The sequence below is a fragment of the Schistocerca gregaria genome, chromosome 4 (assembly GCF_023897955.1).
Source record: "Schistocerca gregaria isolate iqSchGreg1 chromosome 4, iqSchGreg1.2, whole genome shotgun sequence".
NCBI classification, from domain to species: Eukaryota; Metazoa; Arthropoda; class Insecta; order Orthoptera; family Acrididae; genus Schistocerca; species Schistocerca gregaria.
The window spans coordinates 611,975,355-612,263,712 of record NC_064923.1 but is presented as its reverse complement, the minus strand read 5'-3'; the positions used below and the strand labels follow the sequence as shown (position 1 = coordinate 612,263,712).

Sequence of the window (288,358 nt, the reverse complement as noted above, 5' to 3'; positions counted from 1 at the left end):
AGTGACTCATTTCCTAACCTTAATTCCCTCAGCATCACCCGACTTAATTCGACTACATTCCATTATCCTCGTTTAGATTTTGTTGATGTTCATCTTATATCCTCCTTTCAAGACACTGTCCATTCCATTCAACTGCTCTTCCAAGTCCTTTGCTGTCTCTGACAGAATTACAATGTCATCGACGAACCTCAAAGTTTTTATTTCTTCTTCGTGGATTTTAATACCTACTCCGAATTTTTCTTTTGTTTCCTTTACTGCTTGCTCAATATACAGATTGAATAACATCGGGGAGAGGCTACAACCCTGTCTTACTCCCTTCCCAACCACTGCTTCCCTTTCATGTCCCTCGACTCTTATAACTGCCATCTGGTTTCTGTACAAATTATAAATAGTCTTTCGCTCCCTGTATTTTACCCCTGCCACCTTTAGAATTTGAAAGAGAGTATTCCAGTCAACATTGTCAAAAGCTTTCTCTAAGTCTACAAATGCTAGAAACGTAGGTTTGCCTTTCCTTAATCTTTCTTCTAAGATAAGTCGTAAGGTCAGTATTGCCTCACGTGTTCCAGTTTTTCTACGGAATACAAACTGATCTTCCCCGAGGTCGGCTTCTACTAGTTTTTCCATTCGTCTGTAAAGAAGTTGTGTTAGTATTTTGCAGCTGTGGCTTATTAAACTGATTGTTCGCTAATTTTCACATCTGTCAACACCTGCTTTCTTTGGGATTGGAATTATTATATTCTTCTTGAAGTCTGAGGGTATTTCGCCTGTTTCATGATGAGTCATTAATCTAGATCTGCATCTACGTGGATACTCTGCAAATCAGAATTAAGTCCCTGGAAAAGGGCACTTAGAAACACCTTCACAACAATTCTCTATTATTTCTCTCTCGAACAGGAAAAAACTAACTCCTATATCTTTTCGCGTGAGCTCTGGTTTCCCCTATTTTATTATGACAATCGTATCTCCCTTTGTCGATCGGCGTCAATAAAATAGTTTCGCATTCGGAGGAGAGTGTTGGTGACTGAAATTTCGTGAGAACATTCGGCCACAACAAAACCGCAAATCCTGAATCATGTCCGTGGCACTCTATCTCCTATTGGTCGATAATACAAAAGGTGCAGCCCTTCTTTGAATTTTCTCGATGTGCTCCGTTAACCCTATCTGTCAGAACCATCCTCCTTAAAACGAGAAAAGAATATTTGGCGAGCTCTGTCTAATGCCATTAACTCCGTACACAACGCCTCCGCTGCTTTCGCTCCCCTACTCAATTCAAACAGAAGAATGTGCCTCAAATGTTCCGATTTCTCCACTTGACAGTTCTTTTTCTAGCGTCCGCAACTCCACTCAGAATGACACAATGACAATATGTAAACTCAATTAGCAACAGTGAACTACAAATAAAAAAATGAAAATCGATAAACAACTCGAATAACAACATAGAAAACAAAAACGGTACGTACTTATGCGCCAACCTGATGGACACCAGTTGTTCGTAGCCGCGACGTGAGCAACACGTCCGGCGAGCGTTCCGCGGCGCCCGTTCGCAGTTTGGCGGCGGCGGCGCGAGGGCAGCGGGCGGGCGCCATCAGTCTGCGTCGCATCGCATCCCATCTCCGCCTCGGCGCTCCTCGCCGGCGCCGCTGAGTTACGGCTCCTCCGCCCAGCAATTAACGGCGCCCGGCGTCATCATTCTTCATTTAAACGTCATCTCGTCTCCCAAGTTCATTCTTAATCTAAACTTCATTCCATTTTAATCTCGCTGATGACGACTCGGCTCCTATACGTCACGGGCCCGATATTTAAATCGCGGCGCTCTCGCTGTCCTCGGCCCTCGATATATGGCGGCCATTACCGCCTGAAGCGCGGCGCTACCGCGGCATTCGCAGCCCTTAGGCGCGCTCTTCTCCCCGTCATTACGGCTGCTCGCAATTACCTCGCCACTGTTACCGCATTGCGTTTGTGGAATCATCGCCTTTCATCAGTTTGCGCCTGGGTTGTCTGTTCGGGCCATTATCGTTTACAGTGAATGGATCAATAGGTGACACAGGTTATTTCAAGCGACTATATTTCTACGTCAATGTGGATAGAAACAGGGTAAATTTTAAGCATAGGACTACAAGGTTGACACATGTTATTTCACGCGACTATATTTCTACGTCAATGTGGATAGAAACAGGGTAAATTTTAAGCATAGGACTACAAGGTTTCAATTTTCAATAGAAGCATCGGGATTTATAGGGGTATATCTTTCACAATCATGCACATAAAACCACTGAACTAAATATGTTCCTAGGTATGGAATTGCTGATACTAAATCTGTACTAGCTATTGCTCCTCAGAAAGATATTTGACCTCAAGGTAAAACATATCCTATGGATGGAAGTGCTACAACCAACGTTAAAATTACTATTCTAATTACTCATGTGTGTATATGGGTTGGGTTGTTTGGGGGAAGAGACCAAACTACGAGGTCATCGGTCTCATCGGTTTAGGGAAGGATGGGGCAGGAATTCGGCTGTGCCCTTTCAAAGAAACCATCCCGGCAGTTGCCTGGAGCAATTTAGGGAAATTACGGAAAACCTAAATCAGGATGGCCGGACGCGGGGTTGAACCGTCGTCCTCCCGAATGCGAGCCCAGTGAGCTAACCACTGCGCCACCTCGCTCGGTGTGTGTATATGGGGTTCTTTCTACAATTACGTGTGGGATCTAAGTTCTTATTTACCTTCCACAAATGTCAAATGTGTCCACTACCGACCACAAGAAAAACAAGTAGACGACATTCAAAAAACTTACGGAAATGCAGCCGGGTGACGTCGTGGACAAGCGCCAATATTTCGACGGCAGCACACTTTGCCATTTTCAAGGCAAAGCTGCTTTACCTCGAAAATGTCAGGGTGTGCTCCTGTCGGCGCTTGTCGACGACTTCACCCAGCTGGGTTCCCCTTAGTCATTTGAACACTGTATACGACGGGGAAGTGAGGTCTCACAAGTAAAAATTCGTGTAGATAACTGGCTACAAAAAACGCTCTGTCTTCAGGCCACGAGTGGCCTACCGGGACCATCCGACCGCCGTGACATCCTCAGTGGAGGATGCGGATAGGAGGGGCGTGGGGTCAGCACACCGCTCTCCCGGTCGTTAAGATGGTATTCTTGACCGAAGCCGCAACTCTTCGGTCGAGTAGCTCCTCAATTGGCATCACGAGGCTGAGTGTACCTCAAAAAATGGCAACAGCGCATGGCGGCTGGATGGTCACCCATCCAAGTGCCGACCACGCCCGACAGCGCTTAATTTCGGTGATCTTACGGGAACCGGTGTATCCACAGAGGCAAGGCCATTGCCTAACTGGCTACAGCTGTGAGAAATTTATAGAAAAGCATTTTTACATGCCATAAACTGGATAAATTATATTTATTCTTGGCCGGTTTAGGTTGTTCCAACCATCATGTGCTCGAAGAAAAATTTAACACCTGTTTGTCTCTTCTGTAAGTAATATGCATTTTTAAGCCAACATGCGTTATAATTTTTCTTCCAGCTGATGAAGGTTGAAACAACCGAAACTGGTCAAGAATAAAAATAATATATATAGATGATGGCAAATAAAAATGCTTTTCCAAAGATAGTAATACTCATCCAATACTGTTGTGAGCTTATTGGAGTTACTCCATTCATTGGCATAGCTATGTGGCTCCACGATTCATCAGATGTTGGTGGAAGGAGATTTTCACAAAAAAGAAATGGAATCAGATGGCCTTACGCTTGATCCATCGTTGAGACGGTTCATTGTTAAGAAATACTCCTACAAGCATGTGCAAATGATATGTTTCATATCTTCTCGAAATTGTGTAAAAGCCGCATCTCATCATATCAACGTAAGGATTTGCTGTCTCTTTCCTGCAAAAAAGAATGGGCCATAAATCTTTTCCCGGTGATGCAAAACATATGTGGCTTTGAAGAGCATCTCTCGAGCTTGACAATTGTACGTGGCTGACGTGCTTCCCGTATTCTTACATTTTAGTGGTTCACTTTTCCATTTTAATGGAATGTAGCCACATCGCCAAACACCAAAAGTAAAGGAAATAGCAAAATTCCATTTTCCACCGCCAGATTGAATGTTCAGTACTCTACACCTTGTTGTTCCTCACCACCTTGAAGAGCTTTTCACAGCTGAATCCTGTATGGTTTGAGACACAAATGTCCCCGTAAAACACGCTAGACAGACCCACGTGAGGAATGGCCGCCATAACAAATAGATTTCTGTGGACTATGTGCAGATCTCTGTTGAATGACTTCTACGTCTAAAACTAGCACACAGGAGCGATTTTTAGATCTCCCATTACTTAAACAACCAGTGTCTTGTAATCGCTGGTACTATTGTCGCACTCTCTGAGCTGTACGAGGTGCACTGCAGGACTCTCCACGGACGTTGTACCTTAACCGCACCTATTGGAACGAAGGACACAAAACACCTTTTGTTGTTGTGCTGTCACCGTTTCGAACCACATTGGGCAGCGAGCGAGCTACAGTCGAGACGGCGTAAGAAGATCCCAAACAACCCTCAGCGCTTTTGTCAGCCTTCACCTGCGAGGAACTAACGGTTACAGGAGAAAACGGTAGCCGTCTACAGAGCTGTAGAAACACAGCGCCGTTGCCACAGAGATGTTTACAAAATCGCGTTCCGTTATTGGTTGAGGCAGGCCCGCGAAGCTGAAACTGTCAGGGAGAGCCTTGGCGCGAACCACTATAATTGAAAACTCATAATTGGCTCCAAGGTAAACTTTTTGATGCCTTGGGTAAGTTAAAATCAACCCCAACTTTGTACCTTCATTCATATAGAAGATAAAATATTGTCAAATAGGATAATACTTTTTGAAATGCACTGTGTTCTTGGTGTTTCAAGAGTGTATCTTTTGGTCATGGTTGCTTAAGAACTCTCTTCAACATTAGGAAACTAGACAAATACCTCCCAGTGCATCCTGAATCGGAGAATTCACGCCCGAACATTTTTTCACCAAAAATACAAATACAACGTAATTGCACCAACAAACAAATTACAGAAATAAATATGACGAGTTAAATAACTGAATTGATTTAAAAGGCCCTGATAACAATTAGACGACCCAGACTTGGTAATAAGGAAATTTCTAAGAACATCTAAACATTCTGAGCAAATAAACACTCTCCTTTCACCTAAGACAGGAGCATGAATTCGTTAAAAAACTGAGAATTAAGCTGAGAATTTGAAAAAAAAAAAATCCTTAACAACACAAAATTATCGCTCTGAAATCGTGAGTGAGGCTCACTTACGCTTCCTTCTTCATTAAGATACAACAGAGTACGAAATTTGTTATGTAAGATTGCCAGATGTACAGAGTAAAAGATCACAACAATAATTTTTTTGCTACCACTGCTAGTCCCGCAAGATTTCGAGGGCTAAGGCTCATGTAAAGCGCGAAACAAAAAATACTTGGACACACATATCAGACAATTAGCCAAGATTTTAAAATTTAATGAGACTTAACTTGTCTGACACTTCCAATGTGTAGGCTGTCAGTCTGGATACCAGACTACCGATCGTTCCAGAATGTAGTGATGCTTGCTCATGGCTGCAAGACCCGGCCATGCCAAACTTGCGCCGACCAAACTTTACCAAGTCCTTCATATAACAAGTATGGTAGGTGTACATGAAGTACAGACAGACTTATTAGTTGAAGTACAAATATCACGAGCCCACCTGAGGCACTCAATAGCCAATGTGCAAATTTCGATTACAACGGTGCCCACATAAGCTACAAGGAGAGAAAAGAGATTTCACAGCTACTGCCTATCTACAATGACGCTGAAATAATATTTCGTGCATAAAGCTTACGGCCAAGCTAACAAGGATGCCAAAAAAATCGATCTGCATACAATTGCGTCTGCAGTTTAGGGACTTAGTGGCATATATCGACTAACCAAAACTAAAAAACAACATATCTTAAACATTTTTCGCCTGAAGGATACAGCAAGGCTTGAATAGCAATTCCAAATAAGAACCTTTCTTAATAAATAGAAATTAAAAGCAACTTTATAAAACCTTAAAATCACAAACAGCTCAGATTCATGAGGGGGCGTAAGCACAGACTGAAACTCAGGAAGGTAGCTTAAAGTTTGTCCCACTCGGCTTAGCACACAAAGTCAAATAGCAGAACATCAACCAGCGCGATGATGCAGCACACACTCTCTCTTACCACATTAAAATACATTTGGAGAACCAGAGCATAGAATTTGCCTTCAATATAACAGGGCGATGTTACTTATGTAAAGCAAAAGTCCTTTAAGAAGTCAGTCAATCTATTGACATGCGAGTGTTAATAAGCAATAATACACAAAACATATATTTATAAATATATCGAGTGCAAACCCTAACAACAATACATTATGTCGCTTTCTTTCTCACACAACCACTAAGTTAGCATTCAGACAGAAACGAGCAAAAAGCATGTAGTAAGAGAATAACAATGTATCTGGTCAAATCTGCCCAAAAACAACCATCTGGAAAGGCGAAAAGAAGCTAAGACAGTTGCGGGTAAGACAATGTGCAGTAAATCCACGGCAGAAAGATAAAGACAGCGACCATTCCATCTCTCTGCTAACCCACAGCAAAACATGGCTGCAATCGCCGCACTGCAGGGCCAAGTAGACACCCTCCCTATCTGCCTTGTGCTGGCTTCTCTCCACTGCACCAACGGCCGACCACTTTTCTCTTCGTGACCCAGCTCACCTCGTTTTGGCCGAGCGTTACCTATATTCCTCGTTCAACAGCCGAGCAAAGATCATTCATTACGCAGAACTCTAGACTTGACAGCAAAATGCCACAGCTCAACCTCCCCCACCAAAATCACAAGAGCCCCCTCCCCCCTCGCAAAAATGGAGGGTTGCGGAACACTACCTATTCTCCTAAACTTGGCTTACATGCACCCTAGATGTCTTGCCGGTGGCTAGGCTGTGAACTAAAGATTAACGGGGCTCAAGAACCTTGACATCTCACACAGGCCTACGAAAAAGGGAGGATAACTTACTAGAAACGCCCCCTTTCTCTTTCGGTGGAACATCGAAGTTTTGGACGAAAATAAGACCTCCAACTTTGGCTTTAAATTTGCGTCTCCCTTGGATGTAACTATGCGCCTGCCTGCGGTGCAGCAGTTCTATGTTCCACCTAACCCATCTCCAGCTTTTCTTGATAACCTCTGGGTGATCTTATCAGGAACGAGTTCATTTATCGACCGTAAGTTGGCCAGTGGAGAATTGAAGCTGTAGGTGAACAGCAACTCTCGACTGTGTCCGATGTCCTGAGTTCGGGCTGCTTTGCATCGCTCTGCTGCGTGCTCGACCAATGCTGATTGCACGCACAGTTGGCAACATTTGGGATGCTCTACAAAGTGCCTTTACAGTTTTACACCAGCCGGAATGGTCCATTTAGTATTTACACATTCGTTTTCGATGGTAGGTTGTTATTAAGAATAATTAATGAGACAGACAAATATGTTTAACAATGTGTAAGTTGAAACAATGATCGCATGTGCACAGATGGATACCAACCAACAGCTGATATTTCTATGCTTTGTTCACATTGTTATTCCTACAAGGCACAGTTCAGAAACCCGATTCTGAAATGAACTACTGAAGGAAAGAAATACTTGAAACATCTTTTTTAGAGACGTACTGTGCATGCGTTTGCTCTTCCAGCAAAAACCTTCATGAGACTGTCAAAATAAATCAACTGTAACGTGCTTATTTTCAGAGTAGATATTCCTGCTGCGAAAAACTTCTAATTACTGACAATTTACAATGGCAACAATCGCCTGGTTTGAGAAAAGTGCACTGAAATGTCTCAGATTAAGTCACGCTGCAAGAAAGCGACACAAGGCGCGGGAATAATTACACAGATGGGAACAGATAGCTGTGCGAGGAACAAGCCGGTCTTGGGGTTATGGAGGCAGGAGTTATCTTGATAGCCTCTTGCTGGGCAGAACTGAAAGTGAAATTTAACCAAGGAACCAATACATCCCACTTTTTTTTAGACCTGGCATTAATTTAACCAGTTGTCCACATTTAATGCAGCAGATATTCTTATGGGGGAACGGATCTTTCTCACTGTTAATTCTGACACAGACTGTTTTAACAACACTGGGGTTTTACAGAAATTGATGTTCACTCTTCCACCATCGAACTAACATAGGGACATTCTGCGCTGTAGTCATTAAATTTAATTTTTGTTGTTGAATGATTCATTTTTAAATTTGTGAACATTTAGAACCATAGTATTTTTTAGAACAATGACCTGTCTATATATTTTGTGTATTCTGTTCCACATCTTGTGATTATCAACATTGTTATTACCAATGTTAAAAAATTTGAATGGGTTTTCTCTTCTTTATATATGTGATTTGATATGATGTTTTATTGAGTTTGAGGCATTATTTGTAATTGGTTTTTGTTAAAGTCAGGGTAATTAACTCATTACCTGAACGAGGAGAAGAAGTAAGACAAGGTTAGAATAGGAACAAGCTAAGAATAAGTAGATAGTGACCATGGAGTGAAGTTAAGATAGGGATGTAGGTGAAATGAGCGAGGATCAGTTAAATTTTTCCCGTCGAGCAGTTAAGTCCAGTTGTAAGGGATAATGAAACAGGAACAGCAAATATTATGGAGTTAGATTAAGCAAGAGGAGGAAGCAAATAACATGAAATTAGATGAGGCAAGAGGAGGAAGCAAAGAAAAATATATGTTCACTTCACGGCATGTCAGAGCGTTCATGAAAACCAGAAATTATGGGGAAGTCAAGAATGATAGGCCTGCCACTGCACCTCAGAGAGATACTCAGTTGAATTCACATAATGTATCGACAGGCAGATGAACAGAGACAGGAGACGGAAAATTTAGCATTTAGAATTTTTGAAGATAACGGATAAGGAAGCACAGGAAGGAAGGAAGCAGCAGACAGATAAAAACTGATGGCGATATGAAGGAAGCTAAGAGGAAAGTTAGGGTGATGAGGGAAGAAATAAGAAAGGCAATGAAGGAAACCAGAGAGGAACTGTCAAAATTAACGATAACGGTGATAAGATTGGAGAACGGTTACGTTAGATGTCTGTCTTGCAACAGGGTCTCAGCAAGACACATGAAAAAACAGTAAGAACATAGAAACATTCAGCAGAAAGATGGAGAAATGAATAGATAATATTGAGGTTAGTATGGAATATAGTTTAATTAGAATCATTGATCAGCTACAGATTAGGAACCATGAGCTAGTAGAACATGAAATACGAAACGTACTTCCAACAAAAGACATCACAATCCCAGTGCCTGCAAGGGTTTAGTCGCTACTTACATTTCAGAACTAACAGGTGTGCCGCTGAGTAGCGTCATACACAGAGAGCAGCTAAGGCAGAGTAGCAGTAATGATTAACATGTCGAGTCACGAAATGAAGAGAAAATGAGAACATCACAAAAAGCAATATAATGTGCTTGAGGGAAGAAGAACTGTTCGACTTCACTGATTTTATGTTGGTCCATACATTCCAAAACTACAAGGACAACGCTGATACACTGCACACAAAAGGTTGGACTACTCAATTCGATCTGTCACTCCTACCATGTCGGCCGCTGACGTACTAACTTGAAATCTGATGCAGACACGTAGAAGGGAGGGCAGCAGAGTAAATGAGAGACTCAGCAGCAACTTGCACCTCATATGAGGAATTTAGAGAAGCATTCCATGCTGGTCAGTGCTTATGAGGAAAGCAGGAACACGTAACCCAGGATATCGTGATGTTCAAAGATTAGAAGCATTTGGCTTCAGGAACCCTGCAAGTTTTTTTTGAAGCAATGATCAAGAAAACTCAGTTCGTAGCTATTCCACGCAGTTCAGGAGAAATCATTCGAGTCTTCTACATCAGGGTCTCACAGTAAACATGTTTTATGAGCGCAGTCTGCAAACAGCAAGTACTGTGTCCCCTTCCCTCCATCGTCAGAGGGAGAAACAGGTATACCGCTGAGTAGAAGCTATACACAGAGAGCAACTAAGGCAAAGTAGCAGTAATGATTAACATGTCGATTCGCGAAATGACGAGGAAATAAGAATCTCACAAACAGCAAATAGAGAGAGCCGTGTAAATGTGGAAATCGATCGTGGGGAAATGCTTGGACAATTCCAGACTGCCTTTGTGTTCCATATCACATTGCAGATCAATTACTTCAAGCTGCGGATTAGCACAAATTAAGTACTGTAAGCTTTTGCATTTTACCATTCACATGTGCTATGCATTCAGACTTTTTGTCCAACCACTGGCGCTCCATCTGCAGACACATAAACTAATAAATTCCACGACAGACCAACACTTCCTACACTTTCTTCAGTGCTGCTAAAAATATCATATCCACCTGTATGCCTGTAATATTTACATTTTCATAGACCACTGAAGAATATCCAACAAATTCTTTACGGAGACTTTGCAAGCTAGCTCTGAACGCCGTCTGTCATAATCTCTGTGGGATACATGACTGTCTTGTTTGATAATGGGACCACAGAAATTTAGCTACTTGAAATGGATATAAACGTCTACAAAATATTGTCTTATTAAATCACCATATGTGAAAGGGCAAAAGGGCTATGGTAAAAGTACTTCAGTTTCATAGGTTATCCAAAAAGCACACCCACTCGAAATTTCTTGTTCTTCCTCTCCAGCGAGCTTCCTTTTAAGTTTTGAAACCTCTTGTACACTTCAAAAAAAAAAAAAACTTCAAATGTGTGTGAAATCTTATTGGACTTAACTGCTAAGGTCATCAGCCCCTAAGCTTACACACTACTTAATCCAAATTATCCTAAGGACAAACACACACACCCATGCCCGAGGGAGGACTCGAACCTCCGACGGGACCAGCCGCACAGTCCATGACTGCAGTGCCTTAGACCGCTTATTTTTTTGTTTATTAATCTCATTTTGTTCGTTTTTGTTCGTCGTATCTGCTCGGGGTGGACGTCGCAAGACACCCGTTTCAGTTCGTCGTTGATCCATTAGCTCAGTTTTTTTTTTTTTTTCTTACAGAGGGCAGCTAACCCTCGCCTAATCCCGCGCGGCTTTGTTCACTTCACGTTAGCACTTTCCATATTCTTTGACTTGTTGAAACATGTAGTGCCTTCGTTAATTGAACTTCCTGAAAGCATTCCTCATCTTATTAACATTAACAATTTTGCAGCCCCATTTTTTATGTAAATTGATAAGATTCCTTGCATTGCAGACAGGAGTGTGAAGACATTGTCGGTGTTACAGAATGCTGATTAGCCATTGCTGTTTAGTTGACCGTTGTCATAACCGATCCTCCCGTATTTGATTGATGGTGTTTCTCCTGCGTTGTCACAATCATACTCCCCAGCACACTGCAATTGCTTTGATCGCAAGCAAGAGTGGGAGCACTTGTGAATGCCCATGCTCAAAATCAGCAATTTGTTAAGCTTTGTGCTACATGAAGTTGCCAGTCAGTTATTGGGAAGATACAACAAAGATGCTGAAGCCATTTAAGAGTGTGAATCATGAATTAGAATTTGTGCAAGAGAGAGAAGAAGAAATCTTGTAGATAACCTTAATGGACCTCTGCAGCATTGTAGTGATAGGTGGAACAAGAGAAACATTCCATCAGGAAGAGGTGGACCATTCCATCAACATCCACAGCATAGAGGGTAATGGAACAATTATCAGAATAATAATAATGATCAGTGTTTTGAGCAAAACTGCTACATATCAGATAGGAAGAAGCCACAGCAGATATCGTCGAATTTAGTGTTCATAATCCGAGGGATAACCACCGAACAGGAAGTTCGTTACAGTAATTACAGAATATAGATACGTGAGAGGGTGGTATAACATCTGTGGAGAAAAGCAGAATGAGACAAGTAAGTATAATCAAATATGAAGACGTAGTAGAAATGTTGTTAGAAGGGAAGGAGATTATCATGACACAGGATTTGCATCTGATAATCGAAGCAATGATGTTTAGTGCACAGTTAAAGAGAATATTAGAGAGTGGCAATCAAATATCGGTCATCTCAGAACCTTCATTTCAAAGATTTACAGAAAATTGCGGTTGGCCGGTATTGTCTTTGAAGAAACCGAGCATCAAGCGAGTTATAGGGGAATAGTGGTGAATCAGCAGATAAGATTAGAATTTGTGTGTCAGGGACAGACTCTGAGGGAAAAACTTTCTAGTGATTTCTAAGCAGGCCGTCATGTGATTGTTGTTGTTGTGGTCTTCATTCCAGAGACTGGTTTGATGCAGTTCTCCATGCTACCGTATTCTATGGACGCCTCTTCATCTCCGAGTAACTACTGCAACATAAATCCTACTGAATCTCCTTAGTGTATTCAACTCTTGGTCTCCCTCTACAATTTTTACCCTCCAGTACTAAATTGGTGATCCCTTGATGCCTCAGAATCTGTCCTGCCAACTGATCCCTTCTTTTAGTCAGGCTGTGAGACAAATTCTTCTTTCCCCAATTCTATTCAGCATCTCCTCATTAATTACGTGATCTGCTCATCTAATCTTCAGCATCTGTTCTTCAGTATCATTCCTAGGTACTGATCCGTAATAAACTGGATTAACATAAGCGATAAAGTTTAAATATGTGGCACTAGTTTCCTTAGAGATAGAGCAAAATTCTCACAGAGATGGTTAACAATCACCAGTGGGAGACACTAAGAGAAAATCATTGAGTAAAACGCAAAATAATTGTTATCAAAATTCTGGAAAGCTTGTTACTAAGAGGAGTAAATAACCATACTACTGTCGAGCTGCCAACAGCGAAAGTGAGGATGACAGATCTCCTAACACAAGACTCGCGAATTGAAATGGAAGAAGAGTGTAACATTATGGTTAAACGTCCGTCGACGACGAGGTCAAATGAGACGGTATAGCAAAGAATGGGGGGAACCAGCCCGGCAGGTGCCTTAAGGGAAACCACGGGAAATGTAAATCTGCACATCCAAACTGGAATTTTAAACGTTGCCTCCGACTCCCACCCGCTATCAACGACTACAGGCTCGGTAATGCAAATAAGACCGATGATACACATGCACTACATTAGGGAAGAATTGAGTTAGGCGTAGCTGCTGCTTTTGTAAGCACACCTGCCGTCGTCCAGCATAAAGTGATTCGACTTGTCAAGTGACAGATGTCACACAGGCCCGGCACACCGCGTGAAAGCCGAGGACTCGACGGGCAAGACGCCTGGTGTTTGCACAACCAGACCGTGGGTGCCCGTAGGTCTGGCGTCGAGCAGGTACTCAGCTGTTCGTTGCCACCTGTCCAGAGCATGCCGAAAGTTCGTCGATTCAGGAAAATTAGACGGCCCCAGAGTCAACAGCTGTGACAACAATGTGTCGGTTTTAAGGTCCGCGGGGACTATGATGGATTGTAACAGTGATTAGGCAGTCTACAGGAAACCAATTACTCACTAGTTCATTGCTGAACAACCATAACAATAACAGCCATATCATCCACAACCATCTCATAGTTACTAGGTAGAGAGGTTACCGCACCATATTCGTATCCCTGCTGATTGCACGTCACAGGGCACAAAGATTAGCACGATCACGGAAACACAGCCATTGAATGCTCCCTCTATAGTTTGTACCCTACCACGCTTCCCTCCAGTACTTGATGCCTCAGAATGTGTCCTACCAACTGATCCCTTCTTTTAGTCAGGTTGTGCCACAAATTCCTCTTCTCACAAATTTTATTCAGTACTTCCTCATTAGTTACGTGATCTACTCATCTAACCTTCAGCATTCTTCTGTAGCGCCACATTTTGAAAGCTTCTATTCTCTTCCTGTCCAAACTATGTATCGTCCGCGTTTCACTTCCATACATGGCTACATTCCACACAAATACTTTCAGAAAGGCTTCCTGGCACTGAAATCTACACTCATTGTTAACCAATTTCTCTTCTTCAGAAACGCTTTCCTTGCCATAGCAAATCTACATTTTATACCCTCTTTACTACAACCATCATCAGTTATTTTGCTCCCGAAATAGCAAATTTTATCTACTACTTTAAATGCGTCATTTCCTAATTAAATTTCCTCAGCATCACCTGATTTAGTTCGACTACATTCCATTATCCTCGTTTTGCTTTTGTTGATGTTCATCCTGTTCCCTCCTTTCAAGACAGACACTGTCCATTCCGTTCAATTGCTCTTCCAAGTCCCTTGCTGTCTCTGACAGAATTACAATGTCATCGGCGAACCTTAAACTTTTTATTTCTTCACCACAGATTTTAATTTCTACTCCAAATTTTTCTTTTGTTTCCTTTACTGCTTGCTCAATATACAGATTGAATAACATCAGAGATAGGCTACAAGCTTGTCTCACTCCCTTCTCAACCACCGCTTCACTTTCATGCCCCTCGACTCTTATAACTGCTATTTGGTTTTGTACAAATTGTAAATAGCCTTTTGTTTCTCCTACCACCTTAGAATTTGAAAGAGTGCATTCCAGTCAACATTGACAAAACCTTTCTCTAAGTCTATAAATGCTAGAAACGTAGGTTTACCTTTCCTTAATCTATCTTCTCTAATCATTCTCTAATCATATCATTTGATTATGGGAATGGATTTCATGAATGACACTCAGGCGATATTGGATCTTGGATGTGGCAAGATGATTTTACAAAAAGGGTCTATACTGCATATCCATTTCGAGGTGCAGTCCACGTGAGCACAAATTCTAGCCGGTTGCTTGAAACTGTGCTTCAAACAAGGAGAACGAGTGGAAGAGGTAGACAACAGGAGTATGATTGGGGAAGAGGTGGTTATCAGGTGCCAGACTAACCAGGTAATTGCTGGACAGGTACAGATATGTTAAAATATTAATGTGAAAGAGGAGGAAGAATTAGAGATATTACTAGAAATTGTAGAAATATTGTAATCAAATCAGGAACGATTAAAAACTGTCTGTACAAATTTAGAGTAAAAGAATGCAAGAAATTTTTTGTACCACCATATTCCGTTTTAGTCAGCTAAAGATGTAATGTTTTCCTGAAGTTACGGGAAGTGCTAAAGGACGGAGTGATCCAACCAGACATATTAATTTACAACAGCTTCTTGGGGGTGGTTAATAAGAAAGACAGATCCATTCACCTTGTGCTTGATTAATGAGAAACAAACACTATAATTGCACCAGAGACAGACAGTTCCAAGAACTCTGAGGAGTTGTTACAAAAAAGACCACTTGGTGAGTGTGGCAGCAGCAGATGTAGAAATCCATTTTAATAAATAAATAGCTGCAGCAGCTGCTCTGGGAAGATTTATTGATCTCCTACTGGTGCACAACTAGTTTTGTGACTATAAAGTCAGATCCTCAGGCGCCAATCAATAGACCTTGGGGTAATCTGCCTAGCTACAGATGTCTTCCTGAATGAAATCTGGGCAGTAATCTCAAAAAGTCTCTTCTTGAAATGCAGAAGATTGTAGAACTCCTCTTTAGCGACGCTAGGCCAACATTTGGAGATCACTTGGTGCGTAGGGAAACATTATGCAAGTGAATACACACATCTTTTTCCCCTTTAAAGGGCAACGCTTTGGCGAATCTGTAACACCACGTGGCACTGCGCTAAGAGACCATTTATGCAACACCATATTTCTTTCTCTTCTGAAGAACACCCCAATGCTAATAGGCAAACAGTACAGAGGAACTTCAGCACTAGTGGGAGCGGCCGAAATCATAAAAAAATAAGTCCACACAAAGGTATAGAGACAAAGGTGGTGTCCTCTCATTATGTCGACACATGTTGCCACAAGGTCGCTAAGCACGATGACGGCCTGCGCCTGATAATCCCTGCCCTCAAGGAAGGAGGCTGACTGCACCCAGTGATGAACCTAACAGAAGCCCCGCATACTGATGATGAATTACAAGTGCATGGTCTGTTGACCCAACTGAACAGCATGATCTTCAACAAACTAGTATGACAGTGCCATGCACCTTAATCATGCGACAGTGTGAACACAGCGTAGTTCTCGTGTGATGTTAAAATTTCATTCTCATGTTAGGGAAACAGCACATTTATTAAATTTTATGGTTTCTGTAGTAGACTTGTGATCTACATATATATATATTGTATTTTGAACTTGTATTTCATACATTTGCATCTTTAATCTTTGTGTGTCTTATTCATGTACATTTTACACAGAACAATGGCAAAACATTTACTCTATTTAACAATCTCACACATGTCCTTACGATAAGGCTTAAGAACCCTAGGTAACGGATAGGCTAACCATTCACACTTTAATTGCCACTGGACACTACTAGCACATTCAAGTAAAATAGATAATTTTTATAATACTTTTGTTTATTTTGTTCTTTTTGTTGTTTAATGCTCATAATTCATCTACAAAAGAACACTATTAATTTAAATAATACCATTAATTTTTGTTATTTTTTAGGTGTGAATGTTTAATGTTTACGATTAGATTCTTTAAACAAGCCAACAGATTTATAAGAAATATAAGGTTCTTACAAGAGAAGCTTTATTTCCCCAGATCTCAACACATACATATATAGACAACAAGTTGATCTAAAGTTGTCTATATATTTAAGTATTGCGATCTGGCCAAATAAAATATATTTCTTTCTGATTAAGTGGTAAGACTGATTTTGTGCAATATCCCTGCTTTTTATATTGATGATGGCACTCGCAACATAGGATAAAAATGACAACGTTAAACAAATGTACATATACATTTGCCTATTTCATGTCACAAATACCGTATGTGATGTTCTTTTACTATCATAGTATTACGCTATATCACTTTTAATATATATCTACTTAATAACCATTAGAACTAGAGGTACATTTCATCAAATATTGAATTTCATGAGAAAGAAACACATGTTATTGTTGTTGTGGTCTTCAGTCTTGAGACTGGTTTGACGCAGATCTCCATGCTAATCTATCCTGTGCAAGCTCCTTCATCTCCCAGTACCTACTGCAACCTACTTCCTTCTGCATCTGTTTAGTGCGTACATCTCTTGGTCTCCCTCTACGATTTTTACCCTCCACGCTGCCCTCCAATGCTAAATTGGTGATCCCTCGATGTCTCAGAACATGTCCTAACAACCGGTCCCTTCTTCTAGTCAAGTTGTGCCACAAAGTTCTCTTCTCCCCAATCCTATTCAATACCTCCTCATTAGTTACGTGATCTACCCACCTAATCTTCAACATTTTTCTTTAGCACCACATTTAGAAAGCTTCTATTCTCTTCTTGTCGAAACTATGTATTGTCCATGTTTCACTTTCATACAAATACTTTCAGAAACGACTTCTTGACACTTAAGTCTATGCTCGATGATAACAAATTTCTCTTCTTCAGAAACGCTTTCCTTGCCATTGCCAGCCTACATTTTATATCCTCTCTACTTCGACCATCGTCAGTTATTTTGCTCCCCAAATAGCAAAACTCCTTTATTACTTTTAATTGTCTCATCTCCTAATCTAATACCCTCAGCATCACCCGACTTAATTCGACTAAATTCCATTATCATCGTTTTGCTTTTGTTGATGTTCATCTTGTATCCTCCTTTCAAGACACTATCCATTCCGTTCAACTGCTCTTCCAAATCCTTTGCTGTCTTTGACAGAATTACAAAGTCATCGGCGAACCTCAAAGTTTTATTACTTCTCCATGGATTTTAATTCCTACTCCTAATTTTTCTTTTGTTTCCTTTACTGCTTGCTCAATATACAGATTGAATAACATCGGGGAGAGGCTACAACCTTGTCTCACTCCCTTCCCAACCACTGCTTCCCTTTCATGTCCCTCTACTCTTATAACTGCCATCTGTTTTCTGTACAAATTGTAAATAGCCTTGCGCTCCCTGTATTTTACCCCTGCCACCTTCAGAATTTGAAAGAGAGTATTCCAGTCAACATTGTCAAAAGCTTTCTCTAAGTCTACAAATGCTAGAAATGTAGGTTTGCCTTTCCTTAATCTTTCTTTTAAGATAAGTCGTAAGGTCAGTATTGCCTCACGTGTTACAACATTACTACGTAATCCAAACTGATCGTCCCCGAGGTCGGCTTCTACCAGTTTTTCCATTCGTCTGTAAATAATTCCCGTTAGTATTTTGCAGCTGTGACTTATTAAACTGATAGTTCAGTAATTTTCACATCTGTCAGCACCTGCTTTCCTTTGAGATTGGAATTATTATATTCTTCTTGAAGTCTGAGGGTATTTCGCCTGTCTCGTACATCTTGCTCACCAGATGGTAGAGTTTCGTCAGGACTGGCTCTCCCAAGGCCGTCAGTAGCTCTAATGGAATGTTGTCTACTCCCGGGGCCTTATTTCGACTCAGGTCTTTCAGTGCTCTGTCAAACTCTTCACGCAGAATCGTATCTCCCATTTCATCTTCATCTACATCCTCTTCCATTTCCATAATATTGTCCTAAAGTAAATCGCCCTTGTATAGACCCTCTATATACTCCTTCCACCTTTCTGCTTTCCCCTCTTTGCTTGGAACTGGGTTTCCATCTGAGCTCTTGATATTCATACAAGTGGCTCTCTTTTCTCCAAAGGTCTCTTTAATTTTCCTGTAGGCAGTATCTATCTTACCCCTAGTGAGATAAGCCTCTAAATCCTTACATTTGTCCTCTAGCAAAGCCTGCTTAGCCATTTTGCACTTCCTGTCGATGTCATTTTTGAGACGTTTGTATTCCTTTTTGCCTCCATCATTTACCGCATTTTTATATTTTCACCTTTCATCAATTAAATTCAATATTTCTTCTGTTACCCAAAGATTGCTACTAGCCCTCGTCTTTTTACCTACTTGATCCTCTGCTGCCTTCACTACTTCATCCCCCAGAGCTACCCATTCGTCTCCTACTGTATTTCTTTCCCCCATCCGGTCAATTGTTCCCTTATGCTCTCCCTGAAACTCTGTACAACCTCTGGTTTAGTCAATTTATCCAGGTCCCATCTCTTTAAATTCCCACCTTTTTGCAATTTCTTCAGTTTTAATCTACAGTTCATAACCAATAGATTGTGGTCAGAGTCCACATCTGCCCCTGGAAATGTCCTACAATTTAAAACCTGGCTCCTAAATCTGTCTTACCATTATATAACCTATCTGATACCTTTTAGTATCTCTAGGATTCTTCCATGTATACAACCATCTTTTATGATTCTTGAACCAAGTGTTAGCTATGGTTAAGTTATACTCTGTGCAAAATTCTACCAGGCGGCTTCCTTTTTCATTTCGTACCCCCAATCCATATTCACCTACTATGTTTCCTTCTCTCCCTTTTCCTACTGTCGAATTCCAGTCACCCATGACTAATAAATTTTCGTCTCCCTTCACTACCTGTATAATTTCTTTTATTTCATCATACATTTCTTCAATTTCTTCGTTATCTGCAGAGCTAGTTGGCATACAAACTTGTACTACTGTAGTAGGCATGGGCTTCGTGTCTATCTTGGCCACAATAATTTCGAACCTACCTGCCCAATTAAGGGATGTGACATTCCACGCTCCAATCCGAAGAACGCCAGTTTTCTTTCTCCTGATAACGACGTCCTCTTGAGTAGTCCCCGCCCGGAGATCCGAATGGGGGACTATTTTACCTCCGGAATATTTTACCCAAGAGGACGCCATCATCATTTAATCATACAGTAAAGCTGCATGCCCTCGGGAAAAATTACGGCTGTAGTTTCCCCTTGCTTTCAGCCGTTTGCAGTACTACAACAGCAAGGCCGTTTTGGTTAGTGGTACAAGGCCAGATCAGTCAATCATTCTGACTGTTGCCCCTGCAACTGCTGAAAAGTCTGCTGCCCCTCTTCAGGAACCACACGTTTGTCTGGCCTCCGTTGTGGTTGCACCTACGGTACGGCTATCTGTATCGTTGAGGCACGCAAGCCTCCCCACCAACGGCAAGGTTCATGGGGGGAGGAAGAAACACATATTTCCAAACATTTGTTCATGTGTTAATGTCTTTGTGGGATATATGTAGTCATCGATGTGCATAATTAGTTTGAATGAACATTATTTCAAGTTTTTGGTTTGTAATTCAAAATAGAAATTAATCAAAATGGTTCAAATGGCTCTAAGCATTGTGGGACAACATCTGAGGTCATCAGTCCCCTAGACTTACAACTACTTAAACCTAGCTAACCTAAGGACATCACAAACATTCATGCCCTTGGCAGGATTAGAAACTGGGACCGTAGCAGCAGCGCGATTCTTGACTGAAGCGCCTAGAGCCGCTCAGCCACAGAGGCTGGCAGAAATAAATCAGGGAGTCACACTTTGAAGGACGTCAGAGTAAACAACTAATACTACGAATAAAATTTCCACTCTTGTCTCGTTAAAAGATTGAATACCTTGTCAGCTGGATATACTTTCGCTTTGTTTGAAATAATTTTGATAATATTTGCTAATAGAAATGATAATATATTTAAAGAATCGCAACGTCACATAATAGCCTTCATGAAGACGACCAGCTTTACGTGTGGCTGAATCAGACGGTTTCCCTATGGATGATTGTGTGTTGATAGTTGTGTTCTGTTTTTCTGTTTATTCGTTAGGAAAGAGACGCACTTTTCTCCAACCCTGAGTTCAGACGATGACGCGGTGTATCATCTAGCTAAACATGTTAGTACGACCAGGAGTAGATATCAAAAATTTTGCTGATTTATGCCTCGCTATCATTTTCCAGTGGGACAACTCCTATGCAAAACTTTAGTATGAGTGGGGCTGATGAAAAGCATCATGCCATTTTAGCTAGTTACTTTTTATTGGTCTTGATATGTACATATGAGTTAATGCAATTAATCTTATGCAGATCATGCAAGTATATTTTTTCATGTTCGATAAAGCTATAACAGTGATTGTAAGGGGCGATTTCATTGCCTTTCTTTACTGTGCTAGAGTTCACCTAGTGAACTTTCAAGCTGGGGCATGCTGCAGTTCGTAGGATAGGACATCCAGAGTGAAACGTCATCAGTTTTTTATGGAAGATTTTGAGGATACAGTGCTGAAGACGGCGTTCTTAAAACTGACTTGTCTCAATGTATGTAAGGTATGACCACGTGGGAGGGATTCTATGCATCGTTTCTTAGATCATTTTAATTGTCAGCATCCCAACGTAAGTTCACGATGGAAGTGGAAAAGGATGGAAACCTTCCGTTTCTAGATGGCTTGGTCTACAGAAGGGACGACGGCACATTAGGACACTGTGTTTATCATAAGCCCATGCATACGCACTGATACCTTCATGCATCAAGTTGTCATCCATCGTACCAACGCAAAGCGGCCCTACGTACATTTGTGTCAAAATATCTGCATCTCAGATGCAGATAGTTTCACACAAGAACTGGATCGTCTAAAAGCTATGTTCAAGCAGAACGGTTATACCTCGAATCTGATCCGTCGTGCTCTACAGGCTGGACCTTCGCGGGAACCAACAGATGATACAATCAAATCGGTGGCGTTCCTACCTTTCACGTGAAGTATATCTTCAAAAATAGGAAGAATTTTAGAGAGATTTAATATTAAAAGCGTATTCTGATCGCCAGCAAATCCTAGAGGCCTGTATGGCTCAGTGAAGGATGATTTGTGTTTGAGGAAACCCCATGTCTACATAATTCCATGCCATTGTGGGAAAGTCAATATTGGACAAACGGTTCGTACGGTCCAGGATCGATGCGTGGAACTCCATCGTCACACGCGTTTATTTCACCCACAAAAATCTGCGGTTTGAGAACATTGTCTTACAGAAAGACATAAAATGTTGTATGATGAGACATAAGTGTTTGCCCCTGCGTCGCGTTATTAGAACTGTGTAGTGAAAGCCGGCTATCTGACAATATTATAAACAGAGATAAGAGATAACCTTTAAGTTATAGTTGGAACTGTGCTTTGTTTGACTTTAAAAAACAACGATCTTTGTTTCAGTCATCAAAAGTTGTCAACAGTGTTTGATATCGATTTATCGTTTCGGCGAATATGCGAGTTTTCACCACCGCTGCGGTGTCATACTTTGCACTACAGCGCAATTACGTTCGTGCAAGCGCGTTGGACCTACAGGCGGTGCATAAAGGTGCCGCCTCTGCGGTTTGAATTCAGTTACGGCTAGTTAGTGCGACGCCTTGCTCACCTGAAGATAGCGGCTATATGAACCGCCGAAGTATGTGTCACGATGACGTCATATTTCGGCTGGAGAGCCGATATGAATATCAAGGGTCAAGCTGTTCTGAGAATTGGCCAATGGCCCTTCGCGATGTCGATGTGATGCAGGCCCAATGGCGCCAGCGTGTCAAAGCCAATTGAAACGTCCCCTTTGAAAAATTATAAATGACTGCGCTAAAACTGACACACAATATTTTTAGCGCAACGCAATCTGACTTTTAGTAATCCCTGCAAAAGAATGGTCCTGACTAACATTAACCTATACCTTTAACAAATCACTTACCTCACAAAAATCTTCGTTACTCGAACTACTGCAATACAGCGAGCGCCAATACTGCCAGCTAAATAAAAGATTCAAACTACTGAAGGCACTAACTACTGACAGGCATAGCTAGCAAATGAAAGATTTTAACAGAGAACAAACAATGTATTTACCTTAATAGTGTTCAAAAGTCATAATATATATATAGCAGTTCATGACACAGTTCTTACAAATGTACTGTTTCTGATGGATACACGTCCAGATCATCCGCTCTCAAAACTCCGCCATTTCTCTCCCCACATCCACCACTGCTAGCGGCTCACCTCCAACTACGCAACGCTACGCGCTGTTAACAGACAACTGCCCAACGCTACAATGGCGAGTATTACAACAATACCAACCAGCCACAGACTGCACACAGCACAGCCAGTGATTTTCATACAGAGCCCTACGTGGCGTTACCAATATAAAAACCTAAACAGCCTGCTTACACAGTGACTCCAAACAACATGAGCCAAGGCAGCAGTCACATTAAAAGGGCGAAGTCCAGCAGCATAAAGGTGTTTTATGACGCCTACGCCTTGTTAGGAAAAGATACTCAGAAAGCTTTAGTTTTGCAGAAACGAATTTGCAAAGCAAGGAGCGGCACTGGAGTCTGTGTCAAAGAAACATACTGGAGGATAGACTTGTTTTAACCGTCTTAAAATTCATGGAAACAGAACTCTAAAACAACTACAGTTCGCAAGTTAGGCGGTCTCTGGAGAACGAAGTTACTTTTTTTTCACTTAATTTTTTTCCCACAGCAAGAGGAAACCACAGAGGCAGGTAAATAAGATCAATATTTAGTGGCAGTAGTGAGACGTCAGTACGACGAAGTTTTGTGTAGAATTTTTCGAGAATAGAGGGGCGGAAAGCGAGGTTATTGGATTTGACATTTCGCTGTTTTCTGGTGGGAGATGGTTCCAATAACTCTAAGCACTATGGGACTTAACATCTGAGGTCATCAGTCCCCTAGATTTATTACTACTTAAACCTAACTAACCTAAGGACATCACACACATCCATGCCCGAGGTAGGATTCGAACCTGTGACCGTAGCAGCAGTGGGGTTCCGGACTGAAGCGCCTAGAACCGCTCGGCCACAGCGGTCAGCCAGGTGGGAGATTTTTTAACACCAAAACAATTAGGTCATTGGCAGAAAAAATGTAGCTTTTTATGGATTAGCAGACGAAGTTTTCTGGTCGCAAAATTTAGACAGTCTTAGTGCCAACTTCTAAAATGAATGAGACAGGCTTTGGACGTGAGGCTTGAAGAGACTCTGCCTTCTGAGGAGGGACGAGACGGATGACATTGCTCTCAACAAGTACGGCAGGCTTGAGGATGCTCTCCCCTGCAACAGAGACTGACGGAGTTCATTGTCCAGGTACACAGCAGTGCACTTCCAAATGTGCTGTTAATGGCACGCAGCCACGCCATCAGTGGCCTGCTCGCGCTACATCGACGAGTATGGTTGAGTAACTTGCAGTAAGTCCGTTAGGATGAATGGAACTTCGCAATTCATTGTCATTTTCGGTTTAGCTTTTCCACGTTTGGCAGTAGTGTCATAGTGTCACAGCCGCATCGAAAACTTCGGTTTCCCTTTTGCGCCACTCAGTCGCAGTTATTAAAGGGTAGAATTGTGAATATCGCAACTTAAGTTTCCCTGCTTCGGCCACAAATTTCTAAAGTGTTGACTTAATCCGTTATGCCAAATTTAATACAGCACTGATTCTTAAGGGTGGATCTGTCTCACTGTTAACTCCGACACGGATTGTTTTTATTGGTACTGGAGTTTCACAATCTACAAATAAAAAATCTTCATGTAACAGGAAATATTCTCGGTCGTATTAAGACGACCCGTTGGAAGAAAGATACTGGCGGTGCTGTATACTGCTGCTGCTCACGGACTCGGTCGTAAATAAACGGTATTTACAGGTGACACGATCCTATACTGATGTCTTATGTTACCAAAATCAGTGTGATAGCTTTCTTAACAGATTTGTCCCTAGAAGTTTTTACGAGGTTTGGCCAAGGCAAATTCATCAGCAACGACGGTTTTCGTTACACTGGAAAAACATTTTCAGACATTTTCGTCTCGGAAATCTTTTATGTTTTCGCAATAAAATATGTATCACATACATCTATAGCTCTGAGAACGTTCATATTTTGCTTTAAGTCCAAATATTTTAGTGGCTCTGGGTGTTTCATTTGTTCCCCCACACAGATTGAAGAAAACAATTATTTTTCTGGAGCATTTCCTGTAGTATTAGTTCTCATTTTTATTTCGTAATGTTTTACCAATAATTTTCTTTTGGAAAGTCTAGACTAAAAATATAGATATCCAACATTTCTCTGAAGTTTTGCTCAACATTTGAAATTATTTCTAACTGGCAACGATTCAAGAAGGTGAGATGACCTTGACCTGTCAAAATTTTCCAGAGGACGGATTTCGTTGTGCTTAAAAGCTATGACAGTAGTGTGCTGAACTGTTTCGCTATTTAATTGAGTGTTGCTAAGCAGTGTTCAGACGACGTGTCTTGCAGTGAGATTTGAAAGAAAGTTATTTGTTTTATGGGTGCCCGGGCGTGGCAACCATAATTCGGATATGGAGTAGGACGTGACCAGGATGTGACTAAAATCTGGTGGCAGGAAAACGATTAGTGGCAAATAAGCGCCAGCTAGTATAAAACAGTTACTTAGCTTTGTTGACAGCGAAGAGTGTACCATAGATACAGTTCCAATTAGTGTCCAAAGAATATTCCTGATTCGTGGCCTAAGTCGTTATACAATACTGAATCACACAGCATGCTAACTAACCAGACAACGAACGACGGCACTGACGACTGCAACGAGCCGTCTGCAAGACTCTCCGACTCGGGGCCAGCGCTCCTGTTATGTCGTGTAGCCAGAGGGCGCTGTAGGCCCCAGCTCAGCAATGGCGCGACGTCTTCGGTCGGCGGCAACGCCATGCGCCGCCGACGGCCGCGACGGGAAACTGTGGCAAGCGACGCGACGACAGGGCGCGCGCGCCATTCGGTTGGGTCCGCGGATACAACAATTTGTTTATAATCTTAAAGCGTTATGTTTTTAATTGAGTTGTAAGCTTTTAATATTTCTATTGGGTTTAAGTACTTAAGTGCTCAGTAATTATTATTACGAACTACATGCGAAACAAAACGAAATGTGAGTATTGCGTGTTTCGATCGGGTGTCCCCCCTTCGGGGGATCGGTCGCCTGAAATTAGTATCGTGATTCATGATGACTGGGTGTTGTGTGATGTCCTTAGATTAGTTAGGTTTTCGTAGTTCTAAGTTCTAGGGGACTGATGACCAAAGATGTCAAGTCCCATAGTGCTCAGAGCCATTTTAAGTATCGTAATTTGACGCTACTCAGAATGCACCTAGCCAGTACTCAAAAGGACTGCGTTCAGGACTTCTGGCCGACCGCACAAGTCCACCTCGCATCCGTGGAATGCTTCTTGAACCACTCTTACATAGTTTAGGGGCGGTGGAAAGGAGTACTGGGTTGGTGCATAAGTACGTAGCGTTTACCATAAGTGCAGATACACATAACAGAGACGTTAGTCATCAGTAATACACAGAAGTTCCAAAGAAACTGGTAAGAGAACGAGGTGGTGGAGATCTCTTCTGAACAGAACGTCGGAAGGCATCCAAGATATTTTCAATAATTTTCATGTCTGGGGAGTTTGATGGCCAGTGGAAGTGTTTAAGCTCAGAAGAGAGCTCCTGGAGCCACTCTGTAGCAATTCTGGACTTGTAGGGTGTCACACTGTCCTGCTGGAATTGACCAAGTCCGTCGGAATCCACAATGGACATGAATGGATGCAGATGATCAGACAGGATACTTACGTATGGGTCACCTGTCAGAGTGGAGGCTCTGTAATGGTGTGGGGCGCGTGCAGCTGGAGTGATATCTGACCCCTGATATTATTTGGACACTAATTGGAACTGTATCTACGGTACACTCTTCGCTGCCAATAAAGCTAAGTGTTTTATACTAGCTGGCGCTTATTTGTCACTAATCGTTTTCCTGCCACCAGATTTTAGTCACAACCTGGTCACGTCCTACTCCATATCCAAGTTATGGTAGCCGCGCCCGGGCAGCCATAAAACAAAGGGAAACCGAAGTTTTCGATACGGGTGTGACACTATGACACTCTGACGGAGTATCGTCTACTCCTGGGTCTTTCTTTCAGCTTAGGTCTTTCAGTGCTCTGTCAAATTCTTCTAGCAGTATCGTATCTCCCATCCCATCTTCATCTACGTCCTCTTCCGTTTCTATGATGTTGTCTTCAGTTCATTTCGCTTGTATAAACTCTGTATATACTCCTTCCACTCTTTAGCTTTCCTTTGTTTGCTTAGGAATGATTTTCCATGTGAGGTCTTGATATTCACACAGCATCTCCTCTTTCCTCCAAAGGCCCCTATCAGTTGCCTGTAGACGGTACCTATCTTTCCTATAGTATAATACGATTCTAAATCCTTACATTTGTCCTCTAGCCATTCCTGCTTGGCCGTTTTCCACTTCCTGTCACTCTCGTTTTTTGAACGTTTGTAGTCCCTTTCGCCTGCTTCATTTATTGCATTTTTATACTTTCCCTTTCATCAATTAAATTCAACAGGTCCTGAGCTGTCTTTTTAGCTATTTGATCCTCTGCTGTCTTCACTACGTCATCAGTCCCGTCTTAATGCAGATAGTTTCGATCAAGAAGTACATGGATATTCATTTGTACAGCATTTAGGCGGAGAGAGAACTTTAAATTTCACCGATACAAGCTCACTGCAGTGCTTGTTTGCAGCGGCAGGACTCGTCTACTGAAGTATTTCAGAGCCGATATGCTCATTAAAACGGAAACAATCAGTGGCAACCAAGTGGTGACGTCTCAGTGATTAAGACTCTGGGTCTGATGCATAGTGGAGCAGTTCTTTCCCTGTCAGACCACACAAATTTGCTTTTCCCACGGTCTCCCTAAACTGCAAGAGGCGAATGTCCAGATGGGTTCTTCAGAATCTACAAGTGTGATTTCCTTCCTTATCCTCTGTAGTCCGCACTAGTGCTCCGCCTCTAACTAGCTCGTCATCGACGCGTTGTTGACCTTAGCCTTTCCCACTTTTGCGAGATGTTTGAGCTGTTCAAATGGTTCAAACGGCTCTGAGCACTATAGGACTTAGCTGCTGAGGTCATCAGTCCCCTAGAACTTAGAACTACTTAAACCTAACTAACCTAAGGACACCACACCCAGCCATGCCCAAGGCAGGATTCGAACCTGCGACCGTAGCGGTCGCGCGGTTCCGGACTGTAGCGCCTAGAGCCGCTCGGCCACTACCGCCGGCGTTTGAGCTGTGATATATACAAAGAAACTTTTTTTTTCAAAATGAAGTCGAGAAAGCGCATAGTAAATAACCTATATATATATTTTTTTAAGAATCAAATGCTATGGTGTGCCAAACGTTAGCGAAAAGATGTTTAGGCTATATCGATACTTTTTATTGTAGCGTTGCATGTGAATTACGATTCATCTTCATTTCCTTTCTTCCTCTTCTTTTTCGTCATTAACCGCAGCCAGGAGATACTTGCGCTGTTTTTCTCTTATGTACTCTGTCCAGCTTGTCCATGCTGTACATCTTTTTGATGATTTCCAGCCAGTCAATTTTCGCCAGTCTTCCTTTTTTGATATCGTTTCTAGCGTTCTCGTTTCTGCTTATTCCTAGTCCATCCTTCCTCTGTGATATTCTTACCACTCAGCCACCTGAACGACGTTTTATTGCTTCTTTTCTTATTTGCTGCTGTAATTTGCATTGTTTCTTACACGTAATACATGTCACTACATTTTTGTACATCCTTCCCGTCGCCACACTTTTTTCCTGCTTCGCAAACTTATTTTTCCTTTGCTCATGGCTGAGTTGACGACACACCTATTAACCATGTCTTACAGTTGTCTTTAACACGTTTTTGTCACTTTGTTTGCGACACTGGCCTTGTATTCTTGAAGAACTGATGTCAAATCCTCGTCCGGCCATTATGATGTTCTCATTGTACCTCTGAACCATTTACTGCGAATGCCACATGACACTTTAATTCTCTCCCCATCGACACCAAATGCACTTTGAAGCCTAACCTTCCTTCCTGTCTTGGTTTCTTCTGTCGCAAAACACATCAGACACATTCCCTTATTTAACTCACACTCCCTGTATATAGCTCTACATTTCATTCTTTATTCCGTTGTCTTGAGGGACGAAGTGCGTCTTGGTGGGCTGTGTGGCTCAGACTATAAATGTAAATGTCTAGGCTTTAATCCTCAGTCGGTCCTTACTGTTTATTTCATTTCTAGCAAAGATTTCTACGTACGTAAAATGTCAAGTTTCATCAAGATCCCCATTAAAGTGTACCGCCCTCTTAAATGACGTCAGAGTGGAAGGTCGAAGGAAGGCAAGTGAGGACCACCTGCTATAGGACCCTCTCTACTAATACGAGGTGGTGTTCAAATGAAGTTTCGGTTTGATAACAGTCATAATCGTCCCTTCGGGGATAACTGCAGCGGTGTTTACAGAAATCAAAAAATTGCGGGTTTATAGGAGAAGATGAGACATTTATGAATGACCTCCAGTGATGGGGCTCAACCGTTCTCGTTGCTAAACCCAGAGATAAAGCTGGAAAAGTTACGATGTGTGATGAAATTTCCTGTGCCTAAAATACAGTAAATCGAAAGAACCGTTTCATTTATTAAACTAGACAGTCTGATTTCGTATAACACGGCATAATTACACGTCAAGATCACTTTGGCTTTCCTCCACTTCTTATTTACTTCATTCCTATTGAAACTATCTCTTTAATTAGTTTTGTTAAACACTGACCTACAGAATTTTCCCTGACAAAGACAATTCAAACTTAACCTATTCGTTTATTACCCACAATATACAAGCCCAACGAAATCTGACTGCTATACATTGACAACATGATTTCCAATAATTAACACAAAAGAATGGCACTGAATTGCAAGAAACCCAAACAATAACACAAATCCAAAAAATATTAAATTAAAATGAAATTAAAGAAATATGAAACTACCTCCAACTCGGTTAATTGCCTAAACTCATTTCAGTCACCAATCTCAGCAGTGCAAACCCCATTCTTTTTCATAAGTTACAGAACATCTTCCTAACACGAACTACAGCAGTTACAGCAAGTAGCAACTACAGCCAGCTAAATAAAAAGACTCTAATTACTATAGACTCTAACTACTAGGAGGCATATGGATAGCGAAAGAAAGATCTTGTTGAATAGCAAGCAATGTATTAAGAAAGTTTTACCTTATTCATGTGACATCCAGTTCCAAAAATTATATAGTTGTCAATAATACCACTGCCCAAACATTATCCACCAAACATCCATCATTATACGTTTTCTTGCGTATTTTCTTATAGACACATCATTTAATCTCACTTTACAACGCATGTCCTACCAACACAGAGTCTCCACTAAGAATATCATGTCCATACACTTCCCTACCCACCCGCTAACTGCCAGTCCGTACAATCACAGAATCTTTCGCTGAGGCCGCAGAGAGCTGTCAGCGATATTAACACAGTCTATAGCGCTGCCAACATACAAACAGGCTACTTACACTATGTGAGATATTTCTTTATTGTTGAATTTCTCTGAACACTTTTTATTTCGTCGATCGGTTTAAGTATTTCTTCTTCGTAGCTATCTTCCTTGTACCTTCTTTTGTCGCTCCAACTTTTATGATTATCCGTTTTTTTACATGTTCGTACTTCCTCAGCTGAACAGCCTGCTGTGATGTTCATTGACGCAGTATCCACAGTCTCAGAGATCTTCAAACGCATCTCATCATTCCTCAGCACTTCAGTATTCCACTCAGTTTCACCCTGATTCTTGATCTCCAACCTACTCTTAATAATTGCGTTTCGTGACACTGAGAAGCTTATGTCCACGAATCAGCATGATTTTAGAAAACATCGTTCGTGCGAAACCCAGCGTGCCCTTTTCTCACAGATATAATGCGAACTATGGATGAAAGGCAACAGACAGATTCCACATTTCTACATTTCCGGAATGCATTTGACACGGTGCCCCATTGCACGCTGTTAACGAAGGTACGAACATACGGAACGAGTTCACATGTATGTGACTGGCTCGAAGACTTCTTAAGTAGTACACTCATGTTCATGAAAAAACAGAACACCTTGAACTACTAGAGATAGGACGTTCATATTCACATGACATGTACATCAGTGCGTTCTGCAGAAATGATTAGCATTTGAACCATGTCGGCCCACGAGTTCAAGGTCAACATCGATATCAAGGCGCAACACCACGTACCAATAAAATATGCCTGCGGCTCTCGTTGTCGTATAAACCGAAGGTAACGGATCAGTGTTGACTTGAGCAGACGTCCAGGAAGCCTTACAGACGTATGGGCGAACCGTACCGTCAAGTCATTGAGTTTCAAAGAGGACGCCTCATTGGCATGACAGAATGTGATGCATCCATACAGGAAACTGCTGCTGGCGTGGAACGAAGTGTTGCGGCAGCGCAAAGGGTGTGTGCAGAATGATTCACTGAAGGCCGTAGAACACGGCGGGATGGGTCAGGTCGCACCACCTAGACAACCCCTCGAGAAAATTGATACCGCATCCGAATGGCGTTGTAGGACAGATCTGATTCCTCTTCCGCTCTGGGGTAACAGTGGAACAGTGGAACACATCGTACACTATCAGGAGTGATAGTGTAAGTATGCTGTTTAGGCTTTTATGTTGGTAACGCCACGTAGTGCTCTGTATGAAAATCGCTGACTGCGCTGTGGCAGTCTGTGTCTGGTTGGACTCATTGTTGGAATATTCGCTTGTGTAGTGTTGGGCAGTTGGAGGTGAACCACCAGCAGTGGTGGATGTGGGGAGACAGATGCCAGAGTTTTGAGAGGTTGCTATGAGCGGACGATCTGGACGGACTCTTGAACGCTGATAAGGTAAATATATTGTTTGTTCTCTATCAAAATCTTTCATTTGCTAACTGTGCCTGTCAGTAGTTAATGCCTTCACTTTGGCGCTCGCCGTATTGCAGTAGTTCGAGTAACGAAGATTTTTGTGAGGTAAGTGATTCACGAAAGGTATAGATTATTGTTAATCAAGACTATTAATTTGTAGGGCTTATTGAAAGTCAGATCGTGTTGCGCTAAAATATTGTGTGTCTATTTAGTGATGATCAGAATAAGTAACGAAAAAACTTTATGAGTATGTTGAGTTTTGCTCAGGTGTTTGAAAATCAAATAACGTAAGAGTTTTTCCAACACTGTCATTTTTTACATACAAAGAGGAAGTTTCAATAGTCCATCGCCATGTATTATGGTATGGGTTACGTGCGAGTCGTCCACTGCTCCGCCTACCTCTGACGAATGTGCAGAAACATGCAAAACAGCAACGGTGCATGGAACGACATCAGTGGGAACAGGAATGGCATCAGACAGTGTTTTCAAATGAATCAAGATTCTGTTTGTTTGACAATACTGGCCGCATTTTGGTTCACCGCAGACATGGGGAGCGGCATCACAGTGAGTGCATTCGCACAAGACGTACAGTGCCAACTCAAGGCCTTATAGTGTTGGGTGCCACTAGGCACAACCACAAATCACAGTTGGTGCATGCCCAGGGCACTGTGACCAGTGTGACCTACGTGAATGACATCCTGCGAGCTGTAGCCATACCCTTTCTGCACAACACCCCAGACGTCATTTTTCAGCCAGATAATGCACGACCACACTTCGCTACACGAACAGGCGCCTTCTTGGTGTCACAGGGTGTCACCCTTTTACCCTGGCCCACCAGATCACCACACTTGTCGCCAACCGAAAATGTGTGGGATATGGTGAAACGATGGGAGCAACGATGTGATCCAATGCCAAATACCACAGATGAACTCTGGAACCAGGTGAGTGCAGCATGGTGACCAGGAAGCCATTCGCGCATTATACGCGTCGATGCTAGAGAGAGATGGGTCCCCTCCACGCCCGCACGAACGTGGTGACCAAACCAAAGATTCTACTGTCACTTCCGTAGACATGTTAGTTATCTAGTAAGTGGATCACAGGATGCTGGGGTGTGATGTTATCCGTGCGTCTGGGTAAAACTACGCATTAACACGGTCCATCAGGTGATAGACAGTGGACGAAATGCGAGTGAGGGTAGCGATTGGAAGAGCAGAGGGAAAAAAGTGCCAAGGCTCTTGCCGTGGGAAAGAAACCTCTGCAACAGTGGGATGGGTAGTAAGAGCAGTAGTGGCTTACTAGCTGCGATAGTTCATGCAAGGTTGGATTTGATAGTATGGGTATCTTGCATCATTTCCGTGGCAAGCGATGGCGATGTATCCCAGTTGCTGCAGCAGCTGCATTCCTGGAAAAATCAAGATCGTTATATAGTAGTGGGAGATCGGCCACTGTGTGAGGGGTGTGTGGAGCTTGTCTGCATGCAGTGTACGGTACGGCTTCCCTGCGTGGTGCCACTTATTCGGCAATGTGTTCTAGCTGGATATCCAGTAATGGCGTCTGATTAACAGGGGCTCACCTGTACCGTTGTGTTTGCGTGTGCTTGGCCATAGATGTTAGGTCCTTACAAATATGCCTTGTGGTCTTTTATTTTTCCATCTATGGTCGTGGCCGTAGTTCCCCAGATTCAGAATAAACGGGTTCTGCGAATGTCTGGAGTTTCTGTATAGCCTTATGGTGAGTGTGGATTGCGTCCGTAGGAGTTTCAAGTCGGTATTCCCGCTGAAGGTCCGCGATGCGTGTGTATCGTGGAGCATTGCTTATGATTTTGAGTACTTTGTTTTGTATGAGCTGCAGACGGCGCAGGCGTGTGGGCGCAGCGTATCCCCAGACAGGAGCTGCGTACGTCATCAGGGGTCGGATAAGTGTCATGTACATGGACCTCGACACCCTTCTGTTCAGTGTGCTATCACGCATGGAACAAGTTATCGGGGCCCATGGCAGGCCCTGTGTCTACTAGGCAACATGATATATGCTGGACCGATGTGACTGAAATGCTCATCAGTTCTGCAGAACATACTAATGTACAGGCCCTGTGAATATGAACGTCTTATCTCTAGCCGTTCAAGGTGTTGTGCTTTTTTCTGTGCATCAGTGTGGAACCCAATATGTTGTCCTCGATGGCAAGTGTTCACCATGCACAGCATATCGTGAGGAGTAGCCCGGGGGAGTGTGATAGGACAGCTGTCGGCCTCTATAATACATACCTAAATGATTTGGCGGACAGGGTGAGCAGTAATCTGCGGTTGTTTGCTAATGATACTATAGTGTACGGTAAGGTGCCGATGTTGAGTGACTTTAGGAAGATACAAGATGACGTACAAGATTGACTTAGACAACATTTCTAGTTGGTGAGATGAGTGGCACCTAACTCTAAATGTGGAAAAATGTAAATTTTGCGGATATGTAGGAGAAACAATCCCGTAAATTTTGGATACAGGTTTAGTTGTGTACTGCTTGACACAGTCACGTCGTCTAAATGTCTGGGCGTAACGTTGCAAAGTGATATGAAATGGAATGAGCGTGTGAGGACTGTGGTAGGGAAGGCGAATGGTCGACTTCCGTTTGTTAGCAGAATTTTGGGAAAGAGTACTTCATTTGTGAAGAAGATCACAGTAGGACTCTGGTGAGACCTATTCTTGCATACTGCTCGAATGTTTGAGATCCCTACCACGTCGGATTAAAGGAAGACGTCGAAACAATTCAGAGGCGGGCTGCTAGACTTGTGACCGGTAGGTTCGAACAACACGCAAGTGTTACGAAGATGGTTCTGGAACCTAAATAGGAATCCCTGGAGGGAAGGCGACGTCCTTTTCAAGGAATACTATTGAGATAATTTAGAGACGCGACATTTGAAGCTGACTATCGTGTGATTGTACTAAAGCCAACACACATTTCGCGTTAGGACCACGAAGATACGGAGCCATATAGACAGTCGTTTTTCCCTCGCTCTAACTGTGAGTGGAACAAGAAAGGAAATTATCAGTGCCGGCCGGTGTGGCCGAGCGGTTCTAGGCGCTTCAGTCTAGAACCGCGCTACTGGTACGGTCGCAGGTTCGAATCCTGCCTCGGGCATGGATGTGTGTGATGTCCTTAGGTTAGTTAAGTTTAAGTAGTTCTAAGTTCTAGGGGGCTGATGACCTCAGATGTTAAGTCCCATAGTGCTCAGAGCCATTTGAACCATTTTTTGAAATGATCAGTGTTAGCACAGGGTACCCTCTGCCACCCACCATACGGTGGGGTGCGGAGTATGTATGCAGATGTAGACTAAATTGTGATCAGAGTCTGCATCCTCTCCTGGATACGTCTTATAATCCAATATTTGATTTCGAATTTCCCGTCTGACCACGATCCAGCTGGCATATTTCCGTATCTCCCGGCCCTTTCCAAGTAAGTATGTCGTCCTCTTGTGATTTCTGAACAATGTGTTCGCTAATGCTACCTGAAATTTATTACAGAACTCAATTAGTAATTCTCCTCTCTCACTGCTATTACCAAGTCTATACCCTTCTATTCCCCCTATTCATAACGTATAGTACTCCCTTTACACCATTTTCTGCTGCTGTTGATTTCACCTTATATTTGTCTGACCATAAATCCTTATCTTATTTCCACTTCACTTCACTAACCTCAATTTTTTTGCATGCACATAGAAGTGTTCAAACTGCTGACATCCAGCACCCCGATTGTTATTATATTCACCTTTCGTTGGTTAACAGTCTTTGCCCTATGGTTACCTCGTCCATGACAGGCCCTACCGGATATCGGAATAGGTGACTAATCCGGGATCTTTTTTTCACGTGAGATAACCTGACCCTATTTCGATTACAGACACTCCTGTGCATATGCAATGAGTGTCTTTAATGCAGAGGTTTCCGTTGACCTCTGTATCACTGCTGGTTTTCAGCTTTTTAAGGGCCGTTTCCCATATTATGAATTAAGTGGCTGCTCTGAAACCCAGTCTCCTGCTCCTTCCTCTCTGGTAAGCTCGTTGGCTGAGCGAGGGTGACTCCTTGTACCGGTAGTCTTCGGTAATTTTAGCCGATAATTTTTATTCACAGCTAGCTAAGAAACCTGGCATTGGCCCGGTATTCATTTTGTCAGTTTTCTATTAGAAAAAGAAACGAAAAACTGGTTTTTATGTAATGTTGAGGAAAATTCATTTCCCTGTATACATGAAAACAACACCTTTCATATTATGAAACAGTCGTACACAGAAATGTGCACATTGTACAAATGTATAAGTAGGCCTGCAGTTGATTTTGTAAAGGTCCCGATGGCAATGCCTCTTTCTAGCTCTACAGATGGCTATTGTTTTCGCCTACAGCCGTCTATAGGAGTGTCTATGCAGTACGGAAAAAAGTATTAAAATTAATACATGATGCGGCATTTTTTCATGTATCTCATTGTTTATGACATCATATCTCCGCCGGCCGGTGTGGCCGAGTGGTTCCAGGCGCTTCAATCTGGAACCGCGTGACCGCTACGGTCGCAGGTTCGAATCCTGCCTCGGGCATAGATGTGTGTGATGTCCTTAGGTTAGTTAGGTTTAAGTAGTTCTAAGTTCTAGGGGACTGATGACCTCAGATGTTAAGTTCCATAGTGCTCAGAGCCATTTGAACCATTTTTTCGTCATATCTTCCTCATTATGATAGGTAGGTGGCTATTACCGCAATGGCGATTGTTGCCCGACAACAAGGGATATGTGTACCAAGTTTGGGTGAAATCGGTCCGGTAATTTAGAAGAAGTGTAAAACACATACATACATACATACATACATACACACACACACACACACACACACACACACACACACACACACACACACACACTCTTCCATTTTTACAACATGTATGTGTGGTATCGAGCAGAGATTACAGTGCCACACCCAATTCGGCAATACCTATAACAGCTCAGTGCCAGTTTTTGAAGTTTTTGATGAAACGCACTTCCGTAAACGTTGAATTTTGTACTGCAAGAGAATGCTTTGTTAATAATAAGTGCATCACGGGATGCTTGGCTAGCCAATGACAATTGTAAATTATACAGTAATCCTGTGGTAGAGAATTATGTCAAAGTTAAGCAAATCTTTCTTTCAATTGTGTAATTAAGTGAGCTAACATTTAATGGGTTCTAGTTTGATGAGCTTTCTCCAAGAGCAAAAGAAGACCCATAATTATGGCCCGACGAAAGTATTTTCGTCTGGTCACAACAGTGCGAATTTAAGTAATGACTGGGTTCGAACCCGGGACCCATGACGTTTTGATTATTAGTCAAAACACTAGCGTCAGACCACCTGTGTGCCGTGAACTAAGGCACTCCGAATTCCCGCCCGCTACAACAGGGCGTATCCAGTCGCTGCCTGTCGGTGGTCGCCAATAGGACGCCTGCCGCCATGCGGTCTGCCGACACCGCCGTCAAGCCCCGGCTGCAGGGAGCATTGGCCAGAGACGAGTTCGTGTGTCAGGCTGTGGAGAGCTACCGAGGAAGGATAGCAGGAGAGCAACAGAAACGGGTGCGAGCAGAACGGACAGAGCCGCAAGCTCACTTGGTCATCACTGGGAAAGCCTGGTGGGATCTCGGCCTGAACTAGCAGCTAACGGAACTTGCTTTCAAGGCGCGGACATCGCTTCCTGCTCCGGATGAGCCGATGGTGTCTGGCGTCTTGGCTCCAGGGCAGGTTGTGCTGACAGCTCACTACTGGATGCTACCCGTCGTATGTATTTGCGAGCAGCGGTGCACAGTAAGAGAGTTTTGCTGGGGATTCTTGAGGGAATCATCGGTTTGGCAGTCATTTGCATTCTGGCTGTGATTCACCTCCAAGCTGTACTAGCGGTAAAGGGGTTCAGCGTTTTCCTGCTTACTGTTGTCCTAACGTCAGGGCAGTTGCAAGACCTACGTGTGTATGGCCGAAATACGTTCCGGTTGTTGACGGTTTATATGGATAGGAGGTGGCGATGCACTCTTACGTCATTTTTGTGGTTACGTGGGTGACCTTCTTGTGACTAAATGGTTGCCGTAGTCCTTGATTTCGCCGAACCTGTTTGCCTTGTCTATATTTCGGCATAGTGTAGGCCTTTTCAAGTGTTGTCAATTTCGTGCTCCCTTTAATTGACTGACAGAGATCATTAGCTTTAGTTATTGTGAAATCGGCCCTCATTTGTATTTTGTTTGTGAATTATATCCTAAACTTGTGTCTAGCTACTCTATCCCATTACTGTTCCTTTCAGTTTGTGTGGTTAATTAGTTGTACACTTGTTGATTCACCTTGTGCTCTCTTGTTCTTATTAAGTTACATTTATTTTAAAGTCCAGAAATTTTCCTGGGTATGCATTTTGTGTAACGTACTAAGTTCATGTGTATTTGTTGGATGTAAGCGGAATAAATTTTCCCTGAATTTTTTATTATGCCCGTAGCTCTGGTTTGCTGGATTGCGTTATTATAAATGTTTTTAAGCTAGATAATTATTTACGTCTCCACAACCCCCACACAGTTACTGCTCGCAATGTATCCTGCGCCACAACTTACAACAGATGAGTGTCAACCACTCACAGCACCTGAAGGTGACCGCGAGGCCGCTACGGTCGCAGGTTCGAATCCTGCCACGGGCATGGATGTGTATGATGTCCTTAGGTTAGTTAGGTTTAAGTAGTTCTAAGTTGTAGGGGACTGATGATCTCAGAAGTTAAGTCCCATAGTGCTCAGAGCCATTTAAACCATTTGAACCTGAAGGTGAGGTTCAGACGTTCTGGTCACAACTATGCTGAAAAACAGTATTTTGCAAATTATCTACATCAATATTCTGCAGACCACTGTAAAATGCAATGCAGAGGTTGGATGGCTGATGCAGGAGAAGGGGTCCAACAGTTAGGTCATCGGTCCCGTCGAATTAGGGAAGGATGGGGAAGCAAGTCGGCCGAGCCCTTTCAAAGGAACCATCCCGGCATTCGCCTGAAGCGATTTAGGAAAATCAAGCAAAACCTAAATCACAATGGCCGGACGTGGTTTTGAACCGACGTCCTCCCGAATGCGTGTTCATTGTCCTAACCACTGAACCACCTCTCTCGGGTATTTCCCATTCTACCACTTATGAGGGCTTTTTCCTGTTCCGTTCGCGTTTGGAATATGGTGAGAATAATTGCTTAAAAGCCTTTGTGTGCTCTTTGATCAGTCTAATTTTATATGAGTCTAATTTTATGTGAGTATACGACGTGCATTGCCTAAGGAGAGGTCCACACGGAAAAATAATTACAGCTCGATTAGAAAAAGACAAATTCTGGGCGTCCTACAGTACGTCTCAGACGTGCTCGATGGGATTTAAGTCGACTGAACGGGCAGGCAAGTCACAATAACGTTGACCGCATAATTTACAGTGTTCAAGGATTTGTAGATCAGTACGCCCTTGTAACAGTATGCATCCCCACATCATAACACCTGAACCACCAAAAGGATCAAATTCGACAAGGCTGGGCGTACATATGGTGAGAGGTGGGAATACGTAATGCACCCAGGAACATTGTCGAACATTATCGTTCTGGTGATCCAGGTGTTACGGTATGGGGAAGCGTAATGTTGTATAGGCGTATTGACCTCCAAATCTTCGAACGCGGTACATTCACTGGCCAACATTATTGTCACATTGTACTTCTTCCTCAAGTGTGTTTCTTCAGGAAAGCATTCAAGCTGGACTACATTTTACGGAAAAAAACTGTGCGACCGCAATGAACAGCCAGGTGGAGCCGCTCTTCGAGTGAGGGGCTTTTCGGCGTATGGACTGCACTTGGCCGTTCCTCCTACTCAAGTCCAGCAACTGTCAACCGGGCTGGTGGAGGAATGGAACGCCCTACCATACGAACTCCTTACCAACTTTGTGGTCAGCGTGGGAGCACATTGCAAAGCATGTACATTGCCGTCTCTGGTGATCACATACTCTATTAAGAAACATGTCTTTTGTAAAGTCCAGGAGATCATCATGAATCGTGATCACTTTACGATAGTTATTGTCTCTGAACTGAAGTGTCATTTGTGTTCGTCTCGTTGCGTATTTCTTTCAGTTACCTTTTGTGCTACAATGTAACAATGTATGCTGCATGTTTCATGGAGATATGTTACCTGGCAGTAACAGATCCTGTGGTACTTCCGTCCTTAAGTTTTGCACGACAGTGTACAAACATTTTAGTAAGACTGGAATGGCCGGCCGTTATGGCCAAGCAGTTCTAGGCGATTCAGTCGAGAACCACGCTGCTGCTACAGTCGCGGGTTCGAATCCTGCCTCAGACATGGATGTGTGTGATGTCCTTAGGTTAGTTAGGTTTAAGTAGTTCTAAGTTTAGGGGACTGATGACCTTAGGTGTTAAGACCCATAGTGCTTAGAGCCATTTGAACCATTTTTTAAAGACTGGAATTAAGATACGTTAGCTAACAGTGTGTGTTATATGAGTGCAATAGATGAACATTAGTTGACGTACGTGTGTGTGAGAGAGAGGGAGAGAGAGAGAGAGAGAGAGAGAGAGAGAGAGAGAGAGAGAGTGTGTGTGTGTGTTTGTGTGTGTGTAATATCTGTGTGATCGTGATGCTTTGAGAATTATTAACAGTAACAGCTGTAATCTAAACTGGCGGAAACAAAATATACACTCTTTTAGCACTTTCCAATTCACTCAAGATCTATTGTGTTCCCCGCCATGTTGATTTTCAGCTCGTTATCTAGTACTACTTAGTTTCACCTGAGCTCCTGCGGCCCACCGCACGGCGTCCATGGAGACGAGGCGCACGCCAGAGCTTAAGTTTTGGTGTTGACTTAGTACTTATGTACCGCATTTTTAAAATGTGACTACTCCTATTCAGGCTGTTTTAGTTTTATTTCTAGACAATGTCCTCTTAGACAAGTTATAGATTCAGCTATATCTTCTGAAGAAGGCTCAATTATTTGGTCTAAAACCTAGGTAAATGTTGGTTTCATGACCCCAATAGAGGCTGATAGTTTCTTATATATTATAAACATTAATTTGGTTCAGTATTGTGTACCAGAGGAAGGACCAATAATTAAATAATGCTGCTGTTTTGATTTAGTTGTAGTTTCTACCTAAGCAACACAGTTACATTATTTCAGCTCCGTAAATCATTTTATAGTTGTAACAAACGATAACAAGACAAAATAACAGAACAATTCGCCTAGCCCATAAATGTTTCTACCACGTGACTGTTACAAATTTATCAATACACTTCAAAGCGAACCAACGTTTATTATTATATCATGGTCGACACAACAGACATTTGATCTTTCTTCATACGGATCTTGCGCAACTTACCTCCACAGTTTGAAACTCATAAGCAAAAAACCAAAATCAGTTAAGTAGGAGTATTGCAGATTTCTGCACATAATATTTTTGTGACTGATAGTCAATGATAGGAACGAAGGAATCAAAGACAGTCATACAGTTTGGCTCATCTAACTTCCTCACCTCGATTAGGCTTGTATCCACCGAGTAGATGGCGCAGTGGTAAGCACACTGGACTCGACTTTGAAAGGACGACGGTTCAAATCCCTGTGCGGCCATCCACATTTAGGTTTTCTGCGATTTTCCCAGACCGCTCCTGACAAACGCTGGAATGGTTCCTTTGAAAGGGGCGCAGCCGATTTCCTTCCCCATCCTTTCGTAATCCGAGCTTGTGTTCTGTGTGTAATGACCCCGTTGTCAACGGAATGTTAAATTCCAATCTTCCTTTCTTCCTTTTTGAGTATATCCTAAAGTTTTTCGAAAATAGTGTTCCGTTTGTAATATAGGAGTGGTGCCAGAAACATCTATTAAATGGGAGAAAACACTGGTTTCAGCTTCCCACAACATTATTTTCTGAAACGAAGGTCTCTGGGCTATTTTCTGTGGCTGTTTAAGTTTCTCTGTGAGGGAATTCAATGACCTTTTCGAAGCACGCCTGAGACTGGTGTTTGTGGAGTAGATACTGTCGCGTTGAATTGTACGCCGTCCTTTTTCGGACAGTAACGTGGAGCGTAATAGAATTTCCTAAGAAAAATAATTCATGTTGATTACTCTGAATGTGAATATTGTTGCAAGGCATTAGTTATTCATTCTCATTAGTTACGATGGGCACTCAAAGAAAACGGGTGTCTGAAATTATTTAAAGACACTTCAGTAATAGTAATCACGGAGAGTGTACACTATGTACAGAAAACAAAATAGGCACATTGGAAAGTGTGGTATACTTATTTTGTTAGCTACTGGTACAGACGACCTCCTTGGCTGTACTGACAATAGGATGATGGAAAAATCGCAACAATCATGAATGGCCAAATATGCAAAACGTATATAGGGAGACAGGTTTCTGGCTGAAAATCATGTTCAAATACATCTACATGACAGCTCTGCAACTCACACTTAAGTGTTTGGTAAGCAAACCATGGAACTACTTTCATATTATTTCTCGATCGTTACACTCTCGCATAGTACGTGGGAAAAATAGGCACCTAAATCTTACCTTTCTTTATTACTATAGTCATTTCTCCCTATGTAGGTACATCTACATCTACATCTACGTGATTACTCTGCCATTCACAATAAAGTGCCTGGCAGAGGGTTCAATGAACCACTTTCAAGCTGTCTCTCTACCTTCCACTCCCGGACGGGGCGCGTGAAAAACGAGTACTTAAATTTTTCTGTGCTATGCCTGATTTCTCTTATTTTATCGTGATGGTCATTTTTCCCTATGTAGGTGGGTGCCAACAGAATGTTTTCGCAATCTGAGGAGAAAGCTGGTGATTGAAATTTCATGAGAAGATCCCGTCGCAACGAAAAACGCCTATGTTTTAATGATTGCCAGTCCAGTTCACGTATAATGTCTCTGGCACTTTCTCCCCTGTTTCGCTGCCCTTCTTTGAACTTTTTCGATGTCATCCGTCAGTCCTACTTGATGCGGATCCTACACCGCACATCAATACTCCAGAATAGGCGGACAAGTGTGTTGTAAGCATTCTCTTTGGTAAACCTATTACACCTCGTAAGTGTTCTGCCAATGAATCGCAGTCTGTGGTTTGCTCCACCCAAAACATCATCTATGTGATCGTCCAATTTGGGTTATTTGTTATTGTAATCCCTAATTATTTAGTTGAATTTACAGCCTACAGATTTGTGTGGCTTTTCACGTAATCGAAATTTAGCTGATTTCTTTTAGTACTCATGTGAATAACTTCGCACTTTTCTTTATTCAGGGTCAATTGCCACTTTTTGCACCATACAGATATCTTATCTAAATCATTTTACAGTTCGTTTTGCTCATCTGATGACTTTACAAGACGCTAAATGACAGCATCATCTGCAAACCATCTCAGACGACTACGTAGATTGTCTCCCATGTCGTTAACATAGATCAAGAACAATAGAGGGCCTCTAACACTTCCTTGGGGGACGCCGGATATTACTTCTGTTTTACTCGATGACTTTCCGTCTATTACTACGAACTGTGACCTTTCTGACAGGAAATCACGAATCCAGTCGCACAACCGACGCGTTACTCCGCAGGCACGCAGTTTGGTTAGAAGACGCTTGTGAGGAACGCTGTCGAAAACCTTCAGGAAATCCAAAAAATATGGAATCAATTTGACATCCCCTGTCGCTAGAACTCATTACTTCATGAGTATAAAGAGCTAGTTGTGTTTCAAAAGAACGATATTTTCTGAATTCGTGCTGACTATGTGTCAATAAATCGTAGGTATGAGTGAACCGAAGCTCTGTAGCCACAAAAACGCTTTTGTGTTAAAGATTGCACCCCATTTCGTTTAGAATACTCGGCACATTTTCTCCCCTACTAGGCGATAGTACAAAACGGCCATACACACCTTACCAAATTCAGCCAACACGTTGTTAACATCCTGAATAGGTTCAAGATCTATGAATGTGTATATAACATCTCCGGATGTTCCTTTACTTAGGTAGGAGCCTGCGTCAGACGCTACGCGTAATACTCTTGAACAAGAGACTTTCATCCTGTCTGGAATTGAACTAAGTTGCAGAAAAATTGAGATTGTCTATCCGGCTGTATATTTGCAAGTATATTTTCTTTCAGGCCCTGTGGGGAGTTCTCATAAATCGAAGCACTAAATATTTAGATATAAAAATTTCATTAAATCACATTCAGAACATGCTGAGAGCACAGTTTGAATAAATTTCAACATCCCTGTATCGCCTGGAGCAAACCCCGTACTGTTCAAATACGGACCAAACTGGGAACAGGTTTCTTGTTAATATTTACACAGCGAGAAACACTCCCCGCAAAACATCAACTTCTCACTTCAGTCTAATGCAGCTTTGTTTTTCCTAGTATATATTTAATAATTTTATCCTTGTCTAACTCAGGTGTACTGACTGATCAGTTCCTTGTGGTAAAAGAGGAATACTATTAACCAACCTCGAAACAGGGATTGGATAAGAACGTTGTACGAACAGAACAATAAGAAAAGTTTTTCACCATTTCATTGCTGATATTTTTATCGAGATGGTAAAAGTAATTCTTCATGTAACATCATCTCCGTGTACTGCCAGCCACTTCAAAAGCTGGAGTGGTATTTTATATCAGTAAAAGTCTGATGATCAAACTGCATGTCCGTGATCGTCGCAATAAAAGCTTTTAATGTTCGAACACGCTACAACGAAAGAAACAGACGAATGGTTTTAAACAAGGTTTGCATTTTTATTTTAAATTTTTTATCGTCAGTTTACTGATGTCGAAAAGTGATGTGATGTTACCTCTGAATATGTCTTCTGCAGTCGGAGAGAAAACGTTAGAAGAAAGTTTTATGCATCGACCACAGCCTGATAGCCGTTTTAAGTGATATCAGTACCAGCCGTGAAAGCTTAATTGTATGATCTGTGATGTCTGTAACTGTCATGAGTTGATCGCTGATGACAATGTAATGGTGGCAATCTGTACTTCCCGTGAGAGTTGTTTTTCTTTTTTTTTTGCCAAAGTTAGCGTCATTCATTCATAGCTTTTTGAGCAAATGTTTGATAGGTGCCTTGCGCTTGTTTCCTTTGAAAATTATTGTCATAGCGCTGTTATATCTGCAGATTTACGTAGAAACGGTAAGAAGGCAAGAAGTTCACTCTCATTTGCATAAGAAACGGGCGATTTTATAATGCTGTTGAAAGTCTGAAAGGCAAGTACGATTGAGAAAAACTTATAAATGAGGAATTTTAAAAAATCTGTAGACTACATGCAGCCTTCGAGTAGTATGCAATTAAGACTGAAGAATAAATGAAAAATTACAGATCGTTTGCTGAGTGAGACAGCCGCAGCTGAAGAAATCCAGTTAAATAAATAAATAAATAACCGGAGCAACAGCCGTTAGAAGATTTATTGATCTTCTAATGGTTCAAAACCATTTTCATGACCTCTAAGTCATCCCCAGGTGCCAATCTACCGACCTAAAGAAGATGCAAAAAACTTTTTGTTAACCTACTTTAAGACAAAATTTTTAATTAGATTATCAATAACAAAAATGTCCTCGGACATTTTTAAGACATGGAACCGTCCCTCAATAAAGCAAAGATATCCCCTACACTTATGCTACTCACAACCTAAAAGTATTGACCATCCAAAACTTGACAGTGGACTATATGTCAGATATGGCCTAGAACAAGCCACTGTAAACTAGATTAAGGTTACATCTCGCATGTAGCCGACTGTCGAGTTTTGAACAGATGCATTTTTTGCAGAATGATCAGCATAAGCGTAGGAGACATCCATGTTTCATTGAAGAACGGCTTCAGTGACTAAATAAGGTTCATGGTCTGTTTTGTTCTTTACAACGTAATTCAAATCTTTTCTTATAGGTTAGCCTATATAAGGTTACCAACAAGTGTTTTGCATCTTCTTTAGGTCAATTGTTTTTGTGACTTTAAAGTCACGAAACAAGTAGTGAACCTATGGGAGATCAATAAATCTTCTAAAAGCAGCTGCTACGGTTATTTATTTATTCAGATGAATGATAATATTTTTAATTTCAATACAAATGCTGTTCTCCCGCGACGAATATGTGGACTATGTGCTAACGAGAGTGTTAGAGCAGGAACATAGCTTCGAAGAAGTAGGAAGAAAATCCGTCAAGTCTTGTCCAAATGACTACTCCGCCATTCGCCATGGGTGGCTGAGAAATATAACGTAAAACTTAATCTTGGTGGTCAGACAGGGGAGTTGAACAATGCTCCTCCCATATGAGCGTTAACTGCACCACCTCGCTCGATGGATTGGTATGCCTTAATCGGAATAAAACGAGCAGTTAATCTTGAATGAGAGTTATTATTGTATTTTTTTCATTATTTATTATTTTATTTTCTCTGATTTACATTTGCCTTGCCATCTGCTGACTGAGACACGTCATGTTTTCACAGTGTTAAATTTGTACTTGAACAAAAAAAAGCTTATTTCAGTTCTTGGCAATTTAACAATGATGCAGTTTTAAATACTTATAAATTTAAAGGTGACTGGGAAACGGAAATGCTTAAAATTAATAATTTATGTATTAAGAAACTAGGAAGACAGGAAAGAGCTTAGATATTAGACTGCCACCATAATAGGACGGCAAAGTGCTTACGAGACTTTGATGTGACTGGTCAATGACTATTAAAAGTTATGTTTAACTATAGTTTACTATGTTTACCTATAGTTAGTTTTACTAGTCAAGATTCTTTGGATGTCTACCCTCTGTGTACAGATTAGTATGTTGGATCTGGTACAATACAGAGAACTGTTAACAGAGCATGAAACTGATAGTACGTTAGCTGTCTGAGGACCGCGGAGTGGGAGCTGGGAGCGCAGATGAGGCGCTGCGCACAGCACGCGGGCACCACGTGGCCTTTCCGCCCACAGCAGCGGAGGCGGCAGCACGCGGCCGTCCGCCCCGCCCCCGCCCCCGACACCCACTCGCTACTTCAACTTCTATTTGGTCGTGTTTTATCGCCTCTTAGGCCGGGCGCTCTTTCCACTTTCTTCCGACCATTATTTAAAGCCCCCTCTGTCTGCTGCGAATTGTCTCGTCGAACAACACCGGGGCGACCCCTCCGGAGCAGATCGCCCGCGTGCTTTTTACACGTCGGAGTAGGTCGACCCGCAGAGGGGGAGGGAGGCCGAGGAGGCGTGGCCGCGAGAGCGGGCGACCAATAGCAGCGGCCGGCGGGAAACACGCCCCGGCCAATGGCGCGGCGGGCCCTGCCCTGCCCCGGGCGCGACGTCACGGACGGCGGGCGGGCGCGCGGGCCGGCTTAATCCCAGCTCGTCGGTCGAGGCGGGCGGCAGCAGCGGCGTTTGTGTCCGGCCAGCAGGCAGCAGCGAGCAGCGACCACGACGGCTTCTCCACGGGACCTACAGCCGCCGACCGACGACTCCCAGGGGACGTCGCGCTCGTCGCTGTCGCCCTCGCCGCCGCCGACGCCCCCGCAGGCGCACTCGCCGACGGCGGCGCTGCTCGACCACCACCTGCACCAGCACGGCGCCGGCATGCTCGACTTCAGCAACGGCGGAGCCCACTGCGGCGGGCCCATCGTGCCCTCGCCGTCCGTGCTCTCCTTCCTCAACCTCAATATGGAGCGGCCCGTGGGCGCGGGCGGCCCCGGGCCCGGGGGCGGCGGAGGCGGTGGCGCGCAGGCCGGCTTCGTGCTCGGCAACCAGCCGCTGGCCGCGCTGCACTCCATGGCCGAGATGAAGTCCGCCGCGCTCTTCCACCACCACCAACAGCAGCACCAGCAACAGCAGCAGCAACAGCAGCAGCCGGCGCCCGCGTACGCCGCCCCCAGCCCGAGCCCCGGCAGCGGCAAGGGCAGCCCCAACGGCTCGACGACGAGTGGCAGCGGGGGCGGCAGCAGCGGGGGCGGCGCGGGCGGCAACCCACACGGCATCGACCACATCCTGAGCCGGCCGGCGCCGGTGACCGCCGGGGGCGTGGGCGGCGGGCCGGCGCCGCGGTCCGCGGCGGCCTTCGCGGCGGCGGCGGGCATGGCGGCGGCGGCGGGCATGGCGGCGGCGTCCTACTTCCACCACCAGCAACAGCAGCAGCACCACCACCAACAGCAGCACCAGCCGCACGTGGCCGCGGCCGCCGCCGCCGCCGCCAAGCACCACCACCCGCTCGCCGAGCTCACGTCGCGCTCCGCCATCTACTGGCCCGGCCTGCAGGGCCTCGTCAGCAACCCCATCGCCTGGCGCGAACGCCTCGCCGCCAGTGAGTACCGCATCTGCCTCTCTGTCTCTAATAGTACACCACTCGCTCGCTGCGCCCCCTATCGCTCCACTAACAGCCTAATTCGCTCTTCTTCGGACTAAAGGCTATAATTCCTAAAATACCACAAAACGACGCCCCTATTTTTATAAAATAGCTGCACGGACATCAAATCATCCACATTAATGGTGACCGAGCTCATAGGCTGTGGACTGAATTACTTGAAAGAGAACCACAAGCAGCCACTTTTTTTTATAGATTTATTAGGGAGCGTTTTGGACTTCCATCCAGCTTGAACTGGTCTAATACGTTCACACCTTCGACAGTATAACGTTTTTATCGCGTTCATTTTGAATGCTACTACAACTACTTCTTGTTTCGTAATTTATGGCTCCTGTCCTGCACTTATATACGTAACACAAACACTTTCAGATTCATTGAAACGTCACTGCATTCCCAACGTAGACAAAAATATATATTTCAATTGGTGACTGTAATGGCTGTTTATATACCAGTATTGAACAGTTTCGGCTATTATGCTTCTTTCAAGCAGTACTTGTGTTGCATGAGGACGGGCCACCAAGCTGTCCAGCCAGCATCATATACTGGGCAGACATACGACTTGTGACAAGCAGCCGTACGAAGACAGTTCGAAAGTAGCAGTAGTTTCTGCACGTCCACCAACGTCACAGTGTCATGACAGCCGAAATCAGCCAATACTGAAATATAAATAGTAATTACAATCTACGGCGGAAATGTTGCCATTTCAGAACAATTCCGCCTATTTATATATTACAGCTGAGACATAGTAATTACCAAATTGCACGTGTTTATGTTACAGTAAAGGAACCAGAATAATGTAACAGCTCACTAATCGCAAACAACACGCCTAAAATGATCATAATACATGACAATCGCACTTGAGAGAGGGAAAATTTTCCCGTAACGCGTCGCTTACAAAATAAATGAAGGAAAATCCTTACCGGAATCAGCAAATATTATTTTATAGCAAACAAAACAACTGGTTTTACAACACATGCTTTTTCCAAACATTGAATTAAAAAAGACAGAAATGTAATAGTGTCACACTCTTACCCGGAATAATGAGAACTTCATTTGAGAAGTGAATAAGCACATTTTGATTATTTTTAACCAGTAGTAGTCTTTACATTTGTCGTTTACATCAACAAATATAGCCACCGGGCAGGAGAATATAGATCTCGCTCCTGTGAAATTGTGGAAATATGATTTTCACTGTTCTACTCAAAGAAGAGCAAATTACAACTGCAATAGTCCCTCCAGATCCCATGCCACTCGACATTACGCCTGTGTCACAATCAACGACCAGTTTAGAGTTTCACATGATCCCTTAGCCTTTGAAACAAAAATGCATATTGTCATTACAGATTTTGTTCTTGACTGCTTATCTTCTTGTCTCAATATTTTGTGGATTTTTTCTTCTTTTTTGCGCCAACAGTCTCAAAAGAATTTCAAAGTGCAGTAACCACTTCCGAGCGCAAGTAGTGGCATAATTTAACCTTTGCGTTGTCAAGATGTAAGTACCATACTTGGGTATGGGAAAGTTACGCCAACACTCCCAGCATGTCGTTTTAGACTGTCTGATAGAGAAAACTGGGTGCTCGAAACAGTTACTGCATGTTGACATGGTTTAATGATTACTGTCGTAAAAACATAAACGAAGAAAATCTTTCAGGCTTCCTCGACGAAATTAATCTTTTGCAAATTTCGTGTTTGCTGCCGGATTAAAATGTGTGTGAAATCCTAAGCGACCAAACTGCTCAGGTCATCGGTCACTAGAATTACACACTACTTAAACTAACTTATGCTAACAACAACACACACCCAAGCCAAAGGGAGGACTCGAACCTCCGACGGGAGGGGCGCCGCAGTCCGTGACATGACGCCTCAAACCGCGTGGCAGCCGGCTTAGTGCTATTGATTTATTTCTACGATACCTTGACAACCTGCTTAGTTGTTTACGTCAGCGCTTACATCACTACTTTTTGCTTAGGCTTCAATCAATTGTGAACGGGAAATTGTCGATATATCGTGGGAAGAAATGACATTAACTTGGCGGAAAACATAGGTATTTCGAAATCGTTTATGAATAGGATGTATCACGTTTATGGAAGTACTATTTTGATTTCATAGTCTATTCCAGTATTTAATTTGCAATTTTCAGATATCTCCTGTAACAGTTACTTGACTGACATGTCCTTCTGGGTCATTTGACTAGCATCGTCTTTCAGACAACCCCTCAAAATAAAACTAGAAATAATTTTATTGCTTACGAAATCACCAGAGAATTTGCAGCCCGCGAAGTGGAGTGTAGAATCAGCGGTCAGTATTAGTGGAGCACAGCTTAATGTGGAGTGCAGTGAACGTCGCTGTCATTACGAATGCGCTGCGTAAATTCACTTTTCGCATGGTTCCAATGGGATGAACAGGAAGCTAAACACCATACGAAATAAAGAAGGGTAATGCTTATTGATTTAAAATGTATCATAATTTTCAATTTCTGATGTGACTACTGAATACGTGGGAAACAGAATTACGGTAACGCTACGGCGACCGAGGGTACTCTTTATTAGATTTTCTGAGTTTTATTTGCAGATGTTGCGGTGTTATTAAAAATAACAAAAGTGTCAATGAAAATGTAATAGGCCTGTTTTATATACGTTATCCTTTTCTAGGGGCTAAGTAAAATGATTCAGCAGTACGTAATGAACTCTTCTGTTGTTGTTTTTTTTTTTCACTCTGCTGCTAGGTACGCCAGCACGTAACTCACTCAATCACTCGTCTATCCAAGGAGGAAAACAAGAGGAGAATCGAACAGGATCTGAAAAACCCGAAATATTATGAAAATTGCGTTAATAGACAGCAATGATTATTAGATAAAACCACTCCATCTTTACTGGTCATAGACAGGAAAAAAAATAAGAGACTATTTCTAAGACAATTTCCTTCTGCCTATCCGTTTGCTCAATGTTACTGCAGCCACATGCTTCTCCGAGAGTCTTGTAGGAGTGCGTAGTTACAAGTTGCCCATCTACTTCTGAACTGTAATTTCTGCTACGAGATTGAAGTTTAAATGAAATCTTTCTTTTAGTACTGCTTTCTTACTAAGATGCACTTTCTTGTTATTTTCAATGACATTCATGGCACTTTACCTATCAAACATGGCAATTATAGACTGTGTAATCTGATTTTTCGTTGTTTGCTTTGCGACACACTACTTTTTCCTACAATTTTTTTTAACATAATTGTATTACAACTCTCATATTGCCCTCTTTGAAAGGTCTGCTCGTTCCTACCAACAGGCGATTCTAAGGACAAGATAAGATACTAGTAACAGAATGATATACCACTCAGCGCTTCAGTTTAGATTTTGCTCTTATCTGTGTGTGTGTGTGTGTGTGTGTGTGTGTGTGTGTGTGTGTGTGTGTCCTGTTGTAATTTCTGCTTGACGGCACGTGGTTATGTTTCGTTTGTACCAAAATGTGCAATTTTATGGAGAAGGAAAGTACCTCGGAAAAATCGTTGCTTCAACTTCGTTTGTAAATTGTTATTTATATTTCGGTTCTCACTCATGTGCTACAGGTATCCAGTTATTTTTGAAGCTATACATTTCTCGTGAATTTCTGATCGTCTAATAAATATACACTACATTCTGGGCTTGAAGAAGAGTTTGATTTAAGATTAACATAAGTAATGAGTTTGAAAATTATTTTATATACACACGTGAATGAGGTTCTGTCGTTCACAAGAGCAGTAGGTTAATTTTGGAAACTTTGTAGTTGATAATTCTTTGGTGTTTTAGTGTGATTACTTACTTCTACCTTAAGTTGCTGCAAAAATAAAGCCAAGTATACACGGAAATTGCATATAGGGGCTTTCATAAATATGTCACTTATTTATTTGTTACGGTACGATTAATTCTACAGCAACTGATATTCCTTAAAATGAAACGGCTCCCTGAACGGCCTGGAAGTTTCAGAAAACACTGTTGTCTCCTGATGTCGCTACGTCGTACTCTTACTGTCACAGACCGTGCACTGAATCTGGTAATTATTCTTTAGTACAGAATTCGTTTCACTTTAGCGGTGAGCGGTATATACGTTCGCTATGACGTATTATAAATGCAACTGACTGTCTCTGTCAATTGCATCTGGTATTGTGGATCAAAATGTTTATATATGATTCAATTATCTCCTTTGACTATCAATACTGCATATTTGTATTGACGATTCCCCGGTGCTCTTTACTGCTTTGAAGGTGTGGTATGCAAGTCCAGAATGAACTGAAACACTCCGCTGTGAGGTAAAAAGTACCAAATATCTTAAAACTGTTCCAATTAAAACTAGAATAAACGAGACAATATTTGGACGAAATGCAGTCTTAAAAGCTTTGTAAGCTTTTAAAACCAGTTTCAATGCCGTTCACAAACCAAAAGTGAAACGTTGGTGTACAAATAGTGTTACTGTTGCTGGGTTAAGTGAATTTTCTGGTAAATAAGTTCTGAGCCTGTACTTATAACCTTATTCATTTGAAAGAACTGTAAAATCCTTCATAACGCCGTCATTGTACTCAAAGCGCGCTGCAATTACATTTTCAATATATCAAAAAGTAAATCGAGAACAATGAACTGTACCGAAACATATTGCCTCCACGACAAATAATAATCATTTAAAAAGTTAATATGTTTCTTTTTTTAAAAAAATTTCGAACAGTTGAATCTTGTTTTCGAGTAATACGGTGCTGCAGAAAAAGACAAAAATAATGATTACTGTGGAATGCGATTTGGGACACGTCCGCGCACGATGTGAGATCAGTAATTTAAAATAAAACAGTAGATAAGCAATAAGTAATTGTGGTATTACAAATAGTTCGCACACATTATGCCGAGGAATTTTAAGCTTCTTAGGCTTAACTCAGTTCTAAGTTTTATTTGCCAGTAGGTTCAACGCACGGATATAATCGCGGCGCGAATGCATCAGATGTTATGAGTCGGAAAGGTTTAGGCTATATTCATTCAGATCATGAATTATCTCAGTTACTCTGCGGACATCAACGCCGTACATTTGTTTATAGAGGACCAAATTGTATAATTGCGACTACTAGCGAGTATAAATCTTCAGCTATTCTGTACTGGAAACTGAGATGAATTTCTTGAACGCAATAAGAATATCCCCGCTTCTCTTGCCTAAAAATTCTCAGAAAAGATAGGTGACAAAGGGAACAACTCTTATTTACAGCCGCCGAATACCTCTGCCATTTTTACACTGCTGCAACACCATCCCAAACTGCTACGAAGCAACTGTCTTCTGCTTATTATTTCAGTTTTGAAACAAACTGAAATTCAAGTTCATCATCTCTTGGTTCTATTGCACTTATCACTCCTAATTAAATCCGTAACTTCAAATAGGCTAACGATTTTTCTTCCTGCTGCGATAACCTTCTGTCCCCCATTTTATATTGACCTTCGTAGCAGTGCGAGAAGTATACATATTTCACAATGTAAATAATATTTTTTGCTTTACCCATTTAGAGGTAGATGTATCTTTTACGTGCTTGGCTACGGAGCTATGTGGGAAGATATGTTTGTCGCTTAAAATAGTCGATAGGTGACAATGGGCACACACATCACCATACCACCATGAATATTTTATAGATTTGGGCTTGTTCACCTAATCCCCTACTGCTGTTTTTGTATGGTATTTAATTGTACCCATTATTTTTGCTAGATATTATCCTTCATAGTTGTGTATTCAGTTCCCTTCTACTAAAACGGAAACATCGTTTCTTGGCGCATGATCAATTTAGCTATTCTGTGCAGCTTATATGGAAAGAGTTTCCGCATACAATAAAATTATGTTGACGCCGTTTTTGAGATGGAGCTAGTGTCGATAGATTATCAGTAGCTCTCTCCCCAAAAGCGCGCGACTTACGTCTTTCTGCACGTCGTCACATGAAATTCCAAGAAGATCATATAGAGCACCCCCTTTTCGGATTCCTCATTATCGTAGGCAATAGACAAATGCAATGTCAATCCTATTTTTAAAATCTACTACTTTGAAATATCTTTCAATATTGTACGGTACGGTCGCTCTTACGGGTTATAACATGGCGAAATCCTGCCATGAATCGGTATGTGCTATTTGCCCTCAACGGAAATAAATGTGTCCGATGCGTCCACTTTCTTCTCGAGCCTACCCTGCCCCGATTAGGTCTCTTACGTTCTTTGAAAATGTATTGACTAGCAGAGGAGACGAGCCAAAAATCGAATTCTGACATGTCTATTAATTACAGACGTCGCGGACAAGAGGGGTTGTGGAGGCGTCATAAGCACTTTTAGTCGTTCGCTGCCTATCCACCTATATGCAACGACCATTGTTCAATTTTGTGAGGGTACGGGTGACGTGGACTTCTGATGAAGAACCTACAGGCCTCTGTAGGTATCTGCGGGGTGTTAGGACCCTCCAACCATTGTAGCGTACCTGATCAAGTTAATAATGTGCAGCACCTCTACACTATAGACACATTATTACGACGATATATTTTTCATCCTCTTTCCTGTAATACATGCCTCTATAAATTTATTATCTTGATTATCTTGAGTACGTTTTTCTGTACTAAGTAACAAATTTATTTCATTATATATCAAACCTGTGTACCAATTATCATATTCTAGCAAATTTTCGTGGCAATTTCTTAATTACTACTGAGGAGTATTCATCATGTTCTACGGCATATATAGAGAATTAAGTACCAATCAAAATATTCCTGCAGAAAGCAGCAAGCGACAGCTTTGAAATGAATGTCGTTTGAAACTGAAGAAAACCTATTACTCGTATGATCATTCAAAAGTACAATTACATTGTGCTACCCGCTGCACATATGTCAAATTATCAAGTAAAATAAATTTTTCGCCGCGCTTCCACTGACAATAATTTTTAATGCCTGGGAGTGGTTTCCGTAGGCAGAGACTATCAGTGCTGAAGACCGTCAGGGAAATAACGGTGCAATAAAACAGCTCAGCTTAAAATGTAGCCGCATATTAGAAACAAAACACTCTAGAATCACAGAGTTAACCACTACTTTAAATGTGGATCAGCATGCGATAAGGTGGTAAGTAATAGAAAGTAAAAGAAGCTTCTTTCAAATGGTTCAAATGGCTCTGAGCACTATGGGACTTAACATCTATGGCCATCAGTCCCCTAGAACTTAGAACTACTTAAACCTAACTAACCTAAGGACATCACACAACACCCAGCCATCACGAGGCAGAGAACCCGGGAACCCGGGCGTGGGAAGCGAGAACGCTACAGCACGACCACGAGATGCGGGCGAAGCTTCTTTGCACATGAAAATGAATAGTTGCGAATGGAGCAGAAGTTTTGTGTAAACAGAAATCTCAACTAGGCATAGCAGGGGGAGACAGGCTACAGAGACAGACTGGAAAGGAAATAAACCAAATTTGAAACACTTCCAGTTTACAAACGTGGACCTATAGACATGATAGATGGCAACTTTTGGAAAATCTTTGCGTCTGACACATTCATAAAAATACACTCGTCTCTTATTCGACAATCATTTATTTGTAGGCCGCTTGTCGTACTGTGGAAATATTGTTTTGAAAGCATCCCGTCTTTCTTTTTAACATTATTGTCGCATACTGAATGTAGGCTATTACTTCCCTCCGTTTTCGCTTCAGTTTCTGCTTATGACTCTCAACACCACACTGAGATTGTCCATATTTTTACTCCAGTTAATTTTCGCAGGAAAATTCCATCACTCGCTTGTATCATCACTGCATCGGTTAAACAATACTTCAGGCAGCGTCTCCTTATGTTGCCTGAATAACATTCCTCCCGTCAAATGTCTACACACTCTACACATTGAGGTAGGGACATAGGAGTACACGAAGTATGTTTCCCTTTACTACTTGGAGCAACAAAATTTGGAAAATTATGAAAAAATGATATTATCCAAACGTTTCCTCATTAGTTTCATGAAAATCGACTATTCTCTCTAAAGAGGTATCTGGAAGTTCCACAAATCTTCAATTTGAAGCAAATTATCGTCAACCTTGAATACTTTTCAGCTTAGAAAACAGGTCAAATGTGGGGCAATATAAAAGACGCCAGGAAACTTCCCATTCATTGCTACGCACACAGATATACAGAGGCCTATAACTAAATTACCACAAAGAGATTGTCACACTGAATAAAAGTATCGATGGACGGCGATCGAGCTTTGATTAACACGAGCAATTAGCGATCCACATTGGAAATCATGGAGCTTTCTACTGCCAGGCAGTAGTAAAATTCTATCAAATATTGCTGAGTGCCACACAATGACTCTTTGCAGAAACCAAGAATGAGCGTCTGAAGTGATTGTGTCTAATGAGGCTTAAATTGGATAGCCATTTTCTTATCCGTTGTAAACGAAGAGGGTGAATTGCTTAATGTACAGTATGACTGCTCTTTTATTCTTGTCAGTATTAAACGTCACTGATACAAGTACTTCATTTCAGATTGTCATCCAGTGTTACCCATTTCTCTCGAAACATTTGGTAACCGATCGTTTACAAGATCGCTACAGGTAAAGTAAACTTCAAAGCACTCCTTCTGAACGGCTATACTGTATTTCTTATAGATAGCAATACTCTGGCCACATCCATGATATCTCTGTGTTGGGCAAAGGGTCCGCAGCTCGTGTTCGTGGGTAGCGTTCTCGCTTCCCGCACCCGGGTTCGATTCCCGGCGGGGTCAGGGATTTTCTCTGCCTCGTGATGATTGGGTGTTGTGTGCTGTCCTTAGGTTAGTTAGGTTTAAGTGGTTCTACGTTCTAAGGGACTGATGACCATAGATGTTAAGTCCCATAGTGCTCAGAGCCATTTTTTTGTTGGGCAAAGGCGTTTTATTAGAATATTTCGTTTGTTTACGAACCATAGATAAATGGAATGAAACAATAATTGTGCTGTTACTTGACACTGTCAAGTCGAAAGGCACGCGATCTGTTATGTTAAAATGTGTGGATAAAAGTCCTAGGTGAAGATCGCTATAATCCCATTACTGATTACTAATTTCAGATCATTGATGAGCAGTGTTCAGATTAATAAAAATTATTTTTTAATTCAGTGTGTGTCAGTCACCAGGCACTACACATCGTCATAATCTGTTGAACTGAATCGGTCTTCTTGTCACGCCATGTACACACTAAAGAAGGTCGTCGTGGTTCATCTTTTCCGCTTTTGTTCTGTGCCCAGGCAAGCGAGCTCGCGAGCACGTGGGGTGGGTGGGAGTGGCAAGCTGGTGGGGACAGCGGCTGGAAGGGAAGGGGTTGCCGTGTGTGGGCGGGGGCGCGGGCGGCGCCGTCCGCTGCCCGTACGACACTCGTTCGACGCCCGCGTCGCCCCCCGTGTTCCGGCCGTGCAAATTAGCCTGTCCGACAAACAGCGCTCAGCCTAAGCACCGCCGAATGGCCTCGCCGTGACTACTGGTCGCAAATTGCCCCGACACGTCGGCGCCGCGCGTTGTTACTCCAGCACTGAACACAATAAAAGCCGCGTGCGCGACTGCAGCACTGCACGTCTTTCTCTCAGTTCGGGATTGACACCGATAGGGCTTAACACTTCTGTTACTGGAGTGAGCGAGGGGCAGAGAGTTTTCAGCAGCTTAGCATTCTAATCTCCACGTGAGAACTAGGTATTCTCTGCTTCCCCTACCATAATTTCAGGCTAATGCCTGAACAGTTCTTCTACGAGAATAAATTGTCGTAAGCTGACACACGACATTAGGCAACAAAGTATATTCTGTGGAATCGTTTTCAAAATACTATAATTTCTTTTTCGCTTGGTTCGACAAATTGGAGAATATCGTTCAGCAACGAAATTCGTCGTTTTTTATTAATTGCCAACAGAATTACTCCCTAAGATAGTAATTTATTAAGGTGTTTGTTCCACCATTTTCAGCAGTAGGCTAATACAATTTAGGCTAAATCTAAAATGGTCTTATGTGTCCTGAAGATGACTATATTATGGATATTCCAAATCCGCAGACAAGTACGAACATTGCATGATCGACGACGAACGGTGTATGGAACAGCTGACGTCATAGCCACTTCAGAAGAAAGAGTACGAAAACGTAAATAAGAGAAAATATGCTGGCAGATTTGTTTAATTGGAACTAAACGCAACTACGAAACTGTAATTCGCCGCCAAATTTGGACCACGGTAAAAAGGATCGAATTGAATTTGTGTTATGAATGAGACGTAGGCCCATTACTTCACCCTAGATATGACAATAACGACAAAAGAAAAATTGAGCGAAGCACAGGCTGTCAGACAAAATCCCCGCTCCAAATCGAGGTCTGTTACGTCTACCATAAATATTGTGGGTAGAGTATTCTGAAATGATGATCGGATTGTTCTTATTGATTTCTATGCAAAGACTAAACTTGGCAAATACCACAGAGTCTTCTGCATTGACTGCTAAAATAAAAAGTTATTGAAAAGCGCTCAGGGTGGTAAAATAAAGAACATCTCTTATCAAAGCAGAACATCTGTAAGTAAAGTGACAATGTCAAACAGGAAACTGTTGTATTTAGTGTTTATAATATTGAAACATTCACCGTATTTCCAGATTTTTCGTCCTTCGATGTCCATCTGCACCCAAATCGAAAAAGAAAGTGGTTGGAAACTGTTTTGAATCGAATGATGAGTTAACCGCAAGGGTGGAGCGTTATTTTGAAGACGTATTCGAAGAACACTCCACGAGTGGAATCTGCTCCTTGGAAACCATGGGACAATGTTCAGTGACGAAAAAGAAGACTGCGACATAAATTACGCGCATTTTTAACCAAGAAACACAATATATCATTGTCAAGTCGAATAAGCGAGTTCGCAACAATAGCTTTGTGTTCAAATCACAATCCAACCAACATGACTGTGCTACCATATCATTTTCATACGTTACCAGCGGCTAAATGTCAGGACCGAGGGAGATGGCGCAGTGGTCAGCATACAGATGCACATTCGGGAGGACGATGGTTCTAAGCCCCTTCCCGCCATCGAGATGAAGTTTTTGCATGATTATACATAGCTCCAGGAAAATTCCGGAGCCGGCCGCGGTGGTCTAGCGGCTCTAGGCGCTCAGTCCGGAACGGTCGCAGGTTCGAATCCTGCCTCGGGCATGGATGTGTGTGATGTCCTTAGGTTTAAGTAGTTCTAAGTTCTAGGGAACTGATGACCACAGATGTTAAGTCCCATAGTGCTCAGAGCCATTTGAACCATTTTGAAAATTCCGGGATCGGTCCTTTGAAAGGCCATGGCCGACTTCCTTCGTCATCATTGAAACGTTCCGAGTTTGTGATCGTACTTTAATGACCTCGATGTCGACGAGATGTTATGTACTAATCTCTCTTCTTCCCTATCTTCCTTATGGTTCTCCCAAGTACACCCCTCTCTGGCTCTGTCCTCAGCCACGTCGTGGCTGTAATACTCTTGCTGTCGATCATATGCACTCTTAAAACATACTCCACCGAGCACAGTTACCACGTCTTCCCTTGACTGGTTCTTCAATAGTGTACTAAACATTGCGTTATACTTACATGTACATCGTGGCTCACGATTCCGCCAGCAATAGGCCAACTTACGTATATGTCCGCCTATTTAGCTCAATTAAAGCATTTTTTTGTCGTTAAAAGACGACACATAGTGTGTCATTCCCTCCCCCCCCCCCCCGGCCGGTCGTGGTGGCCGTGCTGTTCTAGGCACTTCAGTCCGGAACCGCGTGACCGCTACGGTCGCAGGTTCGAATCCTGCCTCGGGCATGGGTGTCTGTGTTGTCCTTAGGTTAGTTAGGTTTAAGTAGTTCTAAGTTCTAGGGGACTGATGACCTCATATGTTGAGTCCCATAGTGCTCAGAGCCATTTGAACCATTTTGAACCCCCCTCCCCCCCCACACACACACACATAATTTAGCGTTCTGCCTAGTGACCCATGAGTTCCGCAAGTATTATAATCGTTAAAAAACCTCCTAAGTTTATCTTGCTGATCATGAAATCCAAAAATGCCGGTATTCAATGTACTGCAAGAAATTTGTAATATCAGACACATATAATATCCTGACACATAAAAAGTGTTAAGAACATTAACCATATAACAGAATATTTGCCCCTTTTGGTATTATCACGCATGTTTTTTTTTTTAACCGGTTATGAAATATTCAGTGCGTCAACATTAGTTGCGTGAATTATGTACTTATCAACGACCAAAATAAAATTCAGATCGTGATCAGTGCACATGCATAGTTGTAATCCGTATTTCGCTATGTTCAGCCATGACGTGTACTGTGTTCTACAGATTCAGGTAAAAAACTTCTGCAGCTACTCAGAGGAAATTATTCACAATAATAAACTAATGAAACTGTAATTATGCTGGACACAATCGCTTTAATCGTTTAATACTGGGTATCATATAAAACAAATCGTTAGATTATTGAAATTAATTTCCTTCAATTAGACTTCCACAGCGTGTCGGAATGGACGCGGAATTTGCAAATGCCAGATAGGGCTGTAAGCTCCTGCTTAACACAAGCCATTCTTTAAGTATAAAACATCAGTTTCGCAATATTTCTGTTTTCGTCGCCATTTGATATTATTCCATACTTGAATTTTTTCGGGAGCAAATGAGGAGCCATTCATACAAATAAAAATTCTCCGTTACCTACGTTACTCATTAATTTAGGATTTTTCTCCACGATTATCATGGTATACCACCTCATCTCAAAATATGAATTTTTATGCAGTCGTGGAATGATTGTTCTGCCTAACACGTCGGTGTTTGTCGTACGGTAATCCGACACATGTACGCATTCTGTATGCCTTCACATCCATGACACTATAGACGTACATGCGGATCTTTAGACTTTTTGCTGAGAGTTTTTCGTAAATGGTTGCAACAAGTAAAACTCCAATTAGTTGAGTTCAAAATTAATCGGTAGGGCAGAACACTGGAAATGCAACTACTGCGTTTTCAGTGACTTAAAAGCAACCTGAATGTTGAAACAACTCAAGCGTACTTACGTAGCAATTACATATTTATCAGTATCTGCAGTATCTAAATGTTTTATCGGTGTTTTTTCGACAATGAAACTTGCATAAATTCGCATATGATCTCATATAAAATTCGCACATTTTCATTGCAACGCTGGTTGGTTTTTCTTCATCGTGATCGGCTTTCCTTACTTTCTTAGCGTTTTTAACACATCTGAGCCCAAGGTAGGATACCAGCGGCCCCTACAACCATTTGTCTTGATGCCAAAATTCGGAACAGGCTCGCTAAACGAAGGAAATAGAATTATTAACCAGGTACGTTACATTTATTGTCAGTAAATGAGACTTTTATTGCACTAGGCTTACAGTCCTCGTAACATCCCAACATTACGTTCCTTTAAGGCATCTTTACTGACCACCTTCATAGTTATGAATAAGAGAAACTCAAGAAACGGGGCATAAATCAAATGCACTGACAGCTTGCCCTGAAATCCGCCAAAAAAAGGGAAATGGAATAACGGTGCCTTGAAGAAAATAGTGATAAAAATATCACGAACAAGACGCGGATATGAAGAAACTGACAGCTAAACACTGCAATAGCTATGTGTTAAATAGTTTTCCTTATTCACATGGTGCGTTCTTAAAACATGTGAATAAATTACATAAAATCGTTTCACAGATTCGCGATCACTGGAGTTCAAAATGAATAACAGTCCTTCATAACCACGACTAAGATGGAAAACTATTCGATTGCTGCTTAAAATAGGTTTTTGTCCGCATTGTTGAAGTAGCATTCAAAAAGAAACTCTTAAATACAAAACGTTTCGATTCAATTCCCCTCCAAAACGACAATAATCGCTATTAGATCTTCTTAAGATACTGTGAACTTCTAATTAAGCTCACTGTGGACATGCTCTTAACATAAAAAATAAACATATTGGGCAGACGTATTTGTTAGACAAGGAAGTAAACTATCCCCTACGTTTTTCAACTTGTGATTTAAAACTTGACCAGAGACAGGAGGAAGAAAATGGCAAAATCAATCATTAAAAGAAGTACACAAACTGGTTTTGAGAAGGTATGGTGTAGAAAATGATTTCTTACCATTTGCAGGGGTCAGACAGCGAAAAAATAGCACAAAAATAAATAACCAGGACTACAGCAGAAAGATCAGCAATATGTGACTTATTCGAGAATACAGAGCTAGTGAGAACAACACAGCTGCTTAGTTAAAATTAAGCTAAAGCTTGAAAAATTCAGATGAACAGACAGCTTTAAGAATCCAGGGGAAACCATCCAGCATAAGGAGGAGGCAAAAGAAACTTTCAGAGAAAGAATATTGTTAAAATATAGTAACTAAACAAGAATGTACATACGCATCAGAAACACTAGTTTTACTGTCCATGACACAAAATGAAGAAATGAAGAAGAAGGGAAAATAATGTTCGGGAGATATATTACGAAAAAAAAGCAGTAGGCACAATTTAACTCAGAAGTAACACAGAAGTATACAAGGTGTAGAAACTACATAAATAATTAGGGAATCGGAATGCTGTACAACAGTTTTAAAAGATTAACGAGAGCCCAACTGGGTTAGGAAAGTACATAAATATCTGGGCGAAATTGGTATAAATAAAGGAGAAATTGAAGGCAGAATAAAGCAAAGAAAAAATTAAAGAAGTGGAAAATTTCCAAGATGAAACAGAACAACTGATAGGAAAGTAGACAGCAGAAGAAAGAAAACAATTAAGTGAATAGATGAGAAGTACTGGACAAAGCCTAAAGTTAAAACAACGGCTTAAATGTGGTACTTAGTTGGCCTGCAGCGCAAGTCCCTCTGTTCCTAAATACGTTAGTTAATTCATTTATTCCACTGCAATCGTTATTCTGCTTCTTACCATTCATCACCTCCGTCTTTTCTGTGTTAGGCTTAGGCGTTAATCGATAGTGTACACTATCTCACTGCCCATTTCTTTCAACAGGTCTTCTGAATTTTCCTTGTACCCGCCAAGAAAGACTCTGTCATCTTGTGAATCTTAACTTTTTTATCTCTTCCTCATGACTTTTATTCCTCTTCCTTCATATTCTTTCACTTCCCATATCGGCCACTGCTCTGAATTAAAACACCACTTTCCTTCATTTCTTTTTCTTATAACATTTATACAGTATCACAACCTTATAACATCCAAAAACCTGAGCAATCGGGTGGTTATAAATGAAGTGCAGCCATTCGAAGAGGTCCAGTGCCGGCTGCAATTATCGTCAGGCAGCGAAACTTGGTAGATATTATAATGCGATAATGAAGAACGGATTTACGCAGAAACAAAAGTTCCAGTTTTGGCCACCAGGTGCACACCTGACGCTGTGAATGCAAGAAAGACGTGCAGAAACTTTTCCATGTGTATTGGATTAGGAACGGGACATGACAGAAAAAGGAAGGCATAATGTTGATTTTATTTTCAACCGGCGTGTACACAATTTGTCTAGTACCAGCACCGGAGACGTCGACGAGAAGCGACATCCGTAAAACGACATGATCAACAGTTTCTTACATCAGTTCCGGTGGAATTTGAAAAACGTTTTCCTGTATACCGGCCTCCAAATCAAATAGAGACCGAGCGTGTCCCTGCTAAACGCATCTTTTAGATATCCCCTGAGTCAAAAATCACATGGATTCACATCACACGATCTTGCATGCCATGCATCTGGAAAACCATCGGAGATACACGTTCGTAGAAGCCCACATTAACTCACTAGGCTAGAGACATCTTGCATGAAAACAGTGGTTTCCGTACAGCTGCGCTCGTCCAAAGCAGGAATCACATGCGGTACAAGGCCTCGATAACGTGCAGACGCCACGGTAAACCTGACAGGCTCTCTGGGGAGTATCCCCTTCAAAGAAGAACGGACTGAGATGAGAGTACTAGTGAATTCACACCACACGGTCACATATGGCGAGTGCAATCACTCTTGGAATACAAGACGCAGTTTAAAAGTACCCCTAATTCTTCAGTTCTGTGTATTCACTGCACCATGTAGCATAAAATGTGCTTCGTCACACCTTAGAATATTATCTGGCCATATGTCGTCAACTTTGATCCGTACCAGAAACCGAAGAGCAAATTCAGAACGTTGCTGAGGATCATTATGTTTCAACTAATGCATCGTGTGCGTTTTGGAGGGATATCAGTGTAAAGCAGATCGCAAAACTTTCCTTACTGCCCGCATCTCGTGGTCGTGCGGTAGCGTTCTAGCTTCCCACGCCCGGGTTTCCGGGTTCGATTCCCGGCGGGGTCAGGGATTTTCTCTGCCTCGTGATGGCTGGGTGTTGTGTGATGTCCTTAGGTTAGTTAGGTTTAAGTAATTCTACGTTCTAGGGGACTGATGACCATAGATGCTCAGAGCCATTTGAACCATTTTTTTCTTTCCTTACTGCCGACCACGCTATGGACAATTCTCGTGATACTTCACGAGCCCAGACACTACCCGGAGGCATTATCAGTTACAGCAAAAGTAACCTCATCTGTAACTTCCACTGGAATATGACAACCTCCTGTTCCAGGTGCCACACCACGCTCACCTGTGTTCTCTCTCTAAACCATTTAATGAAATCGAACCTATTCTCACGCCCTTCAGTCGGCGATACACTCCCAATGCAGAAATGTAATTTCTGCCGTTCACATAAAATAGTTTCAGTGACAGCTCAAGCTCTCTCTTTTCGATGCTCAAACTGTTCACTAAAGCTATGGCCTGTCAAATGGCAGCTTGGATGTCATGCCGTCATACAAACACTATACAGCGCCAGATTTGCACCTGGTGGCCACAAATGGAATTAATATCCTTTCCATAGTAAATTAGTTCCTCATTAACGCATTAGCAAATCTGCCAAGTTCCGCTGCCATACGATAATTACGGCGCACATTTGACGCCCGTCAGCAGCTGCACTTTAATTATAACGGACCGGTACATTGAAGTAACGAAGTGTCCAAATGGGTAAGAATCATGATTAATGGCGAAGTCTGCCTCGGATGATAACACATAAAAATAGAAGTAAAAGCGTTCAAGTAAACATTTGTTCTTTCCGAGGTAATGAATGTGCGGTTGTGAACCGCTGCTGACCTTGGTAGGAAATATTATTCTAGTTGGTACAAACGTACCTAAAATATAAACTTTTCCAATAAGTCCCCTCAATATTCACCGATGACCCACCTTAACACAAAATACAACATTGCTTAAGCAGGTTATATGTTACCACTTGATGTATACTCGCACCCACCAAAGGAGGTGTTCCACGTCTCGCACGCTCACTTGGTTGCACTTGCTTCTGTAATTAGTTACGATTTCTTTCAAACACCCCACAAGTCATCTCGTAGGTCTTCACGAGACTGAGCAAATCACAGCTGCAGTTCTTCAACCGTAGCTAGGAGAGAACTGTACACTTAACTTCTGAGATGATCCCAGACAGAAAAGTTTAGAGTAGCCCACTGAAGACATGTGATCGTGCAGGTTAACGTATACGTCCTGTTCGACTTATCCGTCTTGAACTGTGATGGCTCGTTATATTTTGTCTTTCATCAGCAGCAAAATGTGTCATTTTTACAAGGTTGTTATTCTCCCTTCTCCTCTCTCAGTATTTGCATGTGATGCCTCAGGCTTAGGACAGTATCCATACATATTATAAAAAGCGCTGTATGTATGTGTGTATATTTCACATCTCCTAAACCACTGGACTGGCTACAACCAAACTTGGTACACATATACCTGACTGTCAGGTAACAATCACTGTGGGAGTAAGAACCACCTATCACAGTTCAGGAGATATGACGTCATAATAAGCTGCGTTAAAAACTGCTGTCCCGTGCATGACGTTTAAATTTATTTCTTCTTTGTTACTAATTCTATTTGCAATAAATTTCACAGACAGTATCCACATGTGCCGCCAAATGCATCTACAAAAGATACTTTTAAACCATGATGCGCCTGGAAATTGCTGCATCATCCATGAAGCATTAATACATTTATTTTTCACTATTAAGGCATTTATACAGTCGAGTCAGCTTAAAGAAATCCCTGACATCTCGAAGCGCTTTTGTCAGCTTTCAACTACAAAGTGCAAAGGCTATAGGCGAAAAAAATAGCCATCTATAGAGCTATGGAGAAGCGTTGCCAGTGTACAGGAACTGCCTTTTTTTGGATACTGTAATTATGCATCTGTACATTATGCATATTTCGTTGTATGACTGTATCATAATTACAAAGGTGTTTTCAGAAATACATGGAAATGATTTTTTTTTCGATTTTACATATCAAAGATATCTAATAACTATGAATGAGAACAGCACAATGTTACACTGCAATAATAATCGTCTTCCACTGATGCATGACGCCTTGACAACAGGAAAATATTTAAATCCGCCATCAAAATGCCACAGTCGGTCAACCTGACAATCATCAGATTCGGATGATAAATTGTCACTTAGCTAGGATTACATAAATTCAGCACTAGCTGTCATAGTCCTGAACTCTTGTGGTCAGTCAGACATTTTCATTTTGTTTCATCATCAGTTCGCTTAACTATGTAATATTCTTTCTCAGTCTCAGGCTTAATGACTTCAAGTTGCATAGTATGCTCCATCACTAAAATGTTTCTTCTGATGTTGAGCTTTAAAAGTATTACATCTCTCATTAGAAAGTTTTGAGCATATTTTCAGTTGCTGCCAAACTGTTGCTCTTTTCTTCAACTTTTGTGCAGAAAACTGTGTATATTAAGTGCTGGAACACCGAAGATAAATTCTATAATACAAATGGAACTTTCTTGAACCGGAACTGCCTTGAGTTTGTCATGGATGAAGTATACTTACGCCTTTCCTCTTCAAAATCAATGTGAAAAAAATCCATTCTTGAGGACTAGGATGCAAATTATACAGGCATCTTAATTTTTCTAAAAGATCTATTATAAGCGGCAGTGGAACCATCCTTCACCGTAACTTTATTTAATTGTCTGTAATCGAGACAGATGTGGTACTCGCCGGTCTTTTTTATAGCTATTATATATTTAGAGTACTGAAATATTATTTCTTCTCTAAATTAACGGTTACATGAATCAGCAGTTGGGAGTTACAACTCTGCGTCTCACGTTCAAACTTGTTTCGTCTAGTAGTTTTTGTTTCATCGGATATTTCTTATTTTGACGTAATGTTTAAAACTTCTCTTTGCGTCATTCTGCTACTTTATAATCGTCGTTAAAATGTGAATCCTTGTCGTAGATCCCAGATCCAAAAACCAACATATCGCTCATTGCTGAGAAAAATGCGTCGTAAATAGACAGCCAAAATTGCATCGTCATTCATTTAGTTGGTTGCAGCGGAGCATCGGAAATTTATAGCAAAAACAGACTCTACTTTCATGTAAGCTATATATTACTTTCAAAGTTACAAACTCTAATACTGAACGAAACAAAAGAACAGTACAATGCAACTCGCGTCTTCTCTATTAACATAATTTCTCCATGAACATAGAAAAACTAGGGTAACGTTCATTGCTCAAGACTTTCTACAAATGCGACGACGTCATTTTGGTGTCACACGCAATATCGACATTCTGTGCAACAAGCGCCTTATTCATTTTGGCATATTTCCATGTTTTACATAATAACCTGCAGTATGCCGATCCAAAACAACGGCACATTGAAAATTTACCACGAATTCGTCACCATTACCATTAAATATCGAGTTAATAACGCATCAATGATGTGAACCTTCAAGAGACACTATAATAACCAAGGCAGGAGACTGAAATCTCACGACCAAGCGCTAACGTAACGGATAATGTGGTGATTTACAAGGTCGAAGAATTTAGGTTAGCATTCAGCTACCTGTTTTTTTTTTTTTGTTTTTAGTTTTTCGTTTTTCATGGTCGCGTTGTTAACACTTGCTGGGACTCCCTTCTGAACGTAATACAAGTATGATCTATAATATTCGATACTATTCACATTTCTAACTGATTAGAGAACGAAGGATGAAATAAATATTTGGCTGATTTTGGGTGTGTGGTCACACAGTAACCTATGAGGACAACTTGAACTGCTACGAGTAAAACGAGCTGCAATAATATTCATATTCTTCCTTCTTACAAATATTGTGTGTTTATTTCCAAATATGTGGCGATTTCCGATTGCGTGGTTAGGCAGGAAACTAAGACAACAGCTTTAATTCCTACGATTGAAACGAACAGCCATAAAGCTAATTTTTTCCTTTTCAAAAATATTTGGCTCTTGATTTCCGAACACGTGGCGATTTTCGAGTGGGTTGTTGGGCAAGAACCTAAGAAGAGAGCTCAAATTGTTGCGAATGAAACGAAGAGCAATTCGTATTGTTCCTTGTCACAAAGTCGACAGCAATTCACCTGGTTGTCGATACAACGTGTGATGTCAAAACGACGTCACGTTTTCAGAAAGGCTTGTGAGTTGAGTGCTACCCCAAAAAATTATGCAGTATTCGGCTTCGCTGGTGCGTCACCGGTTTCGTCAGCAGGGAGATCTTCAAAACGCCAAACCAAATCCCTCGCATATATGCTTTAGATGAACTGTGGTGGGAAGACCAGCTACGGGAGAAGGAAGCATCGCGACCTCAAACTCCCAGGGAAGACGCGCGACGCTTTACTGGCCGAGAACGTCCGTCTGTTTATCTGTGGCGCCGACGCCGGCCGTCTCCATGGCAACGGCTGCGCTGCCTCCTCGGAGGAGGCGAGGCAATCGATAGGGAGGAGCAGAGCGAGCTCGCCGCGCCGCTACAACTTCAGTTTAATTTACACAATGGGGGCCGTGCTTGGTTAACCGATAAACTTACTCTGCGCCGTGCTGGGCTGTGCGGCCTGGCGAGGCGCTGTTGGAGGAGGAGGAGGAGGAGGAGGAGGGAAAGGGGGGGGGGGGGGGCGTGGGCCAGGCGTGGGCCAGGCGTGGGCGTGGCAGGTTTATGCCGTTCCGGGGACCGACAAATACCGCAGAGTTTTGCCGCCGCCGCTGCCGCCGCGCCGTTAATTTGCGGAGACGTGTGTGCGATAATTCCCCCCCTCTTGTTTCGGTTTTTCCGTTCTTCGGGGCGCCAAATTTGTGCTAAATGCCCTCTCGGGAGAGCCTGGCCCACAATTTGGGCCAGCGAGATTGCGCGGGCCTGCCGCTGCCCACGTTTGCAGCGACGCTACCTCCCAGTAAACACTACACGCAAACACACAGAGGACACGCGAAAATTAAGGCCATTCTTGTTGTTTGGTTTTTAAGCAATATCACACTGAATCCGTAATTACTGGAGCCAGTAGAGTTCCATCTAGCACCCTCTGTGTGTCGTCTCAGCTGCCAACTTGTAGCCTCAATAGTCAGATATGGACGTTATTCTGACAACGAGCAATTTCGTTCAACGACTGCATTAATGTACTGAGAATTTTAAGTTTCAAATTAACTGAATAACAATGATCAAATTAATTATGAAATAACGCATATGTACGAGAATTAAACATAAAGTTTAAATTATTGTCTCCAAAAATTAATGTTACTTCATTAAGTTTTTGTTTTCATGAAGCCACCTGTCTGCAGTCGTCGTACACATTTAAATCACTGCACCGTACGACCGGTACCAAATCAAGTCTCGAGGGAGCCCTTTCAAGGCGAAGCAACCCATTTGTAATGTGGAGCATCGTGCGGTAATTCACTATCGGCAGCATCGGAAATGGTGTCCACCCACGGTAGCCGAGTGGTCAGTGCGACAGAATGTCAATTCCAACGGCCCGGCTTCGATTCCCGGCTGGGTTGGAGATTTTTCTCCGCTTAGGGACTCGGTGTTGTGTTGTTCTAATCATCATCATTTCATCTCCATTGACGCGCAAGTCGCCAAAGTGGTGTCAAACCGGAAGACTTGTGCCCGGCGATCGGTCTACCCGATAGGAGGCCCTAGTCACACGACACTTATTTTATCGGAAATGTTCCAGCTGTGTCGGCCAATCCAGATCACATGCTTAACGTTTGGATTGGTATGACAGAACTGCAGCTACTCTGCTGCCACCGAAAACTGCTCACAACAAAGCACTTACTATTTTGTTTTGGCTCCTCTAGCGGCGTGCTAAGGTACTGACGCCCGTCAGTTACAACGTGCACCAAGATTATACACACGTTTCTACACTCAATTTGTACTTATTTTTATTTAAACATCAAGTTCCGTAGGGCCAAATTGAGGAGAAAATCTCCAAGGTTAGGGGAACGTGTCGGTACATGAAATTACAACATAAAAGTAATAACAGATAAAAATAAAATGTTTACGAATCCGAAAAAAGTCAGTCCATAAGTTTAAGTAAACGCAATCAACAATACAACAAGAATTAGTTTAATTTTTCAAGGAACTCCTCGACAGGATAGAAGGAGTGATCCATGAGGAAACTTTTCAGTTTCGGTTTGAAAGCGCGTGGACTGCTGCTAAGATTTTTTAATTCGAGTGGTAGCTCACTGAAAATGAATGAAGCAGTATACTGCACACCTTTATGCACAAGAATTAAGGAAGTCCGGTCCAAATGCAGGTTTGATTTCTGCCGAGTATTAACTGAGTGAAAGCTGCTTATTCTTGGGAATAAGCTAATATTGGTAACAATGAAATGACAATAAGGAATGAGGCCAATGTCAAAATACCCACACCCGTAAACAGGGGTCGACAAGAGGTTCGTGAACTTAAACCACTTATTGGCCGAACCGCCCGTTTCTGAGCCAAAAATATCATTTTAGAATGCGAAGAGTTACCCTAAAATATGATACCATACGACATAAGCGAATGAAAATAAAGAAAGTAGACTAATTTTCGTGTCGAACGATCACTCACTTCAGATACTGTTCGAAGAGTAAAAATGGCAGATAGTTTTGAAGAAGATCCTGAACGAGGGCTTTCCACGACAGTTTACTATCTATCTGACCACAAAGAAATTTGAACTTTCAGTTTCACTAATCAAATGCCCATTTTGTGAAATTAAAACGTCCAGTTTTTTTAATTGTATGTTAGAAACCGTAAAAAACTGAGTCTTATTGTCTTAATTACGTAACTTTAATTTTCGGAGAAGATAATAATTAAAGTTTTATGAGTACCCTGGTATATATGGGGTGGCTACAATTAAATCTTCGTTAATTCAGCCAGTGCAGACGCAAAACTACATCTACATCTACCTACATACTCCGCAATCCACCATACAGTGCGTGGCGGAGGGTACTTCGTACCACAACTAGCATCTTCTCTCCCTGTTCCACTCCACTGCGATCAGGCCCTGAAGCCAACGCGATGTCGGCAGACGACCCTGTTGTCCTATTGCCATGTGACGTCACGCGGATGCGGTACTGAGGCACATGTAGTCAGCGCACCGTTCTCCCGGCCGTTGTCGGGTTCCCAGACGTTCTCATTCAAGTAGCTCCTGAACTGGCGTCACTAAGCTGAGTGCACCCCGTTCCAATCCACCCGCCAAGGATAAGCCCTCGCTGTCATCGGAAACTGAACCCGGGTGTTCCGCTTGAGATTCAGATGTGCTGACCATCCGGCTACCTACGCAAACTATTCTTACGTACTGACTCGAGGAAAGCTAAGAATGAATCAAGTGACTGAGTGGGAACCCAGTTGCCCCCGTAACAGAGAAGGGAATTTTACAGGCATCAACTTGTCCGGTGCCCTGACAAGAGATATCACCGATATCTTGCTGCATGTGTTTAATAATGTACGCTAACAGGATGTTCCACGCATTTATCTAATCTTATCATTATGATATTAATGCAAACATCTACAGTGTCACGCAGATAATAATCTGTTAGCTTAAATGATAAATACCCTCTCTACAACAATCTCATCCAGTTATACGTTACAATAAGGTCTTTGTGTAAGAATTTGACATAATTTTACTTTACCCACTCATTCATGAAAATTATAATGGAATCTTAGAATCCTGGGAAGAGAGCACTGGTTAGACAGATTACAAACAGTAAACAGATACCAGCAAATAACAAACATTCGCATTATTTGAGGTTATTTATGTGATAGATACCAGCTGCGCCGGCCGGGGTGGCCGAGCGGCTCTAGGCGCTTCAGTCCGGAACCGCGCGACCGCTACGGTCGCAGGTTCGAATCCTGCCTCGGGCATGGATGTGTGTGATGTCCTTAAGTTAGTTGGGTTTAAGTAGTTCTAAGTTCTAGGGGACTGATGACCTCAGAAGTTAAGTTCCATAGTGCTCAGAGCCATTTGAACCATACCAGCTGCGTTAAATATTCAGCATCTGGACGTGGTCATGACATGCTATGTAGATCCTACACGTCAATTATTTTCAAAAATTTTGAAACTGGTGAAGAAAAAAGTTTGTTCAGTATTCCGCTAGAAAAAGATGAAATAAACAAAATTCAATAATAGGTTTAAGTAATTTATTTCTTAATTAATTCAAAGGCAACGATGATGTCTGTTGAAAACTGAAAGGATTGTTCATGCTTCATACGTGGGTCAATTGTAGAATAGTCCAGGGCCACAAAACGAGGTCACTGTATTAATAAAGAACCGAAATATTGGGAAGGAAACATGACAGTGAAGCGAGATTTCGGGAAGTACACTCTACTTCCAAGATATTCTTGGATAATGATGGGAATGAAGCCGCCTATCGGATAGACCATGACAGTGAGAACCCTTTCTCGTCGCCGCAATGTATATTGCACGCGAACACCGTACAGCGTTAGGAAGGAATTGGCTTTCATTCGGGTGGTGCTCCGATCTTATTCCTATTCTGCCGACAAGATATCGGTCAAGCAATGGCGAACCATAGTTGGTTAGCAAATTTTTCCTGCCTCGGTTACGCATGCGTACAGAACTTGCGTGCAGAGACTGTATGAGCCAGAAAAAGTGCTAAATGAGACCTGGGAAATAACGTTCTTTTCATTTTTGGTCATGCGTTTACGTGACATCAGCTGTCGTCGAATAATTATTATATCGTTCCTAAACGCATCGAAAGTTAGACGAAAATTCATTTTTTGCTTGCCCTTTCAGCCAAAAAAGTTATCGAGCAGCAGAAGGCTCACATTAACATCAGTATCACGTTGTTCGTGACTGGAAGCCTATTCGTTACGTTTCTTTACTCTGTTTTCAACCAAAAGAATCTGAACTCTGCCGGCACTGAACTAAGATGGGGATACGCCAGTCGTTCTTCGTCCTTTACAAAGGAACCTTCATAGAACTCGACTTAAGCGGTTTCGGAAAACCACAAAAAAACTTCAACCTGCATAACAAAACAGGGATATGAAGCGCTGTCTTTTCAAATGCCTTACCACGGCATCACGTCACGCATAGTGGCACTTTAAGCGCCGTGTCTCCGGTTACTTGCAGCAGGAAGTTCAAAAAATGATAGGTGTTGCATGAACATTCATATTATACGCTATGCGGTATGTGGTAGCATATGGGGTCCACAGTTCCCATAGGTCGTCAATGTGATCATCTACAAGGTCGTGCTGAACAGAAATGCTTCCGAATTTTTTCTGGGAAAAGTCTTGAAGATCTTAAAATAAAACGTTATTAACAATTTACATCTTTATTCTTGATATGTAAATATTTATTTATCGACATAGTCACCCAGGCGACGAACACATTTCTCCCAAAGAGGGACCTTGTTGTTGATACCGTCATTGTAGAATGTTTGGCTATGTAGGCAGAATCAGAACCTCACCTCTGCTTGCACCGCTTCATCACTATCAAAGCGAAGTCCTCGAAAGTGTTCTTTAAGTTTTGTAAACACATGAAAATCGGGTGGTGCCAATTAGGGACTGGATGGAGGATGATCGATGACAGTGAACACAAAGCAGACGTGGCGGCGGCGCTCGTGTGTAGTCTGGAGTTGATATGCTGAACGAGAGTGAGCTCCAGGTGTGGACGGACTCTCCGAATTCGTGTTTTCAGTTTTCTGAGGGTCTTGTAGCACCTTGCAGAGTTTATCGTGGTGCATTAGGCATGAATTCCAAATGCACCACGCCCTGAACATCCCACAACACTGTGAGCATGACTTTGCCTGCTGATGGCATGGTCTTGAGCTTTTTGGACATCGGTGATCATTTCTGGCGGAGCTCCATTGACGCTGACTCGTTTTCCGCGTCAAAATGGTGAACCCAGCTTGCAGCATCTGTCACAATATTGATAAGGAATCCGTCACTCTCACCCTCTAAACTCAAAAGAAATTGTTAGCAGATGTCCACTCTCCTCTGTTTCGTGCCGTGGCCGAGCACTCTCAGCTTTCTGTACCATAGTTCTGCAGTGACGGCCTGTACAGGCTCTCGTGATGTGCCAAGCTTACGTGAGCACTGTGTCTGTGTTATCTGACGATTTTCTCTCAGTTCATCAATCCGAATCGTTTGCCGTACGCGGTCGCCCACTCCGAATTCTACTACACACGTTGAGATTAGCACCACCGTTTCCTTTATCACGACCGCTACGGTCATAGGTTCGAATCCTGCCTCCGGCATGGATGTGTGTGATGTCCTTAGGTTAGTTAGGTTTAAGTAGTTCGAAGTTCTAGGGGACTGATGACCACAGCAGCTATGGCCCATAGTGCTCAGAGCCATTTGAACCAACCTTTATCACGAGCGCCAACAGCCCAACGTCGCACGTTATTGATGTCGATACAATCATACAGTCATTACCGTACACAGCTTTCATTTTTCTATGAATTGCAATTGGAGGCACGCTGTCACGCACCGACATAGTTACGTTACACACAGCCATGTTAAGCGCTTCAATTTGGAGCTCTCAAGTGGCAGAAGGCTGCAACTTGCGTCTGTGAAGCGAGAAAGTCGACCGATTAATAGGCATGATAAGTCAGATCTCAGACGATTTTGGGAACAGAATAAAAAGTCCGGAGGCATTACTTTCCAGCACGCTCTAGTGTACAGTAAGATTCTGATGTTACGGCGTGGACAATTACTGTAGAGCTACGCCGCGCCGCTACTCTGTAAAATACTTAGAAATGCGTGCTACGGGCGTGCTTACCATTATACCATACAATAAGGTTACTTACCGTCATATTCACAGATGGTGTGGGGGTAGACGATTATCGTTAAATTCATGTGCGAGACTTTGTTGGCTGTGGCGTTAGAAGCAATATTCCTTCGTTATCCCGCACGGTACATTTTACAGTTATGTCTACGTCTCACCTCGACCACCACGACACCACAGTGTCAAACGCAGTTGTTGCCAGAGTCCTTACTTCTCTTTCAAGTTAACAAAATCGTAACTCCTACGGTGCAATGTAAACATGGTATCGGACTATTCCTTCTAGCGTTAACTAATTTTCAACCACGTGAAAAAAATCTTCGTAATTTTAAATTCCAAACTGCGCTGTGCTCTAATTCACATCTAATTTGGGTCGTGAATCAAACTGACTGGATGATTTGATTTTGCAGGTCGGATGAAACCAAGCGCACACCACATTGGATATAGTCTGCTGAGTAAAGATTCCTGAATCTAGACCAACCTTTCAGGCGTTGCCTTCTCTCCCTTATGTGTTAGCTAAGCATCTATGATTTCATCTCATACAGTGGTATTTATTTTGCTGTCAGGCCCATGAGCGCCGTTTTATTTTCAGCCAGATTGTGTATCGATGGTACGTTAAAATGTAATTCTCATTGTTTTTTTCTGTTCGCTTCAATAGTGCAACACACCAAACACATTTATCTAATGAACCACTGTGAAACTGATAGTTGGCGTTACTTAGCATTAGGGCTTCGTACCGTTCCAATGTGTAAGGAGCAAAAAAGAAAAGATTGCTTAAATGCGTCTGCGCTCACTGCAGTTACTTTAGTTTTGTCTCCGCAGTCCCTAAAGAAGAGATTCGTAAGGGCACGAGTTTTATTTCTAGATTCTGCATTTCAAATTGGTTCCTGAAGCTGTCTACAAGATAATTGGTTTCAATAGCCGCCCAGTTTAGGTTTTTCAGCATTTCAGTAGCATTCTCCCATGGTTCAATGAAACTGGTGACCGTTAGCTTTTCTCTACTTTAAATACGTTCAATACCCCCAGTTAGCCCTGTTTAGTATGGCTCCAGCACACTTGAGCAATATTACAAGATGGGATGCACAAATGTTTTGTAGCCAATTTCCTTGTACGCTGATTTTTCTCAGTATTCTGCCAATGAACCCAAGTCTACCACCTGCTCTACCTACGACTAAGCCGATGTGATAGTGCCATTTTATATCCCTACAAAATATTACATCCAGATATTTGTAAGAGTTTGCTGGTATCATTTGTGTCTCGTTGAGTTTGCAGTCATACGATACTATTTTTCAACGTTTTTTTAGAGACCACAGCCTTACTTTTCTGTACATCTAAAGCAAGCTGTCAGTCCTGGAACCGTTTTGAAATCTTATCAAAATATGGGTGTATATTTGAGCAGTTTCCGTTGCATATAGTTGGATCAACTGCAAAAGTCTGAAGTTGCTACCAACATTCTCTGCCATGTAATTTATGACTTTACCGAACAGCAAGGACGCCTATACACATCCTTGGGGCACGTTTGACTCTCCATCGGGAATGACATACTGCGTCCACCCCACTAACAAACCTTAAGTTTTCGTGTTATACGGGTTATGTATGGAAAACAACAAATGCAAGATTGTTTATGGAATGTTCCTCTCGTCAATAACAGCACAAATAACGGCTGCTGGTGAAGATGTTGTGTTTAGAACGAATAATTAGTTGCTTGTAAACTGTCAAGATATTTTTGATACAGTGCAAAATATTGTTTTAAATTCTTTACTACCAACTCTCCATAAACACGTACAGTCGTCATATTTAATAATTACGTCTTTAATTATGATTTTAGTCTTTTTTTATCGAACATTATTTCCGAATAGCACATTACTGAAAAGTGGGAATAATGTAAAGCCACGCGGAGTGGCCGCTCGGTTTGAGGCGCCATGTCACGGACTGCGCGGCCGCTGCCGCTGGAGCTTCGAGTCCTCCCTAACTAGGCTAAGGACATCACACAACACCCAGCCATCACGAGGCAGAGAAAATCCCTGACCCCGCCGGGAATCGAACCCGAGAACACTACCGCACGACCACGAGCTGCGGACATTGGTCCCTTACGTATTTGCACATACACAAAAAAAAAAATGTAATGAAGTAAACATGCTTTCAACTACAGTTCATGTATTCCACAAATAATTCTGAATCATGAAAAAGACATGTCTTATTCCAACGATGTCGAGAGAGAAAATACACCTACTACAGAAAAAATGAACATCATCGACTTCAATTATTTTGATGTATGCTGCCTAATTTTCATTCCGCGGCGTACATGCGAGGCGCTAGCTTGCGGGAAAGATACATGAGCCAAATCTCTATCAAATCCGCGCGGTGGATTGGTGATCGTGAGTTGTGCGCTGGCTAGCGTGTCTGTGTTTTTTTTTGTTTTTTTTTTTTTGGCGGTTTTCCTCGCTCTTTTATGAAAGTGTCAACCGTGTTCTCAAATTCCTCCTCAGAAAATACGATACATGAGCAGTCAGAATACGATAACACACTGAACAAAGTTTACACAATTCACAGATAGGTGACGCCCACAACTTCTCTGACCATTGCGGCAATAGGAATGTCATCCGTCCGCAAAATTAATAAAACCAATTTTCTAAAACTTTTGAGTACGGCTTCGACCCCACATATACTGAGGTGACAAAAGTCATGGGATTTCTCCTAATATTGTGTCGGGCCTCCTTTTGCTCGACATACTGCAGTAACTGGACGTGACATGGAGTCAACTAGACATTGGAAGACCCCTGCAGAACTATTGAGCCACGTCCGCTCTATAGCCGTCCATAATTGCGAAAGTATTTCTGGTGCACTGGCCTCTCGATTATTTCCCACAAATGTTTGATAGAATTCGTGTCGGAAGAATTGATCCAATAACCTCTCGTTCCGGAGCCGCTCAAGCTAACCACAGGGCCACGGCGCTCCTTTGATATGATTCATATCGGACGTTCTGCGTGGCCAAATCATTCACCCGGACTGTCCAGAATGTTCTTCAAGCCAGTCGTGAACTAGTGTGGCCCAGTGACATGAAGTCATTGTTGGGGAACGTGATGTCCATGAATGGCTGCAAATGGTCTCCAAGTAGTCGAATATAACAATTTCCAGTCCGTGATCGGTTCAGTTGGACCAGAGCACCCATTCCATTCCATACAACACAGCTCACACCGTTATGGAGCCACCATCAACTTGCACGTGCGTTGTTGACAACTTGGGTGCATGGCTTCGTGCGGTCTGGGCGACATACGTGAACGATACCATCTCCTCTTACCAACTGAAATAGGAACCACACCACGGTTTTCCAGTCGTCTAGGGACAACCGATACGGTCACGAGCGCAGGAGAGGCGCTGCGAGTAATGTCGCGCTGTTAGCAAAGGCACTCGCATTAGTAGTCTGCTGCCAAAGCCCATTAACGGCCAATTTGGCGTATTGTCCTAACGGATGCGTCCGTCGTACGTCTCACATTGATTGGTGCAGTTATTTCCCGCAGTATTGCTTATCTGTTAGCATTGATAACTCTACGTAAATGGCACTACTCTCAGTCGCTATGCTGCCTCCATCTGTATATATGCGTACTGCTATCCCATGACTTCTGTCCCCTTATTATAAGTGGGAAAAGAAGTAGAACGTTACACTGACCAGTTCAATAAAAGGAAATTTCTCTGCAATGCGTTGTTTTAGGTTCCTTTATTTTAGGTACAGAGGAAGTCAGCAGGCTTTGGATGTTTTCCACGTTGAAAACAACAGATATGGGTGGGGGGACTGACATGTCAGCGAATGAAGCACAGAGTGAGCTCGGTGGGTCAAGTATGTTGAAGGGATGGCAATTATCGCTGAAACAACTGGTTTTCGACTGTATCGGTAGTATTCCATGCCCGTTTCACCTGACTGTGAAAACCGCCTAAATAAATGTTTTCTAAAATAACCGATTTTTATTCCTGTTATTCGCTGTAATAAACGTAGAAACCTACCTCCTTCAGTTTCAAGATATATAAAATCTAAATATAAAATTAATCAGACAAGTGAACGAAACCTTAGTCTTTCCACTGTTCGCTGCTTTTGTCGAAAAGTGATAAGTGCTTGAATACTACAAAAATTTTCCTATCTCCAATTGATTCTAATTTTTCGAAACACTGCCAAAAAAACCATGTTGTAATCGGGGATCTTACCACCCTTTCGACATTACGAGCAGTCTGTTAACAGTGAAAACTGAGGTTGAAGAATTCTGTTTTCATCTTAATTTGTCCGTCTGGAAGGGCTACAAGAGCAAGCAAAGGCGTATTACGTAGATACAGGCAGCAGATCATCTACTTCCAATTTTTATTGTAACTATGAATGAATTGTTGTTAAGTATTCAATTTACTACTGTTACAATAATTTCCTTCCTCTTTTATTATTTCATAGAAATGGCGGGAAAATCTGTACTCTTTTATAACAAATGAAATATTGTACTTCACTGCAACATTACTTAATAAAAATGATTCCAGACAAGGTCTGATGTTATTGTGCAATATAACAGATGCCCGTGAGCTAGGCGAGATGGCCGAGCGGTTCTAGGCGCTACAGTCTGGAACCGCGCGACCGCCATGGTTGCAGGTTCGAATCCTGCCTCGGGCATGGATGTGTGTGATGCCCTTAGGTTAGTTAGGTATAAGTGCTTCTAAGTTCTACGGGACTGATGACCTCAGAAGTTAAGTCCCATAGTGCTCAGAGCCATTTGAACCATTTTTTGAACAGATGCCCGGCGACGATAGCAAGAATCTACCATATAGATCAGGTGGGAGCAAATCTCGCACAATGCACGTAAGCGCGTACCTTAAGCCACAACGCACGTCAACAGGTACATCATTGTCTCAGGAATGCTGTACCAGTAGTTGTGTTTGTTGCTCTTTTTTATCGGCGTTTGTCGTGGGGTAGCGTTCTCGCTTCCCGCGCCCTGGTTCCCGGGTTCGATTCCCGGCGGGGTCAGGGATTTTCTCTGCCTCGTGCTGACTGGGTGTTGTGTGACGTCCTTAGGTTAGTTAGGTTTAAGTAGTTCTAAGTTCTAGGGGACTGATGACCATAGATGTTAAGTCCCATAGTGCTCAGAGCCATCTTTTATCGGCGTTGTTGGTAAAATAGCACTGACAGCTTTTAAAACTAAAATTTAAATCAGTCTTGATCGCCATCTTGTTAAAATATTTTTTATTGGGGTGAGAGACCGGTTTCGACTCTATGAAAAAGTCTTCTTCAGACGCCAGAGCGGTGGATGGACACTGCTAGATGAGTTCCGTCGACCCTCGACGCTCGTGTGAGCAGTTACACGAGGGTAGAGGGTCGACGGAACTCATCTAGCAGTGTCCATCCACCGCTCTGGAGTCTGAAGATGACTCATAGAGTCGAAACCGGTCACTCACTCCAATAGAAAAAAAAATAATATTTTAACAAGATTTAAATGTTAGTTTTAACTATTTTTAAGATCGATGACTATGTTTTCAAAAATCTTACTTATCGTTTCCCTGTTTGCTAAATACGCAATATTTCAACCAAAGCAGATTTCACGAATAATAGTTATCCCTGTTTTAAAAAAAAAGTTTATTTAAAAACAAAAAAATAACACTGCAGCTACAGCTAATTGATATTTGTGTTTTTTGCTCGGTTATTAGTAAAAACTAAAAAACACGTGCTATAACCGAGACCAACCAAATACTGAAAAATGCCGGTTATTCAGAACTAAAATACAGGTATCGGTTTTTACAATCCGCTGTCGGCGGCGGCAGGCCATTGCGTGGGCGCGGCCTTTTCCCTGCGGCCGCAGGCGGAGATAATTTTTTAAGAGCGACGTCAAGGAGCGGCCCGCCGCCGCGGCGCACCGGATGAGGACATCAGGCTTCGCAGAGCGGCGCGTCGCACCGCAATAATGTATCGGCCAGCGCGGCGCGGACCCGCCCGGCACAACTTGTCCGTGCGGACAGCGCCAGCTGCGGTCAGCCGAGCCGCGCCGTTTTATTTGATCCCACCCCCCACTCCGCAACACCCCACCACTCTACTCCAACACCCCCTCTCCTTCCCCCCTCCACCCGGGGCTGGACTACCACCCCCTCCCAACAGTCCGGCCGGGACCTCTCCCCTGCAAGTACAAATTATACGGATTGTTTTCTGGCAGCGCCGACAATTTTATTCCTCTCTACTGAATTATACGGCCGCCGCAGAGCTTGTGGCCGGATTCTTCCTCTTTATACGGCCGTGTCTTCCTGTCTCCTCTCTCCCTCCCCCTCTCTCTGTCTCTCCTCTTCCCGGCTTTCCGCGGCTCGCTCCTTTCTTTTTGCTGTCACAGCTCGGTGTTAAACTCGGCTTTCATTAGGGGCTTATTTCACCGCGGAAGAAGTGCTTCCCCAGCAGCAGAGGACGCCGTCCTCACGTATTTTCGGCGCTGTGAGGCCGCACTCCTGTGGAAATAGCACGAGACAAAACAAGGAGTCTGCATATGTGGGTGTGTGTGCGTGTGTTTCTATACCTTACGTGCTGAATGGACATATTTCAACTAGTTTTCCAATGGCCTCGTCTTCGTCAGATTAATCATTGTCGTACATTTACATCTCCATGTATATTCCCCATGCCACCTTATCGTATAAATTCAAGTTGTTCAAATGGCTCTGAGCACCATGGTAATTAACACCTAAGGTCATCAGTCCCCTAGACTTAGAACTACTTAAACCTAACTAACCTAAGGACATCACACACATCCATACCCGAGGCAGGATTCGAACCTGCGACCGTAGCGGTCACACGGTTCCAGAGTGTAGCGCCTAGAACAGCTCGGCCATCCCGGCCGGCCCGGGATTTGATGCTGACTGCAGAATGATTCCACTGCCGCCAACTCCAGAACGATTCCAGTGCCGCCCACATTCATTTCTCGTAAGTATCACGAAGAAAAGATAAGAGAAGTTACGGCTGGTACGGAGGCATATAGACGATCATTTTTCTCTCGCTCTATTTGCGAGTGGAGCTGGAAAGGAGATGACCGGCAGGGGTACAGTCTATCCTCCTCCAAGCGCCGTACGGTGGCTTGCGGAGTATGTATGCAGATGTTGATGTAGACGGTGAACTTCTTGTAACACTGTAACTTCTCCCCTTTCCTGTTCCAGTCCGGAACGGTGAGCGGGAAGAACTAGTCTTCGTAAACCTCAGTGCCCTGAAATGGAATCTGTAACAGTACCCCCATTGCTTCTCACGAGATACGCTATCTGATCAGGAGTATCCCGATGCCTCTATGTAATGCGGGTTTGACCACCATATGTCTCGAGACGCCGACCCGCCAGTGTAGATGGAGTCACTGGATGCTACCTGAGTAAAAAATCCGTCAAGGACATGTCAGCCTTTCTAAAGCCGCACATGTCGACTGTTGATGATGTGATTATGAAGAGGAATAGCGAACGAGCAACCACAGCTAAACCAAGCTAGACAGACCTCACGTACTGACGGACTGGAACCGTCGAGCACTGCGGAGGGTGGTTGTAAAACATCGCACGAAATCAGCTGATGGAACCACTCGTGAGTTCCAAAGTGCTGTCTGCACACCAGCTAGCACAGTGTGCGTTGAGAGTTAGAAGGAATGCTGTAGAATGATCGAGCAGCCTCTCGTAAGCGTCGTTTTAGAAGGGATAAAGAGCGATGCTGCTGGGCCGTAGGTTGCTGGAAACGAGTAAGATAGAGTGGTGAATGACGCTATAGCCTGTGGAAGTCTGTCGGAAGTGTCTGAGTTTAATGAATGCCTGGGGGCGCTACTGGCCACCATGTATAGTGTCAGCAGTGAAGTATAGGAAATAAGGTCCTACTCTGTAGGAGTATATTCCATGGTTAGGGTGCGTAAGAAAACGCCAAATACGGAAGGATATGAACACAATTTACAGCTTTTTGTACTGCGTACAGTAGTGTAGCATTTCGGACACGATGGCTGTTACTGTTAAGCATGACAGTGCACCCTATTATAAAGCAGCACCTGAGGGGCATTTGTTAGTGGTCAATAACATTCCCGAAATGCACTGGTGTGTCCGGAGTTCAGAACAGAACCCAAAGGAGCACCTTTGACATGAGTCAGAACGTCGACTTCGCTCTGGACCCCCAGCATCCGACATCACTACCTTTTCTGATGTCAGCTCTTGAGGAAGAATCGGCTGCCATTCCTCTCCAGACATTCAAAAACCTCATTGAATGTGTCCCCAGAGCAGTTCCAGTCTCCATAAATGCGAAGGGTGGACACGAGAGCTATTAATGCCCACTTCTAAGTGCCCCGATACTTTTGATCAGGAAGTGTACATGCATCGGGAAAAACACTTCGTGGAACGTACGTCCTCGTTATTGTAATAGTAAACCACATGGTCATGTACAACGCGTTCTTGTACCGTCTGCCACTGAAGTTGCAAGAACATCATCGTGACGCTTACTAAAGAGGACTGTGACGAAACTCACCGCTCTTCTTTGGATATTTTCTAATTCTTCCTTCAATCCCACTGGTACAGATCTCAGACTGATGAGCAATATTCAAGTATCGATCGAACAAGGTTTTTATAAGCTGCCTCCTTCATCGGCGGACTGCGCTTCCTGAGGCTTCTTCCAACGAATCAGTCTGGCATCTACCTTACCTACAATTAGTTTTATGTGGTCATTCCGCTTTAAATTTCTCCATACACAGATATTTAATGGTTGTGATTGCTTACAGTGATTTTTCGGCAATAGTGTAACCACACTATAACAAATCATTCCACTCACGTCATGAAAAAGTAAGACCTAAAATAGTGGCTACTTTCTTCCATCTTTCGGTGACGATTCGAGGACATGTTTTACATCTCGATGTTCACCTTGCCTCCAAAGTATATAAAACCTATTCCCAAATCCTTTTCTTTCATAGTTTCTCTGTTCAGCTTGATTGGCATTTGCCAACACTTCTTTGACGGTATTTATGTAATTTAATTGTGTCCATATTTCTTTCGTAAGTTTCTTCTCAGATTTCGGGAGACGTCTTCAGAAGTGTGGCTAGGTACTCTGATATTTACTGCTTTCAAAAGAGTATACTTTTGATACTTTACATCTCTAGTTGCACTAAACAGCCAAACAATCAGTTTCATGAGTGATGTGTTCCAAGTGTTCTTAAAGCAGTAAGGGCTGGACTAAATCCTCTAAAGCAACAGGAGACGAAACTTCGCCATGAAAATATGCCTTAGACCACTGCCTAATCCCATAGTAGGATATCACCAAGGAAATGATCATCGGCCGTAGAGGCTGGCTATTCAAAAGCCAGACATTTTTAAGTTCAGCCTAAAAATGACTTAGTATCCTTAACAGGCATGTGTTCAGCACCTTGGATATCAGTTCATTCGTTTATTTAATTACACTACGGACAGCGTCAGCTTAGCGTATGTAAGAGCCTGAAGATCTTAAATCTTACAGTGTTTACACATGTGTTTATGAAATATTATGAACGAAATTTAAGTTTCTAATGCAGTCGACAATCCTCTGTTCCTATGAGAAACGCCTCTGTAAGTCCAGTAAATACTCGATGTAGACAGGTCTTGATAGTTTGGCGGTCATCATTAGATGCTACCTATATTGTAAATCTGCGCATACCCCACAGTTTGTCCATATTCTACTGATGGCACGGCAAAAATCTTGCGTCGCCCCCCAATTCTTCAAACGTTGGTTGAGATACTCGGTTTCTTGAGCTGTTCAGTTATAACATACTTTCATAACTGCGTCCATAGTTTATTAATTCTGCCACCAGCACCTTCACTTTCTTTTGCCGTCCGTAGAGAAAGATGCCAGAAACGAAAAACGAAACATATTTGTGTTGATGGCGGAGCTGTCTTAATTAACTTGATCTTCTGTTTTCTTGCCAGCTTTCCTTCTTTTTTGTTTTTTTGTTCAAGTTTTCTGATATGAGTGTACTCTCGTTGCGGGAGTGGCTAAGGTAGCAAGTTTGAGTGTTTCTGAGCGTTCCTATGATAATGCGCATGATCTGCTTCAGTATGATGTGAATGCTGTGAAGACAAACTGCCAAAATGATTCTAAAGCACACTTGCATTGATTATTTCTCATCTCTCACAATTTTACAGGAGTGCTAATTTAAGAGTACTGATAAATATTTGGGGCTCCGTTCCCGGGCAAAATTGAACAGATCCTCGTCTACGGCGTAACATGCTACCACAATAGCTAAAATCTGCTGTTACTCTACCATTTCGTTTGAGTGTCTATCGAGGTAAAAAAGTGTATTCACCAGCACTGTATTTATTTTTCTCTTTCAGTTCCTTTGAGTACTATCTGTCTTACAGACCGTTGGGTCATTTAGTATTATTTATCATTCTTACAGTTTTACCTCCAAGTTTACAGTGACATATAGCGCCATCAGCACTAATCAAATGCTCTTCCTAGCAGAACGTTCTTCCTCACTCTCGTGATTTTATGACAGCGTTAGTACACATGTGATATGTAATGTCTGCATATCTCTTTTCCTTACGTTTCGACTGGTTTTTGTAGTAACTGATAGGACACTATTCTGCCCACTTAACAACACAGTATCTTCCCTGATAACTGTGAGCAAACACTCACAACTACGAAAACAATGCCAAATCAGTTCAACGTAGTTTTTGGCGTGTCTTCAGAGGGTCCGGCTTTAAGTGAAGCGCTCGCCTCTATGCGCTTTCGTAGTAAATCAGCCCGACAGTTGTTCATTACGAGGTGAAGTATTTTCATATGTGGCTTCATGTCACATGTTATCACCAGACAGCACCGTTGTTTGCGGGTTAATAACCGTCAATACATCCACCCGCTTTATTAAAGCTTTGCTCGATATTGCTATGCGCGTGTTCACTACGGCGGTTCTGTAGTTTCAGCGGACAATTGTAAACAAAATAGCTGGTCCATTGATAACAGAGTTGCCGCCAAAAAAAGGCATTTGGAAAACAGAGAGTCACTGGTTTAGAATAAGAGTGCACAGATCACGGAAATTCTCGTCATTGTTGTTCGTTTACGTGAGCATATCTTCGAATGCCATTTAATTATTGGACTTAATACTGCAAGTTTCTTAACTCCCCTTTAGGAAGTGGCTACGAAGGTATCGAACGAATCAGAAATTTCTGTTTGGCAAGAAAATGGAAATGACATCCATAAAATTTACTTCTTATCATCTTTGTAAATCTTGTGGAATGACACAAATCAAGTGTCAACGGGGAAGCGGAATTGCTTTGTTTATTCTGCTTTGTGAAATCGAGAAAGTTCGCAATATGATACAGGACGGTCAGCCATTACAAGTGCGTGATCTTTGTAAATCTTGTGGAATGATACAAATCAAGTGTCAGTGGGGAAGCGGAAATGCTTCGTTTATTCTGCTTTCTGAAATCGAGAAAGTTCACAATCTGACATTGGACGGTCGGCCATTAGAGGCGTGTGAAACTGCCGGCGCCATGGGCTTGGCAAAAGAAACAGTGCCGCAAGAACAACTCGAAGCACTAACTGCGAGAGAGCTCTGAGCAACGCTGATCGAAAGCAGATATGAAAACGAATTTCTCAGCAATATTCGAATAATTTCAAATAGGAGTACTGCAGATTTTGTATGTCGATTTGTATCAGACGTTAGAAACAAACAGTAGTCAAAGCATTGGATCGAAACCGGCCACATTGCAAAAAATAATGCTAAGCAAATATTAGACGAGCCAGTGTTTTGTGAGATGGAAAAGAGAGTCTCCATATTTATAACTTGGCACAAGGTGAACTGGTGATCAGCACGCACCTGTCGCGATCTACAGCAGTAGCAATCATGCGAAAGGAGTCTGTATTGAAGCAGAAATACACCGTCTTTGTCAGGACAATGCAACTGCCTAAAATGTTTATTTCGCTGATTTGGTAACAATAGAAGAATATGAAGCTCGGATTGTCTTTTTTATTTATTTAATGCTCTTAGCGTCTGTAACTGTTTTTCATAATTTACGAAACGATGCTGCTTCATAACTGTATTCTTAATTACAAATTACTCGTTTGCTAAATTGTTACAACTAATGAGATTCATCCGCTCAGCAAGACGATTCTAACCTAAATCCCCTGTTGTGCTTCCACGGCTCTGTTTGGTAGTTAATCTGAAATAAGTTTTATCTTGTGTACTCCGTCCTTTCACATCTTATCTTCACTCTCCCTAGTAAGGTATTCTATACGAAGTTCTCGAAAATTTTGTTCAATTAGTTTTTTTGATAAAGTTGTACGAAAGTACTGAGACACCGTATTGGTTGGTTGATTTGGTGGAGGAGACTAAATAGCGAAGTTATCGGTCCCATCAGATTAGGTAAAGATGGTGAAGTCGGCCGTGCCCTCTCAAAGGAACCATTCCGGCATTTGCCTGAAGCAATTTAGGGAAATCATGGAAAACCTAAATCAGAATGGCTAGACACAGGTTTGAACCGTCGTCCTCCCGAATACGAGTACAGTTTGCTAACCACTGCACACCTCGCTCGGTGAAAGTGCTGACAATTTTGTTGTTAATCATTCTCGGTTACTAGTCTGTCACTTCATTACTACGATATGGACAATATCCTCTACTTTTCATCCCTTTAATAACATGTTTACACTAGATGTAATTTTGGAGATTTTGGGAATGAACAGTTCGGATGGTGTGTTAGGAATATCCATCCTATTCGCCGAATTTGACGCCCTCTGTATTCCACCTATTCCCAGACTCAACCAAAATTAAATTATACCTCAAAAACTTTTTGACTCCAGTGAAGTGGTCGTATATGGGAGCTTTCTCCCGGCTATCACTGCAGGAGTGGTATTATTTCAGCGTAAAAATAAGAAACGAAAAAAGTTGGACGAAAGAGCATTGACCTAACAGGAGACCACGTCGAAAGTGGGTTTTTTACCTACAACGGTTGCTGTCGAAGACGAATTACCGTACGATACTCCACTTTACCAAAGGTCTGTTCCACTTTGTTCTGGCTGCTCTAGCGTGGTGCTACCGTAATGTGGCAGGTGTGCTGGGACTGCAGGTATGTACCTGCAAACGAACAAAAACTATTTCACGGCATTCTTTTTTTTTACGAGATAATCAAAAATTTCTGACTGCCCTCGTGTATACGAAAGCATCACACGACCAGGAGTTAACTCTTAACTATCAGGTCAGACGAATTCGTCGATAGTTTTGTAAGTAGGCTGTTTAGGTTTTTCTGTTGATAACGCCGTATAGCGCTCTGTATGAAAATCACTGACTGTGCTGTGTGCAGTCTGTGACTGGTTTGCATTGTTGGAATATTCGCTATTGCAGTGTTGGGCAGTTGGATGTGAACAGCGCGTAGCGTTACGCAGTTGGAGGTGAGCCGCCAGCAGTGGCAGATGTGCGAAGAGAGATGGCGGAGTTTTGAGAGCGGATGATCTGGACGTGTGTCCATCAGAAAAACGAAATTTGTAAGACTGGATGTCATGAACTGATATATATATTATGACTTTTGAATACTATTAAGGTAAATACATTGTTTGTTCTATTTCAAAATCTTTCATTTGCTAACTATGCCTATCAGTAGTTAGTGCCTTCAGTAATTTGAATCCTTTATTTAGCTGGCAGTATTGGTGCTCGCATTATTGCAGTAGTTCGAGTAACGAAGATTTTTTGTAAGTGATTCATGAAAGGTATAGGTTACTGTCAGTCACAGCCATTCTTTTGTAGGGATTATTGAAAGTCAGATTGCGTAGCGCTAAAAATGTTGTGTGTCAGTTTAGTGATGATCAGAATAAGTAAAGAGAGAAATGCCTGAGTACGTTCAGTTTTGCTCAGCTGCTTGAAAATCAAATAACGTAAGGGGTTTACCAGCACACTAATTCATAAATTTTTCGAAGGCGAGGTTTCAGTTTGAATTCACAAGCAAATCTGAAGCCCTAAGAAAAGCAGAAGCATTAATCACAGCTTTCCGCCTTGCTGGTCAACTTGTCTGCTCGTGGTGTTGCAGTCGGGAAGCAAACATTGCACAGTTCAGAGTACGGGCTCTTAGTCTGGGAATTCACTTCCTCGGTTATTGAGCACAGGCCGTTACCGCGAGCATTGCTCGGTGAAGCACGTGTATTATGGCTGGCAAGCCCGACGGAGGCGCGGGCTCGTTCCGGCAGCTGCACGGCGGACGCAGCCCCCCGCATCCCACATCTCGCAGCCAGCACGCACCCCTCGGCCCATCATGCAGTCCATAATGCGCGCGCCGCTCTCCCCCGTTGATTAACCAGGAATTGCCGCAGACCAAATTAGGCTGAGAGGCGCACGAGGGTGCACCCCTCCCCACTAACACCCCCTCCCTCCCCCCCCCCCCCACCCTCCTCACGACGCGGCTGATTAAGATGGCGCGTCACCGCTGACAGGCCGGAGGCAAAAATTAATACCGGCTTGCGAAGCGGACGACCGAATCGCCTGTTTGTACTCGCTGTCCAAACAACGATATTTATCGCCCAAGAAGGAAAATACAGCTGCCGCTACTCTACCCATTGCATCATTCTCATCCCCAGAAAAAGTGCAACATCGTGTTACAGCTGGAAAGAGCCATGAATGCAATGTGCTACCTCACTACGTCCTTAAATTACGTTCGAAACTGATCTCGCGAGATTTCTTTCCGAAACTGATAATATCCACATTTTTTATTTTGCAGCAGTAGGTTATTTTGTTATTTCACACGACATTTGCAGAGCTTCCCTAGTTATTCAGCTAGGGCGCCCTCTCCCAGAATCGCTACTCAGAGGCATTCTCATGTATACTGCCAAAACGCTACTGAATTCTCTGTTTTGTTGTATGTTGTGTCGAAAGAGTGATCGCTTTTGCCGATTTTTTCTTCTGGAGTGGCAAAGTGTGAGAAATAGTTTCACTTTATTGTGCATTCGCATGCAATGGGAATTGGGCTCTCTGTGATCCTTGAGTCCTTTTAGGGTGTTGGTTAGGTAGTCGTACGAATGATTTACAGTAACTATTTACATATAAAATACCGGCTAACTGAAGAGTGCATCATCTTTGATTGTCCTGTTGGGGGTGCAATAATGGCTCGATATTTGTGCCAATGTCATGGCAGGGCCTGGCATACATTAGCAAGTTGCCGGAAATTTCCGCGATACTCGTCTAATTTATGAAAAAGACGAGTTGCCTGGTCTTTTATCTTCTCAGCGACGTATTTTCCTCCAGTCAGTTCACGTATTTCTCTCATCCTGGCCCACCTTGGGGCGCCTAGGCTCCACTTCAAACACCTGTTTTCTAATGGTTGCAAACTGCGTATATTAGAGTCACATGTTGTTCCCCAAGACGTCGAGCCGTACAGCAGAGGGGGTTGTACGGTTGCTCTAGAAAGTTATCGTTTCGTTGACGATATTTGCACTCAGTTCCGACAGTTTAAGTCATCACCTGGCACATCGCAACATAGTACATAAAAAGCACGCTTTTTCTGAAGAAAAATACACTTGCAGCAGTGTAATCGTATATCATTAAGTACTTGTTGTAAGCGGAAAATGATGTGTATCATGTGGCCATTACAGTAAAATATGTTACATACGTAGTTAATAATGCCTATAAAAACAAATATAATATACGTGCGAAGCTTGGTATTACGTAATAATGACAAGACTTCTTCATATTCTCTCACAAACTACTTGATGAATGCTACATCATCCAGCGTATAACACAATTGAACAAGAGATCCTCATACCGATCGAATCGAATCGACTGTGTAAGTTCCCATCATCGCTCGTTCTATATTTCAATGGGAACTGTGCATCGCAAACATAATTAAACGCAATGAAAAACCATTTACTTTCAATGAGGAGGGTCGAGGGGGAAGAAATCAAGTGCTGGCCAACAAGGGAGGTTCGATTACAATACAGGTTGTTTGAATCAGCATGGTTTAGTGATTGTGACGAACAGTCGTTCAAGAGGACTCTGAGGAAAAATAAAGAGGATAACAACTACAAAAGTCACTGCAGAACTGAATGCCGCACTCGCAAACCCAGCAAGCACAAAACAACACAAAGGCATCTTCATAAGCTGGGAATCGTAGGACGAGCTCGAATTCCAGACTGACCTATCAATGAGAGAAAAACGTGGTGTCGCAGCCGTCAAATCAGAACTATGGAGTAAATTTACTTAGTTTCAACTTGTGATCGCGTTCACTTACCAATAGAGGTGATTTTGGCAGCCCTGTCGTCGTACTCCATGAGTCCCAGGGTTACTCTGCAAGGCCGCAATACTACCAAGGATTTGGTGACCATTTTGGCTGATCAGCTCCATCTCATGGTACACTGTTCCCCAATGGTGATGTTGTTTCCGAGAAGAGCTCCGGTTCGCATCGTTCAGGACTGGTTTTGTGAGCACGAGGATGAATTTTCGCGTTTGCCTGTCCACGACAGTCACCAGATCTTAAAATTATTGAGCCTTTGTGGTCTCCTTAGGAGGCAAGGGTGTTTGATCACTATTCACCCCCATCACCGTAACCTGAAACTGCCGTTATTTTGCTGGAACAATGGCATAAGAGTCTCTTGAAAACCATAAAGATCATTTCTTTACCCATTTCGAGGCACCTGGAAGTTGTTTTGATTGCCACTAGGTTTCCTACATCGTAATGAGTTGTGTTTGTAGCGAGTCCATATTTTTGTCCACCCTCTGTACATGTGCAGGCTTCCGTGACTTTTGTTACCGAAGAAAAAATCTTCTAGGGGGTTAAACCGCGTCGTGTTCCTCTTGAACTTCAGCTACATCTCGATTGCCTCCAAATTGCAGGAGTCTGAGAAGTGGCGCGTGGCAGAGTGTATGTAAGCGAAACGCGAAACTACGTAGTAAAGAACACTGAGGTCAGACGCAGTGAAAACAAAGTGTGTAATCTGCGGTAGTGGAACATCTGGAGAACTGCGTTCAAGACGTTAATTTTAAGAACGTGCATTTCAGTCTGGAGAGTCCATGGAGCAATTTAGAGATGCCAAAAGTAACGTGATCTCAATGTAGAAGACTGATATAGGTTTCACGTGATCAAAGACGTAAATACGCAGACACAGTGCTCGAGGTTTGCAAGCAACAATCAGGATGTCACCTCTGCGTTATGACAGTAATATTTTAATTAACTTTTCTCCCTCGTGCTGTTCCTGTTTCGATTTCTAGCCACTGACGATGGCTAACCAATTGTAGCTAGAAGGAAGAAGATCTCTTGCAAGGTGTGGAAGCCCGCCTGACGATGTGGCCGAGTGGTTCTAGGCGCTTCAATCCGGAACCGCGCTGCTGCTATGGTCGCAGGTTCGAATCCTGCCTCAGGAATGCATGTGTGTGATGTCCTTAGGTTAGTTAGGTTTAAGTAGTTCTAAGTTCTAGGGGACTGATGACCTCAGAAGTTGAGTCCCATAGTGCTCAGAGCCATTTGAACCAAACAAGCATTACTTTTCAGCACTCCTTCGTAAATATTCCCAACACGATTTCGCTAGCACTACCTCGTCTTTCCTGCAAGGATTCCCATTTTAGTTCCCCCATTTAAGTTCCCCGAGCGTTTCCATTACACTTCCGGATATGTCTATCTGCTACAGTCCTGGAAGAGCGTCTCTGAATTCATTCCGTGTCTGCTGTCGTCGCTACTAGGGTTCTAACCTTCGGAATAATACTGTACAATCTGATCACGACAGGCTCTGGTATCTACTTTTCTTTACAGCCCGCATCTCGCGGTCGTGCGGTAGCGTTCTCGCTTCCCCCGCCCGGGCTCCCGGGTTCGATTCCCGGCGCGGTCAGGGATTTTTCTGCCTCGTGATGGCTGGGTGTTGTATGACGTCCCTAGGTTAGTTAGGTTTAAGTCGTTCTAAGTGCTAGGGGACTGACGACCATAGATGTTAAGTCCCATAGTGCTCAGAGCCATTTGCACCATTTTTTTCTTTACAAATGCACTAAATTTTCCCACAACCTTCCCGATAAATCCAAGTCTCCACAAGGCTCCGCTAGCACTGATTTTACGTAATCGCTTGTACGATGGTCACCACTAATTATGTAATCTGATACGCTCAAGTTATTTCTCTTTTTATTTGTCATCATTTAAAGGGAGGTACCAGACATTATATAAAGTTACAATGAAATGAACACCCTTAGATGCTTGCAGGCGTTGACATACGTCAACGGGAACAGATGAAAATGTGTGCCCCGACCGGGACTCGAACCCGGGATCTCCTGCTTACATGGCAGACGCTCTATCCATCTGAGCCACCGAGGGCACAGGGGATAATGTGACAGCAGGGATTTATCTCTGGCACGCCTCCCGCAAAACCCACATTCTCAACGTAATGTCCCGCACTACATTCGTAGTACCCCCGCCCATTATACTCATCACTCGCGGCGCGTTGCCGATTCCCGTAAGAGTTCGGGCACTGTTTGTGCATTCGCACAGGAGACGAAGATCGTCAAGTGGCGGGTGAGCCTTAACTATATATATTCTAAGATGGTATCTGTTCTTTCGGACATGTCCGAAAGAACAGATACCATCTTAGTATACAGGGTGAGTCGTCTAACATTACCGCTGGATATATTTCGTAAACAACATCAAATACTGACGAATCGATTCCACAGACCGAACGTGAGGAGAGGGGCTAGCGTAACTGGTTAATACAAACCATAAAAAAATTCACGGAAGTATGTTTTTTAACACAAACCTACGGTTTTGTAAATGGAACCCCGTTAGTTTTGTTAGCACAACTGAACATATAAACAAATACGTAATCAGTGCCGTTTGTTGCATTGTAAAATGTTAATTACATCCGGAGATATTCTAACCTAAAGTTGACACTTGAGTACCACTCCTCCGCTGTTCGATCGTGTGTATCGGAGAGCACCGAATTACGTAGGGACCCAAAGGGAACGGTGATGGACCTTAGGTACAGAAGAGACTGGAACAGCACATTATGTGCACATGCTAACATCTTTTTATTGGTCTTTTTCACTGACGCACATGTACATTACCATGAGGGGTGAGGTACACGTACACACGTGGTTTCCGTTTTCAATTACAGAGTGGAGTAGAGTGTGTCCCGACATGTCAGTCCAATAGATGTTGAATGTGGTGGCCATCATTTGCTGCACACAATTGCAATCTCTGGCGTAATGAATGTCGTACATCCCGCAGTACATCTGGTGTAATGTCGCCGCAGGCTGCCACAATACGTTGTTTCATATCCTCTGGGGTTGTAGGCACATCACGGTACACATTCTCCTTTAACGTACCCCACAGAAAGAAGTCCAGAGGTGTGAGATCAGGAGAACGGGCTGGCCACTTTATGCGTGCTCCACGTCTTATGAAACGCCCATGTCCCGTGTTTGTTACAACACGCAACTGAACGTCGGAGGTTTCAAGCGTCAACTTTAGGTTAAATATCTCTGGATGTAATTAACATTTTACAGTGCAACAAACAGCACTGATTACGTATTTGTTTATATGTTCAAATGTGCTAACAAAACTAACGTGGTTCCATTTAAAAAAAACCTAGGTTTGTGTTAAAAAACATACTTCCGTGCATTTTTGTATGGTTTGTATTAAACAATTACAGTATCCCCTCTCCTCACGTTCGGTCTGTGGAATCGGTTCGTCGTATTTGATGTGGTTTACGAAATATATCCAGCGGTAACGTTAGGTGACTCACCCTGTATATTATACAAAGTTATCATTATGTCCAAGTCTTTCTGCAATGTCACCATCAGCAAACAATCGTACAATGCTGTTCGCTCTGTCCGGTAAATCGTTTGTGTTCAGTGAAAAAACATCAGAAGCCCTATTACCCGTCTTGCAGACGAAGCAAATATTATTTTCGAATATTATCAGCAGCGAATAAGCCAGTAGCTCTCGAGGCTCGTCTGACTACTATCGAACTTCCGGCGTTCTTTATCCACCCTGTAGGGCTTATTTCGGATAATAGATGGGAAAATGCTGGTTTGGTGGCACTGTAACTCACGAGGTATCGCTGCACTTCCACCCACCTCTCCGTGACCTGAAGGTAACCGGCGGGACCTACGTCACTGTGGAGGCTGAGAGGGGCCGGGAGGGATGTACGCGGCACACGCGCCCCTGGACATTTTCAATTTTTAAAAACACGCCGACCCGGGGCCCCGTCGGGACGACCTCAGGTTAGGGGAGCAACTTTTACGAGCGCGCCGCTCCGCGCCTACATCCTTATACGTGTACACCGGGGCGCCAGACTTAATTAGGCCGACAATCGCCCTAATGGGAGATAGCGTGTTTGGCGACACGCCGACCAAGGCGCGGCCGGACAACGTCCTCGCTACGCCCCCGCCACCCCCTCGTGTGATCTCGCCGACGCGCGCACAGCCTCCTGACGCCGGCTGGGGAAAAAACCAACACCGCGATTATATCCGTAGCCGTGGCTCTCTTTTAATTAATTTTTACGACAAAAAATGGCGGTATTAAAATAATGGAATGCGAGTTTTTACGACGCCTCGCAGCGCGGCTCTGCCGCCTGACAATTACTCGACGAGTGGTAAAAAGCCAATAATAATGACGCCCTGGTGGCGCAAACTAGACACAGTTGCGAGCGCTCTTTTTTTACTGTCTCTCGCACGCTGGCTTAGCGGGATAGAAAGCAGCCATTCGGAAACCACCTGCGTGGCTATGCCTTTCCCGAGAGCCAAGAGTTTAAATCTCGCGCTGACCATTTTGGAAATTGAAATTCACGCTGTCCGCCTGTATCTGACGGTTTACTCGTGGCGAAAATAAAATAATTTTCCAGCCTGGTTCATCACACGTGGTCTCAGTCAAGTGGTAGTGTTATTATTTTAAAATAAATTTTATTCTGCTTCTATATGCGGAACAATGTCAGAATTAGTTACAAATGCTTACAATATACCAAAGACCGTAATGTGAACGTTGTCTACGCTAATAATTTGTGCTAAAAATCAAAGCATATCCCCAAAAATGATACCAACCGAACACAGACGTAATCACAAACGGATAGCAAAATAGAGTTTTAGGATGGGCATTAGCAAACATCAAATCATCAAATCGTGTCTGTTACATACTGGGGATTTAGTACCTTACTAGGGAACCTCCCCATTGCACCCCCAACAGACTTAGTTATAAGTTGGCACAGTGGACAGGCCTTGAAAAACTGAACACAGATCAATCGAGAAAACAGCAAGAAGTTGTGTGGAACTATGAAAAAAATAGGCAAAATATACAAACTGAGTAGTCCATGTGCAATATTGGCAACATCAAGGATATTCTGAGTTCACGAGCGCCGTGGTCCCGTGGTTAGCGTGAGCAGCTCCGGAACGAGAGGTCGTTGGTTCAAGTCTTCCGTCGAGTGAAAAGTTTACTTTTTTATTTTCACAAAGTTATGATCTGTCCGTTCGTTTATTGACGTCTCTGTTCACTGTAATAAGTTTAGTGTCTGTGTTTTGCGACCGTACCGCAAAACTGTGCAATTAGTAGACGAAAGGACGTGCCTCTCCAATGGGAACCGAAAACATTTGATCGCGAGGTCATAGGTCAACTGATTCCTCCACAGGAAAACACGTCTTATATATTCTATACGACACTGGTGACAGCATGTGAGTCAAATGACAGGAATATGTTGTCGACCCACCTAACTTGTACACTTGACGAATGGGTAAAAATATTCTTCTACGTTGCCCGATTTAGGTTTTCTTTGGATGTGATAATCTCTTCCAAAACAGTGATGAAAACATAAGAGTTTGTTAACATAAACTGCAACAAACGAAAGCAACAGTCTCACAGGCGCACAGTTTTTCCTGTTCTCTGTCAAAACATATGTTTTTAACGTTTTCAAATTTTTCCGTGTGTAGATCGTCAAATCCTGCATATGTCCAAGCAAATCTGAACATGTCCTGGAATTTTGGAGAGCGAAGTTGATTATGTGTGAGTGTCTGAACTTTGATAATTGTCTAAAATTAAAAAATTAAACTCTTCACTCGAGGGAAGACTTGAACCAAGGACCTCTCACTCCGCGGCAGTTCACGATAACCACGGGACTACAGCGCGCCTGAGCTCATGTTGTCTTTGTTGTTACCTATCTTGCACATGGACTACTCAGTTTGTATTTTTTTTTTTTTTCATAGTTCCACACAACTTCTTCCACTTTTCTCGATTGATCTGTGTTCAGTTTTTCAAGGCCTATCCACTGTGCCAACTTATAACTAAGTCTGTTGGGAGTGCGATGGGGAGGTTCCCTTCTTAGAAACTCTTTACATAACCAAAGATTCTTTCTTGAATACCATACACAAAATGAACCTTCAAATTTATTTAGTTATTGGGTGAAGTAGAGTTGTCTGTAGGCTCATTTAATATACTGTAAGCCTCTCGACACTTTCTCCTAAAAATGTAAAGTAGTATGGCACTGTTATCTGCTCAGGTTCAGCTGTCGAACTGGACAGGTTTTGCTGTCCTTCGCGCACAATGGCACCTTTCCTTCACGATGTGTGAGAGATGGATATTTACATGTTATTGACAAGGGAAGGTGAATGTAATGGTTGCATGTATGTGGTGTGATGTTTGTGATGGATGATGATGACAGAAGTGAGAAGCACATAGCCAGCACGTAGCCTATTCCTCTTGAATAGACCAAGGGGGCCACCGAACTTAACGTCCCGATCCAGTGAACAGATCAACATGAACAGTGTCATATTCACTCACTTCGTGTGAGACACTGCGGTGAGCTTTGGAATTTAATCCAGAATATTGGTGGTCAAGAACTTTACGCCATCACCATTCCTCCACTTCTCCTTAGCACGTGGACTGCCACAATGCCACCGGCGGACAGAGCACAGATTCACACCCGACGTCATGTGGTTGCCAGAGGCCACAAACTCTACTCTGTCTATTAATCTCTGAATGTTGTGTAAAGTTGTAAAAAAAATCAAGCTACTGTACCTGACTTGCTATGCATCGGCTTCAACTCAAACTCAACCAACAAATACAAATTAACGCACAGTACAGCACTGTACGTGCACTTTGCAGCACGTGGCCGCCGGCTTGAGCAGGCGTCAGGCGTGAATTTCTGCCGTGTCGGCTGGCTGTCTCGTGGCAGTCAACATGTGAAAGGCAAAGGAAAGCAGGCAGCACCACGTGGCGTAACCAGGCGGCTACCCATCCAACTACTGGCCGCTCCTGACGTCGATAAGCTTCGTTAATCTAACGAGAACCGGTGTATTTAGCGAGGCAAGGCCGTTGGTATGTTCTGGTGTAACTTTAGAATAATTATTCTTCTAGATTGGACACACTTACATCTGTGATTTATTTTATCATTGACCTCCATTTCTGAGACTGTTTCCAGTTTCTGATCGAATTAACCAAGCATAAAACGGAAAATTACGTCCTGTGACGTTACATACCATTTCCTGTTCCATCACTTCTAACGCATTCAACCAACCCTTCCTGTTGTCAGCAATCAATCCTAATTTTTGTGTTACGCGTACGACTTCGCTATAAAAAAGGTTTCTAAATAAAAAAGGACAGTTTTTGTTCTTTCTGTTTTTGACCGATAATCTACAAATAGACTAAAAAATGGTTCAAATGGCTCTGAGCACTATGGGACTCAACTGCTGTGGTCATCAGTCCCCTAGAACTTAGAACTAAGTAAACCTAACTAACCTAAGGACATCACACACATCCATGCCCGAGGCATGATTCGAACCTTCGACCGTAGCGGTCGCGCGGTTCCATACTGTAGCGCCTAGAACCGCTCGGCCACTCTTGCCGGCAAGACAATCCAAGGGGTTGAGGTGCGACATTGTAGAAGGACGCTGAAAGTTAGGTGGACTGATAAGATAAGAAACGAGGAGATTCTCCGTAGAATTAATCAGGGAAGGAATATGTACAAAACAATGACAAGGAGGATAGGGCATCTGTTAAGACATCAGAGAATAACTATTCATGGTATTAGAGAGAGCTGCACAGGGAAAAATTTGTAGGGAAAGACAGAGAGCTGAATAAATCCAACATATAATTGAGGACGTAGGTTGCAAGTTCTACTCCGATATGAATAGTTGGCACAGGAGAAAGGAAATAGTGACGGACCGCATCAAACCAGTCTGAAGACTGATGAAAAAAATGTTATTCTAGAAGAATCAAGTTTGCCAAGATCGCTAGCAATTCTTTCGCCCTATTATCGTCACTTTCGACAGATCAGCGCAGTCATCATCGGATCTTGTAACAATGTTACATATACATGCTTTTTAAAATACTGAAAGTCACATAATGGTGTTGCGTCTTTCAGTATTGTAAAAAGCACGTATATGTAACATTGTTACAAGATCCGATGATGACTGCGCTGATCTGTCGAAACTGACGATAGTAGGGCGAAAGAATTGCTAGCGATCTTGGCAAACTTGATTCTTCGAGAATAATATAGTATTCAGATCGCACCCAACAACTGACGCAACGTCAAACATATATCATGAAAAAGAGTCACTTAATCGATAGCAGGCTAGTAGCAAATCGAGGGTGCACGAGCTGCGCTGCTCGTGGCTAGATAATTGGGAGTACTGGAAGAGAAGAAAGGCTAGAATCGCGTTACTAAAATAACAAATTGGAAGAGGGGAAAGGCTAGAATCGCCTTACTAAAATAACGTACTGCAAGAGAGGAAAGGCTAGAACCACATTACTAAAAAAACACATTGGAAGAGGGGAAAGTCTAGAGTCGCGATACTAAAACAACCTATAGCTGATAAGAAACTGCGGCTGGTCCCGGCGGAGGTTCGAGTCCTCCCTCGGGCATGGGTGTATGTGTTTGTCCTTAGGATAATTTAGGTTAAGTAGTGTGTAAGCTTAGGGACTGATGACCTTAGCAGTTAAGTCCCATAAGATTTCACACCCATTCTATATATATATATATATATATATATATATATATATATATATATATATATATATATGAGAAACGTTCTTCAATGAAGGAGAGCAAAAGATGACTCTCTGGAGATAACACTGGGAGATCCTTCGAGGCTAGTGTATCTGAGGAGAGTGTTGATGTAGGAGAGGAGGGACTTCCGCTGACCGCGCTTGTAAGCCAAGTGCAGCCACGTGGGCGACACGTGCGTGGGGAGCGACGCACGCGCTGTTAATAACGACAGCTGATCAATCTGGCGCCGCGCTGTTGACACGGTTTCTTATTGGCGGCTCCATCTGTCACAGAGCCAGGCCCGCTACTGCCGACGGGAGGGGATGGCGGGAGAGAGGGCTACATCTGCGAAATTAATACCGTTGACAGTCCGCGCCAAACCGAGGGGTGGCGCTGTAAAACGTTTCCAGCAAGTCTTTTTTGTAGTTACACCACTGCTTTTCAAGGAGAATTTCATTGGCTGGTCCCTGCCTGATAAAATATTTGTCTTGGTCATATGTAACGTTATAGCCTGGGCATCCACAGCCGTTCGTAAACTGAAGCTGAATATAACAGCAAACGGCTGTCAATTGCTGATTTATTCGCACGGCTGGTTTCGCTGTGTTAAAGCAACATCTTCAGGTGATAAGTAGTATCACGCGGTTTAGCACACGGAAGCGCCCCCAGTTTTCGTAGTCAGAGAATCTAGCCCCAGGAGGGGCGGAAGTAGTCAACAATTAATAACCGGCAAAGCATCCGGGCGGACAATGCAGGGGATGGAGCACAATAACAGACTACTGCCTCATCCCCTGCACTATTCGCTCCGATGTTCTGTCGGTTATTATTTATTGACTTTCTTCCCCTCTTTATGGGGTTGGATTTTGTTACTACGAAAGTTAGGGGTGTCTCCGTGTGCTCATCCATGTGACACTGCTTATCACCCGAAAATGCTGCTTTAACGCAGCGAAACCGGCTCTGTGACTATGTTGTCAGCTGACACAGGTGCCGGCCGTGGTGGCCGTGCGATTCTAGGCACTTCAGTCCGGAACCGCGCTGCTGCTACGGTCGCAGGTTCGAATCCTGCCTCGGGCATGGATGTGTGTGATGTCCTTAGGTTAGTTAGGTTTAAGTAGTTCTAAGTTCTAGGGGACTGATGACCTCAGATGTTGAGTCCCATAGTGCTCAGAGTCATTTTAACCATCTAACACAGGTGTGCGGTTTTATTCAAGTATTTACTTTGGATACAGACGTCCCACAGTTGCAGTGTTTATTTTTTGTTTGTTTATCTTTCGTTCCTGCGTCAATATTAGGGATATTAGCCCCATTTTAATGGTATCCTATATAAAATTATTACACAAAGAGTATATCATCTCATAAATACACAATTTCAATAAATTAGATTTTAGCATCACACATCCTCATTAATTTATGTAACAGACAAGCGAAGATTAATCTCCACAATTTAAAATGCTGTTTCAGTGACAAACAAGTGTGTAATATGCCAGCGAATAGCTCTATTTCACCAGAATAATAATATATACGATACATTTCTTAAAGGTACTGAAACTGCCAATAACAATTAATAATTGGAAACGATAGAATATAAATGGTTCAAATGGCTCTGAGCACTATGGGACTTAACTTCTGAGGTCATCAGTCCCCTATAACTTAGAACTACTTAAACCTAACTAACCTTAGGACGTCACACACATCCATGCCCGAGGCAGGATTCGAAACTGCGACCGTAGTGGTCGCGCGGTTCCAGACTGTAGCGCCTAGAACAGCTTGGCCGCCCCGGCCGGCAATAGAATATAAGTTAATGCATTATCAGTATTTACTGTTCAGCGCAGAATTTGTCTGATGGACATTACTTTGTTGCAACCGAGTAAACCGTAGAATGCAGCATATATCCATGCTTAACCACAGGTACAAGTCGAGATAATATGAAGAGCAGTATGGTTTTATACCTCATTGCTTGAAAATGGGGTACCCCGACCGGGGTGGCCGAGCAGTTCTAGGCGCTTCAGTCTGGAACCGCGCGATCGATACGGTAGCAGGTTCGATCCCTGCCTCGGGCATGGATGTGTGTGATTTCATTAGGTTAGTTAGGTTTAAGTAGTTATAAGTTATAGGGGACTGATGACCTCAGATGTTAAGCCCCATAGTGCTCAGAGTGATTTGAACCATATGAAAATGGTGTACGATCCCGAAACATTTCTCTGACAGTTCGCGCTGTCCTTCACTGTCAGCGCTCCATATCCTCCTTTAGTCTCGTCTAGTATCGATTTCAAACATTTGACATCTGCCTCTGCATATATACTCCATAAGCCATTGTAGCGGACAAATTGTACCAGTAATAGTAATTCCTCCTCGTACCCTATTAACGTACACCTCCGTAAGCGTCCTAATTTCAATTATAATTTGTAAGCATTATGTACAGTGCAAACATAAAACAATTTTGTACAGTCTGCTCTGAATAACCAACATGATCTCACGATAACAACGTCGCTCTTTCTTCTAACGATTCTTGTTTAAATTTCTGAACGGCTGTATTACACTTCCGCATGCGCTGTAGCGATTTGCTACGATCTAGACAGCGTGCTTTGGAGTTTATTGTTCGCGTGTTGTCAGGCCTACTTGAAAGGACAGCAAGTACGTGAGAAATATCGCAGAATGGGTCGCATTGGACTCTGTGTGTCCTTAACATTTACAATGAACTTTCTCAGAATCCTGTCAATAACGGGAGTCCTCAGTTCGACATACCATTGTTCGTATACGTTTATGTGTTCTTTCACTTTGTCATTCAACCTGGATTCCTGAAAAATGTGAGTTTGGAGCAGAAAGTGAAAGCTTACATAGAACCTGTACAGAAACCAGATGGCAGTTATAAGAATCGAGGCGCATGAAAAGGAAACAGTGGCTGAGAAGAGATTGAGACAGCGTCGTAAACTTAAGAAAAATTTGGAGAAAGAATCAAAGCTCAGGGAGGAGAAATGAAAACTTTGAGATTTGCTGATGATACTAAAGTCTGTCGGAGGCAGCAATGGTGTCGTATGGCCACTTGAACGGAGTGGACAGTTTTTTGAAAGGAGGTTATAAGATGCACATCGAAAAAAGTAAAACAAGGATAATGCAATGACGATTAATTAGATCACGTGACTATGAGGGACTCAAATTAGGAAATGAGACTCTTAAAGTAATAGATGAGTTTCCCTATTTTCGCAGTAAAATAACTGATTACAGCTGAAATATAGAAGTCATAAAATATAGACTGACGACGGCAAAAAAACATTTCTGAAGAAACGTTATTCGTTAATATCAAATATATATTCAAGTGTTAGGACGTCGTTTTTGAACGTATTTGTCTGGAGCGTAGCCTTGCTCTGATCTGAGACATGGTTGATAAGGAGTTCAGAAGAGAAGACAATAGAAACTTTTTAAATGTGTTGCTACAGAAGAATGTTGAAGATTAGATAGGTAGAATCTAAGTGGGGAGAATAGCAATTTTTGGCACAACTTGAGTGGAAGAAGGGATCTACTGCCATGACACATTCGGAGACATCAAGGAATCATCAGCTTGAGGATAAGTGCGGAGGAGAATATTTTCAGAGAGATACCAAGGACTGAATACAGTTAGCAGGTTCAAATGGATTTAGTCTTCAGCAATTACGCGGAGATAAAGAAACCTGCACTGGATAGAGCAGCTTGGAAAGCTGTATCAAACAACTTTTCGGACTGAAGATAGCAACAAGTCTGGAGCACAGAATTCTGCGGTAGTTAATCATGGACTGTGGAAAAATCGGAAAAGAAAATAATCGAAGGGTTTGAAATGTGGTGTTACCGAAATAAGTTGAAAACCAGGTGGGCTGATAAGGAACGAGGAGGTTCTCTGCGGAACCACGAGGAGACGAGTATGTGGAAAATACTGACGTAGAGGGGCAAGAGTATAGGTCACGTGTTTAGGCATATGGGAATAACTTCTGTTATACACGAGAGAGTTGCGGAAGGTAAAAAATGCAGCACAAGATGGACAGTGGGAAAACTCAGACTAGAATTGAGGGTGTTGGGTACAAGTGCTTCTCTGAAATCAAGAAACTGACACACGTCTAGAAAGTTGTATCAAATCAGCGAGAAGACTGGTGGAAAAGAGTACTCAACAACGTCACGGCAGACGAACTTAACACCATAGTTAAGCCATTATGTGAATTCCCAGCGGGGAAAGAGCCTCGAAGAAAGGTGACCTATGATGCGACCAGTAAGAAGAATTTCAGAGCATGCCTAAAGTGTCAGCAGGAAAACTGAAACTAATTACCTCTGCAGCTGTCGTCGCTATTGCAGGCAGACGGTAGTGCCAAAACTTGTATGTCACGTCACGACTAAATTAGATAATGGTAGCCGACAAAATTACAGCACGGACACCGGACCCAGCAGCGGGGAGCGGTGATAATGGCTGTGCGCCGTGTTTTTCGTGCCTTGTAATGGCTGTCCATCACGGGCGACGTGAAATACGCGCGATATCATAAAGCAAACGTTTGACACGGCTTATCAGCGAGCGCGCCTCTGCCACCGGAGAGCGAAATTATTGTGGCCCAGAAATATTCCGTCGATTACCATCAATAATCTGAAATTAAAGTCTTTCAAACAGATTGTGCATAAATACGCTGCAATTATAACTATATTTTATCAGCAGCCGTCAGGCCGGGCGCCGCAAAACACGCTGCTAATTTCCGGTGCAACTGTCGATGTGTGTCCGCGCATGCATTAATGACGCCTGTTTCCCCGGGTTCGAAATAAAAAAGTAAAAAAGGCGGACCAATCGCTCTGTGAGCGACCATGTGGAGTGGAAACCAGTGCATATTCGGGAGGCGCTGAGCGCTTTCTATGCTGTGGTCTGATTGTAGCCACAGATATGTGATGCTGTCGCCTGAAGTACTCCAGTGTCCAGAATACTGTGCCGTAAGCACCTTGCGTTTCCTCCCGTGAACCAGGAGACTCATGTTCTACGAAAACAGGTCGAAATCCAATCGTCAGAGATAGTTAGGAACTATGTTTACTCCCCTGTATTAGTCATAGCGCTGAACCCGGAAATAACTGATTCAGGTCACAAGCTGTCAGGTACCACAGGGTAGACACACGAACACTAAAGGACGCGCGACACTTGGCTACTGAACGGCACTATTATCACTTTCATGTCATACTAATGCTTACATGCAGCGTAATGTGGATGGTTATTACACTCCTTTTAAATACTGATATGAAGCAATCGCTTTTTATGTCTCTCCTAATGACTTCATAGCAAGAGATATTCGTGACTTTGGAGAATTAAGCCAACTCTAGAGAGCCGTTATGTGCTAAATAAATAGTAGAATGATGGCTGTTGCAAGGGGGCTAAATTAAAAAGAAAAGACTAATATTAATGAATAAATGCAATAATTTTACTAACTGTGTGACCCGTTACGAAGTCTCGTACCCGGTTGGCCCTGACTAGTATTAGCACGCAATCTGACTGCATAAAATAAAAATAAAGAATGACAAGGAATTTCCATTAACGCAATTGATTCATTAAGTCCCCTGCAACTATAAAAGCTACGAAACAACAAAGCACGAGTGTAACTGTTCTGTGTGTGGTAGTGTGACCCAACGTACATGTACCTGGCTCAGTTCTTTCTCAATACGACAAAATATTTTAAACACCATTTACAATGAACTAATTGAAAAACCAGAAATACTATAATTGCACATAGAAACCAGAATTGCAAGGCTAATAAATGAACGCGAGCCAGATGTTCTGTTGACTGTAACTGTGAGAAAGAGGGATTGTTATTAAAGAAAACTGTAATACCTTTTTACCTCACTATATATTGACGAAAATATTCCATTACACCAGCATCACAAATCAAAAGCCCATCTCCTTTCTCAAATATATTCTGACAATTGTATCTTCTTCCATCTATACATTACACCAACCGAACAGTACAACATTTCAGTCAACACTCAGATCGTCTACTCTCTCGCCCAACAGAACATCGACTGCTCTCGACATCCTCTGAATTACTACTGCGCCCATGGAAGCGCGGGAATAATAATCTTTGGCGCAATCTGTGGCGCTGTGACTCAGTGTAGCCACCTTTCACTGTTTGGAGACATTTTACACAAAGTTTCCACATCTACCCTTCCGGTTAAACCAGAGCACAAGCTCTCCAGCACGGTGAGTAAGATCCTAAAAAAGAGAAGTAAAGGTTTCACGTTTCGTCAACAGTGGTGTCACCAGTAACAGACGTCACCAATTACTCGACGTCGCTTCAAAGATGGTTCAAATGTCTCTGAGCACTATGGGACTTAACTTCTGAGGTCATCAGTCCCCTAGAACTTAGAACAACTTAAACCTAACTAACCTAAGGATATGACACACATGCATGCCCGTAGCACGATTCGAACCTGCGACCATAGGGGTCGGGCGGCTCCGGACTGAAGCGCCTAGAACCGCTCGGCCACATTGGCCGGCTATCTGGGAAACGATAGAATATAAATGGTTCAAATGGCTCTGTGCACTATGGGACTTAACTTCTGAGGTCATCAGTCCCCTATAACTTAGAACTACTTAAACCTAACTAACCTAAGGACATCACACACATCCACGCCCGAGGCAGGATTCGAACCTGCGACCGTAGCGGTCGCGCGGTTCAAGACTGTAGCGCCTAGAACCGCTCGGCCATCCCGCCTAGCTCACGGGCATCTGTCATATTGCACAATAACATCAGACCTTGTCTGGAATTATTTTTATCAAGCAATGTTGCAGTGAAGTACAATATTTCATTTGTTATAAAAGAGTACAGATTTTCCCGCCATTCCTATTAAATAATAAAAGAGGAAGGAAATTATTGTAAGCATTTGAATAGAAAATTTTGTTTTCATAACTGTGAGTACGCAGACAGTTTCATCGCCGCTATTGTCATTTGAACAAATGATAATAGGGCGAAAAAGAATTGCGGCGACAGGCTTTGACCTTTTATTTAGAATATTTTCTGGATCTTTCTGTGCTGAACATTCCCTGCAGATTTTGACATGTTCGGTATAACTACACTCTTCCTCCAAACAGCGATGATATTCTCTCGAAAGTAGAGCATCGTTCCACATAAACTACAGTACGTTTTGATCATAAAAAATAAGCGATCCAGTATCTTGGCGATTGAAACTATATCAAGCATTAAACTCGCAGCAGCATGCCTGCCTCTTTGCGTTCTATATTTGCAGAAATCTTTTCTTCAGTTTCTCGAATTTTGCTCAAAATACTCGATATACACAAACTTTATGGTACAAACTCTCAACCGTGTACAGTAAGTTAGTAAGTATGACAATGTTGTTTCTTTTAAAAGCGCATAGTAATACGAGAATTATTCGTGACATGCGGCATGGGCACCAAAGGGTTGTCTGCAACATATTCTTGCGGACAGTCATCCGAGCCGTTTAAGCGAGATAATGGCTTCACTTATATCGGAAATAGCGTAAGTTACGACGAAGTACAAATTAGTCCGTAGGTTACGACGAAGTATAAATCAGTCCCATCTGTCTGTTAAAGACACAAATCTCGCAGCAGCTGGCGTTTTTAGAAATCTCTGACGTCTGCGAGCAGGAAGAAAAGCTTTGGCGGAAGCTACCAGGGTAAACAAGAGCAGGTGCAAGGTGACTGAAAAGAAATGGAATTGATTTTTCAAGTAGGTAGACGTATCAATTCTGTAATCGATTTTTTATGATTTTTGTTAGAATTAAGAACAACTTTAATCGAATACGTTCATTCTGGTGAAGACTGAACGATGAAAGGAGTATCCCGAGACAGATCAAAGCCATATACAGGATGGGTACTTAAATGCAGGTATTTAAATGAAATGTCAGTATTACAGTTCCGACTCGGTGCACAGATTTCATCTTTTAGAAAGCCTCGGCTTTTACTAATTTACGAAAACAGCCTGTCTATTATTTACGGACATCCTCTATTGTGCTGATTTTCTGTTTGGGGCCGTAAGCCAGTTATCAGCGAGTGGAACGCAATTGAAACTCGCCGCGTCGGGCTCAGATGAACACATTTTCTACACTTCGAACAGAGGGCGGTGATTTGTTTCGCAACGGGTATAAACTGTAATAAGCAGATCTGTAAACTAGCGTAGCGAGCTCTGCGCATTCATACTAATGCTCAGCTACGTGATCGCCCAGTACAATTCATAATTTAGCCCATTAATAAGAGGTTATTGCGGATAAACTGGTCGTAAAATAAATTCGTTCATTAAGTATGGGATATAAAGCAGGGATGAGACTCGTAAATCGATCAGTGTTTTGATTTCGAATAACCGGGCTGGAATGGCCGGCACGACCGCCATCCCGCTGAAATGAACCGCCGGTCACGTCGCTGATGGCTGTCCTGTCAGTATCAGAACTGTCCGGTGCACTTCCACGAACCAAGTGTAAACCAGTATTCGCGTACGACGAAAGAAGACCTTCTGTTCACCAATACCTACTTCGTGTTAGTGGCTCATTACAAACTTTCGAGCCAGGTACGCCACCTGTAGTAACATTGTGGCATAAACAAATTCTCAAAAGTGATAATTTATTATCTACATCTACATCCATACTTCGCAAGCCGCCTGACGGTGTGTGGTGGAGGGTACTTCGAGTACCTCTATTGGTTCTCCTTTCTATTCTAGTCTCATATTGTTCGTGGAAAGAAAGATTGTCGGTATGCCTCGGTGTCGGCTCTAATCTCTCTGATTTTATCATCATGGTTTCTTCGCGAGATATACGTAGAAGGGAACAAATACTGCTTGGCTCCTCGGTGAAAGTATGTTCTCGAAACTTCAACAAAAGCCAGTACCGAGCTACTGAAAGTCTCTTTTGCAGAGTCTTCCACTGAAGTTTATCTATCATTTCCGTCACGCTTCCACGATTACTAAATTATCCTGTAACAAGCGAGCTGCTCTCCGTTGGACCTTCTCTATCTCTTCTATCAACCTTATCTGGTACGGATTACAAACTGGTGAGCAACATTCAAGCAGTGGGCGAACAAGTGTACTGTAACCTACTTCCTTTGTTTTCGGATTGCATTTCCTAACGATTCTTCCAATGAATCTCAGTCTGGCATCTGCTTTACCGACGATCAACCTTATATGATCATTCCATTTTAAATCACTCTTAATGCCTACTCCCAGATAATTTATGGAATTAACTGCTTCCAGTTGCTGACCTGCTATATTGTAGCTAAATGATAAAGGATCTTTCTTTCTATGTATTCGCAGCACATTACGCTTGTCTATATTGACATTCAATTGCCATTCCCTGCACCATGCGTCAATTCGTTGCAGAACCTCCTGCATTTCAGTACAGTTTTCCGTTGTTACAACCTCTCGATATACTACAGCATCATCCGCAAAAAAGCCTCAGCGAACTTCCGATGTTATCCACAAGATCATTTATGTATATTGTGAGTAGCAACGGTCGTACGACACTCCCCTGCGGCACACCTGAAATCACTCTTACTTCGGAAGAAAATGGTTCAAATGGCTCTGAGCATAGAAATACTTAAACCTAACTAACCTAAAGACATCACACACATCCATTCCCGAGACGGGATTCGAATCTGCGACCGCAGCGGTCGCGCGGGTCCAGATTGAAGCGCCTAGAACCGCTCGGCCACTTACTTCGGAAGATTTCTCTCCATTGAGAATGACATGCTGCGTTCTGTTACCTAGGAACTCTTCAGTCCAATCACACAATTGGTGTGATAGTCCATATGCTCTATAAAAATATGCTATATAAAATATCCATCGTTGATGGAACAGGGGTACGCAGTTTTATGATATGTCATCACCGAGTAACTTAGCTCGATGAAACTTGGACCAAACATAGAAAGTTGTCCGCAGCTCGTGGTCGTGCGGTAGCGTTCTCGCTTCCCACGCCCGGGTTCCCGGGTTCGTTTCCCGACGGGGTCAGGGATTTTCCCTGCCTCGTGATGACTGGGTGTTGTGTGATGTCCTTAGGTTAGTTAGGTTTGAGTAGTTCTACGTTCTAGGGGACTGATGACCATAGATGTTAAGTCCCATAGTTCTCAGAGTCCAAACATAGAAAGAACTGCTACATTATAGTAACTGAAAGAAATATACAATACGATTCATGAGACAAACAAAAGTGACACTGTTATTCAAAGACAATAATTACACTGAAATCACCACGATTAATGATGGTTCCCTGAATATTAAAAACGGTGGGAAACGGTTTCTCATAGAATGAGTAATCAACGCGAACAGCATTGTGTTGCTCTGCAATGTGCTCCCATGCTGGCCACGAGGTTGGTAACGACTTCTTGTGGAAGGGAGTTCCATTTCTCCACCGGCGAGGCTGACAAGTGACAACTGCTGGATGATCGCTGGTGCAAGTGGGCCCGCTCCAACACTTATCTCCCAACTTACCCCACGCGTGATCGATGAGATTTGAGTCTGCGGAATGATCGTGTTAGTTTATTCCTCAAACGCCTTCTCGTTCCAAGAGCTCCTCCGCCCACGCTGGCCAACGCCGTCGCGTATTATCATCCGTAAAAATGAAGTCATGGCTTAATGCACAGCTGAAAAGTCGGACGTGGGTAAGGAGTAAAATGTCACAAAACGTTGGCCGACGAGTGAACCATGTTCAAAGATTCAGACTACATCCTAACGCTGAATGACTTAACTTGGTGCCCAGCAAGAATCATTAGCAAATTTTGCACAAAATCACAAGGATTTCAACTTTATACAAAACAGCTTTTCTTTGTGTCTGACGACCGTGATCAACAGACGGAAAAGTAAGCTACTTTGTATTTGACTCCCTTGTCACTAACATGTCCGGATTTTATAGATTTGAATTTTTTCGGTAGCGTATTCAGCTCTATTTGTTTCTTATTACAATTACTTTGATGCATAATGTAATAACAGTAAATTCTGATGGCTCTTAGATTGTCCCTATGATTTACTAAGTTAAAAGCGCCTACTAATTACAAATATTTGATACAGAAAAAGTAATTGTTTCATGCCTAAATGTCGAGTGGTCCCTGGCATTACGAGATCTACGTTGGATATATCCACTAGCCTCGTTTGGTTCCTTAGACTACTAGCGAATACGAAGAGACATAATGGTGTGACCGACCGTAAACACTATCTGCCCGGCGATCGTGCGAACAGCCTCCCGATACATTGCAGTAGCCGAGTAGCGCTCTGTACTATCGCTCGAGCTAGCAACTTATCCAACTTACACGTAACGTTCGAATGCATGTAATATGAAAAATGGCAAAAAAAATGGGACCTGAAACAAGAGGAACTTCACAGGTTTAAAAAATGCTTGTTCGACACTTGGAATCACGAGATGGCCAACCTAGAGCGTATATAATAGTAATATATGCACCTGGAAGGCATTCGTGATATCTCAATGTAGATGTACCCAAGCCCGTCCTGTTGTGAGAATCACGCTAAATGCTGCGAGGAATGGGGATGGTGTAAAGGGCGGCAATTCCGAAGAAGTATGCGACAAGTTGGGAATTTGTGTTAGACACGGCCCGTGCTCGGGTAGCCGAAGCAGCTAAGCGTAAAGTGGGAAATCCGTGTTCGAGTTCCATTTCGCCACAAATTATTTCAGTGCCTTCTTGCGGCTGACGTCAGAATTTCTCTTCCATCACGAAAGCTAGTGTAATGCATCTCTCCACGTTACTTGAAGCTGAGCAAGCTCCTTCATCTCTGCACAGTAATTGCAACATATATCAGTTCCAATCTACATACTATAGACAATCTTTTGTCTTCTTGTCTAAACTGTTTATCGTCCATGTTTCACTCCTGCGCAAGGCTACAGTCCAGAAAGAAATACCTTCAGAGAAAATACCATCTAACACTTAAATTTGTATTCAGTGCTAACAGATTTCCCTTTTTTAAAAAAAAAAAAAACACTCCTTTCTATTACCAGTCTTAGTTTTATACCCTCTCCAGTACGTTATTTATTTTGAGGACCAAACAGAAAAACTAATTTAATACTTTCAAGTGTCCCACTCGCTCATCTAAAGCCCTCATCACCACCTAATTTGATTGACCTACATACCATAATCCTTGTTTCACTTTTGTTTATATTCACCTTATAACCTGTTTCCAAACCGGTATCCATTACGTTCAAGCGCTCCGCCTACTCCTTTGCCGTCTGTGACAGAATCATACTGTCAATGACGAACCTTAAAATTTTTACGTAATGAAATGAAACACCTACAGCGATCGTTTTGATGCTATTTTATTTACTTACAACCAGTTTCTGTGACTCAGTACTCCATATTCAGGCGTTCATTGACGCTGATGGGGTGAAAACAATTTTAAATACGATCCCACCAGTGGCCAACATCTACGAACTGGCCGCCGTAGAATACTGTAAAAGTGATTATGTGTCTGCAACCATCAACCGCATCGGTTTTACGGTATTCTGCGGCAGCCAATTCATAGATATTGGCCACTGATTTGACGGTGTTTACGATTGGTGTTCAGCCCCTCAGCGCCAATTAACGCCTGAAGATGGTGTATTGGGTTACCGAAACTGGTTGCAACATAATATCATATCAAAACGATGGTTGCTGTGTTTTATTTTATTACATAAGTGAACGGCCGAAGTCCCGCAGACCGTCAATCACAATCGTGGACGTACAAAACTAAACTTCACAAGCTTCGCTTTTTCACTCCCGGTCTTGTGTCCCTGTTACCTTCAGAAGCTACGTTAAACAATATTTAGTCCGTCGCGCCGGCGTATGCGGTCGGCGCCAGCTGCCGAGACCGGCTGTCAGGCGTGATTGAACGGCCCGCGGAAACAAAGACGCCGCGCCGCAGATTAATTACAATGTCCGCCGACCAGCGACGTTTGTTTGATTCCGGAACGAGTTAATATCGCGACGCGGCGCCAGATGGCGGCGTTGTAGCAGCGCGCGATGTCCCGCGCCTGGGCATCATTTGTAAACTGTCCGCATCGGCCGCGCGCTCATTATCCGGCCTTCCCGTTACGCCAGCAGTTATCGCGGTTTCTGCCGGCGAAAAGGACAAATGGAATACCCAGCCCACTGCTAAAATGGAACCCACGCCACATTTCGCAACCGCTACAATTATTTGTAGCGTAGTTATTTCGACTATGTGTCAACAGCTATAGGAAAGACGTTACTCATAGAGAAAGATATTTAACTGGTATTGGTACGCAACTAACTGTTTACTTCTTTATCCTACGTCGCAACAAAACGATGTACAGTCCAGCATTTTCCAACTAACTGTAAGTATATGCAATGGTACCTCCCTTTCCATTTATCTACTCGAATATGTCGAAGACAGGCCCACTCCAGGCTCCATTAGTTTTGACGATCGCCGTAACTCCAACTGATCAACTTCCCTTTTCAATTAAGCAGTAGACCTACAAAACGGACCATCCGTTAGACTTAAAATGTCAAATCAAAAACTACTTCGACCGTCTATGTTTCCAATTTTATTTTATTTTTGCGACCAGTTTCGGCGTTTCACTACAACATCTTTAGGCCCCCTGACCGACGTGTAGTAAGAATCCAAACTCTGACTCTGCAATTGATGCATGAATGGATCGTGTACATTTTGGATATGTGACAATGGATGTATCTGTTCTTTCTGTCAAAATGTGCAGTGTAAATTCATTTGTAGAGTCTTTCCTTTGTACTCATTCTATTTGAATCTGTTTCTATGTAACTTGACCGATAAGTTGATAATGCTATCTTTAACGATTTATGCATACCGGCCTGAAGATGACGCAATGAAGGGTCAAAACTGGTAGCGACAAAATAAAACAAAATCATAACGACAGCTGTAGGTGTATTTATTTCATGTCACGATAGTAAACGGCAGTCGTCCGAGAGACGTCCCTCTAAAAGGATGGACATACAAAAGCTCTTTTGGTTGTCGTCGGCGGCGCCCTTGAAGCACAGCGGTACGTCGACGATATTCTACGTCCCATTTTGTTGCCTTTAATGACAAGCCATACTGGGTTTACATTTGCGCAAGATAATGTCCGCCCGCACACGGCGAGAGGTTCTACTGTTTGTCTCCGTGCTTGCCAAACCCTAACTTGGCCAGCAAGGTCACAGCATCTCTCCCATTTGAGAACGTCTGGAGCATTGTGGGCAGAGCCCTCCAGCTATTCTTTGAAATTTCACGATACTGGGCACACTTGCCACTAATCAGTGTCCATTACAGGGTCTGGCTTTCTTTGAACTCAGAAAGTGAGTCATGAAATGGCACGATGTTACTGTGAGCATCACACTCATCATCTCGATTTGAAACTCAAGAATTTGATGTTAGTTCAACACAGCGGCAAAGCCACCTACACCTTACAGCACGATTAGTTAATTGGTACGCCTGTTTTTTTGGTGGAGCAGCACACGAAATCGAATTGTGGAGATTTGTTTTCTTAGGAGGAAATGCGGGGGTGAGGAATGGTCTCAGCTGCCCTCTCATGTCCCTCGTGGGAGACGCTCTTGTGGTAAAGCATTTTCGAAATATTGTGTTGTACAGATTTATACTTAGTCTAGCTAGAAAGACAAAGATTGCGCTGACAGAAAAATCCATCACAACCGCTCGCTACTGACTGTGTGTAGTTAATGAGACAAATAGTGTAGTGTTATACAGGTTTATATTTATTCTAGGAATAAAGGCAAAGACTTCGCTAATACGAAAATCCGCCACAAACGATCGCTAATGACCGTGTTTAGCTGATGAGACATACTAGGTAGTACGCGCTGGGAAAGGTTCATCTCTCAGTGTTGGTTACTGATTTTGGTAGAGAGTGGCGAGACAGATGGGGGCGGCCGGACGGGTATTTAGAATGAGGAATGAGGCGGGAGCCGTGTCCGCTGCGAGCGCAGCTGCTGTACGCCACTGCCACACCGGCTGCGTGGCGATGCGGTGTGCCGAAGGACGAGTGTTGCCTCTGCTGCTGCTGCTGCTGCTGCCCCGGCGCATCCTAATGGCGTGTTTATACGGCAGCCGGCGCCGAGCCCTGCCGCCGCGTCGTCATCATCATTACGGCGATGATTGTGACGTGCGCTTTACGTGCAGTTTATGACGACGCGCCGCTGGCGGAAGGCCCCGCATACCAAATGGCGCCGCAGATGCGCTGTGCGCCTGGCGGGTCATGTCCCAGCCAACAGACTACCAGCATCCGAGGAAATTTATCAGCTGGGAGGGGGGGGGGGTCAAATAGTTCAAATGGCTCTGACAAGGGAACCTCCCCATCGCACCCCCATCAGATTTAGTTATAAGTTGGCACAGTGGACAGGCCTTGAAAAACTGAACACAGGTCACTCGAGAAAACAGGAAGAAGTTGTGTGGAACTATGAAAAAAATAAGCAAAATATACAAACTGAGTAGTCCACGCGCAAGATAGGCAACATCAAGGATAGTCTGAGCTCAGGAGCGCCGTGGTTTGCGTGAGCAGTTAAGGAACGAGAGGTCCTCGGTTCAAGTCTTCCCTCGACTGAAAAGTTTACTTTCTCTATTTTCGCAAAGTTATTATCTGACCGTTCGTTCATTGACGCCTCTGTTCACTGTAATAAGTTTAGTGTCTGTGTTTTGCGACCGCACCGCAAAACCGTGCGATTAGTAGACGAAAGGACGTGCCTCTCCAATGGGAACCGAAAACATGATCGCAAGGTCATAGGTCAACCGATTCCTCCACAGAAAAACACGTCTGATATATTCTATACGACACTCGTGACGGCATGTGAGTCAAATGACAGGAATATGTTGTCGGCCCACCTAACTTGTACACTTGGCGAATGGGTAAAAATATTCTTCTACGTTGCCCGATTTAGGTTTTCTTTGGATGTGATAATCTCTTCCAAAACAGTGATGAAAACATAAGAGTTTGTTAACATAAACTGCAACAAACGAAAGCAACAGTTTCACAGTCGCACATTTTTCCCTATGCTCTGTCAAAACGTATGTTTTTAACGTTTTCAAATTTTTCCGTGTGTAGACCGTCAAATCCTGCATATGTCCAAGCAAATCTGAACATGTCCTGGAATTTTGGAGACGGACAGATATTAATTGTCTGAAAATAAAAAGTTAAACTTTTCACTCGAGAGAAGACTTGAACCATGGACCTCTCACTCCGCAGCTGCTCACGCTAACCACGGGACCACGGAGCTACCGAGCTCAGATCTTCCTTGATGTTGCCTAGTGTTACGCATGGACTACTCAGTTTGTATATTTTGCTTGTTTTTTTCATAGTTCTACACAACTTCTTCCTGTTTTCTCGATTGATCTGTGTTCAGTTTATCAAGGCCTACCCACTGTGGCAACTTATAACTAAATCTGAGGGGGGTGCGATGGGGAGGTTTCCTTGCGAGCACTGTGGTACTTAACGTATGATGTCATCAGTCGCCTAGAGATTAGAACTACTTAAACTTAACAAACCTAAAGACATCACACACATCCATGCCCGAGGCAGGATTCGTACCTGCGACCGTAGCGGTCGCTCGGTTCCAGACTGAAGCGCCAAGAACCGCTCGGCCACACCGGCTGGCGGGAGGGGGGAGGGGGGGGGGGATATTCTGAAACGTCATTTCTTATTTGATTCGGTAAATTTGAAGACATACCGTCGATCAAGAGCGATGACAAGAAGTCCATTAATGTTGTTGTACCTCATGTCATTGATAGTCGTCCTCTCACCATATTTTTGAAGGCAAATTACTTTATTACCAAAAAGTTAAGGATACTTAAGAAAGAAATGTTTTTACTTTAATTTATAGCCTCACTTTTATCTTGTTTGGCTGGTTTGGAGAAAGAGACCAGACAGCGAGGTCATCGGTCTCATCGGATTAGGGAAAGACGGGGAAGGAAGTCGGCCGTGCCCTTTGAAAGGAACCATCCCGGCATTTGCCTGGAGCGATTTAGGGAAATCACGGAAAACCTAAATCAGGATGGCCGGACGCGGGATAGAACCGTCGTCCTCCCGAATGCGAGTCCAGTGTCTAACCACTGCGCCACCTCGCCCGGTTTATCTTGTTTAATGACTACCGGTTTCGGTACCAAGTATACCGTCATGAACCATTCCACGGCGGGCAGTGGCTAACTCACTTACTCAAGCATGTGTGTCACCTTCTCACGTGATAGTACTTGGTGCCGAAACCTGCAGTCACTAGAGAAAAAATGTGAGACTATAGACTAAAGCAAACACATGTTGTCTGATGGTATTGGTTGGTGTTCCAACAGATAATACGTCGGGAATATGTAAGCTTATATCATTCGTATGTGGAAATTACAATTTTTTTAGTTATTTGTTGTGTACGACTTGAAACGTCCCCTTAGAACAATTTTACATGACTGTGCTTAAACTGACACTCAATAATTTTTAGCGCAACGCAATCTGACTTTCAGTAATCCCTACAAGAGAATGGCCCTGACTAACATTAACCTTTATGTTTCACAAATCGCTTACCTCACAAAAATCTTGGTTACTAGAACTACTGCAATACAGCGAGCGCCACTACTGGCAGCTAAATAAAAGATTCAAACTACGGAAGGCACTAACTACTGATAGGCATAGTTAGCAAACGAAAGATTTTAATAGAGAACAAACAATGTATTTACCTTAATAGTCATAATATATATATCAGTTCATGACACCAATTCTTACAAATTTCAAAACTCCACCATCTCCCCACGTCCACCACTGCTGGCGGCTCACCTCCAACTGCGCAACGCTACGCGCTGTTAGCATCCAGCTGCCGCTGCCCAACACTACAATGGCGAGTATTACAACAATGCCAACCAGCCACAGACTGCACACGGCACAGCCAGTGATTTTCATACAGATCGCTACGTGGCGGCGGCGTTACCAATAAAAAAACCAAAACAGCCTACTTACAGACTTTGTACACAACGGTAAGGAGAGGTGGGCTACAGAGTGGTGCAGCAACTGTTGTTCAAAAATGGTAGCAACAGCGCGGTTCCGGACTGAAGCGCCCAGAACAGCTCGGTCACAGCGGCCGGCCAGCAACTGTTCTCACAGGAGAGTTGGACAGGAGAAGGAATGATTATCGAACAAATAACACAGTAAATAAATGATTTACTTAAATTGTCGTTCCCCAGTCGAACGAAGACTCATTAAAAATATTGCAGCAAGAAACAGAGTCCAGCTATCACAACTTTAACGAGGATGTGGCTCCCTGAAGCAAACATAAACGATGGTGCCGCTGCGAAGTGGCTCCGAGCGAGAGCAGGCTCCGCAGCTGCCGCTGGCCGTCCTATACAGCGGAGGCGGAAGGTGCTCCGCCCGTGAGGCTCAGCGGACGCGCGCCACTGGGTCCAGTAGATCCCCATCGACCACTGTCGGCGTCAGACAGAATCTTTTCATTCCATTAACAACCTCGATACTTTACGGAGCGGTATCACTATGTAATGCCACATTATTAACAAAATGAATGGCCAGGCGGCTCAGAGGAAAGTGTCAGTATGGGTTCAAAGCTCTCAGGTCCAATTCCTTGTAACTTCAAAGATTTTTGCCTGTCACTCATCACGTTTTTCACAACTGGCAGTGTTTGTTAACGTGAAAAATATCGTTCCCCCGATAACTGGCCAGGTAAGTCAGCTCAAAGATCGGGGAAAGGCGTTGGAATACCACTTCCAACAGGACCATGCCTAGTAAAGCACTGTGGTGTCCAGACCAGCCTTCTGAATGATGAATGCTTTGCTTCTGATCATGCAAGCCAACTTTTTTGAGTCAGCGATGTGGAATTACATTCTCATATTATGTATAAATAAACCCTTTCCAGCGAATTAGAAAATTACGCTAGAAAATATTCACAAAGAATCCATCCAGAATGAATGTTTATTTTGCGGCGGAGTGTGCACTGATTTGAAACTTCCTGGAAGATGAAGAGTTGGTGCTGTGCCAGGACTGGAGCGTGGGACCTCTGCCTTTGCTGCAGCGGCCGAGCTATCCAAGCACAGCTCACGACCCGCGACTCACTCTTCGTGATTCACGCTTGCTTAGCCCAGTCGGTAGAGCACTTGCCTGCCAAAGGCAGAGGTCCCACGTCCGAGCCCCAGTCTGACACCAAGTCTTCATCTGCCAGGAAGTCGCATTCACAAAATATGTTTACTTTCAGATTCTAACAACTGAAACTTCTATATTAAAATATTTTCCTTAAACTGCTCAGTGAAACTGAATGCAAGTGAACCTACTTTCTCTTTACGTATTCTTATCGTGTCAACACTGACCCACAATATTCTAGCCCAACGCAATCTGACTGCTAAAAAGAAATTACAACCCGACTTCAAATAACGGCCCTGACTAAAAGGAAATCTTAACAATAACCTATACATTTCATTAAGCACTTACCTCACAGAAATCTTCATTACGCGAACTACTGCAATATAACGAGCGTCAATAGCGCCAGCTAAATAAAAGATTCTAACTACTAATAGACATGTGGTTAGCAAAGGAAAGAGTTTGTTGCAAACCAAATGGTGTATTTTTTACCTTAATAATGTGTCATCCAGTTTATACACAAACATAAACCGTCATTGACATCTACTACAATGAATAATATTCAGCCTCCAAGTCGAACATGTACAGATCGTTAGCCTACGCTAACACTTCAGACCTCTACCCTCCATCAGTGCTAACTTTTCACATCTAACATCCATCACTGCTGGCTGTTCACCTCCAACTGCCCAGCAGTACTTCCAACAACGAGTCCAACCACCCACAGGGTATCTTACAAAGAGAGCGCAGTCAGATATCCCATGCAAAGCGCTACACAGCGCTGCCAACACAGAAGCAGCCCACTTACATAAAGTCAGATTGACGCTGAAAATGAAAATCAGAAATAGAAAAGGTGTCAGGGCGATAGAGAAAATGTTACTCGATGTCAACAAAAGCGACCAGGAAGAAATGCCATCGTACAAGTGGAGAAACAAGAAATAAGCTTTAGAAAACATGACGAGGCGGTAACACACTTGGGTATGTTTAATCTGGCGACACTATTGTTGAGGAGATACCGAGGGTTTGCTTCGCCACATAATGTTAATGGTTTACTTTTTTCGCCAACCATGGTAAGAAGCCACTGTGACAACCACAGTCCTCCGCGTTTGTAGCGTGTTAGAGCCTCGATTAATGACACACACCGTTTAAACACGTCACTTTATTCTCAGATCTGATGATTGTCAAAAGTGTTTCACCAACAGTCACCAAGTAATTTCATCCTCTTCGTGGTTCGGTCCGGCAACTGTAATCTTCATATCACACAATGTTGCAGAAGGATTACAACACAAACTGCCAAGCTACTGTTAAATGCGTTACAGCAACATTTTGCAATAGACAAGTCACCAAACAATTTGCGAGTTTTGCTGATGGCGTCTGAAAACTCGTCCACGTAAACTCAAAATATATGTGGCCCTATTGCGCTTGCTTGGCACAAGACCGCTTGTGTTTTCGTTTCCTCGATCAACATTCGCCCAGTTCAACGTATTGGATTGTACTTTTCAAACATTTTTCGAAATAATGTCAAGAAGGAAGGCTAGAGTTTGAAATCTGGTCGGCCAATAGGTCATTATAGTCGGAACATGAGTTTCGATTGGAGAAAGAAGTTGGTCGTGCCGTTTAAATGTAGGGAAATCACGGGAACCCTCAGTGTGGATGGGTCGACGGGGATGTAAACGGGCGTCCTCCAGAACACTAATCCGCTGCTCCACTGTGCTCGGTATTCTTCAAAAATTCGGACCTCTTGGAAGTTACTACGTGTGATTGTACCTTCGTTATCTGTCGACAATGTTATACCATGTAGAACGCCTCTCGAAAATGATGGAAGATATAATCTAGTTGTTGAGGAAAAGGAGAACTGCATATCGCTGCAGCGAGATTTCCCTCGAGAGCTAGTTAAGAATCGATGGAAGGTAACGCTTTGAAAATCCTTCTCTGCATGTCGCCATGGACTGCGAGAACTTTGTGTAGAAGAACAAGAGTCCAGTTGTAAGCCGCTGTTTATTGAGACTAGTGTAGCCGAAATGGCGCTCGTCACCCCTCCATCGCTAGATTTAAAGCAGTATCGATAACCGCGCTGTAAACTATAGTATCGTAATGACAAGTATATGCTTTGGAAAGAATTGATAATAGTTAAAATCTGCCTATCTGTGTGGCAGAGCCGGAAATGTAGAGGAATCGGATTACTGCATTGAGGCTGTATACGATGAGTTAGAAGCCTCATATGTAGCGCACAGAAACAGGTAAGGGATTAAGCGCAGGGAATTAGCGGCGTAAATTCTGGCTCCCGCGATGCTGCCAGCTTCCACCACATATTCAAAGCTTTTTATGCTAATTAATTCCTTACGAATTACCATTACACACGATTATGGCAAAAAGTCGCAGTTCCACCGCTTGTAAAACGTGTGGGTAGGTGTTCCTTTCCTTGTGGAGCGGAGGTAGTGGTGTGAGGACAGCAAAGTTGGCAGCCCTGCAGCACACATTTGCGACGGCTCGTAAGCTGTTTGTAATTGGCGCTACCGGCCGTGACGTCACTATTATGTGCACGGCGGCGATGTTTCGCTCGCGGCTTATCATGGCGCCATCACGCCTCGGCGCCTACGCCTGTTTGGCGTCGGATTCCGCCGGCCAATCGCCGCCCCCGCCACGCACCCTGTCCTCCGTTGCCTCCCTCCCTCCTTCCACCCTCTCTGCCATCACACACCTCCCCGTCCAGACCCCCTTTTAAGCCCCCGACGCGCGTCGCAACACATATGCGCCCACACTCGTACCGTGGCCGAGCTGTTCCCGAGCCCAAACACCAACAACGGCCCGCCGAAGTAATGTGTACCTAACTCGCCATCCGTTATCATTAATTAATGCGGCGACGTGTAAATTTGCAGTCGATATACGCGCCGCCGGCAAAAGAAATAATGGCAATTATTTTTTCCCCACACTGGGTATTCCAGGGCTTAGGTCTAATCCCTCCGCTGAAATATAGAATATTATCTGGCGCCGTTTTTTTCCCCGTTCCTTCTTTCTAGCGCTACCTCACATTCGCGTGTGTGCTGTAGCCGGCCTCGCCTCCACTCTGCAGGAGCTAAATCACGGCTCTGTCCTCTACACGCGCCAATAAAGCTAACCTAACGGTATCTGCCGCGTTTAGCACTCCACCAAAATGCGACGCAATTAGCGTCTCTGTAATGCGCATGCGCTCTGCCGCCACAATTTGTACCCAGCCCCGGAATTAACCCCTCTCTCTCCTCTCCCGTAACGAGCAGCAGCCATCAGCGCAATTCCTGCCTCCTGCTACTGTGGTAGCAGCGCATCGAGGCCCACTTTCTCCCACCTTACACTCTACTTAACTATCATCCCTCTGGTTGAAATATCTGTTTTGTTAGTTTTTCCTTTCGGTTTCTGTTCTCCATTATGTACGAGATGTGCGAGAAAAGTAATGAGACTGATTTTTTATCTACCAGAGTTTTTACTTTATTAAGCAACAAATTCGCTCCCTTCAAAGTAGATCGTTTTGGCAGCTGTAAACCGGCGGAAGTCATTGTTCCCCGTCTTAGTAGCAGTGCTGAAAGGCTTCAACTGGTAGGGCCTATAACATATCGCTCACGGTCTTTTGAATATTCTTCAGAGTCCCGAAATGACGTCTTTTTAAGAAATTTTTGAGTTTAGGGAAAAGAAAAATGTCACAAGAACTCAATATCAGATGTGCCTCCGTTATCAAAAATTGCCGGCCATGGTGGCCTAGCGGTTCTAGGCGCTTCACTCTGGAACCGCGCGACCGCTACGGTCGCAGGTTCTCCTGCCTCGGGCATGGATGTGTGTGGTGTCCTTAGTTAGGTTTAAGTAGTTCTACGTTCTAGGGGACTAATGACCTCAGCTGTTAAGTCCCATAGTGCTCAGAGCCATTTGCACCATTTGATCAAAAATTCCCTAATACAAGCGGCCGTGTGACATGTGGCATTGTCAACATGCATCATCCACCTATCTGCTATGTCTGGTCTCAACCCATTCACCTTTCTCCTGAGCCCACTCGCCTTATAATCATAGATTTCGTCAGTAATATCTGCCAAGAAAGTCTACATTCTCGCATATACAACTGTTTTGTCACATAGTTGTTCATTAGCTCATTGCCCGTGTGTTTATTCTTACATGATCCGCATTTCGTAATTTTCAGTATCTGAAAAGCAGCCGCCTTGATGGTTCGTTATCGCGGTAACAGTTGCACTCTTTATCCCGCTGTACACCAAACAAACCTCTCCTGGTAGCTTGTAATTTGTAAGCGGTATTCTAATCACGACTTGACCATCTGTTCTTTCTGTCAGCTGGTAATACACATTCTACGACAGGGAATCTACTGCTGTGGAAGCTCAGATATTTACCGTAATTTTTTCATCTTTTACATGTTGAGAGACTTTATTTCATTTATTTGCACTTTAAGGTCTTCTTTTACCTAGAGCAGGGGTTCCCAAAGTTTTCCTCTGGCGGAACACTTTGAAAATCATGGTGTTTTGATGGAACGTCTAGTTTATTTTAAAGGTTAATAAAATATTAAAAAAGGAAAAAAATTTGTCTTTCAGTGATTACTTCAGTTTAAATCATAAATCGTCAAAATATTGAAAGGATAAAAAAGTCTTGTTATTTACAGTTATTCGCGTAGCGCTTACTAGCTTCCCACGTAACATCAGCGATCCGCGGAACCAGTTCGGCAAATCCTGATCTAGAGGCTAGACACTAAATAATATTAAATAACAGCTGTTGAATATTACAATGGTAAGTGACATTTTTTATCTATACAATACAACTGTAAAAATTCTGCCACTTCGCACCTTAAAATGGTGTGTACCTGTTCAAGAGGAGGTGAGCGAAGGAACTCCGAAACCACTGCTGGTTAGTTACATGATCACTTGCCCTAACCATCGTTGTAACACATCAATCCGATGGTTGGTTCAAAAAGCACAGTGCTTTATTACGCAAGGTCTTACTCCACCTACCTTTGCATTGATTTACGCAACCTGTTGTAGAGGGGACCTGCAGTTTTCCTGGACTCCTGAACACGGTGTACTTCAGGGTTTTTTACATCCACAAACATGGTAAGAGGTGAAACACATGGTAGATGACTGAAAGATGTCGTAAAATTGACTGGGGATTGAACCTGCGACCTTTGGATCCGTAATTTGGCACGTTCACATCGAGCCACGAGCTATACAACTGACGAGAAATGCGAGGGCTCTCCAGAAGGCGAAGCAGACGATCGCGAAATGAAAACCAGAGTGTAGCTCAAACCTGTTTTATTTGCTATAGTTAGACACATCTTCCAGCTATTTCTCTTGACATAGTCGCCGCTGCGACTTAGACACCTTTAGTAGCGTTGTACCAACCTTCCACCATCCTCATTATAGAATGCAGCTCCCTGTGCTTTCCGACAATGTTCTTCGCTGGACTGCAGCTCGTTGTCTGTGCCGGAATGTTGTCTTCATAGCCAGTGGTTCATTTGAGCAGAAAATCAGAGGGAGCCAAGCTAGACTGCAAGGTGGGCGATTAAACAATTCCCATCGAAACGCTGCGAGAGAGCGTCTGCAGTGTGCGGTCGAGAACTGTCATGAAGAAGCAACTGCGTGACAGCTACGTTATGTGGGGTTGCATGAAATCAGGCGAAACCTCTCGGCAGGCAACCATACTTGGCGGGAGATACTATTTCCAAGTCATCTTTACGCATTCACTGTACACTCAAAACTGAGAAGAGCGACGTAACGCTATCTAGGGCATACGAGGGGCACTGCCCAACACATCTGTGCAAAGCTTCATCGCATTTTCACTGTAGTTCCCATTTCTCAACCGATCGTTCCTTACATTCTGAATAGCCCTCGTACCACAGCACTATGCCCAGAAGTGATGGCGAAAAAAAAGCGAAACCAACTCTTGAGCAACTCTGACGGAGGGGTCAGTAGCTTCTCAATGACGAATACTCCGATGATTTTCTGTTCTGCCACTTTTACATCAAAAGCCGCTACTAAACACATTCCTTAATACAGAGAAAAGTCAACCCCAGCTGGGGATGCAGGCTTCCGACCCCATATTAATTAGCCGGACACGTGTATCATCATTATACGAGGGGCAGTTATTAAGTGCAGAGGAGCACGACCTTCTTATTCCAGTAAACACGTCCTCCATTATGAAGCGGGCGGTTAATCTGACGAGCGAAATGAAAGCGCCTGTGTGTGTTTTGCAGCGCGCCTCGGCTCGCGGCCGCTGTGTATTAAAACGCCGCCGCCTTTGTCCGGCGCCTCGCTAAGCGTGACTTATTAATACCGTATTTCATCATAATTCCCATTGTGGCGATCAAAGTTCCCTGCCTCTCGCCCTCGGCGCGTACAGTCGCCGGCGTAAGCCGTGAGTTACGGCCTTTAATCCGCCGGTGCCATTCACTGTATCTTAAAGTAATTCGAATTATGCAAAGCGCCGCCCTCAGGTGTGAGCGCGGTAATGTATGCCTGAGCTGGCGGCGCGACAAGACTCAAAGGCAAGATTATGCACACTGCGTAAATCCCCATCCCCAGCTGCCTGCTGCGTCCCGCCGGCCCCGCTAGCCGAGCTTCATTGACCCCAACCTACCCAACCGGTCAGTCAACCACCACTCACTACTTAACCCCGGACATTACTTAAACAGCGTTTAGTCCACAAGGCTGATGATGACATCGAGAGCCTTTTAACAAATTCAATAAAATCTTTGAGTGGGTTAAGAAAACCATGTTCAAGCTTCCGATCTAGATGATCGAAACAAATTACGGGCAACAATAAATGTCGCCAACGGCGTTGTCGCAGTTAGCGTTACATTACCAAATTTAAGCGTTGTCAGACTTGGCTAGCATTTGGATGGGTGACCGTCTGGATCTGACAAGCGCTATTGGCAGGTGTGGTGCACTCAGCTCTTGTGAGGCCAACCGAGGAGCTACGTGACTGTGAAGTGGCGGCTCCGGTCACGAAGACTGACCACGGACCGGGAGAGCGGTGTGCTGACTACAGGCCCCTGCATCTCCACATCTAGCGACGCCTCTCGGCTGACGATCACACGGCGATCGGTCGGAATCGTTCGGCCTTCCAAGGACTGATCGGCTGGAGGATAATAAATGTCTATCATACATCTCCTGAGGGCCATCAACGATTTGTATCGTGAAACAAAATTAACATTAAAAGAGAGGGAAAAAGGGTATACGAATCATGGTGTGCGACAGGGGTATTCTCTTTCACCCATTCTTTTTAACATAGCCCGCATCTCGTGGTCGTGCGGTAGCGTTCTCGCTTCCCATGCCCGGGTTCCCGGGTTCGGTTCCCGGCGGGGTCAAGTATTTTCTCTGCCTCGTGATGGCTGGGTGTTGTGTGATGTCCTTAGGTTAGTTAGGTTTAAGTAGTTCTAAGTTCTAGGGGACTGATGACCATAGATGCAAAGTCCCATAGTGCTCAGAGCCATTTTTTTAACATACCAAAAACTGCAAACCACATGAATCTCGAGAAACTAAAATAATGTAAACACATTAACATAAGTGAACTACCACACTGAGGTGACAAAAGTCATGGGATACCTCCTTTTGTCCGGTATAGCGCAGCAGATCAACTGTCATGGATTCAACAACTCGTTGGAAATCCGCTGCAGGAATACTGAGTCATGCTGCCACTTCAGCCGTCCGTAAATGCGAAAGTGTTGGTGCAGGATTTCGTCAACGGACTGACCTCTCGATTATGTCCCTTAAATGTTCGATAGGATTCACGTTGGATAATATGGGTGACCTAACCATTCGCTCGAACTCTCCAGAATTTTCTTTAAGCCATTTGCAAACAATTGTGGCCGGTAACCTGGCGCGTTGTCATCCATAAAAATTCCATCGTTGTTTGGTAACATGAAGTCCATTAAAGCCTGCAGATGATCTGCTGAACATAGCCAAGGATCCAGTCCAATCCATGTAAACACCACCCGCAGCCGACCTCGGTAGCCGAGCGGTTCTAGGCGCTTCAGTCCGGAGCCGAGCGACTGCTACGGTTGAAGGTTCAAATCCTGCCTCGGGCATGGATGTGTGTGATGTCCTTCGGTTAGTTAGGTTTAAGTAATTCTAAGTTCTAGGGGACTGATGACCTGCGATGTTAAGTCCCATAGTGCTCAGAGCCATTTTGAACCACCACCCGCACCGTTATGGAGCTACCGCCAGCTTGCACAGTGCTGTGTCGACAACTTTGGTCCACTGCTTCGTGGGGTCTGCGCCACACTCGAACTCTGCCATGAGCTCTTATCAGCTGAAATCGAGACTATTGTGACCAGGCTGCGGCTTTCCTGTCGCCTAGAGTCCAACCGGTACGGTCAAGATCTCAGGAGGGTTGCTGCATGTGATGTGCTGTTAGCAAAGGCCATCGCCTCGTCAGCTGCCATAGCCAATCAACGCCAAATTTTGCCGCACTGTCCTAACGGATACGTTCGTCGTACATCTCACATTGATTTCTGCGGTTATTTCGCGCAATCTTTCTTGTCTGTTGGCACAGACAACTGCAAAGCAAACGCTGCTGCTCTTGGTCGTTAAGTGAAGGCCGTCGGCCACTGCGTTGTCCGCGGTGAGACATAATGCCTGATATTTGGTCTTCTCGGCACGCTCTTTACACTGTGGTTCTCTGAATATTGAATTTCCTAAGGATTTCACAAATCCTTTGTTCCAACTACTAGCTTGGGTCTAGCTCCAACCACTATTCCGCGTTCAAAGTGTGTTAAATCATGTCATGCGGCCATGATCAAGTCGAAAACCTTCTCACATGCATCTTCCGAATACAAATGACAGCTCCGCCAATGCATTGCTGCCATCTGTATATGTACATATCGCTATCCCGTCTTTCGTCACCTCACTGTGTTTGCACATTACAAAGGAACAAGGCAAGTAAATGAAGGTGAACAGCACATATTCTTAAAATTTCATCACATACCTCTAAAGTTATGGCCTTTCGGTATAAATAACCAAAACAGTGGAAAACAATAAATAACAACAAAATAACTGAAGAGTTATGCAGAACATATGGTATGGAGAAGCTGCACAATTGTCAAGCAATATGTGGAAAAATAAACAGAACACTTACCTAGATAATGAGAAAAGATACAATAATTAAACCTTTTAAAATTATGGCTGCACCAATACAGTTGTACGGAAGCGAGAGACGACTAAATAGAAATAATGATAACAGTATACTTTTTTCCTACTATCGAAATGATAATCGATTACCTAAACAAGTAATACCATAGCATCCAGCCGGCTTGATTTATCAAGGATGACCACAAAAAAAGTGTACCAAAGTGCAGAAGCTGTTACGTAATTCCTAAAATGCATAAGATGAAGAAGGATTTAACTGTAGTTCTCGACTCTGCTAAATGGTCCCCAAAGGTTATAAATTAAAGTTTGGGCTTCATCTTCCCATTAGTATGCACATTTGCGTATTCGAAAACGTAAGGTGGCAGGTATCTTAGGGAATCTCGAAGTTATGTGCTCCAAAGATATACATCGAACGCTTCGCGATATCTCAGTTCGTCGAGGGAGTCCGTCTGCAGTGAGGGTAATTTAAGGCAGGTGTGACGGTTGGCAGCCGGAGGGGGGCGCTTTCTGCTTTACCTGCACTCACAAGGAGGGGGAAGTGGCTGGCGTATGCCGCTGCATTCTGCACCCGGATTACTAGTCACTCTTTTGATGGCCTGCTTTCAGACGATTGTTCTCGGCCATCAGTTATGTTCCATATTGTAGCGTTTCCCTTTTCGCACACTGCGCCGTGAGAGATGCCATTGTAGCTACGGTTCTCGTATTGTGGCTGCTAGGAGCATTCATCCATCGGTAAGAGCAATATAAATATCCTTAGACAGAAGGCAGCTCATCTATAGCGTCCGTGAGAATGTAGCAGATTTTCTCGTAGGACTATACGACCTCAGTTTCTTCTCATGAGTCGTGGACTTTTTCGGAAATGAATACTGATATCTTGGAAGAGTGATTTTGTCAATAATTTTCCTACAAGGACGGTTGATCGAGCGGTGTCAGTCAAAAGGCATGTCTGAATATTTAAGTTAAGGGCATGGACATACTAGCCACTAAACACGCCCCTTCAGCGCCAATTCATACTTCTTACTCTCCTGTATGTCTTGGGAGAGTGGCTTATTACAGCCAGCACCACATTAGCTCTCCTCAATGGGGTAATAAAGGGACGCTGTCAGATATGACCTCAAGACAACGGACAACAGCTAGGGTAACTAATCATTTATTCCATCAACAGATAAGCATTATTTGAATTTTATGGAATATCGCAATCATTGCCCTACTATCACAACCGAAATTTTGGCAACGAGCCCCGACGCTTCTTAGGAGAGATCTAAATTGGCCTTGCCAGAATTAATGCGTTACATAAACAGATTTACCAATACGAATCCACACTCACTGTACATTATTTTAATTCTGTAGCGGACGTAGATAAAAACTGATCGAACACAGTTCCAATGTCGATTGTTTTGCGAATTCACGTTCCACGATAAATGTAGTCAAGCTTTATCAGGAAAGGGGAAACATTCACAGATTAATCTCTCTATAATACGCGGATTGCAAATTGTCAGTTTCAGTACAGACATCCACCAACAGCATCTGGATTGGTCAGTCGATATACTACATTTATTTTATAAGGTATTGTTTTGATTTTCTGAACAGGTAAGCGAGAAAACGCCACCGATAAACGAATGTGAAGTGCCAAATGTTAAACGTTTTCCTCTCTTTTTTTTCCAAGGCGGTATCTAACTTGCCTAGCTTATCCTCGGCTAAAGCCGATGCGGGATCTGCCACACTGATCGAATGACGGGCCCAAGCGTCATCAGTGGTCCCAGCTTTGGCATTGGTTCCTGTGGCATGCCATCGCACGCGAAAACCCTGTACTGCCAATGATAACCGATCGCCCTGTGAAAGAAACTTCACTGACGAGAATGGGTCTAAATAAAGCTATTAGGCCCTGTAACTAAAACTGTGACGTGAAGAGTCCGATTCCAATCATTTGCTCGGCAACTGATTTGGATTTCTGAGGGAGAGACGGTGATCACTTTGCTATTGTTATACATCTACCTCTGCTTCTGTATCTACACCCTGCGAGCCACCTTAAGACGTTTGATGTAAGGTAGAGCACTGCATCGGCATTGTGAGCCGAGTGAGTGGCAGTCGTTCACGCGGAGTTTCACTCGTTTTCAAGCGGGCAAACACTCTGCGAGTGCGACCTAAAAGGCGCATGGTCTTTTGCATGTGAGCCCAACGAGATATAAGGGCCCTGCAACGAACTTGTGACGTTACACTAGTAGGTTTGTGGCAACAATTCTCGAACGCTCGGTTCCGTGCAGGACCTAAAAGAAATCAATATTTAATTGGAAAGCTACACCTTAAGGTCTTAATTTGGTTGCTGGCTATTGAGAAATTGCATGCATTTAAACACGCAGTCATGAATATTGTTAAATTCGTCTGAAATAGTTACACACTCCCCGCCGGAGACGGGTCCTGGCACTCGTAAGATCTGCAGTGTCACGTGCTATGGCGTAAGCGCCACGGCCTGCCTTCTGGTGGGGCTCCCTTTGTACGCGACTAAGGAGCCCTGACAGCTACGTCACAACGCATCGCGAGGCTACGGAAAACCATCGAGCCTGCACGCAGTGCACATGCCCTTTGATCATCCTCGTGGATATGCAAATCGCGCAGGCGACTGTGTATTATGCGGGATAGTGTCGGTCATCTTGGGCAACTTCCTTCAAGCTGTGAGGAGCTTTATTTGCTGTCCATCTCGTACACCGAAGTCACGTGAACGCTACACGTATCAAAACCTCGCGCTTGCAGTACTCTAGCGTAGGATACTTCCGTATTTGCTATGTTCTCTCCTTCCGCGTTCCATGCATGTATAGTAGTGGCAAGATTGACTATCGACATACGAACGTAACTATTCTAATATCTGTAACTTTCTTATTGCGTGAGAAATATGTGAGAGGTAGTAGTGTGTTGTCCAGTACTTCGTTCAAAGTGCGCTCGTGAAATTACAGAAAACTGTGATTGATGCACAACACGTCTCTTCTAGCGTCTGCAACTCTACACGACGCAACGAAGGTCATAGGATACCGTGTCGAACGCCCTTTTTCCCGGAGTACTGCAGCGACTCGACGTGGCATGGCTTCAACAAGTCGCTGGAAGCCCCGTGCAAAAGTACTGAATAATTCTACCTCTATAGCCGTCCATAATTGCGAAACTGTTGCCGGTGCAGGATTTTGTACACGGACAGACCTCTCGATTATGTCTCATAAATGTTCGTAGGGATTCATGTCGGGCAGTTTGGGTGGCCAAATCATTGGCTCGAATTTTCCAGAATGTTCTTCAAGCCAATCTCAAACAATTGTGGCTCAGTGACAGGGCCCATTTCCATCCATAAAAATTCCATCGTTGTTTGGGAAAATGAAGCCCATGAATGGCTGCAGATGGTCTTCATATAACTATTTCCAGTCATTGATCGATTCAGTTCGACCAGAGGACCCAGTCCGCTCCATGTAAACACCGCGCACACCATTATGGAGCTTGCACCGTGCCGTGTTGACAAGCCGGCCGCTGTGGCCGAGTGATTCAAGGCTCTTCAGTCCGGAACCGCGCTGCTCCTGCTATCACAGGTTCGAATCCTTCCTTGGGCATGGATGTATGTGATGTCCTTAGGTTAGTTAGATTTAAGTAGTTGTGAGTCTAGGGGACTGATGACCACAGATGTTAAGTCCCATAGTGCTTAGAGCCATTTGAACATTGCTGACAACTTGCGTCCATAGCTTCGTGGGGTCTGCACCACACTCGAATCTTACTTTATGAAATTGGCACTCATCTGACCAGACCACGGTTTTGGAGCCGTCTATGATCCAAGCCCAGGAGAGGCGCAGCAAGCCATGTCGTATTAGCAAAGGCGCTCGCGTCGGTCGTCTGCTATCATAGCCAACTAACAGCAGATTTCACCGTGCTGTCCTGTCAAATACGTTCGTCGTATGTCCGATATTGGTTTCTGCTGTTATTTCAAGTTTTTGGGATATAATTATAAGCGAATATGTTTTTTTTACATAAATGAACAAAATGTATTCAAAAATGACAGTATTTAGAGTACTTAATATACTGAAAGTTAAATGAATGTAAATTTTAATTGAAAAAATGATGATTTCATTGCACGGTGGTGCAACAGCAATGTCGATCTCGGAATACGTCACGAGCGACAGCTAGTAAAGACTCCCATTTGCACTGCAGCAACTGCTCGGCGAATATCGTTTTGATTGCATTTTGTCGTTTTTCTTTTGTAATTTCGTACCATTTTCCTAAAAATAAACAAAAATTCACTTTGTTTCCATAAATAAATAATTCCATACACATAAACATTAAAAAATATGCGGTTGGATTTACCCCACCATTCGATATTTCATTTAACACACATAGAATCAATTTACACGAAATTTCCAACAAACGCTATACAAACACTGAATAGGTCACTTAATGCACTACAAAATCACTTACTGTTTGCATTATTTAATAAGGCAAATCTAGTGATGCAATTTGCACAAAAATTGAAACAATCGAAAAAACACTTGTTGTCTTTTGAGTATCTAAATGTCAAATGCGGCAAAGCTGTCAAGGTGACATTTTCGTTATTTCTAATGCTCTATATGGTAACACTAATGTGAAATTGCCCCGCCTTGCCGTTTCGCACAAATAGAGGGCTGTCGGGTTTACCCATCCGGTCGGATTTACCCCACCTTACACTATACTTCTACATCCCTTGATTTTGTTGTTCGAGAGGAATACTGTACGGTGGCGCAGTGGACAGTAAACTGTGCCTGTATTGGGCGTCGCGTGTTCGTTCCTCTGGCAGTGGTAGGCCTCCCCCTCGTGTCGCCGTCGGACAGGGTACCCGCGCGGCGGCGGCGGCGGCGGCAGCCGGCTGCAGACTTGATTACGGCGACAGTAAAGCCGGCGTCCGCGTCGTAAAACCGCCGCGCCTCCAGATCACCGCCTAACTGCGCAATTAATGGGATTACACGGCCGCCAAACGGCGCTTTTATGCGCCGATGGAGTCCCTGTCACGCGCCCGTCACACCCACCACTTAATCTCCGGCGCCGGGGCACTCCTTGCTTGTGAATCTGTGTCGCTGCCAACTCCATTACTGACTCTTGTAAATATGTCTCTCCCTCTCTCTCTCTCTCTCTCTCTCTCTCTCTCTCTCTTCGTGCCTTCACTTACCCTCCTGACACTTTCATTACAAAAATTCCATTATCCTAAAACTGTCTGGGTAATTAAAGACTTTTTTTAATTAAATGAAGCATTCGATGTCGCGTGTGCCATTTAATGTACGTTTAGTTCAAGATTTTTGCGAGTGTTGTATGAGCTGCCGGTTTATACGAATGGCTCATACAGAGTGGACTGAGGAAAGAAATGTCATGTTAAGTCCCATAGTGCTCAGAGCCATTTGAACCATTTTTGAGCCGATTACAAAAACAAAGGATGAAATATCATAAGCTTACGTGAGTAGAAAATAGACCAGGCGTTGAGAGAAATTTCTTATTATGGCAAATATTTGTGCACGGAACTGATCAGCCTCTGATGGATAAATTATTTGCCCATCTAATTTGTTACAATATAATTATTTAATATAAAAGCTCAAGGTTTCCGTGAAGGAAAAGCTACTTATCTCCAGCAAAAGGTAGATAGATAGATAGAGATAGAGAGAGAGAGAGAGAGAGAGAGAGAGATTATAGAAGGGGAAAGTGAAGAATAGGCATGGTACGATTCGGTGTGGGCCCGGTGCTGAATGAACGTAGCGTGTGTTTTGCATGGTAGTGAGGTGAGGTGGGCTGCTGTTACCTCAGCACATCAATATTCAGCAGCGCCACTGTCCACTGTCAGTCCGCTTCTCTTCATTCATTTACTGTGCATGCCGATTGCCTATGGCCAATATGAAGTCTTCAGAATGAGCGCATGCGTTGTAGCGACGAAGTGGACAACATGTGTGGCTCACATATTGAGAAATGGTAGTCTACTGTAAGAATAGCACCGATACACGGCTCACGACTCGCAGCACGTAGATTGTAACGAAAAAATGGCGACTTAATTTTGTCACCTATATATACTGGATGATTCAGCTACCCTACCGATGTCGTTTTATGCAACCCGCATGTGGCCACCAACTACCACGAGCCAGATTTTCATATTGTCTCTCTCGCTACAGAAAAAATGAATAGGATCTTTTTAAGGGAAATTTAATGTAGTCAGATTATGTATTGGAATACGTTTTCGACAGAGGCCATAGTTTGCGAGTTACTCAAGGCGAACTTGCAATTGTGACCTTCAAACGCACCCCCACTCCCTCACTTAACTCCCGCCGCTCAGGATTTCTAGTGTGTTGTTCATGGCACTTACTCCTATCACTGTACGAAATTTGCGACTGCACGAGTTATGTCCCACATTCGTCCTTTATTTATCTTCATTGGCTGGCCCTACTAAGCCACCGACTTCGCCGAGCACTTAAAAATTTACAAAACTAGCATTTGCGTCAATTTTACACAAGAATTATTTGAATTTTAACAGCAAAAAAATAAACAACAACATCGTTGTTTCCGCCAGACCTGGTGACTACGAAACCACTGTGCTTTTAATGGTTACGTTAGGATTGAACTGTCAAAGTAATTAGTTTTAGCGTAACATTTACAGAATTCGTTTTCCTTTCATTACGCCTACAGGCACATTTAAATTAATAATATTAACAAAATAATTGACTATGTTAATCGAGACCACAAAAGGTCGAATAGCGGGAGCAGTTTGTATAGTCAAAAATCTTTGTACACAGGTAGGAGCGAGTGCCACGAACAACATATTAAAAATCCTGACTGGTGAGGGGTGAGTGAAAGGGTAGATATGCGTTTGAAAGTCATGTTTGTACGCTTTTCTTGATGAACCTGGAAACAATGGCCTCCAACGAAATCGTATCCCAGTATAAAATGTAACTACACTGAGTTTCCGGCAAGAAGGTCGTGTTCATCTTTTCCGTAGGACTAAACGTTTGTTTGTAGCGGGCGAGAGAATATGAAAACCTCGCTCATGATTTTTGAAGGCCAATATAATATTGCGTGTGTCATAAATCCATTCGCATTGTGAGTGTGGAAATACTGATCATCCGTACGCCTGTTACATGCTGTCATTTATCTTTATTTTTATTCTGATGTTTCCTACTCGATACGCGCTATGGTGACAGCACAACCTTCTTCGCAAACTGTTCTCTAAATTTACGCAATGGGGTTTCGAGATAACTACGTCATCTTTCTACCAAAGATTCTCTTTCGTTCCCGAATATTTCTATTTTCTTTCGTATTCCCTATATCGAACTGTTACTATACTAGCAGGGAATCTCTGAATATTTGTTCGATGTCCGTTATCATGTCTATTTGATAAGAATTCCAACCAGTGGAACCATACTCTGCGTCTTATATGCGTTTAGACGCAATGCATTTCACTGGTAACCATTCTAACATACACAAGTCATCGATTTGTCTTCTCTAATAATTATTTCACGTAATCGTCCCATTTCATATTCTTACTACTGGCCATAAATACTTAAGGTATACGACGTGACATGCTCATGGTGTTCAAACAAACCTTGTACACAGACACTATCGCGTTCTTTCTCTCTGTCATAGGCATTTTCTTACATCTATCCACATTTAAAGGTCGGTACCATTGATACATGAAGCGGAAATTTTGGCAAGCCTTTCTGCAAATTCTTACGATAGTCCAACGACGATACTAACCTATAAACAACAGCAACGTCAGCGAAGAATTTCATACTGAACTGATCGTATATGATAAATCATTTTATACATTGAGGACATTGGTGGTCCTATTACACTACCTTGGCGTAGCATAAAGTGTCGGGCTGTATACATACAGATATTGTGTGTGATCTTATCTTGGTTAGTTCTGACCATGTGATACCGTGTAGAACGCCTTTCGGAAATCTAGGAAGATCTGTAAGTACCCCGCTGTAGGAATCAACACAATTTCCGGAGACACCGAGCGTGTAAAATGCAGTTCGCTTAATTCGCCAATGAAGCCCAGAAGGCAGTATACATTGACCGTGATCCTCGATTTCCTCAAGGCGTTTCCGCATAATGTAAAAAATACATACAAGAATACGGAATGTAAGACTAGTTTTGTAATAGAGTTGAGAAGCTTTTAGCAAGTAGAACATATCATTCTTTATGTAGAGAATCCTTCAAAGTAATCTCAGGTATGCCCCAAGGGTGTGTTCACTATATCTACAAATGGCTTAGCGGAGAACGTTGGAACGTTCATGAGGGAGTTCGCAGGTGAAGCTGTTGTACACAAAGGAGTAGCATCGTTAAAAATTGTACCGAAATACGTGAAGAACTGCTGAGGACCGACGCTCCTTGCAGGTATTAGAAATTGTCCCTGGGCACAAAAAAGTAACGTATTGGCAATAAAAAGGTGGAAAGATCTGTTATTATGTGACTAAATGATTGTTGAGAAATACCTGGAAGGAATCGCATCCATAAAATATCTGACAGTCTGTGAATGGAACTATTTAAAGTGGAACAATTAATTAAAACTGATGGTGGAAAACGCCTACTGCGATTCATTGGATGAATCCTCAGGATGTATGCAGCACCAAGGAATTACGTGGTTTGTAAAACCCTGGTTCTTACAGGTCGCTCTTAACGGAGCAAAATCGACAGATGTAATTTCCGGAGTACCCGAAGGTAGTGTGATACAACAATTACTGTTTACAACTTGTATGAATGATCTAATAGAAAGCGTCGGAAGCTCCTTAAGAACGTTCGCAGATGATACAGTTGTGTACAAGAAAGTAGCGGCGCCGGAAGACAGTATCGGTTTGCAGAATGACATGCAGAAGATATACGAATGGTGCAGGCTCTGGAAGCTAACCTGAACGTGAATAAATGTCACATATTTCGCATATATAGGAAAAGAAATCCACTACTGTACAACTACAATATAGCTAAATAAATTGCTGGAAAAAATATCTACCGTAAAAATCTAGGAATAAGTATTCAGAGCGACCTTAAGTGGAATTACCACTAAAACAAACAGTAGGAGAAGCACATGCCATACAGATTTCTAAGAAGAATCTTAAGAAATCGTAGCTCATCCACGAAGGAAGTTGCTTACAAGACACTCATTCGAACGATTCTAGAACATTGTTCATCAGTCTGGATTCTTACCAGGTAGGACTGACAGAAGAGAGAGTACAGACCCAACGGCGAGCGGGCGTTTCGCCACGGTATCGTTTAATCGGAGCGAGAGCGTTGCAGAGGTCCTGAACAGACTCCATTGGAAGAAGCTACAAGAGAGACGTCGTTCATCACAGAGAGGTTTGCTGTTGAAATTTCGGGAGACTACTTTCTGGGAAGAGTTATACAACGTGTTACTACTTTCCATACACGTGTCGTGTAATGACCACGACGAGAAAATTCCGCACATTAGAGCCTATACAGAAACTCACCGACAATCATTCTTCCCATGCGCCAGTCGCGAGAGAAACAGAGTAAGGGGATCAGTTAGTGGTACATAAGGATGCTCCGCCACACATAGTTAGGTGGCTTGAGAAGTATGATGCAGATGTAGATTTAACTGATATTTGAGTATTGCTCGTCAGTGTGAGACCCGTAGCAGATAGGATTTACAGAAGAAATGGGGAAAACACAAAGAAGCCAAGCCCATTTCGTCACAGGCTTGTTTAGTAAGCGCCATAACGTAATGGAAGCGCTCGTCGAACTCCACTGGCAGACGCTACAAACCAGGTTAAAATGGTTCAAATGGCTCTAAGCACTATGGGACTTAATATCTGTGGTCATCAGTCCCCTAGAACTTAGAACTACTTAAACCTAACTAACCTAAGGACATCACACACATCTATGCCCGAGGCACGATTCGAACCTTCGACCGTAGCAGTCTCGCGGTTCCGGACTGAGCGTCTAGAACCGCTAGACCACCGCGGCCGGCACAAACTAGGTATTTTGCATCATGGTGTGATTTACTGTTGAAATTCGAAGAGTGTACTTACATATATTACTGGTCATTAAAATTGCTACAACACGAAGATGACCTGCTACAGACGCGAAATTTAACCGACAGGAAGAAGATGCTGTGATATGCAAATGATTACCTTTTCAGAGCATTCACACAAGGTTGGCGCCGGTGGCGACACCTACAACGTGCTGACACGAGGAAAGTTTCCAACCGATTTCTTATACACAAACAGCAGTTGACCGGCATTGCCTGTTGAAACGTTGTTGTGTTGCCTGGGCAAGGAGGAGAAATGTGTACCATCACGTTTACGACTTTGATAAAGGTCGGATTGTAGCATATCGCGATTGCGGTTTATCGTATCGCGACATTGCTGCTCACATAGGTCGAGGTACAGTGACTGCTAGCAAGATATGGAATTGGTGGGTTCAGGAGGGTAATACGGAACGCCGTGCTGGATCCCGACGGCCTCGTATCACTAGCAGTCGAGAGGACAGGCATGTTATCCGCATGGCTGTTACGGATCGTGCAGCCACGTCTCGATCCCTGAGTCAACAGATGGGGACGTTTGCAAGACAACAACCATCTGCACGAACAGTTCGACGACGTTTGCAGCAGCATGGACTATCAGCTCGGAGACCATGACTGCGGTTACTCTTGACTCTGCATCACAGACAGTAGCGCCTGCGATGGTGTACTCAACAACAAACCTGGGTGCACGAATGGCCGAACGTCATTTTTTCGAATGAATCCAGGTTCTGTTTACAGCATCATGATGGTCGCATCCGTGTTTGGCGACATCGCGGGGTACGTACATTAGAAGCGTGTATTCGTTATTGCCATACTGGCGTATCACCCGGCGTGATGGTATGGGGTTACACGTCTCGGTCACCTCTTGTTCGGATTGACGGCACGTTGAACAGTGGACGTTACATTTCAGATGTGTTACGACCAGTGGCTCTACCCTTCATTCGATCCCTGCGAAACCCTACATTTCAGCAGGATAATGCACGACCGCATGTTGCAGATCCTGTACGGGCCTTTCTGGTTACAGAAAATGTTTGACTGATGCCCTGGCCTGCACATTCGCCAGATGTCTCACCAATTGAAAAGGTCTGGTCAATGGTGGACGAGCAATCGGCTCGTCACAATACGCCAGTCACTACTCTTGATGAACTGTGGTATAGTGTTGAAGCTGCATTGGTAGCTGTACCTGTACATGCCATCCACGCTCTGTTTGACTCAATGCCCAGGCATATCAAGGCCGTTATTACTGCCATAGGTGGTTGTTCTGGGTACTGTTTCTCAGGATCTAGGCACCCAAATTGCGTGAAAATATAATAACATGTCAGTTCTAGTATAATATATTTATCCAATGAATACCCGTTTATCATCTGCATTTCTCCTTGGTGTGGCAATTTTAATGGCCAGTAGTGTATCTTGAAAACACCATGAGTGCAAAATTAGAGAGATTCGAGTTCACACAGGGCCTTATGAACAACAGTTCTTTCCAAGAAGCATTCGCGACTGAAACACAAAAACGGTGGTAGCAGCAGTGGAACAGAGTACCCGCCACCACACTGCATATGGTGGCTTGCGGAGAGTGGATGTAGATGTGGATATGCTTTACTTCTAAAGAAATTTCAGCGTGCTGGAATGAGTGTGGTCAGATCCGTGCAGCAGGAGAGACAGTGAACCAGAGCGGCTGGTGTGTAGCGAGCAGACGCGGGTCGCCCCTTCGGATTCGCGCTGACGCGTCCGTCTCGGCGGCAGCTGCGAGGAGTCGCCGGGCCGGCGGGGGAAGGCGGAAGGCCCGCGGCACGTCTGGCCGGTAAATACCGCCGCCACGTCGTCTCATAAATACGGGCCTCGCTGTGCCGGGCCGCGCTGCCCCTCGGGCGACGCTAAATCAAACGGCGCCATCCAGAGAGCCGACCCACCAGACGCCGGGCTTGCTACCCGCCTTGACGTCCAATGTCACGTATGGCAGCGCAACTTCACTACACCAAACGCGTTCATACCGAAAGCAGGACCAGGCCTGAAATTAGACAGAACACTTTCTAGCAGTCAAAACTCGAACACAATCGTTAAAAGCTGTATTCACATGCTTGACACGGACGTTCCAGGTTCGATGCTGCGACCAACTAAGGCGCTTGTGATGGAAAGGTCTTAGCCAGGGTTCACGCAGACTGAACGAGAAACTGCTTGCGTAAATGAGCTGCGAAATTGGGATGTAGGAAGCCGAAGAAGTTATAATGTGTTCGAACATTATGAGTTACGTCGAAGAAAACGATTTACTGACAAATAGCCAACGATGATTCGGAAAATACTGTTCTTGCGAAACACAAGTAGCTCTTTCTTCCCACGATGTAATGACTGGAGACCTATTTTAGATTTCCAGAAAGCCGCGCGCGATTAGCCGAGCGGTCTTCAAAAATGGTTCAAATGGCTCTGAGCACTATGGGACTCAACATCTGAGGACATCAGTCCCCCAGAACTTAGAACTGCTTAAACCTAACTAACCTAAGGACGTCACACACATCCATGCCCGAGGCAGGATTCGAACCTGCGACCATAGCAGTCGCGCGGTTCAGGACTGAAGCGCCTGCAACCGCTCGGCCACCGCGGCCGGTTGCAACAGCGAAATCCCCGTATGTTACTCGCCCTGTGCAAACCGCCATTGCTCGTGCTTCGAACTATAGCACATTTTCAAAGACTGCTTCATAGTTTGGCAGCTCTCTCCAACAAATGAAATGTTGTACAGTACTAAAAACGCATTACATCATGTACTTCGCGGACTGACTGTTGTCTCCACTTCGCTCCATCTTAGGAAGATCCACGGATTTTCACTATCGCCCGTCTTCCGAATTTGTCCAGTTTCTATCTATCCCGCAATTTAGCTGTCCTTGTTCTGGTGCTGCAGGGTAGAACTGTTGTTGTTGTTGTGGTTTTCAGTCCTGAGACTGGTTTGATGCAGCTCTCCATGCTACTCTATCCTGTGCAAGCTTCTTCATCTCCCAGTACCTACTGCAACCTACGTCCTTCTGAATCTGCTTACTGTATTCATCCCTTGGTCTCCCTCTACGATTTTTACCCTCCTCGGTGCCATCCAATACTAAATTGGCGATCCCTTGATGCCTCAGAACATGTCCTACCAACCGATCCCTTCTTCTGGTCAAGTTGTGCCAGAAACTTCTCTTCTCCCCAATCCTATTCAATACTTCCTCATTAGTTATGTGATCTACCCATTTAATCTTCAGCATTCTTCTGTAACACCACAATTCGAAAGCTTCTATTCTCTTCTTGTCCAAACCATTTATCGTCCATGTTTCACTTCCATACATGGCTACACTCCATACAAATACTTTCAGAAATGACTTCCTGGCACTTAAATCTATACTCGAAGTTAACAAATTTCTCTTTTTCAGAAACGCTTTCCTTGCCATTGCCAGTCTACATTTTATATCCTCTCTACTTCGATCATCATCAGTTATTTTGATCCCCAAATAGCAAAACTCGTTTACTACTTTAAGTGTCTCATTTCCTAATCTAATTCCTGCAGCATCACCCGACTTAATTCGACTACATTCCATTATCCTCGTTTTGCTTTTGTTGATGTTCATTTTATATCCTCCTTTCAAGACACTATCCATTCCGTTCAACTGCTCTTCCAAGTCCTTTGCTGTCTCTGACAGAATTACGATGTCATCGGGGAACCTCAAAGTTTTTATTTCTTCTCCATGGATTTTAATACCTACTCCAAATTTTTCTTTTGTTCCTTTACTGCTTGCTCAATATACAGATTGAATAACATAGGGGAGAGGCTACAACCCTGTCTCACTCCCTTCCCAACCATTGCTTTCCTTTCATGCCCCTCGACTCTTATAACTGCCATCTGGTTTCTGTACAAATTGTAAATAGCAAAGGGTAGAACTAGTTTCACTAAATTCCTTTTTTTTCCAAGTCCGCTTCCTTGGCCGTGTGGTCAGCACTGCCATACAGTGAGCCTGGGTTCGATTCCAGGTGGAGTCGGAGATTTTGTCTGCTCGGGGATTGGATGTTTTATTTTCCTAACCATCATTTCATCATCACTGACACAGTCACCTAACGTGGCTTCTACTGAGAAGACTTGTAACTCGGCAACGGAGCTTCCTCCGGTGGGGCTCCCGGCCAAAAATGCCGTACGGTAATTTCATTTCATTGTTTGTTCTTTTGAGACTCTTATGCATCTCATTGCATTTAACAATTTAAAAAATGTTATATTAAGCCATTTCAAAAATTCATTGAGATGAGCCTACCGAAGTTCGACGTTGGAGATGTTTCTTTGGGCTTCTTGTAATCAGTTTTCGCTCTGACTCTCATGATCTCGACTTCAGCGGGACGTCAATCGCGAATCCCATTCCTCAGAAGGGAAAGCAAATGGCGATCTCTTAATTCCTTACCATCGCCTGAACCGTATCCTCTCGGAACTCCTCGTACAGTATAAACCGTAATAGGTTCTATAGGCAAGCGTTGATCCGCGCCAATGACACATTAACCGAGCGTCGGCTCGTTAGTTAAGCGACGCGTAATGCGCGGACAGGCGGAATTGCATTTCGCTCTATGTTCACCTCGGGATATTAAAGCCGCTGCCGCACGCGCGCGTAATCGAATGATGGAGACCAGCGCGTCATCAAACTTCATCAGCGGCGCAGTATCCATCACGGGGTAGTATCAAGGAGCGGGCGTCGTAACGAAATCACGCTAAAAGGGCCGCCGTATTAATCTCGCCAAAACCCAATAGAGCGGCGCAGCAATTAATGCGGAGCGCCGCGCGACGAGGGCCTTAATGTGGCGGTGCACTAACACGGTTAGCCGACGTCCGCATCGTTAGCGCCGGCGCGCCATCGCTCAGGGCGGGCGCCTCACTCACGGAGCTCTAGCTGCCGCTCTCGTCACGTAAGGCCGGCTCAGCCTCCTGCACGTGAAATATGAGAGTGGCCGAGGAACGCCGGCGGGATTTGTAGCGGGCGCCACAGCTGCGACATTGCCGTAGCTCTCGTAGGCTGTTCACGGACGTTGCGTAAAGTCATCAGCAAATTGTCGCCACACACTGAGTGACCAGCAAACGAACAGCATTTGCTGCAAATACGGTGGAGGGAAGTCCTGGGCGGAATACAATTCACTAGTAATGAAAGCAGTAGATGCAACTCGTTACCGAACAGGCGAGACGTTCACGTGTTGTAAACACTGCCAAGCCTTCGGCCGGTGTCGTTTTCCGGAGGTTACTAATACATAATACACACACACACACACACACACACACAGAGAGAGAGAGAGAGAGAGAGAGAGAGAGAGAGAGGGGGGGGGGAGATGGAGAAGGAGAGGGAGAGAGAGAGGGGGGGGGAGAGTGGGGGGGGGGGAGAGACTCACAAACATAGACGCACTGCTACGTCACTACATTACCCGGGCGCTCAGTTGGTCCACAGTGTCACTAAATTTAAATGAGCGGGAATCCACATGAAGGATTTGTCACGTAGGGTCATGGGTACTGTACAGAAAATTACTGTCGTTGGGCGGCCGTAAGGAACTGTAGAAAGACCTGGACAGAATGTCCACTTAGTGTACATCTACACCTGCATCTACTCTGTATACTCCACAAGCCACTTTGCTGTGGAGGTATCTGGAGTATGACTGTCAATTCGTCCATGTTCAAAATAGTTCAAATGGCTCTAAGCACTAACATCTGAGGTCTTCAGTCCCCTAGCCTTAGAACTACTTCAACCTAACTAACCTAAGGACATCACACACATCCATGCCCGTTACAGGGTTCGAACCTACGACCCGTAGCACCAACGCGGTTCCGGACTTTGTGCATGTCCTGTTCCGTTCACCAATGTGCGTGGTAAGAACGACTCCTTTATAAATCTCGGTGTGAGTTCGATTTTCTCTAGTTTTACCTTCATGGTCTTCTCACGGGATGGCCGGCCGATGTGGCCGAGCGGTTCTAGGACCTTCAGTCTGGAACCGCGGGACTGCTACGGTCGTAGGTTCGAATCCCACCTCGGGCATGGATGTGTGTTACGTCCTTAGGTTAGTTAGGTTTAAGTAGTTCTAAGTCTAGGGGACTGGTGACCTCGGATGTTAAGTCCCATTGTGCTCAGAGCCATTTGAACTTTTTTTTCACGGAATTTACGTAGGAGGAAGCAATATACTGGCTGGATCTTCTAGGAATGTATGCTCTCGGAATTTGAGCAGTAAACTTCATCAAGATGCACAATACTGCCACTACATTTGCATGACATGACGATTTTGTACTTGACGAGCCAGTGATGAAACGCTGTACTCGTCTTTGTATCTTCTCTATTTTCAGTACCAATCTTAGGTAGTAAGGTGGCTTTGTAATGAAAGGTAGCTCTCTTAAAATGTGGATAAATGCATCGCCTTGCACATAACACAGAGAAAGAAACCGATTTGAAAATCAGTGATAAGCATCTGGAGCAGGCCACATTTGCAGGTGACATTAAGAAGCGTTTTTAAATGGGGCGAATACATAAAATTTGTACTAAAGGAGACGAGAGCAAGATTTGTTGGAAGGTTACTATAAGGGTGCAATGCATCTGTAAAGACAGTCGCATACGAGACTCTCCTGCCACCGGTACCGGAGTACTGCTCCAGCGCTTGGGTCGTTATCAAGTAGCCCCAACAGTAAAAGCTAAGGAATTCACAGGCGCTATTTAGCTTCGTAGCTAGTCGATACGGCTGGCTGTAGCAGACGTGTTCAGTGAACTTACGTGGGCCCTTTGGATGAAAGTCTGCATCGTTCTCGCGAAACCCTGCTAGCTAAATTTAAATAACCGATATTCGAGGGAGACTGCGGCGACCAATTACCAGCCTCGAGATTAATTAAGAGAGAATTCAAGAAATTAGAGCTAACATAGAGGCATACCGAGAATTATTCTTCCCATGCGCCATTCGTGAGTGGAAAAGGAAAGTTAGTGATACCATAAGTACCCTCCGCCACAGACCGTTAAGTTGCTTGCAGAGTAAGATGTAGATGTAGACTTCTTCTGGCTAGGAATGCACTCTATAAAAGTACTAGCACACTTCAGACCCCACTTCCTTCTGGCGTTATGCTGCTTCGAAGTGTGCTAATTCCTTTGTTTCATCAACCTGCTCCTTAATTTTTCTAATCACGTTTCTGCTGAATCTCAATTTCCTTTTTTTTTTATATTTTCAACCTGTATTGCGTGCTTATTCCTCTTTCACAGAGGATAGCTCCTATCATTACATTTTCACTCTGATTTCTAATACCCTACTGAATAGTTTATTTTCTACCACGCTCCGTAGACATACAGGTTGAACAATAGAGGAAGAAAACTGCACCCATACGTCACTCCCTTTAGCCCCAATCTGTTCTCTCTCGTTACTGTGCTCTGCCAAAACTGTCTCGAAAATCCCAGACAAATGGCTCTGAGCACTATTGGACTTCACATCTGAGGTCATCAGTCCCCTAGAACTTAGAACTACCTAACGACATCACACACATCCATGCCTGAGGCAGGATTCGAACCTGCGACCGTAGTTGTCGCGTGGTTCCAGACTGAAGCACCTAGAACTGCTAGGCCACATCGGACGGCTCGAAAATCCCAGCTTCCGCCCCAGTCACTGGTGGAAATTTTCTCATATTAAAGCTTGGTTTGAGTCCAGTGTCCCACGACCGCCATCTTCACCGGATCGCTTGAAATAATATCAAGTTTTTGTTCACGCTGAGCTAATTATTTCCTCGTCAAACAACGTAAACAAAAATACACACAACATAGCTGAGGACAATATATAAACATTACAAGTATTAAACAACTCCAGACCAGAACTACGCCGGCCGGGGTGGCCGAGCGGTTCTAGGCGCTACAGTCTGGAACCTTGCGACCGTGCTACGGTCGCAGTTTCGAATCCTGCCTCAGGCATGGATGTGTGTGCTGTCCTTAGGTTAGTTAGGTTTAAGTAGTTCTAAGTTCTCGGGGACTGATGACTTCAGAAGTTAAGTCCCATAGTGCTCAGAGCCATTTTGAACAAGAACTACGGTCAGTACGCTAGAGTTAGATGTCGTCCATGGAGCACCAAACTGGGCATAGGCCACTCAGCCCCATATTCACACAATGTAAGTTCAACACTGAGACCTGATCTCAAGAAACACGTTTTGCACCTTGTGATGCTAGAACAGATTCGTGTGACTTTCGAGCAGTCAATGCTATTGTGTGGCCGTGAGTTAATCCTTCTTGAAGCATCAAGTATCTCTCCACATGCACAGTTGTGTTACGTCACTTTGTTGTACCTTTTTCTGCGTAGATACGCTGAGTGCCTCAGTTGCTATAGCGGTAGTCTTCCCCGACTTCAATCGTGAACATGCACGCTGACAACTAAACAGAGGATAAATCTCTAAAGCTGTTGCTTCAGTCTTCTCATTTTTGGGTACTGCTTCTCGTCGAATGCCAGGATGTGCGATTCTAGGGGAAACTAGTATAGCAGCTGCAGAGGTGTAGGTAGCAGACAACCTGTAATGATGCGGCTTTTCTCAATGGCAACTTCAACCACTGCTTTGGCATGGTGGGATCTGTACCATAGAGAACATACAAAAGTGAAAAAGTCCTCACTGTTTCTAATTGTGCTTCCCTGGATGTTTCAGTCAGCTTTCTTTATGATGGTAACCGAGATCCAGCGATCGATTCAGGGAAATTTATAGGACTTACTTACTTTCTCTCGTCTGCCCTCCCACCATGTGCAGCCCAAGAAAAAACTGCTGTTTGTCCTCTTTTGAACGTGCGAAAGATGCACTTTAATAGTAATAGGAACAACAATATTTGTAAAATGTCGAAACCAGTGTTTATGGAGCTGAAACATTCATTTTAAAAAGACAACGAGATATCGAAATTATCAAAAAGAAGGACGAAAAACAATCAGAAAATTTTTAGGTCAAAGTTATACTGAAGAAGGAACATACGCACTAAGAGAAAAATAAGGAAATTCAAAAGTACACAAACACATATTCGGACAAGAAAAAACATACGTTAAAATCTATGAGCATATTGAAAGACTGGATATGCCAAAATTAACTACAAGGATTTTACGGAAGCCGATGTAGAACTAAAATGAAGCAATGAAGCAATAAAATGTATAGTGGCAATACAAAAAATCTCAAGGAAGCAGGACTAACGCATCTTGATAAGAAAAAAAGAGTCGGCCTGTCAGAAATCCCCTAGAAGACTGTAAAAGTTAGAGAGGCCACTCTGAGAGAATGAAAGTAAAATGGGCACAAAGAAAAACTAAAACATTACGCTGAAAATGCCCTTTTTTGTTATCGCGTTGTCCAGTATGTTCCAAACGTGAAAAACTTCAACAATTTGTTTACATCAGTATTAGCATATTGCATTAGTGTAAATTCCAAGGAACTGTAGTTGAGATAAACACGTAATTTAAAAAGCGTTCGTTCGAAAATTTTAGAAGTACGTGTGTCACGCAATTGATTTAGCGATTGTAATATCAACAGATTCTCAGAGTGTTGAAAATGAAATCGAAGCAGACAGTAACTACTGTTAGTATTTCACCAAGCACAACGACTGTGTATACACGACTGGAGAATTTGCATATGCGAGCCCGTAAATGGGGTGTGGGGATGGCGGTGGGGGGTGTGCAAGGGGGTGAGAGGGGATAATATTACTATAAAAATATCCCTTCGTGGGGGAAGGGGTCGTGGTTCCGCGCATGCGTTTTTATTTACTCGTACACAAGCTCCCACTCTCTTTAGTAATCCTGGAGAAAGTATTAGGGTTGAAGGATCTTACTGAATGATAAATGAAGGCTGGAGCACAAAAATAAAAATAATCGAAACGCTTACGACAAGCGTTTCGGTGCACAGCACCTTGCTCTGTAAGCAATTCTGTAGCAATAGAATTCGCCTGGGGGGGAGGGGGGTTGGTTGAGGGGGGGGGGGGGGGGGGCAGTGGACGCTGTACGCTTGGCGGGCTCATTTCTTTCAGCGAAATTAAAGTAACTTCTCGGCGTGTGCGCTTCTAAAGAGGGCAGAGGGCTCCCAAAGGCTCGTTACGCCCCCACAGTGGCCGTTGCAGCCGGGAGCAGAGAATTTGTAGGCGGGCGGCGGTTTTTAAGTTTGTGCCGGCTCCGTGGCTGCGGTGCCGCTACCTGCCATTACGGGGCGCTGCTCCGCTTGTCGGCAGCTGGCAGCGACTGCATGCCGCTCTGTTCCCTCGTGCCTTTTTCTCTCCTCGCTGCGCGCGCCTTCCCAAAGGAGCGAAACGCACGAGATTGCTCGGTCGCGCCCGGCGCACCGCTAATTACGAGTTTTAATTCCGTCTCTAATTACCGGCAAGGTAAGACCCGGGGGAGACCGAGAGGCAGGGAGGGGGGTTTGTTTTTAATAAACAGCCCCACATGGACACTAATTACAACATCGCCGCACATCTTAAAACCTCATAACACGGCCAGCGCCCTTCCTCTGTGTATGAACCAGTATTTTATTCCATTCCGGCCGCGCCTTGCTAAACAACCAATGAAACGCGCATTAAGTCCTAATGTGTACAGTCGGCGCCGCGGCCAGGAGTTTCCCCGCAGCCGTCTGCGGGGATTCACCGCGCGGCTGCCGCAGTGCTGCCAACGGCGCGGCCCGACTGCTCAATCGCGCGCGTCCCCTCATTAACGTATTACCGCGGAATCAGTTGATTGATTTCCGATGCTCCAACGGCCGCGTTCGCATTAATGGCATTTATTTCAGCGTTACGGCGGCGCGCCGGCCATCGAACAAAGGGGGAATATTAATTTCCGGGCGCGTACGGCAGCTCCATAATAAACTGCGCCAACAATCACGTGACCCGGCCCGCAATTGGAGATTAGTGTAGCAGTTTTTAATCCGGCGATGTAGCGGCCGCTATAAAAACGCCGTCAGCCGGGCGACGGAAGCGCGGCGTCATCGGCGGCGCAAGACCGTCCGCGCGCGCTACATCGGCCATCGCCGAAATATTGCAGTTCCTAACGAGTTCTGCCGGATTAAATGTGCGGGCGGCCATAGCTGCGCCCCGTCGTTGACGTGATCGAGCGAGCGGTTGCCACGTGCAACTTCGGAGATCTGTGACCTGTTAGAGCAGTGCACGTCTCTTGCCACAAATGACAGCGCGGCCGAGATGATAAGACTCCTTAACGAAATTTATATCTGGAAATGAATCTGGAGACTAATCAGTGAAAAACTACATACCTAACGGGCAGTTTTCGCTCAAATGGGACAGTGGACCGGCCGTGAGGCGAGACGAGATAGTCCACGGAGTTGTTATAACAGCTTGCCCGGATGGCACAGCGGTTAACGCACCTGCCTAATAAGCAGGAGATCCCGGGTTCGAATCTCGGTCCAGTACACATTTTCACTCGCGGCCGCCGATTCCGCGTAATGTCCCAATGCCACTGGTAGCAATGACCCCTTTCCTTTCCTTTCTTCCCCTCTCCACATTCAATACAAAAACAGGATAGTTAAAGAAATTATAGTCTTCCGAATTATCATATTATGGGCTATGATAGCCTATGTAATACCCTAGTGTTTACTGTACGATCTGTAGTTCTTGTATGTAGTATGATGTCTTATAAAATATAGGTACCACTTCTGAATTACCTAACTCTGAAACATGGGCGTGAGGAACTAAATTACGTAATGATGCACTTGCGGTGAAAACACTGCCTTGTCATTTGGCATCATTAATTTCAGTACTAACCTAAAACTCTGGAGATATTCATTGTTTAGATTAAAATGTTCACCTCCGCTTCAAGTCTCCACTTTGTGCAAGGTACGCGATTCGATTTAAAATTGTTGTTACGTTTCTACTCCTTATCAATTCTTCGAATTGTAATAAAATGAGAGCTCATTAAATATCAATGGGACAGAAAGATCACATCTTTCTCAAGAGATCGCTACCTGTTACCAGTATATCTCCGCTTTCATTATGTATTGCCGTTGATGCAGCGTTGAAGCTTCTAATGATGAAACAACAAAAGACGAACTACGAAAGAAGAAGAAAGGAACGAGTGCTTCGTTTGGTGCAAAATCGACGTCTATCTTATAACGGAATCGTTGATCCCACGTTTCCTGTCTCAAAATCTGCATTACAACAATTCCACCATCTATTTTGGTCACTTTCACAGATTCACCTGGGCTAACGTTTTCAAGTGAATTATCCTGAGATCCCCGAAATGTTTCATCACCAAAAACGTTAGTACTCACACTGAATTTTATATTTGCGTAACTGTGCAATGATTCGAGAGAGTCTGCAATTAAGGATGCATGGCATAATATGCCCCGACGTGATATCGGGAAACATGTAAAGCCGAAGTCAGCGTTCTTTGACTGAGACTTGAAATTGGTTTCTCCTATATATTCGAAATATAAGAGTTGGCATTAGACTCCAAGAATAATGCATCGTAAAGAGAATAGTACAGTTAGCGTATTGAACGGAACTGCTCGCATCGTGGTGCAAATCATTTCAATAACTTACGTGTGAATGTCATTGCTTCATTCTTTCCAGTATCTTAATTGCACTTACCAGACTCAATCGATCTGTTAGCAGACTTCTTTGCACAGGAAATAAAATCAGAATTAGGGAGAGGATTGCAGATCTTACTCGTAGCCCCTGACTTATTTTAATTATTAGAATAGGAAGAGGAGGAGATTAGTGTTTAACATCCCGTGGACAACGAGGTCATTCGTGACAGAGCAGAAGCTCGGATTTGGGAAGGATGGACAAGGAAAGCGGCCTTTGCTTAAGCGATGCAGGAAAATCACACAAAACCTAAATCAGAATGGCCGGACTCGTGTTTGAAATGTCTTCCTCCAGAATGCGAGTACAGTGTGCTAACCACTGCGCTATCCCACTCTGTACTATTTAGCAGAATATGAAGGCGGTATTTATCACCTGTAAAGAGTTGAAACAAAGGGATTCAAAGTTTACATCATAACGGAATGGCGGCAAGCATATTTACAGGAAAACAACACGGCTGCAGAACTTAGCAGAACTTAGCAGAGCTGGTGACAAGATGCAGCGGATAAACACTTGACTGCAGATTAAAACTGTGTGCCGGTCCGAGACTCGAACTCGGGACCTTTGCCTTTCGCGGGCAAGTGCTCTACCCGCGAAAGGCAAAGAACCCGTGTTCGAGTCTCGGTCCGACACACAGTTTTAATCTGCCAGGAAGTTTCATATCAGCGCATACTCCGCTGCAGAGTGAAAATCTCATTCTGGAACATCCCCCAGGCTGAGGCTACGCCGTGTCTCCGCAATACCCTTTCTTCCAGGAGTGCTAGTTCTGCAAGGTTCGCAAGAGAGCTTCTGTGAAGTTGGGAAAGTAGGAGACGAGGTTTTGGAGGAAGTAAAGCTGTGAAGACGGAGGGTGAGTTGTGCTTGAGTAGCTCAGATGGTAGAGCACTTTCCAGCGAAAGGCAGACGTTCCGAGTTCGACTCTCGGTTCGGGACACAGTTTTAATCTGCCAGGAAGTTTCATATCAGCACACACACTGCTGCAGAGTGAAAATCTCATTCTGGACTTGACTACAAACATAAGTAATATTTGGGACTACGACGTTTCATGTCCCGTCTGATCACACAGACTGAGATTTTCCATGATTCTGCGAAATCGCATAGGGCAGATATGGAGATGACTCCTCTAAAAAGGAAATAGTTTATTTTCTTGCCCATCTGTCCTTAATACGAGCCAGTACTCCATTTGTAATTAACACATCCCGACAGGACGTTAAACCCTGATCTTCCAAGTATCATGTGCAAGATAAAACTGCGTAACATACTAGGATTCGAACCTGGATCGCTAACTTCGGAAATCCGTTGTGGGATCAGAACACACTTCACAGATTGACACACGGCTCCTAACTTACCAGCAGTTCCTCTCCGTGTCTTACAAGCTGGCCTTCAACCTAAAGACAAACCGACACCTTCCACTTACCTCATAGCCAACGCTAGGTCCGCTCGTACAGGGCACGTTGTGCCAGATTTATTGGCTGCACGAGCGGGAAGACGTGCGATATTGATTTCCACTTGGGGGCCCGCAGGGGGCACGGCCGCAGCGGCAGATGACCGGACTGTACCGACGAGGCGGCACATGGCGTCAGCCAAGTTGGGCGCCGGGGCCTAACTGTGATGTAATGACCAGCTTTACTGTAATGAAGTACACCGCAAACTGCCGCCTGAATAACTAGCCATTCGCCAAGTTTGCCTGCTCATTACCCGGGCCGCGGTAATGGCCGTGCCACCCCCCCCCCCCCCTTACAGCTCCCAAGATGTCGCACAGTCACGTGACCGAGGCGGGGCTTCGATCTACCATCGGAGGCCGGCGCCTCGTCTGCAAGACGTCAGCGCGGATGCCAGGTCCCTTCACATTTGTAGCTCTCCCCGTATGCCGACGTTTTTTTAGGTCGACTTCTAGTTACTAGGAATGATCGACAAAAGAGGTTGAAATGGTTCAAATGGCCCTGCGCACTATGGGACTTAACATCAGAGGTCATCAGTCCCCTAGAACTTAGAACTAATTGAACCTAACTAACCTAAGGACATCACACATATCCATGACCGAAGCAGGTTTCGAACCTGCGACCGTAGCGGTTGCGCGGTTCCAGACTGTAAGCGCCTAGAACCGCTCGGCCACGACAAAAGAGGCTTTTGCCACTGATTCACTTTTGAAACGAATCATAGGAGTAGTACTTACGGCCATAGGAAATCCGTGACAGTTAAAGTGACTTTTTCTTGGCTGCTCGTCCGTCTAAATTGAAGGCCACAAGAGAATACAAATATCGACGCACTATAATGATTGTTACTCGACAAAGCCAGTCGTGCACACCGTCGGTAACTAAGTTGTTCACGTGACTAGGTGTAGTTATGTGCTACATTTACATTAAGTCTACATGCCGGCAGAGGTGGCCGATCGGTTCTAGGCGCTTCAGTCTGGAACCGCGCGACCGCTACGCTCACAGGTTCGAATCCTGCCCCGGGCATGGATGTGTGTGATGTCCTTAGGTTAGTTAGGTTTAAGTAGTTCTAACTTCTACGGGACTGATGACCTTAAAAGTTAAGTCCCATAGTGCTCAGAGCCTTTTTTTTTTAGTCTACGTACAATATCTGATGAAAAGCGATGGAGCGATGAGCACTCATATGGGGGGGGGGGGGGGTGTCCAAACTTCACCTAATTACGGCTTGGATTCTGCTAGAGATACTTAGAATGAGGTGTCTGGATGTCTGTGGGGGAATGATAGATCATTCTTCTTCAAGAACCGAATCCAGAGTATGTAGTGATGTTGGACGTCGGGTCTGGAGCGAGGTTCACATTGTAAGCCATCCCAGAGATGTTCCATTCGCTTCAGGTCGGGACTCAGGGCAGGCGGCGCCATTCCAGAAATGTTGTTGTCCACCAGCCACGGCCTCGTAAATGTTGCTTTATCACAGGGTACGAACTCGCAATGTCGTAAAATGTGTTCATATCCTTCAACATTTAGCGTTTTCTTGAGCGCAATAAGGGAATCACAGTCTAAGTAATACATGTGGTGCCAGGCAATGTTCTATAGGCAACAGCCAAACTCAAACCTTCCCGTCGGATTGCCTTTGGGTAAAGCGCGATTCTTCACTCCAAATCATTCGTTTCCAATTATCCAATGCCCTGTGGCCTTGCTCTGCACACCGACTCAAGCGTCGCTTGATACTCATAACATAAAATGTATGCCACACAGTTGGAAAATCTTTTTAACTTTCTACGCAAAGTCATTGTGCTAGCTGGACTGCTGGTAGCACTTTGGTACTCTGTAGCGATTCCTTCCATTGATTTCATACGATTTTGTACAACCTGCTCCCCAATAGTCGATGTTCCCTCTCTGTTCAGTACATGATGTGTGCCTGGTCATAGTTTAGCTTTCGTTGTGCCTTCGTGTAGCAGGAAAGACGCAATATTCATCCTCATGTTCACAAAACCAGTTCTGGTCGATGCAGGCTTCGTGAGCAGCGGTCATATCGCATTGTAACACTACGTAACAATTGGATAACATAAGTGGTATCATGGGATGGACCTGATCAGCCAAAATGATCACATAATCCTGAGAAGTAATGCAAATTTGCAGAGCCACCTTGGAGCCCGTGGAGCACATTTGGAGCTGTCCAAATCATCACCAAACTTCAGTTTCGGATGTAAACTCGACCAGAAGTTGAAAATGGTGTGAAACAAGACTCACTTTCTTCCTTTTCTGCATGGTTCAGGTTTCGTGGCTTCGGCACCATGTATTCCTATTACAGAGATTTGCATCACTGGTGAATGGCCTTGGAATTCCAGTTCGCCCTGCAATTCCCTAATTCTGGAGCTCATTTCATGTTATTTGGTGCTGACAGAGTTCACGAGTGCGGCTTCCAGCCTTGCAGAGATTTTGCAGCTGTCGTGCTCTTATTTTTCATTACAATGGTCCTCAGTGACCATCCGCCACGATCCATCAACACACACTTCCATTTGCGTTGTAACTCAGCATAACATGCCCGCCCCGTTGGCCGTGTGGTCTAACGCACGGCTTTCCGGACTGGGAAGGAGCGCCTCGTCCCCGGCACGAATCTGTCCGGCTTACTTGTGTCGTGGTCCTGTAAGCCGGCCTGTCTGTAGATGGTTTTTAGGCGGTTTTCCATCTGCCTCGGCGAATGCTGGCTGCTTCCCCTTATTCCGCCTCGGCTTCACTACGTCGGCGGTTGCTGCGCAAACAAGTTCTACACGTAGGCGTACACCACCATTACTCTACCACGCAAACATAGGGGTTACACTCGTCTGGTGTGAGACGTCCACCTGGGGCCGAACCGCACAATAACCCTGAAAGAGTGGTTCGGTGTGGGGCGGCGGAGGGGTGAAGTGGACTGCGGTAGTAGTCGTGGGGTTGTGGACCAGTGCGGCTGCGGCGGGGACGGAGCCTTTCCGTCGTTTGTAGGCCCCCGGTTGACATACAATACAATACAGCATAACATGTATTCCCGCTTTCCCGGTAGGCGGCATAAATACTCGATGTGGTGCATCTTGAAACACCAAACACTTCATCGCACTTGGTTATGGAAGCTCTCACCACACGAGCACTAAAAATATACCCACATTCGAGTTCACTTAGCTCCGACAAAATGCACTCACAGGTACACAAATGGTTCAAATGGCTCTGAGCACTATGGGACTTAACTTCTGAGGTCATCAGTCCCCAGAACTTAGAATTACTTAAAGCTAATTAACCTAAGGACATCACACACATCCATGCCCGAGGCAGGATTCGAACCTGCGACCGTAGTGGTCGCGCGGTTCCAGACTGTAGCGCCTAGAACCGCTCGCCCACCCCGGCCGGCTCACAGGTACACAGATCACTGATTTGACCACGACTGATAATCCAGCGCATCGAGAACATTGCACAGATCCTGTTAGTCATCAAATACAACAGCGCAACCTGCAGGCTTGGCCAGCCTCTGTATGTTCAAGCGTGTTTTTCTTGCGGTATTTCCATATTTTTGTCTAACTCTTGTATCTGGGGATCGATGAAATATTCTTTCATTCCATATAAATTTCCGGGCCTCATAATGCTGGAGACGAAAATGTGTGCCACATAAAAGTGCACTGCGAAGACAAAACAACAGCCCGATCCGGCCCGGGATCTCGGCGCAGACCGACGCCGTACTTCAGCTTGCGGGAACGGCGATATGCTGCCGACGCTCGTGAACCGGACTGTACGCCGTCCGCGAGATTTCATCTTGTCTTCCCGGGAACATCAGAAAAATAGAGTCCACTTTTCTTTCGGCCTTTTTACAAGCTTTATAGCAGCAATAATGACGGTATTAGCAACGGCGGCCAAGGATTGGTCGGCGCCAGAGGGCTGGCGCATGCGCACTCCGCGAAGTGGAGCAGGGAGCGGGGTGGCGCCCTATATAGGCGCCGCCAACATGGCGCCCGCGCGCACACGGCCGCAGGCGGGCCGAGACGCAGAAAGGGCTGCGCGCCACTCGTGCAGAACCCAGCTGCAGGCCGGCGTAGGCGAGGGACACACACAGTGATTGGCCGTAACTCGCCAAATACTGCATCAGAACTTTGTTTACTTGTGCATATTACATGGATGCTTCTAATAAGTACTGACATTTTTATATTTACGTCTAGCAACCTTACGGTGGGAGGTGGAAAGTACTTTGAATATAACTAGCACTTCCCGCTTCCCAGTACCAATCGCGAATTGTGCCTGGGAAGAACGATTGTCGGCAAGGGCGTCTGAAACTAAAATTGCCGTTATTTTTGTATAACTGAGCTGGTCAGTCTCGAGACATGTCATACCATAAGAACTAAATTTTATGATGATTTTCAACTGTGAAGTAACACAGCCAACTAGTTGCAAATGAGTGTTTAATACACTGACTTAGGTTTAGACAGCTCTAATGGTGTCTTCATCCGAATGAAAATTTAAAAGTCGTAAAGTTACATTGTGAGATGGCAATAGTCAAAGTTTAGAGCAGACATAATCAAGTCAAAATACTCCTTGCAAGGTGAACGTTTCAAAGGCTGGAACGTTTGTAATTTTTGACAGGAGCGTGTCTGCTCTAAACTTTGACTATAGCCTTTTCGCAATGTAACTTTACAGCTTTTAAATTTTCAATCTGATGAAGACATGCTTAGAGGTGCCGAAACCTTGGCCAATGTGTGAAACAATTATTAGCTACCGGTTGGCTGTGTTATTTCTTCGCTGAAACTTACATACAGTTGCTGAAAGACAGCCACGTTCAAAACTAATTTACAGATGACATTAAAAACTTACTATATCCCACTTACTGGTGGTTATTCTCTCAATATATGAATACAACTGTCTACTCCACAAGGACATAGGGGGGAAAAGGGGGGGGGGGGAGAATGGGGACGCCCATGATTGTCGATAAGCTTTAATGTGAGCTCGAATTTCTCTGATTTTCTGGTCATTAAGCGAGATGTTACTGGAACAATGTAATATGTTACTTGAGTCTTCTATGGACGGACAAGGGCTACTGGAGTGTAATCAGTATCTCCGAAATACTTTTGCCGTTATTAAACGATGGCGTTGTTCTTTGGATCTTGTCAAACAACTCTATTAATCCTTCCCGGTAAGGCTCCAAAACTGAAGAGCGCTGCTCAAGATTCTGTCAAGCGAGTGTATTGTAAGCCATTTCTTCCGTGGATGAGTTTCGTCTCAATCTGGCATGTGCTGCTCCTCTTACTGGCATCACGTGGTCATAAACGTTAGGTCGCCCCTGACGGGTGCTTCTAAGTATTTTCCGGTTGTTGCTGTTTCAACCTTGTTTATGCTTCCTTTATGGACTCACAGTTTAATTAGCACCTAAAGAGGTGTCGTATCTTAAAACCGGGTGTCGTATCTTAAAACCGGGTCGTGCTTTCCTCTTTTAGAAATAAATAATTTTTATAACTGTAGAGGATTTTACCATTGCTGTAGTTGCTATTGGTTGTGTTCATCGGCGCTAATGTAATGGAACGATAATGTGTCTTTGCGGCTATTTATGCGCGATATGTTGCCTTTATTTATTTTTAGGATCAAGTGACAATCTCCGCACGAAGCGTCGATCCATTGCAGATCTTCTTGCATTTTGCTGCAGTTTCCTGATGTTGTAACCATCTCCTTTACAACATTTACATTCAAGAATAGCTTCACGATGCATACGACGGCATGCGGCACGTCGTTTGTGTATTTATCGTGAAGTCTCCCCTGGGCTACTACAGTAGTTACTTTTTCACAAGAAAAATTTTTACCCTTAAGAACCCTGCTAAGACACTCTGAAGCAAGTGTCAAAGCCGGTGCCATATTCTGTAAGCTTGCACTGTATGTCTTCCTAAAGTTACGAACTTGAGTGCGTTAACTTGGATGCAGTCACGTACCACCCTTTGGATCTCATGGAAGAACAGAGGGAGATTTGAATGAATCTCCTATGCTGCAGCGCAATGTGCGCTGCTTTAAACTCACCGACAGATTGAAAATGCGTGCCGGAACGGGACTCAAACCTGGATCGGTTCCTCTCACGTGTAACTCACTGCCGACTGCTCAGTCCGAGCTCAACGCGGATCGAATAAGTTTCTCAACTTGGCACTAACTCCCCGCTAAGTGGGGGCACTTAGGGATACAACAGCCCACTTCCCGATAGCCAGGTTTCCGAGTTTGAGTCCGTAGACTGCACAGTGCTTCAGGTGCTATAAATGTTCAGTTCGTGTAAAACATGTTTCTCTCGTGTACTGTTTAACTGCGTTAAATAATGTTTCCAAATATTTTACTGTATTACAGTTTTTTTATCTCGTTAATATTAAGTAAGAATCAGTTTTTTCGAGCGCATGTTTCGTAAAGTTGAAATTATTGTTTGGCTCTTGTTACGATTTTTGTAATATATTAGTCCACGCGTCATCGTGGACTTATACTCAATTGAGCTGTGTACACGACCATGGTCCGCAGCTCGTGGTCGTGCGGTAGCGCTCCCGCTTCCCGCGCCCGGGTTCCCGCGTTCGCTTCCCGGCGGGGTCAGGGAATTTCTCTGCCTCGTGATGAATGAGTGTTGTGTGATGTCCTTACGTTAGTTAGGTTTAAGTAGTTCTAAGTTCTAGGGGACTGATGACCATAGATGCAAAGTCCCATAGTGCTCAGAGCCATTTGAACGATTTTTACACCAGGATGTCGATTTTCCGCGTTTTCGAGCATATGTCAGTCTCACTGTGCGTTGATTGTGTTTGGTGTATATGGTGTTGCCAATTGTCGCTGGGTAGTTTTCGATTATTTTTCGTTTGTGTTATGGTGTCTGTGTGCAGTCTGATATTCCTTTGTTGTTATGTGGGTACGCGTGTCACTGCGTGTGGTGGGTCTGCTCTGGTGTACGTGGGTCAACTAAGTTCAACGGTAGGACAACACATACAAATTAATAAGATCACTTTATCGTAAGTAGGACGATGTAGTAATTTAAACTTACGAAACATCTGCTGCAAAAAGTTGTTTCATACCTAACGATAAGAAAATAACAAAAATTGTAATTAGTAAAGTATATGTTAACATTACACAACGCAATTATAACATATGTAAAACAAATATGTATTCGTAATAAAAAGGAGCGCTGGAACCAAACAACACTTAGTTGCATATACGGAGCACATTTCCAAGAATGTAGGAGCTGCTGAGGAACGACAGAAAACACATTACTTCAATCCACTTTGGCTTGACGCAACAGGAGAGCTAGAATATTCCAAAAGTAGATACAGTTTCTGTTGCAAGTGTTTTATTAGTAATGATGTGTTTCGTGCTTTGGCGTATCTTCAGATTATCTACAATTAGTAATAACAATATTGTTACACAAAACTTTATACACGAACCTATCACCGATCAATGGTATAGCTAAGCTAAAGATGAGAAGTAAAGTGATTCACTTGCCTTGAATAATGGAGACCGCCTTACGCGTGGTTAAACTCGACACTTTCACTAACTTACATTCTCACGTCATTCTACCGTGTGGCCCTACTCGCCTCAACATACACGTTGTCTAGAGCAATATTTGTTTACCACTATGATTCATGGGTGTGATCGCTAACCTATCTTTGAACCGCACATTCCAACGATTTGGAGAGTACCTTTTGGTTCCTGATCCTGAGCTCACACCGATTTCATTGCTTATTGACGTTTCCGTTTTACACATCTAACTTAGATGTTATTACTTGCCGTTTCAGGCTTTCCTTTGTCCATCTACATCTACATCTACATTCATACTCCGCAAGCCACCCAGCGGTGTGTGGCGGAGGGCACTTTACGTGCCACTGTCATTACCTCCCTTTTCTGTTCCAGTCGCGTATGGTTCGCGGGAAGAACGACTGTCTGAAAGCCTCCGTGCGCGCTCTAATCTCTCTAATTTTACATTCGTGATCTCCACGGGAGGTATAAGTAGGGGGAAGCAGTATATTCGATACCTCATCCAGAAACGCACCCTCTCGAAACCTGGTGAGCAAGCTACACCGCGATGCAGAGCGCCTCTCATGCAGAGTCTGCCACTTGAGTTGGCGACTGCGGTCTTCGCTTTTACTTCTTCATATCAATGGCTTTTGAAAATGACTAATGCGGTTCCGCTGTTCAAGGCAAGTGAATCACTTCGCTTCTCACCTTTAGCTTATCTATCTCATTAATTCCTATTAGATAGTTTCGCGAATAAACTGTTATGGGGCCATGTTGTTGTCACTAATTACAGAAAATCTTAAATGCGCCAACCGCGCGAAATCATTATTAGTAAAACACTTCCAACAGTGACTGTTTTCTATTTCTGGAGCGACAGAAAACATAAATAATGATGATTTAATTTCACTTCCATGAAATGGATGAAATTGATGAAAATGAATTGAGTAAAATGCAGTGACATGAATAGATAAGGGTGAAGTACGAACAACAAATGCTTATCTCTTATCTAATGAACATGTCGTGGTTGACTGCTAGATGCGGACTCCGGCCCGGATTTACTTCTCGGACCCTTTTCAACACTGGGTAATCCGAGCATCAAAAAAATGGTTCAAATGGCTCTGAGCACTATGGGACTTAACATCTGAGGTCATCACTCCCCTAGACTTAGAACTATTTAAACCTAACTAACCTAAGGACAACACACACATCCATGTCCGAGACAGGATTCGAACTTGCGAACGTAGCAGCTGCGCGGTTCCGGACTTCAACACCTAGAACCGATCGGCCAAATCCGAGCATCGCTCCGGGCCTCAAATTTTCATTGACGCTGTTGTCTTCCTCTGTTACAAACGTATGTGCTTCTCTGTTTCGGTATAGGATCACCAAAGGACGGATATGATGGAGGGATGTGACCCAGGCTGCCACATAGGATAATTTTATTTATTTGTTTGTTTATTTGAATGTAAATTGATACAGCAATCATGAGGCTAATACAGGTTGTATATGGCGCTTACAAATGTAAGATATCATTTTTTTCTTTATTACAAAATGCGCAAGTGCTGAAGAATGAGGAAATGTAACTACAAGTAAAATTAAATATACTCCACTATCAATTTAACCAATCCTGGCCATGTGAGATATACAAGTTGTATCAGAGTTCAAAGTGAAAACTGACATTGGTGAAAGAATACAGCAATAGAAGCAAAAGCGTTCCAGCAAACATGGTCCGCAAAAGAGCCGCCTGCACTGCGAATTTGTGGTTACTGCCCGTCACTGATTTCCGTATGAAAAATTGTCCTAGTTAGTACAAATGCGTATGAAATATAAAAGTTTCGTTTAAGTCCTCATCTAATTGCGCTCAAATTTCGCAGCGGGGAATGCGGAACAAGCATGATGGGGCATCGGCCCACTTGATGCTGTTGTAACGCGAAACCTAAGGTATCAATATCACTCAAGACGAACGTCATGATTCTGTTCCTTACAGAAAAACTATTCGAATTTGCGTAACAGAATTAAGACCATCAGATCCTCCATTGAAAAGATAATCTGCAGGTCGGCTTCAGTCGGCGTCCGTCCTGCAATCTCCAAAGCTTTCAGCACTTAAAAAAGCAGCTGCCCTGGGATTTTCTGATAGGAGTGTAAGAGGAATACTGCACAGAGATCTTCACTAAATGCTGTTATCCAAGAATTAACACTCGCAATGTGTGAGGAAATTCTTCAGAACACTCTCACTGGCGCTGTTTTGATTTCTTCTGATGCTGATCACCTCCACTTGTCAGGTACTGTAAATAAACAAAATTTCCGCCACTGGGCAGCAAAAAAAAAAAAACTCAATAACTTTACCAGCGACCACATCTCAGACATCATGCGGCATACATTTGTCAGATATTGAAAATAAAGAAAATTTACGTTACTGGACAGCAGAAAAATCTCCGGAACTTCACCAGCGACCACATCTCGGCCACCGTGCAACTGTTTAGTGCGCCGTTGCTGAATTTAGTGTAGGGATCCGTATTGTTTGAAGCAAATGGAGTGCCTATAACAGTTAATTAAAATCACTACTGTCACATGACGGAGACCTTCCTCCGACCTACGTTAAACCAGTCCGTTGGGAACCATAAAGAGGCAGAAGTCTGGTTCCCACGGGACTAAGCCACAGCTCACACTTTTCAGCGTTCTCTAGAAATTTTTAGAGAGCCGTTTCCTCAACGTCTTCTCTCTTCGCAAAGAGATATCAATTGGCCCCTAAAGTTACCCGATTTATGACCTCGTAGTTTTTTTTCTTTGGGGTGATTTAAAGGCTCAAGTGTGCAGCGGTCACCCCACAACCCCGAAATCACTTAAGGAGGTAATCACCAAGGAAATGGCTGACATTCCATCGGGAATGGCATACAGAACTATGGACAGCTTCCGGGTAAGGCTTCGCCAATGTGTCAACAGTGGAGGAAGGCATTTACCAGACATAACGTTATAAACCAGCTAATGTAAAATGGCATAGTATCTGTTGTTCAGAAATAGAAGTATTTTCTCCGTATCTTTGTTTCCTTTTGATTACTTTCTGAAACGAGGTGAGTCTTTTTGCCGGCCCCTTTATTTAGTATAGTCATTTTGACGTCAATGGCAGTTCGTGACCACACATTCGTGACTATCTCGCCAACAGCTGGATTGCCGACCCGTCTTTACTGGAACTCTTTTGCTGCACATTTTCACCCGTATCAGTTTCCGCTATTGATTACGGTAAGCCATGTATAGATTCTGAATTAAATTCACTGGCATTTGAGTGGGGTCTGCAATCCTTGTTGTGACGACTGCTCGCCGAGAGCAGAGAATTCTGATTCGAATCCTGGCCTGTCACAATATTTCACGAAGCGCTCGCTACGTTAGGAGATAGCTCCCCTAATACTGGAAGCCGCCGGCAGCGCTCACGGCTGACGGTAGTGTACTGCGGTGTTGCAGTGGGCCCGGCGAGCATGTCGCTGGTGGACAAGGACGGCAAGAAGAAGCACACGAGGCCCACCTTCAGCGGGCAGCAGATCTTCGCGCTGGAGAAGACCTTCGAGCAGACCAAGTACCTGGCGGGGCCTGAGCGCGCCAAGCTCGCCTACGCCCTCGGCATGACCGAGTCTCAGGTTAAGGTGAGTCACGACTCCAGCTATATCTCTCTCACTCTCAACTTCCTGAGACTTATACCTCTCCTTAGAGAAATCTCTTTAATTCCATCACAATGGAGATTAACACTGTATGGCCCACAATTGCGGTGTTCCCACTGGTTCTTACCAAAGACAAATCATCAAACAGCACTATGTTTTCAGAAGTAGTTATTTTATTTTCACGACCAATTTCCGCGTCTCACTAGTGCCTTCTTCAGGCCTTTATGCACTCCGTGTATAGAGGATCAGCTACATCGAAGCATGCATAACTCGAGACATCAGTACAGGCACTCCGTGAATTTCTTTTGTGGAGTGTGTACCTCGAAGGCTTGACAACAACTGAAAGTAGTTGTCAAATTTTCTAAGTACACACTCCACAAAAGAAATTCACAGAATCCAGGATTTGATGACTCCGATTACTCATGTATCGTTGTATCTGATTGTCTACACATGGGGTGCATAAGGTCCAGAAGACGGCACATAGGAAATGCCAAAACTGGTAGTATGAATAAAATAACAACTTCTGAAATAATGGGGCTGTTTGGTCAATTGTTTTTAGGTAAATATCTGACCGGCAGCTGTCCTTTATCCCCAATGTATCAGCAGAGATTTCCAATGTTTGGCAAGCTCGTAAATTTGTCTTTCCGCTATTGGGTAGTGAACTGTGGTCACATCCATGGTATGTGTAACTTCAGCATGTGTTCACAGGAGTTGACATGAAACAGCTACCGTCTAACATAAGTTTCAACGCAGTGACTGGCGTTACAGAATAGTTCTTGACTAAAATGTGGCATTTAAGATAATGTGAACACTACTTACAGATTAGTCTATGAATCCAGGATTTTTAGAAGAGCATTCATTACTACCACAACCTCTGCGATTAAAGGAAGGAAAAATACGAATCTGTCCTCACTTCAAATAAACCTACTACTATACAACAAATATTAAGATCTAGCATAAAAGTTGTGACATTATCCACAGTACAGTCTTAGCTGCTGTACCACGCGCCCTAAACACAAGTGGTCTCCATGTAACTCTGCTTGGACTGCTTCACAGGTAGGTAATTCATTTGCCTTCTACGAGGTGGATACGTAAATAGAAACCGCGTAGTTCACATTTTCGTCCGGCAATGTCGGTGAAGCTTCCACAATTTCCGTAAATAAACTGCGCAACCAAATTGAAGGATCATCTTTTCGAAACCATGTAATTGTCTCCCATTGCGAAGCGCAAGTGTGGCTCAAAGGTGCCTACAACATTCCTCTGTAATGGTCCAAAAGCGTATCGCCATGCGACGCCACCCTCGGGTTGGCTAACAGTCGACACATGCGAAAAAATGGCCTAAGCTCAGAAGTTCATCTGTGCTGTAAGACAGGTTAATAATGCCACATCGACCCCAAATTTCACCACAATTCTGACCAACACCATCGTGGACGGTAAAACAAGGAGTAGGCAACAAGGTGTTGTGTGTCCGCGCCTCATCACACAACATGGAGGTGTCCTCTTTTGGAGTACTGCTCTGCGGTGTGAGATCCTTACCAGATAGGATTAACGCAGTACATCGAGAAAGTTCAAAGAAGGGCAGCACGTTTTCTATTATCGAAAAACAGGAGAGAGACTGTCGCGGACATGATACAGGATTTGGGGTGGAATCATTAAAACAAAGGCATTTCTCATTGCTGGGGGATCTTCTCACGAAATTTCAGTAACCAACTCTCACTTCCGAATGCGAAAATATTTTGTTGACGCCCACTACGGATCATGAGGTTTCAGTTGCTGCACCGTATGGACCTTGTACGGGTTCAAATGGTTCAAATGGCTCTGAGCACTATGGGACTTAACATCTATGGTCATCAGTCCCCTAGAACTTGGAACTACTTAAATCTAACTAACCTAAGGACAGCACACAACACCCAGCCATCACTAGGCAGAGAAAATCCCTGACCCCGCCGGGAATCGAACCCGGGAACCCGGGCGTGGGCAGCGAGAACGCTACCGCACGACCACGAGATGCGGGCCCTTGTACGGGTACCAGTGTATTATACAGCACAAAAGTTTCCGCGCTATTGTTCATGGGATGGACAATTCCTGTGTCACTGCACGAGCTCTAGCACTACCCGGGACACGCTCTGCTTGGTCAGTTACAGCAACAGCAATCTCGCCAACAACTTCCACCGAGACACGACGGCTTCCACTTCCAAGTGCTACTTCAAGCTCACCCGTGTTTCCGAATTTCATTATCATCTTCTGTAAACTATTTAATGATATCGAGCCGCTCTCAGACTTTTCAGCTGGGGATACTCTCTCGGTGCAGCAATCTCATTGCTGGCGATTACACATAGCAGCTTCACTAACAGCGCAAGGTCTTCTTGACAGCCATATTACTGACTCACTTCATGGCTTGTGAAATGACAGCGTGGCTGTCACACCATAACAATTACAATGCACAGCTGCACACTTGCACTTGGTGGCCAAAATTGGAACTAATTATTTTCCGGCGTAAATCTGTTCCCCATCAACGCTTCAGTTGATCCACCAATTTCTCTGTCATACGATAATTACCGCCACATTGAACTTCTGCGAGTTGCCGTACCTTTATCATAAGCACATGATAGTAATAGAAGGAACCACGAAGTAAACATTATTGCAAAATACCTGCATCCCTCGATATCGTCCCTGATGGCGATCGCATATTCCAGCAGGATAACTATCGGCATCACAAGGTCAGAATCACACTGCAGTGGTCTGACGGGTATGAAAATTAACGCACGTTGATAAGCCTCCATATTCTTCTGGTCTAAACCCGATGAAACACATATAGGGTGCTATTGGGCGCTAGCTCCACGCCCAGGAACCACCGACTTGCAATTTACGTGAACTGTTTGACCTGTGCTTACGCAACTGGTGCCACATACATCCGGAAACCTACCAAAGACTTGTGGAATCCATGTTACACAAAACGCAGAATCGCTACTATAAAGAGAGCGAGTGAGCGAGAGAGAGGGGGGGGGGGGGGGGGGGGGGGGAGGGAGAGAGAGAGAAAGAGAAAGAGAGAGAGAGAGAGAAGGGTAAGTTAGGTGCAAGCTAAAAGGCAACAGCTGGGAACAAAAGATGTAAGAAAAAAGAGGAATAGAGAGAAGAAATTCACGGATACGAACATTTTTCAGCTTCGAATAGATGTAGTCAAGTTATGCTTTTGCTCAGGGCCCAATTCTCGAGAACGACATAGCCACAGTAAATGCAGCCCTTGCCCGTGTCTGCTGTCAGGTTTAACGTTTCGCTTCCCTAAAGAGAACAAATAAAGGAGGTGCAGCGAGAATCCTCAAGTGTCTGGACAGACTTCTGGCGTTCGGTGCGCAGGGAAGAATTACTGCCCATCAGTCGGCGGGAAAAATATGTCGGTCCGCCGTCGCTGTCGGAATTTACAAGGCAGTAAAAGCGCGCTTGGTTCAGCGGGGGGCACTCCGTCTCACGTCTCGGTCCGCTCCGTTCAGCGATCGTGGACATTAGCCGCGCAGAACCGAGCCCCGAGAGAACGGTATTCACGTCTCGACAGATGGGATCTTACGTCGCATTCGTGCGTAAGTTTAGTACCGTTAAAGGGCTTAGACAAAATTGCGCTCTAGTCCGACAGTACTTCTACAATAGTTCTGGTGTGTCGAACTACCGTCACATCGCCCCAAACAGTCTTCTAACGAAAGCAATTTTTTGGTACTCACTTAGCTGGTTATAGCAGTCGCACATCCTGCAGGGGCTTTTAGTTTCACGACAGCTGGTAGGAGCTACAGCGAATATTTTGTCTGCAGTATAACGGGAAAAAAACTAGACTGTAGCGCATTTCTGACGATTGTTGACCTTCGTAAGACTACGAAACTGACATAGAAAGTAAAATATTCGTGGCTTAGGTGGTATTACAAAGCGTTTTTAATCCAGGTGAAGATAAAGCGAGGTGGTGAGGTATTGATGATTTCCGTGAGGACTGCAGTTCAGATCCCCGTCCGGCCATCAGATTTGAGTTTCCCCCCTTTCGTAAATAGTTTAAGGTGACTGCCGGGACAGTTCCGTCGGAAAGGCGTGGATGATTTTCTTCCCCACTCTTCCCTAATCAGAGCTTCTGCTTCGTCCTTAATCACCTTGCTGTCGACGGGACATTAAGTCTCAAACTTCCTTCTTCCTTCCGAGAGGAAACCCCCTCCTAGTTTTTATGTCTATGGTGTGCAAATAACTAGTACTCCACTTTTTAACTGGGCGCATTTAATTTTATGGTAAGAGAGCGGAAGCAAAGGTAGGTGAATATCTTCCCTATGTTTTAGCTGGCGATGGGCTGCATCTGATAACTACTTAAAATACCCTTGGTAATGTCTGGTACCTAACCTAAGCTTTTAGACTGGAGATTCCATGTCGGGGTCCACCGCGTATCGGCCAACACAAACTAGACAACTATTATCTGCTCGATACTCAAACTGCGCATCTTGCACAAAAATCCCTTACCATCAGTTCGAGAACTCCGGAACTCGAAGCAGATCTGGTATTTTCTCTGTGAGTCAGCCATATTGTAGCAGTGTACCAATGTTAAGCTAATGGGTATATTACATTTTGTTACAGCTTTTTTAAGAAGGTAAATTACCATCGTAAAACACTAGCTGACAGAAGGATGACAATAAAGTGCTTAATGAGAAATGTATATACTCGAATTCTTAAATGTCAAGTGCTTTTATTCAGAAGATGTTTTTAAGCTAACGATGACATTTAATCTTCGTGCACAATATGCTCCAAATCGTGCATTACGTCCACTTCACCATTTCGCCATCAAAAAGTTGTTCCGAATGAATGAGTGTCATACTTTGTTTTTATTGTCAGTTTTTCGTACAAGAACATAAGCGACGTGGTTTAACCGAATATTAAGAGCCTGTTCGTAATATTCTCAAGTTACAAATGAAAATCAGAATATCGTATATGTACTACGAAATTAATTTGTTTTCTTAAAAATGGTTCAAATGGCTCTGAGCACTATGGGACTCAACTGCTGTGGTCATCAGTCCCCTAGAACTTAGAACTACTTAAACCTAACTAACCTAAGGACATCACACACATCCATGCCCGAGGCAGGATTCGAACCTGCGACCGTAGCAGTCTCACGGTTCCGGACTGCGCGCCTAGAACCGCGAGACCACCGCGGCCGGCTTGTTTTCTGAAACCGGTTTTCCAGCTTACAGGGCCACCATCAGATTTTAACTGGATGTTGTCGTCAAAGAAGGTTCGATACTAATGAACAACATTTAAAAAGGAGTTACTCATCAAGAAAGATGAACAAACACAGAAAAAACGTCATCTTCGACAGTGTAGTGGTAATGCAATTAAAAAGTTAGAAGTTAAACAGCAAATAAATATAAAGGGACCAAACCAAAAAAATATTAACACTAAACACTAAAAAAATTCCTATATAATAATTACTGAAGAGTGCTTTGAAGAGATATTACGCATGGAAAGTGATACAGAAACAGAGTAAAAGATGGATTTGATAACTATAACAACAGAATGTATGGAGTATTTAGACCATTTCAATAAAATAAACATTCGGTTTTCCCATAAGTTTAACAAACGCAACGGATACATGTAACAAGAGTTTTTAGTCATGAATAATATATTCTCCTTCACTGTCTACAACAACGCAAATGTTTCTAGCTGCATCCGCTGATGTTACTCTGTATTGTACTAAAAAAGAGAATGCGTCGGAAATGTTTCGTTTTCTATACTTGTAACTCCGTTTTCTAGCGTCCACAATTCCACTCACTATCACTATCTCCAAACGATGAAACGACAATATATAAACTCAAATAGCAACAGTGAACTACAAATATAAAATGATAATTACTAAATAAACCCGTAGTAACCGGAATACCAACATACAAAATAAAAACCATAACAACGTACGGACTAGCCTAATAAATAAAAGAAAAATGGAGGAACAATGGAATAGACAGTGTGGGAAGCTTGGAAAAATTAGGAGGGTTGAGCGTAGTTTTTAAGAGGGGAAGTACTGAGCTGTGTTTGGTCATTAAATATTAAATCTGGACTGCGAGCCAAATGTTAGTTGATTTGCAGGGGTTCCCAAAAGGCAAGTTTTTGGCCTTCGTTTGATAAGTGGAGGAGATGTGATTGTGGCTGGTAGCTGTGGTTGGTAGTGTATGCTCAGCAAATGTGGCGTCAAAATTCCGCAATTTCCATCTGCATTCATATTCAGCCAACGTGGTTACTACGTCTCTGTCAGACTGACCACATTAAAGTTATCACAACCCGGACAAGTAATTTTGTATACGCCAATGTTGGCTTATATTCACTACTGCAAATACACTGGGATAAGTTGTTCCTCACATAGTATGAAATCCTATAACTACAGGATTTGAGTGTTTTTGTTATAGCTGGATACGTGTCCTGTTTATGGGATTGTACATCACATCCTGCAAAAACAGGAAGGAACAGCAGAAGGAGCACTGAGAAGGGATATAATATTCAGTTTTTACTTCCTACGTTCTACCAAGAAGCGAGGGAAAATCAATTAATATTTACAAGCTGCACATAAAAATTTAAATGTCAGTCTCAGCCGAATCAAACAAATCGTTAACACGAGAAAGAAAACTCTCGCACGCATTTATCGTTCTCCAAAGCTCAAAGGATTCGTCTGCGCAGATACACGTGAGCGCTGTTTTAGTTGAAGGGAAAGTTGTGGAATCCGGAATTGGGAATTGTCTACGCTTTTCTCGACATTTTCGTAATTGCAGAGTTCGTATCCCAAACCTCTTCCCTCCCCCCGTCCCCCAGCCACACTCTAAGACAAAGAAAACGAAACCGACGCTCCGCGAAGGAATTAGCAGAATGAGACGTAGATCGGCGAATGCTATGTATTGCGGATGACAACCAAAGGGGACCTGCTATGAAAAGAAGTGGCACCCCAGACTATCACTCCTGGGTGTCAGGCCGTATGGCTGGCGACAGTCAGGTTAGTATCCCACCATTGTCCAGGACGTCTCCAGACACGTCTTCGGGTCGGAATATCAGTGACTGGAGTAGAATTGTTTTCAGTGATGAGTTCCACTTCGAACTGAGCTACGATGGCCAATGAAGTTATGTCTCGAGACGCCTCAGATAGCGCTGGCTTACCAACCTGGCTGTCACCTTCCATACAGCCCGATAACCAAGAGTAAAGGTCTCGGGTGCCATTTTACTTCATAGCAGGACCCTATTGACTGTCATCGGAGGCACCCTTATAGCACAGTGGTACGTCGAGGATACTGTACAACACGTTTTGTTGGCAATCATGGCAAGCCATCCTGGGCTTAGATTTCAGCAAGATAAAGCCCGCCCGCATATGGTGGGGATTCCTACTGCTTTTATTTGTGCTTATCAAACCCCATTTTGGCCAGGAAGGTCCCTCGATTTCTCCTTTATTGAAAACATTTGGAGCATTACGTGCAGGGTTTGTTAACCATCTCGTAATTTTGACGATCTAACACTCTAGGTGGACAGAATTTTGCATGATATCCCTCAGGAGAACATCGAGCAACTGCATCAATCAATGCCAAAGCGGATAACTGCATGCACAAGGAGCAAAGGTGGACCAACATGTTGTTCACCTGTGCAGTTTGTAAAGCTATTTCTCTTGAATAAATCATCCAATTTTTCTGAAACTGTAATCATTTGTTTGCAGAGGGATCCAAAAAATGTATCCACTGTTTAAAAGTCCATAACTTGCAAACTAATTGACGGAATTGTCTCATTTTTGGTGAAAGTGTAGCTTAAAGTCCAACTTAAAGATATCACTGAAGGTGTTAGAAATGGTCACCATTAACATCCACACACAAACGATGCCGCCGAACTGCAGCACGAACTACTGCCTACAACGTGTTCAGTTGGATATTTGCACATGAATGTACGATGGATTCTCGAAGTTCATCCAATGTGCGTGGCTTTTGTCGATAAACGACGTCCTTTAGTGTTCCCATAGGTAAAAGTCCAGAAGAGGTAGGTCTGGGGAACGTGGTGGATACTCCACAGCACCTCTACGGCCTATCCATGTTCCTGGTAAGTTTTCGTCGAGATACGCCCTAACACGATTTTGGTAGTGGACTGGGGCACCATCTTGTTGAAAGTAAGCTCTTCCGTCTCCATACAAGTCTTGGATGGCAGGTAAAATGGATGTCTGAAGCTTCTGAAGGTACACCTCACCGGTAACTGTGCCGTCAAAGAAGATTGGCTCAATCAAGCCCCGGTAGGGCAACACACACCACAAATTTACTCCTAGCAAATTCACGGCTTTGTCTACGTGGACGACGTCAACCTGTGTCAGCCATTCAACTAGAGATTTTTAGGGATAGCACACTTGCCAGTGCTCGTCTGTATCAGACGAGCGATTTTATCTGTTCTGACCTCCAACAAAATCTCTAGGTGAATGCAAAACACTAGTTAATGTCTTGAGCTACGTGCTCGTGTGTTGGTAGTGCAGGAAGTGGGTGTGAGCGGCACTCGGGCGTGTTTGAGAGGCCACGCCCCTGTAGCAGCCGCTAAGGCGGCTTTGATGGACGCGGGGCGGCGCGATTGGTCGCGCCTTTCACATGCAGATGTCGCGGCCGGGCTGAGCAATTGGCTCGCCTCTCGATTAGATCGGCGGTCACCCCTCTGCAGGAGGTGAGGGCAGCTTGCGCACTGCGAGAGAGGGGCGCGTTTGCTTCTTACTTCACAGCTTTCAGGGGCGGCGAGGCTAGGGAACATCCGAAACTCACTGCTGGCTATAAAGTACAAAAAAACATGGATACTGCCTGAGGCTGCAACTTCTGGAACGAATGATTCTCACGAAGATAATTGCACAGGTGTCAGTCAGCACAGAAGACGAGCACCGGCCGCGGTGGCAGAGCGGTTCTAAGCGCTTCAGTCTGGAACCGCGCGACCGCTACGGTCGCAGGTTCGAATCCGGCCTCGGGCATGGATGTGTGTGATGTCCTTAGGTTAGTTAGGTTTAAGTAGCTCTAAGTTCTAGGGGACTGATGACCTCAGAACTTAAGTCCCATAGTGTTCAGAGCCATTTGAACCATTTTACAGGATAATGGACCAGGATAACTAACAGACGAAACAAAGCTGATCCGAATAAACTTGGTCATTATGAAAGAGAAGGAGAAGCTAGCTGTTAAGTAACTTGCACCACATTTTAATTTGCGAATTACATCAGAAACTGAAATATCTCTCAAAAGCAGTCATATTGTATTATAGCCTCTTCTTTTATCATGTTTCATTATTATCAATTAGCTACTTTTGATCTCTTTTTCCTTATCAGGCTGCTTCAGCCCAGTAACTGTCTTTTCTACAGCGTAGCCTAGTAGAATTTTGCACAGAGCACAACTTAATCATAGCTAACACTTGGTTTAAGAATCATGAAAGAAGGTTGTATACGTGGAAGAACCCTGGAGATACTAAAAGGTATCAGATAGATTATATAATGGTAAGACAGAGATTTAGGAACCAGGTTTTAAGTTGTAAGACATTTCCAGGGGCAGATGTGGACTCTGACCACAATCTATTGGTTATGACCTGTAGATTAAAACTGAAGAAACTGCAAAAATGTGAGAAATTAAGGAGATGGGACCTGGATAAACTGAAAGAACCAGAGGTTGTACAGAGTTTCAGGGAGAGCATAAGGGAACAATTGACAGGAATAGGGGAAAGAAATACAGTAGAAGAAGAATGGGTAGCTCTGAGGGATGTAGTAGTGAAGGCAGCAGAGGATAAAGTAGGTACAAAGACGAGGGCTGCTAGAAATCCTTGGGTAACAGAAGAAATATTGAATTTAATTGATGAAAGGAGAAAATATAAAAATGCAGTAAATGAAGCAGGCAAAAAGGAATACAAACGTCTCAAAAATGAGATCGACAGGAAGTGCAAAATGGCTAAACAGGGATGGCTAGAGGACAAATGTAAGGATGTAGAAGCTTATCTCACTAGGGGTAAGATAGATACTGCCTACAGGAAAATTAAAGAGACCTTTGGAGAGAAGAGAACCACGTGTATGAATATCAAGAGCTCAGATGGCAGCCCAGTTCTAAGCAAAGAAGGGAAGGCAGAAAGGTGGAAGGAGTATATAGAAGGCTTATACAAGGGCGATGTACTTGAGGACAATATTATGGAAATAGAAGAGGATGTAGATGAAGACGAAATGGGAGATACGATACTGCGTGAAGAGTTTGACAGAGCACTGAAAGACCTGAGTCGAAACAAGGCCCCCGGAGTAGACAACATTCCATTAGAACTACTGACGGCCTTGGGAGAGCCAGTCATGACAAAACTCTACCAGCTGGTGAGCAAGATGTATGAGACAGGCGAAATACCCTCAGACTTCAAGAAGAATATAATAATTCCAATCCCAAAGAAAGCAGGTGCTGACAAATGTGAAAAATACCGAACTATCAGTTTAATAAGCCACGGCTGCAAAATACTAACGCGAATTCTTTACAGACGAATGGAAAAACTGGTAGATGCAGACCTCGGGGAGGATCAGTTTGGATTCCGTCGAAATGTTGGAACACGTGAGGCAATACTGACCTTACGACTTATCTTAGAAGAAAGATTAAGAAAAGGCAAACCTACGTTTCTAGCATTTGTAGACTTAGAGAAAGCTTTTGACAATGTTGACTGGAATACTCTTTTTCAAATTCTGAAGGTGGCAGGGGTAAAATACAGGGAGCGAAAGGCTATTTATAATTTGTACAGAAACCAGATGGCAGTAATAAGAGTCGAGGGGCATGAAAGGGAAGCAGTGGTTGGGAAAGGAGTGAGACAGGGTTGTAGCCTCTCCCCGATGTTATTCAATCTGTATATTGAGCAAGCAGTAAAGGAAACAAAAGAAAAATTCGGAGTAGGTATTAAAATTCATGGAGACGAAGTAAAAACTTTGAGGTTCGCCGATGACATTGTAATTCTGTCAGAGACGGCAAAGGACTTGGAAGAGCAGTTGAACGGAATGGACAGTGTCTTGAAAGGAGGATATAAGATGAACATTAACAAAAGCAAAACGAGGATAATGGAATGTAGTCAAATTAAATCGGGTGATGCTGAGGGAATTAGATTAGGAAATGAGACACTTAAAGTAGTAAAGGAGTTTTGCTATTTAGGAAGTAAAATAACTGATGATGGTCGAAGTAGAGAGGATATAAAATGTAGACTGGCAATGGCAAGGAAAGCGTTTCTGAAGAAGAGAAATTTGTTAACATCTAATATAGATTTATGTATCAGGAAGTCGTTTCTGAAAGTATTTGTTTGGAGTGTAGCCATGTATGGAAGTGAAACATGGACGATAACTGGTTTGGACAAGAAGAGAATAGAAGCTTTCGAAATGTGGTGCTACAGAAGAATACTGAAGATAAGGTGGATAGATCACGTAACTAATGAGGAGGTATTGAATAGGATTGGGGAGAAGAGAAGTTTGTGGCACAACTTGACTAGAAGAAGGGATCGGTTGGTAGGACATGTTTTGAGGCATCAAGGGATCACAAATTTAGCATTGGAGGGCAGCGTGGAGGGTAAAAATCGTAGAGGGAGACCGAGAGATGAGTACACTAAGCAGATTCAGAAGGATGTAGGTTGCAGTAGGTACTGGGAGATGAAGCAGCTTGCACAGGATAGAGTAGCATGGAGAGCTGCATCAAACCAGTCTCAGGACTGAAGACAACAACAACAACATTATAATTTACGCCAGTGTGGGGAAAGCAACATGTGATGGCGTTGTTGTGACAGTTGAGACCTGCAAGAGCGATCACTTTTGACTTGGTACGGGATGATAACAGGAGACGAAATTACATTATTGCTAATAATGAATAGAAGTGTTTACTATAAAATAAAGAACAGCCTACGCAGCAAAAGGATATGTCAGGAAATTTACGGCAGCTATGAGACTATGGTTAAATAACGCGTTTGACTCTAATTCCTATTAGCACTCCGTCTTCAGGCCACGAGTGGCCTACCGGGACCATCCGACCGCCGTGTCATCCTCAGTGGAGGATACGGATAAGGTTACCACACCGCTCGTAATTCCTATTATATTTGACATATATATTCAGATAAGATAAAACAAAGAGCGAACGCTGTAGCTGACAAAAATTATCATTGACTATTCTTGGAGTTAGTTAAATCTTTTTGCCAAATTTCATTGGTGATGCGGAAGCTAAAAGCAAAATATAATATCAAAGATGTACTCAAGTACATTGACAAAAAGGGACTACATCGAAGAATAAATGCCTTATTCCTCTGAGTGCTGGCATATATGAATACCACTGCACCATCAGTTTAATAAGTCCTGGTTGCAAAATACTAAAACGAGTTATTTACGGAAAATTGGAAAGACCGGTGGAAACCGACCTCAGCGAAGATAAACTTGTGTTCCGGAGAAATGTAACAACACGCAAGACAATTCTGCACCTATGAGTTATCTTAGAAGTTTAAAAACGGGTTTCCATTTGTAGCATCTGCGGATTTAGGAAAACCATTCCACAAAGTTAACTGGAATAAACTCTTAGAAATTCTGGAGTAGTTGCTGTAATTGTTGCTGCCGCTGCTGTTGGAGTTTTCAGTCCGAAGACTCGTTTGATGGGGCTCTTCACGCGTGTCCATCCTGTGCAAGCCTCTTCGCCTATGAGTAACTAATGAATCTTATATCCATTTGAACCTTCTTATTGTATAAACAATAAACTATAGTGCGCGGAAAGTGATCTGCAACCTTCACAGATATCAGACTGCAGTTTTAAAAGTCGAAAGACATGAAATGGAGGCAGTATCTGAGACAAGGTTGCAAGCTAAACACCACATTATTGAATCTGAACACTGAGCAAGCAGTAAGAGAAATGAAGCAAAATTTCGAAAAATAAAAATTTCGTGGAGAACAAATAATAGCTTTAAGGTTCGCTAACGACTTATACCGTTAGATGGCTACGTCGTATTCGACTAATATTTACTATTGCACGATATACGAGAGAGAATTGTCAGAGCATGTGCTTCGATAAGTGACGAAGTGATAAGAAATGCCACTCAATACATGATAAGACGCCAGTGGTCATCACTTCAAACACCTTCTGTGCATGGACGTTCATGTCACCTTTGTGAACTTCGTTGGTCTCGATAGCCGCTATCAGAAAATAAATACCGAACTACAGCACCCCATTAAAAAAAGAAAGTTGACCATCTCTCTGACGTGTCCCCACATAGCAACAAACCACCAAAGTCATATTATGGCCCCCGTTGTCCCATGCAACTTTTGTCTCACAAACTTTTCAGCTACTACCATACTTCCGGAGTTATTCCAGGTGGCAATAGTTAGTGACTCACCCTGTATAATTAGGTAGTAGCGCTATCGTCTTTTTCGGTCATTCAAAGTACCTAGAGATCTAGATTAGTCGGCAGCTCGTGGTCGTGCGGTAGCGTTCTCGCTTCCCGGTGGGGTCAGGGATTTTCTCTGCCTCGTGATGACTGGGTGCTGTGTGATGTCCTTGGGTTAGTTAGATTTAAGTAGTTCTAAGTTCTAGGGGACTGATGACCATAGATGTTAAGTCCCATAGTGCTCAGAGCTATTTGAACCATTTTTTTGATCAAGATTAGCAGCGCAGGTAACTATATCTTGATGTGCCCATTGTTATATATTGCTACATCGTTGGATACTGAAAATATTTGGAAGCTGCTTGGGAACTGATGACAAAGCACCCGAAGATAACTCGCAAGGTCGTTTATGTGACACGTGTTCAGAGGACACTGTAGAAATATGTGTTTTGGATATTCTTCCTCCCCACATACAGGGTTGGAGATTAGGTAGAGCCGAATGAGATGTTTGTTGAACTTCGTGTGATTAAATTATAGACGTGCCATAATTGTCTTGAGGGTCCTTGATGGTTGTGTCTTATTATACCATGGTACTCTTGAAATCGTGGGCTGAACTAGTGCGTAGTGACTGTCTTCGATTTTTAGATTTCCGCGAACATTCCACTTGCCTGTCCGAGGACAGCCCACTTCTGAGCGTGGATATCATATATGCGAGAGGGAGTGTATCACATTAAATAGCTCCATGCAGAGCTGCCCGCTTTGCTGTCCAAACCACATTTTTTCTACAGTGTCCTCGCAACACATACCATATAAACGCCCTTGCAAGTTATCTTCGGGCCCTTGCTCATTCCCAGGTATCACAGAGTGACCTTTTATCCACACCATCACAATGTTGCGACAGTTTCTCTGCACCAGAAACACAATGTCGACCATTCCTGCAGTTATGGGGTTGGTACAATTGTTAACGCTGTGTTTCAGTGCCAGATCGAGAAATTTCCACTGCGCACCGCATCAGAGTCTCAGTTTCCACATCGTTCAGAGGGAGGAAGTGGGAAGAGCGTAGCCGCACGAAGAGAGAGTGGAGAGTTGAGGTTGGGGGTGGGGTGACGGGTGGGGGTGATGGCAGGGGAGGGAGTGAATCCGCAGGGGAACCCCCGTTGACACTTCGCAGAAACAAGCGCCGCGCGTCTCACTTTTACACGGCGGCGCTGCGTCCACGCGGCTGCGGCTGCCCATCCCACCCCAGCGCACCCCACACAAGGACTGCTGCTGCTGCTGCTGCTTCGCCGCTTCTTCCCACGCCTCGAGCGCGTCTCTCTAATTCTTTTTTGTCATCTCTCCCGCTTCCTGCGGCGCGGGCCATATTTACATTTTTATTGAAACTCAGCGGGGATTTGCATGTAAGCCGTCGCGGCGACCGCAAAAAAGGACAAGTGCGCGCATCATGATATAGAGAAAATAGGTCCCCCCCGTGCGAGGACGGCAGCGGGGAGACGAAAATACTGTGCGGCCAGGGACGGGCGGGGGAAGTTTGGCGGCGTTTTATATTATTTTGGCAGCCTGTGCCGCCTCTGGCGCTGCCGCCCCTCGGGCCCGCGCGGCTTTATTCAATTATCTGGCTAATCCTCCAATTATATCGAGGATATCTCGCGCCGCCGCCGACAGATGGCACCGGCGTCGCGGCAGCGGCGGCGCCGTCCTTGCCTCGCTCAGGGGAAGGAATTCATTAAGGCGGGGGATACTGCCGTGTTTACAAGCTGCCGCCAAGATTGAGACCTAACCGAATTAGCGATATGAATGCCGAACTAAGTTACCTCGGCGGCGCGTAATGCGATTCAATCCGGTCGCGGTGTCGCGTCAGGCGCTGCTGGGCCCCCAGCTCTTGAGATCCCCCGGGCGAAATCAGCGAAGACGTTCTGCTGAGCTACTCTCGCAAGTTCCCTAAAGCGACCGCCGTAGGCCTCATTTACAGTTGGCCTTGTTCAGTTCTAACAGGGATAGACAAACAGCCGACTCTTGTAGGTTTACATTTCCCAGTCTACTCATCATAAGACGATAATGTAAATTGGACAGCCCTCACGTCGGAATTCTAGTTCAGCTCCTCAAGTACTTAGGTGAAATTATTGGGTAGACTGACGATGACAAAAAGAGTAATAAAATCCTTGCAAAAAACTGCGAAAAGCCTGCACAAACACCCGTAATATCTTTCACGAGAAATCCCTTCCCATCAATACCGAAGTACGCCGCTACCAAACAATCATTCTCTTAGAAGCACTCTGTGCGGTTGAGACATCATCATTAACCATGAATGTCAATTTCATCGAGAAAATGGAACGACAGATATCGAGGAAAATATTCACACTCCACGTCCAAGACAGTTCCTGGGCGTTGAAACGAATTGTATTCCCTCGCAGAGCGATTTAGTTTCATTGCACGGAAAAGATGCAATAAATTTTACGGACGAGCAGAACAAAAGGACGACTCTCGATTAACCAAGAAAATCTTCAGCTCTGTAAACTGGACCTGAAAAACTAAAGTAAGATGCCCACCAGACATCCGGATGGGTCTCAGAAAAGTAGCTGTTGATCTATTGGTAACAATGCTGACGATATACAGAAAGAAAATTGACTCTCACATGTTCACCCACAAACAACTAACAACAAAGAGTCTGAAATTAAAAAACTCAAGGGCAGTTGAACATCGACGGGCCCACAGTGACAGAATGCAGAAGTTTTGGACGGAGAGGAAGGAAAAGAAGAATAAAGCTAACTAGAGTTTCTTGGTTTTCTTGAAAGGTTCAAACGAAATAATAATAACAATAGTAATAATAATAATAGACGAAATCTCGGAACCATTCTTAATTAAAACAGGAGTAAGACAAAGAGATGGGATCTCGCCACTATTATTCAACATAGATTTAGACAAAGTAATGGAAGAATGGGAAATCGAACTAAGGAAACAAAACTTCTGGAAACCAATTGAACTAGGAAGAGGTAAAGGAAAATTGAACATCCCATATTTAGCGTTTGCAGATGACCTAGCAATTATAACTGACAGTGAAGAAACTGCAATAAAACAAATTGAGATCCTTAAAGAATTGGCCTGCAAATCTCCTTTGAGAAGACTGAGTTTATGTGCTCCAAATTAGATATTCCGAAACTGGAAACAAATTTTTGTGAAATCAACAGAGTCAAACACTTTAAGTATCTCGGCGAAGTTATTGAACCAACAGGACTCGAGAAAATAGCACAAAACAACCGAGTACAGAAATTCAAGAAAGCATTCGGACTTGTTCAAAGCATATATAACAAAAAATGCCTGTAAAAAGGAACTAAAATCAGACACTACAACACAGCTATCAAACCTACAGTCACATATGCAAGTGAAACGCTCTCACTGAATAGAAAACTAGATTTACAAGATATTAAGAAAATAGAGAGAAAAATTATTAGGAAAATTCTGGGACCACGATACACACAAGATGGACACAGACTGCAGACCATCGAAACAACTGAAAAACTATCAAATATCGAAAGTGACATCAGAAAGAGACGAATGAAATTTTATGGACACCTACACAGATTACCTGGAAACAGGTTAACTAAACGTCTATTGGACTATGTGACATCACTTAAAGCAACAATACCCTGGGTAACTGAAGTTAAGAAGGATTTGACAAAAGCAAAAATTGACATAACAGACGCATCAGACAGGGATACATTCAGAAGAAAAATTGACAAGTGGAAGTTTACTTCAGAGACGGCACCAAAACCATACCGACCAAAGTGGACTGAAGAAACAAAGAAGGCTTTTGGGGAGAAAATGAAGAAATATTGGCAAAACAAGAAGAACCTAAAGAAATATTGATAAATCACCTGCTTATCGTTCTCCTATGGGGACATTCGCTAATAATAATAATAATAAATAAGAAGAAGAATAAGAAAGAGATACACTTATTTATCATGTTTCCTAAGGTTGTTGAGTTTTATTCTTTGCGATATGTTAGTGGATGGAAGAATGTTGAAGATGTGATAGTTCCGATAAATAATGAAGAAGTACTAAACTGAATACCGGAGAACAGAAGTTTATGACATAAATTGACTAAAAGAATGAGCCGCTTGATAGGACACATCCTAAGGCATCAAGGAATCATTAATTTGGTGATAGAGGGAGATTCAATCGTACGTGGGACGCAGTGAATATGCCAAAATGGCGCGGCTTGCGCAGCATAGACTATAGTGGACAGCTGCATCAATCCAGTGTTCGGACTAAAGCCACATCAATGACAAATGGACCCTGTACTTGTACAGAACAACGGTCGACTCAGCATAGAGTATGGCTTAAGAAAAAAACAAAGTAAAGGTTAAGTAAGGTCTAGAACGGAAAGTGGGCTGAGAACCACTACTTGGTCAACATCAGGACTGAGGACGACACAAAAGTGGAACAAGTAACGGATTTCGATAATATACAGGTCGATAAGAAACAGTTTGAAAAGCTGGTAAGGGTATTGCGGGATAGGCTGTGCTGAGAAATAACTATTAAGAAAAAAATTCGATATGTCGCGCCGCTCCTGAGGTTATTAGCACTGAAGTTAGCCAGTTAGGGGCGTTGTGCGCTCGAATTCAAACGGCCGGCCAATTACAGTTAGTTGTCAGTTGTTTTCACAGCGTAGATGATAACGCACGAGACAGCACAGCCTTTGTCTCGGGTTCAGTCCTTACTACCATCCCATATGCAATTTTTGTATCGCTCTCTTTTTCTGTTCAAGGAAACCAACCGAAGAGAAATTAAGATTCCAAAATGTGTAGCGCGGTCATCGTTGTCCGCTTTTGAAGCTGTTAATTTCTGTCTATGCTAGGGCGACTCTCCTGTAAATGAACGAGTCGAGTGTTTTGAGAAAATCAAGAAAGCGGTATTATGGTGAATATGGAAATTGTGAACACTGATTACTGTGTATTTTTAATGAAGCAAACCAAAACTAAATTGCTAAAAGTTATAAGCATCGTGCACCTTATAATGGCATTGTTCTCAAAAAACGCCATCATTCGACAAAATAGCGTTAAGAGTTGTTTTTCAGCTATAGCTATGCGCGTGGACAATATCATGCCATGTTTAGGGAAGAGAATCAAAAATTTCCTTTTCGTCAGAGGAGGACACTTGGGTCTGTCAGAAGCGACAGCTTGATAGTCTGTCTTCTGCTGGCGCTCCGTAAGAACGGAGCATATCTACCACCGTCATCCGATCTCAGCCTACTGTCTGAAGAAGGTTTTAGTTTTTCAACTTGATGCCTTTATAAGGCTATATCTAATCAGTCGTGCTGTTTTCAAAGTTCCCTACAGACAAGCCACAGTGAAACGTCGTATGCATTCGCGAAACCTTTGTGCTAGCCTTTCTGTACGCCATTCCCGACCAAACGACACGAGGAAAGCTATATTACCTACCGAAAGAGTCCTTTCGCCTTTTTAAGTAAGTCAGTTTGGATTCTTACACCGTTTTGCCACGCCTGACAAATCCCAACAGTTGCGTACGTCAGGTCTACTACTCAGGGAAATACAGTGACTATCTTGTACATTCTTTTAATTTACTATTCCTGACTCAGGTAACAGAAATGATATCACGGCCGATTTCGATTTATTACCAAGTCATCGTCAGATGTAGTGTTTAAAAAGGAAGAAAAGGGCTAGTAAACTACTGAGATATTAAAATTTGATATATATTTTAGTTTGCTGTTATTTACCAGTCCCTATTGTTTCTTTTTAAAGAAATAGTCTCATGATGAGTTGGTAATTAAGCCGAATCAGGTAGTGATACCATTTGCGTCACATGATTTGAAATGTAATACGATACTGCAGTGCCTGTATGGTTCAGAACTGTAGTGTAGTGTTCCTCTTCTGTACAGGAATTACATAGCGTGTGTACGAGGACAGGTTGTCACGCAGGAAGCATGACATATGGAAGTTTGGGTTTGGCCGTGAGTCGTGCACGGATAGCCAAAGCAGTTAAGGTGACTGCTCGCGTAAAGCGAGAAATCCGGATTCGAGTCCCTGTCCAGCACAGATTTTCATTCCCGTCATTCCATTCTAATGCTGATGGTTCTCCGTATTCGTAACTGCGAATGCATTTCATGTACATCACATCTAATACATATAGCAGCACTCCGTCTTCAGGCCACAAGTGGCCCATTGGGACCATCCGACCGCCGTGTCATCCTCAGTTGAGGATGCGGATAGAAGGGACGTGTGGTCAGCACACCGCTCTCCCGGTAGTTATGGTGGTTTTCTTTGACCGGAGCCGCTACTATTCGGTCGAGTAGCTCCTCAATTGGCATCACGAGGCTGAGTGAACCCCGAAAAATGGCAACAGCGCATGGCGGCTGGGTGCTCACCCATCCAAGTGCCGGCCACGCCCGACAGCGCTTAACTTCGGTGATCTCACGGGAGCCGGTGTATCCACTGCGGCAAGGCCGTTGCCACATCTAATACATAGACATTAATAATTGTTTGTTTGTATATTCTTTCTTCTGTGCTTTTCTATACGTCACCCAACAGCGAAGAAACTTTGGCCACTTGTCCTGTGCATGCCTGTGAGGGTTTCTGTGGAGCGAGGGCCAACTACGAGCCACAGAGGTGGGGGTGATCAGGGGATGACATAGAGACTTAACACAGGAACGTGTACAGAAATTTCAATCCAGTTTTGTATATGCGTCACTGATTATTTGCATGTAATAGTTTGGGAGTAATATGCCGCAACCACTCCTAGGGATACGAGCGTGGGCGGAGACGAGAAGATGGAATATGTAAAAACGAAAAAATGTTCGATACCCACGGATATTAGTATCAAATTCATAGTTTTCGGGGGTCGTTAGACTGAAGTGGTGACAGTCACGAAGCCATTTCATCCCTAGACATTAAAAATTAAAAAGGTTTTAATATTTATTGTTGACTGTGCCTTACTCTTTCATGTTCTAGTAATTTTATGCTTCTGAAGTCGGCTAGATTATTCTAGCCGAAACCTGGGTAAAGACCAGAAAATTTTCGCAACTGAGGCGGATTTTTCAGTACATTAAATGTGTCTGTGGCATTGGGCCGTATGACACGAGCTTCGGTCCCGAAACACGCTGGCAAAGTTATTAGCTCGCTGCAGCGCTCATTCTCACGATGTGGTTCGTGCACTGAACGACGCAAATAACACAGATTGCGCTTCGTAATTTTAAAGATTTTTCAAGATATTAGTAATCTCAGTTGCTGACGGGACTGCAATATGCTAAAAACTCTTACAGGCGTATTTAACTGCCTCTCTCGAGTTGCTCGGCGTAAAAACAGCAGAGAATCAGTCAGTTGCGTGCGACAGTGCGTGTGTCATTGGCAGAATTACAAGTATGCTCAGAATTCGGATGAAATATGTGTCACATATGGCAAAGTATGTGAAATATATGTGACATATGGGAACGCAGGCGAAGCCTCGGTCTTAAAACTAGTATATTACAAAATAAATAAAAAATAAAAAAAAATAAATCAACACGTCTGAGCCTGAAGGCCTACATAATCACTGTGTCATGATACATGTTTCGAGAGAAGAATGTAAGATTTGCTGCTTCCACCACTATCCAAAGCACCCTTTGTCATTGGACTGCACACCTAAGAATTCTAACCCCATCAGGACGCCCGTGTAAACGTTTTCAACGTTGCTATACCGACCCTCGTCTCGGTATTTTAATACCGCTCTGTGGAGGCGATGGGGGGACGTGCATTTGGCGCGAGCAGTCTGCAATATATTCCTTCTACCGTCCAGCAAATTTCCCTTTCTGCAGGCGCCACCGCGAAGCGAAAACCAATCTATCCGACGAGGCCGGCAGTAATTCGGCAGGAAGGGGTGAGGGAGGCAGCATTTTCTCATCCGCCCCCGCGGCTCCACCTCTGCGCTCTTCGGCGTGACACGGGAAGTCAGGAGAGGAGAGAAGAGAGAGAGCAATTAAAAACCGGGGAAATCCAATTAATCGGCAGCGGCCGCGAGGGCTGGAGGCGAGACGCCGCTCCATATGCATGGCCGCGGCCGGCGGTGTGCTCGCGTCACTCAGTAGACACCATCTGGTGCGCGCCTTTGTCGGCGACTAAGCCCTTGCGGTGGCCGACCGAACCCGCGCCTAATCCCGTACAACCGCCCGCCGCCACGGCCGGCAGACAATTATCCAAACAAACTGTTCATTGGGGAGAGTGCCGGCCAGATATCGCCTTCCGTGCCGGCCGATCCTCCCGCTCTTCCTTCCTTCCTTGCAGTTCGGCCGCGCCGGATATCTGCAGATATAGGTGTTTAGTAAGCGATGTGGATTTGTATCAATAACGCCGTTTTGCCAGGCCAACTCGCTGCGGCTTAGCCGGAGTGGAGAGGGTCGGTGCTGTGCAGCTAAGCTGGCGGTGTTAGAGTTTATACTGGCCACTGATTTATCGTGCCCCAGATATCAATTCCTACCGGGCGAGACCAACCGGCTCCTCTCGCAGCAAGTACTAATTAAGGCGTGCGGAATGGCAATAGTACAGATGCACTTGTAATGAGCTGTGATTATTTCTTCGTCCCTTCGCCGGAGGTGCCATCATTAAATTCAGTATGCCATCATTCGAGGGTTAGCAAAATGTACAACGCGCTAGATTTCACAACGACCATAATACCTCGACGAAGAAAGAAAATAAGCAATTCAGAGCAAGCTCAGATTTTGTAATATTTGTACGTGCCACAACGTTATCTACCCTCATGTTTGTAACTGCCACCAGCGGATACGCTCGCATATCATAATCAAATCCAGACTCACTAAAAGGTTACCACACTGTACATTTAAAGCCACGTCGCCTCTCTCAGTCGTACAGCATTTAAACAATATCGTTGTTGTGAGTCTTTAAGTGTATCGGAAGCTATAAGATACAGATGATATCCAGTGGCTAAAACACAACAGACTTGTAGGAAGTATAAATTAAACACTTCGAGGATTGTGGAAGCATTGTATTCATTACGTTTAGTGGTATTATGTACGACATATCCAACAATAAAAACATTTTCACAAATACGAAACAAATCTAAAGTCAAAGAGCAAATACTTTATCTAAGAGTAATTACTGTACCAAATTTCACGTTGTAATCTCCAAATCAATTAATATCTTGTACTACACACTTTTAAAAGTAGCATATGTTTTAATTCAGGGTACAAGCCAATTCCATGCCAAATGTTGAAAGGTGGCTACACTGAGTCACAGCGCCAGAGATTGTACCAAAGAGTATTATTCAGCCGCTTCCACTGGCAGTCGCCCCTGAGAAGCTGCAGAGAGCAGTGGTCGTTCTGAGGTGGGCGTGATCTGTGCTTGTTGAGACGTAGATAGAGTACTAGTTGTTCTGTTGGGCAAGACACCAGATGTTGTTGGATTGGGGATGTTGTAATGATCAAAGTGTATTTTTCGTCAATATATGTGAAGGTAAAGAAAATTTTTTATTTTTAATGTCCTATGTAACAATGCCTCTTGCTCACAGATTCAGTCAACAAAGCATCTGGCTCGTGTTTTTATATTAGGCTGTAATGCTGGTTTCTCTATGCAATTATAGTATTGAAGCCGCTAGAGTACTACCTGTGGGATCACATGAAATCCTAGATTTTCGAGACCCCTGTGGCATCCGAGGAAGACCTATTGGTGCGGGTTACGGTTACAGCCGATGCTGAAGGACTAGGTATTGGCGATCGTGTGTGCCGCAGCATGGAACGGAGGTTCTGTGTTTGTGCTGATGTCGCTGGTCGTCACATCGAGCCCTACTTGCAAGTGGACCGAACAACAAGCAGCTGGAGTCAGAGAGCAACGTGTGCCGTGGGCAAACAGTGCGTTTCCGGACATGCGTTCCTATGCCACACTTAACCGTCTTGGTCTCCACTACAAGTCCTCAAAGTCTGTAAAGGGAATTTAGTTTAACGTTGTATAAGTAGACATATGTTAAATTTTCGAAATTGCGAGATTTATTAAAACCTTACCAGACAAGGTAAGAGGAATAGTACTTGAAGCTGCGTCAAAGACTGGAGTGGAGCGCTGCACTCCAGAACATTTAATGATTTATCATTTTGATGATAAGTTTCGAGTGTAAGGTGCAGAAGTAAGGTACAGTCGTCTTCATACCTATAAATAATAAAATGACTTTAAAGTATTTTAACTCCCCTCTGCTTTTCTTTCACTGAAACATATGAAATATATGCTCTTCTCTTGAGCCCTTCATCCGGTCAAAGAAAACCATCATAACGACCGGGAGAGCGGTGTGCTGACCACACGCCCCTCCTAGCCGCATCCTCATCTGAGGATGACACGGCGTTCGGATGCCCAAATGGGTTATTTGTGGCCTGAAGACGGAGTGCTGTGCTTGAGCTCTTCATGTTTACAGGTAAGACATTGAAAATTAACGCAACTATAAAATACGGGACAGCAAAAAATTCAAAACTTTTTGCGCTAACAGACGTTAAAAATACTTTAAAAAATTGGAACATCGCAACAACTGCTGACAAACAAATAAACTTAGTATTCATCTTACTTTGTCAATCCTGAAAGTTTGTACCATGAACAAGGAAGAAGAAATACCACCACATTGAACACCAGCTCCCCCGGACTTACTGGTAAGCTGACAGTTTCTTGTTTCGTTTTTGGTTGCTCAGAACAGTTTCAAACAAAGCATGCAAAGGGCGACCAAAAAAACCAGCTGTTGCGCCTATTTTGATGTCTTAGAATAATCAGTAGACACATACACTCCTGGAAATTGAAATAAGAACACCGTGAATTCATTGTCCCAGGAAGGGGAAACTTTATTGACACATTCCTGGGGTCAGATACATCACATGATCACACTGACAGAACCACAGGCACATAGACACAGGCAACAGAGCATGCACAATGTCGGCACTAGTACAGTGTATATCCACCTTTCGCAGCAATGCAGGCTGCTATTCTCCCATGGAGACGATCGTAGAGATGCTGGATGTAGTCCTGTGGAACGGCTTGCCATGCCATTTCCACCTGGCGCCTCAGTTGGACCAGCGTTCGTGCTGGACGTGCAGGCCGCGTGAGACGACGCTTCATCCAGTCCCAAACATGCTCAATGGGGGACAGATCCGGAGATCTTGCTGGCCAGGGTAGTTGACTTACACCTTCTAGAGCACGTTTGGTGGCACGGGATACATGCGGACGTGCATTGTCCTGTTGGAACAGCAAGTTCCCTTGCCGGTCTAGGAATGGTAGCACGATGGGTTCGATGACGGTTTGGATGTACCGTGCACTATTCAGTGTCCCCTCGACGATCACCAGAGGTGTACGGCCAGTGTAGGAGATCGCTCCTACACTGGGTGTTGGCCCTGTGTGCCTCGGTCGTATGCAGTCCTGATTGTGGCGCTCACCTGCACGGCGCCAAACACGCATACGACCATCATTGGCACCAAGGCACACGCGACTCTCATCGCTGAAGACGACACGTCTCCATTCGTCCCTCCATTCACGCCTGTCGCGACACCACTGCTGCACGATGTTGGGGTGTGAGCGGAAGACGGCCTAACGGTGTGCGGGACCGTAGCCCAGCTTCATGGAGACGGTTGCGAATGGTCCTCGCCGATACCCCAGGAGCAACAGTGTCCCTAATTTGCTGGGAAGTGGTGGTGCGGTCCCCTACGGCACTGCGTAGGATCCTACGGTTTTGGCGTGCATCCGTGCGTCGCTGCGGTCCGGTCCCAGGTCGACGGGCACGTGCACCTTCCGCCGACCACTGGCGACAACATCGATATACTCTGGAAACCTCACAGACCACGTGTTGAGCAATTCGGCGGTACGTCCACCCGGCCTCCCGCATGCCCACTATACGCCCTCACTCAAAGTCCGTCAACTGCAAATACAGTTCACGTCCACGCTGTCGCGGCATGCTACCAGTGTTAAAGACTGCGATGGAGCTCCGTATGCCACGGCAAACTGGCTGACACTGACGGCGGCGGTGCACAAATGCTGCGCAGCTAGCGCCATTCGACGGCCAACACCGCGGTTCCTGGTGTGTCCGCTGTGCCGTGCGTGTGATCATTGCTAGTACAGCCCTCTCGCAGTGTCTGGAGCAAGTATGGTGGGTCTGACACACCGGTGTCAATGTGTTCTTTTTTCCATTTCCAGGAGTGTAGATTGCTGTGACTTGGAATGGTCTTCCTTGTAAACACCATGGATGGTCGTGTAAATGACAGTGTGAAGCGCCTAGCGGTCGTTGCGTTTGGCAAGGAGTTCTGCAGCAGTCTTGTCGCAGAACAAGAACGCCGCCGCCGCAAACAACAGTGTACGCGCCACCCCGCTTCCCTATCGTATCGTGGGATCGCACGCCGTACACTTAACCGCAGCGCGGATTATCTTACAGCTGTGGCCGCCCTTAGCAGTGTCAAACTCAATTACTGCAGATCGCGTTATCGTGCCATTGCCATCGGAGCCGCAAGTTATTGCGCGTCGTGCCTTATGACGCTGCAACTGTTACCACAGGGAGCGCCCCGTTCTATGCTGCGGTGTTACAACCCATGCAGTCGGCCCGCTTACTCGCTCTCACCTCCCCTACCTATACATCACGTGTGACGCTTATGGCATTAATTTTTTTACGGTCTGTTTCTGCCACTGTTTCTCGTCAACGTCTACATATACAGCTACAGTGTCACCCATCTCGAATGGTCAATATTCGGGGATATGACAGGAACTACAAATCGTAACCCTAGTAAACATAGGTTCTAAAATGAATACCTTTAGAACTCCTCAGGAAGTACTGAAGGGAATGGTACATACAGAATAGGCAGAATCTAAATACATCACACAATTTAAGTGAAATCAAACTTGTTCTATTACAAAAGCCTGTGAAAATACATTATTCCGAGTAGACACGAACGTGTTCACATACGCATTTCTTGAAACAAACTAGTCCATTAGGGCCAATAGGAAGCGCCGATTCCAGTCACGTGATTTCCATTCCAGTCTGACCAGACGTTCTTGAGCAGAGCTATTGCTGGCATCAGTTTGTGTTTCTGTGCTCTCTCGTATTAATACTGCATAGTACTAATATTAACAATTCTTATTAGGAGGACACTGCTACATACCGGCTGACTGCATTCTCGGCAGAGTAGAGAAACTTCTACAAAAACAGGCCAACAATCGTAGAAAAAGAGGATGTAATGAGTTCTACCAGTCAGTGGGTGAAGTAAGAAATCTCGGCGTAGATTAGAAGACGGTAGGAATGAGATTCATGTCTAAAGGCCTACGCGATTTAGATCACATAACTGAAGTGAAATGAATATTCTTATACAAGTATGAAGCTATAGAAACACTCGTACTGATAAGGAGGCAATTGCATTCTAAACACCCGGCAAGATGTATACAAGTGAAAGTCTGTTGAGAAACACGGAGGGACCACTACGAAACTCTTTTCTAAACTACAAGCCGAAGGAATTCTCAGCCATCCAATCTCAGATGACGAAAAGAAAGATGTTGATGGTTTACTGTAAACTATTTTTGGAGAAAACTGGGGAAATCGAGAGGACTTAAGTTGGCATACATCCATTATTGACGATATACCCATGTTGTTCAACAGAAATGTAGAGGAATTGCATGTGACTACTTAGAAGATGCTTGTGGTTTATATGTTCAAGAGTAACCGTTGCCTAAAATAAACTTTCTAATAAAAGATATTGCCATTGTTACATCACTGTAGTCTGCTATGGCCATTTCACACATTTTAAGCAAATGGGAAGCAACAATAAAATTAGAATTACCGGAAAAAGCGGAATATCACTGTTACAGGTGCCTATTTATAATTTTTTCCCATGATATCACATACTAAATAGCTACAAATACGTAATGTGATATAGTACAGCAACCATTATACAACAAAATGTAATTATTTTCAAAAAACAAGATATTTCATTTTGAAAATCGTTCAAAGACGAACATGTCCAAATGGTTCACGCAAATGAGAAAGTGTCCGTTTTCAAAGGTACTTGTTAAAGAAATATTTTCTTTGCAGATTTGATTTACAGATACAAACAGTGTTTTAGGGTCACAAGTAAAGGCGTTTGCATTGCAATACACACCGAAGAGCGAGGAGAAATGCCGCAACACGACGTGGCATTGACTCAACTAATGTCTGAAGCAGTGCTGGAGGGAATTGACACAATGAATCCTACAGGGCTATCCATAAATCTGTAAGAGTACGAGATGCTGGAGATCTCTTCTGAACAGCACGTTGAAAGGCATCCCAGATATGCTCAATAATATTCACGTCTGAGGAGTTTGGTGGTCAGCGGAAGTGTTTAAACTCGGAAGAGTGTTCCTGGAGCCACTCTGTAGCAATTCTGGACGTGTCGCAGTGCCCTGCTGGAATTCCCCAAGTTGGTCGGAAATCACGATGGATATGAATGGATGCAGGTGATCGACACGATGCTTACGTACGTGTCACCTGTCACAGTATCACAGGGGTCTCACGTCACTCCAACTGCATACGCCCCACACCACCACAGGCCCTCCACCAGCTTGAACAGTCCCATGCTGCCTCGCAGACTCCATGGAGTCCCATATCACTCCAACTGCACAGGCCACATACCATTACAGAGCCTCCACCAGCTTGAACAGTCCTCTGCTGACATGCAGAGTTCATGGATTCATGAGGTTGTATCCATACCCGTAGACGCCCATCCGCTCGATACAATTTGAAACGAGACTCATCCAACCAAGCAACATGTTTTCCAGTCATCAACAGTACAATGTCGGTGTTCACGGGCCAGACGAGGCCTAAAGCTTCGTGTCGTGCACTCATCAAGGGTACACGAGTGGGCCTTCGGCTTCGAAATCCCAGATGGATGATAGATATATGATGTTTCGTTTAATGGTTCATAAGCTGACGCTTGTTAATGGTCCAGCATTGAAATTTGCAGCAATTTGGTGAAGGGTTGCGCCTCTGTTACGTTGAACGATTCTCCTCAGTCGTCGTTGGTCCCGTTCTTGGAAGATCTTTTTCAGGCCGCAGCGATGTCGGAGATTTGATGTTTTACCGGATCCCTGAAATTCACGGTACACTCGTAAATGGTCGCACGGGAAAATCCCCACTTCATCGCTACCTCGCAGATGCTGTGTCCCATCGCTCGTGCGCCGACTATAACAACAAGTTCAGACTGACTTAGATCTTGATAACCCGCCACTGTAGCAGCAGTAATAGGTCTAAGAACTACGGCAGACACTTTCTGTCTTATATAGGCGTTGCCGACCGCAGCGCCGTATTCTGCCTGTTTACATGCCCCTGTATTTGAATACGCATGCCTTTACCAGTTCCTTGGCGCCTCAGTTTATTAGTTTCATTCATACGCATGATTGACGTATTATTTAAGTTGCTTGTGCAAAACTGCATTCAGTGGACATGCACGTCTTTGCATGTCACCTCCTCAATTGTTTATGTTCGCTACTGTGAAACACATTTCTTCTACTGAATAAATGCTCATAGTCCTTAAGGTATAGATTTTAGAGCCCATGTTTACTTGAGTGCTCATAGTCCTTAAAATATATATTTCAGCTCCCATGTTTACTTGACAACTTTTTCTTATTTTAGTCAAAACTACTTTTCCCCAAAATATGGAAAGCAATGTCCTTACACTAAAAGAGGAAGAACTCCTCGTGACTCTTACATTTTAGAATCCGCGTTTACTAGACTGATGATCGTTTCTGTCATATCCCTGAATATTCATCATTCGTCCTGGGACACACACTACACTCTGTAAACCACCTTGTGGTGTGTGATGGAGAACACTTTGTGTATTACTGTCACTCTCCTCCTTTTCAGTTCTAGTAGCAAATGGAGCGTGGCAAGTAAAACGTTTTGTTGACCTCACTGTAATATCATATCCGAATCCAGCGAGACATATTGTAAATAGGTTGTTTAGGTTTTTTTGTTGGTAACGCCACGTAGCGCTCTGTATGAAAATCACTGGCTGCGCTGTGTGCAGTCAGTGGCTGGTTGGCATTGTTGTAATACTCGCCATTGTAGTGTTGTGCAGCTGGATGTTAACAGCGCGTAGCGTTGCGCAGTTGGAGGGTTGCCGCCAGCAGTGGTGGATGTGGGGAGAGAGATGGCGGAGTTTTGAAATTTTGTAAGAATGGATGTCATGAACTGCTATCTATATTATGACTTTTGAACACTAGTAAGGTAAATACATTGTTTGTTCTCTATCAAAATCTTTCATTTGCTAACTATGCCTATCAGTAGTTAGTGCCTTCAGTAGTTAGAATCTTTTATTTAGCTGGCAGTAGTGGCGCTCGCTGTATTGCAGTAGTTTGAGTAACGAAGATTTTTGTGAGGTAAGTGATTTGTGAAACGTATAGGTTAATTTAGTCAGGGCCATTCTCTTGTAGGGATTACAAAAAGTCAGATTGCGTTGCGCTAAAAAAAAATATTGTGTGTCAGTTTAAGCACAGTCTTGTGTAAATTTTTCGAACTGGACGTTTCAATATGTAGGAGGAAGCAACATATTGGTTGGCTCATCTGAGAAAGTACGCTCTCTGAATTTTAATATCAAGCGACACCGTGATGCATCTGAAACTGGAGTTAGATGACCATCCCCGTGACGCTTTCGCGCTTGTTGAACGTACCTGTTACGAAAGGCGGAGCTCTTCTTTGGATGACCTTAATTCGTAAGTGGGTGAGCTAACTTTTCTCATAATTCATCGCACCGTATGCATAGTGCGCTATTTTTAATGGTTGTGATTGTTTCCAGTTATTGTTCTGCAACCGTGCAATCATATAATAATGGGTCTTTCTGCCTATTTGTGAGCAGTTCGATACATTTGGTTTTATTCAACATCGACCGCCATTCCTTCATCCAAGCTTCGATCCTCTGCAAATCTTCCTGTATTTCGCTACAATTTCATACTGTTGCGACTTCTCCATATACACACATGAAGAAAAGCTTGGCATTACCTCAGTTCCTAGAGTTCCGGGACCTACACAGAAAATTGGAATAGAGATCAACATAAAAATTATTTCCGCCCTCTTTATTGCTCATGAAAACCACACATTGCATGTTGTGCCACCATACAGCGATACCTTCAGAGGTGTTGGTCAAGATTGCTGTACACACCGGTACCCCTAACACCAGTAGCACGTCCTCTTGCATTGATGCATTCCTGTATTCGAAGTGGCATACTACCCACAAATTCATCAAGGCACTGTTGGTCCAGATTGTCCCACTCCTCAACGGCGATTCGGCGCAGATCCCTCAGAGTGGTTGGTGGGTCACTAGTCCATCAATAGCACTTTTCAATTTATCGCAGGCATGTTCGATAGGGTTCATGTCTGGAGAACATGCTGGCCACTCTAGTCGAGCGATGTAGTTATCCTGAAGGAAATCATTCACAAGATGTGCACGATGGAGGCGCGAATTGTCGTCCATGAAGACGAATGCCTCACCAATGTGCTGCCGTTGCACTATCGGTCGGAGGATGGCATTCATGCATCGTACAGCCGTTACGGCACCTTCCATGACCACCAGCTCCATACGTCGGCCTCACATAATGCCACCTCAAAAAAGCAGGGAACCTCCACCTTGCTGCACTCGCTGGACAGTGTGTCTAAGGCGTCCAACCCGACGGCGTTGCCTCCAAACACGTCTCCGACGATTGTCTGGTTGAAGGCATACGCGACACTCATCGGCGAAGAGAACTTGACGCCAATCCTGAGCAGTGCAGCATGTTGTTGGGCCCATCTGTACCGCGGTGCGTGTTGTCTTGGTTGCAAAGATGGACCTCGTCGTGGAGGTCGGAAGTGAAGTTGCGCATCATGTAGCCTATTACACACAGTTTGAGTCGTAACACGACGTCCTGTGGCTGCACGAAAAGCATTATTCAAATGGTGGCGTTGCTGTCAGGGTTCCTCCGAGGTAGCAGTCATCCACTGCAGCAGTAATCCATGGGCGGCCTGAACAAGGCATGTCATCGACAGTTCCTGTCTCTGTATCTCCTCCATGTCCGAACAACAACACTTCGGTTCACTCCGAGGCGCCTAGACACTTCCTTTGTTCAGAGCACTTCCCGGCACAAAGTAATAATGTGGACGCGATCGAACCGCGGTATTGACCGTCTAGGCATGGTTGAACTACAGACGACACGAGCCATGTACCTCCTTCCTGGTGGAATGACTGGAACTGATCGGCTGTCGGACCCCCTCCGTCTAGTAGACGCTGCTCATGTGTGTCTGTTTACATGTTTGGGCAGGTTTAGTGACATCTCTGAACAATCAAAGGGACTGTGTCTGTGATACAGTATCTACAGTCAACGCCTATCGCCAGGAGTTCTGGGAACCGGGGTGATGCAAAACTTTTATGGATTTGAGTATTAAAGAAATGACAGGAAGTTGAACATGAGACTGAAAAATGAGGTTGTGAGATTCAGGAAAATGAAATTTATTTTACAGTGTAGTTTCTTTAAAATAATTTTAGAAAGCTTATGAGGCAGCCAGAGTGCACACGTTTCCGTTCCCAATGTGTAATTGAAGCAGGAAGACAATGTTTCTTCTACAACAGATGAAGCGCATCGCTCAGTATGCGACACTTAACTGAGGCGGCCTTCTCTCTAAATAGACGAGTGGACTCACCCTGCACTGTGGATGAGAAAGTGCTTTTCAAGAAAATGGCTCTGAGCACTATGGGACTTAACATATGTGGTCATCAGTCCCCTAGAACTTAAAACTAATTAAACCTAACTTACCTAAGGACATCACACACATCCATGCCCGAGGCAGGATTCGAACCTGCGACCGTAGCAGTCGCGCGGTTCGGGACTGAGCGCCTGAACCCCTAGACCACCGCGGCCGGCAAAGGGTTTTTGCGCATGGGCGAAGTTATATTGCACGAACGGAGAAAAACACTAAATTAATGTCTCGCTGTCAGTGTTCATCTGAGTTTTGCTTAATGACTTCTTTTTATTTGCTTTTGTCAAACGAAACAAGTGTGGACAGTGATTTTAATCACTACAGACAACTTCTGAATACTTCCAAAACTCATATTTTTTATGAACCACAATGGGAGTGGAAAGAAATGTTTTCAGATTGAGTTAGAACGAGTGTAAAATTGTACACATTTTAGAAGCGAAAAGTTCGAGAAAGAACAGAATGATATGTGCTAAAGAAATACTCTTCCATTGAATTTTCTTTCACCATCAGGATGCTTCTGGCACACGTCTACTATCCTAATCGTCTCCCTAGACTAAAATTTAAAGATGGTACGTAGGCCTGTCACATCGAGAAAGCTTTTCAAGTATCTTTTCTCAATCGAATCGTTCTAGGGTGTGAAGGTGTAGGAAAGAGCAAGAGTAATTACACAACAATCTTGAAAAATAAGAATTTAAATTCCCCACTTCAATATTTGTTTTATGTCATAAAATCAATAATACCATTTACGAAAGATGGGATTTCTATTTGTCTCAAGCAATCATTGTCCTACAAATTAATAAATGACACGATAATATTCAAAAATACTGAACTATGCAGAGTGAATTTAAAGGAATGTCACAGGTCTCAGTTTTCAGGTCTGTCTTCATTAATGCAGTAGGAACCTAGTATTAAGCCACTGCTATTTTTTTGCTTACTGCTTCAGCAATGATATGGAAAGTGGCTGTATAGTTTGATTGATCGGGAGCGATACATGAAATACGATTATGAACTTTGACCAAAGAAATGTACCTCTAGCTGTCGATAGCTAGGATCAGATTTTTTTAAATCGACCTTACATGGGTGATATTCGTCATTTCTCTCAATTTACATGTGTATATGCTGTTTCGACTCCAAATAACTGAAAAGAAATTCTCGAAAGTACAACGATACAATCATTTAGAGAACTGCTCCTCCTATAAAAATCTCAGTTCCTTCCCCATAACGTACCCAAGGATGACACTCCTACTCATCATCATGTAATTAACATAGGCGGATAGCTTGACGAAATACAGCTTGCAGTTATCTGGTACAGTACAGAGAACAAGTTTTCAGTTGTGGTGGTACGTCGTCATTTGCTCACATCTTTTATCAGCTCCCCTGGATTGTTTATCATCGGTTGAGGAGTGCCAGACTTCACACTATTATACGGTTTTTTAGGGTTCTGGACTTAAATCGATAAAAACGGAACCATTATAAGTTCGTTTTGTTGTCCGTCTGTATATCCGACTGTTAAGCCCCTTTATTCTCAGTAATGGGTAGAGTAAACAAATTGAAATTTATGTCAATTATTTAGGTCCACGATCCCTTGGCAGTGTAAGAAATTTAAGCTTCTAAGTCAATGCAATCAAAAGACAAGGCCATTTATGCCACAAAGTTTGATACTGGCAAACTCACTCTTTAAAACCCATAGCTGAATTATCTGTCCGCGCGTTGGGTCAATAAAAAAAAATAAATGCTCTGGTACGGAGCATGGTTCGAAAACGAGAGATGCGGGATCCAATAACGCTCGGACCAAAGATTTTTCAATTTTAATTTTAACATAACCTTCACTTCTCAGCGACGTGAGGAGCCATCACAGACGACATGCTGTTCGTGTTGCACGTTAAACTGTACGATCCATTTTTCTGGTTGGATTACTGGACTAGGTTGGCAACATGCAAGTCGCCTGAGTGGGGTCCAATTGAAAGACTAGCACCAGGATACGGAGCCACGCAAATTATTATTATGTAGACAACCCTCAAAGAACGAGTCCTTCTCGCAACTGCCGGTATTTTTTATGTTTTTATTGATTCAACTCACAGTTTATGACTGGAACACATCCAGTTCAATGTTCTTTCGTGATCGCTCAGTGTGCCGGGAGGTTCGTCATATCGTCACGAAAAGACAGCACATCTTTAAAATATGTTTTCAGCTTCCTGCCATCTAAGCATACACCACATTAGACAGTGCTTGGCTTCAATGGTACAAGTACACAGCCGCTGTCATTGCATCAGCAGTGAACTTGTGTTCCGGAGAAGAGAGTTTTCGTAAAAATCTCTTAAATTCATTTGCAAGGATGGAAGGGAACGTAAATCAACACTTTTCACTGGCTCATCTCAGTCTCAAGTGGAAATAATTATACGACAAAGAATGATACAAAACCGAGAAATATGTAGGGAAGAAGTGAGTGCTTGAAATGTAGAGGAGTGCCAGAGAAAAATGTAACGTGCTGCTACAGAAGTGTGTTGTTGCTCAGTGTCGCAATAGATCTATCAGGCAACGGTCGTAACGGAAATGCTAACTCACGCAGCGCGCAAGACAGAAATGTGCGCGCTATCTGTCAGAGGGACCACAGTAAAGTCCCGCCCCGGCTGGGGCTGTAGCTTTTCCAATAATAAAACTGCGCCCGTCGATGGCGCGATGTGTCGCACTCATTGCTCGCAGACGAGTTCCCGCACCGCGTGACGTTTTAATTTCGAAAGGAGCGTAAAATGTGTATTTAGATCGCGGAGGTCCGCACGGGGCAGACCCGAGTGCACTCGCGCACTGGAAAAAAAAGCTATACAAATCACTCCGATCGTGTTTAGGTAAGCCATTTCGCAAAAACATGCAAATAGATCTCTATGGCAGGCCGGAACCAATAAATCTTGTTTGGCGTGCGGATAGTTCTATAAATATATCACCGCTAAAATATCTTACGGAGGGAGGGCGAGAAATAAAAACTCGCCGCAGTGACAGTTCCGGGATTAAAACAGTTTCGATGAAAAAGTGAGATTGCTGTGTATCTGCGCAGAGGCGCCGCCGGCCAGGACGCGTCGCGCCGCGCTTGTAGCGACATTTCGCTACAAACCTTGACAAACGAGGAGCGCCGCGCGCTGTCACGTGATAATGATTGAGGACCGCGGCGCGCGTGATGAGGGGGATGCATCACGCAGCGCGCATGCGCGAGCCGCCGGCCCACATCCATCAATTGCGGCGCTGGCAGGGATGACGGCGGCGTGGTGGGGAGGATTTGGCGGTGCGGCCGCAAGCCGCAGACACCTTGCCCGCTGCCAGAAAAATGCGACGGCCGCCTCGCCGGGCCCTAAATCACCCCTCTGACCCCTCCGCCGCGACTCCTTGCGGCCATTGTTTGGCCGCGCGCGAGATTAACCCCCGCAACCTGGCGTGCCTCTCTGTCTTCCCTCGCCTCCTCTTCGCTTTCTACCGCGCTCCTCGCCTTTTCCTCGCTCGGCCGCCTTTTGTTAACAGAGCGGCTATTAGTTTAAAATAGATAGCAATTTGTTCGGCTCCGTTGTCCGCGGCAGGGGCCGGCGACCCCAGCGAGGGATGCGGCAAAAGGGAGATTTAATCCGTCATCGGAAATTAAATTAGAAGAGTGCGGGGCGCGAGGCTAGCGGAGCCCCTGGCCCCACCGCCGGACTGATGCAAATCGCCGGAGATTGGCCGCCTGCTCATCGGCCTCCTTTCTATCGGAGAACCGCCAATTCCCGCCTGCGTCCGGCCCCTGGGCACGGCTTTTTCTAGAGCAGAGCACACTGCCGACCGATCTGGCACTCACCTCACCGCCCGATAAAGCGATTCGATTCCTCTGCTGCTGCATTCTGCCCCGTCGTATAACCGATGACCCAGAACCGCCTCACTCTGGTCTCCCAGTCAGAGGAACCACACTTAAACGCCGAGCTAGTTGATGTTTTTAGCGTTCCGTACCACAATCGCTAAAAACAGAATGCTTATAGAATCACTTCCTTGTCTATCTGTCTGTGTGTTAGAAACACTTTTTCTTAGCCGACTAGGGTGGCCGAGCTGTCCTAGGCGCTACAGTCTGGAACCGCGCGATCGCTACGGTCGCAGGTTCGAATCCTGCCTCGGGCATGGATGTGTGCGATGTCCTTAGGTTAATTAGATTTAAGTAGTTCTACGTTCTAAGGGACTGATGACTTCAGAAGTTAAGTCCGATAGTGCTCAGAGCCATTTGAACCATTTCAAGTTTTTATTAGGAACGGGTAGACGTATCAAATTGTAATTTACGTCACATATTAAGGTCTACGATCCCTTGTCAACGTAAAAAAGCGATGCTTCTATGTCGATGCAGTCAAAAGATACAACCATTTATGTCACATATTTCGGTATTCCCAAGCTCAGCCATCAAAACCTATATGTGGGGTTGCGGGGGGGGGATTCCCCATTATACCATGAAACTTCATAAGAAGCAAGGTTTCACAGTGCATTCAAAGGAAAGCTTCTGAAAGTTGTTAAACTGCAATTAAATTATATCACACGAATTATTATTATTATGTTCTCCGTCTGTTGCGACCACCTTTTCTCAAGAAACTCATCATAACCTATTGGGTACTTCCCGTTAGACTTAAATCTTGAAATTCGCCAAGATGCAAGGTTTCCCGCTACAACCAAAGGAAAAGAATCCGAAAATTGTCAATTTGCATTTATATCACACGAAAAAAAAATTGTCATTTATTATGAAGTTGTCTGTCTTTCCGTCTGTTAAGACCTCTTTTTCTCAGGCACGGATAGATTTATCAAGTTGAAATTCATGTCACATTCCGAGATCTATAGTCATTTGGTGCTGTAAATATATTAAGCTTCAAAGTCCGTGCAATGAAAAGATACAGCCGTTTACGTCATATTTTGATACTCTTAAGCTCACTCTTTTAGACCTGCAAGGTACTTCCTCTTGTTGTAGAACCATAAAATTTGGCAAGAAGAAACGTTTCACGGTACAAGTAAAGGAAAAATCAGAAAATTTTGCATCTGTAGTCATATAATTTTCGTCATTTGTTATTCGATTTCAGACTTGAAATTAAAACATCCTCGAAAGTCTGGAATGCCTAGCACCGATATGTTGCCAGTACTTATGTCGTTAACAACCAAAAATAGTCGTGATCTTCGATTATCGGAATAGATGAACGTCTGTCTACATAATCAAGTTTGTACGCAACACTCACTACGCGTGTCCTACTCACACCTGGCCAGTTTTAATTTTAATTTTTAGTTATTTATTTTTTAATGCCAGAACATTATTTCATACTAATGAACAAATATCTACTTATGGAACAGTTCCCTAACATTTTGTACATCTATCTGTAGAGGGACGAGCTTCATGACTTATTGACATCATAATCGTCTGTCAGGTAACATATGTTTCGAATACTTCATATTTACATTATGTTATCGGGCAAGCCCGGATACCTTAGTGCATTAACGTGCCGCTTCTCCGGTTTTGGAATGCGACCCTGCCCCTGACAGAACCTGCTTCCCGAGGAGGGAAGATGTGCTGGCGGCTTGGATTTGATGTAGACGATTTTCCAAGTCCAAATAGGTTGACAGCCCCGTCCCGCCTTCGATACATGCTACGCAAGCATTTAGAAAACGTTCTCACGCTTGAACATGGGGTTTATTCACATTGCCACGACGCATATATCTGTGCTCATCGCGTAGGGCTACAGGAAAAAGGTAGTGAAGAAAACGAAGATTTACATTAAATTATCGGTCTCAGGGTCCTATAACCTCATTTTCACACATGCTATATGTCTGCCCAAATCAGTCGAATATGGAGAAAGTACATCAAGAAACACAAACAGAAGCAGATCATTCTCAAGTTGGGTTGCACTGTAATTCCTATTTACTGTAAATATGAAGGTCACAATAAAAACAGCTGAATGAGCTAGTGGAAACATGTATTATCAGTAAATACGAAGTAGTCTACCTAACAAACGGATAAAACAAAACATTTTTGGACGTGATGTTAACGTTTATGTCAATGTTTGCGGAATAAATACGTTTTTATGGTACCGTCTTCGGCATAATACCAATGAAGCGGCACACACCATAGGTCACTATAGTATATTTCGTGTTGAAGTGCACCAGTGGAAATCATCAGCGCATATTGTAACATCACGATTTGTCTCGTCCATATGCTCGTAATGCCCGAGCTGTAAATACGTGCTGACAAAGCGAAGGCAGCAAAATTGTAGATTCGTTGTGACTTACACTCAACGTTAAATATGAATATAGCTGCAGACCAACTAAAAATTTCACATTAGTTTTCCGCTATCCGGTAATCTACCGGAAACCCTGGGGTGTTTTTCATCTACGTTTTTCTACACTAGATCCTTCGTATCCCGTCGCCTATATCGCGAGCAGATGCTACAAAGTCAACGAAAATGGCAACACAGCTGTCAAGTTACGTCAATCAACTGACTAGCAACATGTTTTTCTTTAGTGGTGTTAGAAAATGGCTAATACGAATTATAATCATCTTTTTAGTCGAATATTTAACCAGAATTTTCAATGTGAGCTTGGTGTTACAACAGGTTCCTCTGGTAAAAGGCCGAGAACTTCCATCAAGTACACATGCTCTCCATTTTATGGCGAGGTGAGGTACAGACGCACACGAGGAACCCAAATTATTAAATGTAAACGAGGAGAAATAAAATTTTAAAGGCTGCGGATGACATTCTGCCAGGGACGACATGCGACTTAGAAACTCAACTGAACGGAATGGATATTGTCTTGAAAAGAGCTTCTAGGGTGAACATAAGCAAAAGCAATAAAAAGTATCATGAGATGATTTTCAATTTCACTTGGTATCAAACAAGGAATTATATGAGAAGTTTCAAAAGATCTCAACCAGAAGAAAGGACAGGAGACTTCTAAGGATACTTTAAAAATACAGTATGAAACAAGGAACGGTTGCAATTAACATCTTGGCTTAAGGTAAGAGTGGAAAGATAAACTTTCCACGGGCGAAGTACATCAGGAACTACAGATACGCGGGATCAGTAAAGAATATATAGGGAGGAGCGAGCAAGGATTAGAGCAGAACGAGCACAGTGGAGACTCTATTCACAGAGAGAGTATGACGTAAAGGATGAGTATTCTCGGAAGAACTACGATCAGAGAATGAAGGCATACTGGCTACGCAGAAGTAAATGTAGACAGTAAGTGGCGAAAGGTCGAATGAATTAAATAAAATTGGTACAAGGGAATGAAGTGTAGTTCAATTAAGTCAGATGAAACATGGCAAATTAGATTAGGGAATAAGATGGAAATAACAGACGAGTTTTGCTCAATCACATTTATATGTTTATATTCCGGGTTCCAGCCTATCTGACTGGCATTTTCAGTTCCATGCGAAACACAGTAGTTATAGTCTCGTTGAGGAACACACATCCAAACAAAAAGACACCAATAGACGCACAGAGAAGAACAGAATGGAAGCTTTCGAACTGTAGTGTTACAAAAGAGTGCTGAAGGTTATATGGGAACGCAGGATAACTAATGAAAGATGCTGAAGCGAATCGGGTAGGAAAGAGCTTTAGGGCACGTTTTGACTAACAGGAGTGACAGGTTGATGGGACACTTCCTCAATGAGTATTTTAGTAGTGGAGGGAAATGGGGGTAAAATTAAAGAGGGAGACCAGGACTTGAATAAAGTAGTCAGGTTAAAATTAAGGTATGTTGCAGCAGTTGCTTGTAGATGAACAGAGTGGTAAGATTAGCATAGAGAGCTGCGCCAAGCAAGTACCCATACGGTGGACTACAGCCCACACATTCCCCATAGAAACACAAAACGCGTTTGTCTGAAGGAATTTGTGAGAGCAAATCTTTCGCTGGGAGAGTTGACGGCAAGTACCTTCCGTGATGCCGCCGGCGTGGGGTCCAGTTGCGAGGAGTAGCGACTGTCCTCGCAGACGCTCATCTCATTTCCCCGCAACAATGTTTTTAATTAGCGAGACTGCCGCCAGGGGGCTCGCAGGCTTTCCTGGTGCTGTTAAAAAAGGAAGAGAAGGACGTGAATCACAATAATAAAAAAATAAAGTAACGAGATTTTTTCCCCGGCTGAGAGGGAAAGAGCGAATATAAAGCCGCGAATTCTCATTATATTAAAAGTGTTCTTTTGTCCCTTTTATTTATATTAAAGACGCGCGCGCGGCTCGGCGCGGCGCCGGAGTTAAGTTATTCGCAGTTTGTTGCGGTGTAGGGCGGCGTGTACTCCAAGTTTGCCGCTGCGTGTCTGGCCGCGTGTCGGAGCTAACTGCTAACAGCCGCCTAATTTAATCAGCACGCTAAACGGCACGGCTTTCTTTCTCTTAATCAGGCGCGCCGCCCTTTGAGCGCCCGTGACGACCCAGTGCAATGCGCGGATGGCGTCGCCTACGCCGCAGTACTTCGAAAGGTGCGCACTCGTCCAGTTTATTGTTTCGCCGAGCACCGAGTAGAGCAAAATTTACCCAAGCAGCTCACGAAAAAAGAAGCAGATCGTGCAAGAAAACGGCGCACATTGTAAGTGTTTGCAAGTCGAGAAAATCAAGATCTGGAGTAACGACGAATTTCCACCGAATAGTAACATGAACACGGAAACAATGTTAACAGAAAATGAATGCTTAAATTTTGCTGCTATGTGGTTACGCACGAAACTATCCTCTTGGATTGGCCCTATTGTTGCATTTTCAATCGTGATATTAAGTCCTCGCCAGAACATGACATTCATCTATATCTACTTCATACTCCGCAAGCCACCTAATGGTGTGTGGTGGAGGGTACTTTCGGTACCACTATCTGATCCCTCCAACCCTGTTCCACTCGCGAATGGTGCATGGGAAGAATGACTGTCTGTAAGCCTCTGCATTGGATCTAATTTCTCGAATTTTCTCCTCATGGTCAATACGCGAGATGTATGTGGGGAGAAGTTATGTGTTGTCTGATCCCTCCTGAAAAGTGCTGTCCCGAAATTTCAATAGCAAATCTCTCCGTGACGCACAACGTCTTTCTTGTAACGTCTGCCAGTGGAGTTTGTTTAGCATCTCCGTAACGCTCTCTCGCCAGCTAAACGATCCCGTGACGAAACCCGCCGCTCTTCCTTGGATCTTCTCCATCTCCTCTATAACTCCTACTTAATAGGGATCCCAGATAGATGAACAATACTCAAGAATCGGGCGAACAAGCGCCTTATAAGCCACTTCTTTCGTAGGTGAGTTACATTTCCTTAAGATTCTTCCGATGAATCTGAGTTTTGTGTCTCCTTTTCTCACTATCTGTTCTATATGGTCATTCCACTTAAGGTCGCTCTGGATAGTTACGCCTAGATATTTTACGACAGACGCTGTGTCCAGCTGCTTGTCATCAATAGTGTAGCTGTACAGTAGTGGATTTCTTTTCCTTTGTATGCGCAATATGTTACATTTATTTACGTTCAGAGTCAACTGCCAGACTCTGCACCATTAATCAATTCTCTGTAGGTCGTTCTGAAATTCTTACTATCTTCTGGCTACTTTTGTATAAACAACTCCATCATCTGTGAATAGCCTTGAAGAGCATCCGACACCTTCTACTAAATCATTTATATATATTGTGAACAGCAACGGCCCTATCACACTTCCCTGTGGTACTCCGGATATTACTTTTACATCTGTCAATTTAGTTCCGTTAAGAGCGGCGTGATGAATTCTATTAACAAGAAAGTCTTGAATCCAACCCCAGGTCTGCTCCGATACTCCGTAAGCTCGTATTTTTTCATTAAAGGGCAATGCGGGACGGTGTCAAACGCCTCACTGAAATGAAGGAACACATCAACCTGAGAGCCATTGTCCACTGCACTGTGGATCCCATGGAGCAACAGAGCGAGCTGAGTTTCGCAGGATATCTGTTTGCGGAATCCATGTTGTTTTTTTATAGAGGAGCTGTTCATTTTCTATGAACGTCATAATTCTTGAGCATAAAACATGTTCCATAATTCTACAACAGATTTAGGTCTCTAATTGTGTGGATCTGTCTTAAGGCCTCTCTTAAAAACGGGAATGACCTGCGCTTTTTTTCCAGCCGTTAGGTATCTTTCGTTGCTCAAGCGATCTACGATAAATTACGCAAGTGGGAGGCTCCATTCTTCGTTTTATCGACTTGCAGCCGTGCATTACGGCATTGCAGCAATCTACTCGCTCATTTAATTTCCAATTATGGCTTCTAGGTACCTAGTTTATTAGTAGTAAAAGTCCACCTATAATTTCTGGGGAGCGTTTTGTAGTACATGACACTTGCTTCATCCCAGCAAAGTCACAACGTTGTATTGAGCGAGTGGAAACAAATTTTTGTTTTCAGCTCAGTCAGATCGTCCGTTTTAAAGTTAAAGCGAGGACATCATTTTCCGTCTCCGGTAAGAGTTATCTACTAGAAATGATGTACGCCAGATTGATAAGAACTGCCACGGACTGTTCTTCATTAAAGACCTCTGATAATACTGAAGCGGGCGAATAGTCCACGTCAAAATGACACTCTTTGAAGAGATGAAACTGCTTTCTCGCCATGCTCTCTTTAATGGAGTGCTGGCCAAAGACAGCATAATATTTATGATATTTACGGTGTCTTCTTTGCTTTTATTTTTTTCTGTTTAAACAGAAAGAACATGTCGGAAACGCTCCGTTTGCCGTCAAAGGGTACTTCATTTCAAATCATCTCATAAGTAGAAGAAGTGCTACAGAAACAGTAGTCCAGCCGCTCTGTTATAGCAATGCACGTCATGAAAATAGGTTTCCTCCCGTCCTTGACGGACCCGTTAACAGAACTTTTATTTCGAGCATCGGCAACATGCTAACATTATAGCTGGAAATTTCAATGAACTTCGCCTGAAACAGTAAAAGTAAATTATTTTCAGTATACTTCAATGATGTACAACGTTGATCCATGCCCCACAGTTCAGTCCCCAGTGAACGCTTCAAACATTGGTGTGTAGCATCTCAATGACGAATAGTGTGATATGGGTTCCTTGTGGGAATATTCCCTGATATCAAAATTCTACATAACTTTTAATCTTCTTGCTTCCATATTGTTGGAAATTTGGGCGTCAACAGATAAATATAGTGTTATGGAGAATAAAGGCTATTCTCTTACTGTTTTTTCTCCATTCAGCTATGTTTATTGTTTCTGATTTACTCGCCATCGATATCGAAGCAACTATAGCTGCAATTTCAGGTGTCCTAACGTTGTGATCGATGTGATGTATCATCCGAAGTCCATGTCGCGAATTCAGTCTTGGATCCTCTGGTGTAGTAACTTCAAGACTGGCATCAGAAGCCAGTGTTACAATTAGCACATTTGAGCATGCTGGATTGCATTAGCCAGATATACTTAAGGTGGTACATCACATAGGCCACAGTCCTAGGATGTCTAAATATGAAGCCTTAGTTGCTTTGAAATCGATATCAAATAAATATGAAGAAGAAAACAACGAACACAGCTGACAAAAAAAATTGACTCTTGGTGTATTTTGCAGAGAACTCGCCCGAGCGTGTAAAGGAGCCGCTTCCGGGATTCGCGGAGGTGCCAGGTTGGATGTGGTTTTTAGGCGGTTTCTCACATCTATCTAGGTGAATACCTACGTCTCGCCACAGATTTATGCTAAGACGTAAACACTTAGAAAACCTTCTCACCCTTGGACGTGAGATTTCCTCTAGACTGAGACTGATAAGAGATAAGGTACAGAGATTCAACCTTGGGGGGGGGGGGGGGGGGGAGGGCGTCAGGAGGCATCCCGTCCCCAACTATCACTACCATTGTCACAATCCGTTTAACAATGCCGAACGTGTAGAGAAAAGGGGCAGAGGCAAGGAAGAAAAGAAGGAAGGAAGGCTAGGTAGGGTTTAACGTCCCGTCTTCATCAAGATCATTACAGACAGAGCACAAGCTCGGACTCTGTCAAGGCTGGGGAAGGAAATCGGCCATACCCCTTCAAATAACGCATTCCCGCTTTTGCCTGGAGATATTTAGGGAAAACACGGGAAGCCCAAATCTGGCGCGTATTTGAACTGTTTTTCTCCTGAATGCGAGTCCAGTGGTGCTGACCACTGCACCACCTCGCTTGGCGGAAGGTAAAGAAGAAGGAGAAGTGTATTTTGCAGAGGCGTTGGTCAGTTGTGTTGCTCAGCTGTGTGGGGCTCACAACAGAAGACACTAACAAAACAAATCGAGTGAGCAGATTTCTAGCAGAAGTACCCGAACATGTGTTTGCAGATAGAAACGGGCTCCAGCGCTCTGACAAGCATAATATTGTAGCGGTGTCCGACATTAAAAGGAGCTGATGCCGTGTGGCGGAGGGTTACAGCAAGCGCCGGCAGTCGAGATCTGCTCCAAGATGGCGGCGAATGGAGCCGTCAGGCGGGCTGCACTGACCGCCACCGCCGCCTCCGCCGCCCCCACCGCCTCCGCCTTAATCTGCCGCCTGCGTTACGACGCCCGCGGGGGCCGTCCGCGCTCCGCCAGGGATCATAAAAACGCGAGCCCGATCATAATAAAGGCGCACCAGCCCAGAATCCCCTTATTCGGCCATTTTCGTTCATCGCGCTGCCCGGGAAGGGAAGGCAGGAAGGAACTCGTGTATTCGCCGCCGCACGAGGGATTTCTGTCGGCAACTTCTTCGCCAGTTATTCGCAGCCCGGGAATATCGCTCGGTGCCCCCTCTCTTCTCGCCTTTCTTCCAGAGTGCCCGGCTTGTCGAGGGAATAAACCGGCTTTGAAGCCCCTCCTCGAAAGACTTCCTTCAAACGATCGACCGACTCAGTGTCGCAGGATTTCATTTCGACACTGAAACGCGTTGCGGGCTGCGTACGAGTATTCTATTTTTCTTTTTCTTTTCCCTTCTGTACGTTTCTGAATTTCGCGACAAAATACGCATACAGCTCAGACGGAAAGAATTCTTTCCCGACGAGGTCGGCGCAACAAACGACCGCACATCAATGCCTCGTCTATAATGCTTCGATTCCGGTATATATAGAACGCTGATTCACTCTGTTTTCGTGTGATCCCTAGCTATTTAATTATTTAATTCTATTTACCTGATTTCATTTGAAAGCTACTGTGCTATGGAGCTAATCAGTACAAACATTTTAAATTGCTGATTAGAAAATTTATAGACCAAAGAAACTGAAGGTTTTGGAAGAGTTATCCGAGCAACGATGTTATCGATATCGATAAAGACTGCTAATTAAGAGCTATTCCTAGCAAAGCAAAGGCATAATCCAATTGTGTCCATTTTGGGATAGGGACCAGTGACTGTGATCGCTGGACTTCTGAGGACATCACGTATTTAATCACTATCGGAATATTTAACGCTGAAGCTTCAGATTACTTTCTCGAAATGAAAGCAAACAAAGATTGTGTTATGGTGAGAAGTTAATGGAGCGATTTACAAACAACTAAAATGCTCCAGACAAATACTTAGGGCGATATATGAAGACAGTTTACTTCGGTATGGTCTGAGAACTTTCATTGAATGCACAATTTATGAAACTATTTACAGTTCACAATGGAGTAATGTATTCAACTGGAGGCACTGCAGGCAGTGAAAGAACAAACAACGAATGTTCTCCTTGCTGTCAGAGAGCAGCCATTACGTGATTACTGCTTCTTTATATACATTCCCTTATACCAGCCACGAATTGTATTAGAATGCGAAAAAAATTGCCGTACAACTTACGATGACTTACAAATCACAGATGTAGGTATAGAAAATTGTCCACCTCCATAGCTGAGTGGTCAGCGAGTCTTACTGACAGGCGGAGGAGGGAGGTTCGATTCCAGATGGTGTCAGCGATTTACTTCCCGGTGGGAGGACTGGAGCGTCGTGTGCGCTGCTTTTGATGCCACTCTGTGAGCTGCTTGACCGAGCAGTAGCTGTTCCACGTCACAAAAATTGACAGGGCAGGGAGAGCGAAGTGCTGACTTCGCGCCCCTCCATACCGCATTTGATGACGCCACTGGCGGACGATGACACGGCAGTCGGTCGCTGCCGATGTGGCTGCCAGGGCCTGTGGATGGAGTTAGTTATTTGTGTAGGAACTTGCTCCGGAAATTGTAGAACTTCACTTGTTGTAAGCTTTACAGGAGAATCTTTGTGCAGGTTTTCCTGCTTTTTATTCTATTTTATTGGTTTCAGACAAAGTCCATATCATCGGATACAATTATTCGCATAGTGAAACAAACAATAAAGTTGTCTCATTTCATTAGAAAATGTTAGGCACAACTGTCAGAGATAAATTAGTCTATGAAGTACATTAGTCTGCCTTCACCGTAACAATAAGAGGCTCAAATTTTTAATATAAAATTCAGTTATATATACAGCGTGGCCAGAAACAGTCTGAAAAGCTTGTAAGAGTGTTGCAGGGTAGGTTGTGATGATAAACTATTTTTATGGAAAAAGTTAGATACGTTATGCTGTTTCCGAGGTAACTAGCATTGACGTTAGCCAGTCAGGCCTTTGCGCTCGTAAATTCAAGCGGCCTGCCAGATACAATTAATTTCTGTTGCTCTCATAGCATAAATGATAACGCAAGAGACAGCTCAGCCTTTGGCTCTGGTTCTATCACTTCTACGGTCCCATGTTCAGTGTTCGTATTGCTCTGTTGTTCGGTTTTAGGAGACCAAACGAAGAACACACCTGGCAACACCGCCAATAGCAGGGAGCTTGAATTTTCCCGCGCAAGAGTTGATTGGCTAACTTCAATGCTAATTAACTTGAAAAAGGTGCAACACCTCTACAAGTTTTTCAGACTGTATCTGACCACAATGTACTATAAGGAAACATAAGAAAAGCTCGTCAAATTTTAAAATTCCCTTTTACAAACACGGAGCAAAATGAGGAATAGAGCTGGCATAAAACCTACCTACGAAACTGAGAGCTACTCCAAGACAGAAATAATCCTAATTTTTTAAAATATTGTACAGCGTAAGTGTTTTTGGACGACAGCATTTTTCCTCGCCAGTGAGGCAGAAATCAAAGCTTGGAGTAATTATTAATTTTAAGAAACGTCCTGTTTTATTTATATTCATTCTACCTGTTGGTAGTCTGTTGATAATAACAATATCTTTCCTCCTGAGCGCCGAGTTAATGGTTCAAAGGGGTCTAAGTACTATGGGCCTTAACATCTGAGGCCATCAGTCCCGTAGACTGAAAATGCAGATAAAACAAAAGGAAAGAAAACTGTAAAAAGATGAAAAACGAGAATTGTAAGACGTACGACCTGTTTTAAACATCAGGTAACAGGTCTATAATTTGGCAATAAATAAATAAATAAAAAATAAATGTCCACAGACATTGTCCATTCCGTTTTTGCTTGCTTGGCGACTATGAAAATCACTGAATGATAGGGGCGTGTTGGAGGCAAGCAGATGGTGCACCATTTTCGCCAGTTGGTCTGCACGTTGGATGCCCGTAATACGAACATGTTTCTGTATCCATTTTAGACGTATCAGCTGATACACTGGTAGTGACTGTGACGAGAGGTGGTGCTAGCGGCTGAGGAGCCATCCGGAGACGGTTGAGGCGTAGGTGGCGGTCGCGCGCGGGTATTGATTGCGGCCGGCTCGGGCAGCTCGTAAGACAAACGCTGATCCCTGCTAGCCCCTTTGTGCCGCTACAAGCCAGGCACAGCAGCCGCTGAAGCTGTGCGTCACTGTCCAAATACTATATGTTTCGTTTTTTTCGTCGTATCATTTTCCACCAGCTGCTACGGATTTCATTCGGGTGATGACGGTAGTGAGAGCTCTCTTTTCAAACAGTATCTGATATTACAGGCTACACTAACAGTGGGAGATTAGTGAAGTCGTTAAAGTTTGACATTGTAAAGTATGTATGTAGAACTGTAAATGGATCCTAGCCAAGGCTCGACATACGTTATGTACCAAGAATAATGTGGATGTAACCCTTGTGCGCAATTTCCGGTTAAGCCACGACACAAGGACAATCATAAATTTAAAAATTACAGAGTCGCCACCAGCCCAAGCCCTTCCTGACAATTTATAGAAGACCGAACTGGAAATTATCAGTTTAATTAAATTAAGAATTTAATTATAAGAATGCATTTTTTTTAAAGAAACTAACAAGGTGAACAGCATTGTGTGTCGTATATAAAAAAATAGGGCATAGAAAATTAATTTGAAAACTGGCATCAATGAGAAAGATAAAGGATGCAGAATTTGTCTTTTACGTAGCACACTTATTTCATTACTGAATTTCATGCACATCCTATGAGTACACATGACTGGTGCCTGAATAGAAAAGTTTAACTAAATAATTCGAAAAAAATTGTAGAATCACGCAATTAAAAAGGAAAAACACACAAAAGGGAAGTGGAACACAGTAATTCAATCATTCCATCTAGATACCCACGACTGTCCGAAAGGAACAAAGCAACTTCCACACTTTTAATTTCAACCACCATCATCGGCGACTTTTAACAAAATAGTTATGCCACATTCAGAAAATACACAACTTCACACGTTTCAGTTAAGATGAAGTACTTAAATATGCCATGAATTTAACATAGGGAAGTTCTAATTCAACCTCCTTTCTATCAGCAGAAACCCTGTCTAGGAGCTACGAACTATACTCACCAACCGCTAGCTGCAGAGTGTCTTTTCTTCACCGAGCTTCGCCTAACTACCGGTGTAACGGAAGCTACCAGAGGGGTAGGCTTCCGCCACCAACCTGACAGACAAACCAACCTCAGACTAAAAGGGGTAAACCTCTCTGTCCAGGTACTGGGATCCTAAATTGGTCATCCTGTGCTACCCTCCAAACGAGAAGCAAACGTCACCTACTCCTAGCAGACGACAACAAACTCAACGTACCCCACAAAGGAAACCCGAAACGACTCGTAAAACACTCATTCAGTCACATTCACGCACACACAGGGTAGGGTAAAGGGTAAAAGGTCATAAATACAGGACATGATTTCGTATGGAACACAAAAAATAAAAAATAATATCATTTAATAAGCCTTAGTTTGACTGCTCAGTCCTGCTGGAAGAGTTAATAAATTAAACCACAATTAGGCGGTGGACAGAATAGGACGCACAGAATCCAATGAGGCAAGCGTCTATGAAACGACTCAAGAGAGACTTTTCAACATAAACTTATAAACAGCCTAACTGCTGTACTGTAGAGTTATATATTGCCAGTTTCGTTTGTGCTCTTAGAACACCGTCAGGCGATATGTCCCAAAACTTATCCAAAATTTTTAATGACTTACACTATCGAAGCGTAAGTAACTATACACCTGTTAATGGACTTAATACGTGGTGTGACCACCTTTCGCATTTATGACGGCTTGAACTCTGAAGGGGACACTTTAAATGTGGTATCTGAATGTTTGCGGAGGAGTAGCAGACAATTGTTCATCAAGAGTCGAAACCAGGGAAGGCAGTGATGTTGGGTCTGGAGCGAAATAGACGTTCCATCTCATCCCAAAGATGTACCCGTGGTTTTAGGTCGGAACTCTGGATAGGCCGTCTCCTTCATACATCACTGTTAGCACTACACATGATGGCAGGTAACGTTCTCTGAGGAATCACCAAACCCAAAGCCTTCCTTCGGATTGCCACAGGGTGTAGCGTGGTTCATTACACCAAATTACTCGTTTCCAGTCATCCAGTGTACAGTGGGATCTTTCTGTACACCACCTCAAGCGTCGCTTAGCACTATCAACAAAAATGTATAGCTTATGATGAGCTGCTCTAAGATTATACCCCATTCTTTTAAACTCACTACACACAATCATTGTGCTAGATTTCATGCGATTTTTTGGAACCGCACTCCGCAATTCTCGACGATCCCTGTCCGTTAATAACTAAAATCTGCCTGGTTTTGGTTTAGCTTTGGTTGTTCCTTCGCGATCCACTTCACAGTCACATCACCAGCAGTGGCACTGGGCAGCTTTAGAAGAACTGAACTGTCTCTGATGGATTGATTACTCACATGTCATCCAATGATTAGTCCACGTCCCAAGTCACTGAGCTCGCCTGACTATCCCAGTCTGCTGTCATCGTTTCTCTACCGACAACTCAACAGTCCCTGACACCTTTTATACAGGCGGTTAGTGGTCAATTCGGCATTACATGGAGATAACATACGCACGCTTCAATATGAACTGAGTGGCCAGTACCCAAGAAGGGTAGTCCCATTACAAGATGCACCGTGTGTTGTGCCTGAACGTTGTGGCTAGATGCGTCTAAGACGAGAGTGTAAACGTAATATCTGCGCGCTTTGTCGTAGACTGGTTAGTCGTGAAAATAGAAGATGGTTGAAATGGCTCTGAGCACTATGCGACTTAGCTTCTGAGGTCATCATTCGCCTAGAACTTAGAACTAATTAAACCTAACTAACCTAAGGACATCACATACATCCATGCCGGAGGCAGGATTCGAACTTGCGACCGTAGCGGTCGCTCGGTTCCACACTGTAGCGCCTAGAACCGCACGGCCACTCCGGCCGGCGCAAATGGAAGAGCTAACCGATGACCGTGAGATAATAACCGGTGCACGAAGCAAGGGTCGTCGCAAATCGTAGATTACAAAAGAATTCGGGTTTCCAAAGTCATCAGTATCGCAGAGACAATGTTTCCACACAAGTGTTTGACGGACGGACATCACGTCGCCTTCGCAGAACTACACGGAGCGACCGACGGTCTACCGTGGGACAAACCGCCGCTGATTTGAAAGTGAGGCGTCAAGAAGCCGTTTCACCAGAACTATACGCGGTAAGATGGATCACATAGGCTTCTGTAGTCGATTATCAATATCTAGTCACTCGATGAGGATATGAAGGGGCATGTCGTCACCACACCGCTCTCTCGGCCGTTGTCAGTTTTCATGACCGGAGCCGCTACTTCTCGATCAAGTAGCTCTTAAATTTGCCTCACAAGGCCTGAGTGTAACCCGACTACCAAAAGCGCTCGGTAGACCGGACGGTCACCCGGCCAAGTGTCACGCAAATCCGACAGTTCTTAACTTCAGCGATCTGACGGGAACCGGTGTTACCGCTGCTGCAAGGCTGTTCGCACTCACTGTAGTAGCAGTCTGTTAATTGCGAGGGCCTGCAAAAAAGTAATGCCTCCAAATTTTTTGTTTGAAAAGTCTTAAGGATTATTAAATACAACAAACTCTGTAAACATTCTGCATCTTTATTCTTCATTTCTACATATTTATTTCTCAACGTAGCCACCCTGGCGGACACAGTTCTCCTACCGAGAGACCAATTTGTTGATATCGTCACTGTAGAATATTTGACTTCGTTGACGAAACCGCAACCTCACCGTTGCTTTCACCGCTTCATTAATATCAAAGGGAAGTCATCTGTGGTGTTCTTTACGTTTTGGAAACAAGGGAAAATCGGGTCGGCCAAAGTATGAAGAACCCAGTTATGTCAGTGAACCCAAGACGTCGGATTGTTGCAGATTTTGCAGCCCTCGCATGTGGTCTGCCATTGTCGTGCTGGAAGATAAGGTGCTCCACGTGTGGACGAACTCTTCGAATTTGAAATATGATTATAGCACGCTTTTTCTCACGCATCGACATAGTTACGTTACACACCGCCATGTTCGGAACTCTTTAATGGAAGAGGCCTGAAAATAAGTAGACATGGAGAATAAAAACGTAAAATGTTAATAACGTTTGTTTTATTTACAAAGCTTTAAGAGTTTTCACATAAAAAAATTCGGAGGCATTACTTTTCAGCACGCCCTCGTAGATTCACTGAAGTGAGGTAAAAGAAACTCATGGGGATAAAATCGATGAAGAATCAATGACGTGAGATGATATCTAATTCAGTTAGCATTTATCTTTTGTAACAGAGTAAACCACGGACCCTTGTAGATCGATTACACTTTCTGGGTTTTTTTTCCAATGAATCTCAACTCAGCATCTGCCTTACCAGTGATTTTTTGCATTTTCTTGTTACACTTCAAATCGCTCCGCACCCATACTCGGAGGTTTTTAATGGTTGTGCTGCTTCTAGATATTGTTGTGGAAACGTGTAATCAAAAAGTGATGGGTCTTCCTGCGTCTTCCCACATGCTCGCAGAAGAAACTCTCTTAATAGCGTTCGGAAATCGTAGGTATAGACATCAATAACACTGAATAATTCATTCTGGTCTGTATGCGTGCTCAACTAGCCTAATGGTTAATGCAACTGCACCGTAGAACTCCAGCTATAGTCACGAGCTGGCACATATTTTCATTATATTAACTTTAAGCCGAAAGAAGTACATAAGTGTCTCATGTGTAACATCCTATAAGGTCAGTGGCACCATGCGGTTGGTTTCCTCTTTACGAGGACTAGTTGGCTGTTAAGAGACCGCTAGTAAATGATGATACATTTTCATATCACATGCATGCTGCATCAGAATGTATGTATGGAAGCACCTCATCCACATCTACATCTGTACTCCGATAGATATCTTACGGTGTAGGACGGAGGGTACTTTGTACACCACAGTCATTTAAACATTTTCTGTTGCCGGCCGGAGTGGCCGAGCGGTTCTAGGCCCTGCAGTCTGCAACCGCGAGACCGCTACGGTCGCAGGTTCGAATCCTGCCTCGGGCAAGGATGTGTGTGATGTCTTTAGGTTAGTTAGGTTTAAGTAGTTCTAAGATCTAGGGGACTGATGACCCCAGCAGTTAAGTCCCGTAGTGCTCAGAGCCATTTGAACCATTTTCTGTTCAGTCGCAAATAGTCCGCGAGAAGAACGATTACCTGAAAGTCTTTGTGTGATATCGAATGTTCCTGATTTAACCTACATGATCTTTTTGTGAGATATACGAAGGTATGAACAATATATTGGTCGAATCTTCTGGGGATTTTAACAGCAAACTACACCGTGATTCCAACACCTCCCTTGTATCTTCTGCCACTGCTGTTGGCTGAGTACTTCCGTGACGCTTTCGCGCTTGTAGAACGTATCTGTCACGAAAGGCGATTCTCTCCTTTGGATGCTCTTTAATTTCTCGATCTATCCCGTCTTGTAGGGATCACCCACAGACGAGCAATATTCAGGCATTGGTGGAACAAGGATTTACTACGCTACTTCCTTTGTGTGTGGACTCACTTTTCTGTGGATTGTTCTGATGAATCTCAGTCCGGCGTCTGCCTTTCCTGCGATTTGTTTCGTTCCACTTTAAATCGCTCCGTACGCATACTCCCAAACGTATTATACGCATACTCCCAAATGTATTATGGTTGTGACTGTTTTTAATGATTGCTCTGCAACCGTGTAATCATACGAAAATGGGCCTTTCTGCCTATCTATGAGCAATACATTACATTTCTTTAATGTTGGGAGTCAACTTACAATCCCTACACCGAGTTTTGATTATCTGATTGTCACCCTGTATTTCACTCCAATTTTATACCGTTGGAATTTCTCTGTATACAACACCCGCGAAAAAGGTTATACTGGAAAAGTGTATAAACACATTGTAAAAAGCAGTGATTCTATAATACTTTCTTGGGGTATGCTTGAAAATTTGTCTAAGAGTGAAATGCTGTCTTTAGTCTACTGGAAACTCTTGAATCCAGTCACAGAGCTGGTCTCAGATTTTGTACGCACGTATCTTCTTCATCTCGCGCAAATGCGAAGCTGTATTGAACGCTTTCTGGAAGTCAAGTAACAGAACATCAGCCTAGGCGTTGGTATCTACTGCTTTCCGGACCTTATCGGTGAACTCTACCGAGCGATGTGGCACAGTGGTTAGCACACTGGTCCAGTGTTCGAGAGGACGACGGTTCAAACCCGCGTCCGGCCATCCTGATTTAGGTTCACCGTGATTTCCCTAAATCGCTTCAGGCAAATGCCGGTTTGGCTCTTTTGGAAGAGCACGGCCGACTTCCTTCCCCTACCTTTCCTAATCCGATGGGTTCGGTGACCTCGCTGTTTGGCTCCCTGCCCAAAATCAACCAACCAACCTAGGAGAACTGTGCGAGTTGCGTTTCACACGATAGTTGTTCACGGAATCCATTTGAATCCTACTGTGATTTTCGATTTCCGGAAAAGTCATAAAACGCGAGCACGAAACAGTTCCGAAATTCTACAGCATACTAACATCAGTTTTATAGACCTACAGTTTCGTGGTCTGTTCGACCACCCTTCCTCAGGACGCGAATGAGCTGCGCTTTTCTTCCAATCACTACATCCTCCAAAGATCTACGGTACAAGGCTACTAGAAGAGGAAGAAAGTATACTGGACAGAAGTAATTCTTCAGATTGTGGTCTCCTTTGGTAGCAGCAACTTCGGTGGTGCAAATCTTGTGGCTGCAGGTCATCGGATGATATTATAAGTTCGTAACAAATAGTGATCATTATGCACTCTACAGAATAGCAACTCATGTTGTTATTTAAGAAGTAATTTTGTTGACTCAACAGATGCAGTAGCAAAATTACGCTAAATACACGCAAAAGAATTCAATATATAGTTATGGCCTACCTGAAGGCGCTTCTGTAGATTCGCTGGTTGCATGCCATCCTGGCATAGGATAGTTGCATTTGAGTAGCCAGCAGCGACAAGTCTGCCACTAGGGCAAGTCATGCGATTAAGACAGCACTGTGTTTATCATTTCATATTTTCTCCAATGTCATAAAAAGTAGATAATGCGTAAAAACTTGTATTTGACCCAGTATCTCGGAAGTTAAGAAAAGTTAAGAGTTATTACCGGACAGAAAAATTTTCGCTGGAAACTTTGTTGTTATATATCGAACCATGTATAAAATATTTGGGTTAGGATCCATTAAACCGTAATCATACATATTTGTAGAACTTTGTACCCGAGAATATTGTTCTCTGTACTGATGAAAATGATGAGGATTAATACCGTAGCTTCATGCTTTGCTAGTCATGACTGAGTCTTTTCAAGTCTTGAAGACAGGCATCGTGGAAAAGGGTAGTTGAAAGTCTGTGAGTACACTCCATAGATAGAGTTTAAAAACAAACGATCCATCAGTGGCGCGACAGGCGAATGTTTATTGCAAATGTCGGGGCGTAATTTTATAATCTCTCGCGAAACGGACTAGATTTTACGAGACAACGGCCCGCAGATGAATTATTGAAGTCGGCCGCGCGATGTATCGGCGAGCGGGAAATTATTAATGGCCCCCGCGTATTCAAAACACCGAACGTTGATACACACGGCCGCCCGCGCCGGGCCGTATTAATTGGAAATTTATCGAAGTTTCAACGTCAAAAAGTGTCAGATTCATCACGGCCGTTATTTCTTTCGTTTTGGTTTTTTTATTATTCTATCAAAACGCAAAAGCGCAACACACAAATCCCGCATCGATTGGAGAGCGGGTTGAGTTTGGGTAGTAAGTGGGAGGGGGTCGCCGTCATTTAGAGAATAACATTTAGGGCCAACGACTGGCCCATTAATCACAAGCGAGAAGAGCTCTGCCGCCGAAATAATATCTGGGCGAATAAAACAGCCGCGCGGGCGATTACAGCCCGGGATTACGCGGCGCGGTTTTAATGCCAAGGTGTTTTAATGAAATAATTGTTCCGCGCAAAACGTGTCCAGCGCAGAGAGGTCGCGGGCATTAGGGCGGCGCATAGCGACCGGGATAGCCACCTCCTCAACTGCAAACAAACTGCTGGCGGCAATGACTGCAAAAGCCGCACGCACCAGGAATTGTAATTAATAACGGTCAAAACCGGCTCATAATTGAAAACGGCATTACCGCCAGCACCGCTCGAATAACCTGCTGTTAAACTAGACTCAGGCTCCGCGTATCCAATTAGTGGAGTAACCCGGAGTCAGATTACATGTGCGCCCGTCAGTAGCCCCTTAGCCCAGTGCATCATCACGATATCATGATGTGAACGTAGCGCCGCTTACCGCCACCCCGTACTGTGCTCGATCGCCGAGCGTGCCACGAGGCACTGCTCTGGGACCGTTTCTAAATAGCCCCCCTAAAAAGTGCAGAGTTTGACAACAAAACTTTAGGAAATACAGTTGTATCAATTTCAGATTTGAAACCCAGACCCCGAGACTAATGAATGCAAAGTTAATAAGTCAAACAAATTTTGGGATAACTCTATTAGGAATCAACGAATCGCTGCACAAAATCATTAATAACTTGGTTGTTAACATTTTAAAGTAGGCAAACACGACCAACACATAGGTGTTGCGTGGTTATGTAGTTTTGTGTATGAGTTTTGGTACATTGCGTCTCACATACTTCCTCGGTTGTTGGTCACCTTCAGTTGTTCCTTGCGATGCGGTGGATTCAGCTAAAAGCTACATTCATAAAAACAAGTACATTACCACTCTACACTAACCACCACACTCTGTCTGGATGTAAATTAACTTATATCGAAGAAGCAGACGGGAAGCGCTTGATGTAGCTGTGGGTTTAGTTCATCGGTCTGAGAGTTCCTCTTGCATCAATCAAAGATACAACATACTAACTACAAACCAAACATAAACAGTCTAAGTCTACGATGAAGCTGGCCTGTGTGGCCGAGTGGTTCTAGGCGCTTCAGTCTGGAGCCGCGCGACAGCTACGGTCGCAGGTTCGAATCCTGCCTCGGGCATGGATGGTTTTATATCCTTAGGTTAGTTAGGTTTAAGTAGTTCTAAGTTCTAGAGGACTGATGACCTACAATGAAGCAATGAAAACAAAGCAACCCTAGCTCTAGCCTAATTCCAGTGATCCTTTGACTCTTTTCATATAGCACTACGGAGTTTACTCCAACAGTAAATTATCAAATGATTTGGGCGCTCATAACCCTCTAGCGTGTAGCAGACCGCTGGAGCGTTTCCAGACTCAGCCTCGCCATAGCGACTAATCGCCTACTCGTTTCACGTTTTAGTCAGTGCCAGCTAGTTGACTTTATTTGTGTTCCCTCTCAGTATTCACTGCTTGGGATTGGGACGGGAAACGCACCGCTGATGCCGTGATGCATGTACGGGGCTCCAGTATTAGTTTCCTGACTCAAGCAACCTTTCTTACTCATGAACACTTGAAACAGATGTGTACCGGTAATTAATGGAGAGGAACAGAAGATTCAGTTTCGTAGCGAGCTTATTCCACTGACGTGACGCCATTTGGTTTCTTCTTGATAATATCAGCAGAAATGATTAAAGTTTCATACAGAAAAAGCAGGGATGGCTAGAGGACAAATGTAAGGATGTAGAAGCTTATTTCACTAGGGGTAAGATAGATACTGCCCACAGGAAAATTAAAGAGACCTTTGGAGAGAAGAGAACCACTTGTATGAATATCAAGAGCTCAGTTCTAAGCAAAGAAGGGAAGACAGAAAGGTGGAAGGAGTATATAGAGGGTCTATACAAGGGCGATGTACTTGAGGATAATATTATGGAAATGGAAGAGGATGTAGGTGAAGACGAAATGGGAGATAAGATACTGCGTGAAGAGTTTGACAGAACACTGAAAGACCTGAGTCGAAACAAGGCCCCCGGAGTAGACAACATTCCATTGGAACTACTGACGGCCTTGGGAGAACCAGTCCTGACAAAACTCTACCATCTGGTGAGCAAGATGTATGAAACAGGCGAAATACCCTCAGACTTCAAGAAGAATTGTAATAATTCCAATCCCAAAGAAAGCAGGTGTTGACAGATGTGAAAATTACCGAACACCATAAGTTTAATAAGTCACAGCTGCAAAATACTAACGCGAATTCTTTACAGACGAATGGAAAAACTGGTAGATGCGGACCTCGGGGAGGATCAGTTTGGATTCCGTAGAAATGTTGGAACACGTGAGGCAAAACTGACCTTACGACTTATCTTAAAAGAAAGATTGAGAAAAGGCAAACCTACGTTTCTAGCATTTGTAGACTTAGAGAAAGTTTTTGACAATGTTGACTGGAATACTCTCTTTCAAATTCTGAAGGTGGCACGGGTAAAATACTGGGAGCGAAAGGCTATTTACAATTTGTACAAAAACCAAATGGCAGTTATAAGAGTCGAGGGACATGAAAGGGAAGCAGTGGTTGGTAAGGGAGTGAGACAGGGCTGTAGTCTCTCCCCGATGTTATTCAATCTGTATATTGAGCAAGCAGTGAAGGAGACAAAAGAAAAATTCAGAGTAGGTATTGAAATTCATGGAGAAGAAATAAAAATGTTGAGGTTCGCCGATGATATTGTAATTGGAAGAGAAGTTGAACGGAATGGACAGGATATAAGATGAACATCAACAAAAGAAAAACGAGGATAATGGAATGTAGTCAAATTAAATCGGGTGATGCTGAGGGAATGAGATTAGGAAATGAGACACTTAAAGTAGTAAAGGAGTTTTGCTATTTAGGAAGTAAAATAACTGATGATGGTCGAAGTAGAGAGGATACAAAATGTAGACTGGCAATGGCAAGGAAGGCTGTGGCCATGTATGGAAGTGAAACATGGACGATAACCAGTTTGGACAAGAAGAGAATAGAAGCTTTCGAAATGTGGTGCTACAGAAGAATGCTGAAGATAAGGTGGATAGATCACGTAACTAATGAGGAGGTATTGAATAGGATTGGGGAGAAGAGAAGTTTGTGGCACAACTTGACTAGAAGAAGGGATCGGTTGGTAGGACATGTTTTGAGGCATCAAGGGATCACAAATTTAGCATTGGAGGGCAGCGTGGAGGGTAATAATCGTAGGGGGAGACCAACAGATGAATACACTAAGCAGATTCAGAAGGATGCAGGTTGCAATAGGTACTGGGAGATGAAGAAGCTTGCACAGGACAGAGTAGCATGGGGAGCTGCATTAAACCAGTCCCAGGACTGAAGACAACAACAACAACAACAGAAAAAACAAAGTTCGAAACCAGGAGATTTCGGTTTTCTTGTGCTCGTCTGACTCATCGTCCGCGGACGGAATGATTAACTGAATTGGAATAACAGCTGTCAGCATACGGCAACGCCTTTTAGTCCTCCACACTTAACGAAATGCATGCGTCACAAGCGGAGCTGACAGCCGAGGGACTGGAAAGTAGACGCCGGCCCCGAAGTACTGCGAAAACCTCCACCCTAACGTCCAGAAGCCGTGGCTCCACTGTTGATCAATAACGCCTGAAATCAACGGCTCGCGGCGAAAGGAAACCGAAGAAAAATAATAAAGTAAATTCCGGCGGCAATATATTACTAGCTGCTTACAGCGGGCAGATTGGATATCATAAAGCGGGGCACAATATTCGGCCGCAGTTTATTGGCTGCCGGCGGTCGGCGCTAATGACAGGCCGGAAAATACCGCCCCGAGGGTGGCCGCGGAAGCAGGGAAGAAAACGGCCAGCCGCCACCACTCTGCCACGCAAGGCAGGCACGCGGCGAGCGGTGCTCCTGTGATGGCGGTACGTCAGCAGCCACGTAATTAATTTCTCTATCAGGGCGGGAGCCGCACCTCCAGTGAGAAGACACCGGTCAAATAACAGCGCAATCCATCACATATTTCGAGCTCTTAGCCAGTCAACACCGCGTAGCGCCACTCAGCAACTATTTTGGAACTGACATCCAGTTATAGTGATCTTCAGTCCCCCACACACATACACACACACGCAGGCGTTACTTTCCATTACCAAACTGAGTATTCCTTGCTGCCCAATAATACGTCGTACGGTCGGATCGCTTCTTTTAGTCAAATTGAGCCGTAGATTCCTTTTCTCCTCAATTCGATTCGGTACTTCCTCATTAGTACTACCCATCTAACGATCAGCATTCTTTTGTCCGTCTTCTGTCTGTTGTATACCCACCCAAAGCCAAAAACAAGACGCCTCACGAAGAAATTACTTGAATGGGACGGAAATCGGTAAATATTATGTTCAAATGGTTCAAATGGCTCTGAGCACTATGGGACTTAACACCTGTGGTCATCAATCCCCTAGAACTTAGAACTACTTAAACCTAACTAACCTAAGGACATCACACACATCCATGCCTGAGGCAGGATTCGAACCTGCGACCGTAGCGGTCACGCGGTTCCAGACTGAAGCGCCTACAACCGCACGGCCACTCCGGCCGGCAAATATTATGTACATTTACAGACAAACAAAAGGTTAAAATTTCAGAAAAATTGCAAGATTTATGCAAGAGACAGAGCTTCACAAATTGAGCCCGTCAATAACGCGTCGGTCCACCTCTGACCCTTATGGAAGCGGTTATTCGGCTTGACACTGATTGACACAGTTGATGGATGTCCTCCTGAGGGATATTGTCCAAAATTCTGCCCAATTGGGGTGTTAGATCGTCAAAATCCCGGGCTGGTTGGAGGGTCCTGCCCATAATTCTTCAAACGCTCTAGATCGACGAGAGATCCAGCGATCTTGGTGGCCAGGGTAGGATTTGGCAAGCACGAAAACAAGGAATAGACACACACGTCTTGTGCGGGCGGGCATTATCTTGCTAAAATGTTAGCCCAAGATGCCTTGCTATGAACGGCAACAAAACGGGTGATAGAATATCGTCGATGTGCCTCTGTGTTGGAAGAGTGCCGCGGATGACAACCAAACGGATCCCGCTCTGAAATTAAATGTCATCCCCGACCATCACTCTTGGTTATTGGGCCGTATAGTGAGTGACAATCAGGTTGGTATCCTACCGCTGTTTGGAGCGTTTCCAGACACGTCTTCTGCCTGGAGTCTGACTGACTGGAGTTGAATTGTCTTCGTCGATGAGTGCCGTTTTGAATTGATCCCCGATGACCAAAGAAGATGTGTCTGGATGTTGTAAAATATGACACGGCCTTCAAACCAGAGATATCAAAACTTTTATCACCCTAGAATGGTTACTAACGCACAATTTTATCTTCATTTGCAAACTTCCGTCTCATAAATATCTCTTTTGACCCGTAGAACTTCATCCTGGATGTGTGAAATATGACATCTGCTCGAGCACTATTTCGGACATGTTAAATCTTTATTTTGGAAGTTCATTATTTTTCATTTTCTGATAGCCTACACATCCCGTAAGAAATTATCGATCGCGTCAGCCGCGTGACCGCTACGGTCGCAGGTTCGAATCCTGCCTCTGGCATGGATGTGTGTGATGTCCTTAGGTTAGTTAGTTTTAAGTAGTTTTAAGTTCTAGGGAACTGATGACCTCAGAAGTTAAGTCCCATGGTTCTCAGAGCCATTTGAACAATTTTTTTGATCGCGTCAGGTCGGTGGCCTGATGCACGTTCGTGTAACGCTTCTTCATTTAATCGCATCTTGTTGCCTTTGAACAGTGCACAGTGTAGCAAGTAAAGTTTCATCTATACCTAGGCTGTTTTGAAGAGCACAGTGGTTTACTAGGCATGGTCCTGTTGGAGATCAGTATGCTGTTTCCTTCCTCTGATATTTCAACTGACTTAAAACTTTGTGCGAGGCCTGTGGTCGAATGTGCAAGATTCTAAACAGGACACATTCCGTTACAGAGTGAAACAGGAGTTCCGGAAACAAGCCCAAGACTATCATGTATCGTCCAAGCGTGCGCGCTAGTCGAGCAAGGAATCAGGAGAAATTCTTTGAAGATTAGAATGTAGAAGAGAAGTACTGGACCGTAAGTAGTGCCTAGGGATAAGAGCACTGGCCGCGAAACGCAGTATACCCGGTACGATTTCTGCTTCGGCACGCTTATGCCAGGAAGTTCCAAATCAACACACTCACCAGAAAGATGTATTCTAATCTCTTATTAGATTTCCGAGGATGAGGAATTCCTGAAAAAAAACTGATCCTGGGGACCCTCTATTGCGTGAAGTGCAAAGTCTGTTACCAGGCTGCCGTCACACAGTTTACTCGGCTTGTTATTTTAATGGCGAGAAGCGGAGGCGGCGGGAATATTTCTAGACAGAGTGCGTCGTGTGCCGGAGACAGGAGACGGCGTGGCGGTAAGAATGCCGGGGTTAATACTGTGTGGGGAGGCGGTGGCGGACACAGCACAGGTGCGGATGGCCGCCATCTGTCAGCGCCTAAGCCCCGGGCCCGCGCCCTAAGCCGCCCCCGCCGCCCCCACCGCCCCCGCACAGCAAGAACACGGCGCGCTCCGCCGGCTCTCCTGTCCTGCCCTGTCGTGTCTTACCCTCTGTCGCACAGCTCTCTTTCTTGTGGCTCTGTTCTGGCGCGTCCTCAAGGCTGCGCGAGTTCTAGTACGACCACCACCCACAAATCTCCTCTGGAACGCTGAATCACGTACTAACGCCCAGGCGATAGAGCCGCGTCTCTCCGCGGACATGTAAGTTACACATCACTCGTGTTCGGGAGGACGACGGTTCAATCCCGCGTCCGGTCATCCTGGTTTAGGTTTTCCGTGATTTCCCTAAATCGCTCTAGGCAAATGCCGGGATGGTTCCCTTGAAAGGGCACGGCCGACTTCCTTCTCTAATCCAATGAGACCGATGACCTTTCTGTTTGGTCTCTTCCCCCAAACAACCCCAAAACCCAACTGTTTCAGTATCGATCGTCACTATCGCGTAAACATAGCTCAGGCCAGTCTGAACGTGGATGCTGATCGAATATTGCAAGAGGTGCTTCGATATAGCCTTCGAGTTTGTTGTTATAATTTCCGCGTTAGAACTTCGTGAGTTTTGAAGTATACGCAAGGTACAAGACGCTCTCGTTCTCCTGGGCTTTCTCTAAATTTAAGGTCGGTTTTTTCTCTAATTGTGCCATGGCTAAGCTTATAACTAATAAGCAGGGTATGAAAAAGTTAAGTACATTATCAGATATATGAATAGCTCACACAGTTTCTCAGTGATACGACTGAGTACATTGTACCCAACATCGAACGTTCAACAGAAACGTAAGCAACATCGAGCGTACCGGAAGGAAGCGCAGTAGAAGCACAATTTTCTCCAACTTGCCGTTTACCCGACGTTGCTTACTCATTTATTCATCTCAGTCTTTTATTAGACAGTAGAAGCAATCTGTTCTGTCGATTCCATGAAGTCAAAGTAATTTTATTTGCTCTCTTTTGAAAGCTTAAGTACAGACAAATAAATTTTTGGCCCTAGCTCCTGCTCCAAAGTCCCAATGTTTATAAAAATATCTAAGAGGAATTACAGATTTCTCTTTGTGCCATTCAACTGATATTAGAATTCGATCACAATTGAAGACATACGCGGTAAAGCAGGCTAACCCACAGTACTTAGAAAAGGGGAAGAGTGGCGTTGTGTAAACGAGACTGGAAAAATGTATCAGACTATTTTATTCTTATCTTTCTAACGAAAATCCATACAGTATCGACCAGTTATTGTTTCCGATCTGTCATATCTTTATATTGGAAAGTAACATGAAAAATAATAATTAATAAAGAAGAACAATAATACAAGGGTTGGAACTTTAATAGTGGCAACTATTTATTTACAGCTCGTGCAAAACAGATACGTGTTTCAAAGTTTTACTGACCTTCAAAGTAGTCAGCAGCATTGTGTACAAACCGTTGCCAGCGATGTGGAAGTTGTAAGATACTCTTAGCAGTGCCAGTTGTGTTGACTGTTCGAGTGGCGCGGTCTATTGCCCGACGAATTTGTAGCAGTTGTGAAGCGAATGCGGTGAAGTGTTTCCTCCAGTTTAGAAGGCTTAGTCAGAGGAGTGTAGCAGGTGATATAGCACTTAACAGCCCCCTCAGTCAAACAGATCAGTAACAGCTTGCACTGTACGTGCTTGAGCATTGTCCTGCAAAATTATGGTCACGTCCTGCAGAAAGTGTCATCACTTCTGTCTCTATGCTGTTCATTTTTGGAACACAACCTACGACCAGCTGGCAACTGGCACTGCTAAGAGTATTCTACGACTTCCACATCGCTGGCATCGGGCTATACACAATGCTGGTGACTACTTTGAAGGTCAATAAAACTTTGAAACACGTATGTACTTTGTACGATCTGTAAATAAATAGTTGCCACTGCTGAAGTTCCAACTTTCGTATGTGAAGATTTATTTTATAAATCCACACCCACGAATCACCATTAACTGTAGTAAAAAGTACTGTAAAAGGGAAAATTGGTGATAACACATCACGTATGGTTCAAGTAGTTCGAGCCAATGGCCACGATCATAGTCTGATGTCGCAGAACAATGCATCCACTGACGAAAGCAATGACCATAACAGAACTATAAGTTTTCCAATATTCTGAGTCCGTTTTTATTGTTTCATAGGCAGTACTAGCCTATTTATCCTGGAAGTTCAGTTTTGTCTTTAGTTCTTTCTTTTTCTGACCGTTTTCTCGCATGCAATTCGGATCTTAAGGTGATAACAAATTTGACAGGTGCCACTACGTGGTTCTCCAAAGCCAGTATTGAGAAACTGATAAAATGTTTTACAATACATGCCAAGGCTGAGATTCTTCATGTTTCTAATATTTACATCTGCACACAGATACGTCATGTTGGGATTCTTCTCCTGTAGTAATGACTGCATAGGAAAACTATTTACTCATACATAAGCCTATGCGAATTCCTGGTCCTCCCCGTAACGTTTATTTGGGCGATTGTTACGTCTCCCCCGCTTATCCACCTTAAATATTCAGCTTGTAATGTCGTGTTACACGTAAATCTATCATTGTTAATGTTGTATAATGTTTTGTTGCCTAATGAACACAGAAACTAACTTCAAGAGTTCCAGATGTTTTCTTTTGTTAATTCACACGGGACAGACCTCCGTTGCTTATACAGATTGCTCGATAAGCTTCCTTACAAATCTCGCATAGGCGCAATATGAACCTTGTGATTAGCCTTTTTCACTACACCCTTATAATTACTGTACTCTTTACAATTGTTTGGCTTCTTCTTCTCGACATCTTTGCGCCATTTCAGTGGATTACGCTTCCTCTTTTGATAATTTTCACTGATTTTTCACACTTTCGTCACCGTTTACCATTTCTGCATCCCCCATGTCAATTATCTGTATTTGTACTGAATGTGCCAACTAAACACTTCAAACACTCTAAACCAGGTTCATAAAGTGATTAATATTTCGTATTACACAAGGATTATATTTCGTGTTTACACTTTCATTAATTAAAAAATGGCTCTGAGCACTATGGGACTTAACATCTGAGGTCATCAGTTCCCTAGAACTTAGAACTACTTAAACCTAACTAACCTAAGGACATCACACACATCCATGTCCGAGGCAGGATTCAAACCTGCGATCATCGTAGCGGTCGTGCGGTTCCGGACTGAAGCGCCTAGAACCTCTCTGCCGCAGCGGCCGGCTTTTATTAATTCCAATTCCCCCAATCGTTTTCAAATTACAATTACATACCTGTTGTCTGTTTCTCATACGGTACAGTACTGAATATCCTAATGTTCTGCTATTCAGCTTCTTTCCGCTGGAGGGAAGCTGGAGTGTAGTTGCTGTTTTCGAAATTACAGAAAACATATCTATAGAAACGCAAGAAATTCTAATATTTAGGGGTGAGACCAACGTCAGTTTTACTAATTCCTGCACCCAACAGCAGATAACAGCACTTATCTCTAAGTTTCAACTTTTGAGGGTTAGTCCGTTTTTCCGCGCGTGTCTTCAGTTGCTGTCATCATTTAGTCTAGCGGCCTCACGACCAATCGACTCAACACTAAAATTAGTTGTTTAAGGGCATTTTTACTTGTCACTCAATCTCAAATACAACTGCGAGTGGTGTTTTTGTGGACCAAGTTTAATATAATTCGCTATAGGATTTTCAGGGTAGCAGACGTCATTCAGTTCCCCACCCCTGTATGTACTTGGGGTATACCCCCCCCCCCCCAAAGGTTTTTTCTTTTTATCATATGTTGTATACTTACTAAGGTTAACTTAAACATTATAATTGAAGCACTTTTCTTTCAGATAGTACGTTGTATGTGTACCAACGTCGGTTGAAATTCTGTCATGCGTTTCACTGTTATGCTGGAACACACACACATTCGTTTATACATCTTTTACACTGAGACATATAGAAGTTATTTATGCAATATGGTCAACGACGCTCTCACACTTCACTAACGATGTTGAGATCTACATATCCTCTGTGCATAATTGTAAGAAAATGTAGACCGACTTAGTGTCTCCATTTCGTTTAGCGAAAGGCTGTATCCTGTAAATATTAATAAATTTATAATAACTGCCATAAATAAACAAAAGCCGGCCGCTGTGGCCGAGCGGTTGTAGGCGCTTTAGTCCGGAACCGCGCTGCTGCTACGGTCGCAAGTTCGAGTCCTGCCTCGGGCATGGATGTGTGTGATGTCCTTAGGTTAGTTAGGTTTAAGAAGTCTAGGGGACTGACGAACTCACCCCATAGTGCTTAGAGCCATTTTTTAAACAAAAAACCCGGTAGCATCCGGATACATCTACACATACATTTATATTCTGAACATAACTGTTAAGTGCATGGCAAAGGGTACTTTCCATCATGCTACCGATTAGGACAGCTTTCTATTCAATTCGTCTATGGAGAGAAGGAAAAATGATTCCATGAATGCGTCTGAGAGCGCTGTAATTAGCCTTTTTTGCTGTCCCTGTGGGAGCGATACATAGTGTTTTGTATTATACTATTCTGGAGCTTAGGTCGGCACGTCGTATAAATACGTGAAACGAGTAGGACGAAAGGCGAATTCTGGACCGGCATTTGTTAGGAGTATTCTGTGAAAGTGTAGCGCAATTGCTGCACTGCCTCGTAGTTTTGCACTTACTGAATAAGTAACTAAGAGTTATAAAGAGTTAGAGCTGGTACTGAGAGGGACAAGAAATGGAGTGCGTGTGTGTGGGTTACGAATGCACTGGGCGCTGACGCAGCGGCGGCAGCGGCTAAGCCACCATTTGTCGCGCGGACCGCAGAGACAAATTGTATTGTTTTCCATTTGGCGAGATGAAACTGGCCGGGCAATAGTTTTTGCAAGCCGTCAGGAGGGGCGATGATGGCGGAGCGATCCCGACACAAATCCACGCTAAAACCGGCGGCGCGCTGAGTAATGGCCGCGCCTCGCCCCAGCTCTGCCGCAAAAATACCCCCGTTCGTCCGGTCGGCCAGAGGCATCCCTCTACCCCACCTGAGGGGCTGTGCTCTCGCCCGACTGAGATACTCGCAAAGGCTGACTTGCCTCAACAAATGTTCTGCAAATGGAGCATTCAGATCCCCATCGGGGTTAAGGGAGTCGTACTTGGTATAATGGTTATGACGACCCGATTGTAGTGAAAATTCATAATCACAACAGTGCGCTAAGTCTGGACTCTCTCTCTATCCTATTGTACGGCAAATACATTTTATTTATATTTATAACCAAATGCCCCATCAATTAGCTTAAGAGACGGGAGTCATTAGCATCATCACTCCGCGAATAGTGTAAACTGAATTCTGTGTGTTATCGTATTTTAAACTATTTGTGTATAGTATCGGTGAGAGACGTTGGCTGTCGTAGCGGGGTCATCTGTCAAGTGGGACGAATCAACGTACTCGTAGCCCGTAATCGGATTGTATCAATGCTTAACTCGATTCAACAGCCCGAGTGATATTTTCTCATGTCTCGAGCGTCCAAGGGCTGCGTTCCAGCGACCGTGGTAATTTCTTCCGTCACGTGAAGTGAGCAGAGGTTCTCTTGTAAGGTGGTGGCTTCTGTACCCCGCAGCGATAGGGGGCATGGTCAGCATTTGCCCAAACGAACATGGAAAATCGTCTAAAAACTGCATTCAGGCGGCCCGGTGTTGTTTACGGGTCTGGTTGCTCTCACTATCTCGCAGGCTAGATGGGTAGATCACATAACTAATGAGGAAGTATTGAACAGGATTGGGGAGAAGAGAAGTTTGTGGCACAACTTGACCAGAAGAAGGGATTGGTTGGTAGGACATGTTCTGGGGCATCAAGGGATCACCAATTTAGTATTGGAGGGCAGCGTGGAGGGTAAAAATCGTAGAGGGAGACCAAGAGATGACTACACTAAGCAGATTCAGAAGGGTGTAGGTTGCATTAGGTACTGGGAGATGAAGAAGATTGCACAAGATAGAGTAGCATGGAGAGCTGCATCAAACCAGTCTCAGGACTGAAGACCACAACAAATTGCGCTGCACATAATGTATAAGTTCAGGTCTCTGTAGCGGCTGTAACTCTGTGGCAATAATTTAGAAGAAGAGATTATTATTACCTTGCAAGGGCAGAGCCTTAACTCAGATTTGGAAATGATTCTCCTCTTCAAGAGAGCCATCGACAATTTACTCTTACTTTGAAAACTGTAGAAATAAGATTAAGGCGTTAATTCAGTTCTGGAAATGCTTTTACTTTTCTAAGGAACCATGTCGTCATTTGTCTTAGGGGATTTGTGAAAAACCACGACCCGAATGGCTTCTCAAATATGAAACGAAGTATATACATTGAAAAATGCGTGTGGCTAGGGCTCCCGTCGGGTAGACCGGTAGACTGGTGCAAATCAATATAGCTGAAGCCACTTCGACGACTTGCAACTTAAAAATAATTTTGCAGGAGATCGTAAACTACAACAAAGACTAAATGTGTATGGTAAATACTAAATCAGAAACAATTTTAGAAGCCGGTGGCCGAGTGGTTCTAGGCGCTTCAGTCCGGAACCGCGTGACCGCTACGGTGACAGGTTCGAATCCTGCCTCGGGCATGGATATGTGTGATGTCCTTAGGTTAGTTAGGGTTAAGTAGCTCTAGGGGACTGATGACCTCCGGTGTTAAGTCCGATAGTGCTCAGAGCCTTTTGAACAATTTTAGAATGTAGTTTTTGGTCTGCTGACTGGGAACATAAACAAAATTTGAGAGCGCTTTTAGAAGAATTGTGTTACAGAATAAATACAAATTAAAACAACTATGTAAGTAGTTTCTGGATTGTAAATTCTGAATACCAAACATAATTCCAAGGGGTCGCAGTACAAGTTCTCTTGCAGGGTAAACACAATTATGACAGATACTGCATTAACTGAGGATTGTGCTATATATTTAGTTATTTTCCACATTAAATTTATTTTTACTAAAATTCGTGTAGTTAGTTGAATAACACATAATGACAGTACATTTGCATCTGCTTTTTTCATTAGAAAAGTTTGTAGACATTCTGTTTCCTTTCTTTATGCGTTTCGAATTTTTCACGTAAACTTTCCTATAAATAATTGTAAATCAGTGAACAATATAGTGTTACCGTGCAACAACCTTTTAAAGTTTCACTTTCACATAGCTCTGAGGCGTCTCCATTCAGCTGTTGATACGTGATGATCCGCTGTGGCTTCCAGAATGTCGAGATCACCTAGGGAATGCCATGAAAACATTCGCCTGAGCATAACTCTCCCTCCTCCGGCATGGACCGTTCCGATGATTGTTGCAGGGTGTTCGCTTTCAGACTCCGATGGAACATAAAACGTGATTCATCTGAAAAGGCCATCTGTCACCATTCAGCGGACGTCCGGTTGCGGTATTGTCGTGCCAGTCCCAGCCCTCGTAGCAGACAAACAGCAGTTCAGCATAGGTGCATGAACTAGGCGCCTGCTGCGCCCGCTCAGCCACACCAGCCTGCCTTGCCACGAACGGTTCAGTTCAGCCACAGCGGCACGCGAACAGTTAACAGAAATACTTCCACCCTTGACCCGAAAGCCAATGACCGTGCCCTTTTGGGCGTCAGACAAACAACCCCGTTTCCGCATTACGACAACGACACTAAAATGAAATTTTCACTCTACAGTGGAGTGTGCGCTGATATGAAACTTCCTGGCAGATTAAAATTGTGTGCCGGACCGAGACTGGAACTCGGGACCTTTGCCTTTCGCGGGCAAGCGCTCTACCGACTGAGCTACCCAAGCACGACTCACGACCCGTCCTTACAGCTTTAATTCCGCGTGAGTCGTGCTTGGGTAGTTCAGTCGGTAGAGCGCTTGCCCGCGAAAGGTAAAGGTCCCGAGTTCGAGTCTCGGTCCGGCACACAGTTTTAATCTGCCAGGAAGTTTCGACAACGGCACTGTTTTCCGCGTTCCCGAGACACACTTTATATACACTTCACTGGTACTGCTGCCACCTGCTATCCGTGAGTGATTATTCTACGCTGTCGTCGAACTATGTGGTGGTGATGCTAATGTTACTGGATGGTTTGAGAAACGTCCAAGGTAAAGTTAAATTTTGTGTCACCATTCTGGAATTAAGCAGTTTATATTTGTTTTATGATTATATTTCTGCTGAATTAAGTACGCATACAGTGTACTTCACTGACGTCTGCAGAAGCCGTAAAATGTACGGTGGATGTACTGAAATGTGTAGAAACCGCGAATCCAGTTTGACAAGATTTATTTCCATCTGTTACATACCGGTCTGGTCCATCTCGAATACTAACATGAGCCATATAAGCTCAGATCTTCTTTGCATATTTTTTCTAATGTTCGCGTTGATCTCAGCACCTGAATCACTTGAAAAAGACCTAAGCTCGAAACTGTAATAAATAGTACACTCGTTAGTCAACATACTGTCATTTAAAAATTTTTCGATTTAATTTGCACGATTCAAATGGTTCAAATGGCTCTGAGCACTATGGGGCTTAACTTCTCACGTCATCAGTCCCTTAGAACTTAGAGCTACTTAAACCTAACTAACCTAAGGACATCACACACATCCATGCCCGAGGCAGAATTCGAACCTTCGTCCGTAGCGGTAGCGCGTTTCCAGATTGTAGCGCCTAGAACCGCTCGGCCACTGCGGCCGGCTGCACGATTCGGCGTGAAAAGTAGAAATCACTTGTGCATGACTGACACAGTAAAAGAGAAACCCCTATATCATGGAGATCTTTATGGCAAATATGTAAGAACGTAATAGCGTCTGAAAATCGTTTTTTTTTTATTTGCACAATACTTTAAGTGCCACGGCTCTATTGAGCCCACACGTGCTAGAAGAGCGGTGACGGCTGCTGTGTGTCCCCCCTGTATCTCGGACAGCACCTCGTTATCACTCGGAGGTGTAACCGGCCGGGAGAATCACATCTCTGCTCGCGAAGATGCGACGCAGCCCGCGTTCCCGAGTTACTGGCGCTGCCCTCCACAGGACCGGAATTGCTGGTATGGAGCCAGAATTTCTGGGGAACGAGCAACTCACGGCAAGAAATTGGGGCATTAGCATGTAACACGCCTTCCCTATGGGAAAAACAGAAGATGCAAATTAGGCGCAGCTACTGCAAACAGCCGGCACACTCGGCCCGGCGACTATTTCCGAGTATCGGGGTCGCCTCGGGCGGCGCGGCGCGGCGCGCTCTTTTTAACTCTAAAAGAGCCGGAATGGTAATTAAACTGAGTGGCCGCAGAAAGGGGCGGCCAGTTCCGGCGTCCTGGAGGCCGGCGGCCCGCGGGTGTGGTAAACACGTGTAGATGCTGCAGCATTAATAACGGCCGCTCCTTTATTATTGGGGGCCGGAACGGAACGGAATGGCATGAAATGTAGGCGGCCTAAGCCGCAGCGGCCGCACTAATCCCCCTGCAAGATGTCGCTACCCCAGCAGTTCGCAGCCTTGCCAAATGAGGGATCCTACTACTGCGTTATATTGCAGGCCGAGCAAAGTATCTGCTGTTCCCTGCTCGAATTTTCGAGACAAAGTAATTGTACATGCTCAAGTAAAAGAGTTTATAGAAACTGTTTACTAGTTTTAAAAAAATTGGTACGTTAAAGAATTAAGTTGTGGTGCTCACTGTGTCTATGTCATCCTTGACAATCGTGGACTACTACAGCATCAACACAAACAAACACCACCTCTTTCCTCTCCAAGAATTCTTTATATTTTTCCAAGGTAATTTTAAACCCTCTGCCTTAAAATTAACCTCGATATCTACCTATTCTATCAATCATAAACTACACTACAGCACCAGTTCAAACGGAATGAGTAACTTAAAAGTATTTTCCTAAGTGCTTTTCAATAAAAGCAAAGCCTCTGGTCCAAAATGTAGATCAGTCAGGTTCCTTTCAGAGCATGCTGATTAAATATCTCCACATTTAGCAATCATATACAACCTCTTTCTCGTCGGAAGATCCGTACCTAAAGAGTGGAAATCTGCAGAAGTCACTCCAATGCCCAAGGAAGGAAATACGAGTACTCCGCTGAATTAGACCCATATCGCTAATATCGATTTATAGTAGGGTTTTGGAACATGTAAATTATTATGCTCCAACATTATGAATTAGCTCGAAGAAAACGATTTATTGACAAACTGCCAACACAGATTCAGAAAATATTGTCCTTGTGAAACACAAATAACTCTATATTCTCACGAAGTAATGTGTGCTGTCGGCTGGGTATCTCAAATTCATTCTGTAATTTTAGATTTACGGAAGGTTTTTGACACAGCAACTTCTAATCACATTTTATATCTATGGAGTATCGTCTGGTCGTATTCTATAAATATCAGTTAGGTCACCTTATTTCAGATTTAGACCATTAAATCACAATAAGTTTTTGTTTCAAAACTGTCCACCGAATAAAATTTTCATATTTTGATATTACTCTGTTATTGTGCTGAAGCGGTTCGCTGAAGAGATGATGGCATGGTACCACCCAGAGCTGCTATTCTTCCTTGGCCTCTCACCTTACACTCGTACAATCAACAAAACCGGAAAAAATTACAAATACATGCGAATGATAACTAGCATGGTGTCAACAACGAAATTTCTTTGTAAGAAGTAAGTGGCTACGCTATAAAATCATGTGCACTGCTTAACGAACTGTTTTCTATACAATATACCTCAAGAGGAAATGTACCTGCTTTGAGGGATGTTGTGTTAGTGACCCCAAACAGAAAACTTTCTATGGACATATGCCCTATTCCGAATGGCTTCCAAGATGGAACATAGTTAGTGTTCATTGTTGTTTATTTTCTGTATTACTCAAATACTGTCGTTGTTTACAACGTACCACACTAGTCTGATAAAGATGAAACGAATAATTTGATACAGGATACTTGTGGTCTGTCAAGTCGGGACACCTCAAACTGGTCTACGAAAACTATCTTAGCTACAACGCATGCGCGTCGCGCGAGTTACTCAGTATTCTCTGGCCCTACGCGCAAGCTGTCAGTCCTACAGAAAACAATGAAAATGACCTTTTTTTGTAGGAAATTAAAAGTGGTTCAATTTTGTACTACGACACGTTTTTTCTGGAGGGTGCAGCTTTCCAGTTATTCAATAAAACTTACAAAAGTGATACAAAATGTGTTCTATCTCGGAAACCATTTGTAGCGGGGCATATGGTCATATTAGGTTTTTTGTTTAGAATCACTAATATTATCATCCCTCAATCCATGTATCTTTCTCCTCATTCACCCTATATAACACAGTCAACGGGGCGTACATTCTTTATTATCGTACAATGATAATAACAGAATATCAAATGGAACGCTGTTTGGTGGCGTGAACAAAGTTCCAGAGCGAATGTGTATGTTGGCGAAGCTCGGGAGAAGTTTCCCGCACTCCGGGAAGAAAGATGAAGTATTTATACGTCCACTCGAGTTTCATCGCTTTTATACAACTTCCCTCAATTTAAATCTTAGGATTTCTTGCAGAGGTGCAGCTGTTTCCATCTCATTTGCTTTCATAAGAATGCCATCTCGGCCCCAATCTCAAATCGGATAGAGTTCTAGAAGCATCCCTCTGCGCATGTGATTCAGAAGGAAAAAGCACTGCAGTACGACGTAGATAAGAACGGTTATTTCAGCATTTCTTCGCATCCTAGGAAGAGACTCGATAATATTAGCTTTACCTTTGATTTTAAAATAGAGTAATTGCTTTAGTAAACTTTATAATTTTCGACTACTTTATTAATCAACACAAATATACGGTTGCTGTCTCTTCAAGGGACGTTTTACCAGATTTTCGATTTATGTATCTAACATTCGAAGTGTTCTTAGCGAAAGCACAAGTAATACTGAAATTTCATAGACACATCCTAAAATTAAGAAACAGTTCTTAAATTACTGAGGAAGATATTGCTGCAATCAGTCCCTATTTATGTAATCAAATTTATTTTGTTGGCCTTTACCGATTTCGAGTGTTTCCACACCCACCCTCGCAAGGTGCACAGTTATGTCATTGTGTAAAAAAAAAGTAGATTTAATATCTACTCTTCTATACCATAAGTTACTTCTCCCTCTTCGTAAGCTCAGGTATCGAAATATGAGCTTCATGCTTCGTAAACACAGTTTGCATCTCTTTTACAGGTGAGGTTACAGAGTGTGTTAGTTCGGTATAATCTTAAGTGTAAAACTGGCAATGAGTGTTTTCACCTTGTGGAAACACATGTGAATTGTTACTGGAAGCAATAGAAAAGCAACCTGTCATCATTAAATAGTCTGGTAATTAAAAATAGAGCCATTACCAGTTTCGAACGGAGAATTTCCTGTTTATATGGTCCTACAGGTTTATTTTGAGCTGTGTTTGGTGCTCTACAAGGATTCCAAAAGCGAAAAGGCGTCCACTTTCATTTACAATTCGGTAGCGTATTAAGCATAAAACTGTACACATACACATCATTGGATTCATCTCGATAACCGCTATCAGAAAATAAGTACGAAACTATAGCATCCCATTTAAAGAAACAAAGTTGACCTTCATATCTCCGAAGCGATTGCACCTAGCAACAAAAAACCAACGTCATGTTATGGCCACCGTTGTTCCATGCAACTTTTGTCCCACAAACTTTCCATCTCCTATCATACTTTCGGAGTTATTCTTGGTGGCAATAGTTAGTGCATTACCCTGTATAAATGTATTATGCAGTAGTTACAAATGTGTTACTATGTTACATTTTCTCTTGTTACTCTCTTGCTTTTCAGGATAGAAGTAAGTTTTGCAGGCCAAGATTCGTGAGGTTAAATAATCATTTGTTGTTACTTACGATTTCCAATGTTCTTAGTCCGTCTTTCTCGTCCTGAAGATGTATTTACTCGGTTTCCGTTCTACAGATGGCCGATTTGCGGAGTTTTTTGATCACATTTATTTCAGCATTTCATTTGGTCTTTGCACTGTGTACTGTACTTATGTGTGTTTACAGTGTGTAGTGTTGCCAGCTGTCGTGGTTTTTCTTTCAACCTCAGTGTCTATTGTATATTGTGATTTGATATGTGTTCATTTGTCAAGTGTGTGTGTGTGTGTGTGTGTGTGTGTGTGTGTGTGTGTGTGAGTGGTTGGGTGGGTGTGAGTGTTTTTACGTGGGAATTTGTTATTCTTCGTGTGACCGGTTTTTTTGTTTTGTTTTATTGTTGTCGTGGCTAACATTATTCAGAAAGATTTACTTAGTGCAATCCCACTAGCAGTAGTGTTAGGTATGAAGTTAACACTTTTGAATCAGTTTTTAGGATTCCGTGTCCAGAGCGGTGAAAAGGGAACCCTTATGATACCGTGTTGTTGTCCGTCTATCTGTTAGTCCTACTGCTTAAAACTATTTTTCTTAGGAACGGGTAGACGCATGAGGTTGAAATTTTTGTCACGTACTGAGGCCTATGATCACTTGGCAGTATAATAAACTGAAACTTCTAAGTCAATACAGTCAAAAGACAAGGCCATTTATGTCACAGATTTTAATACTCACAAAGTCACGCAGTAAAACCTGTAGGTTACTTCCCGTTGATCTACAATCATGAAATTTGGCAAGAGACAAGGTTTCACGGTACAAGTAAACGAAAAACTCCGAAACTGATAAGTTGTAATTATGTCTGTCATTTGTTGTCCGAAGTCAAACTTGAAGTTTTCCATTGACTGGGTACCGATGGGAAAAGTCAGACATCAAGCAACGAATGATTTTATCGCTCATATGACGCGTTTCGTAATTTATCCGTTATCAGATATCCAGGAGCGATTGCTGCACGTAGATATGGCGTTTCAAGTTTCATGTGAAGCGAACATTCGCAGGTTAGTCTCCTAGATGTCTGAAGATGGAGAAATTCCAAAACGCGTCATATGAGCAATAAAGTTATTCTTTGTTTCATGTTTGACTTTCACCATTGCGACCACGTAAGCCTGAGAGGAAAACTACTTTTTTTTTTTTAATAATAACTGACCGCCTGTCCGCTACATGGCTATGTCACATTTATGTAATTGAAATTAAAACATTCTCGAAAATCTTGCAATCCGTGGGACCGATACGTTGCCAGTATCAATGTCGATAACACGCAAAAATGGTAGAGGTTTTCGATTCCCAGAATGGTTCAAATGGCTCTGAGCACTGTGCGACTTAACTTCTGAGGTCATCAGTCGCCTAGAACTTAGAACTAACTAAACCTAACTAACCTAAGGACATCACACAACACCCAGTCATCACGAGGCAGAGAAAATCCCTGCCCCCCCCCCCCCCCCCCCCCCCCGCGGCAGGATTCGAACCGTGGCGGTCGCTCAGCTCCAGACTGTAGCGTCTAGAGCCGCACGGCCTCTCCGGCCGGTGATTCCCAGAATGAATTAACTGTCAGCGTACATAATTAAGCTTGCGTGGAACTCTTGGTGCTTGAGTCTTACTCGTACCTGGCAAATTCTTTATTTAGTTTTACCCCTAAACAAAATTTTGAATTTTAAAACTGTCATCAGTGGAAGGATAAGCTGCCACTTTCCTTTATTCTTTAAAAAGACCTTCCTCAATTTTGTATCAAACTATTCGCCGACAACCTACGAAACTTCTTCCGGAAAGTCTGATCCAACCCTTTATATTATTTGTCTCGTCAGTTGTTTTGGCTCGAGTTTCGCTTCTGCTGTCCTCGTTCCGAAGTGTCGGATAAACACGTCGAAGACGCGCATGGTATGCTGCGGCGTCCTTCCTTCCCGAAGCGCTGAAAGTAATGAAGCCATTCTGGTCGAGTGTAAACGGGATAGGGCCAGGGTGCGGCGCGGACAGGGCGCAGTTTCCGCCCTCGCAGGCAGGCATTAACCCTTCCCGTCCCATCCCCCGGCAGCCCTTCAGCCCTTCGCTCGCCGGCCGACCACATTTTGCAGCGCTCCGAGATGCCTCACTAATACCACTTCATTTAGACGATAAGGCACAGGCGCCGCGCCGGCCGCACGACGCCTGGGAGTGGTGGGGGGAGGGGGGGAGGGGAGTAGGGGCGGCCGGAGCCTCCTCCCGTCTCTTCCGCTACCCCTTCGCTCTGCTTCCCGGACGGCGAGACGGCGCACTCGGGAGAAGTGGCGGAAGGACGAGGCTAGGAGGGACGAAGAAAAGGAAGAGGAGCAGCAGCGAGTTGCGGCCGTGGAAGGGGCCCGGCGTCCCCGCCCGGCCATGATTGATGGGCATTACATGCCGGCCTAAATACCGTGTAATTTGCAAATACAACGCATAATTACACTTGATTACCGGCGCCCTCTATCCGCCGCCCGGTGCCGGGACTTCACTTTATGATAAAAGATAGAGGAGAGGAAGGAGCGCCGGCAAGGAGGGATGATTAAAGCGTCCGTGATGTACTGCTCTTAGTAACTGGGGGCGGGGGCGTAGGAGGGGGGGGGAGGTAATTAGCACTGGAGCGGGCGGGCGCAAACACGCCAACTGCGCCCCAGACACGCCGCCACAGACGGATAGCGCGCTCGCACCCGCCGCCACCCTCCACGCACGTGCCCGCGTGCAGCGCAGACGGGCCAAATCACGTCGTTTGAGTCCTCGCCTGTGCACGTTCTTCTCTTAGTCCTTTTATATGCCCTTCTTTCAGTAGCGACGAGCGGACTGCCTACCGCCTTTCAACAAAAACCAGTCGCGTGAAACAGCTGACTTTATTCATATACGACATCTTGTAAACAATAGATACAGCACCACATCGCCAATTACTCACCAAAATACGATATAAGTGAGTAGCCTTTACTTGTGTACGCAGCTCGTGGTCGCGTGGTAGCGTTCTCGCTTTCCAAGCCCGGGTTCCCGGGTTCGATTCCTGGCGGGGTTAGGGATTTTCTCTGCCTCGTGATGGCTGGGTGTCGTGTGATGTCCTTAGGTTAGTTAGGTTTAAGTAGTTCTAAGTTCTAGGGGACTGATGACCATAGCTGTTAAGTCCCATTGTGCTCAGAGCCATTTGAACCTCTACTTGTGTGAGTGTGTTAACGTGAATACAAACCTGGAAATGTGAACTGACATCCTAAAAGTGCTACTGAGCTCAAAGACCCATCACTTACATGAAATTAAAGAGAATCCTGAGTGTGAAAACCGATCTCATTCGCAAGCAAACTAATAAACAAACCAATAATTTCACGCTCAGTGGATTTGGTCATGGTAAACTGTTTGTAGAAAAATTTAACTGCATAAAAAAAACGAACCATCTACATCTACATGGATTCTCTGCAAATCACATTTAAGTGCCTGGCAGAGGGTTCATCGAACCACCTTTACATTTCTCTATTACTCAAATGTCGTATCACGCGCGGAAAGGACGAACATCTATATCTTTCCGTATGAGCTCTGATTTCCGTTATTTTATTGTGGAGATCGTTTATCTCTGTGTATATAGGAGTCAACAAAATATTTTCACATTCGGAGGAGAAAGTTGGTGATAGGAATTTCGTGAGAAGATTCCGTCGCAACAAAAAACGTCTTTCTTTTAATGATGTCCAGCCAAAATCCTGTATCATATCTGTGACACTCTCTCCCATATTTCCCGATAATACAAAACATGCTGCCCTTCTTTGAACTTTTTTGATGTACACCGTCAGTCCTATCTGGTAAGGATCCCACACAGCGCAGCAGTATTCTAAAAGCGAACGGACAAGTGTAGTGTAGGCAGTCTCCTTATTAGATCTGTTACATTTTCTAAGTGTCCTGCCAATAAAATGCAGTCTTTGGTTAGCCTTCCCCACAACGTTTTGTATGTGTTCCTTCCTATTTAAGTTGTTCGTAATTGTAATACCTAGGTATTTAGTAGAATTTACGGCTTTTAGATGAGACTAATTTATCGTGTAACCGAAGTTTGACGAGTTCCTTTTAGCGGTAATGTCAACTGCCAATTTTAGCACCATTCAGATATCTTCTCTAAATCGTTTTGCAATTTGTTTTGATCTTCTGATGACTTTATCAGTAGTTAAACGACAGCCTCATCTGCAAACAACCTAAGACGGGTGCTCAGATTGTCTCCCAAATCGTTTATATAGATAAGGAACAGCAAAGGGCCTATAACACTACCTTAGGGAACGCCAGAAATCACTTTTGTTTTACTCGATGACTTGCCCTCAATTACTACGAACCGTGAACCTCTCTGACAGGAAATCACCAAACTGTAATGTCGACCTGTATAAGACTGTAACCTGAAACATACGAAAATTTCTACACTGACGTATGGCCCTCGTAAAATAAAGAAGCTGAAAACTAAACATTATCAACCTTACCTGCAAAATGGCAGAAAAAGCAACAGAGCAATACTCCATAATAGCTAAAAAAAATACTGCTAAAAGCTAACTGTATTTGGTCCAGGGAAACTGGGTTCATAATCTTCACACAGAATGCCACTGAAATACATAGCGTAACTTTTAAGTACTGAAATTTCAGTTAGGAAGGAATTTATCAAAGAAAACAATTATAGACTCCAATACCAAAATTCATTTAATCTAATAACTTCCATGGTACAGTAAATAACTCTGAAGATCAATCGATAGCACAATTGTCAACACTCGACTGTGACAAGGGTGAAGTACAAAAATAAAAATAGACTTTTTACCTCGTCAAATAATACCTTGTTCTTCATTTCAAAAGCTTTTTTATGTCCGTATGCTATTCAACTATTGTTCTGTCATCATTCCTCCTCGCAATAAATCTGGAACTTTCATAGTTCCAAAGTGCGTCTATGCATTACACTGTACACTCACCTACTCCCCGCCTGCTGCACACCGCACCTTTCCACTACTGACTGTCAAAGATCCTACGACTCCACAATGCTGCCATCGCAAACGCAGATACCGTTGCGTAACAACTGTTTCTTTGACCACAGTTCTTCAAATAGCATTTTCCTATACAAATATTAACACAACCAACAGCAAAATCAAAAAATAACCATCTTACAACGATAATACGGAGTATCTTCGCAAATACCGGATAATCAAAAAGTCAGTATAAATTTGAAAACTTAATAAACCGCGGAATAATGTAGATAGAGAGGTAAAAATTTACACACATGCTTGGAATGACATGGGTTTTTATTAGAACTAAAAAAAAGTTCACAAAATGTCCGCGTGAAAGATCTCTGCTCGCGTCGTTTGGTGATGATCGTGTGCTCAGCCGCCACTTACGTCATGCTTGGCCTCCCTGGTCCCCAGACCTCAGTCCGTGCGATTATTGGCTTTGGGGTTACCTGAAGTCACAAGTGTATCGTGATCGATCGACATCTCTAGGGATGCTGAACGACAACATCCGATGCCAATGCCTCACCATAACTCCGGACATGCTTTACAGTGCTGTTCACAACATTATTCCTCGACTACAGCTATTGTTGAGGAATGATGGTGGACATATTGAGCATTTCCTGTAAAGAACATCACCTTTGCTTTGTCTTACTTTGTTATGTTAATTATTGCTATTCTGATCAGATGAAGCGCCATCTGTCGGACATTTTTTGAACTTTTGTATCTTTTTTAAATATATTCTTTTGTTCTAATAAAACCCCATATCACTCCAAGCATGTGTGTCAATTTGTAGCTCTCTATCTACATTATTCCGTGATTTATTCAGTTTTTAAAAATTATACTGACTTTTTGATCACCCAGTACGTAAATGGTTCGAGGAAAATCTGAGTTCTTTTAATTTAATCGTATGGCTAGGGGGCTAGGGCCCGAGAACAGATACTCTAATCATTTACCGTACATAGTCGCCGATGATGCGTACGTGTACGGAGTGACATTGACTTCCAATCATGTCTCCTGGATGCTTCAGTTTTTTATCAGGCACTGCACATATACTATCTATCGCACAGGGTCAGCAATACTGTGAGATTGCTGTTCAGTACAGGGAAGTATCTTCGTCAGACGATCGCAGAAAATTGCAGAAAGACCTGGACCAAGAAGCAATATGAAATGGAACGATCATATGAAAACAGTATTAGGAAAGCGAATGGAAAACTAAAGATAGGTTGGAAGTGTTCTTGAAAAATGCAGAGCACCTGTAACTGAAATCGCATATAAGATGCCAGAGCGACCAACGCCAGAGTATTGTTCTATTCTTTGTAGTTCTTGTTAGTTAAGCCTGACAACAGAAATCTAACGAATTAAGAATGGCACCGCTAGGATTGCAGCAGTGTGTGGCGTAAACACTCGGGGATATTAATTGGGAATAGTTGGTAGAAAGACAACGTAGTTCTCGAGAGCCGCTTGATTAGCCGAGCGGTCTAGGGCGCTGCAGTCATGGACTGTGCGGCTGGTCCCGGCAGAGATTCGAGTCCTCCCTCGGGCATGGGCGTGCGTGTTTGTCTTTAGGATAATTTAGGTTAAGTAGTGTGTAAGCTTAGGGACTGATAACCTTAGTAGTTACGTCCCATAAGATTTCACACACATTTGAACATTTTTTGAGTTCTCGAGAAACCCTCTCAGATAAATTTAGAGAAGTAGATTGTTCTACCGATATGCTGCCACTTAGGGAAGATGAAATAATATAAGATGGATTAGGACGGATACAAAGGCCTATAGTCAGACATTTTCCATCACACAACACGCGAATGGGATAAAAAAGAAAACTGATAATACTGGTGCGACGTACCCTCCGCTGTGCACTGTACAGTGGCTTCCAGATTATTTGCGAATGCAAATTTCTATCTGTTGCACTACAGCAACGTCTCAGTTATTTTATGAAGTAGGGATTCCATATGCAGTGGAAATTTGCGTATCCTTACCCCCTCCTTCCCTCCCCCTCCCCCCACCCCCGCCTCTACACCCCAGCCATTGCTTCCCCAGACCACAGACGGTATTTCTGCCGGTAGTTTCCTGGATGATCTCGACTGAAATAAATCGTGCGCGCGTTAGCGCAAGAGCTTAGGTGACCTAAAGCGTTGGCGGAGGGCAAACTAGGACACCAATGTTTGGTTAGAATGTGGATTCCCCTAATAAACCATTTCGTGAACATTAAACACTGAAACGTCCCTTTGAAATATTATACATGACTGTGCTTAAACTGACACACAATATTTTTAGCACAACGGAATCTGACTTTCAATAATCCCTACAAAAGAATGGTCCTGACTGACATTAAACTATACGTTTCACAAATCACTTACCTCACAAAAATCTTCGTTACTCGAACTACTGCAATACGGCGAGCGCCACTACTGCCAGCTAAATAAAATATTCGAACTACTGAAGGCACTAACTACTGATAGGCATAGTTAGCAAATGAAAGATTTTGATAGAGAAAAAACAATGTATTTACCTTAATATTGTTCAAAAGTCATATTATATATATCAGTTCCTGACATCCAGTCTTACAAAGTTACTGTCTCTGTCCAGTTCATCCGCTCTCACAACTCAGCCATCTCTCTTCCCACCTCCACCACTGCTGGCAGCTCACCTACAACTGCGCAACACTACGCGCTGTTAACATCCAGCTGCCCAACACTACAATGGCAGACAACAATGCAAACTAGCCACAGACTGCACACAGCACAGCCAGTGATTTTCATACAGAGCGCTACGTGGTGTTACCATAAAAAAAACCTAAACAACCTACTTACAACACGACGAGGAGTCCTTTTGCAAATTTTTTTCTGGTGACAAAAATTGATATTGATACCTTATGCTTTTTATCATAATCAGTAGCTATTTGTCGTTCCGGTAGGTCTCATTCTTCGTCTTTTCTTATGTCTCAAAACTCAACAAAGAAACTGCTTTCTCCGTTTACCATTTATTCGTTGAGCTACATATCCCCTCCACCTCTATCCTATTTTCATGTGTCTTGATTGCATCTTCTCCTCAATCTTCTCCCTGATCCGTTCCTTGGTTTCTGTCTCTCCTAACTGTTTCCAGCGTGCTCGCTTAACAATACACGATTTTAAAACTGCAGTAATCGCAGCCGTAAGTCACCATTGGCAGTATACGTAACTGTATGTAAACTGTCTACAGAAACATCCGAACGTTGCTTTTGAAAACCTAATATAGTTACCAAAACCACTCTAGGCCATGTCTTGAGCTGTCTGTCCAGTCATTGTTTTCGCTTCCCTAAATACAAATACTCATCTATGGGTTCTATGACTTCATTGTTAACTTCTACTGTTTTCTTTTTCTCAAGTTGGTTGTACATTGTTTGTCTTTTTAGGTCGAATTTCATACTTGTTCTATTAAGATCCCATTGAAGTTTATCTTGGGTAGAGACGTTAAACAAATATGATTCGTGTATGATCCATCAATACATAATCCTATAGGTCTAAAATGTTGACAGTTTTGCACCAATTTGATCAGCAAGTCCTTACTTTGCAAGCTACAAAACGTTAAGTCTGCAATGATTTTAATTTGGAATACGAATTAAAGTTTTTGATTTATATATATATATATATATATATATATATATATATATATATATATATATATATAAATGAAGTGCCTGCCAACCCACTGGTTCGTTTTAACTTCATATTGCCTTAGTAGGCATCGTCCAATTGGAGGCGATATACCATCATATTCCTCCCTCCTCAGCACTTATCTACAGTAGAATTACATTTGGATCAAACCTTGGGAATAGGAAACATGGAAAAACTTCACATTTTTGTACGTATGAAGTCTGTCTAAGCGAAAGAGACATGCTAAGCCGCATCAAAATATTCTCAAACAGGTCGTATGTCGAATCTCGATGGATCTGTTACTCTTTAGCGGAGCAGTAACCAAACCGATTTATTAATTCTTCATAAAATTTACACATAGTTCTCTCAAAGAAAATCCCGATTTTTGTAGTATTTACAGAAAATTTAGAATAACTACAGGGAGAAAGTTATTTAAATATAGCAAAAACTAGAATATGGCACAAATGACGCAAAGAGGAAACAGAGGTACTAAGACAAACTGAAGCACAATTGCGAGCCACGAAGACAAATTAAGAAACAATCACAATAATTAAACAAGAAGCACAAAAGACCTAAAATATACTATGTCAAAAAGAAAATGAGGGTCACTAGGAAAACCCGCAGTGTGACACATATTTAAAATACTGCATAATACAGACGGAAAACGAAACGGCGAGAAAATTTTTAAGTGCTAATTACGCCGCAAATTAACAGGAAACATTGAAAAGCACAGTAAAGGACAACATAATTCGAACTGAGAAACAATGACCTGGAAGGCAAGTATGAAGCACTGCTCAGCTGGTAGGAAAAATTGCGACAGGTCGGTGGCACCACGAAGTTTTGTGTTTTATTCAGCAAAAAATGGCTCTGAGCACTATGCGACTTAACTTCTGAGGTCTTCAGTCGCCTAGAACTTAGAACTAATTAAACCTAACTAACCTAAGGACATCACACATTCATGCCCGAGGCAGGATTCGAACCTGCGACCGTAGCGGTCGTTCGGCTCCAGACTGTAGCGCCTAGAACCGCACGACGGCTTTATACAGTAACATCTGTTTTTCTGAGGAAATTCTGTTTTTCAAATGACGGCAGGCAGAACGATGAAGGTTACGTACCTGCTGCTAACATACTATAAGATCATAATATCAGAGGACAATTACAACATATTGCCCGAAAAATATCATGAATGCCAGAGAAGTCAGTAATTAAATGGTGCAACAACGATGAAACATGTTTGAATCTTGTAAACATCTTTGGAAATGTAAACCACTTGTAACATCCTTATCTAATTTTGCTACAAAATAACTAACCTAGTAACGCCGCTGGCTATCAGATCCTTATTACGTTTTTATTATGTATACATTGTAGTGACCACTCGAAAATGGCGTAACGCTGAAATTGGCCTACAATGGAACAATAAATGATTCAGACCTTTGGGCGAGTTTGAGGTCATTTCAACAAATCTATGCATCTGTGGTACCTAAAATAAACAGTGATAACGATTTTCGATGAAATTTTAACGGAAATCATTTTCATATTAAAAAAAGGAACAAAAGTCCGTAAGTTTTGTGTTGTCTGCAGCACTGTGTTTTATGTGTTACGCACACTCTGTCAGTGTACAGAGTGATCCGTTTGAGATGTTAGAAAAGGAAAACACTAGAACAAGCGACCCTGCAAAAAAATAATGGACCGATAACGTTGTGCCGGTGTCCGAAAGCTGGCTTAGTCTCTACGACACTCAAAAATTTCGCATACTACACGACACGCTGACCGCGTTATTGTAGCGTACCGACTATTTTCACTTAACAATCGAGACACTAGTCTTGTGTAGTTTGCGAACGAACTAGTTCGGAAGAGCACTCCCACAGGCGAACTACGCGAACTAGTTCACGGATAACCTCGCTACTTATTCGTTCGCTCTTTTCCAAAGACCGACGGACAATGGCGCGACGGAGCGAGAGCCCGCAATAGGCTTTAAAAAATCACGTGCCGAAAGAAATGTGACTTTGTCAAAAGTTGTGTTTTGTAACCAGCTCAACAGTTTTTTTTTTTTTTTTTTTTTTTTTACAGAACAAAATAAATTGTCGCTGTGCAATCAGTGCTCAAGAAAGGCCTGGAAGACCGTTTTAAAGATTTAGAGAATAACGTTCTATACGCTGAGTGTACGATTCTGGACCCCCGATTTAGACAGAGAGGATTTAGAAATCAAAAAGCTTGTGAAGTTTCAATAGAACCCCTCAAAAATAAAGTTGGCAGAGTGCAGTTACTTCAGAGGGAGAATCGAGATATTTGACTGGCTCATCCTACTGCTAGTGACCCTTTGGCGTCTTGCTCTTGTAGCAGCGGTAATGAAAATAAGAAAGACACTCTATGGGACGAGTATGACCAAGAAATAAGAAAAATCACTAGACCAGATAATCAACTTGCTGCTGGTATTCGCGAACTCGATAAATACCTTAATGAAGAGTATTTAGATTGAAAAAAAAAAAGATCCGCTTGAGTGGTGGCACGAGCGTCGTCAGTTATATCCTCATGTACATGCATATGTGTTAAAGAGATTTTACATAGTAGCGACATCAGTGCTCTGCGAACGCGTTTACTCGGCGACGGGACAAATCCTTAATGAACGAACACTGTTATCAACGAGCAAAGTTTCCAAATTAATGTTTTTACATAATAATGTTTTTATATAATAAGTCACAGCTGCAAATTACTAACGCGAATTCTTTACAGACGAATGGAAGAACTGGTAGATGCGGACCTCGGGGAGGATCCGTTTGGATTCCGTAGAAATGTTGGAACCCGTGAGGCAATACTGACCGTACGACTTACCTTAGAAGAAAGATTAAGAAAAGGCAAACCTAAGTTTCTAGCATTTGTAGACTTGGAAAAAGCTTTTGACAATGTTGACTGGAATACTCTCTTTCAAATTCTGAAGGTGGCAGGCGTAAAATACAGGGAGCGAAAGGCTATTTACAATTTGTACAGAAACCAGAAGGCAGTTATAAGATTAGAGAGGCATGAAAGGGAAACAGTAGTTGGGAAAGGAGTGAGACAGGGTTGTAGCCTCTCCCCGATGTTATTCAATCTGTATATGGAGCAAGCAGTAAAGGAAACAAAAGAAAAATTCGGAGTAGGTATTAAAATTCATGGAGAAGAAGTAAAAACTTTGGGTTCGCCGATGACATTGTAATTCTGTCAGAGACAGCAAAGGACCTGGAAGAGCAGTTGAACGGAATGGACAGTGTCTTCAAAGGAGGATATAAGATGAACATAACAAAAGCAAAATGAGGATAATGGAATGTAGTCAAATTAAATCGGGTGATGCTGACGGAATTAGATTTGGAAATGAGACACTTAAAGTAGTAAAGGAGTTTTGCTATTTAGGAAGTAAAATAACCGATGATGGTCGAAGTAGACAGGATATAAAATGTAGACTGGCAATGGCAAGGAAAGCGTTTCTGAAGAAGAGAAATTTGTTAACACCGAATATAGATTTAAGTGTCAGGAATTCGTTTCTGAAAGTATTTGTATGTAGTGTATCCATGTATGGAAGTGAAACATGGACTATAACTAGTTTGGACAACAAGAGAATAGAAGCTTTCGAAATCTGGTGCTGCAGAAGAATGCTGAAGATAAGGTGGGTAGATCACGTAACTAATGAGGAGGTATTGAATAGGATTGGGGAGGAGAGAAGTTTGTGGCACTACTTGACTAGAAGAAGGGATCGGTTGGTAGGACATGTCCTGAGGCATCAAGGGATCACAAATTTAGCATTGGAGGGCAGCGTGGAGGGTAAAAATCGTAGAGGGAGACCAAGAGATGAATGCACTAAGCAGATTCAGAAGGATGTAGGTTGCAGTAGGTACTGGGAGATGAAGAAGCTAGCACAGGACAAAGTAGCATGGAGAGCTGCATCAAACCAGTCTCAGGACTGAAGACAACAACAACAACATAATAATAATATGTAAATTTTTGTAATATTTCACTTGAAAATTAGAAGACTGATTATTTAAAGAAAGATAATGCAAAGCACAAAAAGTATGCTTTAGAATACGATCTCACCCAGGGGTCACAGTTATTTTTTCTACGTTTAATTTTTTGCTAACAAATTATAAGTGTTAGTGTTTCTTCTGTTAATGATAAAGGTATTATTGTTTGTGCCATATAGTACTTAACCTGTATCTAAAGCAGAAATATTTCTTGTTGGTTATTACCAAAACTTTAAAAACGTCGATTATTTATGAATGTGTATTTTTATTCACAAAAAAACGCATTTAGCGTATTCTGTAAGTAATATTCCTACAATGAACTAATAAATAAATGTATTTTAAAATTAAAATACTACGAGTACTCTGTATGTAAAGTATAGTAGTTGACTCCCCCATTTCACCCATTTGTGTATATAACTGGTTTATTTGCTCTTTCGAAGTCTAATTACTCGACATAAAACTGTAATAATACAGGCATTGGCAACACTGGTCATTATTTAAAAGGCTGGCATAACGAATAAAAGAGAGTGTGCAGTAGCGGTAGCAAAGCGAACGAACTGTATTTCTGAAAATCGAGATGGGAGCTAACGAACTAACCGCGAACTAAACTGAACGATCCCAGTCGCGAACTATTATGCGCAAGGCTACGAGACACGCCGAGCGCACTACATTGTGCCACTCCGTAAAGTGGTGTTTGAGACATTCGATGTTTGCGCTTTGGCTACGCAGTCTGTACAATGCGTTTGTGAGAATTGGTGTTTGCACTGTGAATTACGCGCTTTTGGCTTGACTCCGGGAACATGGTCACTCATTGATAACTATCATCATTTTCACTGCCATTAGTCTTTCTCAATCTTTCACTCAAACCCTTCGTTAAACAGACTGTCCATTTATTTAACTAGTCAGAGTATAACGTTATCAGATGTGACCGGATGCACGATGACCTGACACATTTTCTTTCTTGCGTTGCAGGTGTGGTTCCAGAACCGGCGCACCAAGTGGCGCAAGAAGCACGCGGCAGAGATGGCGACGGCGAAGCGCAAGCAGGAGGAGGCGGAGGGGTTGGCCGACGCGGACGGCGACGCCGACGCGTCCGACCGCGACGACGACCTCGGCCGCGCCGCCAGCGCCGCCAAGCGGCTGCGCCGCGAACTCGCCGGCGAGGCCGCCGAGCTGACGGGCCGCCCCTGAGCCGGGGCGTCGGCTCCGTCCGACGAGCGCTTCAGCCTGCTCGACGCGCCTCCAGCCTCGTTGCAGAACGCTGGACCTCAAGTTTCTACGGCACCCGCGACAGACAGACCGCTCTTCCAAACTGAGTGGTCCGCAACTGTCGGGAAATATCTACCGTGAAGCATCTCAGAGCCACGTTGCAGCGTAAACAGTCCGCTGCTGGCAGTCTCCCATTCGTTGTCGGTAACCTCTGTTCAAGATACATCACACGCAATTTAATGGCGCTAGAGGCTGAATTACACACACGGAGACATATTTGTCTTTCAGATAGGAAGCTCTGCATCAGCCATCGCCAAACTAAAAGTCCATTGTTCGAATGGAGAATATTTGGTGTGCAGTACTGCGAAGTACAATAAACTGCAAATTTGATGTTTACTGGCGAAAACTATAGGTTAGGAGAACATAAATGCTTGCTGTTACACAGAAAGAATGATAGAAGGTGAAAGTATTTGCATTTAGAAAACAGTTCTACAGATCAAAGAAAACGATTAATACTGTAAAACTGATCTCTAAATTGTAACAGTAACAACGATACGGTGTTCTGACAGACTAAAACGCTATCCAGACACCTTTCAATCTCTCCGTTTGCCAGTATCAAACCAGCCTCCGCCATATTACTTATACCAGGGTACTTGTCTGGTAAGATATACAAGAGAGTCCCCGTGGCGTGGGAAAATTGGAGAGATATGAGCATCGATCTAAATCGAGGGTGGGGTCTGGTTCGAGCTGCCAGAAGAAAACACGAGTACGGGTTCTGATTCGGGTCTGGAATAAACTTTTAGTCTGTCAAGACGTTTCAAAGCGCTGTATGATCCATTACATTGTGAAAGATTCATTCTAGTAATTGAACAGTGTTTACAAGCGAAAAGATTCAGGAATTAATTTTTAACGTAAGACAGAGACCAATATTCTCGCGATGTTAAGAGTAGTTATACTTTCAAAATCGAAAACATATGAAGGAAACCAGTACAATTTCATGAAAGCCGGTGCACTCATTACATAAAAATAAGGATGCTAATGTTACATACTCCTCTAATTCTATTATTAATACGAAAGTAGCGCAGTTGATGCTACAGAAGAACAGTACTTCCTTTCCGAGGTCTGTTGCGGTTTCTGCAAGAAATGTCGCTAATTAGTTAGACATTATCGCTGCAGCAGGGGCTCGTTTCCGTTACGCGCTGCACATTGTGCTGTTCCTCATGGTCTTGAAGCGTTTCAGCAAGCATTTATCAAGTTTCTTGTACCCGTCAGTATAAAAAGCTAGTGGTTTTGTATGACGCCAGGGGAGTTGTAGCTTCCGGCTCAGCGGTGTCATGTGTTGCCTGTGTTAGTGACAGAAATAACAACGATGTTTGTTAACTGTTCCCAAGGAAGATCGCCGCAAGAATGGAAGGAACTGAGGAAGCGTCATGAACGAATAACTTTTTAAGAGCAAGGAGCATCACTGGGACATTTACTTGTTACTGCAATTGAACTGTTGCCTAGATTATAAATTTATAATTTGCATTTTCACTGCGCATAGTTATGATTTTCTTTGTAATTGTTGAAGCTGGAATGACGAAACGATGATAAAGTTTTTATTCAACTCATAACTAGAAGTAGAACGAACGTTCGTTTGTAAAGATAATTTTCGAATGACCTCACATGTAATTTATAGTAATGAAATTGATGGTAAAATGCAATATGTAGCCTGTACTATGTATCTAGATCCTGTCATATCTGACACCCCGTTTCGTCAATTCAGCTGGACCCGTAGTTGGTGTGGAAGTGAATAGACTACACTGCTGGTATCTGGAGGTGCGGCGTCACAGTCTGTATTATTTTTAAAACGAGGGCGCGCAGTATTATGCAAATGCAACCAAAGAATATGAACCTAGCTGTACATTTTGCACGTTCTAGATTAACCAGTAAGATAGTTAGAAGGCCTAATCAGCGAGAGGATGCATAGCAGGGTGCCCGCGAAGCTATATATGGACTTGTAAATAAGATTATGTATATTGTAAAGTATATCTGCCGCGGCTCGCTGGTCGGCAACAGTGGCGGAGGAGGGAGGGAGGGAGGGGGAAAAAAGGCAAAGGCGGGGAGATTAGGGTGGTGTACGGTTCCTGTGGGAAGGAATAAAGCAACTAGTCAGGCGCTGATAATATTTCTGCAAAAGCACGTCCCAGAGATAGGGCGTATATATTGCTGGCCCCAAAAAATTGGTTTCACAGCTGTGCGCGGGCACTGCGTGTTAAAACAGCGTACCGCGCATTGCGTCGTGGAAGCAGATAGCGGCGAATGTGTGCGCCGCCATTAACGTACAGGAAACAAGCGTTCTCCGAATAAATGTTATTTTATCTGTGTAATTAAGTGCATAATTTAAAAATAAGATTATAAATAAAGAAATCTCTACTAGACAGCGTGCGTGTGTGAGTGCAGTGTGTAAATGAGTGTAATGAGTAAATGGCTACTGAAAATGATATCTGATTTCGAAAAGTAACAACCTTGTACGTGTATACCAGCTAATATACCAATTATTTGTAATATAAACATGTTGCGAATTACAATGTGTATGATTTAGTAATCTCCCACAATATACCTAAGCTCCCCATTCCTCTACCTCAAAAGTAAGCATAGTAATTCATTTTCCAGATTTCTCTGGCAGTTATGTTTTTATGGCTGCAGTAATTAAGTTTTCTGTGTGATACTTAAAAAAGTATATGACATAAGACGGAGCAAACTGACAGCTTCAAACAAGGATATGGCAGCCAGTATCAAATCACACGAAATCTACATGAGTCTGTTCGTAATCATTTACCCACGTTAAACGCATATCGTTCTTCCGTTGAGACTTAAAGTCAAACATTTCTACAACTATTTAGATTTCTGTATAAAACTCAAAACGATTGAACTTGAAAACACATAAACACAGTTTATATGACTCAGAGAGGCAGTAGATGAAGGTCGCGTTCCAAAAAGAAAGTAAAAGTTGTATTAGTCCTATTTCTGAGGCTGCCACGACTACATCACACAAATCAGTATTTATCAATCATCCCTATATTGACACCTACAAGATATAATATAACGAGGATCAGGATTTACCGTACCATGGACAATTACATCATTTGGATGGAGTACAACCTCAGACTGCTCAGGAAGGACGTACTTAGAATTAATTACATTTCCAGACAGAGCATTGGGGATTTAAGCTTCGGTCTTCAGATAGAATGGTGCGACACTGGTTCCTCACGACAGAAAATGCATTCTCAAGGTAAAAAATATTTCCACCAGTAGTGTGATACTTTCGGGGTTTTCAAATGGGGTACAGTGGAACTATTCCTCAAAAAAGCAATTCCGTTACGAAAAATGTTAGAAGTCGCTTATGTAAACGTCAGCTGTATTTCCTTCCTCACAGAATATTTCCGAGCAGAGTGGCTTAAACCTCCGAGTGGTATGCCATTCAAACGACTTCAAGACCAACACCAAAAAATCTCCGTTTTCAGTAAAGCTTTACCCTGTAACTTCTTATTAGATCTATACAAGAGTTATATCATTGAATTTTATTCATTCTGATATGATACTCTGGTGCAAAAATTTATCAATCAAATAGATGTTTGTATTTTGAATATTAATGATGAACTTAAATCGCAGTATTCGTTTTTTGACTCTCCTCTGGGCAATGTTCGCGTAGGCTAACAAACACTGCAAATATATCCAAGTAGTGCAAAGTTTATCTACCCCAAAAACGAATACAAACGTATTTAACAAGTCAAAAGTTATTCTAGGTGAAAGCGTCAGGCCTCTCACAACGCATGTATAAAAGATAATAATAATAATAAGAGATATCCTGCAGGAAAGAGAAAAAGAATCGATTCTGCTATGAAAAGGAATCTGGTAACACAAAGCCTTCTGAAAGTGACACTGAGGTGTCAGAAAGAGTAGTTTTAAACAATCTGAAGACCAACTTTACAAACTCAAGCAGTATAAAAAAGAAAATCATAGTTTTATCATGACTGCCTAAATCATGGAGTGTAAGGAAGATAATGCAGGAGTTCAATGCCCCATAATACATGGTACGGCTAGCAAAGCAGCTATTACAGAACGGAGGTATTTTGGAAAATCCTCATCAAAACCAGGGAAACGTCGGCTAGTAGGAACTGTCCACACCATTTGGTCCTTTTTTGAAAGTGACGTCGTAAGCAGCGCCATGCCTGGAATAATGGATTGTGTTTCAATGAAGGACAGCCGCGGACAGAAAATTAAAGTTCCAAAGACACTTTTTCTTTGTAATTCAAAGGAGGCATACAGACATACAGAGTGTGTAAGAAAATTTTCGTAAAATGCCTGTCAGTTTTTTTCCAAATAGCACAGTTGAGGCCTAAAAGCTGTATTCCAGCAGGACCCTGTGGTACACACACTGCGTGTATATGTCATTCACCAAAATTTCAAATTTACGATTGAAAATGCAAGGTTGAACTCAGTAACAAGTGGAGAAATACAGACATATAAAGAGTGTCTTAAAAAGGTTCTGTGTCACCCACCATTAATATATTGCAGTTGGACTATAATCTATGCCCTGGGAATAAGGAAATCAAGACTATACTTCAGAAGGCGTTCGAAGAAAAGCTGATAGACTATGTCATCTTCCGACAGTGGATTTCTGCAGACAGGTGTAAACTGGAAACATTACAAATATTAACTACAGAGTTCATCAGTTTATTTCGCAATAAGCTGTCTATGTTGGTGCGTCATGACTTTATTGCAGAAAAAAAATTCATTTATGAAACACATTAGAAAAAGACTACAAGATTCACGATTCGCTGTGTACTGTGATTTTCCAGAAAAAGGCTCATTATTGACGCAGGGTGAGGTCCAGATCTATCACTGGCCAGGTCAGCAAGCCACTGTTCACCCATTTGTTGTATACTACAAAAGAGAAACAGCAACAGAGCATCTCAGTTATGTTGTTATTCCAGACTGTGGCTGGCTACTGCTTCCAGAAAAAGCTCATTGAATTCTTGAAAAAGCACCTTGAACCTAAAAACATTTACTACTTTTCTGATAGTGCGGCTGCTTAGTACAAAAACAAGAAAAACTTTTTAAATGTATGTTTTCATCAAGCTGAGTCTGGCATAGAGGATGAATGGCATTTTTTAGGAACAGCACATGGAAAAGGGCCTTGCGATGGAATCGGTGGCACAATCAGGAGGCTGGCAACACGAGAAAGTTTGCAACTTCGATATGACAATCAAATTCTTACACCTAGGCAACTTTTCAACAGGGCGTATAAAACATCTCTGGAGTACATTTTGCATTTGCAATTCTAGACGAATACATAGAGACAGCCACATTTCTAAACAGTCGCTTCAGCAGAACGATAACAATTGCAGGGACTTGTATGTTTCATGTATTCACTCCTGTAGTTTCAGATACGACAAATGCTCGAAGTTCATTACAGCAGTTGCCACCGAACCCCAAGAAACACAGTCACTGACAGGTATAAATGGATACATAACTACAGTGTATAACGACAAGTGGTGGTTTGCATGCATTTTGGGGAAAGATGAAAACAAGGATGAACTAAAGGTTACATTTCTTCATCCAGGTGGTCCATCTCCTTTTGCATACCCGGAGAAGCCAGATGTTATGTGGATTCGTGTGGTAAGGTCAACCAGTGACTCCAACAGGCTGAATATACACCTTGCCGGAAAATGACATGGTAAAAACCAACAAAGCCTATACAGTTATTTTCAATTTTTGAGAAGTTGTGATAGACACAGCTGTTCATAAATGTCATGTCGTAAGTAAAATTTTTAAAATGAATTTGGTGATTTCTTAATGCAGAACCTCTACGAAAGTCATTTTTCACACAACACATGAACTTGAAAATTTTGCAACATTGATCCATGATGGTCTAAAAATTAACCTTTCAGAGGTTTTTTGTTATTTTCCGAAATTTTAAAAATATGGCTTTTTTAGAAAATTAAAATCTGAAATTTATTTAATTTTTTAAAATTAATTTTTAAACCCCATCATGTTGCATGCCGAATGAAAACCCATCTCAATAGCATTAAAATGACACGTTTTGCAGGTCCGTATCTCATCTGGTTCCGGAGAAAATGGTAATTTACTACTCAAGGATGTAAGAGTTTTTAACGAAAATTTTAAAATTGAAGACTTAACAAATTTTTAATTAAATCACAAAAAAATTTATGGTTTCCTTTAAAACTATATATGGAAAGAAGGTACACCTAGTTTCATCAAAATCTGAGAACGGTAAAGTTAATCAGTGTGTTGATTTGACACGGAATGACCCTAATTTATGTTATAATTTTCTGTTATTCTGAAGGATACACTTTAGTAACGACACAATGAAACCTATCATTCTTAATCAACCTACGGCATTCATTGATTTTCATAATGTTTGATAGATCCCGTCAAGGAGATAGCCAAATCACAGAACCTTCAACTGGATACAAAGAAAATAATACGCTATACTACTTAATGCTAGTAATGATTATGCCAACTAAATTGCTTCAAGTAAATTATAAAGAACGCTGCTGCTACTATGAAAAAAGCTACTATGAGGCACAGACATTAAAACAGACCACGCAGGATAGGTAAGTCTCTAACACAGAACACCAAAATATCAAAAGTGCTAGGCCTGTGTTATAACACGGAAGCAAAGACCAACAATTGCGCTCCGAGCTGCCTGGCAGTGAACTTCGAATTCTAGAAAATATGAAGCGATAACTGCATTCTGTACTAGGTGATAAAGTATATTTCATTTGCGCTTTATGGGTGGATCTGGTAGTTTCGTGTTAAAGTGTATTTATTTGTAGAACCTAATACTGCAATTTCGACCATGTGGCTATTATCAAGTGTAAATTAAGTTCCTGATTACGACGTTCTTTTGTGTATACACACAAACACACACACACACACACACATATATATATATATATATATATATATATATATATATATATATATATATATAACAGCTACACAAGGAAATGAACAACTTACACCCAAAAATTCACTTCGAATTAGAAACAGACAACACACTAAATTTCCTGGACCTCACCACACGAAAACGAACAACACCCCCGATTTCACAATATTCATGAAACCGACAACCACAAGCATCACCATTCACAATCTGTCGAATCACCCGGTCGCACACAAGCAAGAAAGCTTCAGATTCATGCTCAACAGATTGAACAGAACACCTGTAAGCAAACTGAATTACACACAGGGGCTAAACACAATAAAAGAGATAACAGAGGAAAGTGGGTACAAACCCCACATGATAGAGAAATTAAATCAACAAATTTGTAAACAGAGAAGGAACGAAAGCATAACAGACACGTAACACCTTACACAATACAGAGCAACACAACATACAAACAATGACCAAATGCAAGACATAACAGTACAACAACACACACAAAAATCAAAATTGCACATACTCACGTACAATAACAAAATTCTCCGCAGAATAGACAACATATTGACGAAGCAGGGACTTCAAATAGGGTATAGGACAGACAGCACAACACAGGAAAAAATTCAGAACACAAGAGACACCCACAGATAAATTCAACAGGTCAGGAACATATACACTTGTCAGTCAGTATACATAGGACAAACATGCAGAAACTTTAAAGCGAGATATTCAGAACACTTCTAAGCCTTAAAAAGTAACAGCACCCATAGCACATTTGCTGGCCACCTAACAGCACATAACCATCACCCGACTACAATAGAAACAGATTTAAAAATACTGAAATCCAGCCACAGCTTATACCACAAACTGACAGTAGAAGAGAACTTGCACTTACAGAAGGCAAGAGTAGAAGGCAAACAAGTTTTAAATGAAAACATTATATTCTGTAAAGGCACATTATTTAACACATTAAATGAACTTACAGAAAAGGCAACATAAACAGCTAAAGTAGCTCACACACACACATACACACACAGGAAGAGAGAGAAAAGTACACAAAATTCAAATCTGGCGCCAAATTATCTAGGGAAAAAATGAACGCCGACGGGGTTAGGAAACACAACAGAGTGCTCACTGCATCTTGCGAAGTAAAACGGCGTTTATAAAGAAATAAATTACATTAATATGTGTATGCAGTGTCTTCGGAATCCAAAAGAAGACGATCAGTGACAATAAACCATGACCCTATAGAGTTGGTCCTACAAAACCACATAAAGTAAAATCACGTTAAGAAGCTGAAACAACAAAAACTTACTTTAGGCCTCACTCTGTTAAATCAATTATAATCTAAAATATTTTCACTTTTTACATTTCTTCAGTGAATAAAAAACCCACTTATGAGGGCACAGATATGCTGAAACAGGTTTGGGTAAAAAGAAAAAGGAGTGTGTTTGCAAAAAGGCTGAACACATATCGTCTAATTTAACTGCAAATGCTTAATGAAAGGACGAGAGCTGAAGATCGAAAACACTAGTAGTCTGCTTAATTTTTTGTCTCATACGTAATACTGGGTGGAGTTTAAGTTTCCATATCTGTTTTTATTTCATATGAAATAGTAGCTGGCTTCATAACATGGTGTTCTGTGGAGCATGTCTGTTTGTTACTGCTTACCAGTCCGTATGTGAACTGCTCGATTTAAATGTATTGGAAGTATACTGCTCGTAGTCTACGTTGTTTTTGTTCTCATCCGTTTTCCTTACTCTCGCACTTAATGGAGGCCACCGAAATTTTCCTTTACTTCCGCTAAAATATATTGTTTGTAGCACCCGTTAATAGCCCGTGAAAATATTTGCATAACTGGTATCACATTTTTAACATTTGCAAGGAACTATATCGAGTCAGTAAGACTGCCAAGCATACTAATCTATATCTACATCCAAACTCTGCAAGCCACTACGAATACCATGACATTCAGTGACAAGAAGCAACACTATTCAAAGCAGAATTACATACCAACTCTGTGACAATGTAATGAAACTGAATGCTGATACTGTCAAAACATGCTAACATGGAGTTCACCATTAAAAGAAAGTACGGAAAATGGATGCAAGCAAAAATGAATTAGAATAAAAGCAATATACTTAAAATGTATTTAAATAGAGCAGTTCACGCACAGATTATTAGGCAGTAAAAATTACACAAAGGTCCACAAAACACCACGCTTCTGTTTTGCATTTAACAAACTCAGAATGGAATCATTTACCGCACTCCTATTAAAGATGCGAGCAGAACTTAATCACAATACTAGCAAAGTATTTAAAGCGCAATTCAAAGAGTACAACACACACGAGCAATCATAATTAGAAGCACCATGTTGTGAAACCAGAGTCTGCGAACTACGAAACGAAAACAAACAGGGAACACTAAAAATCAAGCAATGAGAAAGCCAGATGATGGTATATGAGTTTCACCCCCGTGGTCTCCACAACGATCTTCTACCATATTTCCTTGCTCACACACCAGATACGTGCAATTTCACGGCGTTAGCACAAAATAAAATGGTTAATTGCAATAAACCTGCGGCAAAACGGTAAGTATTGACAGTTCGGAGTTGAAAACGCACGTCGCTGTACATGAAAGGTCTTAGAAAAAACTAGCAGTTTTTTAAACATGGTGGGTTACATGCTGATAAAGCCCTCTTAGCAGTGACTGATGATGTGATGTAACCTTTGAAATACTCAGTCGCCATTGCCCTATTGTACTTACTGTTTATACAGAGTATTAATAGAAGTTTAAGATTTTCCTCTCTCTCCTCTGTAGGCAAACTGATTTACTATTACCACGACATGTCATCGGAGTAACGCAGTATTAAATGACGCCATATTCAAAATTCTCAGATGGCTGCGGAAACCCGAAACCCTTGGAGTCATATAAATTACGTGCAAGATAAATACATCCCCATGGGGGAAAGCAATACAGTAGAAGAAGAATGGGTAGCTTTGGGGGATGAAGTAGTGAAGGCAGCAGAGGATCTAGTAGGTAAAAAGACGAGGGCTAGTAGAAATCCTTGGGTAACAGAAGAAATATTGAATTTAACTGATGAAATGAGAAAATATAAAAATGCAGTAAATGAAGCAGGCAAAAAGGAATACAAACGTCTCAAAAATGAGATTGACAGGAAGTGCAAAATGGCTAAGCAGGGATGGATAGAGGACAAATGTAAGGATGTAGAGGCTTATTTCACTAGGGGGAAGATAGATACAGCCTACAGGAAAATTAAAGAAACCTTTGGAGAAAAGAGAGCCACTTGTATGAGTATCAAGAGCTCAGATGGAAACCCAGTTCTAAGCAAAGAAGGGAAGGCGTAAAGGTGGAAGGAGACTATAGAGGGTTTATACAAGGGCGATGTACTTGAGGACAATATTATGGAAATGGAAGAGGATGTAGATGAAGACGAAATGGGAGATAAGATACTGCGTGAAGAGTTTGACAGAGCACTGAAAGACCTGAGTCGAAACAAGGCCCCCGGAGTAGACAACATTCCATTGGAACTACTGACGGCCTTGGGAGAGCCAGTCCTGACAAAACTCTACCATCTGGTGAGCAAGATGTATGAGACAGGCGAAATACCCTCAGACTTCAAGAAGAATATAATAATTCCAATCCCAAAGAAAGCAGGTGTTGACAGATGTGGAAATTACCGAACTATCAGTTTAATAAGTCACAGCTGCAAACTACTAACACGAATTCTTTACAGACGAATGGAAAAACTAGTAGAAGCCGACCTCGGGGAAGATCAGATTGGATTCCGTAGAAATGTAGGAACACGTGAGGCAATACTGTCCCTACGACTTATCTTAGAAGCTAGATTAAGGAAGGACAAACCTACGTTTCTAGCATTTGTACACTCAGAAAAAGCTTTTGACAATGTTGACTCGAATACTCTCTTTCAAATTCTGAAGGTAGCAGGGGTAAAATACAGGGAGCGAAAGGCTATTTACAATGTGTACAGAAACCAGATGGCAGTTATAAGAGTCGAGGGACATGAAAGGGAAGCAGTTGTTGGGAAAGGAGTGAGACAGGGTTGTAGCGTCTCCCCGATGTTATTCAATCTGTGTATTGGGCAAGCAGTAAAGGAAACAAAAGAAAAATTTGTAGTAGGTATTAAAATCCATGGAGAAGAAATAAAAACTTTGAGGTTCGCCGATGACATTGTAATTCTGTCAGAGACAGCAAAGGACTTGGAAGAGCAGTTGAATGGAATGGATAGCGTCGTGAAAGGAGGATATACAATGAACATCAACAAAAGCAAAACGAGGATAATGGAATGTAGTCGAATTAAGTCGGGTGATGCTGAGGGAATTAGATAAGGAAATGAGACACTTAAAGTAGTAAAGGAGTTTTGTTATTTGGGTAGCAAAATAACTGATGATGGTCGAAGTAGAGAGGATATAAAATGTAGACTGACAATGGCAAGGAAAGCGTTTCTGAAGAAGAGAAATTTGTTAACATCGAGTATAGATTTAAGTGTCAGGAAGTCGTTTCTGAAAGTATTTGTATGGAGCGTAGCGATGTATGGAAGTGAAACGTTGAAGATAAATAGTTTAGACAAGAAGAGAATAGAAGCTTTCAAAATGTGGTACTACAGAAGAATGCTGAAGATTAGATGGGTAGATCACATAAGTAATGAGGAAGTATTGAATAGGATTGGGGATAAGAGAAGTTTGTGGCACAACTTGACCAGAAGAAGGGATCGGTTGGTAGGACATGTTTTGAGGCATCAAGGGATCTCCAATTTAGTATTGGAGGGCAGCGTGGAGGGTAAAAATCGTAGAGGGAGACCAAGAGATGAATAGAGTAAGCAGATTCATAAGGATGTAGGTTGCAGTAGGTACTGGAAGATGGAAGAAGCTTGCACAGGGTAGAGTACCATGGAGAGCTGCATCAAACCAGTCTCAGGACTGAAGACCACAACAACAAGAACATATACATTCCTATACTGCTAATACACAAGAGCTATAAAGTTTGTGTGATAATGTGATTAACTGACTGTGACTGGTAATTAAATGCTCTATTCTGACTTCCAACTGCGCGAGAAATGAAAGTATCTCGTTTGACTCTAAAGTTTAAACCTGACGCACTTAAGCATAACCAATGTGCATACCACTTAAATTTCATTTTGTTACTTTCGAGAAAATATTAATTAATAATTAACTAATATGTATTACGTAATTTACTCTGCACGTTATTCCCTACGTTTTTATTAGGTGAAAGAGAAAAATTACATCACTGACAGGTCCGCGATTTAATTTTAATACGCTTACATCTCTTGACGATGGTCAACGATGGATCGTTGCAGTTCCCTGTTTTATTCTTTGATAGCAGGTAGCGGCATACATCAACAATTTAACAGCGAAGCAGTTCCACCCATTAACTAATTGTTGTAACAGATAATTTTAATGTCAACCAGAAGACATTTTTCATTCTGATGTATGTGCCTGTAAGTTTAAAACAGATGGCTAAGATTGTTGGTAACTGGAGGTGGCATACGTGTAAAAATCACAGAAATTAAAACTGAAAAAACCTTCATAGCCCCCATTGTTTTTTTTTTTTCGAGTAAAGCTACGGAATTTATTGCACTATAAATCGACACATAAAACTTAGGTTCTCCTTACAAACAGTTCTGTCATATAAGCAATGCCACTTTTACCTCAAAAACATTGTTTCTGCCTTCACATCAGAGTATTGCATTGTGCACAGCTTCCGTTATTCATGTACCACATTTTATTACCCTTTGAATACTTCTAATCGGCATGAGACTTTTCAGTTCCCCTGAGATTTCCTTCACCCACCTACACTTTTCTCGTAACTTCCAGGTATTTTTCAGAGTTCGTGAACAGAACTCTAAGCTCCCACTGCCAGCGCCGCAGCCGATAAACAGAACACTACTCTTAATCTAACCTTCATTTATTGTACTCAGACAGATTAATTAGTGGCAGATTCTCCTTGGAGAACACTATTAGCTGAAACACATTATTTTCATACAGCATGTACGAAGTTCAGTTCAAAAACGCTTTTTTTTTGTTTCCACAAACTATATTTTCTTTTTACAACGTAATAGTGAAATTCACAATCTTTTGTATTATACACTGAATTATACCACAGACTACACATGAAACTACACACATAGACAAATCACAACTTACACTGTACATCATGCTTTATTCATAATAAACATAGCACTCTTTCCGATAAACTGTTTACGGATTCTTTTTAGAGCTTGCCTTGCGCAACGATGATTCATTCTCAAGTGTATATGACACTGCACAGCCACAATAATTTATAGATGACGTAGCTTCACAGAAAAATATAATGTAAGTCTGTTGCAATAGTCACGCGAAAAACTCTAGCATGCCTTGCAAACCTTAAATTACCACAAATTGCAATTTGGAACTTCATCAGAAGACAACCAGGGGCAAGAAATTTAAAAGACGTTTTCGAGATCATGCTTACAATTCGTCATGAAGCTATCTGCAATCTCAGTTGTATGAAGATAATTTAAAACCTGGTCTTTGATCTTTTTTCGGCAATCATTTTGTGAATTTGTATGACGGTTAAGAATATTCTAGAATTTGCTCTCCATTAGATCAGGTTTTAAAAAATGCTTAAGTCTCCTGCTGTTCGCAAAATTACAATATAATTACTTTCACCGGTCAATTTACTTTGTCGACAGTCAGCATAAATACATACATATTACACTTTTAATATGGAAGCAGAAAGCCGACCTAAGAAATGACAGTATTAACCAGCCATGGCTTGTTGACGTATGACGGTTTTGTTTTCTGTTCTCTGTGAACTGAAATGATCGACACGACTCGCAGAAAATTACAAGTTGCACTTTCATAGTAATTTTTTGAGTCATTAGTCTTCTGACGGGTCTGATACAGTCCGCCACGAATTCCTCTCCTGTCCCATATCTCTTCATCTCAAGAGTTATTCTTTCACACTACATCCTCAATTACTTGTTGGATATATTCCAATCCCTGTCATTCCTTACAGTTTTTACCCTCCGTAGCTCCCTCTAGTACCATGGAAGTTGTCCCCTGGTGTATTAAGGAGTCGCTTATCATACTGTCCCTCCTTCTTATCAGTGTTTCTCATATGAACCTCTCTCTGTCGATTCTGCGGAGAACCTCCTCATTTCTTACCTTATCAGTCCACCTAATACTCAAAATTCTTTTGTAGCACCACATCTCAAACGCTTCGATTCTCTTCTTACAATACACCATTTGTAATTACGTTTCACTGGGTCTCGTTAGCACTGACTGTGTGAGATTGCAGAACAGTTCAGACACGGGACTCGCAGTTGAGACAACGGCGTTTCAAATCCTAGCCAAGCCAGCCAGATTTAGATTTTGCATGATTTTACTAAATTTCGTAAGGCATCTGCGGCGATGGGTTCTTTAAAATGATAAAAAAAGTCTGAGTTCCTTATTCATACATCCCTAACCAACTACTGTGCTACGTCTCTAACGACCCAGTTGTCGACGGGACGCCAGATTTTAGTCTTCCTTCTTTCAGTCTTTACCGTAGGCTCAAATCTCAGTTGTGTAGAAGACGTTCCGAGTATTAAATATGTTTAAATTTTTGCAAGGACATGCAGATTTACTTGAAATGAAACGTAAGAGGAAGCGTTTTGATGACATACAGAGATTAGATAAAAATTTGGAAACGCTGAGAGAAGTGCATGCTTGAACATAAATGCAGATGGTAGCCAAGCCTGCAGGTTGTGGTGTTGTTTTCGCCTACGAAATCTGTATATCCTCAGCACGATCGAGTGTCAGTCACTGTCAGAGCAGTTTTCTGTGTGTGAGTGCATTATTTCTGGCCTAAGTGAAGTGAATTTCAGCGTTGGCCAGTTGTTGATGCTCGTATGGCGAATGCTACCGTAATCAAGGGAGCCGCAGTGTTTGGTATTTCAAGAAGCAATATTTATACCACAAACAGGGAAAGCGAAAAAACACCATCCGCTAAATCACTACACAGACGTAACTGTGACAGGCGGTCAGTGAAGGGGACTGTAACGAAAATAAGAGGACGATAACCGCAAAAGTCACTGCAGAACTTAATGTCGCAGTCATGAACCCTGTGAACAACGAAACAATACGAAGCGAGCTCCGTAAACAGGGAATTGTAGGGCGAGCTGGAATTCCAAAACCAGTCAGCACTCCGCCTTCAGGCCAAGAGTGGCCTACCGGGACCATCCGACCGCCGTGTCATCCTCACTGGAGGATGCGGTTAGGAGGGGCGTGGGGTCAGCACACCGGTCTTATGGTGGTATTCTTGAGCGAAGCCACTACTATTCGGTAGAGTAGCTCCTCAATTGGCATCACGAGGCTGAGTGCACCCCGAAAAATGGCAACAGCGCATGACGGCCTGGATGGTCACCCATCCAACTGCCGACTACGCCCAACAGCGCTTAACTTCGGTGATATCACGGGAATCGGTGTGTCCATTGAAGCAAGGCCGTTGCCCAAAACCACTCAGCAGTGATGCAAATGCCCGTAACAGGAAAACGTGGTGCCGAAGCCATTTGACCTGGACTATAGAATAAAGGAAGAAAATCATTTGGTCGGATGTCTTGTTTCACACTGACTACAACTTCTGACCGAGTTTACGTCCCAGGAGTGAAACATGGAAGAGGGGCGGAGGGGGTGGGAGGAGGTGGGGGAGGACTGGGTGATGATGTGGGGTGTCATATCTTGGTAGTCGATGAGCCTCATGGGTCGCCTTACTGACAAGGATTGTATGACTATTTTGCGTGTTCAAGCCCATCCCATGGTACAATTCTTGTTCCCCAAAGACGATGCTGTTTTCCAGGAAGATAGTGCCCCTGTTCACACAACTCGCAACGTCCAAGAATGGTTTTGTGAGCACGATGACAAAATTTGGCATCTCTCTTGACTACCACCGCCACCAGATCTCAGTATTGGTTCAAATAGCTCTGAGCACTATGGGACTTAACTTCTGAGGTCATCAGTCCCCTAGAACTTAGAACTACTTAAACCTAAGTAACCTAAGGACATCACACACATCCATGCCCGAGGCAGGATTTGAACCTGCGACCGCAGCGGTGGCGCGGTTCCAGACTGTAGCGCCTAGAACCGCTCGGCCACCGCGGCCGGAATCTCAGTATTATTGAGTCTTTCTGGTGTGATTTTGAAAGAAGAGTGCGTGAACGCTACCTACCTCCATTATCGTCCAGTGAACTCGCTAGTATTTTGCAGGAAGAATAGTTAGAGATTCCTCTGAAAACCATATAGATCTTACTATCCATTCGAAGACGACTAGAAGCTCTTTTGAATGTCATCGGGCTCCCTGCATCGTACTAGGGATGGTTATGTGTTGTGTCTTCGGTGTTTTCGTATTTTTGTGCAACCCCTTTAGACTAGGCAAAACCAAAATCTCCGAACACGTGTTAAGACTTTTATCCTGGAGGTCATAACCATTCTGCCCACCACATGCTCATTAATTTACTTGAAGAAGTTAAGCTTTTAATTCCAAACTTATTTTGCATTATTTCCTATGTCAGCGCGAGGCAGTTTTCAAATGTAGCTGTAATTACGTCGATGACCTGAACGTCACCATATTCGAAACTAATCGTTCATGCAGAGACACACGTATATTGCTACACATCCGTCACTGATATACATCTGCATTTGACAATGGCCACGGTTGGAAACTGGCTAATTGCCCAAAAGAAAAGTTAAAGTGAAATTTGAGCTTTGTTCGATAATTTAACCAGGCCATGATGGACAAAATGGTTTTCGTAAACATCGTTTAAGAAAACAAGCACTCAGATTCAACTGACGCTCCTGGTCGCCTGGTTCAAAGCACTGTATACTTGTAGTACAGATATCTAGCGAAGTGTCAATAACTACTATTCCTCTTACGTCGGCGGCGTGAAAGGAATTATAGTCGACTTGTGTGTCGACACTCGATTAATAGTGTAAAGGAATGTATTGCACAATCTCTGCCTGCCATGACGCTGTGAGTGTTGGTTGAGAACAGAACGAACTAAAACACTAATTCAATAAAAAAAAACAGCAAAAATGTTTCGTCACTTTTGTACCTCTGAATCAGCTACCCGCTGGCGCTTTCTCTGAAACGCTGCCAAAAGAACTATGTTATGTTTTTATTGCGTGTGCAGACAAGAATGGTAATAGGTGTGCCGTGCGGTAGGGAGAGGCAGGGGGGGGGGGGGGGAAATTGGGAGGATGGGGGGGGGGGGGGGGAGGACTGCGGCGTCTCTCACGAAGTCTGAAAAAAGAACCGTAAGGACCGAGATACCATTTCAAGCTAAAATAGCTACCCTTTATACCCGAAAGGGAAATAAATAAATACATTGCAAAGGAACAAAATTAAGAGCACCATTAATTCATCTGAAGAAAGTATTGGGCGATTTTAACGTTCATCATCCCGCTAGCGGATTCAGACAAGAAAAGAAAGTGTTAAAATGATAGCAGAAACTGAAGTCTTGGAAGATCTGAATACATGCAAAGACGGTTCACAAGCGAGAATGATCACACGTCTATAGCCACGACGCAGATACTAGGCGCGTTAGTTTTTCTAAAACAGTAACAGTTTTCACCGTATAATGCATTATGATATACTTTTACAGTAGATGATTTGTGAGTCACGTTCAGGTACTGGTTCATCAGGAGTCTTGTTCCTTTGTTGAGGAATACATGTAAACTACCCCATGTGCCATACAAAACCGATATTATAATCACAGTATTATATTTTGAAGATCTGACGTATTTTTGCAGTGTGAGGTGTGGTTCATCTGAAGAAATAAAGCAGAATTCACAGATATTGGCTGTTAAATGCTACATGTCTGGGTGAAGAAGAAGAGAAAAAAAATGATGTCTCAAAGAAAGGTGAGTCGAAAACCAAAAACATTTTAAAACTGATTATTGAAATAGTGTACTGAAGGGACAGGTTGCGATAGACTTGATTTTGGCTATGCGTATTCATATAGTTGATGTTCGAATAACTACACCACCATGCTTAGAAATGTGAGCGGCGCTAAAGTTTGTTACCTCACGCAGACATCACTAAAATACCATACAACACCGCTACCCACCGCTCGCGTCAGTTCGGCGGGAAAGAGAACCCACAAGTTGCTTCAAATGTGCCATACCTAACTGAAGCTACTCACTGATAATTAGATCGGGCAGAGCTACCGAAATGAGGGGATATTGATTGTTAAGCTTCAGTTCTTGCTCCATATTGTCTCACACTGTTTCTTCGGGCCGAGAGTGCAATTAACACAGTATTACAATGATTACACCAGCTGACTGTCGGCTGTGCTCCGCCTATTATCTGTAGTAAGACGCGAGAGTTAAGGCCCACCTAATGAGTCTCATACAGCACCATTTACTGGAATTTTTTCTTCTATTATCCCAAACTATTTTATATTCCGAGCAACCACAGCTGTTGAAAGGCTTTATGTTAGGAAGAACTCCACTAACAGCTGGTATTATAATATCAAAATTCAACCGGTTTCGCAGCTTGAAGCCGCATTATCAGGAGGAACCTACACGATAAAAAGCAAAGTGCTATGTCACAACGTTTTGTGGATATTGAAATTAATGATGGAATGTATAAAATACACTACAAATACACAACATTAAAAGATCATGGGCATACCCATCGCTCCTAGTCAAAAATTATTATTCAGTGAATATCGTCAATATTATGGTGAACTAAAGGTAAAGAACACGTGCTCCATTTTTTAAAAAAATAGTCTGCGTTTAAAAACACTAAAGAAAATATTTTATAGTTAACGGACGATAACAGTTTTTAAAGGGGCCGAATTTTCTGTGGTAAGTAAATATAATGAAGCGGTTGTATACTGCATTACATGCAATGATTGCCCTAAGAAATACACTCCTGGAAATGGTAGAACACATTGACACCATACTTGCTCCGGACACAGCAAGAGGGCTGTACAAGCAATGATCACACGCACGGCACAGCGGACACACCAGGAACCGCGGTGTTGGCCGTCGAATGGCGCTAGCTGCGCAGCATTTGTGCACCGCCGCCGTCAGTGTCAGCCAGTTTGCCGTGGCATACGGAGCTCCATCGCAGTCTTTAACACTGGTAGCATGCCGCGACAGCGTGGACGTGAACCGTATGTGCAGTTGACGGACTTTGAGCGAGGGCGTATAGTGGGGCATGCGGGAGGCCGGGTGGACGTACCGCCGAATAGCTCAACACGTGGGGCGAGAGGTCTCCACAATACATCGATGTTGTCGCCAGTGGTCGGCGGAAGGTGCACGTGCCCGTCGACCTAGGACCGGACCGCAGCGACGCACGGATGCACGCCAAGACCATAGAATCCTACGCAGTGCCGTAGGGGACCGCACCACCACTTCCCAGCAAATTAGGGACACTGTTGCTCCGGGGGTATCGGCGAGGACCATTCGCAACCGTCTCCATGAAGCTGGGCTACGGTCCCGCACACCGTTAGGCCGTCTTCCGCTCACGCCCCAACATCGTGCAGCCCGCCTCCAGTGGTGTCGCGACAGGCGTGAATGGAGGGACGAATGGAGACGTGTCGTCTTCAGCGATGAGAGTCGCTTCTGCCTGGGTGCCAATGATGGTCGTATGCGTGTTTGGCGCCGTGCAGGTGAGCGCCACAATCAGGACTGCATACGACCGAGGCACACAGGGCCAACACCCGGCATCATGGTGTGGGGAGCGATCTCCTACACTGGCCGTACACCTCTGGTGATCGTCGAGGGGACACTGAATAGTGCACGGTACATCCAAACCGTCATCGAACCCATCGTTCTACCATTCCTAGACCGGCAAGGGCACTTGCTGTTCCAACAGGACAATGCACGTCCGCATGTATCCCGTGCCACCCAACGTGCTCTAGAAGGTGTAAGTCAACTACCCTGGCCAGCAAGATCTCCGGATCTGTCCCCCATTGAGCATGTTTGGGACTGGATGAAGCGTCGTCTCACGCGGTCTGCACGTCCAGCACGAACGCTGGTCCAACTGAGGCGCCAGGTGGAAATGGCATGGCAAGCCGTTCCACAGGACTACATCCAGCATCTCTACGATCGTCTCCATGGGAGAATAGCAGCCTGCATTGCTGCGAAAGTTGGATATACACTGTACTAGTGCCGACATTGTGCATGCTCTGTTGCCTGTGTCTATGTGCCTGAGGTTCTGTCAGTGTGATCATGTGATGTATCTGACCCCAGGAATGTGTCAATAAAGTTTCCCCTTCCTGGGACAATGAATTCACGGTGTTCTTATTTCAATTTCCAGGAGTGTATATAGGACGAATCAGTAGGTCATTCCGAATAAGATTTCAGGAACCCATATAACACACGATTTGCATTAATATTGCACTTACGCGAAAAGGAAAAAGAGAGTATTCCAGTCAACATTGTCAAAAGCTTTCTCTAAGTCTACAAATGCTAGAAACGTAGGTTTGCCTTTTTTTAATCTTTCTTCTAAGATAAGTCGTAAGGTCAGTATTGCCTCACGTGTTCCAACATTTCTACGGAATCCAAACTGATCCTCCCCGAGGTCCGCATCTACCAGTTTTTCCATTCGTCTGTAAAGAATTCGCGTTAGTATTTTGCAGCTGTGACTTATTAAACTGATAGTTCGGTAATTTTCACATCTGTCAGCACCTGCTTTCTTTGGGATTGGAATTATTATATTCTTCTTGAAGTCTGAGGGTATTTGGCCTGTCTCATACATCTTGCTCACCAGCTGGTAGAGTTTTGTCATGACTGGCTCTCCCAAGGCCGTCAGCAGTTCTAATGTAATGTTGTCTACTCCGGGGGCCTTGTTCCGACTCAGGTCTTTCAGTGCTCTGTCAAACTCTTCACGCAATATCGTATCACCCATTTCGTCTTCATCTACATCCTCTTCCATTTCCATAATATTGTCCTCAAGTACATCACCCTTGTATAAACCTTCTATATACTCCTTCCACCTTTCTGCCTTCCCTTCTTTGCTTAGAACTGGGTTGCCATCTGAGCTCTTGATATTCATACACGTGGTTCTCTTCTCTCCAAAGGTCTCTTTAATTTTCCTGTAGGCAGTATCTATCTTACCCCTAGTGAGATAAGCCTCTACATCCTTACATTTATCCTCTAGCCATCCCTGTTTAGCCATTTTGCACTTCCTCTCGATCTCATTTTTGAGACGTTTGTATTCCTTTTTGCCTGCTTCATTTACTGCATTTTTATATTTTCTCCTTTCATCAATTAAATTCAATATTTCTTCTGTTACCCAAGGATTTCTAGCAGCCCTCGTCTTTTTACCTACTTTATCCTCTGCTGCCTTCACTACTTCATCCCTCAGAGCTACCCATTCTTCTTCTACTGCATTTCTTTCCCCTATTCCTGTGAATTGTTCCCTTATGCTCTCCCTGAAACTCTGTACAACCTCTGGTTCTTTCAGTTTATCCAGGTCCCATCTCCTTAATTTCGCACATTTTTGCAGTTTCTTCAGTTTTAATCTACAGGTCATAACCAATAGATTGTGGTCAGAGTCCACATCTGCCCCTGGAAATGTCTTACAACTTAAAACCTGGTTCCTAAATCTCTGTCTTACCATTATATAATCTATCTGATACCTTTTAGTATCTCCAGGGTTCTTCCACGTATACAACCTTCGGTGCACCACATCACAAGCCCTTCAGAAAATTTAAAAATATTTCATCAAGAAGAAAAGAAACCATATTTTGAATATATTACAGGAAGTAGAAACTTTTACTTACAAAAATGAAAACACACAGTGCAGGTTGAATAAATAATTGGAATTAAAGCACCATAAAATTCTGCCTATTTTTGATTTTCTGTATCATAACGTGGTAGTACATATTAAAATTCTGTATTATTCGCGGTTGTAAAGGTAGCGACCGAGCGCTCCTAGTCACCAGTATATGAAGGGCTTATTTCAATAGTGGTACAAGTCCATTTTTGTTCATTGTGAGATAGAGTCCTAAAGTTAAAAGAGCGCTGAAAAATCTGCAGTTGAGATACCAGAAGTATTCAAGCATATGACTTCTTGCTAGAGATGAACTTTTCTTTCTGTTTGTTTGGATCATTAATTTCAGAAGCGTTATAGGCAGAAGAGTGGAGGTAATGGACTCGTACAACTATTGAAATAAGCCCTTCATATGACATCACAGTGTCCACATGTATAGCTTCCGTCCCGCTAGCCAGCTAGTCTCTCTGAGTCGCTCGTGCAGGCCACTTTGGCTTTGCTCTGCACCGAACTGCCCTGTCGTCACACAGGTGAGACACTTTCACCTGGTACTTTTCAACCAGTAATTTGAATAGTCCCGCGACTAATCATGTTAGCAGAGACAATTTTTATCGCCAATCCGGCTTCTTTTAAAAACTTTTAGCGTCCGCTAACTATAAAATATTTCCTTTTTACATAAAAGCAAATTTTAAAGACTGGAGCACGCTCCCTTTGCCTTTCGCTCGCCATACTGCTGACGATGTTGACTGAGTAGTAAATTTTGACGAGGAGCGATGGATATGGCTACGATCCTTTAACGTTGTGAGTACATTTTAAACATTTCTTCATTAATTTTAATAAACCCACATGAACCATGGACCTTGCCGTTGGTGGGGAGGCTTGCGTGCCTCAGCGATACAGATAGCCGTACCGTAGGTGCAACCACAACGGAGGGGTACCTGTTGAGAGGCCAGACAAACGTGTGGTTCCTGAAGAGGGGCAGCAGCCTCTTCAGTTGTTGCAGGGGCAACAGTCTGGATGACTGACTGATCTGGCCTTGTAACAATAACCAAAACGGCCTTGTTGTGCTGGTACTGCGAACGGCTGAGAGCAAGCGGAAACTACGGCCGTAATCTTTCCCAAGGGCATGCAGCTTTACTGTATGATTAAATGGTGATGGCGTCCTCTTGGGTAAAATATTCCGGAGGTAAAATAGTCCCCCATTCAGATCTCCGGGCGGGGACTACTCAAGAGGATGTCGTTATCAGGAGAAAGAAAACTGGCGTTCTACGGATCGGCGCGTGGAACGTCAGATCCCTTAATCGGGCATGTAGGTTAGAAAATTTAAAAAGGGAAATGGATAGGTTAAAGTTAGATATAGTGTTAATTAGTGAAGTGCGGTGGCAGGAGGAGCAAGACTTTTGATCAGGTGACTACAGGGTTATCAACACAAAATCAAATAGGGGTAATGCAGTAGTAGGTTTAATAATGAATAGGAAAATAGGAATGCGGGTAAGCTACTACAAACAGCATAGTGAACGCATTACTGTGGCCAAGATAGATACGAAGCCAACATCTACTACAGTAGTACAAGTTTATATGCCAACTAGCTCTGCAGATGACGAAGAAATTGAAGAAATGTATGATCAAATAAAAGAAATTATTCAGACAGTGAAGGGAGACGAAAATTTAATAGTCATGGGTGACTGGAATTCGGTAGTAGGAAAAGGGAGAGAAGGAAACGTAGTAGGTGAAAATGGACTGGGGCAAAGAAATGAAAGAGGATGCCGCCTGGTAGAATTTTGCACAGAGCACAACTTAATCATAGCGAACACTTGGTTCAAGAACCATAAAAGAAGGCTGTATACATGGAAGAAGCCTGGAGATACTGACATGTTTCAGATAGATTATATAATGGTAAGACAGAGATTTAGGAACCAGGTTTTAAATTGTAAGACATTTCCTGGGGCAGATGTGACCATAATCTATTGGTTATGACCTGTAGATTAAAACTAAAGAAACTGCAAAAAGGTGGGAATTTAAGAAGATGGGACCTGGATAAACTAAAATAACCAGAGGTTGTACAGAGTTTCAGGGAGAGCATAAGGGAGAAAATGACAGGAATGGGGGAAAGAAATACAATAGAAGAAGAATGGGTAGCTCTTAGAGATGAAGTAGTGAAGGCAGCAGAGGATAAAGTAGGTACAAAGACGAGGGCTGCTAGAAATCCTTGGGTAACAGAAGAAATATTGAATTTAATTGATGAAAGGAGAAAATATAAAAATGCAGTAAATGAAGCAGGCAAAAAGGAATACAAACGTCTCAAAAATGAGACCAACAGGAAGTGCAAAATGGCTAAGCAGGGATGGATAGAGGACAAATGTAAGGATGTAGAGGCTTATCTCACTAGGGGGAAGATAGATACAGCCTACAGGAAATTTAAAGAAACCTTTGGAGAAAAGATAGCCACTTGTATGAATATCAAGAGCTCAGATGGAAACCCAGTTCTAAGCAAAGAAGGGAAGGCGTAAAGGTGGAAGGAGTATATAGAGGGTTTATACAAGGGCGATGTACTTGAGGACAATATTATGGAAATGGAAGAGGATGTAGATGAAGACGAAATGGGAGATAAGATACTGCGTGAAGAGTTTGACAGAGCACTGAAAGACCTGAGTCGAAACAAGGCCCCCGGAGTAGACAACATTCCATTGGAACTACTGACGGCCTTGGGAGAGCCAGTTCTGACAAAACACTACCATCTGGTGAGCAAGATGTATGAGACAGGCTAAATACCCACAGACCTCAAGAAGAATATAATAATTCCAATCCCAAAGAAAGCAGGTGTTGACAGATGTGAAAATTACCGAACTATCAGTTTAGAAAGTCACAGCTGCAAACTACTAACACGAATTCTTTACAGACGAATGGAAAAACTAGTAGAAGCCGACCTCGGGGAAGATCAGTTTGGATTCCGTAGAAATGTAGGAACACGTGAGGCAATACTGTCCCTACGACTTATCTTAGAAGGTAGATTAAGGAAGGACAAACCTTCGTTTCTAGCATTTGTAGACTCAGAAAAAGCTTTTGACAATGTTGACTCGAATACTCTCTTTCAAATTCTGAAGGTAGCAGGGGTAAAATACAGGGAGCGAAAGGCTATTTACAATGTGTACAGAAACCAGATGGCAGTTATATGAGTCGAGGGACATGAAAGGGAAGCAGTGGTTGGGAAGGGAGTGAGACAGGGTTGCAGTCTCTCCCCGATGTTATTCAATCTGCATATTGAGCAAGCAGTGAAGGAAGCAAAAGAAAAATTCGGAGTAGGTATTAAAATCCATGGAGAAGAAATAAAAATATTGAGGTTCGCCGATTACATCGTAATTATGTCAGAGACAGCAAAGGACTTGGAAGAGCAGTTGAACGCAATGGATAGTGTCTTGAAAGGATGATATAAGATGAACATCAACAAAAGCAAAACGAGGATAATGGAATGTAGTCGAATAAAGTCGGGTGATGCTGAGGGAATTAGATTAGGAAATGAGACAATTAAAGTAGTAAAGGAGATTTGCTATGTGGGGAGCAAAATAACTGATGATGGTCGAAGTAGAGAGGATATAAAATGTAGACTGGCCATGGCAAGGAAAGCGTTTCTGAAGAAGAGAAATTTGTTAACATCGAGTATAGATTTAAGTGTCAGGAAGTCATTTCTGAAAGTATTTGTATGGAGTGTAGCCATGTATGGAAGTGAAACATGGACGATAACTAGTTTGGACAAGAAGAGAATAGAAGCTTTCGAAATGTGGTGCTACAGAAGAATGCTGAAGATTAGATGGGTAGATCACATAACTAATGAGGAAGTATTTAATAGGATTGGAGAGAAGAGACGTTTGTGGCACAACTTGACCAGAAGAAGGGATCGGTTGGTAGGACACGTTCTTAGTCATCAAGGGATGACCAATTTAGTATTAGAGGGCAGCGTGGAGGGTAAAAATCGTAGAGGGAGACCAAGAGATGACTACACTAAGCAGATTCAGAAGGATGTAGGTTGCAGTAGGTACTGGGAGATGAAGAAGCTTGCACAAGATAGAGTAGTATGGAGAGCTGCATCAAACCAGTCTCAGGACTGAAGACCACAACAACAACAACATACACAGAATGTGGTGACACTGTACTTTGCTGCCGGCCGCGGTGGTCTCGTGGTTCTAGGCGCGCAGTCCGGAACCGTGCGACTGCTACGGTAGCTGGTTCGAATCCTGCCTCGGGCATGGATGTGTGCAATGTCCTTAGGTTAGTTAGGTTTAAGTAGTTCTAAGTTCTGGGGGAGTGATGACCACAGCAGTTGAGTCGCATAGTGCTTAGAGCCATTTCAACCATTTTTTTGTACTTTGCTTTTTATCGTGTAGGTAGCACCTGATGATGCGGCTTTAGGCCGCGAAACAGGTTGTGTTTTAATAAACAACAGTTTTATCAGCTGTTAACGGATTTATTCCTAATATTATGTTTCTGTTATGGAATACCTGCACGTTGTCAAGATTGACTATTAATAGTAAATGTGTGTAGATTCCGCGATCAAGCGCAGAGGGGCATAGGGTCAGCACACCGCTTTTGAGGCCGTTGTCGGCTTTGCACACCTTGGGGCTGCTACTTATTCAGGCAGCTCCTCAGCTGGCATCACGGGGTTAATTGGACCGCGTTCCAGTCGTCACACCTGGATTATATATTAGGGACGAAACACACGGTGCTGACTGCGATATATTGACGTATAAGCTAAATTATCTGCATGATTTTAACTTATGAAAGGATAAAGTACAAACATGCAGTAAATGAAGCAGGCGAAAGAAATACAAATGTTTAAAAGATGAGATTGACAAGAAGTGCAAAGTGGTTATCCAAGGATGGTTAGAGGACAAATGCAAAGATTTAGCAACATATTTCACTAGGGGAAAAACAGATACCGCCTACAGGAATGTTAAAGAGGGCTTTGAAGAAAAGAGAAGCAGCTGTATGAGTATAAAGAGCTCAGATGTAAACTGAGTCCTAAACACAAAAGACAAAGCTGAAAGATGGAAGGCGTACATAGAGATTCTGTACAAAGGGATGTACGGAGGGCAATAATATAGAAATGCAAGAATGGAAGAAGACACAGATTAAGACGAGATGGAAGAAGAATACGACAGAGCACTGGAAGACTTAAGTCGAAACAAGGATCCGTGGGTAGATGACATTTCCTCTGAACTACTGACAGCGTTGGGAGAGCCAGCCGTGACAAAATTCTTCCATCTGCTGTGCAAGATGTATAAGACAGGCGAAATATCCCCAGACTTCAAGACGAATATAATAATTCCAAATTCAAAGAAAGCAGGTGCTGATAGGTGTGAATATTGCCTAACTATCAGTTTAATCAGTCATGGTTGGAAAATGCTAACACGAATTCTTTAAAGAAGAATGGAAAAAGTGGTAGAAGCTGACCTCGGGGAGAGATGAAGGAAAACGCGCTGCAATACTGACCTTACCACTTATCTTACGAGATGGATTAATAAAGACAAACCTATGTGTATAACATTTGTAAACTTAGAGAAAGCTTTGGACGGTGTTGACTGGAATAACCTCTTTGAAATTCTGAAGGCAGTAGGGGTAAAATATAGGGACCGAATGGGTATTTATAACTTGAACAGAATCCAGACAACAGATATAAGAGTCGAGGGAGATGAAAGGGAAGCAGTGGCTGACAAGGGAGTGAGACAAGTTGTAGGCTATCCCTTTTAATCCGTACATTGAGCTGGCCGTAAAAGAAACCAAAGAAAAAAATGAAATGATAATTAAATCAAGCCCCTAAGCTGTCGATAGGCGTTGATATACATCAACGGGGACAGTTTAAAATGTGTGCCCCGACCGGGACTCGAACCCGGGATTTCCTGCTTACATGGCAGACGCTCTATCTAACTTAGCCACCGAGGGCACAGAGGACAGTGCGACTGCAGGGATTTATCTCTTGCAGGCTCCCCGTGAGACCCACATTCTCAACTTAATATCCACACACTACATTCGTAGTGCCCTTGTCCATTACACTCGTTACTCGCGGCAGACAATCTTACCGAGTCCCGTAAGAGTTCGGGCAATGCGTCTGCATCCGCAGAAATGAAGGTCTATGGCCGGTTAGCCTTAACTATATGAAGATGGTATCTGTTCTTTCGGACATGTTCCAAAGAACAGATACTATCTTCATACACCAAAGAAAAATGTGGAGTAGGAATTAAGGTCAAGGAGGTATAATAAAAACTTTGAGATTGGCGATGACTATATTAATTCCGTGAGACACAGAAAAGGACTTGGAAGAGCAGCTGAAAGGAATATACGGTGTCTTGAAAGGGGGACAGAAAATGAGCATCAACAAAATCAAACCAAGGACAACGGAATGTAGTTTAATTAAATCAGGTGATGATGGGAAATTGAGTTAGAAAACGGGACACTTAAAGTAGTAGGTGAGTTTTGCTATTTGGGTACAAAACAACTGATGATGGCCGATGCAGACAGGACATACAATATAGACTGGCAGTGGCAAGAAAAGCGTTCCTGAAGGAGAGAAATTCGTTGACATTGAATATAGATTTAAGTCTTGTCTGTACGGAGTGAAGCCAAATATGGAAGTGAAATATGAACGATGAACAGTTTACACACGAAGAGAATAGAGGCCTTTGAAATGTGGTGCTGTAGAAGAACGCTGAAAATTAGTTGGGTAGATCATATAACAAATGAGAAGGTACTGAATGGGAATAGGGAGCAAAAAAAATTGGGAAGAGGAAGACTAAGAGATGAATACAGTAAGTAGATTCAGAAGGATGTAGGGTGCAGTAGTTATTCAGAGATGAAGAGGCCTGCTCAGGATACAGTAACATGGAGAATTGCAGCAAACCAGTCTTCGGACGGAAGATCATGACAAGAAAAACATGATTGTCTGCTCAGACGCGAAATATATAGATGTAAAAGTAGGCCTCGGCCTTGTTAACATTCACAATGTGCTACACAATCTTACTAGACAAAGCTCTGATCACGCATTCGTTTTCCAAGCATTCTTCAAAGGATGCTGCGTACTCTCCTTCTCCATCGCTGACATTTTGTTGCATTTATGGGACCATTACTTTTCACAATACATATAAATGACCTAGTAAATAGTGTCGGAAGTTCCATGCGGCTTTTCGCGGATGATGCTGTAGTATACAGAGAAGTTGCAGCATTAGAAAATTGTAGCGAAATGCAGGAAGATCTGCAGCGGATAGGCACTTGGTGCAGGGAGTGGCAACTGACCCTTAACATAGACAAATGTAATGTATTACGAATACATAGAAAGAAGGATCCTTTATTGTATGATTACATGATAGCGGAAAAAACACTGGTAGCAGTTACTTCTGTAAAATATCTGGGAGTATGCGTGTGGAACAATTTGAAGTGGAATGATCATATAAAATTAATTGTTAGTAAGGCGGGTACCAGGTTGAGATTCATTGGGAGAGTCCTTAGAGAATATAGTCCATCAACAAAGTAGGTGACTTACAAAACACTCGTTTGGCCTATACTTGAGTATTGCTCATTAGAGTGGGATCCGTACCAGATCGGGTTGACGGAGGAGACAGAAGATCCAAAGAAGAGCGGCGCGTTTCGTCACAGGGTTATTTGGTAACCGTGATAGCGTTACGGAGATGTTTAGCAAACTCAAGTGGCAGAGTCTGCAAGAGAGACGCTCTGCATCGCGGTGTAGCTTGTTCGCAAGGTTTCGAGAGGGTGCGTTTCTGGGTAAGGTATCGAGTATATTGCTTCCCCTCTACTTATACCTCCCGAGGAGATCACAAATGTAAAATTAGAGAGATTCGAGAGCGCACGGAGGCTTTCAGACAGTCGTTCTTCCCGCGAACCGTACGCGACTGGAACAGAAAAGGGAGGTAATGACAGTGGCACGTAAAGTGCCCTCCGCCACAAACCGTTGGGTGGCTTGCGGAGTATAAATGTAGATGTAAATGTAGATTTCAGTGCTACACGTCACGAGACCTTGATGTGGCCACTAGTTCTGAACGACATGGTTTCAAAACCAATGGTAACAGATCCCCTCGTGTATAATTTTTGACCATACATTTTTGATAGTATATTTTCACATATTCTCTACATTTACCGCAGGTTGTAACTTTAGTTTACAATTCGCACTTCTTTGCGTTACTATTCGCGCCATATCTGAGCGCTTGTCTAAGATAGCCAGTGATGGCCGCAGTGGCATATAGGCACAGGAGAGCTTCAAGCTTAGTTTTATAGAATTTGCGATGTAACATCTCTTTTACTATATATTTGTAAGTTATTATAGTGGGAAGGCTGTTTGTTGAAGCTTAATCTGCGTGTTCCACGGTCGGTAGACAGTCTTTCAATCACTGTTCGCATAATCAGGTTGCCTGTCTGAGAGTCAACGGAAATGAATTATTGCTAACCATGGGTGCTCTTCCTAAATGTACGTATGTTTAAGAACCAACATAGATGTTGAAAGATCTGAGTTTTGTTTATCACTCTGTATATCTGAGACCAAATGGTCTCTCGCGCATCTCAGTAACGTTGGGTTTATATAGCTAACACATGTCGATAAAGTTCATATTTACGTCCGTATTTCGAAATGGAAATCCTGTAAAAATGAATCTGTGTAAAGTTTGTGGCACAAATACTGAATATACGAATAATATTATCACAAGTTGGTATCTTTGACGTTAATCATTCTAAACAGTCCTGTCCATGGTTCAAATGGAAAGCTTATCAGTTTTGATGTATTTTAAATTATTGTATGCCTTACCTCTCTACCTTAATCATCTAATAGCAGATGATTCTGTATAATCTTCCCAAACATTGTGGAATGTGCTATTGATTATTTAATAGCATTCATGTACACCGCTGCTGTTATTTCGGCCAATACCCGCTAGTGCGACTGTCACAACGTTTGTGCAGGTGAGTCGAGAAGCAATAGAAAATTTAAGAAAGGTATGTGAGGTTTTTCAAGCAGTCAGATTACATTGCCGATTTTCCGCTACAGTTGTGAAAAGAAGTGTTATCGTTAACGAAATCCCTACCTTGTTTCAGAGGTATAGTATCAGCCAGTGTTTAGCACACGTTACTGAGTAAGTTTCACAAAGGTTATTCTGGTACTTCTCGATGCAGCCTTCAACATGGATTGTGCAGTACTACCGCTTAGTTAAATACCAGTAAACCCTCTATTCTTTAAGTAATCAAAAATACTATGTATATAAAGCTACAAACGTCTAACTACTTAACAAATGAGTTAATGTGTTAAGTATTTGACTTTAAACATGTAAGCGAGAGAGATGCAGGAAATGTTTGAAATCATACTGGAAGTTGCTGCGTTCTCATTACGAAACAGATCATATCTTCTCAACTACGTGTCGTTCAACGATATAATTTTGAAGATACGTTAATTAGTGTACGTGGATACCGTCTGAAAACTGTGTTACGAATAGAGTCACTAGCAAAGAAGTAATAAATTAGAATGTCAGGCATAATGATGAAGTTTGATTGCATGAACAGCGAAAATGTACTATGCGATAAACGTTTTTCTTTTCTTAACTTTGTGGGTGGCATCAAGGGGAAACCAGTATCGTAAAGATTTGATATACGTGTAAAGTTAGTTGGAAGTCGCTAAGTGGTCTCATTCTCAAATACTGGATGAATAAAATCTGAGTATTTGCGTGCTGACATATAAGATGCCTCAAGACAAACAGATAGTTTCTAACACAACTTATAACTGTGATACTTGTATTATTGCGTTAAAATGATACCTTTTACTGAGTAGATTACCATGGTACTTCAAATGTTTAAATTCGGTAAGTAACTATACGAAATATTGAATGTCAAATTTTTGTTGTCCTGAAAGCTATTAAGTAGGCAGCCTGTAACTGGTACGGGGCTCCGGAATAGCGGTTTAATAACCCCTTCCACTAAATTTAGTTAGTATTAAGATTCTTTTACAGGGAGTGCAGTGGGGCTGACGCTGAAATCATTAAGTATTTGGTTATATCATCGCTAGTCTCACTGAATTCTTCTGAATTCTACATGTCATGTGTGGTCTGGCGTCTCCTTACCAGCAACAGGTCCCAGGTTCAAACAAGTCAATTCCCTAAAAAAACACGCTCAGAGCGTCGTTGCGTGAAAGTGGTAGGGAGACACGATATAGAACAAACATACACCACGCAGAATGTTAGAGCGTAAACGACATTCTCAAAAGATTCTATGAAGGGAATGCAAAATCCGTATACTATATCGTTGCGAGAGGCGGAACTTGGATACAGGTGGGTCATTCGGAGAGTAAAGAACTTTTTGTTTTCTACAGAAATTTTTATTTGATATACTTAAACGAAGCTACTTTACATATAATTTCATACCCAAGCTGCTCTTCTACATAGACGTCGTTCAAATTTAGGCAGTTGTTCCGTTTTACCAGCTTTTCTGTGTCTTCTGCATACTCAATTGCCGCCTAGTTGTTGAACCACTCGTTAACGGCTTCCTTAAGTCATCGTTACTTCTGTAGCGTTGTTCGCTCAAAAAAAAAAAAAAATCAGTTTAGGGAATAGGTGATAAACACTCGGGGCTAAGTCCGGACTGTATGGTGCGGGTTGAAACATTTCCCACTGAGATCGCTGAAGCAAGTCATGTGTCACTTGCGCCGCAAGCGGACCTGCATTATCATGGAGGAGGATGACTCCACTGATTAGCATTCTTCACCACTTGTTTTTAATGTCACGGCAAAGTCGTTGAAACATCTATCTGATAGTAAACCGCTGCGTTTATATTCTCACCCCTTGGCATGCAGGCAATGCGCAGCCTACCCTTACGATCGAAAAACACCGTAGCCATAACCTTTCTGGTGCCTAAAATTTGTCTTTCTCTTTCAGGCTCCGTTGGGGATTGCGAATGATGTCATTTCATTGACTGGAGCTTTGTTTCAGTCTGAAATGTAACATCAAGTCTCAGCACCAGTGACAAAGTGATTCAAAAATTCATCACCATCCTTATTCAAAGCTATTGAGAAATGTCAATACTGCTTCTACTCGTTTGGTTTGCTTTCGTCTGGCACACACTTTTCTATAACCCAGGTATCCAGCAACAGTGTTGTACAGCCGGCCGCGGTGGTCTCGCGGTTCTAGGCGCGCAGTCCGGAACCGTGCGACTGCTACGGTCGCAGGTTCGAATCCTGCCTCGGGCATGGATGTGTGTGACGTCCTTAGGTTAGTTAGGTTTAAGTAGTTCTAAGTTCTAGGGGACTAATGACCACAGCAGTTGAGTCCCATAGTGCTCAGAGCCATTTGAACCATTTGTTGTACAACACGGTTTTTGAAAACTATGGAAAGAATCAGCGGAGTCCACTAGTTCTTGACTTTTGTTTCAAGCCCCCACGGAGGGCCGCCTCGAGCGATCTTCATCGTGACCATTCTTCCACCCGCCATTAAACATGATACACCTATTCCGAACTTACGCTTCGTTCATCTTATTAACGTAAACTTCTTTTACCTGTCTATAGGTTTAGATGGGTCTGACTTCTTGCGCGTTTAAAAAGCGGGTAACACTGCGTATCTCACACATGGCGGGATCGTCAATTTTTTCACAAATTTAAAGTAACACAGCTACGCAGTAAGCAACCGTGTTGGATCGAAGCTACCTCCAAACTGAAGCGGATGAGTACCAAGGTCAGTGGTTGGTCGGCGGTGGTGGTGGGGGGACGCGGCCTCGTGTCAAAAATGGTTCAAATGGCTCTGAGCACTATGCGACTTAACGTCTGATGTCATCAGTCGCCTAGAACTTAGAACTAATTAAACCTAACTAACCTAAGGACATCACACACATCCATGCCAGAGGCAGGATTCGAACCTGCGACCGTAGCGGTCGCTCGGTTCCACACTGTAGCGCCCAGAACCGCACGGCCACTCCGGCCGGTTGGCCTCGTGTCAACACAAAACGTTCTTTACTTTCCCAATGACACTCGTACTTGTGCAACCTTGAAACTGAGTAACAGTCAAACGATTGACAAACCCAAGATGAAGTGAAACCGACAAAAGAGGTTTACTCTTGAAACATTGCCACGAATATGGTGGCTGCTTTCCTTACCTACACTGTACGTGTCGTGGCCATTGCTTTTGAGGAGACAGGAACAGTTAATGCCGAATGTTATACAATAATTTGTTTGCCACAAAGCATAGATGTAATCACGAAAAAACCGAAACTTCCACATCATTCTTCACCACGACCATACCACAAGTCACAAATCACGTCAAACGGTTGGTTAGAGTACATAATTACTTGTCCGCTAGCTACGCAGATAGCATGGTGCGGTACGGGACACGGTAGCGGTGGCAGTTCCCTTGCAGACGGGTCAGTGTGGTAGAGGAGAATACGTCTACAGCTGAAGCCTACATACAACGGCATGTTGTACAAATCTTCTAACTACAGCTACCGAATCTCTAAACAAACGTAGGTTATATTACTACAACTTACAGTTGGACAAGTCAGCTATTTATTATTAAAAACCAGAATGTATTACAGAACTGCGCTGAAATTGGACCAGCAGTAACTTACACTCCTGGAAACTGAAATAAGAACACCGTGAATTCATTGTCCCAGGAAGGGGAAACTTTATTGACACATACCTGGGGTCAGATACATCACATGATCACACTGACAGAACCACAGGCACATAGACACAGGCAACAGAGCATGCACAATGTCGGCACTAGTACAGTGTATATCCACCTTTCGCAGCAATGCACGCTGCTATTCTCCCATGGAGACGATCGTAGAGATGCTGGATGTAGTCCTGTGGAACGGCTTGCCATGCCATTTCCACCTGGCGCCTCAGTTGGACCAGCGTTCGTGCTGGACGTGCAGACCGCGTGAGACGACGCTTCATCCAGTCCCAAACATGCTCAATGGGGGACAGATCCGGAGATCTTGCTGGCCAGGGTAGTTGACTTACACCTTCTAGAGCACATTGGGTGGCACGGGATACATGCGGACGTGCATTGTCCTGTTGGAACAGCAAGTTCCCTTGCCGGTCTAGGAATGGTAGAACGATGGGTTCGATGACGGTTTGGATGTACCGTGCACTATTCAGTGTCCCCTCGACGATCACCAGAGGTGTACGGCCAGTGTAGGAGATCGCTCCCCACACCATGATGCCGGGTGTTGGCCCTGTGTGCCTCGGTCGTATGCAGTCCTGATTGTGGCGCTCACCTGCACGGCGCCAAACACGCATACGACCATCATTGGCACCAAGGCAGAAGCGACTCTCATCGCTTAAGAGGACACGTCTCCACTCGTCCCTCCATTCACGCCTGTCGCGACACCACTGGAGGCGGGCTGCACGATGTTGGGGCGTGAGCGGAAGACGGCCTAACGGTGTGCGGGACCGTAGCCCAGCTTCATGGAGACGGTTGCGAATGGTCCTCGCCGATACCCCAGGAGCAACAGTGTCCCTAATTTGCTGGGAAGTGGCGGTGCGGTCCCCTACGGCACTGCGTAGGATCCTACGGTCTTGGCGTGCATCCGTGCGTCGCTGCGGTCCGGTCCCAGGTCGACGGGCACGTGCACCTTCCGCCGACCACTGGCGACAACATCGATGTACTGTGGAGACCTCACGCCCCACATGTTGAGCAATAAGGCGGTACGTCCACCCGGCCTCCCGCATGCCCACTATACGCCCTCGCTCAAAATCCGTCAACTGCACATACGGTTCACGTCCACGCTGTCGCGGCATGCTACCAGTGTTAAAGACTGCAATGGAGCTCCGTATGCCACGGCAAACTGGCTGACACTGACGGCGGCGGTGCACAAATGCTGCGCAGCTAGCGCCATTCGACGGCCAACACCGCTGTTCCTGGTGTGTCCGCTGTGCCGTGCGTGTGATGATTGCTTGTACAGCCCTCTCGCAGTGTCCGGAGCAAGTATGGTGGGTCTGACACACCGGTGTCAATGTGTTCTTTTTTCCATTTCCAGGAGTGTATTTTTCTTTTAGGCTACGAGGATTTGGCGCAGTAGCAATAACACAGTAACTATGACTATTAACGGCCATTAACCTAATTTAGTAAGTTTCGACGATGACTTCATTTACAGAAGTCTGAACATGCACATGAATTCATTTATAGAAGTCTGAACATGCACAACATTGCGCTACTTGGAAATGGCCAAAGGCCTAAAACATGGTTGTACAGTAGAATTAACGCGATCTATACATTCAAATGGGGAAACTTCCATTTAAAACGTATTACATCAGTGTGGTCACAAACCATGGTAAAATTACACACATAAAAAAATTTGCATCATCTCGGTTCCGAGAGCTCCGGAACCTGTACAGAAAATTGGAATAGAGGTCAACATAAACATCATTTCCGCCCTTTTTACTGCTCATGAAAACCACTCATTGCATGTTGTACCACCATACAGCGATACCTTCGGAGGCGTTGGTCCAGGCTGCTATACACACTGGTACCTCTAATACCCAGTAGCACGCTCTCTTGCATTGATGCGTGCCTGTGTTCGTCGTGGCATGTTGTCCAAAAGTTCATCAAGGCACTGTTGGTCCTGATTTTCAGACTCCTCAACGTCTATTCGGAGCATACCCCTCAGAGTGGTTGGTGAGTCACGCCGTCCAGAAACAGCCCTTTTCAATTTATACCAGGCATGTTCGATAGCCTTCACGTCTGGAGAACATGCTGGTCACTCTAATCGAGCGATGTCGTTGTCCTGAAGGAAGTCATTCACAAAATGTGCACGATAG

General features: G+C 43.3%; 1 protein-coding gene and 2 non-coding genes across 4 annotated transcripts; 2 read left to right on the top strand and 1 right to left on the bottom strand.

Moving 5' to 3' along the window:
• Positions 1-47,031: 47,031 nt before the first annotated feature.
• Positions 47,032-253,873, top strand: LOC126266829 (homeobox protein Nkx-6.2-like). 2 transcript variants are annotated; one of them, XM_049971384.1, is made up of 3 exons: positions 47,032-47,828; positions 162,899-163,077; positions 251,577-253,873. In XM_049971384.1, the coding sequence occupies exons 1-3, from the start codon at positions 47,108-47,110 to the stop codon at positions 251,793-251,795; spliced, it is 1,119 nt and encodes a 372-aa protein (XP_049827341.1). In that variant the 5' UTR covers positions 47,032-47,107; the 3' UTR covers positions 251,796-253,873. The 2 variants fall into 2 exon arrangements, with proteins under 2 accessions (XP_049827341.1, XP_049827340.1); XM_049971383.1 differs by having other exon boundaries at positions 162,881-163,077.
• Positions 93,115-93,189, bottom strand: Trnat-ugu (transfer RNA threonine (anticodon UGU)). Its single transcript has one exon. It is a non-coding gene; the product is annotated as a tRNA-Thr (tRNA).
• Positions 149,288-149,361, top strand: Trnai-aau (transfer RNA isoleucine (anticodon AAU)). The gene has a single exon. It is a non-coding gene; the product is annotated as a tRNA-Ile (tRNA).
• Positions 253,874-288,358: the final 34,485 nt, after the last annotated feature.

Coding starts and splice junctions, on each gene's coding strand:
- LOC126266829 (XM_049971383.1), top strand. CDS start 47,108: ATGCTCGACTTCAGCAACGGCGGAGCCCACTGCGGCGGGCCCATCGTG. Junction 47,829..162,880: donor GCGCGAACGCCTCGCCGCCA/GTGAGTACCGCA, acceptor GGCTGACGGTAG/TGTACTGCGGTGTTGCAGTG. Junction 163,078..251,576: donor TGACCGAGTCTCAGGTTAAG/GTGAGTCACGAC, acceptor CTTGCGTTGCAG/GTGTGGTTCCAGAACCGGCG.